This window comes from Pseudorca crassidens, chromosome 1 (assembly GCF_039906515.1).
Source record: "Pseudorca crassidens isolate mPseCra1 chromosome 1, mPseCra1.hap1, whole genome shotgun sequence".
Classification (NCBI taxonomy): Eukaryota; Metazoa; Chordata; class Mammalia; order Artiodactyla; family Delphinidae; genus Pseudorca; species Pseudorca crassidens.
Genome location: NC_090296.1, coordinates 132084735 through 132373092, shown reverse-complemented (window position 1 = coordinate 132373092; position 288358 = coordinate 132084735). Strand labels below are relative to the sequence as shown.

General features: G+C 39.4%; 1 protein-coding gene and 1 long non-coding RNA gene across 13 annotated transcripts; both read left to right on the top strand.

The window, feature by feature from the left end:
* The first annotated feature begins 39482 nt into the window (after positions 1 to 39482).
* LOC137201566 (uncharacterized) lies at positions 39483 to 44404 on the top strand. The gene is made up of 5 exons (XR_010932243.1): positions 39483 to 39697; positions 39792 to 39975; positions 41746 to 41834; positions 43027 to 43170; positions 44075 to 44404. It is a non-coding gene; the product is annotated as an uncharacterized lncRNA (long non-coding RNA).
* A 69025-nt stretch (positions 44405 to 113429) lies between these two features.
* MEF2A (myocyte enhancer factor 2A) lies at positions 113430 to 287593 on the top strand. Of its 12 annotated transcripts, none has more exons than XM_067755899.1 (13): positions 113432 to 114047; positions 139317 to 139402; positions 187887 to 187983; positions 195194 to 195376; positions 210411 to 210614; positions 242087 to 242224; positions 244368 to 244587; positions 245331 to 245390; positions 257775 to 257962; positions 274512 to 274535; positions 278277 to 278403; positions 282074 to 282200; positions 283500 to 287593. In XM_067755899.1, exons 4-13 carry the CDS (start codon positions 195323 to 195325, stop codon positions 283861 to 283863), a joined length of 1506 nt encoding a protein of 501 aa, XP_067612000.1. In that variant the 5' UTR covers positions 113432 to 114047; positions 139317 to 139402; positions 187887 to 187983; positions 195194 to 195322; the 3' UTR covers positions 283864 to 287593. The 12 variants fall into 12 exon arrangements, with proteins under 12 accessions (XP_067612006.1, XP_067612009.1, XP_067612017.1 ...); XM_067755900.1 differs by lacking the exon at positions 187887 to 187983 and adding an exon at positions 146420 to 146457; XM_067755901.1 differs by lacking the exon at positions 113432 to 114047 and adding an exon at positions 114451 to 114640.
* The last annotated feature ends 765 nt before the right edge of the window (positions 287594 to 288358 follow it).

The following is a 288358-nucleotide window of genomic DNA, read 5'->3' as shown; positions in this document are numbered from 1 at the left end:
CCCAAAGACATGCATAGGTTAGAGGGTGACCCGGGCTTGGCGCCCAGATCTACAGGGAGCATTAGGGCACACAAGCGCCTCAGGGCCACTTAAAGCCTGAGTGACGTCACCCCACCCCCTCCCAGGCTCCTCTGGCTCTCTTGATTCAGATTTGCTCTGTCCACTGTCCATCAGTTGTTGTGGTAGGCAGGCACTGCGCTGGGCACTGGACCAGATGCTGCCCTCCTGGGGCTGAGAGCCCCACAGGGTAACCATACAGGAACGATAGCAGATTTGATTTCACCTTTGATCAGTGCTTCCAAGGAAAAGGGAACCAGTTGGGGCCAGTAGGGACTTACAGTCTGTAGCTCAGGCTGCCCCCGCTCCCTGCCCCCACCTGGGACCCCTCTGCCATCTCAAGCTGATAAAATCTGATCCACCTTTCACGTTCCATGGCAAGGCCCACTGCTTCTGGGAGCCTTCCCTGTGCCCGCAACCTCAGGACGCTGCCCCTCCCATGAGGAAGACCCAATTCCGTCTGTCCCCTCACTTTGCAAACTCCCTCTTCCCTGTACATAGGAGGGCCCAACACGCCTTCTGCTACATTGAGCTGCAGCAGGATGAGCCTCTGAGACTAATTTGAGTGTGACCACAGGGACACGTGTAACTTCTCTGGGTCCCCCTTTCCTTGGGTGTAAAATAGGAAGATAGCACCGGAAGGTCTCTCAGTGACCCCAGCCTAACCTCTGCAGCCCTGCACTCTGCCTCCTGTCCAAGCCCCGTTAGCATTTTCTCAGTGCCAGGAGGACCATGCTGCGCTTGGCCCTGGGGAGTGGGGAGAGGGGCTGCGTGCCGGGGCCACCTTCATGGAGGTTGTCAAGTCATAGGCCATGTGGGGACACTGGCGCTTGGGCCAGCTCAGCACCACTGTCTTTGGGAATTGCCTTCTTCCCCACAGAGTGGTTCTGGGGTTCTGCCATCCTAGACAACCCCACCCCCTGCAGCATGAGTACATATGAACAGAGTCCTTCCCTGGTATCTTATCCCCAGCACTAGGCTAGGACTGTAGGAGCTAAAGGCCGAGGGCAGTATGCCTCCTGAGTCTCCCCCGTCCCCTGCTCCCGGGAGAGCTTGTCTGCAGCAGAAGACTGAGGCCCACACGAGGGCGGGAGTGTGAGTCCATGAGCCCTGTGTGGTGTGAGTCAGCTCTTAGTAAAGGGGTTTCGACCCTGCTCGCTGCCCATCAGCTTAGCGCTCCCTCCCCAGCCCCTCCCTATATCCACCTTCTCTGCATCTTCCCAGGATGGCGGCCTGCCAGGTTTGGAGAGCAACACCCACTGGCTTTTCCGTGTTGCCCACCTCACATGCCCCATGCCAGGGCTCTGCTTTGGATGGCCTGGGCATTGGGCAGCAAGGTGAGACCACCGCCCATGGGAGGGGGACATTTACAGGAAGCAGAGCTGGATGAAGAGATCAGCCCCGCTGCTGCCTGGGCAGCCCCTGGGTCCCAGCCCTGGATGACCAGGGAGGGAGGTGAGATCGGCCACTGCCAAGCAGGAGGATGTCCTCAGGGCCAGAGACCCCACAGAGTCATCAGGGTGGCCCCTCCCCCTCCCCCACCGGCTCAGTTTCCCAGGCCCCTCCCTATGCACCCACATGACCACTGGTTCTGCCTCTTGTTCCCTGTGCCTCGCTGGTCATGGGAGCACCTGGCATCTGCGCCTTGCCGGGTGGAGCAGGACAGCAGCCAGCCTGCAGCCTGGGCTCTCACCAGAAGCTGCGCTTTCCTGTCTCCTCCAGCTGGGACGACTTTCTACAGAGAAGGTTCCCCAAGGTCTGGAGTCAGGAAGTGAGAAGGTGTGGATGAAGAGTAGTTTCAGCACTGGGTCCCTGAGGCCAGGGGCCACAATGGGGCCTGTCCATCCGTCACTGCTTATAAAGGCATGTTCCTAAGAAAATAGCAACCTCGTACTGAGACTTGAAACTTGGGTTTGGCTTCCTCTCACCTCTTGAAGCACGTTTAGCCAAGTGTGAGTGCTTTCTCACTGGAGCCATCAGCAGCGTCTAACCCTGAACCCCTGAGACTTTTTCCTGAGTCATCCTGGGCCTCTGGGCTGCCTGGAAGGGTCAGGTGGCTAACGCAGGCTGCCCGGCCGCCCCCCGGCTCCACACACTGTGCAGGGGCCCAGGGGCACTGCATGACAGTATTTTATTTTAACATCCAGATTTCCACCCAGCTGCACCAGCTGTGTGATGACCCTCCCTGTGAACGTTCACTGTAACGCTGACAGCAGGGCAGCTCCCCGCTTTGGGGATGGAGAGGGTACTGGCGCTGTGATTTCCCTGACTTTATCTTATCCTGACTGACTGCGCAGATATAAAGGTAGACCCTTCATTATTCCCCAAACCTGAGCTGGCCCAACACCGATGTCCCCAGACCCAGGCCGTGGGTCCCCACCTGGGGCGGGTTGGAGGCTCTTGTCCACCTCCCCAGCCCCCCACCCCAGCCTCTAAGAAGTTCTGAAATAATGAAAGGAGTGAAGGTGGGGGAGGTACCCAAAATAAAGGCCTCTGAGGATGAAAGCCCGAATCCAGTCTTTCCACTGAAAAAAGACACCCATTTGTTCTTCGGTAGAGTTTAAAGAACAGAGTATTGTCCTTGTGAAATGGTTTCATTTTAAGCCTTTACTTTGGGGGGTTTGTTCTGGTTTTGTGCTTTCTCTCCTCCCTGTGGCCGCTGCACATGAAAGGCTGGGGTCAGGCCTTTCATGGGTTGGCGGGGGCCAGGAGCTGCCTGTTCCTCTTTGATTTACCCGAGAACAGCAGGATGCTCGTTCTAACTGGAGATGTCTGGCTGTCTCCTTCGGGCCAGTCCTAGACTTTGCTGAGAATAATTCTTCCTTGAAAAAACATAACAATTCCCATTAAATGATTCACTCTGTCCACGCCAAACTCAAAGCTCAGAGAGAGGGCTTTGAAGGCTTTTCACTGAACAAAAATAAAACCCTTCGCAGACGCTGGAGAAATGTTGCTGAAATAACTCTCAGTTATGTGAAAGAGCTGAGATATGTGAGCGGCGGAACAACAGCCCAAGATGGGGAAGGTTTAATGAACAAATGGAAGAAATGAAGAACGTCGCTGGGAGACAGGCTGCTTCCTGGGAGATTTCGGGAATTTTTGTGATTTTATTCAACATTGGGCCGATGTTGCCACTGCTGATTACCCCCACTAATGAAGGAAGCAGATAATCCCAAACAATGTGTAATCCCCACAACGGAGGCAACTTCCAACAAGACAGCCCAGGAAGGAGGGGCCCCAGCCCTGGCAGAAACCCCATGGTGATATGGGAGAAGGTCTTTGAGGTAATTCTGAGCCTAGAGCCTAAACCAGACATACCCAAATTCATTCGTTCATTTATTCATTCACTCAGCAAACATTTATTGAGTGTCTACTATATGCCAGGCCTTGTTCTAGGTGCTGTAAATATAGCACTAAGCAAAAAGATTCCTGCCCGGCCATGCTCCTGACGTCGGCTTCATGGTCCAATAAACCCAGATGGAACATAAGACTGATTTCTGGGGCGCACTTCTCAAACTGGAACGTGCAGATGAACTACTTGGGACCTTGTTAGAAGCAGAAGGTGATCGAGGAGTTGAGGAGGGATCCGAAGCTCTGCATTTCTAGCAAGCTCCCAGGTGATGGCATTGCTGCTGGTCCATGGGTAGAGCTTCAAGCCAGCTGGGTTCCACCCAAGCTCTTTTGTCTGCTGCGTGAGGTTGGGCAAGCGTTTCAAACACATTCTACCTCAATTTTCCCATCTATAAAAGAGAGGTTGAAATAGTCCCCAACATACATTTGCACAGAGTCTCAGTGATGCATCTTTGTAGCTTGCTCTTGTTCTGAATTTGCCTGTCTTTCCTGCCATACAGCTACATCTGCTTGGTTCAGAAGGCTCCTTCCAGACCTGAGAAAGTGGAAGGGTGCACAGCTTTGTGCTCAAATGCTGCCACTTGGGGTAGCTGTGCATGGGGAGTGGAGGGTTCCTCCACAATACTGCAGTGGGGAATCACATCCTGGGAATCACATCTCCCACCTAGCAGCTGGGAGACCAGAGCAGACAGCTGTGGACTGTGGCATCACACAGGCACTGTTGAGATCATCCAGAAAGACGAAGAACAGAAAGTTATTCAGCACCCAGGATCTGGGGTCAGACTGCATGGGTGCAACTTGTGGCTCTTCTGCTGAAGCTCTGGGTGACCATAGGCGGAGTACTTGGTCTCTCAATGCCTCGTTTCATTCATGGGTAAAATGGATTCATCCTAGTGCCCACTCCCAGACTTGGTTCTTCCTCCATTTCTCTGCTTTCTTGAGATCCAATTTGGAAGCAGGCCCACAAGGAATATGTCGGGAGGCATCTGTCCCAGGCAGGTGGCATTTTGACTTGGGGATGCAACACCCTGAGTGGGTGGGTTCGTGATGTAGATATTGCTGGTCGTGGTCACATGATTACATCACAGGGATTGGCATCTACCTCAGTTCCAGCAGAGATTCGAATGTCTCCATGAGTGATGCTTCCAAAGGTGAAAGAGTACAAAGAGCCTATCACTGTTACACACAGGGCAAGGCAGGTACATGTCCAGTGTCTTCATCTGAGCGGCAAGGAGCCTGAGGTCCCAAGTTGAAGTCAGGTGCAGGCAGTGCGGCTGCATCCCCCAGCCTTCAGCATCCTCCCGAGGCCACAGCAGGAGCTCTTGGTCTCCGTGGGCATCCAGACCTGCCACTGACCGGGTAGGCGGCTAAAGAGACTGGGCAATTCGTTCAAGCCCTCTGGTCTCAGGATTTTCTTGCCTAAAATGAGAACATTGGGAGGATGGTTTCTAATACCAGGGAGAAGCCAGTCTCTTGTGGACAAGCATCTGGAATATCATTGCAGCTGGGAGGTGAGGAATCACCTTGGTCCAGCCCCACCCAAAACCTTTGTGCAGGTTTCTTTGTCTGCAGCAACACCATGCAGTATCTGAGACATACTTACACCTAAAAACTATTCATTGTTTATCTGAAAATCAGTTTTAAACCAGCTTCCTATATTTTATCTGGCAACTCTACCTCAGACCCCTTCTCTTCTCTAGTCTCCATCACTAGCCCCCAGCCCACAGGCACTTCCTAGGTTAGGGGAAGGGGATGTTTTGTCTTCCCTCTATACTATTATTAAGATACAAACTCTGTGCTTATCTTGGGCTTCCTTTTTGATTGCAAAAAGCTATCTTGGATTATTTTTTTAGCACATTGGCTGTTTGTTGCTGTTTTCATTCCCACTATAACTTTCCTTCTTCTGAAAGCAATGAGGGTCCGGCAGCCTCTGACTGACCACTAGGGGAAAGGTAGGGTGTGAGGACGAGGAAAGGAAAAGGATGAATCTTTTGAGACACTGTCTCCCTATGCAATGAACCACAGCAGATGGAGCTCCCATTACCGTGGGGTGGGGGTGGGGAACGGTGAGGGAGGGAATCGAGCTGGGAACCCAAAGGAGTGGACAGGGTTTAAACGTTCAAAGGGCATCTTGTTTGGAGTCTGGCTGTGTGCACCGATGAGGCCCATTTAAATATTTAAAATAATAAGTTTGTTTTTGGAATAGGAAATGCTTGCATGCTATTTTTTAATCCAAACAGTACGAAGTGGAGTTGGGTGCAGCCTCACTCCCACCCCATCCCCAAGCCCTTTATTTACTCCCTGGAGGCCAACACAAGGGCCAGTGCCTTTTGTCCAGCCAGACACAGATCATGCCCCCTTGGGCACATTTGTCCCTTGCCCTTGGGTATGTTTCATGCACGGGCTGGAGCTTATGGGTTGCCCTGTTCTGCTTCCTTCTCTTACCCTCCTATCTTGGAGAGCATTCCCAACCCTCCCAGCTGAGGTCACTCACAACAGCAGGGGAGGTAGGCCTCGGTGTCTGTCCTGGGAGAGGGCCTGTCACCAGATGTCTGCAAAACACTTGGAGAGCCCTTGGGAATACCACCTTCCTCCTGGAACTATAGGTCCAGATCACTAATTAATATTTACAAGAGCAATTCAAAACTTAACTTTGCATTCAGAAGAAAGTCCAGCCAGTGGCATAGCTTTGAGATTCCATCTGATCTTTGTTGATGTATTTAGAGCTGTTTCTACCCATTTTAATTAGTGTATACATGCCAACTTTTGTTTTGCCCCCCTTAATATCACTTCTCATAAACATTTCCCTGTACTAACATAAGATCATATCTTTTTGATTTGCAATGGAAAAACTGTGTCACTATTTTTTCCATCACTCAAGCATCTATGGAGTTGATCTTTTTGCAGTTCTCTCACTGGCGTTTGCATACAGAAAGGAATGTGAAATATGTCATCTGAAAACTGCTGATTAACTATTAAAATGGCTCAGCTCTCATGTGCTACACGTGTAAAGATTAAAATCAATAGTAGTCATGTATCCCCCTCTTCTCTTTCAGGAAAGGGCAAGCGGAGGAACTCCCCACCCCCACCCCATCTTCGCCACACATGCCCTTCCTCGCAGACTATTGGCATGGAAAGGATTAGTAAACTATGTCAAAGGCCAGGAGCCAAAAATCACGCCCCATGCTAGCCAGGAAAACACTCTGCTCCCCAGGCCATGGCCTCATCCCACCGGCTCTGACACCCCGGGCACCTAAAATCATGAGCAGGACAGTGCGTACTTTGGTGGCCAACTCTCCCCTTTGAGATATTTGCTTAAATACTTACTGGACCAAGTTGGAAAAGGGTGCATGTGGTTCCTCTTTGGAGGATGATACGGCTGAATCTTCTCCAGCACAGATGTCATCAGTAATTTTACTTTAAAGATGAACCTTGAGCTTGGTGCAGACATAGGCAATAAGACATTTGACATCAGAACATTTAATCCGGTAACTGGAGGAGCAACACCCAAACAGAAGACATGGCAGAGAGTGGGCTGTGTTGGATCCTGGAGCCCACATCCTAGGGAAGGGCAAGTGTTAATTCTTTAGATGCTGAGTACCTGGGAGGGGCCCTGGAAAAGGGCTGGGGCACCAACAGTGGTAATTGGGCCATGGTCTGGAAGAATGACTGGGTTTTAACACCCAGTACAGCCATCACTGGAAGTATTGATTGAACACCAGGCGTAAGTATAACCGAAGGTGTGGGCTCCCACAAGTGGCCCTCATCTTCTTTCCATGTCCCCACCCTGGGACCATCCTCAGTAATCCTCATATTCCTCAGAGAGACCCAACTTCACAGCAGGCTAATAAAAAGGGGTAACCTACTGAAGACTTTGGGGGATCCAGAGGAGATGCCACCCAGCATTCAACAGAAGCGCAACACAATTCCTCAGGAACCATGTCCCTCTCTCCCCATCAGCAGCTCCTTCTATCCTGTCCTCTTCTCCAATGCAGCCTCTAAATACTTTCCTAGGTGTCCTGAGCAACTCAGCCCTGACACAGTGACTGTATAATTTATGGTTTAAACTGGGGTGCTCTGAAAGTGAAAGGGAGGCTATTAACACATCAGGTCCAAAGCCAGCAAACCACTAGCTCTGACTTATGTACCCCACTTGGTGCAGAGCAAGCCAGTGGTTTGCTAAATCGGTTTGCTATTTCCCCCATTCTCCTTGGAAACAGGGACAGATTTCTCTCTGTGGGTCAATTTGGCTGCTAAGAAAATATTTGCTCCCTAGTCTTCCATGTAGGTTGTCAGAGGGAAGAAAGGACATTTTAAAATGGATATTTTATGGGCAGTCTGTGTACCAGGAGCTCCACGTTCAGTCTTATTTAACCTAAGCCTCACAGGCCTGTGGGGAAGGTGGAATCTTCCCCCATTTTATAGACATGGAGATTGAGACTCAGGGAGGTCCCAGCTGGTTGGTGGCAGGGCCAGGATCCTAACCATCTAACCAGTATTTCTAAATGGGAAGAAGTGAGGTCTATTCAAAAGGCCATATACCCCTGAAATGAGTGTTCTTCATAAAGGACTCAACTTCACACTGGCAACACTTAACCTTTTCATTCACAGGCATTTTCCTTTTTCACGTTGGACCTTTTTGAGATTTTTCATCAGTGGGCTGTTTCTAGCTGGTTTTGATAACTACATTTTTATTTACATGCAAATTCATAGCAAGCAGCTCGCATATAAATATGATACTAATTATTAAACTTCTATGGCTCATCAGAATGCTGTAACCTAATTGGCTTCAAGATTGCTGATAACTTACAATAGCCTGATTTGGAGCCAGACCGGTTGTTGCATCTGCATGATAAAAGGAAGCAGGAGGCTGGGAGAGTGTACACCTATTTTATATGTGTTTCTTCAAGGTCAAATAATCTTTTATTCCCTTTTCAATTTACATATTCATAAAGACCTTTGCACAATTAATGAGACAGAAGATTAAATGGTTGCAGATTAGGAACAAACCCTACTGTTCTAATTAGAGTAAAAGTTAGTCAGAGTAGAATTCCAAATTCAAACTAGCTAATACAGAGGTATAACAATGCCAACACACACACAGTCCCCCAACCAGCAGCTTGCACCAGCCACTGGATCCTGGGTTGGAAAGTCAGGAGCCCTGGTCATGATTTCTACCTATGCAAGGACCCTTCTCCTGGAGATGGACCCCAGTGACTCAGTGCCCACAATGGTGGAAGAAGGGAGGAGAGGGGATGGAATCCCGCCATATTACAACAAGGCAATATTCCTTGACCCCCTGGTGGTAGAAGAAGTAATAAGTTCTCCCCATATTGACTGGGTTGTAGATCTTCTCCAGACTCCTCCTTGGGGAACCTTAAGGAGTTTTGACAATCAATGAGACCTAACCAGATGATGTCTTGGGTCATTGGGGTTGGATGCGGAGAGATTTAAAATGCCATTCCTTTTGCCAGGGAGCTTGCAGCTTCCTTTGGGATGTCAAGACCTGTGTATCTGGAACCGCAGCAAATGGAGATGGGTTTGGAGCAGGGTCCTCACCTGCGCGCCATGGACTCCTCCAGCCGTGTTTCTCAAAGTGTGGTTCTGGAACCTGCATCAGAACAACCTGGGACCTGGGCCAGAGCATAGATTGCTCAGTCCTGCCCCAGATCAGCTGGTAGAGCCTGTATATCTGTGTTTTGGACAAGCCCCAAATGATTCTGATGCACACTATGGAAACCACTGGCTTGGAAGATCCATGGATGGACTTCGGAGAATCCACGCACTCCTAGATACTGAAAACAACATTTTATTTTTACATATGTTTATCTAGGAAGAGGTTGATAGCTTCTACCAGGTTCTCAAAAGTGGCCATGCTTCAGAAAAAGGGTAGTACACCCCGGGATAGAGGAAAGAGATTAGGAGAGCAGAATTCAGCCAAGCAGCAGACATGGACCACCATATAACCTAGTTTAGAGGCTTCCCCTGTGCCATGAGGTATTGGCAGTTCTTCCCTTCCCATTCCCATGGTGCAGGTGACAGCTCCACAGGAGCTCAGGGGAAAGAGAGAGGATGACAAGATGGCCTGGATGAGCGCGCTTCCTGGCAGAGGAGGGCTCCTCTGATCCACGCAGGAGGGCCATTCGGGTGGGCACGCAGCCTGAGCACTGACACACAGGTGGGGGTCAGCACGGCTGCGGAGGAGCCAGGCGTGGCCTATCAGCCCAGGGAGCCAGTCTCCTCCTGTCCTGTGAAGCATGCCCAGTCTCCCCACCAATCCTCCCTTCATTTCCCCAAAATCTGGAGCTTGGTTCTGTTTGCATCTGGAGCAGACGGGGCATCTTCTCTGGCTTTGAGCATCTCCCCCAGCCCGAGGGAGCACAGAGTCCTCCCCCAAATTGATGTAGATCACGTCTGCCTCCCGGGAATGGGCGATTATCCTGCTGCGCTGGGTTATTACCCCTCACAAGTGGCGCTCGGCCTGCCCAGCTGTCTGCCAGCCCCGGGCCACCCACACCTGGCCAGGCCAGGGCGGCTGCCGGGAGCCACTCATTGGCAGCTGGAGACAGCCTCCACAGTGGGCAGAGCTGGGTGCGGGACAACACCTGGGCCTGCCCTGGCCTCGGGGCCAAATCACAGGAGGAGGGTGCACCCCCCCGCTGTGCACCCCACCCCCAGCTCAGCCTGCGGTGGTAGGTGGGGACTCCCCAGGCCCTCAAGGCCAGGGGAGGATCCCCACCCAAGCCGAGGTCCAGGTGTCTCAGAGGGGAAGGGCCCTCATTCCATGGAAGCCCTTGAGCCCCCTGCCCTGCCCTGTATGGAGAACCTCTGTCTCTGCCGGGGGTCACAGGAGCAGTAAAGTGAAGCACTGCCAGTCCACATAGGGCTGTCTCCTGTATTTGGTCGGCAGGTCTGTCCTCCACTGAGATCTGTCACTCCTCCAGCACGGGGACTCCAGTCACCACCCTTGAAGACACAACCCAGCCTTCCCAGATTCCCCTGCCTTTCCGTTGGTTTGGTTCGCTCCTACTCTGGGGTCAGGGTTGGGGACAGAGGAAGGGGCACCCAAGAGCATTCTCAGGGTGCGCAGGACATGCCCACCGTCCACAGGAGCCCTGCAGGCCAGGAAGACTGGAAGTGTCAGCGCCAGGACAAGGCTGTCTCTGCCCCATCACCCCTCCCCCACATTAACCTCCAGCCACGCTTCTGTGCTGCCCACCCAGCACGGGACCCGGGGGGCTACTGGCTTCCTGCACCCCTACATCTGATCTTGTGCAGCTGTCTGCAGGCCCCTGGGGGTCTGTGGGGCCTTTCGGGAGTCCCACGTGGGCGTCCCCGCCCTTGCTTGGTGAAGGACAGTCCCTCACGCTGTGCCTGAGCACCTGTCCTTTGGCTTTGATCTCAGTCCAGACCCAAAGCCTCACATACTATCTTTCAGATCATTCGGTGGGGGGAGGGGAGAGCAGCAAGAGCAGCTGTCTGAAGTTGGGTCATTTTCTTCAGCAGCAGGTAAGGGGTAGACAAGCCACCGAGGTAACCCCACCCTCATGTGGGGCCCAGAGAGTCAGAGGCCTGAACTGGACTGCCCAGAGCAGGCCCTTCAGAGCCCCTGCCTTAAACACCACCGGGGCCTCAAATGACAGACGTCTGTCTTCTCCCAGTTCTAGAGGCAGGAAGTCCATGACTGAGGCATCGGCAGGGTTGGTCCCCTCTCAGGGCTGGGAGGGAAGTGTCTGCTCCAGGCCTCTCTCCTTGGCTTGTAGATGGCTGTCTCCTCCCTGTGTCTTCATGGTGTTTTCCTTTGTCTGTGACTGTGTCCAAATTTCCTCTTCTGATAAGGACACCAGTCAAATTGGATTAGGACCCACTTAATGACCTCATTTTAATTTAATTACCTCTTTAAAGAGTCTATCTCCAAATATGGCTATATTCAGAGGTCCTGGGGGTTAGGACTTCAACACATGAATTTCCAGCTTAGCCCCGAACAGGGTTCCAGGGACTCACAATCCCTCTGGGGCTTGCCGATCTCAGGGGCACAGCCTGCAGCCCTCTCCTGGGGACCCCCCACCTCTAGGCTGAGAGTCAGTGGTGGATGTATCCAGGCCCAAGGAAAGCCCCTCATTCTTGGAGTTGGGAGACTGTGGATCTGTGAGGTTCAGCCTCCTCTCCAGCAGGCCACCAGTCAATCTTTCTAGTTTATCTGGAGCCTTTAAACCTTCTTTGGGTTGAGATGTGAGGAGACACCCCAGAGAGAAGCACACACCCTATCCCCACTTTACGGAGTATAAAAGTGAGGGTCACTCAGGAAGCAGGAGAGCTGGGATTGGAACCCAGGCTGTCCAGCCCTGGAGCTCAAGCTCTTATCCAAGGACTTTAGGAAAACATAGGGGATATTTTAAAATCTCAAAATGGGAAAGGTTTTTTAAAGAATGACACAAATCCAGAAACATTAAAAGACTGATATATTTAATATCCTACAAGGAAACTCCTTCATGGCCAATAATAATAAAAACAACAACAACCACAAAGCACAAAAATTCAGACAAAAGACAAAGGAAATACCAGGGAAAACCATGTGTAATATATGACAATTAACCACTTTCCTTAAAATGTAATGAGCTCTTCCGAATCAATAAGAAAAAGTCTAATAACCCAAAGGAAAAATGGGAGGGAAAAAGAAAGAAAAGCTATGAATAGACAGCTCACAGAAAAAAATAGAAGTGGCTACTGACACATGAAGAATCACCCAGGGATACTAACAGTTGAAGAAATGCAAGTCAAACTCTGAATCTCCATTTTTTTCACCTATCAGAGCGGCAAAATGGAAAAGTCTTACAAGTTCAGTACTGACGAAAGAGTGGGAAAGGGAAATTTTTCTATATTTTGGGAGGGAGTATAAACTAATGGAACAGGTTTTATAGGTGTCTAGCGTCTGGAAGGATCTAAAGAAAATTGGCATTGCAAATCTCATTCCTCTCAGCAATGCCACCACTAGCTATCTGCCCACAAACAGACTCCCCGATAGATGTCATTGCACTAGCCTTTGAAAATAGTAAAAACCTAGAGACAGCCTAAACGCCTCTGATAGGGCGATGGTTGGACAAATTACGCCCCCTCCCCCTGCAACAGAATTCCACGCAACCGTTAGAAGGAATGAGGTTGATTCATAAATTCTGGCATTGAGGTGGGAGTAGGGGTCATTTAGGATATATTGACATTTATTCTGGGAAAAGGTGAAGTGCTGGGCGGTGTGTAGAAGGATATGCTCTCATCTGTGTGAGAATATGAACTGAGAAAGGGAGGAGGAACACGGAGAGCAGGAAGACGTTTACCTTCCATTGTCTCGTCTCTGTGTTCCAGGATTCTTGGGATCCCCTTGAGGGTCTTGTTTAAACACAGCCTGCCAGGCCCACCCCCAGAGTGCTGATCCAGAAGGTCTGGGGTGGGCCCCTGAATGTACATTTTCAGCAAGTCTCCAGGAGCATCAGCTGGTCCAGGGGCCACATGGAGAACCCCTGCTGTAGTGTTTGAGTTATGGTACCATGCAGGGTACTGGTTTTAAAATTTTTAGAAATAATTTATCAAAATAATCCCTGGTCCAGGACCATGGCTAGCCTGCGCTCCTCTTCTCTGCAACATTTGCCCGTGATTAGTCGTCTTCACCTTGTAGTCAGAAACTACCCACTGTGTCTAAACCCAGTCTCTGCTGCTTTAGTCTGCACCCTCTCTCCCCCAGTGGGGTCAGCAGCTCACAGGAAGGACAAGCCACATTCAGAACAAATCCACCACCACCTGCTGGGAGACAAGGAGCAGACGATGCCCCTCCAGCCGTCTCCTTGCTAAGATCAAAGTCCCAAAGCCCCTCACTGTTAGAACAGCCTTTTTCTGGTTGTGTGATCACAGATCACAGGCTCGGCCTGCCCTCTCTTCCCACCAAGTCAGAGGAATGCAAAAAAGCAAGGTTGACACCTGTCCTAGTAGAAAGGTGCTGACTTCCCTGTGACAAGCAGGAAAACTCTCAAGACGAACTGCCATAAAACGAACAGCAAAGTCCCAGGCTGGGAAGAGAGGCGCTTGCTAGGGAGATGGGGTCATCCTTCAGGTCTGTTCTGTCTGATGAAGGTCATCTGGACCATCTCTGCTGCAATGAGGAGGTCAGGGTCCCCAGGATGACCCCCAGGTCACCCCCAGGAGTGGGCGGCAGCAGCGGTGACCCAGATTCCCAGCCCAGATGTTAGTTAGGGTGCCCTCCTCATACCTAATAAATGGGATCTTGTCATGCCCACAGCCCCTCCCTCCCTGTGCCCCTGTGAGGCTGGCAGCCACTGAGAGGCACGACCTGCAGAGTGCTCCGAACACCCACCTGACCGCATGCCTGCTGAGTGGAGTGGCCCGTCCTCAGCCACCCCTTCCCCTCGGATGCCCCTCGGAGGCCCCGCCCTGGTGCCTTCAGGGAGCACCCTCATTTCCCTCCCCTCTCTCCTCCTCCCTGGCCACCGAAGCTGTGACCTTGTTCCCTCTCTCGACCTGTCCATTCTTGCTCCATTCTTGTTTTCAAAAGGGGGAAAAAGCATTTTGATATGAAGCATTTCGAGGGCTGTTTAGGTTTGCTGGGTGCTGGGCCTTTTGCTTGCCTTGCCTCCATTATTATCTCCTCCTGACAGGTGAAGAAGTGCTGATGAGGAAGGCCCGCCGCGACCAAGGTCAGACCCCCTGTGAACCCACAGTGTTCGTGGTCAGACCCCACGACCCCATCTCCCCTGCATCGGCAGGCGGACGCTCAACCACTGCGCAACCAGGCCATGGCCACCGTGTGGAGCCTGAGGCAGGCAATCAGGGTGGAGCCCGCAGTGACAAGACCCCAGCCCAGAGGGGCCGGGCTGCCAGGCTGCAGAACCAGGACTGTGAGAGGGAGACACGGGTGCCTGCCAGGAGCCACAGAGGAGAGGAGGATGAGAATGCAAGTCCCACCTGAGCAGGGATGGAGAGATGGTGAGAAACTCTGGAGAGCGAGGCAGGGTTTATTGCCTGGCACTTTGACCAGACTTTTCACCCTTTCATTGTTCCCACAATGATCTCCTCGTTTGATTTGTAGAAGCACCAATGGGCAGGCAGGGAAAGTCATGGAAACCAAGGCTCCAGGGCACAGGGATGTGTTCCAGGACACGTGGCTCATCCATAATGGCCTAAGGGAGCTGTTCCCAGTCGGTGTCTTTATCCAATGGCACGGACCCTCGGGTTGCGTCCTGGGCTTTAGGGGGCCGGGGCATTGGGTGCGGAGGAGCAGGAAGCCCTGTTGTGCCTCTGGGGGTCTGAGTGACCCTGCTGTGGAATAAATGGCCAAGGAGAGGCACACCAGGCAAGTGTCAGAGCCACCAGCCCGGGAGCCCGTGATACCTCTTCCTCCAGCCTCACCCCTGTATTTTGTTCCAGGCAGCCCCTCTCCCCAGCTTCCCCAGCAGCTGGGCCTTGCATGTGATCAAGTTCACCAATGAGTTCCACATGGCAGGGGTCTGGCATGCTGGGGACGGGCTGGTTCCAGACACAGTCACCGCCCTGTCTCCTGGCTGCTTCCTACTCCTCCTGCCTGAATGCAGAAGCGAAGTCCGGCCGGGGGTGGCCATCCGGTGACTCTGAGGATGACAGAGCCCGGAATTCAAAGGATTCTGTATCCCTGGTGTCCCCTCACGCAGCTCCACCAGCCGGTCTGCTTCTGGCCTCGTGCTGGGAGAAAACGAACTCCTATCAGGCTAAGTGGCTGAGGCAGGGGTCAGGCAGGGGCAGCTGAACACAGGAACCCCAAGTCCCAACAGTTGTGGAGCCCATTGGAAAAGAAGTCTCCTTGATTACCCATGGATTTTGGTCTTGGTTGTGGCTCCCAGGACCTCAGGACCTGCCCCTTCCCCCACTGCACACCCCACCACCCGTTCCCGAGGAGCTGCGAGAGACACCCACCCACCCACCCTGATTCTGCTCTTTCAGCCAAGGTTCTATCCACCCAGCTAGGCACTCTGACTAACTGTCAGACTAACTAACTGAGCTCAACTGTCAGGCAGACAGAGGGACACTCCAGCAATTCCTTACCTCTGTCCCACCACCCACAATGGTCAGTCCTGACCGACCATCTCTATGTGGTCTCAGGACAGCCCTGAGGTGACCAGGACAGTCATAGATGAAGTGACAGTTGATGAAGTGACCTGCTGGGGACACGTGGCTGGTGAATGGTGGAGATGGAAATAGAACCTGGTGTTCGTGACCTGAGGTTCTCAGAGGGGCTTCCTCAACCCCACATCCAAATCTCCAGGGACAATGCTCACCAGGTCCTACTCTAGACCTGCTGAATTAGGATCTCTGGGGAAGGTGCCCATGGAATCTGCATCATCTGCACCCCAGAGCCCAGGGACCTCTCCCTCCGCTAAGCTGCCTCCCCAGGTGTAAGGGGCAGAGTTATGAGATGTCAGGTACAGCCTCCACCCAAGGACCGACACTCTGGTCCCAGACAGTGACACTGAGCCACTTTCTAGTGCTTCAGAAAGCAAGTTTTTGGCTGGCAGGCAGCTGAAAATCCTGTTGCCCAGGCTGGACTTCAGACCAATGAAATCTGAATCTCTGGGGGTGGGACACAGGGATGGGCATTTTTTAAAGTTCCCCAGGTGATTCTAAGGCAGAAAACCTCCTGTGTCCATGCTGTGTGGGTCTCCCTCAAACTAGAGGGCATCAGAATCCCCTGGAGAACTGTTAAACACAGCTGGCTGGGCCCCAACCCCAGAATTTCTGATTCATTAAGTCCTGGGAGGGCCCAAGAATTTGTATCTCCAAGTTCCCAGGTGGTGCTGCTGTTGCTGGGCTGGGGACCACACTGTGAGAACCACTGGAGCAAAAGAAAGAAGGGGCAGAGGAAAAGCTAAGAGTGGTTCCCATTTGGCCATTGTCAAGGTGTGACTTGCTCTAGTGAACAGGTCCTAGTAAGTGTTACTTGTGGCTCCCAGAGATATGTTCTCCCAAATGTACCTGTTGAGGATGGAAACCTATCTCTTGTAACATAATTACCACCATTTAGATGGAGAATTGGGACCTTGCACCCAAAGCCCCCAGGGATGGTTGGGCAGGTTGTGCACTACACAAACCCAGGGACCGCCGTTCACATTAATGTGAGCTGTGCTTCCCTGTACTGTCAAGAGTAACAGACTTCCCACTCAAAGCTCAGAGTGTCACCATGGAGATTTTCACACGGTGCCTCAGAAATTCTGCGCCTACATTTGCTTTAACTTGTCTCTCCTCTGCCCCTCAGCGTTTCCACAGGACTCTCCACCTCCCTAGTGGCCACCCACCCCAGGTGACCTGGGCTGGACCTGATATGACTTGTGCAGTATGGGGCCTCTCCCCTACCCGGGGCCACCAGAAGCCCCCATCCTGGGAGCAGGTGTTCCTGGACCACTGTCTGCTCTGCCTAGCGGACCTTGGCACCAGCCTTGGGCTGGGGCAGGAGCTCCTGGCCTTCCTCCTCTGCCACTTCCTGCTGCTGATTATCCCTCCTCCACAGGAGATAAACCTGCATGAGGAATTTGTTTTCTCTGGTAACACATGCTGCGTCCAATAGAACTGCAGGCTGAGTCACCAGTGCCGGTTTCCTCTGAGCCCATCCCACCCTCCCCTACCCCATCCCCACACCCCGTGGCCTATTGCCTATTCGGGCTTCTCCCTTTCATGAGGCACTTCCTGGCATGACATACGTGTCCTGTGTGTTTCTGTCTTGTGATTCGGACCCAGCTGCCCCCACATTCCTTCCATGACACTTGGCCAGTGTGAGTGGGCACCCATGAGTGGGCTGGGGCATCTTATCGGAGGGTGTTCTGTTTGGGACCCAAACACAGAGAGAGCTTGTGGGCCCAGGAGCCTGGCTGATAGGGGCAGAGGTCCACACCCTGCCTGCCAGCTTGCGACTCTGCAGGGAGAGAGGGCAGGTGGTAGGGGACCCAGGGGAGAGAGCATCCAACACATCACGGGGAGTGGGGCCTCTGCCAGGTATGAAGTAGTTGAGGAAAGAATGTCGGAGCCAGCTGATGCCTCCTATGTTTTTATCTCCAGCCTGGTCCTCTCCCCTGACCTCCAGGCTCGTAAATCCGACTGCCTCCTTCCCAAACTATCACTCCCAATTTCCACCCAAAAGGTACTCCTCCTAATACCTCAGCAACTCCATCCTTTCTTAGCTCAAGCCAAAAACTGTGATGATATCCTTGACACCTCACCTCTTGTAACCAAAGCTTCAGCAAATCCAAACTGCTTTTTTCTTTGCACACCTGAATTTGTCCATGTGACTATGAAATGTCACCAGTGACCCTGGTCAGGGCCATGTGGGCACCATGAGAGGCTCCCCTCCCTTTTTCCTTCTCCCCCATGAACCTACAGTCAGTAGGCTTCTCTCCTGGGAGGAAAACATTGCCCTCCAACCCCATCCACCAGGGCAGAGGCAGCTCGTGGGGGCTTTCATGGTCCTGCTGGGACAGAGGGCTGGCAACATTCTTCTCCAAGCCCTGCACTTCGGGCAAGGCCTGGAGGAGCCCCCTGGCTCGGCCAGCTCCAGAGGCTTCCTGAGAAGGGCACTCATGGAGCTGTGCTCTGGCTGAGAGGGTCATCTTCTGGCAGACCTAGGTCTGGAAAGACCAGACCCCATTGTGGCCTGGACTGGGCAAGGCAGGGCAGCTCACTCAGCCTTAGCTAACTGACCTAGCCAAGCGCTGACAGAGTGACGTCAGTCTCGTTTGTGAAAAAGCCAATCCTGTAGTTTGCTCAATCCCAGGATGGGAGGTGGGAGTGACGGGGGGGGGGGAGGTGGTGCACAGGTCAGGTCCCTTGGCAGCAGCTGAACTTTGGGAGGAGCCACCAGCTTCAATTACTTGCTGCTGCCTTTAATTTCATGTTGAGAAGCCACAGGTGATGGAAAAAGAAATTGGTCCCCATGGGCCGAATGCTTTTCCGATCTGCAGTTATTAGCAGAGCTTCTGAAGGTGTCATGAACTGAACATGAGACAGCTGCCTCTGGAAGTGAGACCCACATGCAGTGTGGGAATGGTGGATGGGGGCTCCGGAGGAGAGATGCTTAGGAAAAAATTTCTGCTAGCAAGGGATCTTTCTTTGAGAGTTCTGAACAGTTTTGTAACTCTCCTCCTCCCCTGGCAACCTCCTCACCTGTCCCTCCTTTCAAATCTCTCTAAAAGAGATGTACGTAATGTACGCAAAATTGAAAAAAATGATTTAGGAGGTCAAGGGAGCCCAGGATGGAGTGCAGACTGTGATGAAGCAATGTAACTGTATTACAAATGTGTAAACAACCTCCATGAAGGGAGGGAAGAAGGTAAATAAGTTTGGAAACAAATGGAAATTTTGTGAGTAAAGGCAAAAAGAACTGTGCATAAGCACTGTACTCTCATCGACGGTTGTTTCCCACAGAGGTATGGTATGGGTTAACAATTCTGAAACAAATATCTATGTATACTGGACTTGAACAATTAAGTAAATGGATGGTGAGTGTTGGAAGCCAAGTTTCTCACTGTTGGAACGGGAGGTTACAGACAAGCAAGGGAGAAGCCCAGAATGATCCACGGGTGATGGATTAGAGTTGGAGAAAAATCAGTGTAAACTCATGTTTAGCCTAATATTGATACAAGTGGATACATATAGAAATACAGTATTTATAGATATGTGTATGTACACAGGTTAGTACACACAAACAGGTTTTTCTGCTCTCTCAGCTGAGAGGGCCTAGAAGTAATGACATCCCAGGATCATACCTAGTACCCCAATCTTGGTTTCCAGTACCATTCTCCAATACAATTAATATCTTTGAGTCCGTGCTGCTATTTAAAAAAAAAAAGATTCAATACATAAATAAATGGAGAATACAGACAAATCTCCCATGCAGAAGAATTTCAAATAATTTGTGTAGATACTCTGCCCTCAGGGAGATGGAACATCGCTCCTCACTGGGAATGAGGCTGTGCATAATGACTTCCTTTCCAAGAAGGACAGTATGGAAGGGGAGAGGTGGGGGAGAGTAACTTTATAGTGGAGAAACCTGACAAACACCATCTCATCAAGGTGATAAAGGTTAACATCAACAATGAAAGATCATGTTGATAGCATGTACTACTGACATGATGTGATGAGAATGGCACTTTAACTCTGTGATCTTCCTCCCTAAAACCCATAACCCCAATTTAATTATGAGAAAAACATCAGACAAATTCCATTTGAGGGACATCCTACAAAATATCTTACCTGTACTCCTCAAAATTGTCAAGGTCATCAAAAACAAAGAAGGTATGAGAAGTCACAGAGAAGAGAATTCTAAGGAGACATTATGACTAAGTGTAATGTGGTAACCTGAATGGAATCTCAGACAGAAAAAACTAAGGAGATCTGAATAAAGTATAGGCTTTAGTTAACAATAATATATCAGTATTGGTTCATTACCTGTGACAAATATATTATACTAATGTAAGATGTTGGATAATAAGGGAAACTGAGAGTGGGGTATATGGAAACTCTCTTTACTCTCTTCACAACTTTTCGGTAACAGTAAATCTATCCTAAAATAAAAGGTTTATTTTTTAAAAGAAAGCAGGAGTGGTTATATTGTCAGATGAAATATACCTCAAAGCAAAGGAAATTACCAGACACAGAGAAGCACATTATGTAATGACAAAAAGTTCTCCACCAAAAAGATAACAATCCTAAATGCATATGCATCAAACAAAAGAGCTACAAAAATGTGAAGCAAAAACTGATAGAACTGAGTGGAGAAATAGACAAATCCATAATTACAGTTGGGGAATTTAGCATTCCTCTCTCAAAAATTGATAGAGTAACTAGACATAAATCCAGCAAGAATATGAAAGAACTCAACAACATCATCAACTAACAGGATCTCATTGACATTTAGAAAGCATTCAAATCCACAACAGCAGAATATACATTCTTTACAATAGTCCATGGGACATACACCAAGATAGACTATATTCTGGGCCATAAAATAAACCTCAACAAAATTAAAATAAGTGAACTTATGTAGAGTGTGCACTGTGACCACAGTGGAATCAAACTCTAAATACAAGAGAAAAAAAACGGAAAAATTGTCAAACGCTTTGAAGTTAAATACACTTTTAAGTAATCCCTGTGTCAAACAGGAAGTTTCAAGGAAAACTAAAACATATATTGAACTAAATAAAAATGAAAATGCAATATTTCAAAATCTGTGCTAAGGCATTGCTGAGAGTGAAATTTGTATAACATTAAATGTTATATTAGATAAAATGAAAAGTCTCAAATCAATAATCTGAACTTCTTTCTCAAGAATATATGAAAAGAATATCAAAATAAACCCAAACCAAGCAGAAGACAGGAAATAAGTTGAGTATAAGCAACGACATTGATAGCAGAAAAACAAAAGAGAAAATGCAGTGAAACCAAAAACCTGATTCTTTTAAAAGATAAGTAAAACTGACCAATTTCTAGCAAGACTGCAAAAGGACAAAAAAAAAAAAAAAAGATGAGACTCGAATTAACAATATCAAGAACAAAGCAGGGGAGACTTTCCTGGTGGTGCAGTGGTTAAGAATCTGCCTGCCAAAGCAGGGGACACAGGTTCGAGCCCTGGGCTGGGAAGATCCCACATGCCATAGAGCAACTAGGCCCGTGCACCACAACTACTGAGCCTGAGCTCTAGACCCCGTGAGCCACAACTACTGAGCCTGCATGCCACAACTACTGAAGCCTGCATGCCTAGAGTCCATGCTCCACAGCAAGAGAAACCACTGCAATGAGAAGCGTGTGCACCACCACAAAGAGTAGCCCCTGCTCGCCGCAACTAGAGAAAGCCCGCATGCAGCAACGAAGACCCAACACAGTCAAAAATAAATAAATAAATGAATTTATTAAAAAAACAAAAAGAACAAAGCAGGGAATGTCATTACAAACAATGCAGATATCAAAAGGGATACCACAAACAACACAACAGACATATATTTAACAACTTAGATTAAATGAATCAATTTCTTGAAAAGAACAAATTACTACACCTCATCCAAAGTGAAATAGATCATTTGAATAGTCCTGTAACTATTAAGAAATATGAATTCATAAGTTAAAAATTCTGAAAAAGAAATCTCCATGCCCAGACAGCTTCACAGGGAATTCTATCAGAACTTTAAAGAAGAATTAACACTAATTCTACATAATCTCTTCCAGAAGAGAAGTACACTTTCCAATTCGTTTTATGAACCTAGGACTACCCTGATACCACAATCAGAAAACGACAGCATAAAAATAAAACTACAAACTAACATCACTCATAAATATAGATGCAAAAATCCTTAACAAAATTTTAGCACATAGAATACAGCAATATAGGAAAAGAATTATATATCATGACCAAAGAGAATTTATTCCAGATATGTAAGCCTGGCTCAATATTTAAATCAATCAATGTTATTCATCATATCATCAGGCTAAAGGAGAAAAATTTTATGGTCACATCAATGGCCTCATAAAAAGCATTTGACAAAATACAATACTCATTCACGATTTTAAGGACTCTCAGAAAACTAGGAATAGAGGGAACTCCCTAAACTTGATAAAAAGCATCTACAGAAAACCTAGAGCTAACATTAATATTTAATTGTGAAAGACTGAATGCTTTCCCTCTAAGATCAGGAAAAAACAAAGGATGTCCACTCTCATCAAGGATATCTCACTTCTTATTCAGCATAGTACTGGAAGTTCTAATCACTGCAATAAGGCAAGAAAAGCAAATGAAAGGCATACAGTTTATAAAGGAAAAAATGAAAGTGTGCCTGACCTAAGAGTATTAAATAAAAGTGACACAACTTAATAATCACAAAAACAGAAATAAAAATGTTGCTATTTGTTAGAATTTTCTATGTAGAAAATCCCAAGGAATCTACAAAAAAAATCGTCCTAGAACTAATAAATGAGTTTGGCAAGGTTGCAGGATACAAGATAACCATTCAAAAATCAATTGTATTTCTATATACTAGCAATGATCACCAGCAATTAAAAATACAATGCAATTTATAACCGCTCAAAAAGTGAAATACAGGTAAATTAAATAAAACATAAGGACTTATTTACTGAAAACTACAAAATTCTAATGAAAGATGTAAAAAATGGAGAGAAAGACTACATTTGGACTGGAATGTAATGGATTGGAAGACTCAAAATAGTAAAGATGTCAATTCTGTTCAATTTGATACACAGGTTTAATGAAATTTCTATCAAAACCTTGTCAAGATATTTTGTAGATATTGACAAAATTATTCTAACATTTATATGGAGAAGCAAAGAACTAGTATAATTAAAACAATTATGAAAAAAAAGAGTAAAGTGAGAAGAACAGTCTGCCTGATTTCCAGACCTGTTATATAACTATAGTAATCAAGACTGTGCAGTATTGGCACAGAGATAGATACAGATCAACAGAACAGAACAGAGGACCAAGAAATAGACTCACACAAAAATGCCCAACTGATTTTTGACAAAGGTGCAAAGGCAATTCAATGGAGGAAGGATAGCCTTTTCAGCAAAGGGTGCTGGAGCAATTGGACATCTAGAGGTGAAAAGTGAACCTGGACCTAAACTTCACACCTAATTCAAAGTGGATCATGGACTTAAATGTGAAATGTAAAACTATAAATCTTTTAGAAAAAAATAAGAGGAAATCTTCAGGATTTAGGGTTAAGCCGAGAGTTTCTAAACTTGATACCAAAAGCACAATCTATGAAAGGGAAAACTGTTAAGTTGGACTTCATCAAAATTCGAAATTTTGCTCTGTAAAATACCCTGTTAAGAAGATGAAAAGACAAACTAGAGACTGGGAGAAAATACTGGCAAACCACATATCTGACAAAGAATCAGTATCCAGAATAATATATAGAGGGCAGAGTCAAGATGGCAGTGGGGGAGGACGCAGAGTTCACGTCTTCCCAAAACTAGGGTGCCTGCCAGATGCTCGTGGGGGAACCTTCATGCCCAAGGAGATGGGAGGAACACCCGAGTGACTGGGTAGGACATGGGGGGAGTAAGGGGGGAGGAGAAGTGGAGGCCGGACAGGACCAGCACCACTGAGGGGTGGCTGGGAGGCAGGGAGGGGTTCCCATGCCTGGAGGGGCCCTTGGGGACTCAGAGGATCAAGCATTTTTCCTGCCCAATTGGCCTGGGAAGCCTGTGGGGCTCCCATCCTCCCCTCAATGCTGCGTTGTTCCTGGGGGCATAGGAGGGAAGCGGGGGGAAGAAGGGGAGGGGAGGATGGGGGAGAGGCCTTCCAGGATTGAGGGGTCGGGGGGGAGCACACCTAGCTTTTTACCCATCCACTCGGGCTCAGTGAGCCTGCTGGGGTCCTCCTGGTCCCCCACCCTCCAGGGCCAGAGGCACTCCTGTGTCCTTCCTGCTGCATTGAGCCTAAGCCTTCCCACCCCGCCAGGGTCTTTTCTGGCACTGTGGGTCCTAAGCATTGGCTCCGCCTACTGCCTAAACCCACCCCTGCCTAAGCCCTGCCCCCCCACAGCCTAGGACTTTTTCAGCTTTTTTTCTTTTTTTTCTCTCCCTCCTCTTTTTTAATGTTGTGGTTCTGTTTTACCTTCCAGTTGTTATTTAATCTATATATTTTTTATTATTATTATTGTTCTGCTCCTTTTTTGTCTTTTCTTTTCTTTTTTTTTTTTTGCACAGCTTACAGAATCTTGGTACATGAGCCAGGGGTCAGGCCAGAGTTTCTGTTGTGGGAGCTCTGAATCTGAACCATTGGACGAACAGACAACCTCAGACCCCAGAGAATATTCATCAGAGTGAGGTCTCCCGGAGGTCCTCAACTCGGCACCAAGACCCAGCTCTACCCAACAGCCTACAAACTCCAGTGAAGGAGCAAGATAAAATCCTACAAGACCAAATAAATGAAGAAGAAATTGACAACCTACCTGGAAAAGAATTCAGAGTACTGATAGTAAAGATGATCCAGATCTCAGAAGTAGAATGGAGGCACAGATTGAGAAACTACAAAAAATGTTTAACAAACATCTAGAAGAACTAAAGAACAAACAAACAGAGATGAACAACACAATAATTGAAAAGAAAAATACACTAGAAGGAATCAATAAGAGAATAACTGAGGCAGAACGAATAAGTGAGCTGGAAGACAGAATGGTGGAAATAACTTCTGAGGAGCAGAATAAATAAAAATGAATGAAAAGAATTGAAGACAATCTCAGAGACCTATGGGACAACACTAAACACACCAACATTTGAATTATAGGGGTCCCAGAAAAAGAAGGGAAAAAGAAAGGGTCTGAGAAAATATTTGAAAAGATTAGAGTCAAAAACTTCCCTAACATGGGAAAGGAAATAGTCACTGAAGTCCAGGAAGTACAGAGTCCCATACACAATAAATCCTAGGAGAAACACACCAAGACACATATTAATCAAACTAACAAAAATTAAATTCAAAGAAAAAATATTAAAAGAAGCAAGGGAAAAGCAAAGAATAATATTCAAAGGAATCCCTGTAAGGTTATCAGCTGATTATTCAGCAGAAACTCTGCAAGCCAGAAGGGAGTGGCAGAATATACTTAAAGTGATGAAAAAGAAAAACCTACAACCAAGATTACTCAACCCAGCAAGGATCTCATTCAAATTTGACATAGAAATCAAAAGCTTTACAGACAAGGAAAACCTAAGAGAATTCAGCACCACCAAACCAGCTTTAAAACAAATGCTAAAGGAACTTCCCTAGGCAGTAAACACAAGAAAAGAAAAATACCCACAAAAACAAACCCAAAACAATTAACAAAACGATAATAGGAACATACATATCGATAATCACCTTGAATATAAATGGATTAAATGCTCCAACCAAAAGACACAGCCTGGCTGAATGGATACAAAAACAAGACATGTATATATGCTGTCTACAAGAGACTCAGTTCAGACTTTGGGACACATAAAAACTGAAAGTAAAGGGATGGAAAAAGATATTCCATGCAAATGGAAATCAAAAGAAATCTGGAGTAGCAATATGTGTATCAGATAAAATAGGCTTTAAAATAAAGACTGTTACAAGAGATAAGGAAGGACACTACATAATGATCAAGGGATCAATTCAAGAAAAAGATATAACAATTATAAATATTGACAGCAGAAGCTAGAAGAACTACAGTCCTGTAGCCTGTGGAACAAAAACCCCATTCACAGAAAGATAGACAAGATGAAAAGGCAGAGGGCTATGTACCAGATGAAGGAACAAGATAAAACCCCAGAAAAACAACTAAATGAAATGGAGATAGGCAACCTTCCAGAAAAAGAATTCAGAATACTGATAGTGAAGATGATCCAGGACCTCGGAAAAAGAATGGAGGCAAAGATCAAGAAGATGCAAGAAATGTTTAACAAAGACCTACAGGAATTAAAGAACAAACAAGCAGAGATGAACAATAAATAACTGAAATGAAAACTACACTAGAAGGACTCAATAGCAGAATAACTGAGGCAGAAGAATGGATAAGTGACCTGGAAGACAGAATGGTGGAATTCACTGCTGTGGAACAGAATAAAGAAAAAGAATGAAAAGAAATGAAGACAGCCTAAGAGACCTCTGGGACAACATTAAACACAACAACATTCACATCACAGGGGTCCCAGAAGGAGAAGAGAGAGAGAAAGGACCAGAGAAAATATTTGAAGAGATTATAGTGGAAAACTTCCCTAACATGGGAAAGGAAATAGCCACCCAAGTCCAGAAAGTGCAGAGAGTCCCATACAGGATAAACCCAAGGAGAAACATGCCGAGACACATAGTAATCAAATTGGCAAAAATTAAAGACAGAGAAAAATTATTGAAAGCAGCAAGGGAAAAATGACAAATAACATACAAGGGAACTCCCATAAGGTTAACAGCTGATTTCTCAGCAGAAACTCTACAAGCCAGAAGGGAGTGGCATGATATACTTAAAGTGATGAAAGGGAAGAACCTACAACCAAGATTACTCTATCTGGCAAGGATCTTATTCAGATTCGATGGAGAAATCAAAAGCTTTACAGACAAGCAAAAGCTAAGAGAATTCAGCACCACCAAACCAGCTCTACAACAAATGCTAAAGGAATGTCTCTAAGTGGGAAACACAAGAGAAGAAAAGGATCTACAAAAAATAACCCAAAACAATTAAGAAAATGGTAATAGGAACATACATATTGATAATTACCTTAAACGTGAATGGATTAAATGCTCCAAGCAAAAGACACAGGCTTGCTGAGTGGATACAAAAACAAGACCCATATATATGCTGTCTACCAGAGACCCACTTCAGACCTAGGGACACATTCAAACTGAAAGTGAGGGGATGGAAAAAGATATTCCATGCAAATGGAAATCCAAAGAAAGCTAATGATCAGGGGATCAATCCAAGAAGAAGTTATAACAATCATAAATATATATGCACCCAACATAGGAGCACCTCAGTACATAAGACAACTGCTAACAGCTATAAGAGAGGAAATCGACAGTAACACAAGAGTGGGGGACTTTAACACCTCACTTATGCCAATGGACAGATCAACAAAAATGAAAATAAATAAGGAAACAGAAGCTTTAAATGACACAATAAACCAGATAGATTTAATTTATATTTATAGGACATTCCATCCAAAAACAGCAGATTACACTTTCTTCTCAAGTGCGCACGGAACACCCTCCAGGATAGATCACATCTTGGGTCACAAATCAAGCCTCAGTAAATTTAAGAAATTGAAATCATATCAAGCATCTTTTCTAACCAAAATGCTATGAGATTAGAAATGAATTACTGGGAAAAAAACGTAAAAAACACAAACACATGGAGGCTAAATGATACGTTACTAAATAACCAAGAGATCAGTGAAGAAATCAAAGAGGAAATCAAAAAATACCTAGAGACAAATGACAATGAAAACACAACAATCCAAAACCTATGGGATGCAGCAAAAGCAGTTCTAAGAGGGAAGTTTATAGCTATACAAGCCTATCTCAAGAAACAAGAAAAATCTCAAATAAACCATCTAACCTTACACCTAAAGGAACTAGAAAGAAGAACAAACAAAACCCAGTTAGCAGAAGGAAAGAAATCATAAAGATAAGAGCAGAAATAAATGAAATAGAAACAAGGAAAACTATAACAAAGATGAATAAAACTAAAAGCTGGTTCTTTGAGAAGATAAACAAAATTGATAAATCATTAGCCAGACTCATCAAGAAAAAGAGGGAGAGGACTCAAATAAATAAAATTAGAAATAAAAAGGAGAGGTTGCAACAGACACCACAGAAATACAAAACATCTTAAGAGACTACTACAAGCAACTCTATGCCAATAAATGGACAACCTGGAAGAAATGGGCAAATTCTTAGAAAGGTATAACCTTCCAAGACTGAACCAGGAAGAAATAGAAAATATGAACAGACCAATCACAAGTACAAAATTGAAACTGTGATTAAAAATCTTCAAACAAACAAAAGTCCAGGACCAGATGGCTTCACAGGTGAATTCTACCAAACATTTAGAGAAGAGCTAACACCCATCCTTCTCAAACTCTTCCAAAAAATTACAGAGGAAGGAACACTCCCAAACTCATTCTATGAGGCCACCATCACCCTGATACCAAAACCAGACAAAGATACTACAAAAAATGAAAATTACAGACCAATATCACTGATGTATATAGATACAAAAATCCTCAACAAAATACTATCAAACAGAATCCAACAACACATTAAAAGGATCATACACCATGATCAAGTGGGATTTATCCCAGGGATGCAAGGATTCTTCAATATACACAAATCTATCATTGTGATACACCATATTAACAAATTGAAGAATAAAAACCATATGATCATCTCAATAGATGCAGAAAAAGAAAAAGAAATTATAAATATTTATGCACATGACATAGGAGCACATAAGGAATACATAAGGCAAGAGCTAACAGCCATGAAAGGGGAAATTGACAGGAATACAATAATAGTAGGGGACTTTAACACACCACTTACACCATGGAGAGAACATCCAAACAAAAAATAAATAAGGAAACACAAGTTTTAAATGACACAATCGACCAGATAGATTTAATTGATATCTAGATTTAATTGATATCTATAGGACATTCCACCCGAAAGTGGCAGAATACACTTTCTTCTCAAGTGCACACAGAACATTCTCCAGGATAGATCACACCTTGGGTCATAAGTCAAACCTCGGAAAATCTAAGAAAATTGAAATTGTATCAAGCATCTTTTCTGACCACAATGCTATGAGACTGGAAGTCAATTACAGGAAAAAAACTGTGAAAAACACAAATACATGGAGGCTAATCAGTGCACTACAGAATAACCAAGAGATAACTGAAGAAATCAAATAAGAAAAAAAAAAAAGAAAAAAAACGTAGAAACAAATGACAGTGAAAACAAGACAACCCAGAACCTATAGGATGCAGCAAAAGCAGTTCTAAGAGGGAAGTTTATAGCAATTCAATCTCACCTCAAGAAACAAGAAAAATCTCAAATAATCAATCTAAACTTACAACTAAAGCAACTAGAGAAAGAAGAACAAAGATAACCCAAAGTCAGTAGAAGGAAAGAAATCATAAAAATCAGAGCAGAAATAAATGAAATAGAAATGAAGAAAACAATAGCAAAGATCAACAAAACTGAAAGTTGGTTCTTTGAGAAGATAAACATGGTCACCTAATCTATGACAAAGGAGGCAAGAATATACAGTGGAGAAAAGACAGCCTCTTCAATAAGTGGTGCTGGGAAAACCGGACAGATAGATGTAAAAGAATGAAATTAGAACACTTCCTAACACCATACACAAAAATAAACTCCAAATGGATTAAAGACCTAAATGTAAGACCAGACACCATAAAACTCTTAGAGGAAAACGTAGGAAAAACAGTCTTTGACATACACCACAGCAAGATCTTTTTTGACCCACCTCCTAGAGTAATGAAAATAAAAACAAAAATAAACAAATGGGACCTAATTAAACTTAAAATCTTTTGCAGAACACAGGAAACCATAAACAAGACAAAAAGACAACCCTCAGAATGGGAGAAAATATTTGCAAATGAAGCAACCGATAAAGGATTAATCTCCAAAATATACAAACAGCACATGCAGCTCAATATCAGAAAAACAAACAACCTAATTAAAAAATGAGTAGAAGACCTAAATAGACATTTCATTGAAGAAGACATAAATGGCCAAGATGCACATGAAAAGATGCTCAACACCACTAATTATTAGAGAAATGCAAATCAAAACTAAAATGAGGTATCACCACACACCAGTCAGAATGGCCATCACCAAAAAATCTACAAATGATAAATGCTGGAGAGGGTGTGGAGGAAAGGGAACCCTCTTGCACTGTTGGTGGGAATGTAAATTGATGCAGCCACTATGGAGAACAGTATGGAGGTTCCTTAAAAAACTACAAATAGAACTACCATATGACCCAGCAATCCCACTACTGGGCATATACCCTGAGAAAACCATAATTCAAAAGGACACATGTATCCCCAATGTTCATTGCAGCACTATTTACAGTAGCCAGGACATGGAAGCAACCTAAGTGTCCATTGACAGATGAATGGATTAAGAAGATGTGGCACATATATACAATGGAATATTACTCAGCCATAAAAAGAAACAAAATTGAGTTATTTGTAGTGAGGTGGATGGACCTAGAGTCTGTTATAAAGAGTGAAGTAAGTCAGAAAGAGAAAAACAAATACCATATGCTAACACATATATATAGAATCTAAAAAAAAATGGTTCTGAAGAACCTAGGGGCAGGACAGGAATAAAGATACAGATGCAGAGAATGGACTTAAGGACACAGGGAGGGGGAAGGGTAAGCTGGGACGATGTGAGAGAGTGGCATGGACATATACACACTACCAAATGTAAAATAGATAGCTAGTGGGAAGCAGCCACATAGTCAGGAGGTCAGCTCGGTGCTTTGTGACCACCTAGAGGGGTGGGATAGGGAGGTTGGGAGGGAGATGCAAGTGGGAGGAGATATGGGGATATATGTATATGTATAGCTGATTCACTCTGTTATAAAGCAGAAACTAACACACCATTGTAAAGCAATTATACTCCAATAAAGATATTAGAAAAAAAAAGATGTGGTACATATATACAATGGAATATTATTCAGCCATAAAAAGGAGCAAAACTGGGTCATTTGTAGAGATATAGATGGACCTAGAGTCTGTCATACAGAGTGAAGTAAGCCAGAAAGAGAAAAATAAATATCGTATATTAGCACATATATGTGGAATCTAGAAAAATGGTACAGATGAACCTATTTGTGCAGCAGGAATAGAGAAGTAGATGTAGAGAACAGACATGTGGATACAGTGGGGAAAGGAGCTGGTGAGACAATTTGGGAGATTAGGTTTGACATAAATACACTACCATGTGTAAAATAGCTAGTGGGAACTTGCTGTATAGCACAGGGAGCTCAGCTCAGTGTTCTGTGATGACCTAGATGGGTGGGGTGGGAGGGAGGAGGGGATATAGTTATACATATAGCTGATTCAATTCATTGTACAGCAGAAAATAACACATCGTTGTATAGCAATTTTACTCCAATTAAAAAAAAATTGAATAATATATAAAAACGCTCAAAACTTAACAGTAAAACAAAGCAAAGCAAACTCCAATTAGAAGATGGCATGAAGAGACATTTCACCAAAGATGTTCAACATCATTAGGCATACGGGAAATGCAAATTAAAACCACAAATATCACTACATACCTGTTAGAATGACTGAAATAAAAAATAGGGACAACACTAAATGTTAATAGAGAAACTCTGTCACTCATACGTTGCTGGTGGGAATAGAAAATTGTACAGTCACTCTGGAAAACAGTTTGGCAGTTTCTTATAAAACTAAACATGCAACTGCCATACAACATTTGCACTCCTGGGCAATTATCCTAGAGAAATGAAATTTATATTCCCACAAAAATCCTGTACAGAAATGTCTATAGCAGCTTCATTGGTAAAATCCCCAAACTGTAGATGTCCTTCAAAAGTGAATGATTAAATAAACTGTGGCAGATACATCCCATGGAACAGTTCTCAGCAATAAAAAGGAACAAACTACTGATACATCCGAGAACCTGCATGAATCTTCAGGGAATTAGGCTAAATTGAAAAAAATAAATCAACAATCAAAAAAACAAAAGGTTACATTCTTCACGCTTCCATTTGTATAACATTCTTGAAATGACAAAATTATAGAAATAGGAAATAGATTCGTGGTTGCCAGGGGTAAAAGATGGGTTGGGGGAGGGAGTGGTGGTGAGGATGGGAGAGAAGTGGGTGTGGCTAAAAAAGGGCACCTAGAGGGACTCTTGTGGTGATGGAAATGTTCTGCATCTTGACTGTAGCAATGTCAATAACCTGGTGGTGATATTGCACTGACTGTAGTTTTGAAAGACGTCACCATCACCATCAGGAGAAACTGGGTAAAGTGTACATAATATTTCTCTGTATTATTTCTACAACTGCATGTGAATCTATAATTATCACAAAATGAAAACTTTAATAACAAATTTTTTTAAGGAAAACGGTTTAAATGTCTATTGTTAGGAGCCTCGCTAAATGAACTACAAATCATTCGTATACTGTAAGACAAGCAGCTGTTACAAAGAATAAGGGAATTCTAATGAAGGGGGTGTCAGATCAGTTGGGTAAAAACAGCAAGGCATAGATGAGTGTGTATATGTGATACTTTTTCCACGAAATGGTATATTAGAAGTATGTTTGTAAATGAACAGAAAAAGTTTGGGTAGATAAGCTGTAAAGTGTTAATAGTGATTCCTCATGGGGAAAGAGATTGGTTGGGAGACAAACTTTTACTTGTAACAACAAATGTGTGCTAAAAAATAAAAACAAAGAAAACACTTCATTTTATAAATTAAGAAATTGAGGCTTAGCAGAGGTGAAAGCAATGACCAGGGTCCCCAAGCTGGGAAGAGGTTCAGTGCTTGGCTCTAAACTCAGACCTTCTGACTTAAATCCACGGTGGCCGAGGCAGGAAATTGGCAGGACAGCTCCTCCGGGCCTGCTGCTGTGCACTGGACCCTCCTCAGATAAGGAGCTCTCTGGAGAGGAAGAACTTGGGACAAGGAAGATCTGCACGGATGTGGAGAACAGGAAATGGCCCCGGCTGGGATTTTCCCTCCTCTTGGTTCAGGCAGCACCAGGAACTCAGCAGAGGGGCAGGAGGGACCAGCGAGCCTGGATTTCAGGAGACATCCATCTACTGTGCCAGGCTCTGCAATGGGCTCTGGGCAGCCAAAGTGCCTGCTTTCCAGGATCTCACCATCCAGGCAGGAGACCAACAGCAGTCAAGTCACTAGGGTGCAGTGAGATCCTGCAATCACAGGTGCTGGGGGCCTGGGAGAGCCTCAGAGAAGAGACCATGTTTGACCGGGGCCTTGAAAAAGGATGAGTAAGAGTGAGCTTGGTAAAGCAAAACAGGTGGTTTTCTCGATGAAAAGATCAGCATGGACCAAGGCATGGAGGTAGGTGATAACCTGTGGCTGAAACTGGAAGTGAGGGCATGAAGCCAGTCAGCAAGTTTGGGGTCCATGGTGACATTCTTTAGTTGGGAGCCAGTGAAGGTTTCTGCACAGGAGAGTCACCAGGTCGGTGTATGTTTCCAGAGGTGAGTTCTGGCAGCTTGGTGGAGGAGAAGGGGAAGAGGCGGGGGACAGTTGGAGGACCACTGCTGCAGCAGCTAAGGCACCATGTGATAAGGTAGAGGCCAGGGAATCAGAAAGGCAGGTATGGTTTGGAGAAATATACCTGAAGAATATTTTGTAGGCAGAATGAACACGACTTGGTGTGGGGCACCTTTGTTGGTTTTTGGTCACCCAGCAGTCATGGCCCTCTCTCTGGTCACAGGACCATGATTTCCCTTGGTAACATCTTGGAGAAGTTCTCAGCCAAAAGGCCCTGCCCACAACAATTTTTGCAAGGTAAAAACTATCTTTACCTTGTGTCCTGAGACTTTGACTCTTGAGAGGGGCAGACAAACATGAATAGAAACGTTGGACTCTGCCATCCACCCCCCACCCCCCCTTGCAGGCCCTGAGTCTGTTTCTCCAGTCTTACTTCAAGCCCATGACCCTCCCTCTCTCTGCAGCCCCTTCCAAAGGGCTTTGGTAATGGGTGGGCTGTGGCCATGTTGGAGAGAGGATGGAAGCCCCTTGGCTCTTCAGAATCTCAGAGAAGATTCTTTAGAAATTCCACTGGTCCCTGTGGGCTTCTTTCTTCATTCTCTCTATGTGGTCTGAGTTCTGCTAGGTTTGAATCATCTATTAAAGCTGAAAAATTGAAGAGTTTCCATGGCCCAGCCTCCCAGAATCTGTCTCAGATGGTGGCTTCAGGGGAATGTTGTATCCATTCCACTCTTTGAGGCACTGGGTCAGGACGTCGTGCATGACTATAAATGGATGGGCCTGTGTAAATGTTTACTACACCCAATTCTCCCGAGTACCACACCTCAGTGGTAATGCCTTGGTCTCGTTGTGGATGGCACTAATTGCCATTAGGACTTTGGCTAAAAGTTGCCCTGGTGGGGAAGGGGCAGGGAGAACAATGTTGCCCTTGGATGACCTCAGGTGGCAGCAGGGGGGACCTAAGGGGACTGAGTTATACTGGGCACCTTCTACATGCCAGGAACTGAGCTAAGTGAACTAAGGCTCTGACATACATGATCTCAAGTTCTTACAACAACCTTGAGGGGAACATGCCACTTACTATCCCCATTTTACAGAAAAGAAGACCAAGATTTAGAAAGGTCAGGCTTTAGTAAGTGGCAGAGTGTGGGTAGGAATCCAGGAAAGTGCATCAAATTATGCACTTTCCACCACACCACATGGACCCCGATGGAAGGGAGGATTCAAGGGGAGAGGAAGTGATCTCAATGCTCCAAGTCCTGCAGCGTGGCCCGGGCGAGGATGTCTGAGGCACATGTGGGAGACCCAAGCTTTGCATTGCATGAGATAATGACAAGGCTGCAAAAGGCCACTCCAGATTCCTTACTAAAGTAAGTTGTAATAAAGAGAGAGAGAGAACCTGAGAGTGTAGGGGTAGGCAAGTCAGGCTTCCTGCCTCCCAGGATTCAAACAAGCTGGTCCTGGCATCAGGGAAGTGAGGGCCATTTTAGTCTCTGGAGCAGGACACATCTCCTTTCAGGGTGTCCTCCCTGCTCACAGTGATGCTGTTCTCTGAGTGCTGAACCCTTCCACCAACCCACCTACAGAAGAGGGCCCCTGGCAGCAGTATCTACACACACAACCCTGTCTCCCTGACCCCAGAAGGTTGGACTAATTCGTTCTTGGGTGAAGCTGGTTGGTCCTGTAAAGAGAGGGAATATAAACTTAGGAGCTGCGCCGCAACCACCTTCCACCCGCTATGTGCACACGGCATCGCAGAAGGTGGGTTGGTGGAAAGAAGCAGAGGCAAGTAAGACAGATAGGGAGTAGCTTCCTGCATTCTCGGCACCTTCTAGGCCTGGTTCCCACCTCTCTTGGGGCCCAGTTGTCCGATTTCATCTTGATTTGAAGATATCACCCAAATTCCTCCCAGTAAATTTCACAGGCTTGTTTGACCTGGGCTTCTGTCACTTTGGACCAAAAGTGTCCTGGCAATTCCAGGTGAGAAGGATGTATCCTTTTGAATACCAGACTTTTGCTGCTCAAGGAGCCTCCCCAAGGATCCCAGAGGGGCTGAGGAGAGAAGGGACTAGTCTTATATCCAGTTGATGTTGAGATCCTCATTCCAACTCTAGGTGAAATGAAAGAGTTAAACTCCAAGGACGTTTATCACAATAATTGAGCCCTATCAGAATGAAGCAGGCATCACTCTCTCTATGATAACTGAACCTTTCAATGTCAACTCCAAGGACTCATACACAGCTTCTGGGTGTAATTCATCTGCCAAGACTCTTCGGTATTAACTCACTAATCTACATCTGACCAATGACTCAGGACTGTGTGTTGACCTTGACCTCACATAAAGGTTTTCATCATGCTGCCCTCCCAAACAGAGCAAGGATGGCAGGTGGCTGCCTTGTCATCACACTTGTTTCCCTCCACAACTGGACTCGCGTATTTAAAGCCTTCTGTTTTACCTTTGGCCAGTTTCCACAATCCTTCCTGGGAACCCGTTGTCTCTGGAGCTGGCCCTTCCAAGCCCTGCACTGGGACAGTGTGAAACCCTGTGCCCACAGGCAAACCAGCCTTCACCTGGCTTCATGGGGTAGGGCTGTCCCAAGAGCCCTGACTCCCCAATACTGTCAGACCTCTGCTGTGTACAGAAGGAAGACCTGAGGAAGCCAATAGTGGCAAAAATCCAAGGGATGGGGAGTAGGTGGGAGGGGCAGGGCTGCTCTGCGTCCACCCCTCCTGCCCTCTTTTCTAGAGGAGTGATCGAGGGAGCACATATATTGCTGGCTGCAGCAAGGAGCCTTCCCCCTTTCCTGCTGGGTCCCAGAAATGGCCATGGTGCAAATGATCCCCAGCAGCTGCAAGCACCAGGGCTGCAGATCAATCCCCACCAGCACCGCTCATGCTGTGACCAGAAGCCCGAGGACCACCCTGAGTTCAGTGTGTGTAATCTCAAAGCAGAGACTTCGCCTTTTATTGGAAGCCCCACGCAAATCACAAGCTTCCAAAGGCATTTATGAAGTGCCTGTTTCTTCTTTGTCTGCTTCGGTGCTAGATCAAAGAGCTACATTTTAAAATTTCATTGACTGATTTATACCCTTCCCATTTCCAAAGCAGATGATAAAAAAACCACAGGTACCAGTGTGGCCAGGAACATTTACCCAATACAAAAGAGGGGGAAACAAGCAGAGAATTATGCCTAGCCTCAGCCTTTCAGGAAGGTAGAATCTAAGATTTCATTCTCTGGGTTGTGTTTAAACTTCCCCAAGATGTAAGGGCTACTGTCATTTCTTTCCGTAAAGCTCCTCCGCCCGCATCAGAAAGGCTTCCCCTGCTTTGTGGCTGTGCTCCAGTCCCACTTAGAGGAATTGATCTGTTGCAAGGTGGCCGGCTGCCGCTGAGGAGGCCAGGCGGGCTATCTGCTATCACTTTCCAGTCTTCTGCACTCTGCTGCCTCTGCCCTCTTGGCCACGGCTGCTTGTGTTTCTCAGCTGAGCCTCATGCTGCAGACAAGTCTTCCAAGCTGTGCCCTGGCCTGGTTTGCAGTGCATTCTCATTTCACTAATAGAAATAAAGGTGAAGAAACAAGAGGGGACCCCCACCCCCGGCAGTTCACTGTGCCTGGCTCTGTGGGACACCAAGATGAATGCCACAAGCTATGCCTTTGGGGGAGGCAGACGCAGACCTGAGAGTGTCCAGAAGTGAAAGGGGAAGAGGAAGGTGGTGGAAAGCACTGAGTGTGGGCTCCACAAGTTCCTGCGAGAGCCTGAGTGCAGGGACTACGGGTGGGCAGGGCTGCTGTGCCGGCCTCGCGATGCGGGCAGTGAGGCCAGAGGGGGGCTTTGTTTAAACTCCGTTCCCTGCTGTTGACTCTTCTTCAACTTTAAAAACAGGAGACACAAAAATTTCCTTTTGTGTCTCTCAGGGAGTATAATGAAATCTGTAATCGGACGAGGGGCCCAACTAATGCCCCTGCTGGGTCCTCCTGTTTTGTGGCCATTGCCTGAAGGCACGCAGAATGTGGGATTTGAACTTTTGTCCTGCCATTTGCTTATTGGACCTCCATGAGTCTCATTTTCCCTTACTTATAAAATGGGGACAGGCAACAGTCACTGCCCAGAATCTTGGAACATTAAATGAAATAAAATCTTAAAAACGTATAAGTTAAAGGAAGCACATGTATGTATGTATATGCGTTTATATAATTTGCATATACATGTATATGCACTCAGTGTCCCCTCCCTGCAGAGGTTGGAGTGCCCCAGACTGTGGCTCCCTGGCCCGAGTGTGGCTCGGGTTCTGATGGCGAGGACAGCTGCCTTGGGGCCTGCTTCTCTCCTCTCTTGCCCACCCCGCCCCTGCCTGGCAGCAGCTGCCTCAGCACCCCTGAGGCCAACTGGGATGCGCCAAAGCTCCGGCAGCTGGTCCTGGACGGGAACTTCGAGGCCTGACTGTGGGTACAGTGCTCCCTGTGCGGGCCCCAGGCCTGGAATGCCTGCTCATGAAACCCTAGCCAGCTGACCTTTGGGACACGGTGTGAAGTGAAGCCTGCTTATGCTTTGGAGGCTGGAATGCAGGGAGCAGGCAGTGGTGGGAAATGACAGGTCACCCATCGCAGTGCACCAATGTTACCCTGGCTTTGAAGCCATCTTCCTCCCAGCTTGCTGCATCCTCACCCCAAGCGCATTGCCCTGCGCATTGCCAGCTGTCAAATAATAATAATGTCAGCAGCGACGTTTACGGAGCTCCCACTGTGTGTGGCACAGGCGCTGTCCTGCTTCATGGTCGCTCTCTCTGGTCCCTCCTACCTTGTTGCCTGCATCAGTCCCCTGGGCTGGACCCCCTCATCTTCCTAGCCTCAGCCCAAAACAGCAGAGCACAAGGGCTCACCAACCCACATCTCATCTTCTGTTTAGTATTTCCCTCCGCCTGGCATGGTACATATGCAGGCAGCTGTAGAGTGTCAGAATGTAAGTGCCGGGGGCAGGCTAGGCCTGACATAAAGTGCTCTGAAGATAGTCATTGAATGAATGAATGGAAGAAGAAACAGAGGCTCAGAGAGGGCAAGTAACTCGCCCAAAGCCACAAAGCTAGAAAGTGGTGGAAAGAAAGTTTAAATTCCATTGTCTCTGGCTATTGGAGACCCCGGTATCTGAACTGCCATCTCCACTCCTCCCTGCTCTTTAGAGGCTCCCTTCCCTTGCCCCACACACCTCCGCTGTCAACTGCACCCATCCCCCATTCCCCACCCAGGGAGCATCAGGGGCCCCACCAGCCCAGCTTGTGGCCTTTCCTAACAGGACAAACCTGCAGAAGGAGAAAACGACCATGTCACCCATAAGAGGAGAAGGTTCAAGCAGGAACAGGAGAGAGCTTCATCCTGCTGGCTTCTTCCGAAACCCTGGGACCATGTGCACAGCAGCCTTCAGAAGACAGGAGAGCTGACTCTACCTGTCTTGCAGATTTGGAATCTAGGTCATTCTGCTGCCTCCCCTCCCCCTCTGGAAGACAAGCTGATTTCTCCTAGGGTCTCAGAGCGGGAGAGGGGACGACAAGAGAAAATGTTTTAGTGGGACCTACACCCTGTGTGCTGCTGTCAGGAACATTTCATTTTGAAGCCAATATAATTTATGAGATGCAAATGGATTTAGCATATAAAAAAAAACTTGGAAAAGGTACAAAGTGCACCTCACACCCTTGCGCTGAGGCGTGTTTGAGGCCCCATTAATCATCTCAGACAAAAGAGATTTAATCTGAGGCTAGGCAGTCTAGGGAGCCCCGGCAGCGCTCCCCAAACCCCAGGGCTGGCCGGGAGCAGCGGGTGTTGGCTGCGGCTCTGGCCCTGGGTGCTCGGCACTTGTGCTGAGCCCTTGTCTGAGTCACGCAGTAGATGAAATTACAGAGGTTCCTGCACATGATGAATCAGAAAGCAGGATCAAGCCAAATATTTGGACAAGCCTTGCCCTGAGTAGAGCAGGAGGGAGACTGTGCAGCCAGCAGCCTCCTGCCAGCTGCCTGCCCAGAGATGGTTTCTGACAAAGTGCCGCCGAGGGGCAGGCTGCTGCTTAGAGGGGAATTAGCTCCGATCCATGAAGGCACCCTGCAGTCAGATCTCTTGGCCAGGCCAGCGCTGGGAAAGAGGCCCAGAAGCATCCCAGAACCCTGAGCCGTGATTCAGTCTCACCCTCAGAGGAGGGGGCTTGTGTGGGTGCAGCGTGCTGAGTTGGGGGGGGGGAGGAGACACTTTGAGTCACGCCATCCGCCTTCTTTTCTGGGAGTCATCTGGGCGGCAGGCAGCGTTTCCTGCAGCAGTGAGCCGAGGAGACTACGCAGCCCTCCCATTGCTCCTGCCTAGGCCGTGGTGGGGATGCAGGCGGACGCGGTGGCCACAAAATGGGGAAGGAAGTGAAGCCCTGCGCCCTGTGCCAAGGCTTTACTGCTGCGAGGACTTTCAGGAGAGGCTGAAACAACAACAAACCAGTAAAAACAATGCTACCTTAGGTTTGTCTGGAATCTTTATTAATTTTTTAAAGTTAACTTCTGAAAGAGCTCAACATTCTTGGGGTTATTTTAAGCTACATTCTCCCCTTTGCAGGGAAGCTCCCAGGAACTAAACTAGTCCACATTGGAGAGAGCAGATAAATCCCTACAAGCAAAGAGTTGCTGTTGATGAATGGCAGGGATAGTGCCCATATGCTGTGGGCTGACGACGTGCTAGGCCCCAGCTCCATGCTTCCCATGAGAATGTCCTCGGCGAGCATCCAGAGAACCCCTACAAGGTGGGTGCTACTATTTTCCCATTTTGCAGATGAAGAAACAGGCTTGGGGAGGTTATATAACTGACCTAGACCATACAGGTAGAGACTGCACAGCCAGAATTTAAACCCAGGCAGTCAGACACCCAGATTATATTCTGCTTCCCAGCAGCTCTCCCGTTACAACCATCTGCAAAATGACCACGGGAACAGGGTCAAGTGATACCTACAGTTCTAACCCTCAACCAGGTGATCAGACCTTGGAAAGACCAGACATTATGCCTGCCTTTGGGATCCTGGCCTGCTCTTGGAACCTGAAGAAGGCTGAGGGGAGCTGGCTTTCTCAGAGGCCAGAGAGTCCTCATGGGTCAACCAGAGTCTAGCCCACGTGGGCCAGCCCTGCTTGCTCAGAGACAAGACTCAGCAAAAACCCTCCTACTCAGACACCCTCTGAGACAGCAAGGCTGCTGAGCTTGCTTCCGGAGAAGGTCTGCCTTCTGGAGTCGGGGAGCCCCAGCTCTGGCTCACTAGCTGTGAGGCTGCTCCTATTCCTGTTGCTCCACAGAGCCTCAAAACTTGCGGCCTAAAAACCCTATTTTAGGGCTTCTCTGGTGGTGCAGTGGTTGAGAGTCCGCCTGCCGATACAGGGGACGTGGGTTCGTGCCCCGGTCTGGGAAGATCCCACATGCCGCGGAGCGCCTGGGCCCGTGAGCCATGGCCGCTGAGCCTGCGCGTCCGGAGCCTGTGCCCCGCAACGGGAGAGGCCACATCAGTGAGAGGCTCGCGTACTGCAAAAACATAAAACAAAACAAAAACCCTATTTTATTATGCACATAGATTCCATGGGTCGAGAATTCAGACAGAATTTAGTTACAAGTAAGAAGGGTCCACTTGCTCCATGATATCTGGGGTCTTGTCTGGGAACACTCAAAAATGTGGGTAAACCCGGGGGTGGGGGGATCTATAGCTGGTGGCAGGAATCATCTGGAGGTGTCTTGGCTCATGTGTCCGATGGTTGATGTTGGCTGTCAGCTGGAACCTCAGCAGGGCTGTCACCAGAATACATACCTGTGGCCTCCTTCTGTGGCCTGGGCTTCCTAACAGCATGGAGGCCTCAGGGGAGTCTGCCTTCTTACACGACAACTGTATTTGTTTGCTATGCCTGCTGTAACAAAGTACCACAACCTCAGTAGCTTAGAACAACAAAAATGATTATCTCACAGTCTGGAGGATGGAAGTCCACATTCAAGGTGCTGCTAGGGTTGGTTCCCTCTGAGGAACATGATCGAAGGATCTGTTCCAGGCCTCTCTCTTTGGCTTATAGATGGCTGTCTTCTTGTGTCTTCACACTGTCTTCTGTGTGTGTGTGTGTGTGTGTGTGTGTCTAAATTTCCGTAAGGATACCAGTCTTATTGGATTAAGAGCCAACCTACTGAATTCATTTTAACTTGATTATCTCTATAAAGATCCTATTTCCAAAGGAGGTCACGTTCTGAGGTACTGAGAGTTAGCACTCCAACATATGAATTTGGGGGTACACAATTCAACCTATAACAACAACTTAGGGCTCCAAAGGCAAGGGTCCCAGGGGAACCAGGCAGAAACCACATGGCCTCTTCTGAGTAGCCTTGAAAGCTGAGCTTCATTCTGTTGGTCACAAGCTAGTCATTAAGGTCAACCCAGATTCAAGGGGAGGGGGCAGAGACCCCACCTCTTAGGTGGAGGAAGGTCAGGAAACTTGTGGATTTTTTTTTTCCCCCTGAGGTGGGTATTATCTCTATTCCTCTTTTACAGGCAGAGAAAGTAAATTTTAGCATGCTGAGGTGGCCTGCTGGGGGTTTGACAGCCAGTGCATGGTGGAGCCAGAGTTGGCTCTCAGTGTGGTAAGTTTTAGAACTCCCCCAGTGTCCTTGCACAGGTTAACTCAACCTCTGTAAGTGTCAAGTATCTATGAAATGGTGACAGTGATGCCCAATTCACAGAGTTGTTTTAAGGACTGAATGAGGTGAGTTGTATAAAATGCCTGGCACAGTGCAGAAGCTCAGTTAATGATAGTTTTTCTCATCCTCCTCCTTCTCCTCCTTTTTCTTCTTCTTCTAATAAAATATAATTGACGTATAACATTATATTAGTTTCAGGTGTATAACATGATTTACTATGTGTAGATATTGCAAAATGATCACCACAATAAGTCTAGTTAACGTCCATCACCTAGCATAGTTAAATTATTTCTCTCATGATGAGAACGTTGAAGATATTCTTATCAGTATCATTAATCTTAGCTGTGGAAACATGATGTCAAGAGCTTTTGGGGGTAGGAATAATGGAAAAACATCAGACTGAAAGTTAAAATCTCTGGATCTTAATTTCAGCTGTGGATGTTTACAACTGCTAACCTTTATTGCAGCCTTATGATGTATCCAGCCCGGAGCTGAGCATTTCCCCATTTGATCCCATTTAACCTTCACACCAGCTAGCGAGGTGTAGAGCTCAGATCTGAACCTAGCAGCCAATGCACTGAACCTCTATGCTAACCCCCCTCTGACCAACAATCTGTAAGACTTTTTCCAGCTATAAACATATGTAGCCTGTAGTAATGTCCTGACCCATGTAATAATGTAATCACTCACGTTCTCATGTGGCCAAAGAGGACTTTATTTTTCTATACCTGAACGTATTTCCTATCTTTAGGTTTCCTATTTCTCCCTGATGACAAAAATTATAACCTAGTCATTTTCATGAAAACCAGTAGAATTCAGTGATTTCTCAATTTAGATTAAAGCTTGTTGCAATTTAGGGTTTTCTCCCTGAGATGACATCTCAGTTCTGCAGGGAAATTATGGATCATCATGTCCAGGATATGCTTGGTTCATGATGGTGGTAGAGACAAAACTAGGTCTTCCTAAATCCTGTTTCATTTCCTCCACCTGAGCACACAGGAGGACTGCATTTCCCAACCTCCCTTGTAGTTAGGTTGGGGTCATGTGATTAGTTCTGGTCAAGGGTCTGTATGGGGAGATAAGGTATGCCATTTATTTGCTAAGGCAATGAAAAGCCCTCTGTGTGACTTTCCAGTCCTCTTTTCTCCTGCTTGAGGCCACCCTGGAGGTCGTAACTAAGCATTTGAATCTCTGAGTCATCACTTGGAAGGAAGCTATCCAGGAGGAGGAGTAATGCATCGGACCTAAATGAAGGAGAAACAAACTTTCAAGTACCAAGGTACGCTGTTTTGGGATCTGTTTGTTACTGCAGCATAGCTACACTATCCTGACCATAACAAGAGTCATCCTGTGCCAGCCCCCTCTGAGATACGCACTGTTCAGTGTTGACTATCAACATTGATTTCTGCTGGTATCTATTGAAGCAACCACCACTTCCTCATGTCAATGTCTATGGGATTGAATATACCTTTACCTGGCCTCTGGTTTGCATGGCTCAATCTGCCACTGATGACCGTTTTTGTCATGCCCCCAGCACCCCTTGGGCCACCAGCTTCTACTCTCTTCTTACTGTCATATCCATCACAGGGGCATACGAGATTTTGGCTACTCTCCCAATCTCTGTAGGACTTCAGGAGATCCAACCCAGGCTCTTTCACTCAAGTATCCCCACATCCACTTGTTCTCAACTGCTCTCCTCCCAGAAAGCTGGTGCAAGATTTCCCTACCTTAGATTTCCCCAAACTCATCTAGTGTTGTGTTTTTTTGTTTTTTTTTTAATCTTCCCTTGATCCCAAGCCACCTTGGAAGGACAGGGAGAATCACAGGCTTCTCCCTTCAGACTCCTTCTCCCGTGCCCTTAGCAACCTGAATCTGGTCTGCATGGCAGGTGACTCATTTAGATTCTTCTCTTGTCCTCTTCCTTCTATTATTTGGGGGAATAAATTTTATGCTACAATTTCTTTAAAGTACTTTAGTTTCTCTTTGAAATCCAGCAAACATTTCTTTTTCAAAAAGCCTCACTCTTTGTGATGGTTAATTTTATGTGTCAACTTGACTGGGTCCCAGAGTGCCCAGCCTCTTGGTCAAGCATTATTCTGGGTGTGTATATAAGAATGTCTTGCATGATTAACATTTGAATTGGAAGATTGAGTTAATTGTCCTCCCCCCACCCCCACCTTAAGGTGGGTGACCCTCATCCAATCAATTGAAGACCTGAATAGAACAAAAAGCCTGAGGAAGATGGATCTTCTCCAGCGGGACTGTTGTGCTGGGACACCAGTCTTGTTCTGCCCTCAGACTGGAAGTTACACCATTGTCTCTCCTGGTTCTCAGGCTTCAGACTGAGGCTAGAACTACACCATTGGCCCTCCTGGGTCTCCAGCTTGCTGACAGCAGATCTTGGGACTTCTCAGTCTCCATCATCACATGAGCCAATTCCCCATGTAATTAGGAATTAAGTAATTATAATGTACTACATTTTACTATATCATATTATATTATATCACAGCATATTTTATGTGCTATTAGTCTGTATCTTTCTTTGGAAAACCCTAGCAAACACTCTTACAGAGCAAAATACTAGATTTACATGATTATTTTCTCCTTTATAAGTTTTAAAAGTAGATTTTGAAACTTCAAAGCCAAGAATTTGATTCCTTGGTATTTGTATTCTGTTGCATTTTCTCTTTCTCAGGAAAAGGAGACCTCTGGAAGAACCAGGGCAATAAGAACATGCTGGGGGGTGGAAGGAGGATCCTTAATTTTTATCTCTGAACAAAATTGTGCTGAATAATGAGGAACATTTGCATCATGCTGATGTGCTTTACTCCACTCACAGCTCACAGCAGCCTGTCATGTGGAAATTACCCATCCTTGACAGGTAAGGAAGTTCAAGTGCCTCGCCCAGGATCAAGTGGCAATGCCTGGGCCTGGGGAGGGTGGTCTTTCTTCAGGGCATGTGTCAGCACAGCTAGAAAAAGAAGCCTCTACAAGGAAAAACCAAAGGCAAATACATGGAGCCAGTGCACGCCAGGGCAAGCTGCAAGTGTGTGGCTGTGCCCAGTGAAACCTCAAGGATCCTCAAGACCAGCATGTTTACGGGCATCCATGCTACGGGATTCAAAGAGAAAAGAAGGTAAGCTCCAAGAGCATGGACCCTCTGTTCTAGGCAGTGCTGTGTCCCCGGGGTCCTAGAGCAGCGTCTGGCCCACAGCAGGCACTCAAATGGTATTTGTCCAATGAGTGACTGAAGGAAGAGAAAGAAATGGGACCTGCTCTCAGGTCCCTCATCATTTGTCTGAGAAAACCAATTTCATGAAGAAGGAAAATAGGAGAGCAGATGAAGCACTAAACCAGGAGAAATAAACTCTAAGCAAATATGAATGCAGTGAAGAAAAACAATCAGTATGTGGGTAAGGCCACCTGCATATCATAAATGTCACATCTGTGTCACACAACTGACGTGGCTCCAGGGTTGTCTCTGTATGACTTACAGAAATCATGATGACTGGGAGTTCTGTTTTCTGTGTAGCTGGTATGAGAACTCTTAAGGAGAGGCTCAATTTGTTGGGGAAAGCTTGTTTTTAAGCAAATTGGGATAGAGTGAGTCTAAAGGGTATACACAGAGTATGGCTGCTTCAGAAAGGGATAAATGATTGGGCATTTCTAAAACCTCACGAGGGAAGAGAAAGCAGGGTCAGACCCCGAAAAGAGATGGGTAGAGTGTGTCATAGGGGAAGGTGTTCCCAAGAAGAGTCTTGTCTTTTGAGGCTTTTGTCAAGCAAAAAAAATGTGTGCTGTGTGATGTCCCTTCACCAAGGACCACTGACACCCCAGGGAGATGACAAAGGGCCTGGATAGGTTGGATTTCTGGGGGCAACAGTGAAGGATGCAGGACTTGTAGTTCCTGGTTGGAGTGGAGCTGAAACAGTCAAACACACGTGATCACACTTTTCCACAAGATTGGTGTGAGGGTTAGTGAAGTCAGTACGTAGTACCTAGGACATTTACCACCTGGACCAGGATGAGGTGAGATGGGGGGACTTAAAAAATTAGGCCCTGGAGGAACAGGAACTGAACATCAGTTCATTCTGTAGAGTGACTAACCAGTCAGGGAAAACTCACGGCATAGATGCTGTCATTTTTTCAGGCTGTGCACATGGCAGATATTGCTAATGGATTTCAACACTTTCTCATCCAGGCCAGACTCACACTCAGAACCTTCTCAACATTGCACCCCAGGTAGCCACTACCAATGGAATGTTGATTTAGGAGATTAAGTCAATCCACCTTCCTTGGTCTGACCCAGAGGCCACAGACAGGCAGGCAGCTGATGAGCTGCATGGGGACTGGAGATACAATGGGTTGGTTTTTTATTCCCTCACATAAGATTTGAATTAGCTGATGACATTTTTAATTGGGAAATTTCAAATCAATATCCAGATTTCTGGCTTCTCTTGAAAAATTAGAGTGTCTGGCAACGTTGCACTGCTGAGGAGTGGCTCTTCCCCCACACACCGTGAAGGGCTGTGTGCTGTGCAGTTTGCGGGTCCTCTGTGGCCCCTGTTGGCCTTTTGGATTGCCTGCATCCCTGCCTCTCAGCCTAACCAGCTGAGCATGGGCAAGAGAGTGGCTCTGAAGGCGGCCCAAGTTCGAGTCTCACCTCTGCCCCTTAGGCATCGAGTGACTTTGGACAAGTCCCTTATCTTTACTGGGCCTTGGCTTTCTCATTTGTGAAATGGGGGATAACAATAGTACTTACCTCATCAGGTGGTTGTGAAGATCAAATGAATTAGAACAGTGCCTAGCACACAGGAATCACTAAAACAAGCTTAGCTATCATCGTTAAGCCTTTGAAGTTTCTGTAAACACTGGAGAACCTGTCTACAAGTCCTGAGGAAATGAGGCGCAGAAGGGCCAGACAGTGTCCCCCCATGCAGGAGGACTTGGGGTCCTTGCTGGGGGCAGGTCTCTACCACCCACCCCAGGTCTTGGAAGCAGCTTTCTGTATCTACAGCACTCAGAACACTTGCAGTGTAGAGTATGTATTTGAGCTCAGGAAAAGGAAAGAAAACGCTTGTTATTTGACCTCACTGTTTTAAGGGTAGGCCTGGAGGGTGCTCTTATCTGAGAGGAGTTACAAGATGAAGCTAATTAGTGTAGAAATGTTGGCTGGAATGTACACGCAGAGCCAGGGAAAGGGGTCCCCGTTTTCTCTAATGACATACTTTAATAGGGTGGAGATTCAAAACTACAAACACACAAAAGCAAAAATAAACAGGCAAACAAAACCCAGCAGCACCAAGACAAGCCTGAGAGGCAAAAGTCAGCCACCTCTTACTTTTCAATCTGGGGGGTGCTCTTCATGCTGACGCTCAGTCTTCCCACCCCCCTGAAATACCCTTCTGTCCCACACCCCTCAGCCTGCGAACATCCCGCTGCAGCTCCGGGAAAACCAGAGCATCCACGTTGGCCTCTGAGACCACAGGGAACACTTGATGAGGACGTGCCTGGGGTGGGGGCCTGGGTGGCACGTGGTGGAGTGAGTAGTAGCTGGGGGCACACATGGATTATTCAGCGAAAGGAGCAAATCTCCCCTCCTTGGGGAGACTGAGCCCAGACTGCTTTTGAACTGCATACCTTGTTTCCTCTCTCCTTGAGAGAAAAAAAGGCCATTGGTTCTGCTCGAAATTCAGCCAGATGGGTTCCTGAATGCCTGTTGGGCCTCTCATTTCTCCAGTTTTGCCAGCCTCTGCTTTGGGTGTTTACAGGTGAGAGAGGGTAGATTTAGATACACCTGCGCTGGAGGGGAGGGGAGGGGAGGGGAGGGGGAGAGACACAGGGGATGGGGGACCCCAGAATAACCGAGGAGCCCACACCTAGTGGAGGTGAGAGAAATGGAGAGAGAACAGATGTGAACCCTACAGACTCTCCAAACCTCCAATCCCTGGAAGCGCCCAGCCACCTTCTCCCATGTGCTCTGTGGGCCAGTGTCCCCAGCCTGGCCCTGCACGCAGCCCACGTCCCCAAACCCTGGCCACAGGAATGAACTGCTCTGAGATTGCCTAGGCCTATGGACCCCACCTTCCTCCTCTTTGCTCCTTCTGTATGTAATTCATGGCAGGAGGGACATGCCATGTCAAAATATTTTTCCTGGAGCAGGTTAGAGAGCTGGGGGAGGGGGCAGGGGGGGCAGAGGGGGCGGGCGTTTGCAAGTGGGCTCAGCAGTCTGGGAGGCAAGCGGCTTGCCAGCGTGCCAGGAAGCACTGTCAGCAGTGCATGCAGCCTATGCTCCTGGCACACTGCCCAAGGGAAAAATCTGAACTTTCTATGCGGAGCTCCTGTGCCTGCCTGTGGCCCCACCCAGCCCTGAGGCCGATAGCAGGGAAACCAAGGGTCGGACTCTAGCTTTGAACCCCTCAGGGAGAGGAAGCAATCTCTTGGGCCAGGGTATTTGTAGTGGGTATAAAACTTACAGCTCAGATGTGCAGGAAAGTAACTTTCCTTATTTTCTACAGTAGAACTCAATTTATTGAAGAGTTTCATTTCTACTCAGCGGTGATGAGGGATGAACCTCATCCCTCAGGAGAGCATGGTCACAGGAGTTTACAGTTTAGTCCAGTGAACTCAGGCTCTTTGGAGAGATGCTCAGTCTTCCCCGGTGGCACATGGAGTGTGGGGACGCCCGTGTACAATCTTGTCTGGGCCCTCTGGTTTGCACGGTGTTATGGCTGGCGGGAAGCTGGGCAAGCGCCCTCCCTTCTGGGATTCCTGCTGGGGGTCCTTATCATTCCTCACTCCAGGAACAGGGAGGGGTGCAGAGGCCACACACATAAGCCTCAGCTCTCTTACTCTCCCTCTCTCTCCAGACTCTTTCTCCAGCCCAAGAAAGTGGGATGGGCTGCATTCCTGTGCGGCAGGAAAATTGCCCATATGTTACATCCTGCTCCTTTCCCATTTTACAGCTTAAAAACAAAACTCTCCATTACTATGAGGCTCCTAGAGTAGTCAAATTCACAGAGGCAGAAAGTAGAAGGGTGGGTGCCAGAGGCTGGGAGGAGAGGGGAGTGAGGAGTTGCTTAATTGCTTCAAAGTTTCAGTTTGGGAAGATGATAAAGTTCCGGAGAAAGATGGTGTTGATGGTTGCACAACATTGTGCATGTACTTAATGTTACTGAACTGAAAATGGTTAGGATGGTAAAAATGAGTAAGATGGTGTATATTTTACCACAATAAAAGCTCCATGTTTAGTCTTTCTGGATTTGGTTCTTAATATATAACAAGATGCTTTGGGAATTTAGAAGAGTTTTTTCTCTCAAGTACCTGGCTCTTATCATTGAAAGACTCAGTCTGGAATGGGCTTCAAGAACCCATCCAGGTTGTCAAAAAAGGGACATCGTCTCTTTCTCTTTTTAATCCAACTATGAATTATCTTAATCCTCCCCTTGCTGCACCAGGAGGCCACTGATAAGGAAGTGTGAAAAAAATTAAAACTCATTAATTAGTTCTAGATGATATCTCCTATTATCATTAACCATGTGATAGATGTACTGGGTTGGTCAAGAGATTTGAATTTAGTCTTGTCTCTAAGACTGGTTGAGGCATAAGAGGGTCTCCCTGTGGTTCACTGATGGGATCCCTGAGCTTTAAGAATGCAGAGAGAGGGGGCTTCCCTGGTGGCGCAGTGGTTGAGAGTCCGCCTGCCGATGCAGGGGACACGGGTTCGTGCCCTGGTCTGGGAAGATCCCACATGGCGCGGAGTGGCTGGGCCTGTGAGCCATGGCTGCTGAGCCTGTGCTCCGCAATGGGAGAGGCCACAACAGTGAGAGGTCCGCGTACCGCAAAAAAAAAAAAAAAAAAAAGAATGCAGAGAGAGGTACAGGGTCTGGTAGCCAAAGTGGCAGCTAATCTCCTTATTTAGGTATTTAGAGTACCTCGCCCTTCTTTGATTCAGAACTGGAAAGATGCCATCCCATAGTCTGCTGACTTCTACAGTGTATTAGCTTCCTTTTCCTGCTGTGACAAATTACTGAAATTTAGTGGCTTAAAAGAGCACAAATTTATTATCTTGCAGTTCCAAAGGTCAGAAGTCTGAAATGGGTCTCACGGGGCTAAAATTAAGGTGTTGGCAGGGATGCGTTCCTTCTGGAGGCTCCAGGGCAGAATCTGTTGTTTTGCCTTTTCCAGCCTCTAAAGGCTGCCCACATTCCTTAGCCCATGGCTCCTTTCCAGCAATCACGTCGCTGTGACCTCTGCTTCCATCATCACATCTCCTTCTCTGACTTCCTGCCTCTGTCTTATAAGGACACTGGTGATTACATTGTGCTCACCTGGGTAATCCAGGATACTCGTCTCAAAATGCTTAACTTAATCACATCTGCAATGTCCCTTTAGCCAAGTAAGGTAACTATTCCCAGATTCCAGGGATTAAGGCATGGATGTCTTTGGGGGGCCATTATTCTGCCTGCCATGCATAGTTTCTGTTGAAAAGCCAGCCGTACAACTTATAGTTACTCCCTTGCAGGTAATGACCCTTCTGCTAATAATTGCTTTTAAGATTTTATCTTTGATTTTGGCTTTCAACAGTTTGACTATGATGTGGCTAGGAGTGACTTCCTTTGTATTTATCCTGCTTGGGTTTTGCTGAGTTGTTTTTTTTTTTTTTAAAGAGTGGGTTGATTTTTTTTAATTGGTTTTAGAAAATTCTCAGACATTATCTCTTCAAGTATTGCTTCTGCCCATTCTCTCTTCTCTCCCTCCAGGCCTCTAACGACGGCACATTAGATGCCCTTGGTGCCCCGTGTGTCTATCCCACTGTCCTGCTCTTTCCATTTTCTCCTCTATTTCAGCTGGAATATTTCCTCTTGGCCCCTCTTCGAGTTCACACATTGAGTCCTCTGTGTCCGTCTGCTGTTAAATCCATCCAAGAGGTATTGATTTCAGATACTCTCTTTTACAATTCTAGAATGCCCATTTAATTATTTTATAGATTCCAATTTTCTGTTAAATTCTCTTTTTATCCATTTTGTCCATCTCTCCCTGTACCTTATTTAATGTATTTATCATAGTTATTTTAAAGTCTTTAACTGCTAACTCCAAAGTCCTTGGCCACTTCTATAGTCTGTTTTTTATTGTTGGTCATCGTTTCCTGTCTCTGAAGTTTTTAATGTGTGCTGGACATTGTGTATAAAAGAACTCTACAGGATGTAGAAGACTCGCCCTTTCCTCCACTCAGTTTCTGGGGCTGACTACCTCAGCCCACGAGGAACTGAGCTGGGTTGGGGCTGGGCTGCAGGTTTAGACTCCCTGCACCACTGGTTTAATCCTGTTCCTCAGGTGAGACTCTCCCAGACATTTTACTGAAAGCCTGTCAGGTCTGTGCCCTTAGCCTGGAAAGGGTCTTCCTTCTCTCATATTCTAGGTTATCTAGTCTTCATTGCATACAGATCTCCAAGGTCTTTTCAAGTATGATTGTTCCAATTTATTTGTTTCTTCTTTACTTGTTGCAACAGCAGTATTGCCTGCTACTACCTACTACATCTTTCTAGGAAGTGAAACTCCCTTCCTCTACACTTCCAAACAGCAACAGGTGAAAACACCTGTGGAAAAACAAGGTAATGAAGAAGACAAGGGAGGAAATGGGTGGTGGTTTCTCCAGAGAATTAGAAGAGGGCCCTCTTTTTTTTTAAAGTCTTTTATTGAATTTGTTACAATATTGCTTCTGTTTTGGTCTTTTGGCTGCAAGGCATGTGGGATCTTAGCTCCCCGACCAGGGATTGAACATGCACCCCCTGTATTGGAAGGCAAAGTCTTAACCACTGGACTGCCAGGGAAGTCCCTGGCCCTCTATTTTGAGGTCGTTGAGAGGGTCCAAGAAATACTACCCTTCTTTCTCACCCATGTTCTGAAATATGAAGCCAGGAAGATGGTTCCACTGTGATGAGTCTGGACAGAATTGGAAAGATGATGCAGGTGTGGCAGTAGGACAGACATGAAGGAAAGCAGAAGAGGACAGGAGGACTGGATGGGAAAGAGACGTGGAGCCTGGAGGAGCCCTTGGAGCTGAAGGCTGGGGTTGCAGGGACTGTCAGCCTTTGGATGTGGCAGGGGAACTGGGAAGGCAGCCTCAATGCTGGGTAAATAGGTCCAGAGTTTTCATTGCTACAATCCTGACCCTCCATGACTATGACCTCAGGGGATCCTTTTGAAACTCAGATCTGACCAAGTCCAGTCAACAACCTTGGACATTTCTTCATCATCTTCAAGGGGAAGAATAACCTCTTTGGCATGACTTTCCAGGCTCCTCTCTGTAATCCAACCTGCTTTTTCAGCCTCATCCTCCAACATTCTCACCTTGTCCCCATTCCATATTTGTCCTCAATACAGGGCTCTCCTCTGACACTGATCCCAGGGCAGAGCAAGGTGGGGCAGGCTAAGGCTGGTAGCTCTGGAAAGTCCAGGCCTGCCAAGGAAACCACTGAGGGGGTTGGTCCTGAGGCCACGCCAGGCCATATTCCAAGCAATATTTAGAAAGGAGGATGCAAGCTTTGAGCCTAGAGACAAAGATGGGGGAGGGGCCAAACAGAACAGAAAGAACAGCGTAAGGATGGGCTGGGAAGTGGCCCAATCCAGGAATGACTCCTGCAGAAGACGGCTTCCAGCCACAGCATCCCTTCCAGATTAGGCTTACCTACCCCTACCTGGACCACAGCTGTGACCACCCATGGGCCTCCATGCCCTCTGATGTCACCACCCCTTTCCTCTGCCTGTGTGGCCCGCTGGAGTACCTTCCCTCACTCAATGAGCTGGCTCATCCTTCGAGGCTCAGCTGGTCCCTGCTATCACCACAGCACTTGTCCCAGGCCTCCTAGGTGCCTGTAGGTGAGTCTGTGCTCTCCACTATCTCAGAGAGCACAAAGCAGACCCACTTGTCCCCCAGCCTGTACCCGAAATGCAAGGGAAGCTGAGAAATGGATTTTTTTAATTCAACAGTGGAAAATATAGAAATGCAGGGTGGCCTGTAATCTGTCGTTCACTACATCAGATTATTAGCTTCCCCTGAGCAATCACAATCACTGGGGCTTGTGGCCGGAACTGTGAAGACAGTGCCACCAGCCCAGGTGAGCCTTGCCCCGCAGGTGGCTCATGATCTCACATGTGAAGAGATGCCCCACCTCCCCCAGGAGCCTTTTGTCTTCAACCAAGAGCTGCTATCGGCCCTGCAGGGGCACCACTGTGTCCGGTGGGATTGCTTCTCTGCAGACTCCCACTCTACCACCTCAGGACTGTAGGCCATGCGGTCATGGGGACTGAGAGGGTCTCACCTTACAAGCTGACTTCTTGGGAGCCCGTCCACAGGTCAGTGGCCTGAGCCATTACTCCACGCAGGCGCTTTGCCCACTGGCCTCCTTCAGCCATGTCCAGGGAGGCTAGCTTCCTCTCAGGAGTGGGGCCTTGCTGCTGCTGTCAGCAGATGGGACCAGGCCGGGGGCACGGCCCCTCACCAAGGACCCAGGAACCTTAGGTGAACAACAGAAAAGTAAGAAGTTCTAAGGAGATGGGCTGGACTCCAGGGCAGCCTCCACCCCCAGCAGGGGAGAGCCTGGCACAGGGCTCAGCAGGTGGACAGAGGATGCTATTTGTTCCCCAGATGGGGCCCAGCAGGAAGGATGGCAAGCCCTGGCCTCCAGCCCCAGGCAAGCCCAGCCTCACAAAGACCCCCAACAGAGCTTGGCAGTGGGGACAGGGACTGCATGGGGACAAGGCCTGGTTTGGTGGACTTCTCTTTTTGCCAGCTGGGGTGGGGAGCAAGCCTTGGGTTTGACTGGTGCTGGGTCGGTAAATATTTGGAGAACTTGAGCATTGGAAATTTCTACAGTAAAGTAGGCAGGGGCTCTGAACGACTGAGATTTGGACACTGATATTGGAGACCTTTGTCCCTTGGGGCTGGTGACGGGTGTGCACTGATTCTGTGGAAAGGGCCACTGTCCTGGGACCTGGTACACAAAGGAACCTCCACGCAGACCCACAGGCTGACGAGAGGGAAGAGCTGCCATTGTGCTTTCGGCAGGAGGGGGCAGAGGGGACTCAGCCCACTTTTAACAAAGTGACAGAGCCCACGGCCACCTCCTGTGCAGAGAGGGCCAGGGCCACGTGAGGGTGGCTGCCGCCAGACTGGAGAAACAAGGAGACCAGTCTGATCCTTCAAAACAAGGAGACATCCACATTTGTAACTGAGATGAGAGGAGAACTGCATTATTTATGAAATAGCTCAGCCCAGTGTTAACAAGGAAGAAGGAGGCCTTTAGAGGGGAAAGTGGTTTCCAAAGCATCCGTATTTCACTGAAAAAAACACACACAAACTATGATTTAGGGTGTGCTGAGGTTTAGAACCGGAGATGACTCTAGTGCAGTTAGACCATGGGAGAGGGGATGAGGGTGTGGGCAGGGGGGGCAGAGGGACAGAGAGTGGGCGAGGGGACGGGGGTTGATCCTGCAGGCTCCCTGTGGGAGGCGGGCACATGCAGGGGACACTCCCTGGGCATAAAAGAGAGTGTGTGTGCATGGATGTGTGTGTGTGCCCGGTGTGTGTGAATACACTTCGAATGGATCAAGGGACAGAGGGAAGGTGCACCCCCAAAGATGCAGAGCCTTCTGGGACTTGTATGTTAATTCTGTTTGCCTGGCTAATCTGCTGTAAGAACTTGGGCCAAGACTCTGAGAAAATGGTATTTTTCATCAATTTTTTTTAAATTAAGGTATAATGTGTTCAGTTTGATGAGGTTTGGTCATTGTATATGCCCATGTGACAACCAATGGTTGTTGCAAACAACATATAGAACATACCCATCACCCAGAAAGTGCCCTCGTGCCCCTGATCACTTTTTGACTTCTATCCACGTAGATCAGTCTGCCTGTCCTAGAAATTCATATAAATGGAGTTGTACAGTATATGCTCTTTCGGGTCTGGCTTCTTTCACTCAGCATAATGTTTTTGAAATTCACCCACGTTGTGGATTTAACAGTAAGTGGTCCTTTTTTTTTTTTTTTTTAGTGGTCCTTTTTATTGCAAGTAATATTCCATTAAGTGGATATACCATATTTTTTTTATCTGGTTGATTCTTATGAATATGACTACTATAAATATTCATGTTCAAGTCTCTGTGCAGACATATGTTTTCATTTCTTTTGGGTTGGCACCTAGGAGTTTAATTGCTGGGTCATATGTGGATACATGTTTCCCACTGTGAGAGGCTGCAGAACAGGTGTCCATGCACTGCATGGAGTTCCAGTTGGCTCACGTACTTCCCAGCATCCACTGTATTTTATTTTATTCAGTCTAGTGGATGTGAAATGGTATCTCATTGTAGTTTTCATTTGCATTTTCTAATAATGACTGATGATGTTGAGCACTTTTTCATGTGCTTATTGGCCATTCATGTATCTTGTTCATGAGATGCCTGTTGAACTCCTTTGCGCATTTAGAAATTGGGCTGTTCTTTTTGTTGTTGTTGATTTACAGGCATTCTTGATATAGTCTAGACCCTCCAAGGTTTTTCAAAGTAAAACAGCAGCTACTAGTCATGTGACCTCTGTTCCTTAGGCTGAATAATGTCACCCCTCCCTCCCGCTTCATATCATATCCTTTGGGTGTATACTGGGTTTAAAATGCATCCACTGTGATCCCATGGTGGAAATGCTAAATTCTACTTAATCAAACTCAGCTGTCTTTCAAGGCTCTATTCTGCTGAAAGTAGAAAACAAAACAAATGAACAAACAAAAGCAATCTTACTGTTTCAAAGTAAACTCCCATTTAAAGACTTAATCTCTTTCTCATAATTACTCTGGCAATTCAGGATTTAACTAAGTTAAAGTCCCTTTCATATTTCTATCCTCTCAAAAGTCTTTCTGTCCCCACAAAGGATGGTCAAGAAGTTGTTTCCGTTCCTCATGGCAGCAGGGTAAGCCCTCCTGGTCCACTCCCTGTCCTCCAGGTTCAAGTCAGACTGTGTGAGAGGCATGTGGGGTCAGCCATGGTCCCTGCAGGTCAGCTCCATCCCTGGACCCACGCTACTACTGACCATGACCATGCCTTGGCCTCAGCTATAGGGTCTTGTCTCCTAACAGGCAACTGTATTCCTCTCCCTCCACCCTCTTAGCACTGCTGTTCCCACTCCCAACCTACACAGAACATGTAGGATCTCACACAAGACACTCACCGGCTCCAGGGAACATGGCCTATGGCATCTCAGACTCCCTCTCCACCTAAACGTGCCACACAAGCATATCCCTTCTACTGAAGCCACCCATGTGGGTGTAGGTCACCCTGCAGGGTGCTCTCAGCCTGGAATTCTAAACCAAAAGTGGAGCACAAGCTTGTGGATTCTTCCTCAGGCCATCTGCTATCTCCTGCCCTGACTACAGTGTCTTCATCTAATTTTGTTGACTAAAAATGTCTCTAGTGTCTGACCCCCACATCCCAGCCTAAGAAGAGCTGTTCCCTTTCCTGTGGGGCTGGGAACAGCTCTTAGGTTATGCTGCCCATTCTTCCCTATTCTAGTGAAAACTCCATGTTCATCCTCCAAGATTGTTATATTTAAAAGATATCTATTTGAATTTAGGAAAACCTTTCTTCTCTCAATGGCCTGATCTTGCCATTGAAAACTTAACTTTCGAGCCTATTGTTTTGGAGCTTGTTTGGACACGCGAAGCTGAATGTCCTCCCTTCATGCCAGTTTCTCCTCTCTCCTGTATCTCAGCTACTACTCATGAAAGTGTTGGAAACCATGGCTAAAGAAGGAAAAATCACAAAGAAGGAGTGGAAAAAGAAAGCACATTAGTATTATTCAAGGTATTAATCTTAACACACATTTAAGTGGCAACTAGGAAAGACTTATCTTTCCTTCAAAAAAGTAATGTATTCCCACACTCAGCTCCAGCTTTAGTTCCCACTCGGCCCTCCTACGTTGGACAGGCCACTAGACATTCCAAGGCTTTTGGCTGTCAAATCCCCTTCTTGGCTCCTGTTCATGGTAGCTCTGCACCCAACATTGCTCCACTTCATGCAAGGATTTTCTCTAGTATCCAGCTCCATGGGACCCGTCCATCCTGGGCAACAAAGGGGCGGGATATAGACCCCGAGGGAAGGCACTCCTGAGATCCTCATTTCTTGATAACGCAGGTGAGCGTAAATAAATTTAGACAGGGCACACTGTGACAGCCAGCCTACTACACTGCTCTTGTGTAGTATCCTCCCACAATGCACCAGTGTTGCTCGGTGTGACTGATAGAATAAGGCCCAGTGATAGTATGTCATTTCTGAATCTAGGTTTTAAAACATGGTGGTTTCTGCCCGTCTCACTTGGGTCACTCACTCTGGGGGAAGCCAGCTGCCATGTTGTGAGGACACAGAGGCAGTGCTATGGAAAATTTTACATGGCAAGACACATGAGTGAGCCATCTTGGAAGCAAGCCCAGAATCACAGCAGCAGTCTAGTGGGGTAGACAGGGCTTCTCCATCCAGATCCAGCAGCTCATAGGAGAGGAGGTAGAGGCTGCAATAGGTTGGATGATCTATCAACGTCACACATCTGGTCAGTGCCCAAGCCACGCCTTGACTCACAGCCCCATTTTAGAGAAATGGATTGGTCTGCAGCTCACAGTGTTTCTCAGACTTCACCATTAACACTCCCTGTGCCCTAGATTCTCCATGCCGTGGAGCCTGGTCATCAGGAGAGCCCAGGACATCCTGTGGTGGGAGGCAGGGACTAGGGTGGGGGTGCTGGGCACTCCAGTTTGAGAAGACAATGTGGCTAACTGCACGGTGGTGAGAAAACGTGCAGCATTTTTGAGACGAGCAAGTTGCCCGCTGCAGTGGAAGGCTAGTGCCTCATGAGAAGGTTCCTTGAATATGGTACAAAGTGAGGCTTCCTGGAGCAAGCTGAGCCTACCTAGGGCCTGCACCAAGACCCTGGCCTTGTTCACAACTGGAAGGGTGTCTGTCCTCGAAAGTGGAGGGTACCAAGCAGCAGACACCCTGGGAGGATGCATATCATCAGCCCAAGCATTGTGGGGTCCAAGGAAGATGCCATGAAAGCAAGAGGCAGAGTGAGGGCAAACTGTCCACTCATACTTGATCAGAGATGTTTCTAGAACAATGTGAGACTGGAGGGTACAGAGGATGGGCCCTGCAATGGCAACAGGGGCTCCGGGGCTAGCCCCGATGACCCAAGAATGCTGATCTTTTGGAAGAACTTCCTCAGCGGGCTCTCAACAACCTCTGGGTCTGAGCTTCCAAAAAACAGAGGCTGAAGCAGTGAAGGCGGGTGGAAATGCATTTGGTTTTGTTTCACCTCGTTTTCATTCACTGCAGCATTTTTTCTTCCCAGGAAAGCAGAGAATTTCCCAGAAAAAGGGTCCTGGACCTTCTAGATTACCTACCTGTAGGCAATAGTTTTCAAGGCCAATTTGCAGTCATGTGTTTCTTGCCAACAAGTTCAGAGATGTGACCTCATCAAGCTCAGAAAGCCTGGAATTCTTTAAGAGAAAGACAGAGCTGAGTTGGAGGAAGGATGGTTCTCTATCCTCGCTCTCCACCCTCTTCCAAAACCTACCACGTACAAAGCTAGGATAACCCCAGGAGGTGAGAAGGGTATATATTTTGCAGACTCATGCAAAATTTTTCTATTATCTAGCTTAACTTTGTTCCCAACTACCTGTTTACATTCAGTCACTACCAGATTTTTCTTAGTGCCTTTTGGTTAAAAACGGAATAAATTAGGGATTTTTGTTTCCCATTCCTCTTTCCCTCCCTTTTCTCCAGGTGTTAAGTGGGAGGAGGCTGCATTATGGGTGGGAGGCACTGTGTGGCTGTGACCAAGATGTCCAGTGCTAATTGGCCCCACGACATTGGCACCTATTCTTCTACACCTGTATCTATGCCCCCTCTACTCTCTGGCTGCCAGATCCAAGTAGATCCCTCTGTGTCCTCTTTATCCCACCACCAAGACTCCTCAGCTTGCTTTCAGGCACCTCACCCTTCCCTGGCACAGAAACATTGGTTGTCCCACCCTGAGGCTCTGGGAGACAACCTGTGGCCCATCTGCCCAGGTTCCCTCCATGCTCTGGGCGCTCCTGCTCTGGTGTCATGGTGCACATGGGCTTCTCCAAGAGGCTTGCTTCCCTTCTTCTCTTCCCCTCCCCTTCAATTTATTTGTTGAAGAAATCAAAGCCTTGGCTTTTTTGAAGACTTTTGTCACTGTTAAAAAAAATCCATCAGAAATTCAAATGATTTTTTTCGTCTCTTTCTTTGTGTAGAGGCTGCAGGCCAACAAGGAAAATAGGATAAAGAAAGGAAATCTCAGGGGGAGGGAAACAGATGCTCTTCACAACAAAGTTCTTAGTAGCAATCAACAGAAACCAATTCTGGCTAAATTACAAGAAAGGTCTTGTAATTTTAAGTCTCTTAAAACCATATAGGACAACTAACAGAATTGCGTGGAAGCCCAGAGGGCAGGTTCAAAGCTGATCTTTGAAGAACAACAAGTCAAAGCACACCGCAGAACTGGGCTGATGGGGAAGCCCCACCACTGGCCCTGAGCACTGCTGGGAGCCGTGCTGGGCTGCCACCTCCACTGCAGCCACCACCAACTCTTTCCTCCTGAGTCACTTCACTGGTGCATTTGCCTGGCAATGAGACAAGGCCCCACTTTGAGCCCCAGATGCAAGGCAGGCTAGGAGGAGAAGTATCTGACCATCCCAGTATCTAGGAGCGGAGGTGGTTTTTCAGCTCACAGACTCATACAGTTGACAATTCTCCAAATAAAAGATGCCAGGAAACCCAAATGACCAGGTTCTCTTTTCACATGGGAAACACACGAGAGGTGGGTCTCAGATACTCCGCCCAAGGATTGGAGCTGGCTGGCAGGTGGGAGGCTGAGGGGACCAAGACATTCGGTCTCAGGAGGGTCAAGGATTCAAGGGGCTGGAAGGGGTGGTACAGAGATGAGAACTACAATGAAAGACACTCTCCCGTTGAGGAACCCATCCTCTGAGGACCCAGTATGGGCTGGAAGATATGACTAAACTTAAGGGAAGAACCGTTATGCCCAGGAGTGTTTGGCTGGCCAAGAGCAAAGTTATTTCATAACAGGCTGCATAGCTCCTCCCTCCCATTACTAGGGAGGCATGCAACACTGAGATGAAACCAGATTCTGCTGGAATTAGGTCAGGGCAAGGGAGAGACGTGAAGACCTCAACTTTTGGTTGTGAATGTGAGAAACCACCTTCCCTCCACCCATAGTGAAATGGGGAGGGGCAAGGGCTCCAGGTGGGGTCACAAGGCAGCTCCCCATTGGTCCACACTATGACCTTTTTCCTGCGGCCTCTTGTCGACAAAGGATAGTGTTTCCACTTAAATGTCACCTCTCCCAGGGAAGCAGTCATGACTGTTTTGCAGCCTGTTGGGAAGGTCAGAGTATAAGCCATCAGATGACAAAGGAGAACAAATGTTTCAGGGTGCTGCTCTGGCCGTTCCTCCCCTGTGGAAGCACATGGTCCGCCACTGGAGGTGGCCCCTGCGATCCCCGTGTGCTGGGATTGCCTTTCTTGCTGATGCCACCGGCTGCATTTGGTTAGAAGCAAGACAGTCTCATCAATTCCGGTTGCTGTTAGGAGTTTTTAAAAGAGATGTCGGTGGAACTTAACACACACAGCTGGGGCCAAAGTAAAGTCTGGGTAAGTGCCCGGGCTATTCAGCTGGAAATTACATCCTGCTCAGGAGCATAAATGTCATGCTCCCCAGGCCCCAACACAGGCAAACTGCCTCACTGTGCTGATTTCCCAGGACTGCAAATGTTCTGACCAATGGCCCTGTGCTTGCCTTCAGACACAACCTGTCTCCATGAGGAAGGCCAAGGTGACAGGAAACACGGAGCACTATCATTGACCTAATCGTGCAAGACCTATCCAAGTCAAAATGCATCACTCCAGAAACCCTACAAAGGACATGATCTGATCTGTGAATCCTATCAAAGGTCATCTCAATAATTCAAACCGTACAACCAAGAAAAACTGCTAATCTAATGTGGTTGAAACCACCCACAGGCAGGTGCTTATTGCTGGTGAAAATTAAGACTTGCACATCTCTGGAGCCTTACTTCCAAAGATATTGGATGCACAGGGCTTGTCCTTTCGTGGGCAAATAACCCTGTGTCTTCTTCTACTGAATACAATCGCCTAATGGCAAATTGAGTTAGATCTTAAATGCAACCGAAAGAGATTTACAGACAAATGGAGATGCTTCATTTGATTGCATAAGTAAATCAAACCCAGAAATGCAGCAATCTGAGAAAAGACTCCCAGGCATGAGGAAGGAAGACTGAGTGTGGCCCTTGGCATCCTCAGCCTCCCCTTTCTAAGGCTTTCATATCTTGGGGTTCCCTTGGGTACCACCAATCCCACCACCCTAGAGCACAAGGGCCCAAAATTTGTTCTCAGAATCATTCACACGCAAGTGTGAGTGACTGATATCAACCAAACTGGGAACCAGAATCAAACGTGAAAGTCAAAGGAGGAAACCTCCAGAGAAACTTCAGAAATCCTCACTGGGAGATCTGGGGACCTGCATGGGGAAGGGGCTCTTCATACTCACCGTTTCCATGAAGGGACAGAATGACTGGACTCACTGGGTCCGAGTGGAAACTCCAGCTCTGCACCTTCCTTCGTATTTGGCCTTGGGGTAACCACTTGGAATGGTTGTGACCTTCCTTATTGCATCAACAGAAAGGGGAGACCCACAGACCTCTCAGGCTGGGGATGAAGTGAGGTCCTGTTTGTGGGGGGGGGTTGGCACATCAGGGTGTTCATAGGACTAAAGAACTGTGGCCTGAACACTGGCTCTTCCAGGCCATGGTCAGAGCAGACCAAGTTCTAGTGGAAAGATTTGCCTCCATCAAGGGCTGTCCAGAGGATGGTGCTTTGAGCAGAAAACCAATATCTGGTGAGCAACCCACACGCAGTCTCCGGGAGCTGCACGTGTCTCTTGCCCCTGTGAGTCCTGAGCACTAACTCTCTTAACGAAGTGTTTACTCATTGGCCTCCTGGAGCTTGTGCCCGGAGGCCTGGCCTTGGAATGAGTCAGATTGTATGACAGCAAGCTCTTTTGTTCAGAAGTGATATAGGACACGGAGTTCCCATGCAATTAGCTCAAAATTAATTTAGCCACAATGGCTTATTATTAGATTTAATTATAAATTAAATGATTCGCCAAGGACTTTTTACTTTGTAAACAAGTACCTTGGAGTCAAAAGGGAATTTTTTTTTCTATTCTCTAGTCTCTCCACAGGTTTTCACAAAATTGTGACCAAGGAGAAAAAGTGATTTGGATATAGCTTTGGATGAGAAGCCACTGCTTCCAGCCACCCTTCCAGGTACTCCTGCTTTTGGGAGGAGGGCGCTTTTCCCACACAGCCTGCTGGGCACAGACAGACAGGTGCTCTCTGCTGCAGTTAATACGTCATCCAAAAGTCACCTCGATTTTCTTCCAGAATCCCCAGTGCTTCTGCAGAAACATCGATTGCTGAAATTGAAGAGTCCAAAGAACAAGTTCTAGGCAGTCTGGGCTATAGTCTTCTCCAGAACTCCTATTACCAGTATTTCTTAGAACATGATGCTCTGCTATACCATTGTTGGAACATGAAATTATTGTAGGAATATACTTCTTATTTTAACAGTTATGTGTTCATTTTAAGGTGTATTAAAACAAAAATCACTCCTCAAAGCTGTGATTTCATGGTAATATCCAGATTTTGAAATTAAAAGGTAGGTCAGTTTGAAGAAAAGTATTAGCTAAATAATAAAATAGATGACATGTAACAAAAAAATGACTAAAGTTTGCTAAATAATGTGTGGGAGCCTAGCTCCTCAGAACGTGATCATCAGACAGCATCGTGGGCACCGCCTGGAAGCTTGTTAGACCTGCAGAATCTCAGGCCCCACCCCAGATTTACTGAATCAGAATTAGAGTTTTAACCAAGTCCCTAGGGGGTTAGCATGCACTTCAGACTTTGAGAAGCACAGCCTGAGAAAACCGTGGGGCAGTGTTCCCGGGGGCTGCTGAGATTGGATGAATCAAATACATCTAGTCGAGTGTCCATCACTCTGGCAAAATAGGGTGAAATTTTGCCCAGCAGAGACAATTCTTCTGAGAATTTGCAGCCCCTCTTTCACTCTCACAGCAATGTGTCTGTGTTTCCATCTTGTGCGGAGCCCAGGGCCTCCCCATTGAGCTCCTTTGCCTACATAGAATCAGGGGCTCTGTTGGCCCTACTGACTGACCAAGCCCAGGGTGGTCTCATCTGCAGGTGAGCAGAGGGGCTCCTGGCAGAAGACAGCCTGGGATAGGCCAGGACGTGGCCTAAAGCAAATACCTCAGAGACCTAAGGGGATGCTGCCAGCTGCAGAGGCCAGAAGATAAGAGTGTTAATTTAGCTTGGCCAGCATCCAGAAAGCTGAGCAAAACTGGGCCTCCAAGCTAAGGGCATAAATAAATAAATAACACAAAAATAAGTTGGCAGATGTTTATGCTTCCCTTTGTAACACTGGCTGCATGCATTCAGCACATCCTATGTGCCGGGTGATGTGCCAGAAACTCCGTCCCTCACTAAAACCTCCGCAGCTCAGCATTGTCACATCACTGGGACCACAGGCAGTGAAGATCACATGGCTGGAGAAGCGTCTTGCCTGTGGTCGCCCAGCTCTTCGCTCTACTGTTTTCTGTTGAGACTAGCCCCGGGCAAGAAGTGGGAACAGGCTGGTTGTTTTCAGGGCTGCAGCCTGGCCAGTTCTCTCTAGTGGATTCATGACTGAAGAAACTCTCAGAAACTTAATAAGATTTCAGAACAGAAAGGAGTGTCTTTATCACTCAGTTTTGCCAACACATCTCATCCATCCTCTCTGCACTTTGACTCAGACATGACGGACTGTTAGCCACGAGGCAAACTCGGAGGCATCTTTTTTTTTTAACATCTTTATTGGAGTATAATTGCTTCACAATGGTGTGTTACTTTCGCTTTATAATAAAGTGAATCAGTTATACATATACATATGTTCCCATATCTCTTCCCTCTTGCATCTCCCTCCCTCCCACCCTCCCTATCCCACCCCTCTAGGTGGTCACAAACCACCGAGCTGATTTCCCTGTGCTATGCGGCTGCTTCCCACTAGCTATCTATTTTACGTTTGGTAGTGTATAATGGGACCTAATGAAACTTAAAAGCTTTTGCACAGCAAAGGAAACCATAAACAAGACCAAAAGACTACCCTCAGAATGGGAGAAAATATTTGCAAATGAAGCAAATGACAAAGGATTAATCTCCAAAATTTACAAGCAGCTCATGCAGCTCAATAACAAAAAAATAAACAACCCAATCCAAAAATGGGCAGAAGACCTAAATAGACATTTACAGATTGCCAACAAACACATGAAAGAATGCTCAACATCATTAATCATTAGAGAAATGCAAATCAAAACTACAATGAGATATCATCTCACACCGGTCAGAATGGCCATCATCAAAAAATCTAGAAACAATAAATGCTGGAGAGAGTGTGGAGAAAAGGGAACACTCTTGCACTGCTGGTGGGAATGTAAATTGATACAGCCACTATGGAGAACAGTGTGGAGGTTCCTTAAAAAACTACAAATAGAACTACCATACGACCCAGCAATCCCACTACTGGGCATATACCCTGAGAAAACCATAATTCAAAAAGAGTCATGGGCTTCCCTGGTGGTGTAGTGGTTGAGAGTCCGCCTGCCAATGCAGGGGACACGGGTTCATGCCCCGGTCCGGGAGGATCCCGCATGCCACAGAGCGGCTGGGCCCGTGAGCCATAACCACTGGGCCTGCGCATCCAGAGCCTGTGCTCCGCAACCGGAGAGGCCACAGCAATGGGAGGCCCGCGTACCGCAAAAAAACAAAAACAAAAAGAGTCATGTACCAAAATGTTCATTGCAGCTCTATTTACAATAGCCAGGACATGGAAGCAACCTAAGTGTCCATCAACAGATGAATGGATAAAGAAGATGTGGCACATATATACAATGGAATATTACTCAGCCATAAAAAGAAACGAAATTGAGTTATTTGTAGTGAGGTGGATGGATCTAGAGTCTGTCATACAGAGTGAAGTAAGTCAGAAAGAGAAAAACAAATACCGTATGCTAACACATATATATGGAATCTAAGAAAAAAAAAAAGGTCATGAAGAACCTAGGGGTAAGATGGGAATAAAGACACAGACCTACTAGAGAATGGACTTGAGGATATGAGGAGCGGGAAGGGTAAGCTGTGACAAAGTGAGAGAGTTGCATGGACATGTATACACTACCAATCGGAGGCATCTTAAAAGAGAGTCTAAGCAAGTTGTCAAGATGCTAGTCTTGTGGCGGGTACCTCCATGACAAAGAGCCTGAGAGGCCGCCCCTCACTGGGAGGCCAGAGGAAGAGGTGGGGCCACTTTGGGAAAGTGCACATCGTGCGCCTGGTACCCAGTAGGCACTCAGTTCACGGGCGGTGCCTTCCCTCTCCCCTACTCCCTCTGAACATGGCTGACATTTTAGCTCATATCCCCCCGCAAAGAACTAAAGAGACCAAGTGGGACTCTGTTCAAAGAGGAATGGATTCTGCTACTGGTGAGACAGTGGGAGAAGCTCCCCCTTACAATGCTGTTTCTCAAATATTTTTAATCCATGCCCTGTTTTTGATAAATGTGTGCCCTTCTTCAATATTATTTGAAATTTCAAATAAAATTAAACACTGGGATTCAAAGCAAATCAAATGAGGGCTTCCCTGGTGGCGCAGTGGTTGAGAGTCCACCTGCCGATGCAGTGCACACAGGTTCGCGCCCTGGTCTGGGAGGATCCCACATGCCACAGAGCAGCTGGGCCCGTGAGCCATGGCCGCTGAGCCTGCGCGTCCAGAGCCTGTGCTCCGCAACGGGAGAGGCCACAACACTGAGAGGCCCGCGTACCGCAAAAAAACAAAAAACAAAAAACAAAGCAAATCAAATGAATTACGTAATTTAATATACTTTATGCAAACGGACTCCACCCGCTGAGATCCTGATGTGACCACAAGTAAGGACAGCCTGGCTGCTCTCTGCTGAGTTTTGATGGATCAAGCCATTGCCAGGACATGATGAAAAGATGTGGACAGTACAGCAGACCTATACAGTTATCACCTGCCCAGCACCGGGTAAAAGGCTTTGCCCCTCCTCCCCCGTAGAGGGGCACAAGGCCAAAGCTGAGCTAATTGTAGTGCCTCACCTGACGTGGCTGCAGGGGTTGGCCCAGGAGGTGGGCACATGACTTTACCCTCCCAGGACATTTCAAACTGGAGGGGTGGGGGAGGGGAGAGTGGGGGCGGGGGGAGGGAATGGAGAGGCCTCTCTCCTCTGGTCTGGAAGCTGGACAGGAAAGAGCCCAAAGCCCAGGCACCGCATCTTTTGCCTCACGGAGAGAGAGGTCTGAGACAGAGAAGTCCACTCCCAAGATGAGAGGGAGGCAGCGTTGGAGAGAGGTGGGCTCTCATCTGGGTCTTGGCTCCATTTGCCTCCTAAGCGGGTGCCCACCTACCCTCCCCACAGTGGCTGCTGGAGGCAGTATATTTCTCTTATTTAACTAAAAATGGTTCATTTAAAGATCTCTCTGCACCCTCAAGTAAGAATGGCCTGACTAAAACAAGAGGTGTAGGAGAGGGTTCCAGAATATCCCTGGACACTGAGGCAGTTGTCTCTCAATGCCAGTTAATTTGCACTGGCCTTTCCCTTCACAGACATGGTTTTCTTCCTCTGCTTTTCCACACATCTCTCTAGATTCCATAGTCCCTCTCAGTCTTTCTATCCACCTACCTCCCCTAATTCTCTTCCTTCTCACTACATACTTTTATCCACCCAGGCCTCTGACTTCTAAGTACTTTTGGCTGTTGGCTCACATTTCCCATAGTATTTTTTTCCTCTGGGAAATAAGGGCGCCCACATGCCCCTAATCTTGGGGCTTTGCGAGTGCTCCCCAGCTCTCACTGTTGGGCTGCCAGCCTCCCTGGACACTGCCTGTCTGCCAAAGCACACACTCTGGCCTGATGCGGGGGGGTGGAGGGTAAAGCCACAGCAGGCTTGACAAATGCACACAGGAAGCAGCCGCATTTCCTCAGAAGCTGCCCAACTTCTGCGATTCAATTTTAGCATCTGGCTAACCAAGCAAGTTGGGCCTGATACCTTTATAAAAATCATTTGTTGGAGCAATTGTATTCTAGAATCCCATCTGTGATCTTTTACTTTCTGTTTGGTGTTACACATGTTTGGGGGAAGAAGTCAATAAAAATCATCATAATTTAATTTTAATTCACACAAAGACAAGAGACTCCAGCAAGTGACATGATATAAACCCTAACAGTTTAGGTAGCAAATGCACACTTGTATGAATGGCTGTAATACCCACTCTGGAGGCAGTGATCCAGGGTTTCAAAGCCCGTCCAGTTATATGAGCTCAGGCAAGTTCCTTAACTTCTTTGAACATCACTTTCATTATCTGTGGAATAGGTGACACGAGAGTTTGCTGTGTGAATTCAAGGTGAAGTAAGTCTCTGATACCATTGCTATTACGGCCCTGGGAGAGCTTATACCTTGTGCATTAGGACTGAGGGGCAGAACAGTGATATAGAAACACAACCAGATCCCAATCTGCAAATTGAAGTGGAGCTTGTTGGGCTCAAATATGTCATAACTTGGGTTAAAATCTCAGTTAACCACATTGTGCTCTATTACAAAATACTTTTTAAAGTTTTGGGGAACAGTAACCATCCTGCTGTAATTCAGCCTGCAAAGAGTCACCACATTTGAATTAGAGAATTAGAGAACTTTCTAAACCACCTGCCATCCAAAAACTTCCCATTTGTGTGGGCACTTAAAAATTACAAATTCATTTGAGCTTTGCATTGCCTTTGGCACTTCTTTGCATCTTAATAAGAATGGGTTTTAAAATTTTCCAGTTGTCTAAGTAGCTAGAAATTTAAACCAATTCATTTTCCATTTTAAAAATTTTCTCCTAAGATAACTGTAAATAGTAAGACTAATTTTTTCACTATGGAGGAAAGGAAGGAAACCCTCCTTCTACCACCTCCCCTTTGTAAATTTTTTACAAATTTTGTAAAAGGCTATTTTCAAACCCCAAGGTTAGAGTTAGTGAATGTACCCTTTTTTTTTACAAAATATAATTTTGTGGTGAAATGACCAAATAGCATAGAAGGAGAAAAATAAGAACTTATGAAGAAAATATTAGACTTCTAATAACTTTCTCTAAGATCCGTTCATATTGCTGACTTTTGTAAGTTAGATGCTGAATTCTAACCCACCTAAGTAGACCCTGACTCTATAAATACACACACATCTAACATACTTCTAAAAGAAAGTAAATGTGCGCTGGGAAAATATTGGAACAATGAAGTTCCTGAGAGAAGCTTGTTTTTTCAAGTTATTAAAAGAAGGTGGCAAGCATTCATGAGGATATGAAAAATTTAACATCGTCTGAAGGAAACTCTTGAATATGGTTAATGTTACTGCCAAAAATCTGAGCTATGTTATGTCAGAATGTTCAATTGCAAGCTACACTTTAATGAATGGAAAGATAGGGTAAGAGCAGGAAGTTTCTGCAGCAACATACAGCAACCTTGAAAACCAAGTTCCCAGTGTTGAACTCAATCGTTCAAGGACTACACCGTCAGATTACGTGATCTACCAGTTTAATGATCAGGGGTGCCAGGTGCCTATGAGTGGGGAGTAGGGAACAGAGGGAACAGTCTGCCCCTCTCTACGTTCTCCTCCACAACACTTCGGTGGAAACAAAACTTGCTTTGCTCTTTCTGAAAAAGTGGGCACTCCAAGAGACGCAGCTCTGGAATCAGAAAAGGTCACGTGCTACCCTGCGTTGAATACTTCATTCCCATCTTTTCCACGCAGCTTGCTCACATAGTAAGGTTGCTATTTTTATCAGCTATCTTCAACCCAGCTGTTGCTTCATGTTAACATGGCGACTGGTGTGAAAATCCCAGCAGAGGCGCATGAATCCCACAGGGCCCTGTCTTCTCTCATTTCTAGAACAGATAAAATGTCATGAACTTCAGTGGGGAATGGATCACGTTCATTTCACCAACAGAGGCAATGAGAACATTTCTGACATTTAAGTGATGTGGAGCCAGGGACCAAAATTCCCCCTCATCTGCCCCAAACAAAAGCACGCAGCGTGCACACACATCTAGTGACCAATAAGGAACCATGAATCTGTGTAGAAAAACTGGAAGCTGGGGTCTTCCCATTTCAGGAGAAGGCCATGGCTGTCCCAGGTGCTGGATGTTGTGGCATCATGAGGTTTGGACAACTGCATAGAGTCCAGCCTGGAGGTTGCCCCAGAGAACCCACTTCCTTTTACTGACTTAAACTGTGACTTGTCATTTTAAACCCACTCTTTGTATTTCCTCTGTGAAAATAACAGCATTTTGGTGAGACTGTGTATGGGAGGAGAGAGTGCCACATAAAACTTAGACGATTTAAAAATACAACTCTAATTGCAGGTTTGTTTTCCCATGGTTTGGCAAATTAGGGGGGCACATTGGAGGGGCAGTTGGAACTTGCCCCAGGCGCAAAAAGACTGCTTGGTTATCCCTCCAATGGTGTAGTCCTGAGCTCCTGCAAAATCTATGAAAATATGATTTTAAGAGCTTCCTTCTTGAACAGCAACTACTTTCTACGTGGAGATATTCTGTGTCTGAGTGCTGCAATTTAGAATATGAGCATCAAGGGCTTGGATTCTCTGAGTTTTCTTTCTCTGACTTTAATACGAGGACAAAATGATGCTCCATTTTATTCCAAAATTCTCAGATTCTCTTAAGTATAGATGGAATTCAGTGAAGAGATCAATACCTCACATAGCCCCACAGGACACTGAGGACAAGAGTTAGAGCTTCCAAATTTCTATACAAACCTGGATCCACTGTCATTCTATAACACCTTTAACATTAAGGAATAGTCTAAAGGGAGGCTAAGGTGTGAAGACACTGTGGATTGACATACAGTCCATTTTGACCTCCGAGTAGGCCTTTCTCAAGACTAACAACTAACAACCTCAAGTTAACAACAGCTTTTCCAGGATCCCTTGCAGCTCGACTTTTGGGTACAATTCCACTTGGGCTCGTTAAGTACCCTTGCACAATTCTGGAAGGCAGGAGTAAGGTGGAGACCCTGTTTGGGTTGTTTCTACTGACAAGTCACTGAAGATGTGTTGGATTTTGTGACAGCATCAGCCCACCCAGTTTCACTCTTGACCTCCAGAGGCAGAGCATAAACAGAGCACTCATCTTTGCTTGTGTAGATGAATAATCACTACTTGCTTCAGAGCCCATGTTTCTGAGTAGCTTTCCGAGCACTGGGTTGCAGCTAAGGGAAAGTGGCCTACAGGCAAAGTGTCTAGGGCAGCTTCTAGACGCTCCTCTCCCCTGGCTGTGGCAGCTTCTCGGCACACCAGTCATGCCTCGATGTGTTGTTCATTGTTCCTCAAAACCCATCTTGAGGACTGGGCTTGAAGCTTTCCTGTGAATTTTTAAGCACATAGTTCCTTGTATTAAATCCTTTGCTGCTCAAAATAACTAACAGGGGTAAACCCTGACTTAGAAAGCAGGCAACACGGAGCTGTAGAAAATTGGATTCCAGTCAGCTGTATCCTCACTAACTGGTACTGGTCGCCTTCTGCCAAATCCTTCCATGGACTCATGTCATAGCTTCCACCTTCACAGAGAAAACTGAGGTTTTCTTGGTGTTTCCAGAGAGTGGGTCTCTGAGGTCTCTCCCAGCACATACCACAGAGAGCTTCCCTCAAATCCCATTCAGACAACCACGGGCTGGCCCTAATTTGTCCTGTGCTCCTTTCCCACCACGCAGCCCCTTCCCTCTCTCCTCCCCTCCAGTGACAGTGAGGAGGTCCCCCACAACCTGTGTCATCTGCCCACCAGGCCTGCAAGTGGCTGGGATCCCTTGACACCATAGCCCCTGCTCCTCCCTTGCCTCCCAGTAAGGGAAGCTCAGAAAGGTCCAAAGGTTGAGAAGTAGAGTTTCTCTATTATTCTGACTGATTTTCTCATGAGAAAATTCCTGGTGAGTAACATTCTCTACCTGGCCATATAACTTCACACTGGAAGAAAAGACATAAACAAGTCAGGTCTTTTCCAAAGCAGATGGAATATAAATATAAAAAGGCAAGAGTATTCATCCATTTAAAAAATTGTATTGAGGTGAAATTCACAAAACATAAAATTAGCCATTTTAAAGTAAACAATTCAGTGGCATTCAGTTCACTCACAGTGTTGTACAAGGGCCACCTGACCTAGTTCCAAGACATTTCCACCACTCCAAAGTAACCCCCTTGCCCACTAAGGAGTTACTTCCCCCTTTTCCTGCCTCAGTCCCTGGCAACCACCAATCTGCTTTCTGTCTCTATTCTGGATATTTCATTTCAGTGGAATCATACAATATGTATTCTTTTGTGTCTAGCTTCTCTCACTTAGCAGAATGTTTTCAAGATTCTTCCATGTTGTAGCATATTTTAAAACTTCATTCCTTTTGTGTGTGTGTGTGTTATAAATTAAAAGTTATTATTTTTATTTTATTTTATTTATTTATTTATTTATTTATTTTTGCGGTACGCGGGCCTCTCACTGTTGGGGCCTCTCCCGTTGCGGAGCACAGGCTCCGGACGCGCAGGCTCAGCGGCCATGGCTCACGGGCCTAGACGCTCCACGGCATGTGGAATCTTCCCAGACCGGGGCATGAACCCGTGTCCCCTAGCATCGGCAGGCGGACTCTCAACCACTTATGCCACCAGGGAAGCCCTTATTATTTTTTTTAGATTTTAACATCTTTATTGGAGTATAATTGCTTTATAATGTTGTGTGAGGTTCTGCTGTATAACAAAGTGAATCAGCTATATGTATACATATATCCCCATATCTCCTTCCTCTTGTGTCTCCCTCCCACCCTCCCTAACCCACCCCTCTAGGTGGTTACAAAGCACCGAGCTGATCTCCCTGAATATCCCACTATATGTATATACCACAATTTGTTCATCCATTCATCCACTGAGGGACACCTGGTGCTTTTAAACTACTTTTTGGCTATTGTGAACAGTGCTGCATGAACATTTGTGAAAGAGGAACTGTCTGAGTAACTGTTTTCCATTTGGGGGGTATATACCTAGGAGTGTAACTGCTGGGCCATATGGTAACCTTATGGTTAAGTTTTCAGGGAGTCACCATACTATTATCCACAATGGCTGGACTATTTTACAGTCTCACTAGCAATGTACAAGAGCTCCAATTTCTCCACACCCTTTCCAACACTTATTATTATTATGTTTTTTAGTATAGCTGTTCTCGTGTGAAGTGGTATCTTGTTATTTTGACTTGCATTTCCCTGATGACTAATGGTGTTGAGCATCTTCTTGTAGGCATGTTGGCCATTTGCATCTCTACGTTGGAGAAATTATCCATCCATTTTTGATCTGTAAAGTTGATGGCCTTTGGAACTAGAGAAAATTGGGTTCAAATAGGTTCAACTATTTAGAAGCAGTGTGACCTCGGGCTGATTACTTCTCCAGGCTTCATTTTCTTCCTCCATGAAAAGCACAGAATAACTTCACATGGTTGCCTCCTTGACATCCATCAGGTCTTGGCTTAAATTGCTGGCTCCTAGAGACTTTCCTGATACTCTTCTTTAAATTCAAGTGTTATTCTGTTTCATAGTATCCAATTCTTTCCTTCATACCATTTGACACAGTTTGTAACTATATATTCATTTGTTTGTAAGGTTTTGTCACCCATCCCCTCTGCTAGATCATTCACTCTTTGTGGTCAGGAACCACTGAATATCTTGTTCACAGCTGTATATCCACATCATGGCACAATGTCTAGCAGATAAAAGGGTATGTAATGTTTGTTGAATGGGGGAAAATAAGAAATTATTAATGATATTCATAGGGAATTAAGTAGAGTGCCTAACACATCAGTTGTTCCCAGTGAGAAATTTTGGAAATGTGGTCAGGGGAAAGGGAGAAAGTTTCTGGTCAACACAACAATTGAGAAGGCACTACTGTCATTTAGAGGGCAGGAGCCAAGAATGCCTACACAATGCCTGTGGGGCAGCCCTGTAATGCAAAGAATTGTCCCACATCCCTCATAACTTTAGAATATCCTACCAGACATTGATATAGGGGGGACATCTGTCTGTAATTATCTGCATTTATAGGACTCTGTTTTACATATAAACTGAAAGTAACATTTGCAAATTTTAATATGCACTGAATTTTCCAGGAATGCAACTATCATATAGATTTAGAAAAGACTGCATTGCATTTTGTTTGAGACTCCATTGAGAATTGTTCATCTTTTCAGAAAATCAGATCCCCATTAGCAACACAGCTTACGGTATTTGGATGCTCAAAATAACACTCTAGGATTAGGCTGTATCTGTAAGTGTGATTCTACATATTGGTGCAAAAAACTGATTAGTTCATTATGTCTTCTAGTCTAGACATGTCTGAGTATCTACATATTGAAATACACATTCTTTTAGTATAATTTAATTTCTTTTTTCTTTCTTCTTCATATTTAAAGTATATTAATTATTTTGAAATAATGTATTTAGGTAGGTAATCTATGAATTTTAATGCAGGATCTTAAAAAAACAAACTCTTTGTTTTAAAGGAAGGCATTGAGTCTAATGGGGATTAGAACTCTGTATTGGATGCTTTTTTTCTAATAATAATGATAATAGAAATGGAAATTTACAGCTTTGTCTAAGATGAATGGCAAAGAAATAAGATCTTTCTTGTTTTTATTCTAAGATCTTACTTTCCTATTCTTATTGCCAAAATACTCCTTTACACATACCCAGGGACACTTTTAATACTTTGTGCACTCCAAGTATTGGTGCCTAAAAGAATAAGGTATATTACAGACCTGTGAGTAAAATTTCTACACATCAACCCACAGTGAGGTTTGAAAGCTGTAATTACACAAAGTCTGGCTGGGGTTTGAGAGATATGTGATATAGCAGAGAATCCTGGGTCATATGTACTGTTCAGTCCTGGCTTTAAATCTTGGCTCCACTCCTTAGTAATTGTATTATTTCAGGCTAGTTGTTTAGTCCTCTGAGCCTCAGTTTCCTTGGCTGTAAAATGGAGTCAATGACAGCTGTCTCCAGGGCTGCTGTGTCATGAAATATGATCATGTGTATACAGGGCCCAGCACAATGCAGGCACTGATGTGGTAGGTACTTAGTATTAACTTCTTTCTCCACCTCTAATCTCCCAAATTATTCAAATAATTGCCACTCAGAGAACACAGGTTTACATAGCATCTCAGGACTATGAACTTATAAAATGATCACACACCACACCCATTATGGACTTGGATCAAAGAAGTATATTTTTACACTACATTCTACGCATTCTGCTCAATATAAACCATGGTCCAAGGTTACTAAACCTGCAGTTTACTAATGAGCATTTTTCCAGGAATTCTGTAGCTTTCATCATTCTAAAAGGTGATTGCAATCTCCAAAGGTTAGAAATAACCACCTTAGAGAAAATCGATTCATCAGTTTTGAAACAATTATCAAATGATCAAGTTACGTTTTACTTTACAGATACTTAAGTATGTTAGATAACTTAATGTCAACCAACCACCAAGACTCATCCACTGTCTATTTATTGTGTTACTTGAAAGAAACAAAAATATTCTCTGGTTCAAGGAACTGTTGACTGAGACTAAGAGACAAAAACTTCAGACAACTTCAGAACACTTGGAGCAAGTGTAGCTAGATATAGTCCAGAATGAACATGTCAAAACTGAGGCTATTCAACAAAGTGGAGAATTCATGTAGAAGAGATGAACTTGCAGGAGGTGGAACACTAGTGATATACTCATGGTGTTGTCAATGGATATGGATCTAGAACTAGCACATATGTGAAGAAACATTACAATGACCTCTTAATTGAGTCAAGCACATATGGCATTGTATTGTGTTCAATTCAATCTTACTAGTAGAAACCATGGTTGAAGTCAACCCATTGGTTTTGATGGAAAAATGCGTGCATTCACTCAACAAATATGTATTGAATATTTTAGTATGTATCAAGCACTGAATAAGAAAGTGGGGACTCCCAGGTGAGCAGTCAGACAAAGTCCCTGCCCCCATGGAACATACAATCCAGAGTGGTAGATAGATGTTATCTCATTACAAGTGTACAGCTGCCTCCTTGCAATACAGGAAGGAACCAGTATCTATAGGAACATAAAACTGCACCAAATCTAGTCTGAGACATCCAGAAAGAATTTCCTGAGGTAGTGATGGTTCAGCTGAATTTTGAGGAATGAAACGAAGTTAACCCCGGCGGGTGGGAGGAGCGGTGAACATTCCTGACAGAAGAAACAGCATATGTAGAGGTTATGTTTTTACCTTTTAATATTTTAAAATAAATCTAGAAAGGAGACTCAAGATGTCTGATCCAGATCATTCTGTGTGCTATATTATTCACATCATAATTCTGCAGTCTTTGATTTTTTAATGTTTTCAGTCAATTAAGAATATGTCCCCCCAATATTTAAAAATACCATCCTAGGACCCCCAAAAAGACAATGGCTTAGAGTCCATAAAAACTGTAGGAGCAGGGACACCTACTGAAATGACCAAGTAATTGACTGGATCTTTATCCAAGATAGAGCTTTGGGTAGGAGAGAGGCAGAGTGGTTAGTCTTGGGGCAAGGAGGGCAAGGTCATCAGGATTCAGTGATGGTGGCCTGCACAGTGACAGAAGCTTTACTCTGAGTTGTAGTTCACTAGAAGGGACTGAGAATGATGTAATTTTACATCCAGAAATGATTTTAGAAATAATTTTTTTCGATTCTCCTTTACTCTCAGATAGCCAGACTTTTGCTGTACCATGCCATCTGGCTAAGAAATTTTTGTTATAACTTTTTTAAATTGATGAAAGTAATGCATTTATTTATTTTGAAAAATTGGAAATTATGAGAAACAGTAAAAAATCAGAAAAGCACTCAATCCTATACTTATTTTATTCCATGATGGGGTTTACAGTTGTTTAAGTAACCATGTCTCTATTCTTTGTATTGTCAGATTTTTTCTTTTTCTTTTTCCTTTTCTTTCTTCCTTCCTTTCTTTCCATCCTTCCTTTCTTCTTTCCTTCCTTTTTTTTCTTTTCTCCTTCCTTCCTTCCTTCCTTCCTTCCTTCCTTCCTTCCTTCCTCCCTCACTCCCTCCCTCTCTCTCTCTCTCTTTCTTTCTTCTTAAATAATGCTGCAACAAACATCTTTGTTCCTAAAGTTTTGTTACATATATTATTCTCCTTTATTATTCATTTCTAGAAATAGTATTTGGACTCAGAGGAATTGAATATTCTTGAAGTTCTTGATACATCCTGAATTGATTGTCAATGGCTGCTGATGTCACTGGATGAAATATTGATTGGGGAACTTTATAAAAGATGAATCAGGCAGAAAACAGCTAAATATCCTGATTAACCTTAACATCACTAAAAATGTGACAGTCAAACACTATGTTCAGCCCTTGATTTGTTGCAATAGAAAGTACAGAGCCCCCTCTATTAAATATTCTTGCTGAAGTTAAAAAAAAAAAAAGAATGCAAACCCATTAAGCTTCCAGGATTTAATCCCAGTTTACAGGACATACAAGAGACAGAGAAGTAAGTTAACCAATGCCACAAGGAAATAATCAAATACAGAATCTGGAAAAGTATACTCCACAAACAATTCAGTTCTTTCAACAAGTGGCATAAACTGAGAGAGGTAACTTCACGGAGAGACGTAACAACCAAATTCAATCTGTGGACCTTTCTTGGATCTTGATTCAAAAAAACAACTATAAGAAACCATATTTAAAACAACTGGAGACATTTGATTATGGACTGGGTCTTAGAAAACATTAGAGTAATTTTCTTAGGAATGAAAATGGTATTATGGATATGTAAAAAGTAGTTCTTACCTGAGAAATATTCATACTTAAGAATGTACAGGTGAAATTAGATAATATCTGGGATTTCATCTGAAATACTCAGCAAACAAAATACAAGTGTGTGTATGTGTGTGTTGGGGGGGTGTTAAATTAAACATGTTTGTCAAAATGTGAATAACTGATGAAGTTGACACGCATACGTGAGCTTCACATTTGTCTATGTTTGAAATTTTCCATAATAAAAAGTAAAAATAAGTGTGTTAACCAGGTAGTACTAAGAGAGTGAATTTTATTTTGGAATTTACAGGTTGGAACCTATACTAGTTGTAAGCAGTAGCATCTTCTGCAAAATTATCTCATGTGTCTTTTGAAATTGGGATACTAGGGTGGCACAGTTTGCATAGCTCTAGAATTGTTGTGGAGGTTCAGCACTGGTCACCTCACACCATGGACATCCCCGAGCTGGAGCCACAGTGAAAACTTGAAGTAGTTTGCCTCTTTAAAAGTAAATTCCAGATTTTCATTACAATCTACTACAGGCTCAACATAATAGAAGGTCAAATTCTTAGAGGAAATCCAAACTATTTAGGGAGTACTCAGAACAGAAATTTTTTCCTGAACCCAAGCTGGGGTGTTATACTCAGCTAATCTTATGGATGCCCAAATCCCCTGAAAGCTGGTTCTTTATCCTTAAATGTTTAAAAAAGAAGGTCAGATGAGATAGCTTCAAAATGTGGGGTGGTACATTATCTTTGAAAATTTTATCTAGTCAATGTATTAGATAAGGAAAGTGATGACTGCCCTACCAGATTAAACTTGAGAGTTACAAGCTGAAGCTGACAGAGGGCATTTGATTTGGGCATTTACAAAACAAAAGATAAGACTTCAAAGAATTATGCTAAGTGAAATAAGCCAGACACAAAGGAACAAAATATTGTATGATTCCATTGACATGAGGTACCTAGAATAGACAAATTCATAGAGACAGAAAGTAGAATAAAGGCTACCAGGGGCTGGGGAGAGGAGGAAATGGGGAGTTAGGGTATACTGGGTACAGAATTTCAGTTTGGGATGTTGAAAAGTTCTGGAGATGGACGGTTGTGATGATTGTACGACATTGTGAATGTACTTAATGCCACAAAACTGTATACTTAAAATGGGTTAAAATAGTAAATTTTATGTTTTATAATATTTTACCACAATCAAAAATAAACAAACAAGCACACTCACAGAGAAGGGAAGAAGTGGAGTGGGCAATGGAATGGTTTCCTGCCTCAGCTCGTTTGCTCCTCAAATGATGTCCTTTGTGGTTGTGCCATGAATAAAAAAGTATTTCTAGCTTTTGCCTATCAAACCACAGTCTATTTTACAGTTCAGTGCTTCACAAACTCGACCAGGTCTTGGAATCACCTGCCTCGTTTGTGAAAATACAGGGGGTTTCACACCCAGAGTTTCTGATTAAATAGGTCTGAGCTGAGGCCTTAGAATTTGCATCTCTACTAAGTTCCCAGGAGATGCTGATGCTCTGGTCTGGGAACAGCTCTTTGAGAGCCATAATTATAGTCTAATATACTCTTTTCATTGTTTAAAAAAAAGTCCTAAAAAAAAAAGTCCTAAAATATTTCCCTTGTTGCCTGTCTAGAAAAATTAGGAGCTTTTCAGATGCAAACAAAGAAAATTCAACCCAGACAATCTAAAGTAAAAATGGTATTTAATAGCTCCAATCACTCAGAAGTCCAGTGGTAGGGCAGTCTTCAGGTTCTGTGTGATTAATTGACCCACCACATTCTCAGACTGATGGCTCCATTTTTGTTATGTGTTGAATTGTGTCCTACCCCCTCAGAAAGATATATTGGAGTCCCAACCCCCAAGGCCTCATAATGTGACCTTATTTGGAAATAGTCTCTCTACAGAGGTAACAAAGTTAAAAGGAGGTAGTTGGAGTGGGCCGTAATCCAATATGACTGGTGTCCTTGTAAAAAGGGGAGAATTGGACACAGAGATAGACACGCACACAGGAGAACACCATGTGAAGATGAAGGCAGAGCTCAGGAAGATAATGTACAAGACAAGGAACGCCAAAGATGGCCACAAACCACCAGAAGCTGCAGGAGAGGCCTGGACAGATTCTCCTCACAGCCCTCAGAAGGAACCAACCTGCTGACACTTTGATCTCAGACTTATAGCCTCCAGAACTGGGAGACAAATTTTGTTGTTTAAGTTACCCAGTTTGTGGTACCTTGCTATGACAGCTCTAGGAAACTAATACAATTTTTAAAAGATTTTCTGCCTGGCCCTCTTCTGTGGTTGACTTCGTCCCAGGCCAGCTCCCATCAAGTAGTAGCAGTGGCTTTAGCAAATTCCAGAACTCATACGCTCACACATACCCTCACACCCACCATCTAGAGGAAGAGTCTGTTCCCAGAGGAGAAAAATGAAACTTTTTCCCAGAATCCCCCAGGAAATATCTCCTGAGTTTCATTTGTCCAAATCAGACCACATGCCTATGCTGGAATCAATAACAGTGGTCAGGGGAATAGAAGATGCTAATTGACTCAAGCCCATAAGGGTCCATTCTTGAAGAAGACTGATTAGAGGAAAACTGTGCTTCCCCAGAGGAAAACCTGGGGCAGCTGGTTGGAGAAGGGAAGCTGTGCAGCCATAATTATATTCTCATCTAGGGACTGGAGAAGGGGATTAACAGTGTGGCAGGCACCATGAGCTGAAGAAAAAATTAATTACCACTTTTTCTTTTTTTATTGAAGTATAATTTACACACACAAAAATTCAACAGCTTTAAGTATACAGTTTGATGAGCTTTGACAAATGTAACAACCATCACAATCATGATGTAGAACTTTTCTATAAGCCCCAAGAAATTCGTTTGTACTCCTTTGCAGCCAATTCTCCTTCCCCCACCCGCAAGCCCAGGCAACCACTGATCTGCTTTCTATAGAACAGTATCACTATATTATAGTATTAGTGTACATTTTCCAGAATTGGCTATGAGTGAAATCCTACAGTATGTAGTCCTGGCTTCTTTTACTTAGTCGTAATGCTTTTGAAATTTATCCATTGTTCTAGGTACCAGTAGTTTTTTACTTTTTGTTCATGGTCTGTTGAACGGATATACCAGGATTTGTCTGTCTGTTCATCAGCTGATGGACATTTGGGCTCTTTCCAGTTTGGGAGCTGTTATGAATAAAACTTCTATGAACATTTCAGTACACATCTTTGCATAGCAATATGTTTTCATTTATGTTGGGTAAATACTTAGCATTGCTAGGTTTGTGTGGTTGTATGGTAAATGTGTGTTATCAATTTTAAAAACTACCCAACTATTTGTTTTCCAAAATATTTATTCACTTTTGCACTCCTGCAAGCAGTCTATGAGAAATCCTATTGCTCCAATTTGACATTGTCATGTCTTTTCATTTTAGACATCCTAGTGGGTATGCAGTAGAATCTCATTGTGGCTTTAGTTTGCATTCATGTAATGACTAATAATATTGAGCATCTTCTTATGTACTTATTTAAAATTTTTATATTTTTCAATGATGTTATCTGTTCAGATCTTTTGATCATCTTTTACTGGGTTATTCATCTTATCATTCAGTTGTAAGTGTTCTTTATATAGTCTGGATACAAGTCTGTCATTAGATAGATTTTTCATAAATATTTTCTTTTAGTCTGTAGCTTGTCTTTTTATTTTCTGAACAATACCTTTGAAAAGCAAAAGGTTTATACTTTGATGAAGTTCAGCTTATCAATTTTTTTCATTTATGTTTTATGTTTATGTCTTATTTAAGAAATCTGCCTAACCTATTGGCACAAAGATGCTTATGTTTCCTTCTAGAAGTTATGTAGCTTTAGCTCTTATATTTAGGTCTGTGATCCACTTATCGGTAATTTTTATATATGATATGATATATGGAGTCTAGGTTTGTTTTTTTGTGTATGAATGCCCAATTGTCCCCACAGCATTCATTGAAAAGTTAATCCTTTCCTTATTGAATTATGAGGTACCTTTGCTGAAATTTAATTGCCCGTACATGTATGGGTAAACTTGTGGACTCTCTGTTCTGTTCCATTGATATATAAATATATTTAAACCAATAGCATGTTATTTTGATCATCATAGAGTTTTACTAACACTTCAACTCAAATGGTATGAAGCCTCGAACTTTGTTCTTCCTCAAATTTGTTTTGGCTCTTGTAAATCCTTTGAATTTCCATATAAATTTTAAAATCACCTTATCAGCCTCTACACCATTCTCCCCCCAACAAAAAAAACCTGATGAGATTTTAATTGGTACCACATTGAATCTAAGATTAATTTGTAAATTGTTAACATTGTAACAATGTTCCTATCCATGAACATGGTATATCTCTTCATTTATTCACATCTCTTAAAATTTCTCTTAGCGGGGCTTCCTTGGTGGTGCAGTGGTTGAGAGTCCATCTGCCGCTGCAGGGGACATGGATTCGTGCCCCGGTCCGGGACGATCCCACATGCCACAGAGCGGCTGGGCCCGTGAGCCATGGCTGCTGAGCATGCACGTCCGGAGCCTGTGCTCTGCAACAGGAGAGGCCACACAGTGAGAGGCCCGCTTACCGCAAAAAAAAAAAATTTCTCTTAGCAATGATTTAAAGTTTTTAGTGTACTGCTCTTGCACATATTTTGTAAATATATTTCTATTTCCAAAGTTATTACATATAATATGTATTATATTTCTAATTTATTATTGGTACTATAATTTTAGCTGCCAATTTATATTTATAAATATAATTAATCATTTTACACTGATTTTATATGTTATAACCTTGCCAAATTCCCTTTCTCGTAAATCCCTTCAGATTTTCTGTGTACATGGTTGTGTCTTCTGTGAATAAAGAAAGTTTACTTTTTCTGTTTGTATGGCTGTTAGCATAAGTGATGCTATGTTGGGTTCTTACAATTTCTCCTGTCCTCTCACTGACCACTCCTACCCAGGACTGTACTGTGCAGTAAACCACTTCTCTGTTGTCAAGGGCTTTTTAGTTAATACATATTGTTTAGTAATCATTAGGACCAGGTGGCCTCTATGCTCTGTTAGTCTGCAAACAATGATGAAAACCTTAGCTGACGTATTCCCTGCACCCACAAGCTTAGTTACCCATTCATAAATCTTAACTTAGGAATGCACGTCCTGTTTCCAAGCACCTACCCCCATGCCCTATGTTAACTATAAAGTTGTCCCAATGGCCCCTTGGTGGTGCAGAGTGCACCTGCAAATGCTTCCAGATCACTGTCCAGCCAATCGCAATCCCACTCTGTGAGTAAGTCACCCTATAATAAACTGATCCATTGATTATATGGAGCTGCCTGCCTCATTCTTTGCTCTCAATATGCCTTCTCAATTCAGTGGACACTTCCCTCCATACTCCAACACTGTTCCAATTTATATAACTTTTATTTCTTCCTCTTGCTTTATTGCATTGACCAGCATCATCAATAGACATTGAAAGAAAGTTGTGAGAGTGGACATCTTTACCTTGTTCCTGACTGTGATGAGAAAACAGCTATTTTGAGTGGCTGCCTATGCATTTTACAGTATGACAATCCTGCTCACACCCAGAGTTGAGGTTAAGATTTCCACCACAAGTTCCCATTTTGCTTTTCCTGGGGCACATTCTAAAATAACTACTTATTGTTGAGCCCTTGAAAATTTAGTGACCTCTGCCCCAACCATCTTGTAGGTAACAAATGCTTGCTCTCTGTCTCCTGCTGGATCATGACCTGGGATGGAGGACTGCCCTTTACCAGGCTCATTGCACACCCCTGCCCCCATTTCTAGGATCTATAATACATCTTGTCACTTTACCTCCTTTATTAACATATTGAAACTGTACCTTCAATCAAAACTACCCCCGGGGCTTCCCTGGTGGTGCAGTGGTTAAGAATCCACCTGCCAATGCAGGGGACCTGGGTTCAAGTCCTGCTCCAGGAAGATCCCACATGCCATGGAGAAACTAAGCCTGTGTGCCACAACTACTGAGCCTGCACTCTAGAGCCTGTGAGCCACAACTACTGAGCCTGTGTGCCACAACTACTGAAGCCTGTGCACCTAGAGCCCATGCTCCGCAACAAGAGAAGCCAGTGCAATGAGAAGCCTGTGCACCACAACGAAGAGTAACTAACCCCTGCTCGCCACAACTAGAGAAAGCCCACGTGCAGCAACAAAGACCCAATGCAGCCAAAATTAAATAAATAAAATAAATAAAAAATAATTAAAAAAAAACTACCCCGGGATTTTTGCTTCCCTAAAGTGGAAGCTCGGATACTGAAGGAGCCACCTGCCAACACTGTGTGGATGGCTTGTGCCTCCTCATTCAGCAGGTCATGTTTTGCATGTTCTTAACTTAATATACCAGCTACACACAGGCCCCCCCAACACACTGATTTTAAGTGTAAGAACTCAGTCTTTCACTATAAATGTATTAGCTGTAGGGTTTTTGTAGGTGCCTTTATCTGGTTAGAAGACAAATTTGCCTCCTAATCATAGTTTACTGAGAGTTTTTTCATAAATAGATGTTGAATTTTTAACAAATCTATTGAAAAGATCATTTGAGTGGTTTTTTTTCAGTCTGTAAATGTGGAGAGTTACATTGGTTGATTTTCTTTATTGTTATTATTTTTTAATCCCTCCACCCCCCCTTTCCCCTTTGGTAACCATAAATTTGTTTACTGTATGTGAGTCTATTTCTGTTTTGTAAATAAGTTCCTTTGTATCATTTTTTAAGATTCCACATATAAGTGATATCATGATATTTGTCTTTATCTGACTTAACTCACTTAGTATGATAATCTCTAAATCCATCCATGTTGCTGCAAATGGCATTATTTCATTCTTTTTTTATGGCTGAGTAATATTCCATTGTGTATATATACCACATCTTCTTTATCCATTCAACTGTTGATGAACATTTAGGTTGTTTCAATATCCTAGCTATTGTAAATAGTGTTTCTTTGAATGTTGGGGTGTATGTATCTTTTTGATTAGAATCATCTTTTCTGGATATATGCCCAGGAGCAGGATTGCTAGATCATATGGTACCTTGGTTGATTTTAAAGTGTTAAATGGAACTTGCATTTCTGGGATAAACAGCACTTGGCTCTGATCTATTATTTATTTTATATATTGTTAGTTTCAATCAACTAAAATTTTTTGTTAAGGATTTTTATGTCTATGTTCATGAGGGATATTGGTCTGTAGTTAGGGTAACGTGGACCTCATAAAGTAAGTCAAGAAGTTCCCTCCACCTTTATTTTATGGAAGAATTTGTGTAGAATTTGTATTAGTTCTTTAGACTCCCAGAAGAGAAACAGTTGTTCACCATAAACCACATTGTTTGTACAAACAATTTAGGCACATTGAGCTACTATTATTAATTCTGGAAATAATAGTAACCCGTCAAAATCCAAGGTCACAGACACCAGCCAAAGGCCAACTTTTCAAGAAAATCTGTCCAAGGACAGCAGTCTTAGGCCTTTTATATGAACTCTTTTCTGCCCACATGGTGTATTGTTTCCCATCCTTTCATCTGCTAGCATATATTTGACTTTATATTTAAAAAGGCTTTCTGGTAGGCTGTATGTATTTGGATCTTGCTTTCTTATCTAATTTGAAGATCTCTGGCTTTTAATTGGAGGGTTTACATCATTCATGTTTAATGTAATTATCAATATAATTGATTTAAATCTATCCTGTTATATTTTTACTATTTGTTCCATTTGATGTTTGCACCATTTTTTCTCCTCTTTTCCTCCTTTCTTTTGGATTGAGTATTTTTATGATCCCGTAATATCTCCACTATCAGTTTATCAACTATATCACTTGGTTTTATTATTTTCAGTGGTTGCAGTTTACAGTATATACGTATATATAGTTGACCCTTGAACAACAGGGACATTAGAGCACCAACCTTCTGTGCAGTTGAAAATTTGCATATAGCTTTACAGTCAGCTCTTCCTACCAACTGTTCCACATCCATGGAGTCAACCAACTTCTGATTATGTACTACTGTAGTATACATTTATTGAAAAAAATTTTTGTGTAAGTGGACCTACTGAGTTCAAACCCATATTATAAAACGATCAACTATATATATGTATATATATAAAATATTATTTGACATAAGATTAAGATAATTTATATGCAAATTAATAACCATAATACATTAAATTGATAAATTATAATAAATATATACATCATGTATAAAAATTATCTTAATTTTATTTCAAATAATATTACACAACTTCCATAGTGTAGGAATCTTAAAATAGTATAGTTCCATTTCTACCCTCATTACTTTGTGCTATGGTTGTCATATATTTTACTTCTATATATGGTATAAGTCTCACAGTACATTATTTTTATTTCACTCTAAATAGTCAAATATTTTTAAATAGTTTAAAAATAAGAAACATTTATTTTTTCTATAATAATTAGCTTGATTCAAAATTCTAGAAATTAAGATATTCATATCTGACAATAGCAAATACCAAAACCAAAATTCAAACACTGGTAGTCATTTTGAGTTAACTCTAAGTAAACTCTGTATCATTTAACTGAGCACTGTCTATGGCGAAGACTGAGTACTTGACAGTCATTATTTAATACACAGCACAACCCTCATTGACTTCATTCACCAAATATTACAAAGATTGTAGCAAGTACCTGGCATATAAAAATTTTTTTCCCACATAAAGGTTTTCATTTTCTTTCCTCAATTGCTTTTAATACTTTTATCCACCAGTCTAGCACAATCATGCCCCTCAGATGTTTTTACAACAAATTTTGACCCACATACTACAAATACCCAGAAATGGAAATTTGGCCCTCATCTTTTACTGATTTCTCTGAGAATTCTTTACTTTCAATGCAAAAATTTAAACAGCTCAACTTCTTATGTGCTAACCACAGCAGCACCTCATTATTATAGCTTCCTCCAAACTGTGCCAATTAGCTCTTTAAACTAATTGAACTGTCCTTTCAATATATTCATTGGCACTACGTTATGATATTTACCCTATTTAGGGAATAGTTGTCAAAATGGCAGCTCATATTTCTTTTTATTGTTAAGTTCCAGCTCTTTTACTTACACAGGAAATTGAAAGTTGTAGAGGAAGCTCTTTGTCCCTGAAGGAACAGATAGAACAGAAATAGGACTTCTGTTCAGGAGCGTTTCCATTCTGCTCATTATTATGACACTGTTTTGTTGCTTTCCTTCTTTTTACAACACCAGTGTTACTGACATAAATTATAAACTCATCTCCAAGGATGCTGTCAGAGAGTTTAATTTACTTGAAATAATTATTTTCTATGTATAAATATGTTATCAATTTGATAGTGTTCATTAGTTTATGTTCAGTTTTAATGTTTGCTTTTTTCCATTTCTTTTCAATTAAATGTTATATTTTGAACATATGAAACGTTTATATAGCCCAAAATTCAAAGCTATTAAAGAAGAGAAAGAAATGTTGCCATCCACATTCTCTTTACCACACTCTTGTCTCCCCACCCTCCCACCATCCCAGTACCACTTTCATTAGCTTCTATGTTTCTATTTGCAAAAATAAGCACGTATGTATATGTGTGAATACACACCTATATATTTTCTTATTTCCCCTTCTTTGACATGAAAAGTAGTGTACTGTATAGACTGATTGGCATCTTGCTTTCTTCAGTAGTCATTTTATCTTTGAGTTTCTTCATCTGCAAAATGGGAAGAACACAGTGTGTGAAGAGTAAATAGAAGGAGGCATATGAGTCACCTACCACAGGGTCAGGTGCAGTGGAACCTATCTCACACTGTCCCTACAGCCCACTCCTATTGTTCCACATGACAGTGTGATGGTTACAAACACTCTCATTACTTCCCGTTGGCACTGTAGATCGAAGCATCCTTGGGGAAGTCAGGTGCACACAGCAGATCTTCCAGTGTGAATGGTTTGTAGCTTTCTACTTACATCTACAACTGAAGCACTGCACCTTCTCAGACTTTGAGGTAAACCCTCAGAACCCAAGGTTGGCTCCTGACAACCCTTCTGGTTGTGCTTAGCAATCTACCATAGGTAGCCATGAACCCATCAAACCTACTACAGGGGACAAACAGATGCATGGCTTGTCTGCAGTGCAAAGACTTTTTTATTTGCCCACATAGTTACCACTTCCACACTCTTCCTTAGTTTGCGTAGATGCACATGTCCATCTGGTGTCACTTTCCTTTTTCATGAAGAACTTTCTTTAAACTTTCTTGTGATACAGGCCTACTGAGAAGAAATTCTCTTACCTTTTGTGTGTCACTTTTGGGGGACATTTCAGGCTGAAGTTACAGATAGAATATTCCTTAAGGAAAAGGTTTTATATTCTTTAGTAGGCAGAGAAGTATCATAGAAGACTGGGATTCAAATCCACTTAAGAGTTATATGATCTTGAGGATGTAACTTCTCTGAGTTTCATTTTCCTCATCTATGCAAGATGTGGTTAACAATATCTACCTTCAAGAGTTTTCATGAGGTTTAGAGACTATATATATATATACATATGTAGTCCCTCACTGTAGGCTGGCATTAGAGAAGGTTCAATAAACAGGGACTAAAATGAAGATATTCATTTTTTATTAATAAAGAATATGGAGCTAACTATTTGAAGATGTTTAGACTATTCAGAGAAATTACTTTGATTTGCTAAAATTTTGTTAAGATTTTCATATCTATGTGCATGAGGCATTAGAGTCTGTAGTTTCTTCTCTTGTAATGTCTTTGTCTGATTTTGATGTCAGGGTATAATGCTGGCCTCGTAGAGTGAGCTGGAAATATTCCTCCTCTTCAATGTTCTGGGACTGTTTTAAAATTTGGCATTATTTCTTCCCCAAATGTTTTGTATAATAACCAGTAGAACCATCTGGGCCCTTAGATGTGTATGTGTGTGTGTGTGTGTGTGTGTGTGTGTGTGTGGTGTACTTTGAAGATATTTCTCCACCATTTTCTCATTTGCATTGTTTCAGATAAGAAATGTGCTACCATCTTCATCTTTATTCCTCCGTAGATAAAGTTTCTTTTTTCTCTGTTTTAAGATTTTCTCTTTATCACTGGTTTTAAGCAATTTAATTATAATGTACCTTTGTTTTCTTCATGTTTCTTGTACTTAGGGTTCATTGAGCTTTCGAATTTAGAGTGTGCATTTAAGGTTTTCAATAATTTGTTTGGGGGGGCATTATTTCTTCAAATATTTTTTCTGCCCTCTCCTCCTATGGAGGGTCCATTTACACGTATATTAGGCCACTTAAACCTGTTCCAGAGCTCACAGATTCTCTGTTACTGTTTATTAGTCTTTTTTTTTTTTTTTTTTTTCATTTTGGCTAGTTTCTATTGCTTTGTCTTCATGGTCACTGAACTTTTTTTCTGCAGCATCTAATCCATTCCATCTCCTTCAGTATTAATACCATCTAGTGTATTTTTCTTCTCAGACATGGTAGTTTTCATCTCTTCAATTCTGATATATATTTAAACATGTTAAGTAGATACATAGATTAATCTATATGTATACTTATATATGTTGATTTTACATGTATAATCTTTATATATCTTCTTGAATACATGAAAACCATTATAATAACTGTCTTTACTGGCTACTTATAACATCCATGTCATTTTTGGGTCAGTTTCTATTGACTTTTTCCTCATTATGGTTCATATTTTCCTGCTCTTTTGCATGCCAGGTACTTTTTATTTTTACTGGATACAAGTATTGTAAATTTTACCTTGTTGGGTGCTGGGCATTTTTGAATTTCTATTCCTATTAATATTCTTGAGTTTTGTTCTGAAATTCAGCTAAGTTACTTGGGACTAGTTTGACTCTTCCAGATCTTACTTTTAAGCTTTAATAGGAGGAACCAGAGTGGTGTTTAGTTTAGGACTAATTTTTCCCCACTGCTGAGTCAAAACCAACACCCACTACATTATGATGCCCCTGCTCAGTATGAGCTCCAGGAGTTGTTCCCTCAAATCATTTCAGGGGCTTCTTTCCTCAGCTGTGGGTTGTTTTCTTTCACACACATGCTGATCTGTCCTCAGATGAGTATTTGAAGGGATCCTCTGCACATCTCCAGAGTCTTCTCTCCCTGTAACTCTATCTTCTCTGATGCTCTGCTCTGCAAACTACAGCCACCTTGGCCTCTCAGGCTTCCAGCTCCTCAACAAGGGGAGACTGTAGGGTCCCACCTGGGTGCCCCCTATCTGCATTGATGCCTGGAAATTCACTTCTGGAAGTATGCTGGGGGATTGTAGGTTTCATCTCGTTCATTTCCTATCTCTCAAGGATCACTATCCTTTGTTGCCTATGTCCAATGTCTTGAATTGACATTCATATTGAATGTGGGTGTAAAAGAAAGTTCATATTGTTTATTGGAGGAATACTGAACTGTTTTTACACCATGGACCCTCTGGCCATCTTGCAAAACCTATGGCAGCTTCTCAGAATGTTTCCAAATACACAAAGTAAAACACAGGGCTACAAAGAAAATAGTTATAGTGTTTATAGTGATTAACATATTTTTCTAACTGATTTTGTTCTATAGTAATAGATGTACTTCTTTTTTTTTTTTTTTTTTTTTTTTTTTGCGGTACACAGGCCTCTCACTGCCGTGGCCTCTCCCGTCGTGGAGTACAAGCTCTGGACGCACAGGCCCAGCGGCCATGGCACGCAGGCCCAGCCGCTCCACGGCATGTGGGATCCCCCCGGACCGGGACACGAACCTGTGTCCCCTGCACCGGCAGGCAGACCCTCAACGACTGCACCACCAGGGAAGCCCGTACTTCTTAATTAATGCATTAAATAACAAGATCTAGAGGCGGGTCTGATAAGTTCTGCAATTTTCAAGCAGTAACGAGCATAAAAAATATTCTGAGACATGTGCAACAGTTGTAATGTGATTTGAATATTTCCATACTTTCTCTTAGGGACAACGTCAAGGCATTGTTAATATAGCTGTGGTTTGTTGCCAACATGCATTTGGAAGGAAATACTAAATTTCAGTCTGAGGTTAGTGAAAATGAACATTGTTCTCTCGTCTAAGTTGAAGGACCCCTGAATTCTATCCATAGACCCCTTAGGGTCTACAGTTCCAGAGTAAGAACCTTGTTTTAATAAATGGAAACCAGAGGGCCTGGAAGTTGTGGATTATACACAATGGGCTGACCTTATGAAATGGCAATGATTTTATTTGAATCTACCGTGATGATGGTGAGATGCCATGGGGATAGTTTTGGGGCAGAGCAGGAGAATATGTTGCTCACAAGACAACTGATAGTGTCCTTCATGCCAAAATGAGTCTTCTCTCAATGGTTCCCAGACCAGGGAATTTTGCCCCGAATGCTGAGGAGCCCACCTGTCAAATGACTTCTTGTCAACTCCCATCCTCAGTCTCAAGTCTTCATCCCTCATAACTGACAAATTGGGCAGGTCTGCTGTTTATTTTTGCTTCTGGTCCTTTGGGTAGGCCACAAACTCCCGGATTTGTGAATACACAGTTCTGTTCCTATCCAGTGTGTCCCAACCAGAGAGTCACTGTAATTTTTGGTTTTGTTCCCATACTGCCTCCAAACATCATTAGTCATATCCTCCTTCCCATTTCTGCCTTGAATAGGCAGTCATTATGATGAAGCCAGGCTTGTTTCAGAATTCCATGAGAACCACAGTGTCAGGCCGTCACAACTCTGGAGCTGGAAATGGAAAAGGCCGTGATCTGGGGCTGGCTGGCACAGTCCTTGTGAGTCATTATGGAAACACTGTCCCCGGATGCTGCTGAGAGGGACTGAGTTACTGGTGAGTCCATCTGTCAGATGAGTTCCTGACCCCCTGACACCTTAAAAAGTTTCATAATATGTGGGATGTTCGGCCTTCTGTCTGGTATCCTGGTTACATTAAAATTGGGGTTGTTTTATTCTATTTTTGGTTCTCTTGCAGTTTTCAATGTGCCAAAAACCAAAATATATTTATTTCAGATTACAAAAATAATTCATATTCATTGTACAGAAGTTGCAAAAGGCAGAAAAACATTCAGAAGAAAATTCTACCACCCAGATCTATAGATGTGATTTTTTTTAATGTGTTGCGTTTCCTTTAGATAGCTAGTGTATATAGTGTTTTTGTAAGCTGTGGGTTTTTTTTTAACTATAACAGTATAACTCACACAGTCCCCATTTTTTAAAGTATAAAATTAAATTATTTTTGCCCTAAAGGAGACCTTATATAAGATATCTAGTCCAACACACTCTTTTTAAAAATGAGAAAACTGAAATCCCAAGAGCATAAGTGATTTATTTGCCCAAGTCTCCCCAGCTCATGAGCCACAGACTCGAGAATGGAGCCCTGTATTTTTGTCTTGGTATCCTAATGCCTCATGACCTCCCCATGTCCATACTCATCTGTGTGTGCTCATCTTCAGACAAGAGCTGAAAGGGCCTTGGCCTCTCTGTCCCTTGAACGGGAGGAAATGTATATGAGTTCCTCAATTACTAAATAGGAAATTTGTCCCTGCCTTAGATCTTGAGTTAGGGAACTACCTACCTCCTTTCAATCTATTCCCTGTAGGAAAGTTTAAAATCTGAGGGGCAAAAAAGCTCTTTCCCATGCAAAATTATTTTGGATTATCATTTGGAAATTAAAAATAAGAATAGTCATTACCAGCAACTTAACAAATATACCTGTCTTTAAACTCAATAATAGTTATTTAATAACACTTATGAAACTTTATAGTATGTATATTTTCCAGAATTGCAAATTCACCCCCTAGAAAGTAAGGAGGCTGCATAGTATAGTATGCTATAGTATAGTGTGGTGTGGGGTATAATATAGTTAGTATTGTGCAGAGTAGAATAAAATGAGTGTGGACTTCAGAGTGAGTTGATCTTGGATTCAAATTCTGTTTCTGCACCTTCCTGGTTTGCAATCCTGGGCACTGAAACTCTTTGAGTTTTATTTCATCATCTGTAAAATAAATATAATAATAGCAGTTATCCTAAGATCTATATCTATATGCAATAAACAAAATAATGCATTACCATTTTCTTTATAGTAGAAAATGGAAAAAAAGAGGTGAGAGATGAATTTCAGAATTAGTGAAGATAATAACAAAAAGTGTAAGCCTGCCTAAATTGAAGAAAAGCCCTACCTAAAAATAAAGAAAACAAAAGATGAATAGGAATGACTTGAATATAAAAAGTAAGCATAACATAAAATAGTGACAGAACTGAGATCAAACATATTTGGCATGTCAATCGATGTACAGTAGCTTAGGTTGCCCATATAAGAGATTTTCAGATTGAATTACAAAACCAAACCCAACTCTATGCTATACACAGAAAGGTTGAAAAGTAAAAGTAAAAGCAGGACTTTTGCTTCTGGTCCATGATGGAGTAGCAAGAACAGATTTAATCTCCCACCACAAACAGCTAGAAAACAACAAAATATTTTAAACAACTGCTTTCAGACATTGGACAACAGGCAGCATGGGAGGACTGTGATCCCTCAGAGAAGGGAAATAAATGAAGTGAGCCACACAATTGCCCCATTCTCTGCCTGGAGACAATTTCTGGACCACTGGTGCAGTGGAAAGACACAGGCAGAGCCAGGCAACCTTGCTGAGTGGAGGAGATGGAGTTTACAGTTCAAGGACACTGTTGGGAAAACAGCCACTCATACATTTCCAGTCGGGGTGTAAATTGGTAAAAATCTTTAGTGAGGCCAATTTGGCAATATCTAACAAACCTACTTTTTGAGCTGACAATCTCATGTTTGGGAATTTATCTTATAGATATAGTTGCCCAGGTGCAAAATGACATAGGTACAGGGTTGCAGCAGCATCGTAGCATTGCTGGTAATTAGAACAATATTGGAAAATACAAATATCCATTAATAGGGAGCTGGCTAAACAAAGTATAATACATCCATACAATGGAATACTATGTATCAACAAGAAAAACACCAAACCTGTTTCTGAATACATACAAAAATTCTAAATAAAATATTAGCACATCAAATCCATTAATGAATTAATAATGATACATTACCCACAACTAAGGGTAGGATTTGTCCTAATTAGGGAGTAAAAAAAGATCCTCTTGAGAAGCACAGAGAAAGCAGTTGACAAAATTTAATGTTTATTTCTGCCAAAACTGCTTAGCAAACTAAAACAGAAGGAAATTTTCATTACCTCGATTAAAGGTATGTGGTAGTTATTAGTACTGTTCACCAATATTTCTGGATTTCCTCCTTTCAAGCACAACACACGGTACGAGAAAGATTGGCAATCTATTGTGAAAAATTGAATTGAGCTCCTATTTTGCACTATAAAATTAATTTTAGATAAATTAAAGAACACAAATAAATAATTAGAAGAAAATATGTAGAAAATGTTTATAACTTCCGAAGGTTTTCTTAAACAAGATCCATATAAAAATTATAAATAATTTGGCCACATAAAAATGTATTATTTCTGTACCACAAAAGAAAGTGTTCAAAAATAAAAAATATAAGGGTGGCCTGAGGGAAAATATTTCAACACAAATACAGAAAAAGGATTACTATCTAAACTAACACTGTCCAATAGAACTTTCTGCAATGAGGGAACTGTTCATGCTCTGTGTTACCCAAAAGGACAGCCACTGGCCACAGGTAGCTGTTGCACACTTGAGATGTGACCAGTTTGAGGAACTGAAGCCTTAGTTTTACTTAATTAAATTACTTTCAATTTAAATAGACAAATATGGCCAGTGGTGACTCATATTGGACAATGCAGATTTAAAAAATAGAAAAAACTCTTACAGAGAGAAATAAAAAGAGATAATAGACATATTATCTAGTAGCTAGTAGACATACTAGCTTAGAATATGAACACACAATGCATAGAAGAAGAAATACAAATGGCCAATAAACAGGTAAAAAGTACTCAATCTGTCTCAAAAATACACAAATGCAATAAGATACGTTTTGGGGGTAAAATTTTAGAATTTGTTAATATCCAGGGTTGGTGAAGGTGAGGGGAAATGGTTACTCTTTTCCACTGTTGGTAGGACTATATACTGACCCAGACTTTTTGTGAGCAATTTAGCAGTATCTATCAAAATTTTACAATGTGCATAACCTTAATCTAGCAATTACTAACATTTTTACAGAACTCAATAAAATAGTTCTAAAATTCACCTAGAATAGAAAGTCCATGTGAATAAACAAGAAACTTCTTGAAAAGGGAAAAGCAATGTAGGAGGAAGCCCTTGCCCCACCAGATAATTCTTTCTTAGAAAAATGCTAAGTATGAACACTTAGATTAGGTATTCATTCTTAAAAAACAGACAAATTTTAGCTTTGATGATATTATAGTGCAACTTGAACTCTCACACACTGCTGGAGAGAGTACAAATTGGTACAACCACTTTGGAAAACCATTTGAAGTGTCTTCAAAAGCTGAACATTTAGGTGTCTACTCAACAGAAATGCATATATATCTACACCAAAAGACATACACAAGAGTGTTCAGCACAGCAAGTCATAGAGCCTCAAATGGAAACTCCACACAGGTCCATCAGTAGTATCACGAGTTGATAAATTACAGCATATTCATACAATGAAAAATTCTGCAGCAATGAAAATGAATGAACTACTGGTACAGGCAATTGCAGAATAAATCTCACTAAATAAATGTTCAGTAAAACAAATGACATAAGAATGCACTCCAAGTGATTCCGTTTACTTAAGTGTCACAAACAAGCAAAATAATCAATGGGTATATACATATGTGTATATATATATATATATATACACACACACACTGGAATATTACTCAGCCATAAAAAGAATGAAATATTGCCGTTTGCAGCAACATGGATAGACCTAGACAATATCGTATTAAGTGAGGTCAGTCAACAGAGAAAGACAAATATATGATATCGCTTATATGTGGAATCTAAAAAATAATACAAATGAACCTATTTGCAAAACAGAAATAGACTTACAGGTATAGAAAACAAACTTATGGTTACCAAAGGAGGAAGGTGGGGTAGCTATTAATTAGGAGTTTGGGAAGATTATGGGATTAACAGATACACACTACTATATATAAAATAGTTAAGCAAGAAGGATTTACTGTATAACACAGGGAACAATATCTTGTAATAACCTATAATGCAAAATACTCTGAAATATATATATATATATATATAAAAGAATCCCTTTGCTGTATACCTGAAGTAACACAATATTGTAAATCAACTATACTTCAATTAAAAAAAAAGATATTGTTTACCTTTAAGGGAATGGAGCATGACTGGGAGGCAGCCATCCCAACAGGTCTGTTCCTTTACAGTGTCTGGTCCCTTGTCTCTTCCAGTAGTGGGACCAGTTTTCCACAGGTCCGTCTCCCACCAGGATGCTACATCAGAGGTAGAAGTTTATTTCTCCCTGGCTAACTTACTCCTGAGACCCATGCACTGAGAAACAGAAGTCTGACCTTTTCTGGCTTGATGCTTCCCTGCTTAATTTCACTTAGTGAGTCCAAGTTGGAAACCCCTGCAATAAAACCATTATTTCGTCAAGTGATCACAACCCCGGATGGAGGTTTGTGCTGGTGTCTGACTAAATGAGTTAATGAGTAACGTGTTTAGAACTGTGCCTGGCACATACTAAGCCCATATGTAGGTTTTGCTCTAATTATTATTATGCCTTCCATATCCAAACGTGACATTTATCTCCCTTTTCTCATCTGTAAGCAAAATAATCATATGCAGAACTTTAAGAAATCCCAATACACACCTAAGTTTTATAAAGTTTATTTCCTTTCTACATCCCATCTTTAAAAAATGTTCATTCTGATTATAAACATTTCAAAGGTACAAAAATGTACAGAAAATAATATTACATACGTCCACGGAGCCTCCACCACCTAGGTTTAACAGATGTTGGTATTTGGCTATATTTGCTTCAGATCTTTGTGGGTGTTTCTTTTAAAAATAAACAGAAAGAGCTAAGAGTCCCTCCCCTCAATTATTCTTTCCTTCCCTTTTCCTTCAAACCTCAGAGGGTTTTACTCTCCTGAAGTTAGCAGATGCCATCCCCACTTTGACTATAAATGCATTTATTAAAATATATAGAGTCCCAATTTAATATTTAAACTATTCATTGAAAGTTGAAATAATACACAGTCCTGATGATGAGCTTTCTCCAAATGTCTTTAATGAGCAAAGAAAAGGAACTCTTGAAACAAGAAAATGTCCATTGGTAGGAGATTTGGTGAGATCAAGGGGCACTGTTTACATTCAGGATAGTTTCTGCCTTGCACAGAAACTGCCTTCTGTATAAATAATTACTGGGACCACAGCCCATCTACGCTGGTCTCAGAATTTTAAGTACTAGCATCATCGACCACAGTGGCCCACAACACATGCTTCACAGAATGTCCAGCAGCTGAATCAAGGTATCAGCTTCTGGGTTATAGCAGTTATGGAGGCACCTGCTAGTGGCTACTGGCCTGCCTGCCTGAGGCCAGGGACAGCTGTGACCTGCAGGTGAGGCCCCTCTGGTTACCCAAACCCCTTCATACCCTTCAGATAGCTGACCCTGGGCTCTTTTTGTGACCTACCGAGGAATTTGTAGCAGCTATGCTGACAGGTGTCCCAGCACCTGTTGGGCTGAGGACTTGGCTGTCACACGTCACCTGACATCAGACATCATGGGCTGTCCTGGTCCTAAAGTTTCCACTATAATGTGGATTCCCACCTCCCTGGAGGGGCTTCTTGCATGCCAGCCCTACCCCCAACCCCTCTAGAGGCTCCCCTAGGGTTTGTGAATGCCCTGGCAGCAGCACAGCATCCATTCATTATGGAATTATATTATCCATTATATTATCATTATATTATATAAAGATTTTATTATCTATCCCTAGACAAGCATTTCTAGGGAGCTCTGTGTGCAAACCCTGCAGTAGTTGCTGTGGGGATGACATGGACCCTGCTGTCCAGGAGACGGGCAAAAACGCGAACAGGAACTTCGAGCACACAGGAATGCGGACATGCTGAAGGAATTCAGACAAGGGAAGACATACCATCAGAGCTCTCACAACTCCACTTTGGAGGAGTCCCTTGATGAACTTGTTCTACTATCCACCACCCCCTGTCAGTCACAGCTACCAAGAAGATGAAATATGGGTGCCCCAACATCTCTGGAGGGCCTTGCAGAACACTCACATTCATGACCTGGCAGGTGGGCTCTCTCTCCCTCCCTGCACCTTCTCAACTGTGCCATCTATCAGGCTGCCCAGGGCAGGGGCGTGGTCTTGGTTCTTAGCTACCCTAGGATTCTAGGCTTTTCCTGCTTCTTCTCACTATCCCATAAAAACTTACCTTTCCTGGATGTCTTCGTATTAAGGCTTTACTGTTTCCTTTGTTGGTAGTTTTATTGGTAACAGAATAGTTGATATAATAGATGTGCTACTATAAGAATTTTAGAGCTAAAAGTGCCATTTAGTTCTAGAATTATTAATCAAATTTCTGAGTGGGTAGGCTTCTGAAGGCCCAGGAATTAACCGAAACTTAACACAATGCTATGTATGCATTTCTTCAGGGGGAAAGGCCCAAAGCTTTCATCAGGTTCTTAAAGTTTCCTTGACCTAAAATAATAGTAATAATAAATCAATTATAAATCAATAAATGTTGAGAAGCATTGATCTATTGCATTGCATTCATTGATCTATATTGCATTCAACCAGTGTAGACAGAATGCATCAGGCATCTGCAATAGCCAGTAACAAAGCAGACATAGACCTACCCTCATGTAGCTAAGAATCTTATAGGTTGGAACAATAAACAAGTAAACACACACAATTAATTATAAATAGTAATGAGCGCTGTGAGGGAAACAGAGTGAAATGATAGAGGATAATGGGGACCTGCTTAGAAGTGTAGTGAGGTTAGTCCTGTCCACTGGGGTTTAAACTGAGACCTAAAGGGTGTTTAGGAGTCAGCCCTAAACAGATAGGAGAAAAACATTCTAGTCAAAGAGAACAGCAAGTGTGAAGATTTTGCAGAAGGAAAGAGACTTGAGGGCTGGAGAACAGGGGTAATAGTGATGTTGGATGGGGTTGGAGAAAGAGGAGATATGCAGTGGGTACCATGTAAGCAACGGTAACCAGGCTGAGTTTTTACAAGGTGCAATGAAAGCCACATCAGGGGATTAGGCAGGGGAGTGACACGATAGCGCTCAGGTTTGAGGAATGTCCCATTCCTGCCTAGGAAGAATAGGCTGTAAGAGAGGCAAGAGCTGGTAGACAACTTTCCAGATGCCTGGAGAGATGGAAGAGTGTAGAATTAGGATATGTTTTAGAGGCAAAGCTGATGAGATTTGATGATAGGTTGGAGGAGGGGGAGAAAAAGGGAGGAGTCAGAATGATGGTCACTTGTTTGGGTTGAGTCACTTGCTGGATGGTGATGTTTCCCAAGATGGGGAAGCCTGGGTCAGCTTGTGTTGAGGGGTCAATCAAGTCCAGTTTTCAACATATTAAGACTGAGATGAGGTTGAGGTATAAAGCAGTCACCTGGGCAGTAGGAGAGCAAGCTTACCAAGGAAATGTAGTCCGATTGCCACAAGTGTTGGGTGCCCATTTGAGGTTTAAAAATCATGAACTAAATATCAAGTTGTGTCTAGCCATATTCAACTGCTTAGGTGCAGTGAGCAAAAAGTCAGGTGATGGGAATTCCCTGGCAGTCCAGTAGTTAGGGCTCCACGCTTTCACTGTTGAGGGCACAGGTTCAACCCCTGGTCAGGAAACTAGGATCCTGCAAGCCATGTGGTGCGGCCAAAAAGATAAATAAATAAATAAAGCTGTTATAAACATTCATGTACAGGTTGTGTGAACATAAGTGTAAAAACAAAAAGGCAGGTGATGACTTAATCATAAGTTAGGGTGTTGTCAGCTACTTGTAAAGAATGCAGAGAAGGGCTGGAGAATTGAAGCTATTTGTTTGCAGGAAGCAGCTATAGTGATGCAGTAGAGACTACAGTGGTTCATCAAAATCCATTTTCCTCTTCTTCTTGGGAATATAGTCAGACTACATTTCCCAGATTCCTCTGCAGTTATATGTTACCATATGACTAATTCCTGCCAATGGAATGAGAAGAGAAGATCTGAGGGCCATTTCTTAGCCTACCCATTAAAACTTTCCTCCTGTGCGTTTCCATGTTCTTGTCCCCATTCAGCTGACTGTTTTGGTGACCCCTAGGCGAACCTTAGCTATTGTTGCAGATGGCAGAATCATAGTCAGCTCATGTGTCTGAGACCTGTAGAAAGCAGGACATCCCCCAGCCACACACATAGACACCTTACCCTGCTACCTGGATTGTTACCTGAGCAAGAAAATTTCTCTTATGTTGAGCCAGTACACATTTGGGTATATTTGTTACTAAAACTGTGCCTGCTCTAACGAGTACAATAACAGGTCATATTAGAGCAAGAAGAAAGGGTGGGGACTAATGGATCAGAGGACCACATGGGGGCCCATTTCCAACTGAAACCTCAATGACCTGAGTGGATTGCCTGGAAGAGCTAGGGCAGTGGTTCTCAACCAGGGCTGCACATTCAAATCACCTAAAGACTTCTAAAATCTTCAATATCCAGGCTGCACCTCAGGCCAATTAAGTCAGAAGATCCGTGAGGAAAAGTGGGGCCCAGACATTTTTTAAAGCTTCCCAGTTGATTCCATTGTGCAGCCAGAATTGAGAACCACAAAACAAGGATGAAAATCTAGATAACCTGATTCATAGATCTCTGTCCTATAAGGTTTTACATGCATTTTATGACCAATAGGTCACCTGGAGGAGCCTCACAGCTGGGAGAGGGTCACTGCATCCCCACCTCAGAAAACACCAACCAGAGTGTAATGCGAATCTTTGGGGGATGCCAACTGGTTACAGAGAATGGCCATGAACCAGTGCCCCCCTTCCCCACCCCAATATAGGTGAATCTCAGGGAGAAGGAGAGGGATTCCTGAAATGGATGCAATTCAAAATGAGAAATAACTCATTTTGCTGCCAGTTGGCTAAGATTTACATTATCTGCTATCAGAAGGAATTAAACAAATGATATATTTAGACACTGGATTACATAGCTTGGGAAATGTGGGCCTGCTTGAGTGCATTTTAATCATGAGCATTTTATTTTAAATCAGCCTCTGTTGTCAACTCTAGGACTCAGGGTAATGGTGGCGATTTCAGGTCCTGGTCTATCTGAGGGAGATGTGGCAACTGGTCCTCAAACCAGACTGGCCTAGTTCATGGGCCTGATCCTTACTAGGGAGCTGCCTGAGTCCCTAACCCTGGTTAGCTAGCTTGCAGACATAATGTAGTGTAAATTTGTCACTTTAGCTGGCAGGTGACTCAAGGGGTCTGTGTTCACATCTGACCCATCTTTATCTCTTTTGTAGACTTAACCACAATGCTTTTTGCTTAGAGTAGGCACTCAAAAATACTAATAGATCAAGGGATAATAGTAAACATAACAGCAACAACAACAACAAGATGTTGTATTCAAATTTGTTCAATGGCATCACTCATATCTGAAGGCTCATATATATGCCCTTTTACTGTACATTGATTTGGCTCTATGTAATTTTAAAGAACAGTTTTAAATTGTCTATTTAATTTGACCATCCCTGGCCCCTTTTACATTCTGATTTTTCTAAAATTTTCTTTCATAATATATGTCATGTGCATTTTTATAAACAAAAAGGAATACTGAAAAAAATTTTAGAAGGTCCATGCTTTTGCCATCCTGATAACCTCTGTTGAAAAAAATTTTTAAATAATGCATGCACATGTACATGGTTAGAACATTTAGAAAGCATGTGAGGGTATGAAATACCAAGAGAACTGCCTGTAACTCTCCCTACCCCCCTGCCCTCAGTCCCTTTCACCAAAGAAGCTACTGTTAAGAGTTTCATATTATTCTTTCCAGAAAGCAAAACATGCATATGCCAAGATGGAATTTTAAGTATATTCTTTTTTTGTAATTTATACAGAAAGAAGCCTATCGTATACATTGTTCTATAACTTGCTTTTTTCAAGTGATGTATCTTAGAGATCATACCATATCAACATGTGTGGCTCTATCTCATTTTTTTAACAGTAGCAGAATATTCTGTAGAATGACTTAGATATAGTTTATATAATATCTTTCTCCTGGATACTTTTCTTATTTTCAGATTCAGATTTATAAACAATGCTTCAATGAACATCCTACTTTGGTAAACTTTTGTGGGTAAATTTTTATTTGCTAAACTCAAAACTGTGTTTAAAATATTTTAAGGGGTAATTTATTATTTGAAATATAAAAACTGCACATTCAGGCTATTAGAGAGGTATATCCCTGAGTTTACTTATTTTATTGATACATATGGGGAAGGAAAAGAGCCTTTGCCTTTCTACACCAAGTTCTAGAATCAACATGAGCAGAGACAAGCAAAAAGAAAGTTACACCTTACTTTTAGAGTCAACACTTCAGTGATATTTCTATCCCTGGGTGAACAGAAATGGCCCAGGAACTTGTGAATACAAAGTACTTTTTCTCATCTTCAAGCTCACTCATGGTGTTTGTCATTTTCTCAGAGCAAAGACGAGATCTGAGGCAAGAGAAGGCAGAGAAATGGTTCCCACAGAGCCTGTTACTTTCTGATACCCTGCCTGAGAGAGCCTGGGAATGAACATTTTCAAACTGCTTCATATGGAGTACATTAAGTGTAGAATATACACATCTATACAATTTCCTTCAGGACAAAGTGTTACATTCAGTCTTCCAGTTTCCCTTCTCAGAGACAGCTACTATTGTTACTTATGGAAACTTCCAGATTGTCTAGGAGAAGGGTTTCTCATCTTCAGCACTATTGAGGTTTTATATGTTATATGTTTATATTTCTAGATAGTTATATGTTGTTGGTGAGGAGGAGCTGTTCTGTGTACTGTAGGATGTTTAGCAGCATCCCTGGCCTCTACCCACTAGATGCCCTGTCCAGTTGTCTCCAGATATTATCAGTTGTTCTTCCTATTGAAAACCACTGGTTTTGGGACACACACACACACACACACACACACACACATACTGCATGTACGTGTGTGTGTGTATATATATATATCTACACATATATATATATATGTACATATATATCTACATATATATATATATTCAGCTATGTATATATATGTATATATATGGTAGCAGAATAGTATTTGCTTGTATGACTGTACCATAAATTATTTACCCAATCTCACTTTGATAAATATTTATTCCTTTTTAAAATTATTTTGCTGCTCTAAACAATTCTGCCATGAATATATGTAAGCATCTCTATGGGGGTAAATTCTTAGATATGGAATTGCTGAGCCAAATGTACGTGTATTTAAAATTGTGATAGATATTAACTAAATGGCCTTCCAAAGAGATTGTACCAATTTTCACTCCCAGTAACATGGTACAAGAGGGCCTGTTTCTATATACCCTTGCCAACTCAATGTGTTAACAAACCTTTTCATCTTTTTTAATCCAAAAGGTGAAAAAAAGGAGTCTTTCTTTAACCTCAGCTCTGCCACTGTGTTCAGTTCTAGAAGAGGTATTCTGAAGAGAAGTTGCTCAAAAATGCAACTTTTATAGATCCAAAGACCAGGAAAGAGAATTCTGGTGAAGAATTTTGATAAAGCTCTTCAGTTTTGTTTTGTTTTGTTTTGGCATGCTGAATCTAATTTATCTAAACTCTTGGAAATTGCAAGTGATTCTCAAGGAGAGAACCCAGCCCCTTGAAACTGTGTGCTTAAATCACACAACGTGTTGAAGCATGATTTCTGGAAAGACTTTTTGCATTCCTGTAGATATATATATATATATGATAAATATTTTGTTATCATTCTTCTGTGGTGCTAAGAGGTGCTGTCTGCTTTAATGTATGTGTAGAATTACAGATATACCTGATCAAATAAAGTCAAGACAAGAATCAAGCCTCATAAAAATCTTGCCTACAGCATGTACCAAAAAATGTCAGTCGTGCCAAGACTATGCAGGCCAAGCAAACCCAGGGGTTGTGCAATTACCCGGCAAAGGTTGAAATTTCTGACAAAAACAGGGACCTCACTGAAAACATTAGCATAAAAATGAAACCTCATTTCAAAAAACAAAGGTCATTTCGATACTTCGCTAATGTGAACATTGAAAACCATGGCTTCTGACCTCCAGTATTTCCTTTCTCTGTAAAGCCCAGGATAAAATAGATTTTCCATTCTCAGATTTTCTGGGTTGGTCACTTTGACTCTAACTTAAACCAAGTTTTCAAGGGGTTGCGTCAGATCAGAATGTTCCACACTTTGCCATTGCCTGATTGAAGACAAAGATCCATTCTTTCACTCAGGGACCAGTTATTGGAAGCCTACTATGTATCAGGTCCTCAACTAGACTCTGGAAAAGGCACTAATGAGCAAGATGCCATGCCTGATGGCCAGATCTCATATTAAAGAAGATCATCTGGGAAGAGAGGCTGGGAACCAGGGGTGTGGAGAAGTCTCCCTGTATATGCAGAGGCCCCCAGGACCCACCAGCAGGAGCTCTCAGGGTTTATCAGAGTCCAGAGGGCCAAAATTTACTGACCAGTGCAAATGGCTCAGGCTACTCTTAGAAAAGCTATTGAGGTCTGTGATCTGATCACCCCCTATTCATCCCATTGGAGCAGGAGGGATTTCCTGCCCTAAAAAATACGAGATGGCCAAACTCATGACATCCAGCAGTGGACAGATGAGACTGGCAGCAGATTATGAGTCACATGTGCTCAGAGCCTGAGGGAGGAGGAGACTGAATGCTGTGCAGGGCCACACTGGGCTTGCACTCAGGAGCTGGGTGAGAAATGCTCTCTAGTAACAGGAGGGTGAGATACCTACTAGTTCCTGCAGGAGAATGTAATTTGCTTGTTTGAATAATTGTGTGGGCTGGCAGGGACATGAAACCTATGAGGTTTAGAACTGGGTGGGGTCTGGCTGGCCTGGCTGGTCTGGCTGATAGGGTCACCAGCTGGTTAGGGGCCATGCATGTCTGGTGAGAACAGGGAACTCATGGTTAGGACTCTGCAGCCCTGTGAGGCTCAAAATGTCAAGGCAGAACATGGAATTTCAGGTTTTACAATATAGTCTGTTAGGTTTCTTACTGATAATTTTCCTTCTGTGTCTCTTTTCCATTAGGAGTCCAGGGTTAGCCTTGAGGGTAGGAACAAAATTTCTCCACTCACTGTCTAAATACAAACATACAATCAACTCTTGCCACTCAATTGTTGTGATGTCTGTAACTGAGCAGGACCCTATGGGGCCTTTCCAGAACAGACCCCCTCCCAAGTCCTCTGCCTGCCTTTTGTCTGTAGAAAAACTTTATAATCAAAGAATAAATTTAATCAGAGAAGTGAGAAAATGCAGAAAGAAAGGAAAACAGTCAAGCAAAACAAAATAATGATCGTTTAGCCATTAAACAAAGTCAAGGAACTTTAGTTCATCTTCAAGGGCTATAGAGAATATTCTGAGTCATGTCCTTTGAGCTGTTTTGCAGATACTGAAACGCCCACCAGGTAGAAGAAGTTAACTGTATGCTGCCCACAAGCACGCAGACCCCAGACTGGTTGAAACCAGAAGGTTGATGATGTTGACTCCTGATTACCTCACTACCAACCAATCAGAAAAATGTCCACAAGCTGATCACACACCCCACAACGCCCCTCCCTTACCCTGTCTTTAGAAACTATTCCCTGAAAGCCTCAGGGAGTTTGGGCCTTTCGAGCACTAGCTGCCTGGACTCCTTGCTTGGCACCTGCAATAAACGCTGCACTTTCCTTCACCACAACCTGGGGGCAGTAGGTTATCTTTACTGTGTCCAGGCAAGTGGACCCAAGTTTGGTTTGGTAACAATGTCTATTTTTTTTTTTCTCTCTGGCACACGGGTCCCCTTCGGATAATAGCTCAATTTGTGGGGAACTACTCCACCCACTCTCAGCCCATGTGTTCCTGGGTTTTTGGTGAATTCGATTCCCCGTCCAGGATTCTAGTGGTGGGTAATGACCCAGATGTGACCCATCAGAGCATTCTATCACCCTGGCCACAGTGATTGGTTCAGAGAGAGATGTGTTAGCCAGGCCAGGCTTAAATCTGGGACTTTGATTAATAGAAATTTAAAGAAAGCTCTTTTTCAGTGGAAACTGTCTTAATCTGTTTAGCCTGCTATAACAGAATGCCATAGACTGGATGGTGTATAAATAACAGAAATTTATTTCTCATAGTTCTGGAGGCTGGAAAGTCCAGGGTCGAGGTGCTGGCAGATTAGGTGTCTGGTGAGAGCCTGCTTCCTGGTTCATAGATGGCCTTCTTGCTTTGTTCTCACATGGCAGAAGGGGAAAGGGAGCTCTCTGGGTCTATTTTATAAGGGCACTAATCCCATCCTGAGGCCTCCACTCTCATGACCTAATCACCTCCCAAAGGCCCCACCTCCTAATACCATCACATTGGGGATTAGGTTTCAACATATGAATTTGGGGCACAGAACAGGGTAAATGAGAGAGAGGGAGACAGGGAGGGAAAGAGAGGGAGAGAGAGAGAGAATTTTAGTTTCCAGTCCAGCAACGCAGGAATTAGAAATGGCAGTGAATTTTCAGTCGAACGAGCCAGTAAATTCTCCCTATTTTTGGTTTAAGCTGGTTTGACTTGGGTTCCTGTTACTTACAGCTAAAAAACTGCTGACTAATAGACTGACAGACAGTTGCCTCACTTGTCCCTTTTGAATGTGACGGGAGCAATGTACTAACATGCTGGTGATTTACTCTGTTGTTTTTTCATTGTATTTCCACTTAGATAACAATGCCACAGCAACAGCCCTCCAATGGCTTAAAAACCATCCCAGGCCCCCCAGCCTTGCTTCAGCCATACTTGCCTTCTTTCTATTCTTTGAAGAAAATAAGCTCAGTTGCACCTTGGGGACATTGTCCTTCCCTCTGCCTGAGATACTCTTCCCCAGGTCTTCACCTGTCCAGCTCCTTTGTCACGCAGTTTAAATGTCACTGCCTCAGAGAAGCCTTACCTGAACCCCTAGCTAAGATCTCCTCTCAATGGCTCTCTCATGATCTTGTGTTATTTCATTATAGCCCTTATTGCCATCTGACATCTTCTTGTTTACATATATTTTTTATTGTCTGTGTACCTGCATGACTACAAACTTCCTAAGAACATTGATCTTCTCTGTATTCCCCATGCTTAGGACAGTGCATGGTACACAGTAAGGGCTCAGTAGAAGTTTGTGAAATCAATCAGTGAACGGCCAAACATGTAGCTACTATTTATGCATGTAGATTATGTAAGCACTTTATGTGGGTTACTCAGTCCTCAAAACAACCTTGAGGAAGGATTCCTATCATTTTATAGGTAGGAAGATAGAGGTTTGGAGAAGTTGAGCACCTTGCCCAAATTTACACACCTGGGAAATGGTAGAGGTGTGATTTAAACAAAAGACCACTGGACTCCAAAATTTGCAGTCTTATTTTTTTCAGTGACTCCCAGATTTATTTCAAATTTCAACATTCTAAAATCCTAACAGATAAAAATCTTTGCTAGATCATAAGTAGCAATTTGGGAATGATGTGTATAATGTGGCCATCACCAAGAGAACTGACCCTTCTCTCTCTATGAGATCTTAGGGACACATAGGCCCAAGATAGGTCTAAATGGAGATCCTAATAGACAGGTAGAGCTTGGTAATGCCTGGGATGCATCTGGAAATAAATTATTGAGGGGGAACTAGGGCAATTCCAGGATTTAGAAGAAATACCTGTGACAACAATATATAGGCAAAGAGGACAGGGGAGAGATCATGATCTCATATACAAGGGGTAGATGTGGGTGGGATATTGGGAGGCATATTGCTGTGAAATGCAGTCTCTCTTTGGATGGAATACAAAAAGTGAAAAGAAAATAAACTGAAGGTTGGGACTTACTATAATTGACATGCGAATGTATTGTTGGTTGTGGAGAGGATCACAAAGTCAGAATAAACTCTGTGCAGAGGAAAAATATATATAACAAAATGATAACATATCATAGAAATTGAAAGACTTATTTGAAGTTCGATTGTAAAAAACATCCAGCTGTCAAAGATTCGATTTCTTATATTTTTGAAGTTTGTTTAATCTTCATGTAGACTTTGACATGTAAGATTATAAATTGAGCAAAGGAAACGTCTTTTATCCTCTTCTTCGAGAACCTGAATTCATCCTTTTCATCATAAGGCATTCAAGAATAAAAGCCCATGACATAAGAGAAGTGAAAACAACATTTTTATTGCTTGAAAAAGATGTAATAGGCAATGTTAGAATTTATATGTGTGTTTCACTTTCTGGTGTTTAGGAATAGCCATAGACATGGCAGTCATGGATCCTATTGCTGTAATAAATGGAAACATTGCTATATTCTGTGGGGTTTTTTCTCAATTCAGAACATTGGCCACCTCAAAACATTCATACTTATAAATATTTTCCCAATAGTTTTAATATTGCCTAATTTGAAGTTGAACTTACCATTGTAAAAATGCTTTATATGAGTTATTTAAACTCCACATGATGGTTGTTACTGGGGAGCTGAGTAAATTATAGAATACTAAAATATTTTGTCACTTAGAAGTTTTTTTTATCTTGAAATACTTTCAGACTTACCAAAAGTGAAGAACATAGTGCAGAGAATTCACCCAGCTTCCTTGAATGTTATCTTACATAAGGATATTACAATTATCAAAACCAGGAAATTAACAGTGACATAACACTATTAACTAAACTACAGACCTTGTTCTAATTTCACCAGTTTTCTCACTAACGTCTCTTTTCTGTACCAGGATCCAATCCAGGGTCCTATCTTGCATTTAGTTGTCATGTTTCCTTGGTCTCCTCCAATCTGTGACAGTTCCTCTGTCTTTCCTTGTCTTTCATGATCTGGACACTTTCAATGAATACTTGTCAGTTATTTTGTAGAATGAACCTCGATTTGTGTTTGTCTGAGGTTCTCTCATAATTAGTTTCAGGTCATACATTTTGGGCAGGAATACCAGAGAAGGGACGTGCCTTTCTCATTGCATCATACACATAGGGTGCATAACGTCGATAAACATTGTTGCTGGTGATACTAGCCTTGTTCACTTGGCTCAGGTGGTGTCTTCTGGGTTTCTCTATCATAAAGTTACTATTTTTCTCTTTGTAATTAATAAACATCTTGCAGGTAGCTACTTTGAGACTATGTAAATGTCCTGTTCTCATAATTTTTTTCCCACCAATTTTTGCATCCACTGAACCTCCTCGCCAGCAAGAAGTTATTAACTGTGGTGTTTGCCTAATGGTGGTTTTTATGTTGTTCTCATTCCTTCTACATTTTTTTAAATGGGAATTCTCCTGTAAGTAAAATCTGTACTTTCTCTCCTGTTAATTTATTCAGCCAATTATTTATTTGTATCAGTATGGGCTCATTTTATTCTATAGGTTATAATCCAACGCTAGCATTATTTACTTTGTTGCTTCAATTGTTCCAGCTTTGGCCATTGGCAGCTCTTTCAGATTGGCTCCAATGTCCCTTTGACCTGCCCATCATTTTTTTGAGAACTTCCTTGCTTTCTGGCACCATAGGTTTATCTAGGTTTTTTCGTTTTGTTTTATTTTTTGTTTGTTTGTTTTTCCTTCTCCAATCCTGAAATCAGCCATTTCTCCAAGGAGCCCTGGTTTCTTTTATGGGAAAATGCCATTTAGATCTGGGTGTTTGTCATGGAACTTGCAATAGAAAAGGAATGCACAAAAGGTCTCTTTCTTTCACATATATGTTCGTGATTTTAACTCTAAAGCACTTATTGTGTACAGTACAAAGTAGATTATGCCTTTAGCTTTAATTTAAAATGTGGAATTTTGATTTTCTGAAATATTTACAAGTCATTAGATCCTATGTCAGATTTACAAGTAAAATTTACAATCAGGTAACTTTACGAGCCAAATATTTCTCTTAAATATGGTATTTCTCAACAAGACACAAATCCTTACACAAAGTTAAATTTGGAGAATTTGCTAATTTGAAACACATTTAAAACCTTCAATTTTTAATTATTTATAGTTGTACAAGATTGAGACATCATGAAAAATATTACTTTGCCTGGTTCACACCATATTTAATAAATATCAATCTGTGTAAGTGTGGGGACACAAGACTGAACATGGCATGACACCTATCTTCAAGCAGCTCACAAACTGAAACCCCTATGAGGCTCTTTTCAGTTTCCCTCGTTCAAATAAACTTGCTTCCCCCCCGCCCCCCATATGAATCCTTTTTTCTTTCTTTCTTTCTTTTTTTTGTTTTTTACTGTCCATCCATCTCATTGTCATTCTGATACATAGTTATGTTTTTTCTCCAGCCCATATACCACAGCTTCAAAATTCTGCTTAAAATTCTCTTCCCCCAGGAAGCCTTCCCTATATTGTTCAGTCTCAACTAGTTGTTTCTTTTTCCAACCCCACGAGGCTAAGGATACTTTGTCCCACAGGCATGTCAAATTCAACATGAGCAGAATGGAATTCATCGTGCTCCCCTCATCCAGCTTCCTCAACCTCACATTCCTCCAATGTTCCCCACTTAAATGATGCTGCTATTATCTACTCAGGAGCCTAAGCCAGAAACCTGGAGGCAGCTGAGACTCCTCTACCTTCCCTGACCCCATATTCAATGGTCAGCAAGCAGGTCAGTTCTCCTTCTAGCTCCATGTTTTGCTTCTGCCCTCTCTTTACCATCAGGCAACTGTCTTCATTCAGGTCCTCCTTCTTTCTTATCTCAGTTGCAATTTGTCTTAAATGGGTCATCAGAAAAGCAGACCCCAAAACAAGGATTTTGGTGCAGGTGGTTTCTTTGCGAGGTGATTCTGGGAAGCACTCTGGGGGAGTGGGGAAGACTTGGGAAGTGAGGACAGACATCAAAACTGTGCTAATGAGTGGATCACCACTGAGGACAACTGGGGCCCAATCCACTGGGGCCCCTGAGAGACTTTGGGGTACATGCCTTAGAATTGTCTTCCTAAGGTGTGACGAAGCTGGAGTCTTTATCTCCTGACCCAAGGGAGCCCTCTCTTGGGGCCAGAGCCTCAACAGAGACACAGGAAGCCATCAGCATGTGTGGGGAAAGTCTGCGGAGATGTCCAGGGATGGGAAGGGTGGGGGCTGTGCCAGCAGCGGCTATGCCATCAGTGCATTCTAACTGGTTGTCCTGCCTCCAGTCTTGCTCCCTCCCACCCACCTCCAACTACTGCCCTCAGTGATCCTTCTAAAATGCCAAATAGATCTTGCTATTCACCTGCTTGAAATCTGTCAGTGCTTCCCTTTGCTTTCAGAAAGAGATCCAAATGGCCTGGCTTGATGGGCTAAGGCTCTGCACCCTTTCACACCTGACCACTCCCCAGCGCTTGATCAGACTCCAGGCTCCAGGCACACTACTCTAGCTGTGGTTTTTATCTTGAGCCACACTCATGGGGTCCTTGCACACAGCAGTCCCTCTGCCTAAAGGCTGCTCAGAAATATTTAACAAACATTTTATTGTCTACCACATGCTAGGCACTGTGCTAGATATAGCAAATCAAGTAAGGAATATATCACATTTCTTGTCTGCAAGGGGCTCATTCACCAGAAGGAAGGAGACAGACATATATATAGAAATACACTTCAACTAAGCACTGTATTAGAGAAGGGTTCTTAGAGAAGATGCCTAGTGGAGACTTGCTGGATAGAAAGGGGTTTACCCTGCAGACATAGGAAGTAGCCTGGTGTGTGATTAAGATTCCTGAATGCGGACAGTGAGGTATCTGGCAGGAAGGGGTGAGAGTAAGGCTGGCCAGTGGTCAGGGATCTCTGCCTCCCAGGGAGCTTGGGCTTTATTCTTCAGATCAAGACATAATGAGAGGACCCCTTTTCATCCTTCTTTGGAGGTTTTTTAGATTCACTGTGGGGTTGCCTCATCTAAGAAGCCTACCCTAATTCTCTTCCCTTCTTAAATATTCATCTTCTGTGCTCTTCTAGTACCCTTGGAAACCCATCTCTTGGTGCTTACCAGGCTGGCTTGTGTTTTAAGGTGTATGTCCCCCACCATGGCCTGCCAGCCCCTTTGAAGGAAGGGCTGCTCTTCCTTACCTCTATATCACAGTGCCTAGTACAATACAGAGCCCCTTCAGTTGAGACACACTTGGACACCTAAGTGCTTTAAGGAGGACAGAAAGAGTTGGAAGACTAACAGATGCTGCCCTTCAGAAGTTCCTTCCAAGCCAGTGGCGCATGGTCTAGACCCAGCTGAGTGCAGCAAGTTGCTGGACTTCAGGTACATGTTTTTGAGACCATAGGGGCTATGATGATTTCCTAAAATTGGTTACTTTAATTACAAACAACAGTGATTATACCTTGCTAATGGATTTTACAATAGCTGTGCTCTAAAATTCTTAAACTTACTTTTTTCCCCTCTCTTCTTTCCTCCCTTCCTCCCTCCCTTCCTTCCCTCCCTCCTTCCTTCCTTCTTTCCTTCCTTCCTTCCTTCCTTCCAACTCCCTGTAATTCTTAGACAAGGGCTTTGACTTGGAGGGGGTAGTGGGGAAAGAGGTGCTCTCTTAGGTGATGCAAACACTCTTCATTTCTGCTTTGGCTGGACTCAGAGCCAAGTTCTCTGCCTGGCTTTCTGGAGTGACCAACAGCATTTGAATGGGTAGGGGATGGGTAGTCTGAGCTGAGTCTTCTCTGCCCCAAGAGGGTCAGCTTCTGCCAAGGAAGGGAGATGGGGTGAAGCAATGAGCGTATGAAAACCTCTTTCAGAAAAGTCTATTCTCATTGTTCCTCTTCTCCTTCCAGGGCAGGTGGGAATAAGGGAGCCATTGCTCATGGTCCTCCCACCTCACCTTTTCCTTTCTGAAGGAAAACTGTTCAACTCTTCTATTTTCTTGGAGCAGAGAAGCCAAATCCAGCTGGCTTTGCAGCTTCTGGCAGATTAAAAAGTGTGCATTTCCACATGACTTGCTGAGTTACACCAAATTCTAACGTGTTTTTAAAAAAACCTCCCTGCTGCAGGCTCCTCTGAACGCTGACATTGTGGGGCTCTGAGCACAACTCCAGGTTAATTTTCCAGTGTCTGGTGTTTATGTGTCACTTTCGTGTTGGGTTCTCCCCAGTACATTGCCTTGTCCTTGAGGGAGGAAGCCTGTTAGTCTCCAGCTTCCTTTGTAACTTCCCAGTTCCTCTGCCCACAGCCTCTGCGCATCTGCTCACCCACCCCAATCACTTTGTTTCAAAGTGCTGTGCGACTGAATTTCTCATCTTCAAATGAAAATAATTATTTGGCTTTGTATCCACTGCATAGGGACCTCTGGGTGCATAGATAGGCAGCGTGGCCGTAGAAACTCCAGAGGCAAGCAGCCTTCATGATGCAAAGACTACAAATGTCTCACCTCCTAACGACCTCCCTCGGCAAAAACCAATAGCCCCCAAAAACATTTCCTTTGAACCGCTCTCAGAAAAGGCAGTATGCAGAGTGGTCAGGAGTTCAAGTGCTCAGTGCCCTCCTCTTAAGCTGTAACCTCAAAAGGTCACTTTAGCGCTCAAGCTTCCCTTTCCTCCTATGTACAATGGGAATAGAAACTGAAGCTACTTTATGGGGATGTTGTAAGGATGATGAGCTATCATATTGCAAACTATTCAGCACACAGTTTAGGGCTCAAAGCATACTAGCTGTGCCTATCAGTAACTAGCTATTACTAGTAGTTAAGATTAGTAGTTTGAGTCTCTCCCCGGACGTGGCGAGCTTGGCTTGTGTCGAAAGCCAGAAAGGGATCGCCCGCCTTCCAGCCTTCCAGGCCCCTTTAAGTCCTACTGTCTGGGGGCCGGGGTCCGAGCCGCCTCGCCGCGCCAGGGGCCTGAGTCCCAATTGTGCTTGCTCAGTGAGGGTGACCTGGTGGCCGCGCAGGCGAGGGCACCGGTGCGGTCCCAACCGCAATGTGGGTGTGGGCGCGGGCGTGGCGAGCGGAGATCTGGGGCGCCAAGCTTGCCCCGAGGGCGGGGGTCTGGCAGCGGCTCCAGGAGCCCGGCAGGGGGTGTCTGGGCCCTTCCGAAGGACGCCGCCTGGCACCGAACTCCGGACGACTGACGGACTCGCGCCCCGAGCCCCGGCCCCGCCCCTGGGACCCCGCCCCCCGGCGCCCCGGGTTGGCTGGAGCCGGCGGCCAAGCGAGGCGATTTGCCACGCGCCGCGTCTCTGGAGCCGCTCTGAGCCCGGCCCCCGCGGCTGGTCAGGGAGGCAGCAGTGGGGGAGGCAGGGCTACAGGGCGCGACGCCGCCGGGCTGCCCCGCCCTAGGAGGCGCCCGGGTTCTCATCAAGTGACCAGTATCCCTTCCAGGAGAACACGGTCCTTCAGAGGGAAGCGAGCTCCAGCCTGTAGCCCCGGCGCCAAACCGCCGTCATCTCCTTCCTGTGCCGGGTGATCCGTCTCCTCATCCACAAGAAAACATAGTCCGCCCCTCACGTCCTTGTGGGGTAGTGCTCGCTTCCAAACAGTGTGACTCTCTTTGCCCGCACCCTTGTCTTTCCCACTCCAAGTGCTCTAGGACCCACCAAGAAGATAAATCAGCTCTATGAAGAAACCTTAAGGGAGAAGCCAGAGAGGGTGCGAAGGGAGGTGAAGGAAAAGGCGAGCTTGGCGGAGGGACACAGAGTACCGTCGAAATAGTGCGCACGCGCGCCGACAGGAACGAGTTCCGGTCTGGCCCGGGCCTGTCTCCTAAAAATAGCCCCGGTGTGGGGATCCGTGCGCTGATGTCCCGACGAGTCCCGGGCTGAAGGAGGCGGCTCCGGGCGGCGCGGAGCGCTGGTGGCGGGCCCCCGTTGCGGCTTGTGTGCGCCCGCCAGCTGCGCCGGAGAGACGGTGAGGGCCGCGGGCGGCAGGGCTCAGTCCGCGGGGCCTGAGGGGCGGCGTCTCGGCGAGGGGGCTGGGGGCGCCGGGGAGGGGGGCGACGCGGCCCAGGAGGGGCGCCTGCGGGGCTCCGGGGACAGCGGGACGGTGTGGTGTCCGGCTGGCTGAGAGCAGGGGTCGAGGCGCGCGGCGGCGGGGCGGGTGGGGTGAGGGGAGGCGGCGAGCGGTGGTCGCGTCGGGGTCGGAGGCGAGGGGCAAGGCGCCTGCGGAGGTGGGGGCGGGGTGCCCTGAGGGCGGGCCCGAGGTCTGAAGGGGTGTCGCGGGACGGTGGAGGGAGGCTCGGCCGCGCAGGCTCGGCGCGAGGAGCCTCCCAGGGCGCGCGCCGTGTTTGGGGCTGGGGGGCGGTGGTGGACGTCGTCTCCTTGAAAGTTGAAGGAGTTCCCTGGGGGCCCGGAGCCTCTCTGTAGGGGAACGCCCGAGGGCCGTTTTCCTAATCTTTCAGTGTGAGGCCGGGGTCTCCCCGAAGCGGTTTACCGGGGGGTGCGGGGGGCGTTTTGCGCTGTTGTTGGACTCGAAGAAGTTCCCCCACTTCTGTTTGGGAGAAGGTTGGTCTAACGGAGTGGAACTCTGTGTGTGTATGTGTCTGTGTATGTCAGTGGCCGTGTGTGTGTGGATGTGGATGTGTGTGTGGATGTCAGTGGCCGGGTCGGTACTTGGGGCCAGGAGGTGGCCCGGGCTGGGGGCACCTGCGGGTGCGGACGCCCGACAGTGCGGGGAGACGTCGCGGGGAGGGAAGGGGCTACAGAGGGAACCGCTCACTGCCCTCACCCAGGACGTCCATCTAAGTAGATCCCGGCTCGCAGGGAAGGTTTTGTGTGATAAGAAACTTTGCCTTTTAGTTCGATTCCATCTGTCTTTGATCAGTGAGGATTTATTAGTAGGTGAGATAGTGCAAACAAGTTTGGAAAAGGTGAGCATTTCTGAATTAGAAAAGCAAGGGATTTTTCTGTTTGTATTTTGTTTTTTTTCCCATTTAAAGTGTAACTATAAAAATGTCCTCAGACCTGATGACTGATTACTGAGATAAGAAGCGAGCCTTCTGTCATGATCCAGTAGGGAACCATGTGTAGATTGAAGACTAGCAGCACCGTGTTAACCTGCATTTTATTTTACAATGAGATTGTGATTCCAGTAAGTGTGCTTTTAGAAAGGCCTGCTGTGGTGTGTTGACAGTGTGTGTATTTTAAAACAAATACTGTCTGAAAATTTTCAAGTTTTAGCACAGTATGTTTTCATTGTGTCTTGTATCTATTACTGTATGGAGAGAAGGTTCTCTAAAGCTGTAATTAGGTGTACATTACAGAAGAGCACTTTTCCTTTAAGAATCCAGCTGTGTTGTTTTGGCATCTGCCAAGTACTCCAGTTGTCAGTTTTAAAATCTGTTACCTTGGCAGTCCTTGTACAGTCTGTGGAAAAGTTAAACAAAATAGCTTAAAGATTTTTTCTGCAAACACAAAAACGGCATTTATTTTAATAGTGTGAATTTAGGAAACGAGGATAAAATAACTATATTGTGTTATTATGGCTTTTGTATATGTCTCTTGGTTTGGGGTGTTGTTTTTTTGGTTTAGTTTTGGAAGGCTCAGTCTTTACTCATTTCTTTTCCTGTGAATGGCAACTTTTAAGAAAAAAGTCAGAAGTGTTTTCACTAAAGTGGAAGACAATTTTAGTTAGACTTTATATAACATGTGTTCACTATGTTTGATATAAAACATTAAGATTAGTTCTATATGATGATGCACTAACTGATTGTGGAATCACTTCTAATTCTCAGTGAGCATCGTAGTAAAAAGTTGTGATAATGGTGTTAAAATGAAAATACTCTGAAGAACTAAAACTAGTGATTTAAATACTTTGCAGACACGGGCTTTAATAATTCTGTTGGAAGAGTGCTTCCAGTTGAAACTTATTTACTAAAGCCGTCAACAATTGTGAGATGGTAGTGACCTCTCTAAACACAGGTTTTTCATTTAATTCACACTGTTGTTATATATGAAACTGGTTTTATTCACACTGGAGCAAAATCATGTAACTCCTTAAATTGCTTCCTAGCAAAAGTCCAATAAAATTGTTTAGGGCAATGAGTGAATGAGTGGTGGGGAGTGCTCAGTAGAAGGAAAATAGCTCTTTGGGGCTCAGAAATAATAATTGTAAAGTCACCATATGGAATTAGGGATTGAGAATAATCTTCTTTATTATTAGAGTTTTTATGTTTCCTTAATGGGTATGTTTGACAAAGGTTATTTTGTAAATGCAACTGGAAATAATCTTTTAAAGATGAGTTGTTTTGAATGGTGATGTTTTATTTTTCAAGGCAGTTGCATTATTGCTTTGTATTTTACATTAAGAAAGCAGTGCAGGTTAATATTAATTTTATTAATATTCAAGCAGTAGCAGTGTCGTCACTCATTAATTTTTTGGTTACCAAGAGAAATATTTAAGTATATTCTGAGAGTGGTTAAGTAATTGTGGAAATGTTTATTAGAATGTGATTTTGAAGTTTGAAATATTTTAATAAAATCTTTTTAGTAGATTTGTTTTCCGATTTAGGAGGGGGAAGCCATAAGTAAATTTGTTACTGGGAAGTAGCATGCTTATCAGTGTGGTTTTGGGAAGCCACTTTTTTTCCCTCCCTTTGCTGCTTTTATAAAGTCTGGCAGGAGGAATTTAGAGTAACACACAATGATGATGGTCCTAGATTTTCTTTGGGCATTTCTAATTTTATATATTCTGTCTTGTAATCAGACTATGCACCTATTTTTTGTTTGTTTTGGAAGATATACTCTTGGTACATATGAATGTTACAAAGTCTAGCTGAAGTTTTCTTTTATCAGCGATGGGGCAATGAAAATACTGCTTTGTGGACTGAAAACGATCAGCATTGCCTTTTTCTAGATTAGAAAGAAAATTTCTGAATGTTCTTAGTAAATTGAGAAGCGAGTGCCCTCTCAATGTTTGAAGTAATAAGGGAAGTGTAAATATGGAAAATCAAATCTGTCTTCTAGTTAACTTCCTGCATAGAATACTCTAATACATTGTGCTGACTTGCAAGTCCTCATAAAGGAAGGCTGCTTGACTTTGTCATCAGATCTTGGTTCTGATCCCAGCTCTACCATTGACAAAGTTATGAGACGTCTTCTGTGAAATGGGAAGGAATTACACCACCTGCCCCATAGAATTGTTAGAATTAAGTGAAATAATGGTGTGAGTTCCTAGGACGTTCCCTGAGACCTGATGTACAAAAATGCATATTGCCTCATCTCCTTTCATCTCTTCCTGCATACATCCCTTCCTTCCTATGTAGATTGTATAGGTACTCTGCCCAATACCTGTACCTTTAGTGTTTGTTACCAAAAGGATTTCATGTAATGTATAAATACAGGAGAATGCTCATATATTTGTTTGGGATAAAATATCCCAGCATCTTAAATTCATTGTCAGATTAAACATAAAATGTTTAGTTGACTGATCTGCAATCATTGTTGGATTCTAACTTCCATGATCTCTCTACATAAAAAAAAAAAAAAAGTGAAATATAAGTATTTTTCCTACTTTTCACTGAAACATGTCGTTAAGGAATTATCTGTGGGAGTTATCTTTAAGATATGATATTTAAAATTTGAAATTACAAAAATATTTTTATAACATACCTGGAATAAGTATATCTAAAAAATAGGTTTTCTTTAGTTGGTAATTTTAATTTTTTATTCTTCATTTTACTTGCTTGGTGGAACTAAATTATTTTATTTAGGTGTGCTTTATCTGTGTATGGTTTATCTGTGTATACTATGTTAAATGGATCCTGTGTCCAGTCTATTATAATTGAAAGTATAAGCTCATTTGTTAATAAGTCTCATGCATGGCACGGGATATGTGTTGGCACATATTTAATAAGTACTATATTATTTATATATATATATGTTATTTACTGATTTTAATAGTTTTGTATTTACTAAATTGATATTTACTGAACTTAGTATTTTATTTAATATTGAATCATCTTAGTAATCACTGAAGATGAAATCATAAGCATATGAGTTAAGAAAATTAGCTGGTTTATGAAGTGGAATACCAGATTTTTGAATATTGGTGTATGACAGCAGATAATTTACTTCTTCATCAGTTTAATACCTGTTGATGCTGAAAGCCAGAGGAATTGTTAACATGGGTGAAAAACAGACACTAGCTGATCAGACTTCTAATAACTATCAGCCAAGGCACATCTTTTTATGGTTGTCTTGAATCAATACTAATTTTATTTTCTTCCTTATACAAAAATGTAAACTTTAATTTATGGACTTAAATTCAGCCATCAATAAAGTTACATTGTTATATGTTTTGAGAAACGTTTTGGTAGTGGGTGGTAAATTTATATTGCATGAGCTGGACCTTTTCACCAGGTTATTTTTGTTGCCAGCAGCATGCATGTGGAGCTTGACTTGGATTAGTTTGAGGTATGATTTGTGACCCTTGGAACAAAAGGATACTCTCCATTTAACCTGGTAAGATAACTTGTAGCTGTTGGCTTATTAAAACAAGGTGCTCTTGCATTGACTAATATTGTATTTGCTTGTCTCACTTTTTATCCCCAGCCCTAGCAATCCATCTTTTACATAGAGATTAGGATTACATTTCTAAAATTCAGATCTAAATTCAGATCTGAATTATAGAAATTCAGAAACTTTGAAGGCATGTAAAATCAGTAAAGAGGGAGTAATTTAAAAGATAAGAGGTTGACCTCTAAAATCTGACTGCCCAAGTTTTAGAATACCCACTCTAGCACTTTTTCTTTGGCAAGTTCTCAGTCTTCTTGAGGCTCAGTGTATAAAACAGTGATTATAATGTTATTTACTTTGTAGAGTTGTTGAGACGATTGAATGAGACATGTATTGTCAAGCTTTTAGCACAGTCCTTGGTACCTAAAATGCAGTAATTTTTTCTCCTGCTGTTACTATCATTACCACTACTGCTGTTGCCATTATTAGTCACGGTTCACTTCATAGTATGATTCTATCCTATCTTTCTAGGCTCATTGTCAGCCACAACTCTTCAGTTTCTATGACCCAGTTAAGGCCAGCTATTTGCTCCTCTCTGAAAAGGCTATTATTTTCATGCTGATGTCTCCCACTTTTATTTTTCTAGCCCAGAATTTTCCTGAGCTTGATATTCACTTGGAAATCTAGTTGGGATTTCAAACACAATGTTAGCCACGTGACTAAGATATAGCTATTTATTCCTCTCCCCCAACCTTCTTCCTCTCTCCTACCCTCAAACCCTGGTGTCTCTACTGGCCCTCCCCATCTCAGTAAATGGCAGGACTCAAGCCAGAAACCTAAGATATCATTTTGGATTCTTTTCTTTAATCTCAGATCCAACCCATCCACACGTTATGTTGTACCTTCAAAATCTGTCTTGAGCCAATCCACTGCTCTTAGCCTTCACTGCCTTCACCTCTTTATTTCAAGGCATCATTATCTCTTGCATGAATTACTGCAGTAGCCTCCTGACTGGGCTTCTTGTTTCTTTTCCTGTTCCTCACAAGTTCTTTATTCACACAGCAGCCCTAGGAACCATTTTAAGAGCCTCAGTCATGTCATTTTTCCTTAAAATCTTCCAGTGACTTCCCATTCCTCTCGAATGGCCTGTATTCTTTTCTGCGACCTGAATGGCCCTGAATGATCTTTCTCCTTCTCATTGTTCTTCCCTTCATTCACTGGATGCCAGCCACTTGTGCCTCTCAGTGTTCTTTAAACGTTTTACTTCCTTTTTAGGGTTTTTTGCACTTTTTGTACTACCTGCTTGAGATGCTTTTCATAAGGCTGGCCTGGCCAAACTCTTTGGAACTTGGCCCAGATCTCACTTTCTCACTCAGACCATCCTGTTTAATGTTGCAGTCCGTTAGTTACTCTGTCACACATCTTGTTTATTTTCTTTAAGACACTTAGTATAATTTGTACATATCTTGTTTAGTTATTGCTTAATTATGGTTTTTCTCCATTATCTGAATGTAATATATCTATATCTTCATTCATGTTTTTGCCAGGGATTGGAATGCTCACTTGCTCATATTTATCCTTTAAGTTGTAGCTCAGATGTTATCTTGATAACCGATTTTAATGTTTTTAGACAAAGTTTTCCTCCCTTGCTCTTGATGCACACACTATTTGTAAAATCCATTATAGCCTATTTAAAGTATTATAATTGATGTCATTCTCTTCTGCTAGGCGGAATTCCTGTGTCAAAGACTGTGTTGCTCTTTCTGTATGCTCAGTACCAACCAGTCTGTCATGCCACATATTAAATCTCCGTAAATGTTGAATTGAGTGGAAGTTGTCCTAATCAACTGAAATGACCAACACAAACCAGTTTTCCCAAATGAGACTTTAAAAATTATAAAAGTACTTTCCAGATTATAAAATACTAGTTTGTGCATTTCCTGTACATATTAATATATGTATTCTGGGTTAAGGCAGGAATCCCAGAGTTATCGAGCCTAAGTATAATAGCATTTCCTGAGATTCCATTTTGTGAGAGCTTTCGTGGCCAGCATTAGGAACCTAACAGCTATTTGTAATGGTGAAGAGCATTCCACATTCTAAATACCTAAATTACAGATGAGCTTTTGGAACATAACCTGTTTGTAAGTTGGGGACTATTTTAGCAAAATGTTTATTTTGATGCTGAAAACCTTTTTCTTAATGGTGTTAAGCTTATTTTCACATGAATTATGAAGGGAAAGGGAGAAAAGAATCTGCGAGTTGAGATTTTGTTTTTCAGAAATGGCTCGGTTTTCCCAAAGTAAAGTTTTGGTATTGGCAGAAGGTTGTTGTTGTTTTAATGTTTTGCTTTGGGAAAACCTTAGAGAGAAGTTACAAGACTAGTACAGTGAACTCATATACCTGTCACCTAGATTCACCGATTGTTAATATATTTAGCATATTTGCCTTATGATTCTCTGTATTTGCAGAGTGGCCCCAAACTCTGGAAACAGATATTATTATTTTATTTTATCTATAATTTGAAGCTCCTTGATTACATTTTCTGGAGTATGCCAAAGATTCAAGTTTATTCAGTTAAAGTCAGAAGCATATCATCTGAGGCAGAACATCACAGATGCATACAAGGGATAGATTGGAAATGCTGCATTAATGTACTTTGCTAACAAGGAAACCACATATTAAACATATTAATGTCATTCAGCATATCATGTGTTGTGCTGTAATAGCAGGAGTCCACTCTGTAGATCTTTTTCCTCTTCTTTTTTTTCTTTTCTCCTTTTTCTTCCTTTTCCTATTATAATTATTTTTATTGTTAACCATTTGAGAGTAGGTCTCACACATCATGATCCTTTACCCCAGGTGCTTCAGCAATATTGTCTAAGAACAAGAGATATTCTTACATAACCACAGTATGATGGATTCAAGAAATTTAATATTGATACAATAATTTACTATACAGTTCATGTTGAAATCTCTTCAGTTGTGCCAATAATATCCTTTAATAGTGTTTTTTTCTAATTCAGTGTTATTTATTGTATTTTAGTTGTCCTCTCTCCTTTAATCTGAGACAATCCTTCAACGTTTTTTTTTCCTCTGGCATGAATAGTTTTGAAGAGTACAGGTCCTTTGTTTTGTAAGATGCAGGAATACCATGTAAGTGGTGATATATCCTTCATAGAAAAAGGCAATATAATATAATGGTTGACCCATAGTATTGTTGTTTACTTGGATCACTTAGTTAAGGTTTGAAAACTCCATGTAAAAGTTTTCATTGTCCCCTTTGTTATTGTTGAATAATCTTTGGGGAGACCCTTTGAGACTGTGTAAATACTCTGTCTTCCCCCAGAATGTTCACATAATGGTTTTAGCATTTGTTGATGATTCTTGCCTGAATCAGTTATTACACAGCAGTTTCAAAGTGGTGTTTTTATATTATTCCTTCTATATTTGTTAGTCGGTCTTCTATTCAATTGTAAATTAGAACTTTTCCTTTTCATTGCTTATTTAATATCAATATAAGTTTATAGATTCTTTTTTTATGAAGTAGGTTATACTCTATCACCTGTAAGTATTCATTTTTAAAAAATATTTATTTATTTTTGGCTGTGTTGGGTCTTCGTTGCTGCACACGGGCTTCCTGTAGTTGCGGCGGAACAGGGGCTGCTCTTCATTGTGGTGCACGTGCTTCTCATTGCAGTGTTCTCTTGTTGCGGAGCACGGGCTCTAGGCGCACAGGCTTCCGTAGTTGTGGCTCGCGGGCTCTAGAACGCAGGCTCAGTAGTTGTGGCGCATGGGCTTAGTTGCTCCGTGGCATATGGGATCTTCCCAGACCAGGGGTCGAACCTGTGTTCCCTGCATTGGCAGGCAGATTCTTAACCACTGTGCCACCAGGGAAGTCCCCTGTCAGTATTCATTTTGATGTTCCAAATTAACTCAGGTTTGGTCAGTGGGAGCTCCTTCAACTTAACTCATTGATTGTTTTGACATGTTTCTATCATTTTTGGAGCACTTCCTTACTTTGGGGACAGAAGATATTCCAGACTCATATTCTTTTCCTGCAGCTGTCCTAGGATCAGCCATTTCTTCAGGGGGGTCCTGGTTTCTTTCATTGGGTTAAGAGTATTTAGAAGTCAAGAACTGGGAAGTAGGTATGCTTGTTGATACTGGAATATCATTGTTTTTAGAGCCTTAGCTGACCAAGCTGAGAAATTTTGAGTTTATGCTGATTGCTCAAGCAGTAGATTGTAATTTTTCTTTATGTTCCTGGAACTCCTTAGCACAGAATCTTTTCTTTTGAAACTGTTAACAGTTTAAGTGACTAATTTGTCATGGAATTTTTCTGTTTAATTCTGTAATGGTTGGGTCTTGATTTCCAAAACTTATTTTAAGGTTCTTGGGAATAGGAGTCCTGTTTTATATCTCTTTGTATGTTCAGTGAATATGTTTCATAGTGCCTTGAGCATGATTGGTACCCACAGGTGGTTTATAATGTATAAATATAATAATGACTCAATATTATGTTTATTACTTTTACACCATAGTTAACTATTCTTGTGTTTTGTTGTAGCGTTTCAGGTAATTTTGTGGAAGCTTTTAAGTGAATTGGTGATTCATTTGTTCTGTTTTTACTAACTTTGTTAACCTTGAAGTAATGAAACATCTAAAAGTTTTTCAACTTAAAAATTTTAAAAACCTAATTCTTGAGATTAAAGTATATAATTAAAGAACATCAAAACGACTAATTTTGACATTGCTGTTTTATAGTGTTTTGTCCTTTAGCCCTTTCTGGGATTCACTTTAATTATAGTGAGATGATATCTAGATCCTTTTTAAGTCTAGGTTACATGCTTTATATATAATTAACGTTGACTTGTTTATGAAAGTGAAATTAAGTGCTACAAAGTGTAGTGGAAAGAATATTGTGCTACTGAGCCAGGAGTCATTGGGTTCTAACTCTTTGTAAACATTGTGTTACTTTGGCAATTTCACAGTTGGATTTTCATTATCTTATTCAGTCTATGGGGCTAGGTGATGAGGAATAAGAGTGAAAAGGCATGGCTTTCACAGTCATGTGGGAGTATGGATACATAGAGGTTTATAATTCACTTTGCTATGTGCTTGATGTGTATAGTGCAGAGTGCTACAGGAGCACATAGAAGGGGCAATTAACCCAGTTTCAGGGAAGCCAGGAAAATTTATTCCACTGGAAGTGACATTTTCAACTTAGGATGAAGTCTAAAGAGTGAATAGGACTTAGCCTTGTGAAGAGAGTAGGTAGAGTTTACTAGACCTGTTAAGGGCAAGAGATACACTTAAGAACCTTGGGTTGCTTGGAGAAACTCAAAGAGTACACTATGGATGGATCAGGCAGTGCCAGAGAGATTAGACTGGAGAGGTAAATAGGGACCAGATTATGAGAGCCCTTAAGCTGTGTTAAGGAGTTTGTACTTTATTTTAGGGAAAATCTAAGCATCTTAAGCCTGGGAGGAAATTAATTGAAAAGGTGATACTGATTGCACTGTGTAGACTTCTTCAGAGAGAGTTAACAACTGGTAGGCAGGGCTTCCCTGGTGGCACAGTGGTTAAGAATCCGCCTGCCAATGCAGGGGACATGGGTTCAAGCCCTGGTCTGGGAAGATGCCATACGCTGTGGAGCAACTAAGCCCATGCGCCACCACTACTGAACCTGCTCTCTAGAGCCCAGGAGCCACAACTACTGAAGCCCGTACGCCTAGAGCCCATGCTCCGCAGCAAGGGGAGCCACCGCAATGAGAAGCTAGCGCACCACAACGAAGAGTAGCCCCCACTCACTGCAACTAGAGAAAGCCTGCGTGCAGCATCAGAGACCCAACTCAGCCATAACTAACTAACTAACTAAATAAATAAATTAAAAAAACCCAAAAAACTGGTAGGCAGGGAGAATAATTAGGAGGATGTTACAACAAATTAGTTAAAAGGGGTTAAGGTGGCCTGGACTGTGATAGTGGGATGAGGATTGAAGAAATAGTTGGATTTGAGGAGATATATAGGAGGTAGAATGAAAGGACTCAGTGATGGAGGGCTTGTGGAAGATGAAAGAGAAAGAGTTAAGGGTAATGATTAGGTTTATGGCTTGGGCAACTGAGGGAATGAATGGGTGGTTTACTGAAATAGGAAGCACAAGTGGAGATTTAGGCTTTGGAGAAAGATGATGAATTTACTTGTGATAGAGTGCCTAGATGGATAAAGAGGGTATAGTCAGAGAGTGGGATGTATAACTTACTCTCAGAAGTGAAACAGTTCCTGTTAATGACAAGGCCTAAGGAGTTGCCCATGGAATGGGTGTTTGAAGAGGACTGGAAGTGAAGGTATGTAGTGGTCCGGGAACAGAGAGGATTTATCTATTAAAAAAAGCCTAAGGGTGTGCCTGCCCTAAGGCAGAGCACCCTGTTTTAGATTATCTCAAGGTTTTCAGCATTTTATCTTGGAAACTAGAAGTGAGAAATTTCAGATACTGTGGTCTCAATAAGATTGTCTTAAGTTAAACAAAAAAGCAAACAAAAAAGCAAAAAAAAAAAGAAAGAAAACCCCACAACAATAAACATTTTTTTCTAAACAAAGCAGGAGACTGTTTAATTGCTCCAGACTCATCTTGTATTTTACCTTTCCCAATCCTGGAATCATCCTCTTTTCTGAAGAGCCCTGGCTCCTTTCGTTGGAGGATGGCATTTAGAAACCAAGATCTGGGTGCTAGGTGTGCTCATTGCTCCTGGGGTGTCATTGTTTCTAGGCCTTTTCAGCAGAGATAAGAAATATGTGTGTATATGATTATACATATACAGTCACTTCTACTATAACGTGGCATGTGTGTTCCTGAAAATCACTGTGTGATGCAAAGTTGTATAATAAAGACCACGGGGTTCGTGGCATCAATGGAGCTAGGAAAACAATACTCAGAAACTTTGTCAGTGACACATTAAAGAGAAAAGATAGGAACCTAATAAACCTATTTAAAACAGCAGTTATGCTGTTAAACATGTTAAATGGTTAGGTATTACATAAAGAGTAAATATGGCTCTTTGCTATGAAAAAGACATGAAGTTTGCTTATGTAGGTGAGTTTTGGAAAGGTTGTGGCTTGTGAGTTATTTTGAAGTGGTGGATTGAGAGTTATCTGAAATCAAATGAAACACCACCAGATGTGGATGGATGTGGCTCATAACACATGCTGTTATGTTATGGACTGTAGTACATCATTTTCATTTGAGTCAGTTCTCCCTTGGGTGCCTTGCAATTTATTCTTCATTTCTGGAATAATTTTTTTTTCTATTTCTTTTTTGAATTCAGTCAGCTTTTTAAGTTTCTCATTTTTGTTTTTAGTTTTTCAGTTTCTGTCTGATTCAAAGTGGTTTTCATATCCTCAAATGCTTGTTTGAATATGTTTAATCCAATTATTAATATATTAGGAATAATATATTAAACAGAATATATTTAATTCTATTTGGAATACTGACTGACAGAGTTTTTGCTGCTTTGAGGTTGTTTTTGGTAGGAGATTTTCCTCACATGATATGTCAAAATCTGTTTCCTGATTTTCTGGATTTCACTTTTCTTTTGTTCATTTTTGTGATATTGGGGGGTTTTAGAGTATTCCTAGTTTAATGGTGCCGTTTTCTGTCAGTATAAAATAGTCCTGTTACTTCAGTAGTTCTTATTTGTTTGTTTTAATGGTTGGAGAGAAGGGTTGTGAGACTTCCAATTTTATGATTCTTTTTGGTCTTGCAGGACCTTAAATTTTCCCCTTTTTCTTTTTCCCTTTACCATCCAATTGCCAAAGGACACTCTTTCCTTCCTTTTGCCTGTCTTCTCCCAGAGGCCATGTGTTTCAAGGTTGTGCCCCCTTACATGGCGGCTAGCGCTTTAAATGGCACCTGTTCTTTAAATCACCAGAAGTTTGAACTTCCTTCCCTGTACTCTGTATTCTGATCTGCCCATTTTCCCAGTATTTTCCCAGATTTAGGGTGGGTTTAATATTTTTGGTGGTCCTTGCAAATGACCCTTAGGCCTGTTTGCTGGCACCAAGTCTTGTGGTGAGTGGGGGTGGAGTGACAGCTTGGGAGATCAATCAAGTACTGGGATTTGGTGAGTTTTCTGTTTCCATTCATAGAGAGCATTTTTTTTTTTTTGTCTTTAGGCTATGCTGAAAGCTTGGTTTTGTGTAGGATTTCCTTTTCCACCTTGTTTTTTCATATGCTTTAGGGGAATATTTTTAGTTAGTTAGATAATGCTACCACCATTGTCCTCACTGACGTGTCTACTTTTGGGGGAGGGGGAGCAGGAATCTATTGACTTATGCTATCAGTGCTACAAAGGTTTTAGTAAGAAAAGACATAGGTAGTCAACTTACACTGGTGAGCTAGAGATGTTAGAAAGTACCCTGTAGGAGATATAAACCAATTTAAATACTCTTGCTTCATTCTGCTAGCATGTAAATGCAGGTTCTAGGTTATTGCAAGAGGCTTAAGTGATTTTTTCTGTAAAGTAAGGTTATTAATTCAAATATTTATTTCTGTAATGTATATTGGAAATGCTTTGGTTTTATTTATAACATGAATGAGTTACAGGTCTATATTCAACCTAGCACTTCTTGGTACTTCTTTATTCTAATGACAATCTAATATGTATAGTTTTCAGAAAAGGTAACTTCTTTTTTGGAATTTAAATCATTTTTAATAAAATTTTTTATACTTAGAGGTGGAGATGTAAATAATATATAAGAAATCTAATGGTATATAAGGAATAATAAAACATTCACTTGTGGATCTACTGCCTCACTGAAAAAGTAAAACTACCAGTATTCTTGAAGTCCCCTGTGTGAACATTCACAGTCTTATTTCTATCTCTAACCCCAGGATTAAGAGTTGTTAAGAATTTGTGGTTATTATTCTCTTGGCCTATATTCTTAAGCAGGATACTATTAGTACATGTAGCTAAAGTCCATTTATTTTCCATGCCCTCACATGCCATTGTATGACTACTTCACAGTTTATTTATCCATTCTATTTGTTTCCTTGCTGGTTCTGTTAGTAGGATAGTAGATTTTTTTCTTTTTTTTTTTTAGAAAGGTAACTTCTAAACTTGGAAATTGATCTGATAGATGTGAACTTCTTTGAAAGTTAAACTACTTGTATCTCTTCTCTTTCTTTTTCTACTCTTTCGGCTTTCTCAGTTTTATTTTATGATTGAACTGTTGTCCTTTGATTACAATAAATTGTAGGTGTCGTGTTATTTCTTGGCTGTACACTTTTATTGTGTTTAATAAGATGGCACTGTATCTGTTGATTGTAGTTGAAGCTAACTGGTTCTCTGTCTTATATGCTTTATATCTATGTCTTTTTAACATGAGAAATTTAACAAAGTTGGAGTTATGTGTGGAAGTTCTTTATGCTTGGTTTCTAGAATTTAGTTGCTTAAAATATTTATTACCTTTAAGCATTTCTTTCCCTAGAATTAACAAGTTTTTTGGTCAGTGTTTTACGTTGTTGGGGTAGAAATTGACTTGTTCCATTAGTCATACATTTCTTTTTAAAAATATAAACCGAAATTAAAAGGCCTATTGACTTTAAACATCAGAAATCTTTCATAATATAAATTAAAACCTTTGCTATTAATGATGTGTTTTTGGAATTCTCCACGTGGCTTTTTAATGGTGTTTAAAGGCAGTCAGTACCTATGCCCAGCTGTCTGTCTTTGGAACCTCATATATGAGCTTTCATTTCTTTTTTCGTAGCTTCCCCAAGTCTTAAGTAATGACTTGACAGGCTCTCTATACAATTTCTTTTTACTGCCCTACCCCTTTTCTTTCAGCTGGCAAATATGGTAGCCCCAAAGCAATGTCCATTGCTCTGCTCCCTTACTCCTTCCTTTAGACTCTATTCCTTTTCTATTTTCACTACTTTAACTATTGTTTCTGTATTGTTGTTGCAGAAATATAAACACATTTAAGATATAGCTGTTTGCTTCTAGTAGATAATGGTGTAGAAAGGGTAAAACCCCATTAATTACTATACTACATTAATTACCAAGTGATGTGTAAATGTTAGACACAAGGCATGGATTAGGGAGTTCAGGGAAGGTAGAGTTCAGAAGTGACCAGGGAATGCTTCATGGAAGAATTGATATTTGAGCTGGATGTCAGGTTTTATTGTCAGAGGTATAGAAAAGATATTTCACATAGAGAAATCATTTTGAGCAAAAGAACTAAAACAGAAAAGTGAGAGGTATGTATTGGACACAGTTTGGCTAGATTGGAGGGTGTTTCAGAAGTAGAAGATGGTAAAGTGGGAAAGAGAGCTTGAGACCAGATTGTAGAGCACGTTGGATGTTGAGCAGTTTGGACTTTGTTCTTCAGCTAAGGAAGAGCTGTTGAAAAGTCTTTTAAGCTTGGAAGTGACCAGGGCTGTCTTTAATATGCCCATATAACAAGATAACAAAGATGACATTATGTCCTTCCTTATTAATAAAGCTTGGTTCTGTAAAGAATAATGCTCAACAACACTTGTTTAAAAGGACAGTGCTAGCCTCATTCTTAATTTGATTGTTTGAAGGAAATTGGTGGGAATATATGCCTTTCAAGTAGAAGACATGAATAAAGATAGATGATTCTCTTCTCATTCTCCTCTGTATCTCACTTCTTGATCTCCTTTCCCAGGTCAGGCCAAATGCTGTGCTTTCCATAAAGAACTGATTCCTTCCATTTAGAAGAGTTTTCTTTTGAAATCCTCATAGTACTTCTTATCTGTCTTACTGTACTTACCATGTTTGACCTTATAATAAAGGGAGTAGGTGTATACATAGTGCATTGAAGGTTTTTATGCTTGTGTCTTAGTTGTTCTTGCATTCTTTTCATGTAGATTCTCAGTAAACATATAGTAATCTATTAAGTTTCTGTCTTTCACATGACCCTAGATTTTACATGAGGATTTGTGCTGAACTAAGGTTTTGGACTGAATTTAAAGTCTTTAACACTGCTGGTCTAGATCAGTAGTTCTCAACATGTTTTCTGCTGTGAGATACAGTAGATGAAATTTTGACACATGGACTCCCATGCATCTACTTAGCAGGGAAGTAAAATGTTACAGTGATTTATAATTGCCACAACTATCCTAGGATTTGTTGTCAGTGTAACAAGTAGTAGATGATGTATATAGTTCTTAGGGCAGTAGCTTTAACTCTTCCCAATTCTCTTCCACTTAAGAAGGCATACCAGAATGCAAGGAAAGGTAGTACTATGAGGATAATCTGAAGCCCCCTCTCTCTATTTTATGGTTCAAAGCAGCACTTTAGAAGTATCAAATTATTTGCAATAAAAATCCCAAGTTATAGTATCCATCTTTCAGTATAACTTTAGGGTTTGGATTTCTTCTTTTCCATTAGTGCATATATTTTTGTTGTTAGTATTTGTTTGTTTGAAATGGGTAGAATCCTATTTTGATGGGGATTAGACTGGTAGTCTGGGTATTACTCCTGGATTCCATTTCATTTCTGTTAAGTTTTAGAGTTTGTGTTTCTAAAAAGACCTCTGAGGCCTCTTCCAGTTCAAGACTTTAGGAAGTTGCAGAATATCGCAAATATGGTGTTCAAACTTTTTCTAGAATCTGGCCAACATCCTTATTAATACGAACATCTGTTTGACACACTTTGCCAGCTTACCAGACTTTAACCAAAGTGATGTATATTTGGCCATTTTTTATGTTAAGTGCCTAGTGTCACATTTTAAAGTGTGCTCGTTTTTGAACTTTGTTTTTTTGTGGACAAAATATACTTTTTGTTATTGGGGTGTAGGTGGTTGAGGACTGTAAAAATGATAGGTTCCAGTAACTATATGCCTGACAAGGAATACTAGGAGTGTTAGCCCTTAGTTTGGGTTGAGGCGCGTAGAACAAATGGAACTTCAGCATTTAAGAAGTTACATCCTCTACTTGATGAATGATAGCATTATCAGAACATGTAATAAATATTAAATATCAATGTGTATGCTTCCAGTATGGTTGCTGATTATAGATTGGGGGGTGATAAATTATTTGGGAAAATAAAATAGGAACTAGTAATTTACCTAAAATGCCTTATTATTTGTGGCATAACCACCGGTATACGTATCGTTATGGGGAAGATGTTAGATACCATAATGAAGTAGGATGATAGAAAAGAAAATGTGAAGGCACTCTAAGTTATTTTATTATAAGAGTAGAAGCTAAAAATAAACACATATACCCACATAGAAGCTTGTATACCAGTGCTTAGAGCACCATTACTAATAATAGGCAAAAAGTGGAAAGAAATGTCCATCAGCTGATGGATGAATGAATAAATAAAATGTGGGGGCTTCCCTGGTGGTGCAGTGGTTGGGAGTCCGCCTGCTGATGCAGGGGACATGGGTTCGTGACCCGGTCCGGGAAGATCCCACATGCCGCAGAGCGGCTGGGCCCGTGAGCCATGGCCGCTGAGCCTGCGCGTCCGGAGCCTGTGCTCCGCAACGGGAGAGGCCACAACAGTGAGAGGCCTGCGTACCGCAAAAATAAATAAGTAAATAAAATGTGGTATTTCCATAGAGTAGAATATTATTTGGCAATAAAAAGGGATGAAGTATGAATGCATGCTACAACATGGATGGGTCTTGAAAACATTGTTAAGTGAAATAAGGTAGTCATCGAAGATTATATGGTTCAATTTATATGAAATGTCCAGAATAGGCAATTCTATAGAGACAAAAAGATGCCTCACTGCTTAGGGCTGGGGTGTGCGGTGGGAATAGGGAATGGGGAGTGACTGCTAATGGGCACAGGTTTCTTTTAAGGGTGATGAAAATGTTCTGGGATTAGTGGTGATGGTTGCACATTCCTGTGAATATAAAAAAATTCAGGTGTATACTTTAAATGGGTGAATTGTATGGCATGTGAATTATATCTCAGTAAAGCTGTTTGCTTTTTTATTTTTTAAAAAAGAACTGAGGCTGTGTGAGGAGATGTTTTGGACCTAATGGGTACTTTGGGAGATATAGATGGAGGTGGAAGGGCATGGGGGAAAATAGGCATTTCTGGCATTAGTATACCATCACATTGTAACACCAATGCTACCCTCTCTGTTTGCTGGCTAAGGATGTAATAGGTTGTGTTTTAGTGGGCATTGTAAAAGAACGCAGCTTTTTAACCTTACCTAACGCTGAGACTGGAATTGTGCATTATTCCACTTGACAGGATTAGTCTTGCCTTTCTCTTATTTGTGTATTTTTTGTCATATTAAATTCAAATGTTTTCCTGTTTTCAAGGTAGTGCATAATTATGTTCTGCCCATCTATCCATACTACACCCTGCTTTGCTCTTTTTGTTCACACCTACTCACATTTGTGTCATCTTTTTACCTCCTGTAATTGGAACAGTCCCTAGTTTCATGTGTGCTTGAAATCACTTTCTTTCTTAAATGCTTGCTTCTGTGAAATTAACTGACTTGAAGATACTGTTTCTTGTGGCTTAGTCTTTTTATATGTTTATAAATCTATTCTTTTAAGGCCTTATTAGTATCGTTTTTAATTCTAGAGTCATATTAAATGATTCCAAATATATTCCCAAACTTCTCATTTGGCTTTTGCTGTATGTAGTATTTGCCTTTCTGATTTCTTCAACAATGATGACTCTTTAATAGGAACGTTGCTAACCAATTGACTTCCAGTGGCAGTCTCCATTTGTTCCATTTGCCCCCTTTTCTGGGTTATTTCTTTGTGAAGCTAGCACTTATTGAGCTCATACTGGCACTATGCGAAGTAATAGTGTAGCATATATGCTTATTTAATAACAACTATTTAATTAATCTAACAACTAAATTTATGAAGTATACAAACTATTACTACACTGTTTTACAGATGAGGAAACTAAAACTCAGAAGATAATGATTGTTCTTGATCTTAACTGTGTAAAGTCAGAAAAATCTTTTAACTATGTATGTATAGCTTCTCTGTGTTGAGTATCTGCTTTCGTAATGTATATGTATTTGTACGTATTTGGTGGTTGCTCAAAGTTTTGCAAATTTATTCCTAAATGGAATCATACAGTATGTGTGACTCTTTAATGTCTGGATTTTTTCCCTCACCAAAATGTTTTTGCAGTTCATCCATGTTTGTGTCTATCAGTATTTTGATCCAGTTTACTGTTGCCTAGTGTTCCTTTATATGTTTATACCACAGTTTCTCCATTCCCCTTTCATGGACATTTTGGTTGCTTCCAATTTGGAAATAAAATTTTCTCCCCCTCATTCTTTGTGCTATTTTTGTCATCCATTTTATGCTGCATGTTTTTACTTTTATACATTATTGCTACGTTTGCTTTAAAAACCATTATCTCTTTAAAAAGTAAAAGTAAGAAAATAAAAGGTAAACTCTCATACTTACCATTTGCTATTGGTCTTCCTTTGTGTAGAAATAGGTTTCTATCTTTTGTTTCTCAGAGCAGTTTTAGGTTTACAGAAAAACTGAACAGGAAGTACAGAGTTGCTATATACTCTCTCTCTCTCTCTCTCTCTCTCTCTCTCTCTCTCTCTCTCTCGCTCTCGCTCTCTCTCGCTCTCGCTCTCTCTCGCTCTCTCTCGCTCTCTCTCGCTCTCTCGCTCTCTCGCTCTCTCGCTCTTGTCTCTCCCCCTTCCTTATTATTAACATGTTGCATTGGTGTGGTACATTTGTTAGAGTTGATATTGATGCATTATTATTAACTAAGTCCATGGTTTACATTAGGGTTCATTCTGTTGACAGATTCTCAGCTTTTGTTTGTCTGAAAATGTTTTTATTTCTCCATCTATGGAGGATATTTTTGCTTTATGTAGATTTCAGTTTACAGGTTTTTTTTTTTCTTCTTAGCACTTTAAAGGCGTTATTCCTTTGCTTAAACTTGTTCACATTACTTTCTGCAAGGAGTCTGTGGTAATTCTTTGTTCCTCTATATGTAATGTGTCTTCCCCTCATTTTGGTTGCTTTTAAGATTTTCTTTATATTAATGGATTTCAGCAGTTTGATTGTTAATTATGTGCCTTGGTACAGTTTTTGTGTGCTTAACCTGTTTTTTGTTCATTGAGTTTCTTGAATATATGGGTTCAGTTTTCCTCAGATTTGGAAATTCTTTGGCCTTTGTTTCTTCAGATATTTTTTCTATCTCTCCGTCTGGGATTACAATTACACCATTTTTAGACTGCCCTTGATATTCTCACAGGTCCTTGATGCTCTGTTCTTTGTTTCTTTTTTTGCTTTCTATTTTCACATCTTCAATTTAGGGATCTTTTTTTCCTACACTGTAGAATCTGTTGCCAAGTCTATCTAGTTGTTTTTTATTTGAGATACTATATTTTTCATCTTTAGAAATTCGTTTGATTCTTCTCAAAATAATTGTCTTTTTTTCTGTTTTTCATTAAATCCTTTAATATATTTATAAAATTTTAAAGCTTATGTCTTTAAAGATATCATCATCTTGTTTCTGGATCTGTTTCTTTTGTCAAATTTTTTTCCCCTGGTATAGGTTACACATTTTTCCAGTTTCTTATGTTGAGTAAGTTTTGATTGACTCTTGGATTTTCATCATGCTGTTGTCTGGATTTTGTTGGTTTCTTCTCAACAGGCTTAAATTTTGTTTTGGCAGTGTATTCCATTTCTTATGAAAAAGTAGTAGTAGTTTAGCACTACTACTAAGGAGGTGATTCTGCATCAGCGTCTACTCGTTGCGCCAGGTTTCAATGAGATTTTTCTTTCCTCTAGTTGGAATTTGAACATCTCCAAATCTTATGTAACCTCTGGTAACTTTTGAGCCTACTGCTTCCTAGTCATTATTCTTTGCCTGGCCTTGTAGAGTTTCACTTTACTAATGCTGCAGCTTTATTTTCAGCAAAAAACTGTGTTGTCAAGTATGATAGCAATTAGCTATATGTGGCTTTTGAGAGCTTGAATTGTGGCTAGTTCAAATTTAAATATTCTCTAAGTATAAAACATACTGAATTTCAGGAACTTATGGAAAAACGATGTAAAATATCTGTTTTTTAAATCAATTGTATTCTGAAATGATAACATTTTGAGCATTCTAGTTAAAGGAATTATGTTAAAATTAGTTTCACCTGCTTCATTTTACTTTTTTTTAAAATTTACTTATTTTTTATTTTTGGCTGTGTTGGGTCTTCATTGCTGTGCATGGGCTTTCTCTCGTTGAGGCAGGTGGGGTCTACTCTTTGTTACAGTGCACGGGCTTCTCATTGTCGTGGCTTCTCTTGTTGCCGAGCGCGGGCTCTAGAGCGCAGGCTCAGTAGTTGTGGCGCACGAGCTTAGTTGCTCCGAGGCATGTGGGATTTTCCTGGACCAGGGATCGAACCCGTGTCCCCTGCATTGGCAGGTGGATTCTTAACCACTATGCCACCAAGGAAAACCCATTTTACTTTTAAAATGTGATTATTAGAAAATTTTAAATTACATTTTGGGCTCACGTTATGTATGTTTTGGACAGAGCTGCTGTAGAATCCTCTGTGCAGATTTCAGGTGCAGTTTGTCTTCTTGAACTGTATTCTATTACTTTCCCACACAGTTTCCGGCTTCCTTAGCCTCCCTAAATTTCAGTTTCTGCCTCTTTTACTCGCTTAGTCCACTATATTCTGCTTGGCTTCTCATTTCTGCACTGCTCTCCTGACTCTTCATTGTAGGGTTGCGGTCCCCAACCTTTCTGGCACCAGAGACCGGTTTTGTGGAAGACAATTTTTTGATGGGATGGGGGGGATGGTTCAGGTGGTAATGCAAGCGATGGGGAGTGGCAGATGAAGCTTCGCTCACTCCCTCGCCCGCCGCTCACCTGCTGTGCGGCCTGGTTCCTAACAGGCTGCAGGCCAGTTGGGGTCCGTGGCCCCCGGGGTTGGGGACCCCTGTTGTAGGGGACACTTTCCATTTTCTCAGGTGTTGCAGTGCTGAGCTCCTTGTTGTCCAGTGTTTTAAAATTATAGTTTTATATATATATATGATCAGTTTTCTCGTTGAGTTCACTGGGAGAGCATGACTGGTACTAGTTACCACATCATGGGTAGTAGCAAAAATCTTTTTAAGGCACGAGTAAGTTGATGACCACATATGAGAACATGAATTAAAAACACCATTTTTAAACCTCAGTTTTGATTACAAAATGAAATTCATCTTTGAGCAAATAAATACTTTGTATTGTGTTTATAGACTGTACTTTATGTTTTTGGGGTTTTTTTGCCTGCTTCATTTTTATCTTAATCTGGATTGATTTTTAAAGCTGTTTGTTTTCATATAGAAACCTATTTTCTTTGACATTACGTTATACTCAAGGCAGAAACTTTGATACTTTCCAAACATAAAGCAGTAATTTTCTTCATAATTGTATCGATAATTTTAATCAAGATTTGAGGAGATACTTTTTAGGCCCTCAAGGTTTGAAACTAGGAATGTCAGTATCATGTCAGCAGCACTTTGGTTTCACTTTGCTTTCTAGTTTATTGGCATTCACTGATTAGGCACTTAAATAACCAGCAAATATGGCAAGAGATAGGAGTTAGGGAGCAAATTACTTATTTTAGGCCATTCAGGTCTTCATTTTTCAGCAGTTGTGCTGGGTTTCATCTGTTTGCTTTGTAAAGTGTATTTGGGACATTTGAAGAAAGGAGTTTTGAACCTTGGTCATTTCATTTAACCCTTTTTTGTTAATATGGAAAACTGAAAGATGACAGTAACTTGTGCCACAGTATAAAATATGATATTCAACATTTGTCACTGAAATGGTAATGCCTTCAAAGGTCTCATTTGTTTCAGAGGACCTTTTTTAAAAGTTTTCTTTTCTTTTTTTTTTAAATGACCTCTCCATGTGCTTTTTGTGATAGTGTTTGTGTACTTTTTAGTTCTGGTAGTTGTCATATAGGAGCTTAAAATGTATTTTTAAAGTTATAGAGAATTATCACTGTTTATAATTTTTGTTCACAGCAGCCACCGACTTGTTATTCGTCAGGATGTCTTCATATATAGATATTGATGTGCATTGTATATCTGAAGCCGCTCAAGTGTATCAGTCCTCTGAGACTGATATGCTTTGCTCTCTTTTGAGTCTGTTGCTATAGTATGCATTCGTTTATTTCACTTATTAAATTTATTCAACAAAAGCATTAACTGAACTGTGGTTAAAAGCATGCCTGGGTTCTAATCCTGGCTTTACCACTTTACTGGTTTAGCTGTGTGACCTTGGCTAGCTGCTTCTTAGTGTTTCAGTTTCCTCTTGAGGATAATAGTGAGGTTATTGTTGGCTTTACATCACTTAATATGTGTAAAGCAATTAGGCTACTGATTAGCATATGATAAATAATTAAATGTTATTGCTCCTGTTGCAGTTATTATTACTATTATTGTTATGTTAGGCCTTTCTTGGACACCTTTTCTCAAATTTTAATCCCCTCCCTATGACAGTACTTCCTTCTCTGCTTTATTTTTTTTTCATTAAGGACTTTCCACTAGCCTGCTGTATACACTATATATCCCTTATTCACTGTGTGCTGTAGGTCTCCCCCACTAGAATGTAAACTCCATAAAGTCAGGAATAGATATAGGGATTTATTCCTAGCACCTAGAGAAGTGTCGGGAGTATATTGGATGCCCAGTAAATGTTGTCTGAATGGATAATGTTGAATTGTGTGCCAGGTATTGACTAGATATTGGGGATATAGAAATGAAAAAAGTGCAAAAAGGTTTCTTCTCTTAAAAAGCATGTAGTATAATAGAAGAGACTCATACCTACAAAACTAACTATAGTTATTTTGCCCCATGTAAGTGATGGTGATGGTGGTGGTAAAGGATATCTGAGGATGGCCTCATAGAAGGTGTCAGTTGAACTGGACATTTGATCCAGATAAGGAAGATTGTTTCCAGGCAGAGGTAAAATCTTGAACAAAATTACAGAGTTTGACAGTTTGGGCAATGGCTTGAAACTAGGAATGTCAGTATCATGTCAGGTTAACAACAGTTAGGTTAACAACAGTGTAGGTTAATTAGAAGTAGAGGGAGCTAGGAAATTGGTTGGGACCAGGTTTGGGAAAGATAGCGGTTAGAGGTACAGGTTGTCTAGCTCTTACCTGGACAGAGTAATGGGATTTTTGATGTTCAATATGTGAAATTTAATGATAACTGGCTGTAGCACTAACATTTTAGTTTTGGTTTTATTTTTTGAAGGTGAGAGTGTATTTCTTTATAGATTGTTATAAATGAACTATAAAAACTTGGTTTTTAGAATATTGCTTTTTAGAAACTATTTGAGAGCTGTGTACAAAACATTTGTCAATAACGGTTAATTTATAGAATTGAGGAATTAATATTTTTTGAATTAAGAATGTGTACCACGTGTGTAATTATCAAATTTTTATTTAATTTGTTATTTCCCATGGGTCAAATTGCCAAACTTTAATTCCTACTGTGGCACTGACACAAAGCTGGTGTCAAAATATATTTAAAAATAATTAGTTTTGTTTAGAATGAGAACACATGAAAAATAAGTTCATTTTGAATTATTGGATTTTAGAAATTGGTAATGTATTGGTATTTGAGGAGATTGTTCTGTATTTCGGTACAATTAGACTAAAAGCTGAAATTGGCTTTTTAAAGCAAGCTCCTTTTAACCTTGGCAAAAAAAAAAAGGCTTATTTATGTGTGTGTGTGTGTGTGTATGTGTTTTAAAGTTCAACTTTGAATGCTTAATTTGTTAATATAAAAAGAATATTTGGCAGACTATGGCTCCCCCCCTCCTGCTTATAGAGGGGTTGTACATTTCAAATAGAAACAAAATTGTAGTATCACAATAATTAGTATTGCTGAACAAGATTCAAAAGACTGGTGTTTGTGTGGAGAAATTACCGTTTTCATTTGATGAAGCAGATTTACTTGGGGATTGTCATAATTACCCAATCATGCAATTCTAAATTATTAGATTAGCATCATAAATTGATCCTGGCCAGTCAGGGTGAGGAGAGGCTTTTACCATCTTTCTCTTTCTACCTAAGTGTCTTGCTACTATTTCCAAGCAAAAGTGTAGCAGGACTGGATTATTCTTTATGCACTACTGCATTGGTTAGCATTTATTAGTGTTCCTTTATTAATGTGAATTATTGACATTAATCTGTTTTATATTTGTTTTTGGCATTTTTATGTTGATTTTCATTTCATTGTTCCCTTTAAAAGAGTGGAAGCTATAAGTATACACATAGCATTTGAATATATACACATTTTATGGCAACGCAAGTCACTGACCCATTGACAGTTTTTTTTTCTAAATGAGAACGTAATACAATGAACATTTTCAGAATTAACTATTTTATCAAAACGTAAATTCAGTAGGCTGTGTATACCAGTTAAATATAAAGTATATCATGTGATATAGAGGATAGGAAAGTGGGACCTAGGACACCAATTTGTGAATCTTGGCGTGGATAGAATATTACTGAACATTTAAGTAATACTTCCTGAAGAAAATGGATTAGTGACATTAGCAATGCCCAATTGGCTAACATTGTGTCTTTATTATACAAATTTTAAAAAATTTATTTTTCTATTATTCAGTAAGTATTAGTGGAACTATCTGTGGATTGTTGAAATTTGTAGTAATGAAATTATATTTAATTTTGTTTTAGAGTTAAGAATAATTACTAACCCATCTAATATTTTTTTCTTTATTAAGGAATTGGATTTTGTGAAAAAGTAATAAAGAAGAATTCTTTGCAAGGATCACATCTAAGTGCACTTTCTGCTGATACATCATTTCTAGTAAGACATCCTTTTTTCTATGTTATGAAGTAAATAAAATGGGAATTTTTTTTTAATAAGACTGTCTTGTGACCTTGAATAGCAGTCACTTTGGAGTTTATTTTGGGGATTAAGGTAGATTAATTAAGGAAATTCATAAAATCCTGTTGAATATACATATATATGTATGTGTATATACACACACACACACAAAATATACATAATGTGGTATAGTGACAGTTTCTCATATAGTGGCACCGCTGAGATAATCCCATACTTTTACATCTTTTCCACTTCCATTTTCCATGTCCATTACATGTATTTGAAAATAAGGGAAAAAAATCTAAAGTCCATATTTACTGTGACAGTAAGTTGGAGGAAGAGAGGGTTTGAGGACATGAGTTACGTATTATGAGGAGAGATTTTCAAATGAAAGACAAAGTGGACAAATCTAGCCATATTTCTTGAAAGGTGGAAGGGTTGAAGAAAAAAATTAAGCAAATTTAAGAAATGTTTTTAAAATGTAGACTTTTTTTGTGACTTTGAATTTTTTGCCTTAAGTCGTAGGTCCACATTTGCAAAGCTCTGGAGTAGGCAGTTTTGATTTAAAAACTTACATTGGCCTAGGTTAATGGTTCCAGTATGCTAGTAAGATGTGTAGTTCTCCTCAAAAAGCTTTCATAAGTGAAACTTCACTTGAATTCTACCTTCTATTCAAAATGGAAAAGAATTAATACTACGATATTTTAAAATGTAATTTCAGAAAATGTTAGGGGATAGTTTTTGGTGTGTTATATCTAATATGTGAACATTCTGAATGTTAGATACAGTTGATCAAGCCTGATGGTTATGTCAGTAAAAACCTGGGAAAGCTACTTGCAATATTTGCTCTTGTTATTCTTGTTTTAAGAGTACTTTGCTGTTTAATGTTTAAATTTTTTCTTGAATAGTTAAACAGTAGAAAGAATTTTTATGAGCTTACAAAATGAGTTTTTGTTAAAATACTTTATTCCAATGTCAGTTTCTTATGCCCATATATTTTTCTTCTTAAACCTTGACTGCAGAACAGCCCATTTTATGATATCCTTCAGTTTGGGGAACTAGGGGAAAAGGTATTGTTTTTCCAATTGAAAAGTATCCTTCAGTCGAAAAATTGTATATGTACAGGAAGGATGGGAATAATGAAGTTTAGTTCACATTTTAAAATATAAACCTTGGTTAGTCTTCTGTATATCTTTTAATGTTTTTTTTTCTTTTCTTATCTTTTTTACATTTCATATATATATATATATATATATATATAGTTCAGTAACTGCTCAACACTGAGTGATTTGAATTAAAGCACTATAGGAATTTAGACATTCTCATTCCAGAGAATTTCACCTATAATTTCCTTATAATTCTGTACCTTTTCTGAACCTCCGTGATGGCTCTGAGCATAACTTCAGTTGTTATATTTGGGTTATGTTTAAGCTTTAGGGTATCCTCTATGATACTTTTTTCACTAAGTTCTGAAGATATAAACAGTGTCTTATTCTTTATGGCAGGTTTTGCATGGTTCTGAGGGCTGTGATTGAGTTAAGAGCTACTTGTTTTGGAGTTACTCTGAGTTCTTAGATGGGAAACACTCTTTCCTTTTGAGTAGTTTCAAATACTGACTGAAGAACTTCAGATTTGTTTTCCCTATAATTCTGCCCTAATTCTGAGTAGAAATTGGAGGAGTTGGCACAGACATTGGGCAAAATTTTTTCTGCCTTTTTTCTTTTCCTTCATGTCTTAGAACTGCTTTGGGCTCTTATATTTTAAGCGTTTGGTCCCCTTTGAGTTAATTTTTATATATGGTATTAGGTAAGGGATGAGATTTATTTCTTTGCATATGAAAATCAAATTGTTCAAGAAGCATTTTTGAAAAGGTTATATTTTCCCCTACTGAATTACTACCTTGGCACCTTTGCTGCAGATCAGTTTACATTATATGGGGGTCTATTTCAGGATTCTGTTATGTTCTATTGATTTATGTATCTATCCTTATGACAATACTGTACTGTCTTGATTACCATAGCTTTATATTAAAATCAGGTAGTGGGGCTTCCCTGGTGGCGCAGTGGTTGAGAGTCCAACTGCCGATGCAGGGGACATGGGTTCGTGCCCCGGTCCAGGAAGATCCCACATGCCACAGAGCGACTGGGCCCGTGAGCCATGGCTGCTGAGCCTGTGCGTCCGGAGCCTGTGCTCCGCAACAGGAGAGGCCACAACAGTGAGAGGCCCGAGTACCGCAAAAAAAAAAAAAAAAAATCAGGTGGTGTAAATCCTCCAAGTTTGCTCTTCTGTTTCAAAGCTGTTTTTCTATTCTAAGTCCTTTCCATTTCTGTGTATTTTAGAATTAGCTTGTCATTTTCTACAGAAAAGCCTTAGTGGGATTTTGATTATGAATGCTTTTATCATAGAGGCTAATAAGGAGATAGTTAATCTCTTAAGGAAGTTGAGTCTTCTGTTGTGTGAATTTGGTATATTTCTCCATTTAAGCTGTCTTTAGTTTCTCGGCAGTATTTTATAGTTTTCAGTGTAAAGGTATTACACGTATTTTGTTGAATTGATCTCTGTTTTCTATTTTTATGTTGTTGTAAATGGCGTCTTAAAATCAGTTCCCGATTGTTTGTTGTTAGTGTATAGAAATATAGATTTTTACATAAACCTTTGTAATTTATGATTCTGCTAAACTCACTAGTTCTGGTGGCAGTTTTGTTTATTCCTTCAAATGTTCTGCGTAGACCATCATCTTGTCTGTGAGTGTAGACTATTTTACCTCTACCTTTTCAATTTTTGTACCTTTTATTTCTTTTGCTTGCTTTATTGCACTGCCTAGTAGTCCCGGTGCAATGTTGAATAGAAGTGGTGGGCTCACATTGTTGCCTTACTCTTATTTATTTATTTATCTATTTATTTATGGCTGTGTTGGGTCTTTGTTGCTGTGTTGGGTCTTCGTTGCTGCACATGGGCTTTGTTGTGGTGCACAGGCTTCTCATTGCGGTGGCTTCTCTTTGTTGCAGAGCATGGGCTCTAGGCATGCGGGCTTCAGTAGTTGTGGCTCATGGGCTCTAGAGTGCAGGCTCAGTAGTTGTGGTGCACAGGCTTAGTTGCTCCGTGGCATGTGGGATCTTCCCAGAGCAGGGCTTGAACCCGTGTCCCCTGCATTGGCAGGTGGATTCTTAACCACTGCGCCACCAGGGAAATCTCTGTTGCCTTACTGTTGATCTTAGGTCAAAACCATCCAGGCTTTTACCATTAAGTATGATTACCATCATACTTAATGTAGGCTGTAGGTTTTTTATAGATGTCCTTTATCAGATTGAAGAAATTCCCTTATATTCGTCGTTAGCTGAGAGTATTTTTTTTCTTATTATCAGTGAGTATTTTTATCAAATGAATTTTTATCAGATGCTTTTTCTGCATCTTGAGATGATCACATGGTTTTTTTCCTTTTGTCTGTTAATGTAGTTGATTGATTTTTGAATATTGAATGAATAAATCATACATTTCTGAGATAATCCCCACTTGGTCATGATGTGTTAATACTTTTTATATATTGCTGGGTTAAATTTTTTATATTAAGAAGCCATTTATTTTGGTGAGCTATCCCAAGAATTATCTCACTTTCAATCTTTTTAGGTCAGTGATACAAAAGCATAAAATTCCGATGTTGAAGCCTTGAAGAAAGTTGTTACAGATACAGATAATAGACAAAAATTGCAAATATGTAAATGTTTTCTGATATCTTGAAATAAAGGTAATTTTGAGTTAAATTGTTGTATAAGTTCAGATTTGTGTTAATGAGAGATTTTTTTCATCTGTGTTCATAGTAGACATTGGTATGTAGTTTTTTAATAATGTCTTTGGGTTTTGTATCAGGATAACAGGGTGAGTTGGAGAAATTTCCTCTTCTGGAAAAGTTTTCATACAGTTGGTGTTATTTCTTCTTTAAGTGTTTGGTAGAATTCACCAATGAAGACCACTGGCCTTGGAGTTTCTTTGTGGGAAGGTTTTAAGCTATGAACTCAATTTATTGGATTGATATTGGGCTATTCAGATCTGTAATAATTCTTTTTGAATAAGCTTTAGTTTTTTGTGTCTTCTAAGGAATTTGTCTATTTCATGTAAGTTGTCTAATGTATTGGCATGAAGTTTTATGTTATATTTCTTTATTGTTTTAATGTTTGAAGGATCTGTAGTGATACCTTCTCTTTCATTCTAGTATTTGAGACCTTCCTACTTTTTCTAAAGGAGCATTTAATATTTAAAACGTTTCTCTGTCTGCATTCTGCAAAGTTTCTTTACGTGTGTTTGTTTACATGGAGTTAATTTTTAAGCTCCTTTGTGATTTTTTTTGGACCTATATAATTTCCAAATATTTCCTAAACTTTCCAGATATTTTTCTCTAATAGGTTTTTAATTTAATTCTTTTGTGGTCCACAAACATATTTTGCTTTGTGGGTTTATTATAGAGTGCAGAATGTTGTCTGTATAAATGAATGTTTTGTGTGCACTTAAGAAGAATTGTATGCTGTTGAGTGGAGCTTTCTAAAAATATTAGGTCAAATTGATTGATAGTGTTCGTCAAGATTTATCCCTTCTGATTTTCTATTTGTTTACAGTAATTGCTGAGAGAAAAGTCAACTTTAATTGTGGATTTGTCTGTTTCTCCTTTCACTTACTGGTTCATGTATTTTGAAGCTCTTTTAATAGGTGCATACATATCTTTTTTTAAAAATGTATTCTTGATGAATTGGGTCTTCTATCTTGTCCCTCTCTATCTCTGGTAATATGTTGCGAAGTCATTTCTGAAATAGCTTGTATAGTTTCTGACAGAAAGTCTGCTGTTATTTTTACTTTGTTGCCTCATATGTAAATTTTCTATTTTGTTTGACTGCTCTTCAGTCTTACAACTCTTTTAGTGACTATGTCACTTGATTATAAATGTGCCTTCATATGGTTTTCTCTGTGAAAATCCTGTTTAGTTTTTTTGAGTTTTTTTTTTTTAAACCAAATTTAGAAACATATTGACCACTATTTTTTCAGATATCCCACTTATCCCAGGTGATATTTTGGAGGGGAGGGAATTTCAGTTATACTTTTGAGATTGTCTGTCTCAGCACTTAACTCCCCCTTTTTTTTCATTCTTTTTTTCCTCTGTTTTATTTGGATGGTTAATGTCATGTCTCAAGGTTCACTGATTGTTTTTTCAATATATAATCTGTTCTTAATATCATCCAGTATGTTTTTTGTTTCTAATAATTATTTTTTATCTCTGGAAGTTTTATTTTTCATTTTTCTCCTCATCATATTCTTATTTTTCTTTACCTTTTCTAACATATAAAACTTATAATCATTGTTTTAATGTCTTCATCTGTTAATTCCATTAACTTTATCATTCCTGGTTCTCTATATTGATTGCCTATTATTATTATGGGCCACATTTCCTGCTTTTCATTGTTTGAATGCTGGACATTGTTGGGTATAGCGATTTTTTTGCACTTTTTATACAGTGTTGAACTTTGTTTTTGTACACATTTAAGTTACTTGGTATCAGCTGAATCCTTTTGAGGCTTTTTTTTTTTTTAAAGCTTTGTCAGCATTGGTCCAGAGTAGCTTTTATTGTGGGGTTAATTTGGTCATCCATTAAGGTTATGTTTTTCTGAGGGTTATAATCCATTTTGAGCATTATTCTCAATTCATTGTAATCCCAATGGATATTATAAAAAAATTTTATTAGTTTGTTTCTGTTTTGTGTTCTAAAGGAAATTTTGTGGTCTTCCCAAGAATAGCTTAGTCACGAAAAAGAAGATCAAATCAGAAGACTTTGTCTACTCAAAGCCTATAAATCTACAATAATTACTTTCATGAAATAATGTCACAAGGATAAACAAAAGAAATAAAGAGTCTGAAAGAGGGTCAGTTTGTACATGTGCACTTACTTTATGACAAAACTGGCACTTTAGAGTGGTAGGAAAAGAATTATTCAATAAATGATATTGGAACAATTGGTGATAAAGCAAAAATATGACTCATACTCTATACCATATGCAAAAACCAATTAAAGATTGATTTGTACATCTCAGCGTGAAAGGCAGAACTATAAAACTTTAGAAGCTAAATGTAAGGAGAACATGTTCATGATCTCTGGACAGGAAAATATTCTTAAAAAGAAATAAAATGTGCTGATATAAATAACACAGTTTATAAGTTTGATTACCTTAAAATTAAGAAACTTTGTCCTTGCAAAGTCACCATTAGAATAGAGAGGGAAAGCAGGGTGGAAGATGATATTTGCAACACATGTAACAGACAAAATGTAAATATCAGAATATTCAAAGCACTTCTGCACATCAGTGTGACAAAGACAAAAAATCCAATAGAAAAAGGGGTAAGAGACATAAAAAGGCACCTTCTGGTTTTTTTTGGCTGCATGACACAGCATGTGAAACTTCCCCGATGAGGGATTGAACTCACATCCGCTGCAGTGGAAATGCGGAGTCTTAACCAGTGGACCACCAGGGAAGTCCCTTAAAGGCACTTTCTAAAAGAAATACAAGTATTCAAGAAATATGTGAAAAAGGTGCTTAACTTCATTAGTAATCTGGGAAATACAAATTAAAACTGCAAAGAGGCTCCATAAAACACTAGAGTGTCTGAATTTAAAAAGTAGATTGACAGTACAAGTTTTGGAGAGGATGTTAAGTTATAGCAACTCAGTAAACACTGCTGGTAGGAATATATGTTACTACAACCGCTTTAGGAAACAGTTTGTTACTTGCTTACCCTGTGACCCAATAATTTCCTTCCATGAGTGTACCCCTGAGAGTAGTGAATGAACATGTGTACCAAGAGATATGTTGATAATATTGGTGGCAGCAGTGTTTTAGTAGCTTCAGACTCAATTCAATATTCATCAACAGTTGATTGAATAAAATTGTGATATGTTTATATATATATATAACATATATATGTTTATATATATATTTATATCTGTTTATTTTATAGCAATAAAAATGGATGAACTACAGCTACATACTACACAGGTAACACAAATATGTTTCTCAATAGAAGCTAGAAACAAAAAAATTCATTATTTGTGATTCCACTTATGCAGAGTAAAATCAAAGCACATAAAAACACGTAAAATGTATACATTTCATGCTTGTGTATATTTTATGTTAACACCAAATATGCCAGTTCCTAATTGTATTGCATGCCTACCCATATTGCTATACTTCTTTTCACATTCATTTAGAAATCTTTTGATTCTGAATATAATGGTATATGCCAAATCATGTTTATCTTTATAAATAAAGATAAAGTTAGACCTAGAACAGCATTTATATACAGGTTTGATTCAGGTGATACAAGGTTAAAAGATTTAAATGCATTTAGTATTCGTAATAATATAGAGAATGGAGATGGTTTCTAGTAAGAATAATTTATCTTTTTACAAGATGCAATTATTGGCAAAGGTTTTTTTCCAGAAATCATTATGATCTGGGATAGGTATAAGAATCTACATTTTAAAAATGACAGAGTGCTAATATTGAAAGTCAGTTGGTGGTGGAGGACTAGAATCTCATTCTCATTTTCACACCTTGCCTTGATGTGTCCTTTATTTTTTCTGTGTGTCCCATGTGAAGACGACATTGCTCTTATGTATGTGTAATTAATCTGGGAATGAAAGGTCATGAATGGATGGGATTTAGTCTTAATAAGGGCAGTTTACAAAATATCCTTTTTAATAATAATTTTAATAATATGGTGCTTATCTCTAAGGAGCCCAAGGTGCCCTGTGGTTATATCCTCATAATTTCCTGCAAGAGTTTCAGCTATATTCTTGCTCCACTTTGTACAACTGATTTGAGGTAGTGAAGATGTGAGTCACTAAAAGTCACATGGCAATTCATTGGTATATCTAGAAATAAAATACACATTTTATAGGCTGGTCATTCTAATAAAAATTTCAGTTATAATGTCTTTTTAGTCAGTAGTTTGGATTATTTATCATGATTAATAATTTGTATCGTTTAAAAATGTGTGTCTTTAAGGAAACACAATTAAAAAAAATCTTCAAACTCCCTGTACAATTAAATGAAAGGAGCGATAGTGACCTTAAAAAAATTACTTCTAGTTTCCGTCAAATTTAGTTAATACATAATTTTTCACACTATATATGTTGTGTAAAATAAGTTGTATATTTCTCTATTAGGAATAGGTTCTTAACAATATACCCCTAAGCTCTCCTCTAATTTTTTAGCATTCAGCTTTAAAATGTCTCTAATCTGAATATATAACCAGTTATTAATCAGAGAAATCCAAATGAACTAGAAGGATACTATTTTAGAAGTTTAGATGATTTCTCCCCTCCCCTGAACCTATTTATGTTTTGCTATATTAACGATTTTACCTAAAACATTCAAAATAAACTCACAGTGAGAAGTGATATTTTGGAGTTAATGATTTTAGGAAGGGTACCAATATTTAGTATTTCAGTTGTCCTAATTTTTCTAAGAACTAGTTGTTTGGATGTGTTACAGCCAAGTCACAGCTAGCCCTTGCAAACTTAGAAAAAGGCTCTTCTCCCAATTTTAGGTGGATGCTGCCCTCTGCTAGGGTTCAGGGTTTAGAGAGTGGAGAACAAACTGGATTCAGTCCCCACTTGCCTTCTCTTGGCCCTATGCCCATGTGCAGGTGCAACCTCCACCATTGTTCAAAGTGCCTTGAGTTATAATGATTTCTTGCCTTTCTTTTGATAGACTTATATCATTTAAATTGTTTTTCAGGCCAGAATATCTATCATGATACCCATGAATTTGTTAGGCAGTCCCTTTTGTAGTTAGTATGGGATTATTTTCTCAGTGATATCTATGTTTCATACTTTTATTGATCATATGTTAATGTTTTTGAATTTTACCTAAAATTTATAACCAAATATAAGTCAGAGCTTTATAAAATTAAGTGTAATTGTTTGTAGGGTATGTTCTGCCTTTATGAAAGTTATATAATACAGAAAAACTGTTTTCAAGTAATAGCTATAAGTTCAAAGTAAAGTTTGTTTTCCTTATTGAATCATATCTTTAAATACTGAGTAGTAGCCATCATTAAGTTCATACAACATATTGTATTTTAAAAATGTGTAATTAGATATAGCATGTGTAATTCTGGCTGAAATGGAATGCTTTGGTCATTTTCCATAAAACAATAGTTAAATGATAGTCTTAAATTAATTTAGAATTTGAATTTCTGCCTGGATTTAATTGTTTGTAAACAGTAATAAAAATATCCTATTTTACAGTGAAGAAAAATGTTCTTGTATTAAAAGTAACTGAAAGATAAATCTGTAAGAGCAAAGAATCTCTAATCACATTGAAAATTACAGTAAGATAGTCTCCCTCAAGTTCATGCGACTAAGAGAATAGCGGTTATTTTGTTTATATAGTTAATAAGGGAATGCAAGACATCATTTGTGACTGTGTGTATGTGTGTGCACACATGTGTGTGCATAAGGTAGTTGCATTGCCCAGTACTGAAATTGGGATTAAAATTATTTGGCATTGCTTGATTCTGATTTTTTAAGATCTTTTAGCAAAGTGGATGGCTATTAGGGTTTCTTGCTTATTTAGATCAATTTTTTTCCCCTTGTAGTAGATAAAAATTAGAGGACCCAAGGCAATTCGTGTTTAACTGCAATTAAAAAAAATTAACAACATGCTACTAAAAAACCAATGGGTCAACAGTGAAATCAAAGAGGAAATCAGAAAATACCTTGAGACAAATGACAATGAAAACAGAACATTACAAAATCCATGGGATGCAGCAAAAGTAGTTCAAGGAGGGAAGTTCATAGTAATATAGACCTTCCCCAAGAAACAAGAAAAATCTCAAACAACCCAACCTACCACATAAAAGAATTAGAAAAAGAAGAAACAAAACCCAGAGTCAGTAGAAGGAAGGAAATATGAGAGAGGAAATAAATAAAATAGAGATCAAAAAGCAGTAGAAAAGATCAATAAAACCACGAGCTGGTGTTTTGAAAGGGTAAACAAAATTGACAAGCATCTAGCTAGAGTCACCAAGAAAAGAGAGAGAACCCAAAGAAACAAAATAAGAAATGAAAGAAGAGAAATAACAACCAATACTGCAGAAATACAAAAAACCGTAAGAGAATACTGTGAACAATTATATGCCAACAAATTGGACAACCTGGAAGAAATGAACAATTTTCTAGAAACATACAACCTACCAAAACTGAATCAAGAAGAAATAGATCATTTGAATGGACTGAATACTGGAAGTGAAATATAATATGTAATTTAAAAAAACTCCCTGCAAGCAGAAGTCCAGGACCAGATGGCTTCATTGGGAAATTCTACCAAACATACAAAGAAGGACTTATACCAATCTTTCTTCCAAAAGATTGAATATGAGGGAACACTCCCAGAGTCATCCTATGAAGCCACCATCACCCTGATATCAAAACCAAAGAAACTACCAAAAAAGAAAATTACAGGCTAGTGTCTTTGGTGAATGTAGACGCAAAAATTCTCAACAAGATATTAGCAACTTGAATCCAACAATACATAAAAAAGATCATATACCACAATGAAGTTGGATTCGTCCCAGGGTCACAAGGATGGTTCAGCATACACAAATCAATCAATGTGATACACCACATTAACAAAAGACAAAAACCACATGATTATCTCAATAGATGCAGAAAAATTATTTGATAAAACTCAACATCCATTCACGATAAAAACTCCCATCAAAGTGAGTATAGAGGGAACATATCTCAACATAATAAAAGCCGTTTATGACAAACCCACAGCCAACATAATACTCAATGGTGAAAAGCTGAAAGCCTTCTTCCTAAATTCTGGAGCAAGACAAGGATGCCCACCCTCACCACTTCTTTTCAGCGTAGTATGGGAAGTCCTAGCCACAGCAATCAGACAAGAAAAGGCAATAAAAGGTATGCAAATTGGAAGGGAAGAGGTAAAATTGTCATTATATGCAGATAACATGATACTCTACATAGCAAACCCTAAAGACTCCACATAAAAACTAATATATGAAATCAGCAAGGTAACAGGATACAAGATTAATATACAGAAATCTGTTGCATTTCTTTACACTAACAATGCAATATCAGAAAGTAAGTTAAAAAAAAAATCCCATTTAAAATCACGTCAAAAATACCTAGGCACATATCTAACCAAGGAGGTGAAAGACCTATGTGCTAAAAACTATAAAACATTGATAAAGAAAATTGAAGACAATTCACAGAGATGGAAAGATATCCCATGTTCTTGGATTGGAAGAATGAATATTATTAAAATGGCCATACTACCCAAAGTAATCTACAGATTTAATACAATCCCCATCAAAAATACCCATGACATTTTTTCACAGAACTAGAACAAATAATCCCCAAATTTGTATGGAACTATGAAAGGCAAAGAATTGCCAAAGCAATCCTGAGGCAAAAGAACAAAGCTGGAGACATAACCCTCACAGACTTCAGAAAGTACTACGTAGCTATGGTAATCAAAATAGCATGGTATTGGCACAAAAATAGACATATAGATCAATGGAACAGAATAGAGAGCCTAGAAATAAACCCACACACCTATAGTCAATCTTTGACAGAGAAGGCAAGAATATGCAATGGAGAAAAAACAGTCTCTTCAATCAGTGGTGTTGGGAAAGCTGGACAGCCGCATGTAAGTCAATGAAGTTAGACCACACCTTTACACCATGCACAAAAATAAACTCAAAATGGGTTAGAGACGTAAATATAAGACATGTCACCATAAGACTCCTAGAAGAGAACATAGGCAAAACATTCTCTGACATAAATCGTAGCAATATTTTCTTAGATCAGTCTCCCAAAATAAAAGAAATAATAACAGAAATAAACAAATGAGACCTAATCAAACTTAAAAGCTTTTGTGCAGCAAAGGAAATCATCATCAAAACAAAAAAACAACCTACAGAAGGGGAGAAAATATTTTTAAGTGATGTGACCGACGGGCTTAATTTCCAAAATATGCAAACAGCTTATAAAATACAGTATCCAAAAAGAAAACCAACTCAAATCAAAAATAGGCAGAAGACCTAAGTAGACATTTCACCAAAGGAGATATACAGATGTCCAACAGGCACATGAAAAGATGCTCAACTTTGCTAATTATTAGAGAAATGCAAATCAAAATCACAGTAAGGTATCACCTCACACTGGTTATAATGGCTATCATCAAAAAGTCTACAAATAATAAATGCTGGAGAGGGTATAGAGAAAAGGGAACTTTGCTACACTGTTGATGGGAATGTAAATTGGTACAGCCACTATGGAGAACAGTATGGGTGTTCCTTAAAAAACCAAAAATAGAGCTACCATAGGATCTAGCAATCCCATTCCTGGGTGTATATCTGGAAAAGATAAAAACTCGTAATTCGAAAAGATACATGCACCCCAGTGTTCATAGTAGCACTATTCACAATAGCCAAGACATGGAAGCAACCTAAGTGTCGAATGGATAAAGAAGATGGGTGTGTGTGTCTGTGTGTGTGTGTATACACACACACACACAAAATGGAATATTTCTCACCCATAAAAAAGAATGAAGTATTGCCATTTGCAGCAACATGGATGGACCTAGAGAATATCATACTAAGTGAGGTATGTCAGACAGAGAAAGACAAATATTTATATATGGAATCTAAAAAATAGTACAAATGAATTTATTTACAAAACAGAAACAGACTCACAGACATAGAAAACAAACTTATGGTTACCAAAGGGGAAAGGGGTGGGGAGGGATAAATTAGGAGTCTGGGATTAACAGATGCACGCTACTGTATATAAAATAGGTAAACAGTAAGGATTTACTTTATAGTACAGGGAACGATATTCAGTGTCTTAAAATAACCTATAAGGGAAAATAATATGAAAATCATGTGTGTATATATATATATGTATGTGTAGATATATAACTGAACCACTTTTCTGTACACCTGAAACTAATACAATATTGTAAATCAACTATACTTCGATAAAAAAACTTAAAAAATAAATATAATAAACTTCTGATTACTCTTTTTAAAATGTCATTCTACATTTTTGAAGTCAAGAATCATAGAGTGAAAGCAGTGATATCCATAAGTGAAATTAAGAAAGCAGTTCTATTTATAATAGCATCAAAAGAATAAAGTACTTAGGAATAAATTTAACAAAAGAAGTGCAATACCTGTACTCTGAAAACTAGAAAACATTGTTGAAAGAATCTAAAGGCAACCTAAGTAAATGGAAGACATACAGTGTTTATGAATTAGAAGACTTACTACTATTAAGATTTCAGTACTCCCCAAACAAATTCAGGGCAATCCATATCAAAATGTTAGCTGGATGTTTTTGCAGAAATTGACAAGCTGATCTTAAAGTTCACATGAAAATTCAAGATACCTTGAATAGCCAAAAACCAGTCTTTAAAAATAATAAAGTTGGAGGATTCCCATTTCCTGATCTCAGAACTTAACTACAAAGCTATGGTAATCAAGACATTTTGCTACTAGTGTAGGGATATACATACAGATTAATGGAGTAGAATTGAGAGTCTAGAAATAACCCATACAATTTATGGTGAATTGGTTTTTTTGGAGGGGGGTCTGGAGATTTTTATTTCATAAGTTTTTTTAGTTACAAAATCAATTTCTTTAATAGATACAGAGTTACTCAAATAATCTCTTTGATCTGTTTTGAGTTTTTGTTTTTGAAGAATGAATCAATTTGCTCCAAAGGTGTAGAATTTATGTGTGAAGCATTGTTTCTAGTAGTCCCTTATTTTCCCTTTAATGTCTTAGGGGTCTGTAGTGATATTTTCTCCTTCATTTCTGATATTGTATCTTCTCCCTTAGTTTGTCAGTCTTATAAGAGATTTATCAATTTATTGGTCTTTTCAGAGAAACCGTTTTTCATTTCATTGATTTTCTCTATTTTTTTCCCTTTTCAATTTCATTTACTTCTACTCTTATATCTTCTTTCTTTCTTTGCTTTGGGTTTATTTTGCTCTTATTTTTCTAGTTTCTTAGATTGGCAGCTATGATTGTTAATTTGAGACATTTTTACTTTCTAATGTAAGCCTGTGAAGTTGTACATTTCCTTCTAAGCACTGCTTTAGCTGCATCCCACATATTTTGCTATGTTCTACTTCATTTTTGACCAGTTAAAAACGTTTTCTAATTTCCCTTCATTCATGAATTATTCTGACTTGTATGGTTTATTTCCCAAGTATTTGGAGATTTTTTTGTTACAGATTTTAGTTTTAGTGGGACACCTAGATATACACATGTAAATGAACAAAGTTGTTTCCTAGCTTTACACCATATACAAAAATTGGCTCAAAGTGGATCAAAGACTTAAATGTAAGAGCTAAAACCATGTAAACTTAAGTTTTCAAGACCTTGAATGAGGCAGTGGTTTCTTAGATATGACACCAAAAACGCAAGCAACCAAAGAAGAAATAAGACATACTGAACTTCGTCAAAATTAAAAACTTTATCCTTCTGGGGACACTGTCAAGATAGTGAAAAAACAGCCTGCTGAATGGGAGAATATATTTGCAAATCATATTTCTGATAAGGGTCTAGTATCCAGAGTATATAAAGAACTCTTACAAGGTAACAATGACAAGCCAAATAACCCAATTTACGAAAGGATTTGAAATATACGTTTCTCCAAAGAAGATATACAAATGGCCAATAGGCTCATGAAAAGATGCTTTATATCATTAGTCATTAGAGAAATGCAAATGAAAACTACATTGAGATACCACTTCATATCTACTAGGGTAGTTGTAATAAAAAAGACAATAACAAGTGTTGATGAGGGTGTCTGAAATTGGAACCGTTGTACATTACTGGTAGGATGGCAAAATGGTTCAGACCCCTTGGAGCACAGCCTGGTGGTTCCTCAAAAAGTTAAACGTAAAGTTACCACGTGACCCAGCAATTCTCCTCGTAGGCATATACCCAAGAGAATTGAAAACATATCCACACAAAAATCTGCATACCACTGTTCATAGCAGTTAATAGTTAACTAATGGAAGCAACCAAATATCCATCAACTATTGAATGAATAAATAAAATGTGGTATATCCATAAAATACAACATTATTCAGCCAAAAAAGGAATGAGGTACTGATAATACTTAACATAGATGAGCCTTGAAAACATTATGCTAAGTGAAAGAAGCCAGACACAAAGGGCTGCATATTGTCTGATTTCATTTTATGAGATGCCTCAAATAGGCAAATCTGTAGAGTCAGAAAGTAGATAAGTAATTTTCAGGAGTTGGGGAGAGGAAGGAATGGGGATTGATAGCTAATGGGCATTGGGCTTCTTTTTAGGATGATAAAAATGTTCTGGAATTATATTAGGGATGGTTGCAAAAAAAAACCCAACAATGAACTCTGAATTGTACACTTCTAAAAAGGTGATCTTAATGGCACACATCAATTATAACAATTAAAAATCACCTAGAAATGAAAACAGTGGCCTACTTCTGATATAAGTTATCATCAAACCAGGATATCCTTGAGAGTGAGGAGTCTCGCTTAATAATTATACCCATACAATAAACATAAAGCTGGCTGTCCCACGTACACCAGAGTGTATGTTCTCCCTGCTTCTTGGTGTGTTTAAGCTATTTTCTTTCTCACATAGAAGACAGAGATATAAAATTTTTCTTGTCCTTCATTATCGAATGTGGAAAAAGAAAAAGACTAAGACAGCCATGTTATTCAAGGAAATAGAGAAGGTATTTCTCTATGGAAATGAATGTAAATGTGTGTATGAAGTGCAATGTGTAGCTATAATACAATTAGATCTTTATTCATTTATATGATTTTGTCACTTAACTGTCACACATAACCAACCAGTGTTTGAATGAATAAGAAGTTTAGTGCTGTAACATAATAAAACAGTTGCTCTGAGCTAGGGATGTGCATCATAATAATATGTGGAGCTTTTAAAAATTACTCTTGCTTGGACATCAGTCTCAATTATGATTTGATAGTTTTATTGTGGGGCCAGGGTAAGTTCATGCATGCAAAATATATGTTATAGCTGCTCAGTTGAATTTAGTATCCATTTAATTTGAGAGCCACTGCATTAAATCAGAGTTTTATTGATTCATTTATTGAAATATATAGTTATTACTGTTTGGTGGATAAATAGTAAACAGCTGTAGGACCTGAGAGAACCTTAGTCTAAACAATACCCACCTACCTTTTTCCCACCCAGGGCTAGCCCTGTTGGTAATCCAGAAATTGTGATTCCTCTACTCCTCCAAGAACAGAGATTGGGAGGAATCTTATTTATTTATTTATTTAGGTTACATTGAAGCAGGAGCAGTAGTGGGAAGTAGGTAGAGGCTCAAGTTCCTTTGCAAATGCTTGAAACTTATATCCTTGGCAGACAGGGAAGGGTATTTTCATCACTGTGTGGAATAGGAGGGATTGGAAGATGGAGACCTTGTAGGAGGTCAGAACTCTTTCATTTAGCTGATAACTGCCCACAGCCTTTGTTTTTTGACAGCCCATTTTAGCACCAGATAAATTGCCCTCTGATGGTGGAATTGGGGGAGGACATAGTGTAATGTTGTGGTTTCTCTTGTATAGCCACACATAGTTTAGAAGACATTATCTTAATGCTAGACTCATGAAATTGGAGTTGCGTTGCTCCTTGAAGATTTTGCAGTTTAGCTTATTTAGTGATGGATCATATATGTACAAAAATGTCCCCGTGACATTTTTAATTGATAGCCTTTCTTCAGCCACTGCTTAAATTGTCCTACTGGTGATGCTATACTGTTATACTACACATGGCATTAGAGCCAAAATTTTAACTCTGCCTCCTTGTGCTGACTTTGGATGAGAGCTAACCATTTTGGCCTCAGTTGCTTCACCCTAGAAATGGAGCAAATGCTAACTACCTCACAGGATGATTGTGACTACTAAATGAGGTACTGTACATTAATTTCTGACACAGCTGTTGGTACATGTAGACATTGGATAAATGTTAGTGACCTGTAAGTAGTTCAGTGAAGAACAGCTGACTGCCTTCAAAAGGTTGGCTTTTAGAGAGTTTTCACAGCCTGGGGCCTGAAATCTTTCTTACACTTTGATTTATTGCTTCCATTTGTTAACTTAGCAATTGTTTGTTAACCATCTGTTTTTGGGCTAGGCACTTCGGTAGCTTCCGAGGTTTTAAGGGCAAATGCAGCAGACTTAATCCTCTCCCTCCCTGAGCTTACAGTCTGGCAGGGGGAAAAAGAAATTAAACATTCATTTGTACAAGTAATTTATTTGTGGTAAATGCCATAAAACAGAAGTACAGAGAGCCACAGAGGAGAGCGCAGCAACAGGGATGCAGAGGGAAAAGCAGAGAGATTCCCGCACAGAGGATCGGTGCCGACCGGCACTCACCAGCCCAAGAGGCTTGTCTGCTCGCCCGCCGGGACAGGCGGGGGCTGGGAGCTGAGGCTCAGGCTTCGGTAGATGCAGGGAGAGGACTGGGGTTGGCAGTGTGAAAACAGCATGAAGTGCACCATGGCTAGCCAGGAGGGAGTCCGGGAAAAAGTATGGACCTGCCGAAGAGATAAGAGACTTTTCCTTGCCTCTTTGTTTCCTGGTGCTCGAAGAGCACTGCTTAAAGCAGCTCCAGAGACAGGCGGAAGCCGCAGCTATCATGGCGGACCCCAGAGAGGGGCACGAGTTTCTAAGGCTGCTGCTGCCGCCACCAACAAGACTGTGTACGAGCACAGGTCACTATCCACACTTCCCTTCCCTATCCACACCTCCCCTCCCAGGAGCCTGTGCAGCCCACCACTGCCAGGGTCCCGTGATCCAGGGACAACTTCCCCAGGAGAACGCATGGCGCGCCTCAGGCTGGTGCAATGTCCTGCTGGCCTCTGCCGCCGCTGGCTCGCCCTGCATCCATAACCCTACCTCCAGCCGGGCTGAGTGAGCCAGAGCCCCAGAATCAGCTGCTTCTTTAACCCTGTCCTGTCTGAGCGAAGAACAGACGCCCTCAGATGACCTACACGCAGAGGCGGGTCCACATCCAAAGCTGAGCCACAGGAGCTGTGGGAACAAAGAAGACAAAGGGAAATTTCTCCCAGCAGCCTCAGAGCAGTGGATTAAAGCTCCACAATCAACTTGAGGTACCCTGCATCTGTGGAATACCTGAATAGACAACGAATCATCCCAAATTGAGGAGGTGGATTTTGGGAGCAAGATATATTATTTCTTCCCCTTTTTCCTCTTTTTGTGAGTGTGTATGTGTATGCTTCTGTGTGAGATTTTGTCTGTATAGCTTTGCTTTCACGATTTGTCCTAGGGTTCAGTCCGTCTGTTTTTTTTTTTACCTTTAAAAATTCTTTTCTTAATAATTATTTTTTATTTTCATAACTTATTTTATCATACTTTATTTTATTTGATCCTCTTTCTTTCTTTCTTTTCTTTCTTTCTTTCTTCTTCCTTCCTTTCTTTTCTCTCCCTTTTATTCTGAGCCGTGTGGAGGACAGGCTCTTGGTGCTCCAGCCAGGCATCATGGGTGTGCCACTGAGGTGGGAGAGCCAACTTCAGGACATTGGTCCACAAGAGACCTCCCAGCTCCACGTAATATCAAACGGCAAAAATCTCCCAGAGATCTCCATCTCAATGCCAAGACCCAGCTTCACTCAACGTCCAGCAAGATACAGGGCTGGACACCCTGTGCCACGCAACTAGCAAGACAGGAACACAGCCCCATCCATTAGCAGAGAGGCTGCCTAAAATCATAAGGCCACGGACACCCCAAAACACACCACCAGACGTAGACTGGCCCACCAGAAAGACAAGATCAGCCTCATCCACCAGAACACAGGCACTAGTCCCATCCACCAGGAAGCCTACACAACCCACTGAAACAACCTTAGCCACTGGGGATAGACACCAAAAACAATTGGAACTATGAACATGCAGCCTGCAAAACGGAGACACCAAACACAGTAAGATACACAAAATGAGAAGACAGAAAAACACACAGCAGATGAAGGAGCAAGGTAAAAACCCACCAGACCTAACAAATGAAGAGGAAATAGGCAGTCTACCTGAAAAAGAATTCAGAATAATGATAGGAAAGATGATCCAAAATCTTGGAAATAGAATTCAGAAAATGCAAGAAACATTTAACAAGGACCTAGAAGAACTAAATATGAAACAAGCAACGATGAACAACACAATAAATAATATTAAAAATACTCTAGAAGGGATAAGTAGAATAACTGAGGCAGAAGAACAGGTAAGTGACGTGGAAGATAAAATAGTGGAAATAACTACTGCAGAGCAGAATAAAGAAAAAAGAATGAAAAGAACTGAGGACAATCTCAGAGACCTCTGGGACAACATTAAATGCACCAAGATTCGAATTATAGGGGTCCCAGAAGAAGAAGAGAAAAAGAAAGGGACTGAGAAAATATTTGAAGAGATTATAGTTGAAAACTTCCCTTATATGGGAAAGGAAATAGTTAATCAAGTCCAGGAAGCACAGAGAGTCCCATACAGGATAAATCCAAGGAGAAACACGCCTAGACACATATTAATCAAACTATCAAAAATTAAATACAAAGCAAACATACTAAAAGCAGCAAGGGAGGCTTCCCTGGTGGCGCAGTGGTTGAGAGTCCGCCTGCCGATGCAGGGGATACGGGTTTGTGCCCCGGTCCGGGAAGATCCCACATGCCGCGGAGTGGCTGGGCCCGTGAGCCATGGCCGCTGAGCCTGCGCATCTGGAGCCTGTGCTCCGCGACAGGAGGGGCCACAACAGTGAGAAGCCCGCGTACCGCAAAAAAAAAGAAAAAAAGCAGCAAGGGAAATACAACAAATAACACACAAGGGAATCCCCATAAGGTTAACAGCTGATCTTTCAGCAGAAACTCTGCAAGCCAGAAGGGAGTGGCAGGACATACTTAAAGTGATGAAGGAGAAAAACCTGCAACCAAGATTACTCTACCCAGCAAGGATCTCATTCAGATTTGATGGAGAAATTAAAACCTTTACAGACAAACAAAAGCTGAGAGAGTTCAGCACAACCAAGCCTGCTTTACAAGAAATGCTAAAGGAACTTCTCTAGGCAAGAAATACAAGAGAAGGAAAAGACCTACAATAACAAACCCAAAACAATTAAGAAAATGGTAATAGGAACATACATATCGATAATTACCTTAAATGTAAATGGATTAAATGTTCCCACCAAAAGACACAGACTGGCTGAATGGATAGAAAAACAAGACCCATATATATGCTGTCCACAAGAGACCCACTTCAGACCTAGGGACACATACAGACTGAAAGTGAGGGGATGGGAAAAGATAATCCATGCAAATGGAAACCAAACGAAAGCTAGAGTAGCAATTCTCATATCAGACATAATAGACTTTAAAATAAAGTCTGTTACAAGAGACAAGGAAGGACACTACATGATGATCAAGGGATTGATCCAAGAAGAAGATATAACAGTTTTAAATATTTACGCACCCAACATAGGAGCACCTCAATGCATAAGGCAAATACTAACAGCCATAAAAGGGGAAATCAACAGTAACACAAGCATAGTAGGGTACTTTAACACCCCACTTTCACCAATGGACAGATCATCCAAAATGAAAATAAATAAGGAAACACAAGCTTTAAATGATACATTAAACAAGATGGACTTAATTGATATTTATAGGACATTCTATCCAAAAACAGAATACACATTTTTCTCAAGTGCTCATAGAACGTTCTCCAGGAGAGATCATATCTTGGGTCACAAATCTAGCCTTGGTAAATTTAAGAAAATTGAAATCGTATCAAGTATCTTTTCCGACCACAACACTATGAGACTAGATATCAATTACAGGAAAAGATCTGTAAAAAATACAAACACATGGAGGCTAAACAATACACTACTTAATAACGAAGTGATCACTGAAGAAATCAAAGAGGAAATAAAAAAATACCTAGAAACAAATGACAATGGAGACACGACGACCCACAACCCATGGGATGCAGCAAGGGCAGTTCTAAGAGGGAAGTTTATAGCAATACAATCCTACCTTAAGAAACAGGAAATATCTCAAATAAACCACCAAACCTTACACCTAAAGCAATTAGAGAAAAGGGAACAAAAAAACCCCAAAGTTAGCAGAAGGAAAGAAATCATAAAGATCATATCAGAAATAAATGAAAAAGAAATGAAGGAAACGTTAGCAAAGATCAGTAAAACTAAAAGCTGGTTCTTTGAAAAGATAAACAAAATTGATAAGCCATTAGCCAGACTCATCAAGAAAAAAAGGGAGAAGACTGAAATCAATAGAATTAGAAATGGAAAAGTCGAAGTAACAACTGACACTGCAGAAATAAAAGGATCATGAGAGAATACTACAAGCAACTACATGCCAGTAAAATAGACAACCTGGAAGAAATGGACAAATTCTTAGAAACGCACAACGTGCCGAGACTGAACCAGGAAGAAATAGAAAATATGAACAGACCAATCACAAGCACTAAAATTGAAACAGTGATTAAAAATCTTCCAACAAAGGAAAGGCCAGGACCAGATGGCTTCACACGTGAATTCTATCAAACATTTAGAGAAGAGCTAACACCTATCCTTCTCAAACGCTTCAAAAATATAGCAGAGGGAGGAACACTCCCAAACTTATTCTACGAGGCCACCATCACTCTGATACCAAAACCAGACAAAGATGTCAAAAAGAAAGAAAACCCCAGGCCAGTATCACTGATGAACATAGGTGCAAAAATCCTCAACAAAATACTAGCAAACAGAATCCAATGGCACATTAAAAGAATCATACAGTATGATCAAGTGGGGTTTATTCCAGGAATGCAAGGATTCTTCAATATACGCAAATCAATCAACATGATACACCATATTAACAAACTGAAGGAGAAAAACCATATGATCATCTCAGTAGATGCAGAGAAAGCTTTCGACAAATTCAACATGCATTTATGATAAAAACCCTGCAGAAAGTAGGCATAGAGGGAACTTTCCTCAACGTAATAAAGGCCATATATGACAAACCCACAGCCAATATCGTCCTCAATGGTGAAAAACTGAAAGCATTTCCACTAAGATCAGGAACAAGACAAGGTTGCCCACTCTCACTACTGTTATTCAACATACTTTTGGAAGTTTTAGCCACAGCAGTCAGAGAAGAAAAAGAAATAAAAGGAATCCAAATCGGAAAGAAGTAAAGCTGTCACTGTTTGCAGATGCCATGGTACTATACATAGAGAATCCTAAAGATACTACCAGAAAACTACTAGAGCTAATCAATGAATTTGATAAAGTAGCAGATACAAAATTAATGCACAGAAATCTCTGCCATTCTTATATACTAATGTTGAAAAAGCTGAAAGTGAAACTAAGAAAACACTCCCATTTACCATTTCAATAAAAAGAATAAAATATCTAGGAATAAACCGACCTAAGGAGACAAAAGACCTGTATACAGAAAATTATAAGACACTGATGAAAGAAATTAAAGATGATACAAATAGACGGAGAGATATACCATGTTCTTGGATTGGAAGAATCAACATTGTGAAAATTACTACCCAAAGTAATTTACAGATTCAGTCCAATCCTATCAAACTACCACTGGCATTTTTCACAGAAGTAGAACAGAAAGTTTCACAATTTGTATGGAAACACAAAAGACCCCAAATAGCCAAAGCAGTCTTGAGAACGAAAAACGGAGCTGGAGGAATCAGGTTCCCTGACTTCAGACTATACTACAAAGCTACAGTAATCAAGACAGTATGGTACTGGTACAAAAACAGAAAGATAGATCAATGGAACAGGATAGAAAGCCCAGAGTTAAACCCACGCACATATGGTCACTTTAGCTTTGATAAAGGAGGCAAGAGTATACAGTGGAGAAAAGACAGCCTCTTCAATAAGTGGTGCTGGGAAAACTGGACAGGTACATGTAAAAGTATGAGATTAGAACACTCCCTAACAGCATACACAAAAGTAAGCTCAAAATGGATTAAAGACCTAAATGTAAGGCCAGACACTATCAAACTCTTAGAGGAAAGCATAGGCAGAACACTCTATGACATATATCACAGCAAGATCCTTTTTGACCCACCTCCTAGAGAAATGGAAATAAAAACAAAAATAAACAAATGGGACCTAGTGAAACTACAAAGCTTTTGCATAGCAAAGGAAACCATAAACAAGACCAAAAGACAGCCCTCAGAATGGGAGAAAATATTTGCAAATGAAGCAACTGACAAAGGATTAATCTCCAGAATTTACAAGCATCTCATGCAGCTCAATAACAAAAAAAAAACCCAATCCAAAAATGGGCAGAAGAGCTAAATAGACATTTCTCCGAAGAACATATACAGATTGCCAACAAGCACATGAAGGAATGCTCAACAATCATTAGAGAAATGCAAATCAAAACTACAATGAGATATCATCTCACACCAGTCAGAATGGCCATCATCAAAAAATCTAGAAACAATAAATGCTGGAGAAGGTGTGGAGAAAAGGGACCAGTCTTGCACTGTTGGTGGGAATGTAAATTGATACAGCCAGTATAGAGAACAGTATGGAGGTTCCTTAAAAATCTACAAATACAAGTGCCATACAACCCAGCAGTCCCACTATTGGGCATATACCTTGAGAAACCCGTAATTCAAAAAGAGTCATGTACCAAAATGTTCATTGCAGCTGTATTTACAACAGCCGGGACATGGAAGCAACCTAAGTGTCCATCAACAGATGAATGGATAAAGAAGATGTGTCACATATATACAATGGAATATTACTCAGCCATAAAAAGAAACGAAATTGCGTTATTTGTAGTGAGGTGGATGGACCTAGAGTCTGTCATACAGAGTGAAGTAAGTCAGAAAGAGAAAAACAAATACCATATGCTAACACATATATATGGAATCTAAGACAAAAAAAAAAGTCATGAAGAACCTAGGTGTAAGACGGCGATAAAGACACAGACCTACTAGAGAATGGGCTTGAGGATATGGGGAGTGGGAAGGGTAAGCTGTGACAAAGTGAGAGAGTGGCATGGACATATATACACTACCAAGTGTAAAATAGATAGCTAGTGGGAAGTAGCTGCATAGCACAGGGAGATCAGCTAGGTGGTTTGTGACCACCTAGAGGGGTGGGATGGGGAGGGTGGGAGGGAAGGAGACGCAAGAGGGAAGAGATATGGGATCATATGTATATGTATAAGTGATTGACTTTGTTATAAAGCAGAAAGTAACACACCATTGTAAAGCAATTATACTCCAATAAAGATGTTAAAAAAATTTTGTTTTTAAAACCAAAAATACAAGTGAATGTTGTTTAAATAAATGATTCAAGCTCTATGTTCCCAGAATTCTGTGGGAATGGGACTTTGAATAGGATAACTGAGCAGTCCCTGTTACTATTTAATTTTCAAAAATTCCTTAGCGTTGGAAGTCATTTACATGTTCGTTTCATCTTTTTGCGCTTAGTAAAGAGCTGTTTCGTTTTCATGTTGTACTTTTAGAACTAATAAAAAAAAAAAGAGAAGTACAGTGTGCTTTGAAAGTGTGTTCCAACATCGTTTGGAACATTTCTTGGAGGAAATAATGGTAATACTGAGACATAAAGGATGTGTAGGACTCTTAGTAAGAGGAGTTGTTTGGGATGAGACCTAGCAAGAGATAGCAAGCTGGTAGTATGTATAAAGGCCCTGTAGCGGAAAGGAGTTAGCTTTCTAAGCATGGAAAGGCCTGTGCTCAGAAGTTTACTGGGCAAGAGAAAGAGTGGGAGGGGAAGAGGGTGGTGGGTAGAGACAGGGCGAAGATTAGGTAGGGCTTTCTAGGCCATGTTACAGGCTTAGACTTTAAGAACAGTGGCAAGTGACATTACTGCATTTTAAAATCAATCTAATGAAAATGGGGAAGTTGGATTGGAGAGAAATAAGAATGCCTGCTGAGACCAGGTAGTGGGCTATTGCACGGTCTAGGCTAGAGTGGTTAGTCACTGTTCCTGGAAATGGAGTACTGTGCTGTGACTGGAGACATGAGTTGGAACCAGATGGCTTTAATCTTGTAGGCAGTGTGGAGTCAGTGGAGAGTTTATAAATGGGAATGATTTGGCTAGATAAGATGTTTAAAAAACATAACAGGTAGCAGTGTAACCATTGGATTGGAGCACAGCAGGAATGATGTGTATACAGAAAAGAAATAGACTTGATGTGTTTGGTTTTAAAAAACGTTGGATTTCAAGATACCTGTAGGACATCCAGGTTGAGTAGTTGAGAATGTGGTTGGGAATAGAGGGCCCTTAGGACAGCCATGTGGTTCTGGTGTTCAGGTGGTGGCTGAGGCCTTTGTAGTAGGTTGATAACCTTAGTTCCTGGTATTTGTCTTTTATGCATATTTCACAACAGTTTGAATGCATTTGTTATGATTTTCTTAACATTTGTAAACTTGTTTGTGCTGCATACTAAGGTAGGTACTTTATATATGTTATCTCTTAATTCTTACACGTGTATGAGCATTATTATTATTATAATATTTTAAAGATGTGGCTGTTGAAGCTTAGAGAAGTTGAATAACTTCCTCGAGGTTACACATGTAGTAAGTGGTGGAGCTGAGGTTTGAATCCAGGCGGGCTCACTGCAGAACCTGTCCTCTTAACCACTACCATAAGCTACTCTGTGATTTTTGAACCAAACGAATAAACAAAACTGAGAATGACTGAATGAGAAAGCATTTATTGAACTTTTATGGAAGACCTGTGTATACTATACATTGATTGTGCTATAGATGCTTTAATATACTTCCTCATTTACGTTAACATTCACATGCTCTGTGAAGTATTTGGTATCTGTTCCATTTTAAAAATGAACAAACTGTGGCCCAGAGAGATTAAGTGACTTGCTCAAGATCATTAGTTAATGGCAGGGCCAGGGTTTAAAATTGGCTCTTTTGACTCCAAGGCTAGTATATTTGCTATTTTACTATTTAAAAATAAGGACTGTGTTGACTTAAAAATGAGAATTTTTCCCTTGGGGAACATGATTGAATTTAATGGTTATGTATCAAACTACAGTCTTGTTCTTACAAATAAATTATAGATCTTCAATGTTTAAAATTATGTGTTGAACTTAGAGGATAAACAGCTGAGAAAATTAAAATACTTAAAAATAATAACTTTTACTTGAAAGTGAAGTAAAGCCTTTTACTTCATTAAAATTATTTTAGAAGAGATAGAATGGGAAAATACTATCTAGCAAATTCATGTCCATTTTATAATATCTCTGAAGAAATCAGACAAAATTACAATACTGATATCTTGACTAGCTTTTCATTGTCAGTAGATAATTGTTAGCACTTGTAAAGGCCTACATCTTGATCTTAATTCAGTCATTTAATTTCATTCTTTTTGTTTTTCCCTTAGTTTTGAGAGGACAAATGAACATTGAGGTAATGAGGTGACACAGTATAAATGCATCTTAAATAGTGGCTTCTCTTAACACCAGAGTTCAAGACTTTTATTTTACCAGTACTTGTTACTGCCTACTAAAAATCAGTGAAAGGCAATTAAAATAAGTATTAACTGTTTCACTGCTTCTTCAGGATCTCGGTTTGGAATAAATATTCTTTTTCAGTAAGCCCTTTTCAGAAAAGCTTAGTCTGAGGCACATTCTAAAAAAAAAAAAAAAAAAAAATCACCTGTCAGCTGCCTCCCTTTTATGCTGTCAGTTGATGATGTAGAATGTCTTTTGGGTACTGAATGCCAGTAAAATAATGCTATATTCATGTTTCTTTTGGTTCATGGATACTCTAATGAGAGCTGTAGCCATGGGGTTTCTTATTACAGTGAAGAACAAACCTATCTCACTATGCTGGCAGAACCGTTCTGAAACAGATACTGGATTTTGATTCGTTGGCTGGATGTGAGAGAATTTTGAAGCAGTCTTTTAAGGTACTTTGGAATTTTAGAAAGCAATGAGTAGCTAAATCAACAAGCTTACTGTTCCACTATCTCTATCTTTGTTACAGTCATTTATTAATCTGCCTTTAAATTTGCATATGATTATGATCTATGTATATCATAAGAGTTGGTTGCTCAGCTTGTTTTTTAATAAATTTATTTTTTTAATTTATTTTTGGTTGCATTGGGTCTTCATTGCTGCACACAGGCTTTCTCTAGTTGCGGCCAGTGGAAGCTACTCTTCCTTGCAGTGTGCGGCCTTCTCATTGTGGTGGCTTCTCTTGTTGCAGAGCACGGCTCTAGGTGCCTGGACCTCAGTAGTTGTGGCTCGTGGGCTCTAGAGCGCAGGCTCAGTAGTTGTGGTGCACGGGCTTAGTTGCTCCGTGGCATGTGGGATCCTCCCGGACCAGGGCTCGAACCTGTGTCCCCTGCATTGTCAGGCGGATTCTTAACCACTGCGCCACCAGGGAAGTCCCTGATTGCTCATCTTTGAATGCTGCCTTCTGTCACCCAATACTATTGTTGTTTAGCAGTCTTTAATTGTGTGCTCAACTCACATCATTTCTTGTAAAGACTGCTATACTGGGTGCTTGTAGATACTAGAAACAGTGAGCTTTCTTTGGACTGCATAGGAAAATCTTTCATTTTTTTAAGCTATATATGTGTTTTATTGTATGGTCTATATTTACTTACAAGGTATTTTTGTTTTCTATTTTTAGCTTTCTGTATTATCTGGTATTTTGACTTAGAAGGTTTTGGCCTTATGAGCATTTGCACATCTTTTTTATGTCTAGAATAAAAATTACAAAATGAAGCGATGGATTGAAAGAATATTTATGATTTGATGTGAAAATAACCTAACTGAAATATTTTTAAGTGATCTATAATTTACTTGTCTTTTTGGGAGAGATTATAATCAGCTCTTAAACTGTCAGCATTTATGCATCAGGTAGGATGCTTTCTGTTCCAAGTAACAGAGAGGCTAATCAAAACAGTAAGGATTTTATCATCTCATATAACAAGAAGTTCAGAGTTAGGGTGGTTCCAGGATTGGTTAACCTAGATCCCTCTTCTGTCTTTTCTGTGCAGTTTTCATGTTCTACTGTTTCGTTCTGAATTTCTTGATTTAGTTGTCCTTCCCTACTAGTATAGTCCCTAGGCAGTGTGTGGTTGACCTAGACTGTGTTTATGCCCATGAGGAGAAAAAAATGCTCTGGATTGCTTCTAAATATCCTAGTTTATTTTTGCTTTCATCTTTAATTTTCATCATTGAAACTAAAAGAATATGAATTTTCTTCTAAATACCTAATGATGTTTATTTTTCAATTACATATATAATTAAGGAAAATGAACATTAAAAAAAACATAGAGAATAACAAGTGTTTCTCTGTAGTCAGAAGCCCCTCAGACAATAAAGAATCCTGTCAGTAAATCCAGTTCACTCATTGTGATGTCTGTGGTATAAAATTAAAATGTGTTAAAGAGAGTAAATGCTCATGATGAAAATACAGTGTATGTAAATCATGAACTTTCAATCCGGGTAAATTAAAAGATAATTCTTCCTTTCATAAAAGAGAATCACCATTTTCTTCCAGATAACTACCTTTTCCTCTCATTGTAAGTTTTTTATAGGTTTACAATATCTGACGTATTTCTCTAAATAGTAAGTTAGCAGAATTTAAAATTGATCTTCTGTTTGTTTATGTACTTCTGTTTTGGGGCTTCGCTGTTTAGATGTTCCCTAGGTGGCAGCCAAGCCTAAGCTGCCCTCATTAATTTTATGATCAACAAATGGGTACTTGGAGTTGGAATATTGAATAATGACTATAAATTTTTAAGCACCTGATATTTGCCAAGTGCTAAACAGGTACTTTAACTCGATGAATCCTCACAAAACCCTATGTGAAATATATTATTCCCATTTTACAAATTTGAAAACGAAGGGTAAGAGAAATTTACTTGACTTTAGTCCAGAGTCATGTATCTAGTAGACAACTATGATATCTGGTAAGTAGATAGGAATTTGTATTTGGGTGTCACCAGGGGGGCCTCTCTCACATGTTTTGTACTGTCCCCCAATCTTTCTTGTGGGCACATAGAAAAGAATACTAACACCCCTTTGTTTGGGGTTTCCAGAGATTTTAAACTGTCATACTAGCCCACTTAGCCTTTAAGGAAACATTAAAATGTCAGCTGAATTCTTTTTTATTGGCATATAGTTGCTTGTAGTAATCTCTCATGATCCTTTGTATTTCTGCAGTGTCAGCTGATTTCTTCTTTTTTTTTCAGCTCAACACCTGATTCATCAAGTAGTTTATTTAATTAATATTTAATAAATAGGTGCCAGGTCCCTAGGGTGTGTCAGACTCTGTTCTGGGAATACAGTGATGACTAAAATCAGACATGGCCTCTGCCCTCCTGAAGATCACATTATAGTGGGTCAGGCGGGGGTAGGGGGGAGAGGGGATCTATATATATATATATTTTTTTTTTTGATCATTTAAAAAAATTTTATTGGCATATATTTGATATACAATATTGTGTTAGTTTCAGATGTACAGCAAAGTGAATCAGTTACACATATACACACATCCACTCCGTTTTTTTTTTTTAGATTCTTTTCTCATATAGGTCATCACAGAGTATTGGGTAGTGTTCCCTGTGCTATACAACAGGTTCTTATTAATTATTTATTTTATATATAAAGTAGATATATATTTTATATATGTAATGGCCTATATGGGAAAAGAATATACAAAAAGAGTGGATGTATGTGTATGCACAACCGACCCATGAACCCCTATAGCTCTTTTTTGTTTTTTTTTAACATCTTTATTGGAGTATAATTGCTTTACAATGGTGTGTTACTTTCTGCTTTATAACAAAGTGAATCAGTTATACATATGTTCCCATATCGCTTCCCTCTTGCGTCTCCCTCCCTGCCACCCTCTCTATCCCACCCCTATAGGTTGTCACACAGCACCGAGCTGAGTGCTCTGTGGCTGCTTCCCACTAGCTCTCTACTTTATGTTTGGTAGTGTATGCCACTACCAAAGAGAGTCCATGCCACTCTCTCACTTTGTCACAGCTTACCCTTCCCACTCCCCATATCCTCAAGCCCATTCTCTAGTAGGTCTGTGTCTTTGTTTCCATCTTACCCCTAGGTTCTTCATGACATTTTTTTTTCTTAGATTCCATATATATGTGTTAGCATACGGTATTTGTTTTCTCTTTCTGCCTTACTTCACTGTGTATGACAGACTCTGGGTCCATCTACCTCACTACAAATAACGCAATTTCGTTTCTTTTTATGGCTGGGTAATATTCCATTGTATATATGTGTCACATCTTTATCCATTCATTCGATGATCGACACTTAGGTTGCTTCCATGTCCTGGCTATTGTAAATAGAGCTGAAATGAACATTTTGGTACATGACTCTTTTTGAATTATGGTTTTCTCAGGGTATATGCCCAGTAGTGGGATTGCTGGGTCATATGGTAGTTCTATTTTTAGTTTTTTAAGGAATCTCCATACTGTTCTCCATAGTGGCTAAACCAATTCACATTTCCACCAGCAGTGCAAGAGTGTTCCCTTTTCTCCACACCCTCTCCAGCATTTATTGTTTCTAGATTTTTTGATGATGGCCATTCTGACTGGTGTGAGATGATATCTCATTGTAGTTTTGATTTGCATTTCTCTAATGATAAATGATGTTGAGCATTCTTTCATGTGTTTGTTGGCAGTCTGTATATCTTCTTTGGAGAAATGTCTATTTAGCTCTTCTGCCCATTTTTGGATTGGGTTGTTTGTTGTTTTGTTATTGAGCTGCATGAGCTGCTTGTAAATTTTGGAGATTAATCCTTTGTCAGTTGCTTCATTTGCAAATATTTTCTCCCATTCTGAGGGTTGTCTTTTGGTCTTGTTTATGGTTTCTTTTGCTGTTTGTTTGAAGTTTCATTAGGTCCCATTTGTTAATTTTTGTTTTATTTGCATTTCTCTGGGAGGTGGGTCAAAAAGGATCTTGCTGTGATTTATGTCATAGAGTGTTCTGCCTATGTTTTCCTCTAAGAGTATGATAGTTTCTGGTCTTACATTTAGGTCTTTAATCCATTTTGAGTTTATTGTTCTGTATGGCATTAGGGAGTGATCTAATCTCATACTTTTACATGTAGCTGTACAGTTTTCTCAGCACCACTTATTGAAGAGGCTGTCCTGTCTCCACTGTATATTCCTGCCTCTTTTATCAAAGATAAGGTGACAATATGTGCGTGGGTTTATCTCTGGGCCTTCTATCCTGTTCCATTGATCTATCTTTCTGTTTTTGTGCCAGTACCATACTGTCTTGATACTGTAGCTTTGTAGTATAGTCTGAAGTCAGGGAACCTGATTCCTCCAGCTCCGTTTTTCGTTCTCAAGATTACTTTGGCTATTTGGGGTCTTTTGTGTTTCCATACAAATTGTGAAATTTTTTGTTTTAGTTCTGTGAAAAATGCCAGTGGTAGTTTCATACGGATTGCATTGAATCTGTAGATTGCTTTGGGTAGTAGAGTCATTTTCATGTTGATTCTTCCAATCCAAGAACATGGTATATCTCTCCACCTATTTGTATCATCTTTAATTTCTTTCATCAGTGTCTTATAATTTTCTGCATACAGGTCTTTTGTCTCCTTAGGTAGGTTTATTCCTAATTATTTTATTCTCTTTGTTGCAGTGGTAAATGGGAGTGTTTTCTTAATTTCACTTTAAGATTTTTCATCATTAGTGTATAGGAATGCCAGAGATTTCTGTGCATTAATTTTGTATCCTGCTACTTTACCAAATTCATTGATTAGCTCTAGTAGTTTTCTGGTAGTATCTTTGGAATTCTCTGTGTATAGTATCATGTCATCTGCAAACAGTGACAGCTTTACTTCTTTTCCAATATGGATTCCTTTAATTTCTTTTTCTTCTCTGATTGCTGTGGCTAAAAATTCCAAAAGTATGTTGAATAATAGTGGTGAGCGTGGGCAACCTTGTATTGTTCCTGATTGTAGTGGAAATGCTTCCAGTTTTTCACCATTGAGGACGATGTTAGCTGTGGGTTTGTTACATATATGGCCTTTATTATGTTGAGGAAAGTTCCCTCTGTGCCTACTTTCTGCACGGTTTTTTTTTTTATCATAAATGGGTGTTGAATTTTGTCGAAAGCTTTCCCTGCATCTATTGAGATGATCATATGGTTTTTCTTCTTCAATTTGTTAATATGGTGTATCACGTTGATTGATTTGCGTATATTGAAGAATCCTTGCATTCCTGGAATAAACCGCACTTGATCATGGTGTATGATCCTTTTAATGTGCTGTTGGATTCTGTTTGCTAGTATTTTGTTGAGGATTTTTGCATCCATGTTCATCAGTGATACTGGCCTGGGGTTTTCTTTCTTTGTGACATCCTTGTCTGGTTTTGGTATCAAGGTGATGGTGGCCTTGTAGAATGAGTTTGGGAGTGTTCCTCCCTCTGCTATATTTTGGAAGAGTTTGAGAAGGACAGGTGTTAGCTCTTCTCTAAATGTTTGATAGAATTCGCCTGTGAAGCCATCTGGTCCTGGGCTTTTGTGTGTTGGAAGATTTTTAATCACAGTTTCAATTTCAGTGCTTGTGATGTGTCTGTTCATATTTTCTATTTCTTCCTGATTCAGTCTTGGCAGGTTGTGCTTTTGTAAGAATTTGTCCATTTCTTCCAGGTTGTCCATTTTATTGGCATGTAGTTGCTTGTAGTAATCTCTCATGATCTTTTGTATTTCTGCAGTGTCAGTTGTTACTTCTCCTTTTTCATTTGTAATACTATTGAGTCTTCTCCCTTATTTTTCTTGATGAGTCTGGCTAATGGTTTATCAATTTTGTTTATCTTTTCAAAGAACCAGCTTTTAGTTTTATTGATCTTTGCTATCGTTTCCTTCATTTCTTTATTTCTGATTTGATTTTTATGATTTCTTTCCTTCTGCTAACTTTGGGGTTCTTTTGTTCTTCTTTCTCTAATTGCTTAAGGTGCAAGGTTAGGTTGTTTATTCAAGATGTTTCCTGTTTCTTAAGGTAGGATTGTATTGCTATAAACTTCCCTCTTAGAACTGCTTTTGCTGCATCCCATAGATTTTGGGTCGTTGTGTCTCCATTGTCATTTGTTTCTAGGTATTTTTTTATTTCCTCTTTGATTTCTTCAGTGATCACTTCGTTATTAAGTAGTGTATTGTTTAGCCTCCATGTGTTTGTATTTTTTACAGATCTTTTCCTGTAATTGATATCTAGTCTCATAGTGTTGTGGTCGGAAAAGGTACTTGATACAATTTCAGTTTTCTTAAATTTATGGAGGCTTCGTTTGTGACCCAAGATATGATCTATCCTGGAGAATGTTCCATGAGCACTTGAGAAAAATGTGTATTCTGTTGTTTTTGGATGGAATATCCTATAGATATCAATTAAGTCCATGTTGTTTAATGTATCATTTAAAGCTTGTGTTTCCTTATTTATTTTCATTTTGGATGATCTGTCCATTGGTGAAAGTGGGGTGTTAAAGTCCCCTACTATGAATGTGTTACTGTCAATTTCCCCATTTATGGCTGTTAGTATTTGCCTTATGCATTGAGGTGCTCCTATGTTGGGTGCATAAGTATTTGCAATTGTTATATCTTCTTCTTGGATTGATCCCTTGATCATTATGTAGTGTCCTTCCTTGTCTCTTCTAATAGTCTTTATTTTAAAGTCTGTTTTGTCTGATATGAGAATTGCTACTCCAGCTTTCGTTTGGTTTCCATTTGCATGTAATATCTTTTTCCATCCCCTTACTTTCAGTCTGTATGTGTCCCTAGGTCTGAAGTGGGTCTCTTGTAGACAGCATATATATGGGTCTTGTTTTTGTATCCATTCAGCCAATCTGTGTCTTTTGGTGGGAGCATTTAATCCATTTACATTTAAGGTAATTTAAGGTAATTATCGATATGTGTGTTCCTATTCCCATTTTCTTAATTGTTTTGGGTTTGTTATTGTAGGTCTTTTCCTTCTCTTGTGTTTCTTGCCTAGAGAAGTTCCTTTAGCATTTGTTGTAAAGCTGGTTTGATGGTGCTGAACTCTCTCAGCCTTTTCTTGTCTGTAAAAGTTTTAATTTCTCCATCAAATCTGAATGAGATCCTTGCTGGGTAGAGTAATCTTGGTTGCAGGTTTTTCTCCTTCATCACTTTAAATATGTCCTGCCACTCCCTTCTGGCTTGCAGAGTTTCTGCTGAAAGATCAGCTGTTAACCTATGGGGATTCCCTTGTTTGTTATTTGTTGTTTTTTCCCTTGCTGCTTTCAATATGTTTTCCGTGTATTTAATTTTTGACAGTTTGATTAGTATGTGTCTTGGCGTGTTTCTCCTTGGATTCATCCTGTATGGGACTCTCTGTGCTTCCTGGACTTAAGTCTTATTTCCTTTCCCATATTAGGGAAGTTTTCAACTATAATCTCTTCAAATATTTTCTCAGTCCCTTTCTTTTTCTCTTTTTCTTCTGGAACCCCTATAATTCAAATGTTGGTGCATTTATTGTTGTCCTAGAGGTCTCTGAGACTGTCCTCAGTTCTTTTCGTTCTTTTTTCTTTATTCTGCTCTGCAGTAGTTATTTCCATTATTTTATCTTCCATGTCACCTACCCGTTCGTCTGCCTCAGTTATTCTGCTATTCATCCCATCTAGAGTATTTTTAAGTTCATTTATTGTGTTGTTCATCGTTGCTTGTTTCATATTTAGTTCTTCTAGGTCCTTGTTAAATGTTTCTTGCATTTTCTGAATTCTATTTCCAAGATTTTGGATCATCTTTCCTATCATTATTCTGAATTCTTTTTCAGGTAGACTGCCTATTTCCTCTTCATTTGTTAGGTCCTGTGGGCTTTTACCTTGCTCCTTCATCTGCTGTGTGTTTTTCTGTCTTCTCATTTTGTGTATCTTACTGTGTTTGGAGTCTCCTTTTTCATGCTGCAGGTTCGTAGTTCCCCTTGTTTCTGGTGTCTGTCCCCAGTGGCTAAGGTTGTTTCAGTGGGTTGTGTAGGCTTTCTGGTGGAGGGGACTAGTGCCTGTGTTCTGGTGGATGAGGCTATATCTTGTCTTTCTGGTGGGCAGGTTCACATCTGGTGGTGTGTTTTGGGGTGTCTGTGGCCTTATTATGATTATAGGCAGCCTCTCTGCTAACCGATGGGGATGTGTACCTGTTTTGCTAGTCATTTGGCACAGGGTGTCCAGCACTGTATCTTGCTGGTCATTGAGTGAAGCTGGGTCTTGGCGTTGAGATGGAGATCCCTGGTAGATTTTCACCGTTTGATATTACGTGGAGCTGGGAGGTCTCTTGTGGACTAGTGTCCTGAATTTGGCTCTCTCACCTCAGAGGCACAGCACTGACTACTGGCTGGAGCACCAAGAGCCTTTCATCCACATGGCTGAGAACAAAAGGGAGAAAAAGTAGAAAGAAAAAAAGGAAGGGAATAAAATAATGTAAAAAATATAGTTATTAAAATGAAAAATAATTAATAAGAAAAAAAATTAAAATAAAAAAGGATGGACAGGGCTTCCCTGATGGCGCAGTGGTTGAGAGTCCGCCTGCCGATGCAGGGGACACGGGTTCGTGCCCCGGTCTGGGAGGATCCCACGTGCCGCGGAGCGGCTGGGCCCGTGAGCCATGGCCGTTGAGCCTGTGCGTCCGGAGCCTGTGCTCTGCAACGGGAGATGCCATAACAGTGAGAGGCCCGCATACTGCAAAAAAAAAAAAAAAAAAAATTAAAAAAGGATGGACAGAACCCTAGGACAAATGGTGAAAGCAAAGCTATGCAGACAAAATCTCACACAGAAGCATACACATACACACTCACAAAAAGAGGAAAAGGGGAAAAAATCATAGATCTTGCTCTTGAAGTCCACCTCCTCAATTTGGGATGATTTGTTGTCTATTCAGGTATTACGCAGATGCAGGGTCCATCGAGTTGATTGTGGAGATTTAATCCGCTGCCTCTGAGGCTGCTGGGAGAAATTTCCCTTTCTCTTCTTTGTTCCCACAGCTCCCTGGGTTCAGCTTTGGATTTGGCCCCGCCCCTCCATGTAGGTTGCCTTTGGGCATCTGTTCTTCACTCAGACAGGACGGGGTTAAATGAGCAGCTGCTTCTGGGACTCTGGGTCACTCAGGCCGGGGTGAGGGAGGGGTGCGGAAGTGGGGCGAGCCTGCGGCGTCAGAGGCCGGCGTGACGCTTCACCAGCCTGAGGCGCACCGTGCGTTCTGTTGGGGAAGTTGTCCATGGGTCACGGGACTCTGGCAGCGGCGGGCTGCACAGGCTCTCGGGAGGGGAGGTGTGGATAGTGACCTGTGCTCGCACACAGGCTTGTTGTTGGCGGCAGCCACTGCCTTAGCGTCTTATGCCCGTCTCTGGGGTCCGCGCTGTTAGCCATGGCTCGTGCTCGTCTCTGGACGCGCCAGTCACTGGAGCTCCTTTAAGCATTGCTTTTAATCCCCTCTCCTTACGCACCAGGAAACAGAGAAGAAAAAGTCTCTTGCCTCTTCGGCAGGTCCATACTTTTTCCCGGACTCCCTCCTGGCTAGCCGTGGTGCACTAACCACTTCAGGCTGTGTGTTCACGCTGCCAGTCCTCTCCCTGCGCTCCGACTGAAGCCTGAGCCTCAGCCCTCAGCCCTCACCCACCCCGGCGGGTGAGCAGACAAGCCTCTCGGTCTGGTGAGTGCCCGTCGGCACCGATCCTCTGTGCGGGAATCTCTCCGCTTTGCCCTCCGCACCCCTGTTGCTGCGCTCTCCTCCGTGGCTCTGAAGCTTCCCCCGCTCTGCCACCTGCAGTCTCTGCCTGCCAAAGGGCTTCCTGTTGTGTGGAAATCTTTCCTCCTTCTCAGCTCCCTCCCATAGGTGCAGGTCCCATCCCTATATTTTCGTCTCAGTTTTTTCTTTTGCCCTACCCGGGTACGTGGGGAGTTTTTTGCCTTTTGGGAGGTCTGAGGTCTTCTGCCAGCGTTCCCACATCTTCTTTATCCATTCGTGTGTCGATGGGCATTTAGGTTGCTTCCATGACCTGGCTATTGTAAATAGTGCTGCAATGAACATTGGGGTGCATGTGTCTTTTTTTTTTTTTTAACATCTTTATTGGAGTATATTTGCTTTGCAATGGTTTGTTAGTTTCTGCTTTATAACAGAATGAATCAGTCATACATATACATATATCCCCATATCTCTTCCCTCTTGCATCTCCCTCCCTCCAACTGTCCCTATCCCACCCCTCTAGGTGGTCACAAAGCACTGAGCTGATGCATGTGTCCTTTTGAATTATCATTTTCTCTGGGTATATGCCCAGTAGTGGGATTGCTGGGTCATATAGTAATTCTATTTTTAGTTCTTTAAGTAACCTCCATACTGTTCTCCATAGTGGCTGCATCAATTTACATTCCCACCAGCAGTGCAAGAGGGTTCCGTTTTCTCCACACCCTCTCCAGCATTTGTTGTTTGTAGATTTTCTGATGATGCCCATTCTAACCGGTGTGAGGTGATACCTCATTGTAGTTTTGATTTGGCATTTCTCTAATAGTTAGTGATGCTGTGCAGCTTTTCATGTGCCTCTTGGCCATCTGTATGTCTTCTTTGGAGAAATATCTATTTAGGTCTTTCCCCCATTTTTGGATTGGGTTGTTTGTTTTTTTTAATATTGAGCTGCATGAGCTGTTTATATATTTTGGAGATTAATCCTTTGTCCGATGATTCATCTGCAGATATTTTCTCCCATTCTGATGGTTGTCTTTTCGTCTTGTTTATGGTTTCCTTTGCTGTGCAAAAGCTTTGAGGTTTCATTAGGTCCCATTTGTTTATTTTTATTACCATTACTCTAGGAGGTGGATCAAAAAAGATTGTGCTGTGATTTATGTCCTCTAAGAGTTTTATAGTGTCTGGTTTTACATAGGTCTCTAATCCATTTTTAGTTTATTTTAGTGTATGGTGTTAGGGAGTGTTCTAATTTCATTTTTACATGTAGCTGTCCAGTTTTCCCTTATTGAAGAGACTGTCATTTCTCCATTGTATATCCTTGCCTCGTTTGTCATAGATCAGTTGACCATACGTGCATGGGTTTATTTCTGGGCTTTCTGTTCCATAGATCTGTATTTCTGTTTTTGTGCCAGTACCATATTTTCTTGATTACTGTAGCTTTTTTGTATAGTCTGAAGTCAGGGAGTCTGATTCCTCCAGCTCCATTTTTTTCCATCAAGACTGCTTCGGCTATTTGGGATCTTTTGTGTCTCCATACAAATTTTAAGAGGTTTTCTTCTAGTTCTGTAAACAATGCTATTGGTAATTTGATAGGGGTTACATTGAATCTATAGATTGCTTTGGGTAGTATAGTCATTTTCACAATACTGATTGTTCCAGTCTAAGAACATTGTATATCTCTCCATCTGTTAGTATCATCTTTAATTTCTTTCATCAATGTCTTATAGTTTTCTGCATACAGGTCTTTTGTCTCCCTAGGTAGGTTAATTCCTAGGTATTTTATTCTTTTTGTTGCAGTGGTAAGTGGGAGTTTTTCCTTAATTTCTCTTTCAGGTTTTCATCATTAGTGTATAGGAATGCCAGAGATTTCTGTGCATTAATTTGGTATCTTGCAACTTTACCAAATTCATTGATTAGCTCTAGTAGCTTTTTGGTGACATCTTTAGGATTCTCTCTGTATAGTATCAGGTTATCTGGAAACAGTGACAGTTTTACTTCTTCTTTTACAATTTGTATTCCTTTTATTTCTTTTTCTTCTCTGTTTGCCATGCCTAGGACTTCCAAAAGTATGTTGAATAAAAGTGGTGAGAGTGGACATCCTTGTCTTGTTCCTGATCTTAGAGGAAATGCTTTCAGTTTTTCACCATTTAGAATGATGTTTGCTGTGGGTTTGTCATATATGGCCTTTATTATGTTGAAGTAGGTTCCCTCTGTGCCCATTTCTGGAGAGTTTTTATCATAAATGGGTGTTGAATTTTGTCCGTAGCTTGTTTTGCATCTATTGAGATGATCATATGGTTTTTATTGTTCAATTTGTTCATATTGTGTATCACATTGATTCATTTGCGTATATTGAAGAATCTTTGCATCCCTGGGATAAATCCCACTTGATCAGGGTGTATGATCCTTTTATGTTGTTGGATTCTGTTTGCTAGTATTTTGTTGAGGATTTTTGCATCTATGTTCATCAGTGATATTGGTTTGTAATTTTCCTTTTTTGTAGTATCTTTGTCTGGTTTTGGTATCAGGGTGATGGTGACCTCATAGAATGAGTTTGGGAGTGTTCCTTCCTCTGCAATTTTTGGAATACTGAGAAGGATGGGTTTCAGCTTTTCTCTAAATGTTTGATAGAATTCACCTGTGAAGCCATCTGGTCCTGGACTTTTGTTTGTTGGAAGATTTTAAATCACAGGTTCAATTTCATTACTTGTGATTGGTGTGTTCATATTTTCTGTTGCTTCCTGGTTCAGTCTTGGAAGGTTATACATACCTTTCTAAGAATTTGTCCATTTCTTCCAGGTTTTCCATTGTATTGGCGTAGAGTTGCTTGTCGTAGTGTCTTAGGATGCTTTGTATTTCTGTGGTGTGTGTTGTAACTTCTTCTTTTTCATTTCTAATGTTATTGATTTGGGTCCTCTCCCTCTTTTTCTTGATGAGTCTGGCTAATGTTTATCAGTTTTGTTTATCTTCTCAAAGAACCAGCTTTTAGTTTTATTCATCTTTGCTGTTGCTTTCTTTGTTTCTATTTCATTTGTTTGTGCTCTGATCTTTATGATTTCTTTCCTTCTCCTAACTTCGGGTTTTATTGGTTCTTCTTTCTCTAGTCCCTTTAGGTGTAAGGTTAGATTGTTTATTTGAGATTTTTCTTATTTTTTGAGATACGCTTCTATTGCTATAAACTTCCCTCTTAGAACTGCTTTTGCTGCATCCCATACGTTTTGGATCATCATATTTTCATTGTCATTTGTCTCTGTGTATTTTTTTATTTCCTCTTTGATTTCTTCAGTGATCTCTTGGTTATTTAGTAACGTATCGTTTAGCCTCCATGTGTTTGTGTTTTTTATGTTTTTTTTTCCTGTAATTGATTTCTAATCTCATAGCATTGTGGTGAGAAAAGATGCTTGATATGATTTCAGTTACCTTAAGTTTACAGAGGCTTCATTTGTGACCCAAGATGTGATCTATCCTGGAGAATGTTCCGTGTGCATTTGCGAGGAAAGTTTAATCTGCTGTTTTTGGATGGAATGTCCTATAAATATCAATTAAGTTTGTCTGGTCTATTTTGTCATTTAAAGCTTCTTTTTCCTTATTTATTTTTATTTTTGATGATCTGTCCATTTGTGTAAGTGAGGTGTTAAAGTCCCACACTATTATTGTGTTACTGTCGATTGCCTCTTTTATAGCTGTTAGCAGTTGTCCTATGTATTGAGGTGCTCTTGTGTTGGGTGCATATATGTTTATAATTGTTGTATCTTATTCTTGGATTGATCCCTTGATCATTATGTAGTGTTCTTCCTCGTCTCTTGTAATTTTCTTTATTTTAAAGTCTATTTTATCTGATATTAGTATTGCTACTCCAGCTTTCTTTTGATTTCCATTTGCATAGAATATCTTTTTCCATCTCCTTGCTTTCAGTCTGTATGTGTCCCTAGGTCTGAAGTGGGTCTGTTGTAGACAGCATATATATGGGTCTTGTTTTTGTATCCATTCAGCAAGCCTGTGTCTTTTGGTTGGAGCATTTAATCCATTCACGTTTAAGGTAATTATTGATATGTATGTTCTATGACCTTTTTCTTAATTGTTTTGGGTTTGTTTTTGTAGGTTCCTTTCTTCTTTTGTGTTTCCCACTTAGAGAAGTTCCTAATTTAGCATGTGTTGTAGAGGTGGTTTGGTGGTGCTGAATTCTCTTAGCTTTTGCTTGTCTGTAAAGCTTTTGATTTCTCCATCGAATGTAAATGAGATCCTTGCTGGGTAATCTTGGTTGTAGTTTCTTCCCTTTCATCACTTTAAATATGTCATGCCACTCCCTTCTGGCTTGTAGAGTTTCTGCTGAGAAATCAGCTGTTAACCTTGTGGGAGTTCCCTTGTATGTTATTTGTCTTTTTTCTCTTGCTGCTTTCAGTAAGTTTTCTTTGTACTTAATATCTGCCAATTTGATTACTGTGTGTCTCAGCTTGTTTCTTCTTTGGTTTATCCTGTATGGGATTCTCTGCGCTTCCTGGACTTGGGTGGCTATTTCCTTTCCCATTTTAGGGAAGTTTTCCACTATTATCTCTTCAAATATTATCTCTGGTCCTTTCTCTCTCTCTTGTCCTTCTGGGACTCCTATAATGAGAATGTTGTTGTATTTAATGTTGTCCCAGAGTTCTCTTAGGCTGTCTTCATTTCTTTTCATTCGTTTTTCTTTATTCTGTTCCACAGCAGTGAACTCCACCATTGTGTCTTCCAGGTCACTTATCCATTCTTTTGCCTCAGTTATTCAGCTGTTGAGTCCTTCTGGTATAGTTTTCATTTCTGTTACTGTATTGTTCATCTCTGTTTGTTCTTTAATTCTTCTACGTCTTTGTTAAACATTTCTTGCGTCGTTTCGATCTTTGCCTCCGTTCTTTTTCCGAGGCCCTGGATCATCTTCACTGTCATTATTCTACATTCTTTTTCTGGAAGGTTGCCAGTCTCCACTTAATTTAGTTGTTTTTCTGTGGCTTTTTCTTGTTCCTTCATCTGGTACCTAGCTCTCTGCCTTTTCATCTTGTCTATCTTTCTGTGAATGTGGTTTTTGTTCCACAGGCTGCAGGATTGTAGTTCTTCTTGTTTTTGCTGTCTGCCCTCTCTGGTGGATGAGGCTTGTGCAAGTTTCCTGATGGACTTGTGGTGGGTAGAGCTGGCTGTTGTTCTTGTGGGCAGAGCTCAGTAAAACTTTAATCCACTTGTCTGCTGATGGGTGTGGCTGGGTTCCCTTCCTGTTGGTTGTTTGGCCTGAGGCGACCCAACACTGGAGCCTACCTGGGCTCTTTGGTGGGGCTAATGGCGGACTCTGGGAGGGCTCACGCCAAGGAGTATTTCCCAGAACTTCTGCTGCCAGTGCCCTTGTCCTCACGGTGAGAAACAGCCACACCCTGCCTCTGCAGGAGACCCTCCAACACTAGCAGGTAGGTCTGGTTCCGTCTCCTGTGGGGTCACTGCTTCTTTCTCTGGGTCCCAGTGCACACGCTACTTTGTGTGTGCCCTCCGATAGTGGAGTCTCTGTTTCCCCCAGTCCTTTCGAAGTCCTGCAATCAAATCCTGCTAGCCTTCAAAGTCTGATTCTCTAGGAATTCCTCCTCCTATTGCCAGGCCCCCAGATTGGGAAGCCTGACGTGGGGCTTAGAACCCTCACTCCAGTGGGTAGACTCCTGTGGTATAAGTGTTCTCCAGTTTGTGAGTCACCCACCCAGCAGTTACGGGATTTGATTGTATTGTGATTGCTCCCCTCCTACCGTCTCACTATGGCTTCTCCTTTGTCTTTGAATGCGGGGTCTTTTTTGGTGAGTTCCAGTGTCTTCCTGTTGATGATTGTTCAGCAGTTAGTTGTGATTCCAGTGCTCTCGCAAGAGGGAGTGAAAGTATGTCCTTCTACTCCGCCATCTTGAACCAATCTCGGGAGCACGGAGTGTTAATCTGGTTAATCTGGTCCAGCAGAGCACCAGAGAAGTCCCTTAATTTGCTTTTTTATAAGGTATAATCTTAGATACCAATTTGATATTCAGTTATTGAAAATTAGCTACAAGATAATGTTTTTCATTTAATTTTCTTCTCTTGATTTCTATTGTATATGCAAAAAAGGTATAAATACATTTTAAGGGAATAAATATGTGAAATAGTGGACACAGTAAATAAAGTACTCATTTTCTAATCATAAATATTAATGTAATACATTATATCATGCTTAAAAATACATTTGTTAGTAGTAATAATCACTTTTCCTCAAATATTTGTATATATACAGTATTTTATTCTAGCCTTGTGTAGTACTTACAGCATGTATAATTTCAATTTTCCTGTTATAAAAAGTCACTTTTCCTTAGAAACTGTCGTGTACCAAAGGTTGTGCTGCTACTTTAGTGACATTGTCTGGAGTTAGGACCCATATTTTCTCACTTCACTTGTTATAGACCTTCTCAGTCATATAGTGCTTTGAAATTAGAAGCAAGTTATGAAGAAAAAGTAATTGGAAATTGCACAAAATGCTAAAGTAGAAGGAACGTTTCAGTAAGGTTTAAAGTTCATGCTTTCTATCTTTCAGGATTTTAATTTTCTGACTAATTTTAGAAGTGGCCATTAGTTTTTTGTTGTGTGTAATAACTTTTTTCCTTATCACAATGATGTTTATTTTGGAAAAAATAAACTAATTTTTAAAAACTGGCCACAGTTTATTAATTTCGGTAACGTGAATATACAGTGCCATCTTGTATCTGTGCACACCATACCTACAAAATTTTAAAAATAATACTAGAATTATATATTTTCTGCCCACAACATTATATTGTGAACATTGTTATAAAATGTTCGTTTTTAATGGCTATGGTATTTCATTATATAGACAGGTCATGCCTATATGCTTATAGTCTTTTCCCTGTTCGTTTTCACTGTTTTGGGTGCATTGGGATGAACATCCATAAATGTATATATATCTTTGTCATTGTCTTATTACTTCCTTAGAATAAATTCTTGAAAGTAGAATGGTTTTTTCAAGGGAGGCTGAAAGATTTCTGTTTGAAAAAATTTTTTGATGTTGGCCAAGTTGTTTAAAGCCTTATGTCTTAAGGATAATTTGGGGCTATTCATTTGCAGCAATAATAATAAATGTTCCTTGGGGCTTTGACTCTGCCTCTTCATTTTACATTTTATCCATAGGTGAGCACATTGTTTTTCACAAGATTCCCCAAAGTGTATTTTTTTGCTCTAAGGTCTGAGTGTTATATCTAGCTTCCTTTTTGACATTTCCAGCATATGATCCCTGACTATCTCAAGTTTATTATATCCAAAATTGAATTCTTAAGTTCTCCTCTTTTATTTATTTATTTTTAAGTATTTTATTATTTACTTATTTAATTTTTGGCCGTGTTGGGTCTTAGTTGCGGCACGTGGGTCTCTCTCTAGTTGTGGTACATGGACTTCTCTTTACTTGTGGTGTCCGGGTTTTCTCTGTCTAGTTGTGGTACGCGGGTTTTCTCTCTCTAGTTGTGGCATGTGGGCTCCAGAGCATATGGGCTCTGTAGTTGCGGCACACGGGCTCAGTAGTTGTGGTGTGTGGGCTCAGTAGTTGTGGTGCGTGGGCTTAGTTGCCCTGTGGTGTGTGGGATCTTAGTTCCCCAACCGGGGATTGAACCTGAGTCCCCTGCAATGGAAGGTGGATTCTTTACCACTGGACCACCGGGGAAGTCGTGTCCCCCCCCCCACCCCCTCCCGTCTTTTAAAGAGGTAATGAATCATTAAAGATTTTCTCTTGATAGAAACCTGTTTATCTATTAAAAAGGTTCAGTTGTTGATTATACATAGTTACTTTTATTACAAAGTTTATTTTAGTAACTTTTGAAAAAAATTAATAAATAATTGATTTACCAGCATCACCAAAATGGGGTGTTCTGATAAACTCAAAGATTGGTGTTAATAAAGGCCAAGTTTAAATAGTAAAGATTCACCTTCTGTTTAAAGTCCATGCTCTTAAAATATTTATTTACTTAAGCAACAGTGTTCTTTAAAACAGTAAATATAATTGATTTTAAAAGACTGAACATCTGCAATCAGTGTTAGTGTGGTCTGAGTGCCAGATTCTGTGATATCTTTTAAACTAAGACAGTAGATCCCAAACTGGGAATTTTTCAGAATTTCTTTAAAAAATTTGTTATTGAGGTATAGTTGTTTTACAATATTATATAATTTTTAGGTGTGCAACATAGTGATTCACAGTTTTTAAAGGTTATATTCCATTTATAGTTATTATAGGAAATCTTTTTGAAATTCTAGTTCCTGCTTTTAATAAAATGACATACTAAAAATTTTTTTTCAGTTAACTGAAAGTTCAGTTTAAATTAATTTTTTTTACTGTAATAACATTACTTGAATACATTTAATTAGAGATTCCTTTTTCCCCCTCTAGGATATATATTACTTTCTCTGTGGAAAAAATACCCATCTGTGTTTGCTAAAGATAGGTTTTAGTTCTAAAGGTAGGTTTTAAATGTTGCCATTTCTGGCAAAACTCACTGTACAGAAAAATCAGTACTCATTTGACCTAAAGAGTTAGTGGTTATGTTGAATTAATAAAATCTGAATACTGTAATCATTTTAAAGGTGTGTACATACTTTTCGGGGGAGTATTTGTATTCTTTTAAATTGTGGTAAAATATACATAGCATAGTACTTACCATTTTAACCATTTTTAAGTATTCAGTCCAGTGGCATTAAAATAAATTCACATTGCTGAGCAGTGATCACCACAGGCCATCTCCAGAACTTTTTCATCATTCCATACTGAAACTCTGTACCCGTTAAACACTAACTCCCCATTCGTTCTTCTACTCCCTATCCCTCCCCATCTCTGGCAATTCGCATTTTACTTTCTGTCTCTGAATTTGACTACTCTAGGAATCTCATATAAGTGGAATTACATAATATTTGTGTTTCTGCAACTGGCTTATTTCACTTAGCATGATATTTTCAAAGTTCATTCTTGTTGTGGTTTGTGATAGGATTTCCTTTTTTAAGGCTGAAAAATATTCCATTGTATATATATATATATATATACCACATTTTGCTTCTTTGTTCATTTGCCAGTGGACGTTTGGGTTGTTTCTATCTTTTGACTATTGTGAATAATGCTTCTATGAACATTGGTGTACAAATATGTTGTTTGAGTCCTTGCTTTCAGTTCTTTTGTGTGTATACTTAGAAGTAGAATTGCTGGTTCACGTAGTAATTCTATATTTAATTTTTAAGTAACCACCATACTTTTTTCCACAGCAGGTGTACCATTTTATATTCCCCAAAACCAATGCATAGGGGTTCCAGTTTTTCCACATGTACCTTAACACTAATTTTCTGTTTTCTTATTTTTCTTTTTTATTTGTTTCATAAAATAGCTATCCAAATGGGTGTGAAGTGGTATCTCGTGGTTTTGATATGCATTTGCCAAATGATCAGTCATGTTGAGCATCTTTTCATGTGCTTACTGGCCATTTGTATATCTTTAGAGAAGTGTCTATTCAAGTCCTTTGCCTGTTTTTAAAATTGGCTTGTTTATTTTTTGTTGTGGAGTTTTAAGGGCGCTTTATATATTCTGGCTATTAATCTCTTATCAGAGATGTAATTTATAATTATTTTCACCCTCTGTGGGTTGCTGTTTTACTCTGTTGATAGTGTCCATTGACACTTTTTGACATTTGACCATGTATATACATGGATTTATTTCTGGGCTCTCTGTTCTGTTCCATTGGTCTGTTATGTCTGTCTTTATGCCAGTACTGTACTGTTTTGATTACTGTAGCTTTGTAGAAAAATTTGAGGTTAGGGAGTGTGAGTTTTCCAATTTCTTCCTTTTCAGTATTGTTTTGGCTGTTGTTTCTTGATATAATCCATATGAATTTTTGGATGGCTTTTCCTATTTCTGCAAAAAAAAAATAATTGGAATTTTGATAGGGATTGCATTGAATTTGTATTGTCAGGTTAACAAAATTGTCTTTCAGTCTATAAAGTGAGATGTCTATTTATTGTGTCTGCTTTAATTTCTTATCCATCTTTTTTAGTTTTCAATGTGCAAGTCTTTCACTTCCTTGACTAAAGTTTACTCCTGAGTATTTTATTCTTTTTGATGCTATTGTAAATGGAATTATTTTACCATTTCAGAGTATTAGTGAATAGAAATTCAGCTGATTTTTGTGTGTTGATTTGTATCCTAGTATTTTGATGAATTTATTTATTCTAACAATGTTTTTTTGTGGAATCTTTAGGGGATTCTACATATATGATCATGTCATCTTCAGACAGATAATTATACTTCTTCCTTTCCAGTTTGGATGTTTTGTTTGTTTTAGAAGTGAGTATGGTGTAAGCTTTGGGGTTTTTCTATTATATATTTTTATTAAGTTGAGGTAGTTTCTTTTCCTAGTTGGATGTTTTTATCATAAAAGGGTAGTATGTTTTGTCAAATCCTTTTTCTGCATCAATTGAGATGGTTATGTGGTTTTTCTCCTTCATTCTCTTAAGGTGGCATATCACATTGATTAATTTTAGTATGTTGAACTGTTCTTGCACTCCAGCAATAAATCCCACTTGGTCATGGTGTACAGTCCTTTTGCTATGCCGCTGAATTTAGTTTGCTGGTATTTTGTTCAGGATTTTTGCATCATTGTTCATAGGGATATTGATCTGTACTTTTCTTGTACTGTCTTTGGTTTGTTATCTGGACAAAGCTGACCTTAGGAAGCGTTTCTTCCTCTTCAGGTTTTGGGAAGAGTTTGAGAAGGATTGGTGTTAGTTCTTCTTTAAATCTTTGGTAGAACCCACCAATGAAGCCATCAGGTTGAGTATTTTTCTTTTTCAGGAGATTTTTGATTACTTATTCAATCTTCTTACTAATTGTAGATCTATTCAGCTTCTCCTCCCTCCCTCCCTCCCAGTATTGGTAGGTTTTGTGTTTCTAGGAATTTGTCCATTTTATCTAGGTTATTACATTTGTTGGCATACTATTGTTACAGTACTCTGCTACTATCATGTTTATTTCTGGTAAGTAATGTCCCCACTTTCAATTCTGATGTAAGTTATTTCAGTCTTCTCTCTTTCTTAATCCATCTAGCTAAAGGTTTGTCAATTTTTTTAACCTTTTTCAAAACCAACTCTGGTTTTATTGATTTTTTTACTCTTTTTCTATTTTCTCTCTCTGTTCTGCTGTTTATTATTTCTTTCCTTCTGTTAGCTTTGAGTTTTCTCTTGGGGCACACCATCTTAATTACTATGGCTTTATAATAAGTCTGGTAAATGATGGTATGTGAGTCTTTAAGCTTTACCCTTCAAGGTAGCCTTCAATATTCTTATACCTTTGTATTTCCAAATGGATTTTAGAGTAATACTGTCAGTTTCTGCATATAGTAAAAGAAAACCTGCTGGTATTTTGATTAGGATTGTATTGAATCTCTAGATTAATTTGGGGAGAATTGACATCTTTACAAAATTGAAACTCTGAGAATCTGCAAATGTGAATTTGTTATTTAGTATATTTTAAATTTCTCTCAGGATCAAGATTTTTTGTTTGTTTTCTGTGTTTTGTTTTAGGTAAGTGAAATAATAGCATCTTTTTTTTTTTTTTTTTTGGTGCCACTGGGAACTCTTCAGTATGGAAGAAAAAATTGACATTGAAGGAAGGAAAAGAAGAATTGTTGGAGTCAAGATCTTAAAAGGAAGGAAGGCAGAGTATATGAGACAGATGCTGGTGGGTTGATAGTTGTGATGGCAGGAATTTGAGGAGCTTCTCTTCTGATTGCTTTTTTTTTCCTGTCAGTAGAATAGGTAGCAAAGTTATCAGCTGAAAGTGAGGATTAAGGATGGGTATTGCAGATGTGAGGAGATAGAATATGGCATTAAATAATCAACTAGGAAATTGGGAAATGGAAGATTACTGGGCAGTATGAAGGGAATATTTAAGATTTGAGGTTCATGACCTTCATGAATTTTGTCAGATTAATTAGCCTAGTTAGCATGGTTGTTTATTTTTCAGCCATATTCAGCTACATAGGAGCAGGCCCTCCTCAGGGGTGAGTTTTCTCCCAGGAAATGTGGCAGAAGGAGGGAGAGTGGGAGCCAAGGGACTAAGGATATATGAAAATTAAGCTGGATAAGGAGGCATGTAAGAAACATAGAGTGGGTGAGGGACAGTGAAAACATGGTAGGCTTAATAAATTGTGGAACGTAGTGGGATCAAAAGATTGTTGGAATTAGGTTATTAGAGACTGTAAGCTGGAAATACAGGAGGTGGTGGTTAGAGTCCTACATGCCATTTTAATTTCATGCCAGTAATAATTTACGGTACTGTCAGGTTTTTGTTGGTTATTGTATTGATATTAATCTTTGTTTGATAAATATATGTATAGGACAGTCCAGATTCCTTTATCTAAGACCTTTGGGGCCAGATATGTTTTGGATTGCTTCCTTTTTTCCTCCATTACTCTTTTCAGGAGTTATCAATTTTTATTTTTCAAAAAACTAACTTTTGGCTTTGTTAATCTCTGTTGTATGTTTGTTTTCTATTTCATTACTTTTTGCTCTTACCTTTATTTCATCATTTGTACTGTTTTGGGGTTTAGTTTGTTCTTTTTGTTACTCTTTCAGATGGTTGCTTAGAATATTGGTTTATGGCCTTTCAAGTGTATATGTATTTTAAAGCTAAAATTTTTCCTCTTAAGAATAGTTTCAGCTGCATCCTATGTATTTTAATACGAAGTGTTTTAATAGCATTCCATTAAAATTTTTTTTCTAATTTTCACTGTGATTTCTTCTTTGACCCATGGGCTATTTAGAAGTTTATTGCTTAATTTTCACATATATAAGGATTTTCTAGTTATATTGTTGTTATTAATTCATAGCTCAATTTGAGCTCAGAGAAGCATGTCTGTTCTTTGAAATTTGTTAACCCTTAGTTTTGGTCCAGTGTATGGTCGTTTTTGGTAAATGTTTTTTACGTACTTACAGAGAATGTATTTTCTGCATTTGTTAGGTATAATGTTCTGTATGTCAGTTAGGTTGTTAATTGTAAAGTTCAAATCTGTTCCTGTTTCTTCTAGTCTGCTTGTTCCTTGTTTTGGTGTGCTTGTTCCTTTCTCCTTTACTGAGAAAGCTGTGTTAAAATCAACTTGCTAGGGGCTTCCCTGGTGGCGCAGTGGTTGAGAGTCCGCCTGCCGATGCAGGGGACACGGGTTCGTGCCCCGGTCCGGGAGGATCCCACATGCTGCGGAGCGGCTGGGCCCGTTAGCCATGGCCGCTGAGCCTGCGCGTCCGGAGCCTGTGCTCCACAACAGGAGAGGCCACAACAGTGAGAGGCCCACGTACCGCAAAAAAAAAAAAAAAAAAAAAATCAACTTGCTAGAATTGTGGACTTCACATAGTTCTTTTCATGTTGGCTTTATATACCATACTGTAGTTTCTTAGTTTATTTAGAAAAAGTATTTTTTAATCTGTAAAATTCAGTACAATATTTTAGCAAACTGGTCTATGGGGGAAAGTCACAAATTACCTTCCAAATGTAATTTGTTGAATATTAGAAGCACGTGTAGACATTTTGAAACATCTGCTTAGTGTCAACAAAGGGAATATGCATCTCTGATGTGTCTGGCAATAAGAAAGATATTACAATATTGTTAGCTTTTGAGCTATTATCTGCCATGAGTGTTTGTTTTGAATAAATGTCTAATTGCCTTTCATATTTGGTCCTTGATTTTGCTTAAATTTGTAGAATGCCCCAAACATGATGAGAAAATGTTAAATTGTGGAGAAGGAAAACAAAGCCAGGGAGAAAGTTATTGCATATGAAGTCATATAGTGTGCATTTTACATCCTAACCATGATAATTTACTATGATAAATGGACATTTTCTGTGTTTAGTTAAATTTTAAAAGAGAAGTGATTGGGGGTTATCAGTTGATATGTAACGTAATTTTTCCTATTTAAAATATTGGAAAACAAGTTCCTGGTTAGGGTTTTGCACAGAATATCTGCTTTTCAGGAAAAGATACCTGACTTAGGTGTTACCAGGTGCATTCAAATTTAGAATTGCTGTGCCTTCCTGGTGAATTGAACTTTATTGTAATGAAATATCCCACTATATTCTTATCCATATCTATATATCTATCTATCTCATGCATCAAAGTTTTCTATGGTAAAGTATAGCCACACAAGCTTTCTTTTGGTTTGTGTTTTATAAAAGATATCTTTCTCCATGCTTTTATGCTTATTCTTTCTGTATCCCCATGTCAGATATATCCTCTATAATCATCTTATAATTAGGTTTTATTTTTTTAAAATCTTATTTGGATTATTTATTAGTCCATTTTCCCCCTCTGTTAGCTTGTTAGCTGTACAGGTGGCTCTTCATGTCTGCGGGTTTTGTACCCATGGATTCATCCAACTGTAGATTGAAAATATCCAGGAAAGAAAATTACAGAAAATTCCCAAAAGCAAAGCTTGAATTTACTGCATGCCAACAACTATTTACATAGCATTTATATTTTATTATGTATTATAAGTAATCTAAGGATGATTACAAGTATATGAGAGGATTTGTGTGGGTTATATGCAAATGCTATGCCATTTTATATAAGGAACTTGCGCATCCTCAGATTTTGGTATCCTCTCAGAGTCCTGGAACCAATCCTCTACAGATACCAAGGAACGACTATATATACTCTAACTGTCTTTCTAGTGGTTATCTCAGAGATTACCACATGCATCTTTCATGTTTTGAAGTCTAAAGTAAATGAGAACTTTTTCCATTTCCTAATCAATGAAAGTGTTTTAGAACACTTTAACTTCATTTACTACCCTTCCCAATTATGTATTGTTGTGCATTGTAACATTTTAAATTCCACAAAATACTGTCATTATTTTATTTAGTCAGTATTCATTTAGAGTTACATATTTAGCCCGTTCATTATATTTCAATTTTTTGGTGCATATCCAAGCTGTATCTGCAATCCCTCTTTTCCTTCTACTTGAGGAAGTCTCTTCAATGTTCCCTGGTGACAAATTTTCTGATTCTGTTTGGCTAAAAATGTCTCTATTTTGCCTTCATTTCTGAAGGTTGTTATTTTTTTTTTTTGCCAGATACAGAGTTCTATCTTGGCATTTACCCTGTTCCGAGCGCTCTGAGGATATCATTTTGTTGTCTTTTGGTTTCCATTATTTATTCAAAGAAGCCAGCTATATCTTACTGTTACTCTTAAAGTTAATATATTTTTTAATTTTTCTGGCTACTTTTAAGGTCTGTTTGTGGCTGTTTCTGTCTCTTTCTTTCTGTCCCTCCAACCTCCCCCTTTATTTTGATTTGCCTAAGTGTGGTTTTCTTTGTATTTGTTTTGCTTGGGAGTTTGTAGATATTCTTGGATCTGTGGCTTGATGTCATTGATCAGTTTTTTAAAGTTTTAAACTATTAGGTCTTTAAATATCTTTTCTTTCTCATATGTTCTCGCCTTCCTTTCTGGGACTCCAGTTACATGAATTTTGGATCTTTTCTTCATGTTTCATAATATTTTCACACTCTTTTCTGTATTTCCCATTCTTGTGTCTTTTTGGGCTTCAGTGTATTTTCTTCTTTCCTATCTTCTGGGTCATTGGTTCTTTCGTCAGCTGTATCTAACCTATTGTTAAACTCATCCATCAATTTCTTAATTTCTGTTTTTAAAATTGTATTTTTCAATTCTCTGTTTTCCATGTTTTTAGTGTTGTTTGCTAAAATTCTTCATTTTAAAAAATCCTTTTAACACAGTAAATTATTTTAAAACTGTTTTCTGGGATTTCCTGGTTTTGCGGTGGTTAAGAATCTGCCTGCCAATGCAGGGGACACAGGTTCGAGCCCTGGTCTGGAAAGATCCCACGTGCTGCGGAGCAACTAAGGCCCGTGCACCACAACTACGGAGCCTGAGCTCTAGAGCCTGTGAGCCACAACTACTGAGCCCGCGTGCCTAGAGCCTGTGCTCTACAACAAGAGAAGCCACCACAATGAGAAGGTTGCGCACCACAAAGAGTAGGCCCCGCTTGCCACAACTAGAGAAAGCCCACGTGCAGCAACAAAGACCCAGCACAGCCAATAAATAAATAAAGTTATTAAATCTGGTCAAAAGTATGGATCATTAAAAAAAATAAAAAACTTTTCTGCTAACACCATTATCTGAATCTATTATGGGTCTATTTCTGGTGCCATTTTAAAGTCTTAGTTTCAGTCAGATCTTGATGGGTTGTTTTATTTTAGACATTTCATATGAAAAATGATAGGATAATTTGAATTTTGGAGTCTTCTTGCTGATAAGATTTACTTTTGCTAAAACCTTTTGGGAAGATTTTACTGGCATGCAGCTAGGCTAATGATACTAGGTAGCCCAGATTCCCTCAGTATAGTCAGATTGAGAAGATTTGAAGCTGTACTTCTTTCCTTTTGTGGCCTGGTCTATTTCTGGTTTACCTTTTACCTAGGGTATAGTCCTTTAGATTCCCTCCAGCTTCCCAGTGTGTTTGCTGGAGCTATTCCTCCTAGCCAGGCTCTGAATTGAATTTTCGTGTCCCCACCCAAAGAAGTGTGGAAAGCTCTGCTTAGCTTCTCAGCCTCTCAACTAGTGTTTTAAGAATCTATGAATGATTCTAGGGGAAAACGAGTCTAAAGTCTGGCCCCACCTGTTACTTCTAGGTCCCAGCCCTGCAAATTCTCACTGTCTTGAAAGTTCTTCAGTTGTTTTAAACAGATTACTTTTTTTTTTTTTTTGGCGGTACGTGGGCCTCTCACTGCTGTGGCCTCTCCCGTTGTGGAGCACAGGCTCCAGACGCGCAGGCTCAGCGGTCATGGCTCACGGGCCCAGCTGCTCCGCGGCACGTGGGATCTTCCTGGACCGGGGCACGAACCTGCGTCCCTTGCATCGGCAGGTGGACTCTTAACCACTGCGCCACCAGGGAAGCCCAAACAGATTACTTTTTGCTTTGCTTTTCTAGTGGTTCTCAGGGAAAGGCAGGTTTGAAGCAACCTACTCCACCATTGTCTAAAGCAAAATGCTCAGATATGTTCAGAATTTTTCAGATTATACAAGTGCATATACCTTATAGGAGTTAACATATTATTTCTGTGGTGAAATGTGTGAATATTTACGTTGCCTGCTACTGTGCAAGTTTTCATAATGGGAATTGGATGTGCTGTGATCTATTATAGAACATGATTTGGAGTAAGCCAACTTCTATTGTTTATATTGCAGTCTGTTGAGAAAACAGAAACACTCCACAGCACAGCTGCTTGTTTAATTGATTCCTACCAGTGACTAGCCATCTTTCAGTTCCTCTCATGCTTCCTGCTCATTCTTGTCATAGGGTTTTTGCACATGCTATTCTGTCTGCCTAGTAAGTATATGTGCATACTCAGGTTTGAGTATGAAGCAGTTCTCAGTGAAGCCTGCCCTGACCATGAATTTAGGTCAGATAAAAGAACTTTTGTACAAACTCATTTATATGATGGTTTGACTAATGTCTGTTTTCCCCTACTAGACTCTGGACTGTGAGATCAGAAATTATGCCTTTTTTCCTTGACCATTTTATCATATGTACCTAGTTCAGTGTTTGGAAGTACCTGTTTTGCAAGTAGGTGATCACTGAATAGGTTATCAGTTGTTAATAGTTGAGCAATTAATATTTGTATAAATAAAGAAATAACAGAATGATAAGGGAAGATATGTAAGAAATGCTGTGCTGATGATAATGATGGTTGTGATAAGAATTGGAAACTCACTGCTTTTGAGCAAAAGCCAGATTTATTTAAACACTGGATTTGCATAATACAGTTGAAGTTTTATAGAGTTACATGTACAATGTTAAAAATACTTCAAAAAATTCCCTTGAGAAATTGTTATTGTGTTATAACATTTGTCTCCCATCCCCCATCCCTCTGTAAATATTTTATTATGTAAATTTTGAAAGCACTGGGTTTTTGACACAACTGTCATTCAGAGCATGACAAGTTATATCATTGCAGTCATTCTACTGTAGAGATAAATGGAATAAAAAATCATTGTTTTTGAAAGATTCACAGTCTCAAAGGGAAATAATCTTGGAATTTATACAGATGTACCCACAAAATAAGGTGCTATGATTTATTCTACCAAGGGGAATTGGTCTTGGCTTCATCAGGGTGGTGACATTCAAAGTGAATCTTGGCTGATAAGGAGGAGATAATTAAATGGCCAAAGGAATAGTGTTTCATTTAGGTGCATATTATTATGAAAGTATATAATGTCTTTGTGGATTGACAAATAGTAATTTTGCTAGTGGCTAGGGCAGTTTGCAAGAAGAATTTGTAAAGGCAGATTGGGGCTACCCAGATTATTAGTTCATCCTTTGACATGGAGGCTATCAAAAGCTTTTAAGGATATTCCATAATGTTTTAGAGTAGAAATTCTAGAGACTCCCTGAGTTCATATTACAAGCTCTGCCTCTTACTAGCTGTGTGACCTTGGACACATTACTTAACAGCTCTCTGCCTTAATATCCTTATTTATGAAATGGAGATGATAATTATAACTCAGAAGATTGAAGTTACGATTGAATGAGTTAAGGCATATTAGGTACTTAGAAAAGTGCCTGGCACATAGAAAGATCTCAGTAAGTTTTGCTCTTGTTTTGCTGTTATTATATTCATTGAGGAAAAACTCAAAGGTTATATATAATTGCACTCTTTTAGCCAGAACTAGAGGCATGAAAAGTTTCAGGAGATATTTTAAGGGTAAAATTAACAAGACTTCAACTTGTTTACTAATTTTATGTAATGAAAAATTTCAGTTAATAATGCAGTCTGTGTGCACTATAAAGGCAGGTTTGAAATTTGTATAATAACATTTTCATGAGTTGCAAACTTATAGAACTTAAATTTTCTAATTTGTGTTTTCTTTTATATCTTATAGAAAATTTCAGCTGTAGCCCTTGAACTAGAAGCTGAAATAATAGAAGCTGTGTACCATGCATTAGGGTATTGAAGAAAATTAATTTTTGAATTAAATATTTGGAATATAAGGAAGGAAAGGTGACTGAAAATGGGGCGGAAGAAAATACAAATCACACGCATAATGGATGAAAGGAACCGACAGGTAAATGAAAATTTTAATTATCTATTTAATTGGTGTAAATTTTTTTAAAAAGGAGTGTAGGATAGAATGGTTGATTTTTTTAAAAAAATTGATTTGAAGTCTAAATATTTTTATTTTCAGACTACATTAAAACATTTAGCAATCAAAAGCTTTTGACTTTTCATCATGTGCTTTAAAGAAACTTTTTTTCTTATTATAGAAATCAGTTTTGTTAACTATAGAAAACATAAATAAGCAGAATAGGAAAAGTAAAATCACTGCAATTCCACTACTACCATCCATTGTGTAGGTTTATCATAATATATTTAGTCTTCTGTACACTTGATTATGTTTGTTAGTTTTCCATATATTGATGATTATTTTAAATTACCACCTCTGTTGTCATAATTAGGTAATACCTAAGTTAACTGTGGTTATCAGTGAATGTGTTCTGGTCAGTTAGATTTTCTGATTCACCAACAAATAATGAGAATTTTTTTACAACTCTTATTATTATAAATATTTCTAAGTCATTTATGTATATATCTCAGCTTTAATTGATAAAATATTATTGAACTTAATTTTCACTACAATGTCAGTAAACCCTTATAAATTCAGGATAGTTATAATGATACTGGTATATGAAGTCCAGAAGTTGTAAGAGTTTAAAGCAGGGGGTGGCAAACTATGTTCCATGGGCTGGCTGCCTATTTTTTATTTTTATATATAAATAAAGCATTATTAGGACATTGCCATGCACATTTGTTTACATATTGTATTTGGCTGCTTTCACACTAAAACCACAGAGTTGAGTAGTTGCCCCAGAGACTGTATGGCCCATAGACCTAAAATCTTTACTCCCTGGCCCTTTAAGAAAAAGTTTGCCAATCCCTTCATTTAAAGGAAGGAAGGAAAAATAATATCATAGACTATTGTAAAGGAACTACTACTGAAAGCATATGCAGAAGGGAGGGATACTATCTCCAGAAAGGTTGCATATCAGAAGTTTCAAGAACAGCTGGTTTTTGGAAGCTTACCAGGAATAGAACAGTACTGAAGATGTGTACTGTAAAGTCTGAGTAGTAGTAGTTCATCCAGTAATACAGATATAATTGGAGACAAAACTCAACTGAGCAGCTGGTAAAGAAGTTAGTGGAAGTGATTAGGGTTGCTGATAGACCAAACTGAAGAGGTCCCCTTGTTTCAGCTCATGAAGATTCCTTAGCTAAAGTGTTAAGGCTCACACAGTATGATTCGTTACGAAGGTTGATAAAATAGTGAAGACTGATAAAATAATCATACCATCATTCCAAAGGAATGATTCTAGCAAGATTGCAAGTAAATTTCCCTTCACAAGTCTGAGGATTGTGACATGTAGAGGGGGCATGGGGACCTGTTTCATGACCATGTGCAGCATAAATGTAAAATAGGATTTATTGGGGAATAACGTACAAGCAGAGGAGCACCTAAGATCCCTTCAGCTCTCGGTATCCCATACAGAGTCATGTTTAAATTGAGCATAGATAGACTAGAACTACTAGTGGAAAGGACTCCACATGTTTAGAGGGAAAGGACAACTAGGAATATGTAAGTGACTGTGTAATGGGAACTTTTTAAGTTAAGGAAATGACCTGGTTAAAAAAATGGGCCTGCCACTATATCTCAGCAACTAGAAATAGCCTATTCCTGTGTTGAATTTACCTGCTAAGTCAGCTTGCCAAGCTGCCAAATGGGACAAGGGTATCTGAATTTCTCCTCAGATGATTTTGGCAAAAAAAAGTGCAGAAAAGATAAAAAAGAGGTAGTTGGGTAGTTTATTTTTAAGGTTAGATTAGGAACAATTTGTCATAAACTAAAAGGGTATCTTAATTTTACTGATTTTGGAATTTGTGGATTCTGAGTTAAAAGTTTCATTATTCTTTCATTAAAGAGAAAAAATCGTTCCCATGCAGAAGAGATGTCATTTATTTCATCCACATTTGAATACCTACTTTATCTGAGATACTGCTAGGCACTGGGAACTCATTAAATACATTTAAGTATATTGCAAATAGAAGTAAGCTTAGGTAATAGGAGTGTTTATGGAAGAAACCACCAACCTCTGATGGTGGGGTAGTTCAGGGAGCAGTTACTGAAGGAGGTAATACCAAATAGAGTTTTGAATTACTAGAGTTTTTGAGCTAGTAAGTTAAATAACACACTTAAAGTCATTGGAACATCACGTGTTCTTTTGTAGAACATTATGTTTGTGAAATTCATCATTGTTGTTGCATGGAGATGTATTTTATACATATTCATTGATGTATAATATTCCATTGTGTGACTAGAACACAGTGTATATATTTATTCTCTTGTAAATAGGCTTTTGGATTTTAGATCTACTATTCATTTGGAATTTGTTTTTGTGTGTGGTTTGACGTGTAGGGGTCAAAATTTGATATTTTTCAGATGGATTTTCAGTTGACCCAGTGCAATTTATTGCAAAAACCATACCAAGAAAGCAGAAAAGAACACATGCTCTTCATAAAAAACTCAACAACAGGCATAATTAATCTATGATGCTAGATGTTAGGTTAATGATCTTCCTTGGGACAAGGTGATAATGACTTGGAGACAGGACAAAAGAGTGTTTCTGGGTGGTGCACCTGTGTATACTAGATTTAAGGCCATATTCTTTTCTTTGAAAATTCACTGAGCCACACACTCAGGATTTGTGAGCTTTCCTTTATGTTATGCTTTAGTACAAAGTTTACATTTTAAAAAGAACTAGACCAAGAAGGAAAAACACACAGTTTCATCAGAAGCTTCTAAGTGGAAGTGAAGTCTTTCATCCCTCTAAAGTTTTGGCATCTTCAGTCCTTTTTGCTTCAGCAGCTTTCTCATGTCTTAGAACAGGTATTTGGTGTATTTCACTCTCTTTGTAGTTGATCTCAGTGGGTTCTTTGGTCTTCCATCAGTCACTCCATTTTACTTGGAGACAGACATCCTCTTATACTTTAAATAAAAAATGAAATAGACTTAAATTATTTTAAGGCAGAATACAGAGAACAAACAGTACCTCAAACACTGTTACTTTCATTATCCAGAAGTAGTGTATGTCAATTCCGACATATTTGCTGCAGATATCTTTCCTTGTAAAAGAAAAAAATTTAAAATTTACTGTCCTCTATAATTTTTCCTAGTCTCATTCCTCTTTGCTTCCCCAAAGTAACCCCCATCATGGATTTAATTTGTATTTTCTTTATTACTTAAGCACATATTACTGAATATTGTTTCAACATGGTTTAAAAATTTTACATAATAGCATTATTATCTGCACATGCTTTTTCACTAAATGTAGTGTTTTGGAGAGTTGTCTGTGTAATTCATTTAGTACAACTAGTTCGTAGGAAAGAATATGCCTCAATTCATTTATCAGTACTTCTATCAAAGAACATTTAGGTTGTTTCCAGTTTTTTAGAAATTTTGCTGCGTATGTTATGTTAGAAATGATGCTAAAGCTACATCTGTGGACATGTCTCTGTGATAAATATCTAGAGGAGTTGCTGGGTTGAGTATGTCTGTCATAGCTTTACTGTGTGGTTTTCAAGTTGCTCTCCAAAGTGGTTGTACCAGATACACTACAGTAATTTATGAAAAATTCTTTTTCCTATACACTTTGCCTTTCTCCTTCCTTTCTCTCTCACTTTATTTTTTCATTTTTTTAAATATATTTTTTGGTCCAATGAAGGTGAAATGTTACCTGTTTTTGTGATTTGCCCATTTTTTGCTGGATTGTTGATTTTTTTCTTAAAAGTTATTTATATATTTTAGATATTAATTATGTATGTACTTAATCTGTTTCAGATACTATCTTTCAGTCTTTACCAAAACACTTTATAAACACTTTAATGATAGAACTTATTACAGTGTTTTATAGTAGTTTATATTGCCTTTACCAATAGATTGTGAACACTTTAAAATGTGTTAAGACTTGCTTAATTTCCTAAATCATGATCAAGTTTTGGTAAATGTTCCAAGTGGACTTGAGATAAATGTGTATTCTTTTAATTGTTGGATGCAGGATTCTACATATGTCTATTCAGTCTTATTTTGTGTTCACATTATCTGTATTCTTTGTGGTTTTTTTTATGTATTTGGTTTTGGCTCATTGAGACCTGTCAGTAATTGCACTTACCACAATGATGGATTTGTCAATTTCTCTCTGTATTTTATTAGCTTAATACATATTGTTTTATATATTTGGGGAATATTTCATTAGGCTCATACATATTTAGAATTGTTATATCTTCTTGGTGAATTTTTTAATACATATTGACTTTTTCTGTCCTCAGGAAGGCATGTCTGTCTTAAATCTACTTAAATCTACTGTCTCACATTAATATAGCTACATCTTTCTTTTGGCTAGTATTTTCTTGATAGGTCTAGTTCTCTACATTTACATTCAACCTATGTCTTTATGCTTTAGGTATATCTTTTGTAAATAGTATATGGCTGGATTTTGTTTTTTATCTAGTCTGATAATATATCTTGACTCTCCATTTTACGTGGATCTTATTCTTTGTCATCCTTTGTATATATATTTGGACTGGTTTATATCATCTTAGTTGATTATTTCAATTTACTGTGAGAACCTGATAAATAGAGGTCCTGGAGGTAAAACTCACAAAAGTGTAGGTATGCCCTCCCAAGACTGGGTCCCCCTAGAGTTCTTAAGTTTTATACTTGTCCACAGTGATCCTCCAGCAACTCATCAATTACAGTTAAGATTTTCCTACCCCTGTACTGGTTCCTCTGGAGGTTTCTGCTCATGGCTCTGGTAATTTATGATTTGTAGTATCTGCCTGTCTGTCTCCAGTTTGGGAGGTAGAAGTTGCCCTGGGACCTCAACTCTCTGAGGGATCTAAGAAGAGTTGTTGATTTTTCAGTTTGTTCAGCTTTTTACTTGTTATTAGGACAGAGTGGTGACTTCCATGAGTGTTAAGTGCTGGAGCAGAAACTCAAAGTCTCTCCTGGACTTTTAAATTCAACAATGAAATAAAGTATGTCTAAATATATATGATGTGAAAATCTTTACAGGTACTTGGGATTTAAAACATAGAAGGTCTTTTAGAGATGGTACAGTTCAACCTTCTTGAATTCAGAGAATTATATTAGTCCCAGATTTTACCCCAAATCAGGAAAGCTGGTTAGGTTAAAACCAAATGTGTCTCAGTTTATAGAGGCACTGAATTTTGTAGTCTAGCCCTTTAGTCCTATTCTTTTTCTTTATAGTTATTACAGTACTGGAGTAAAACAACAATTTAAAAATAAAATTTATGGGACTACCCTGGTGGTCCAGGGGTTAAGAATCCGCCTTCTAATGCAGGGCACGCGGGTTTGATCCCTGGTCGGGGAACTAAGATCCCACCTGCTGCAGGGCAACTAAGCCTGCACGCTCTAGAGTGTGCATGCTACAACTAGAGAGCCGGCGTGCCACAACTAAGACCCGATGCAGCCAAATAAATAAACATTAAAAAAATTTTTTTAATAAAGATAAAATTTATGTTTATTTTGCCTGATACTGAAATAACTTTATTAATACTGATATTTTTAAAATTTCATAATATTTAAAATAAAATGAAATTAAATGTTTAATATGTTTCAAGTAAAAAAATTTTTAAGCCTGTTGCAAAACAAAGATTCAAATTTATAGGAGGAATTCTTAGTAATTAAAGGAATGGTGGCTGCATTAATCCTGACTCTTCCAACATAATTTCTTCAAAAATAGATACAGAAAAACAAGAACAAATAAAACCTACAATCTTGGCACAACTAGAAGGCAAAGCATATCTAAATTTTACATTACCTCCAAGTAGAAAATTATTACCAAGTCACAGTGTGCTGTTTCTTGAACTTCTACTGTAAGTCTTTGAGGTGAGCAAGCATACATCAGGAAAAAGTATGTGGGAAAGGAGAAGAGGAAACCTTGTAGCTATCTTAAGATTGATTTGAAATCACTACCAAAAAGAGGAATTCTACCCTAAGTCCAAAAATTCTGAAAAATACTATTTGTAGGTCAGAAGAGACCACAGGTAAAGAAAGAACTTAAATGTATGTAGTGTGCAAGGAAGTATTGTATATAGTCTTGAAAAGGTAACTATTTGAGGGAGAAGAGGGTAAAAAGGAAGGCAGAGGTACTCTTTGGAGAATGCTAGTTGAATGGAAATGAATATGTGGATATATACAAATGGATATATGTATATATCCTTCAAGACAAAAGAATATGCAAATATATATAAATATATATATATATTTATTTATCAAAGGGCACAAAGGTCTTCTCCCCACTGCCAGTAACCCCCCCTCAAAGCCTTCCATTAAAGGGACCATACTTAACTCCTTTAGAAGGAGAGGTGATCTTGAACTAAGAATATTTTAAACCACTCCCCACTGTTTGTTCTTTCCATAGAAATACAGTGATGCAAGCAGTATTCTCCTATATATACTATTATAAAGAAGAAAACAAAATGATATTTACTACTATTTGGGTGATAAGATTGTTCCCCCAACAATGAAAAAATGGGAAAAAATTGCTATATGACTTTCCAACCTGCAATAAATTTCCTTAAACAAGTATTTAGGAATGTTACAGACAAAAAAATCATGATTCAGAATTTTGAAATACTAAGAATGGAAGTGGATTTTTTTTTTTAAAGCATGGATGAAACAGAAAGTGATTGAACTCCAGAAAAAAAAGATAAAGTCATATCAAAACAAAGACTAAATTACAAAGTGACCAAGGAATAATAGATTCAAATGAAACCTTAATAGTGATTGAAGGAAGGCAGGGAAACAACTAAATGAATGAAAATGAGATAAGTAATTTCAAAGGGTTTGAGAGAAGTGGTTGAAAAGGTAGATAGATAAAGAAGATCAAACTTATGTATAATTGCAGTCCCTGAAGAAGAAAAACAAAACCATAGAACTAATATTTAAACTATAATTAAAGTTTTCATAAATAAGAGAGAAAGTAAGATGCCAAGGATTAGGTGGACCTGCAGAGATCAACTCTGATACATATCCTACTGAAACTATTGGATTTTAAGATAAAAAAAAATCAGGGCTTCTAGGTATAAAACAACAACAAATTTATAAGTGCAGAGAATTAGACTGGCATCGAATTTTGCAAAATCGAGATAATAAAGCACAAGGCAACAGGAGAGCAGCATTTTCAAAAAATGCAGGGAAAAAAGTCTGAAGCAAAGATTTCATTTGCAGTCAAGCTGTATTCAAATACAAAGATTATAAAAGCAAGTTTTAAACATACTAGAGCTCAGGGAATTCTGTACTTATGAGCTGTTAGTGTACAATCTAGTAGAGGATAAACTTCATACAACTGAGAGATGTCTGAGGAAATAAACAAAAAAATACATGATCAACATTTAATATACTTAACTATAGATTTTAGCCTAAAGCAACAGTGGGGGCAGGGGTGGAAGAATAATGTGTTATATATTATTTATTATGTGTTACTTTATTGTGATAAAATAGAAATAAGGCAACTGAGACATGGTAAGAAAGGAGAGGGAAAGAGGAAAGTAGAATAAGCACACTGGTTATTGTTTAGGCAATAGGTGGGAGTTAAAGAATATCATTAAGATTTGACACATCAAATAGTGAAAGACTAAACATGAAAACAGGAGACCAAGGGCATTTTTAAAAGCTGTAACTACAAAGGTAACCACTAGAACAAAAATGCTAATCTTTGTTAAATTTTTTTAAAATAAAGGAGCAAAGAAAACACCTCATTTAGAGAGAGGGGGAAAAAAAGGGAATATACATAATATGTATAAGCATTAAATATTTATTAAAGTATTAAAATGACAGTGAAATCTCTAAGCATTATCAGTCATATCAATAAATGTGAATGGGACTGTTTATTAAAAGAAAAAACATTTCCAGTTTAGTTCACAAGCTCCAAATATAGGCAAAAAGAGACACACCTAAAATGGAATAATCAGAAAGACTAAAAGTAAAGGTATGGGAAAAGGTATACCAGACAAATGAAAACAATGAGAAAACAGGTTATAATCCTGATACTAGATGATGTAGGATTGTAGACAGAAAAGCATTAAATGGGGCAAAGAAAGATACTTTTTAGTGCTGAAAGCTGTAATTCACCTTGAAGATGTAAGAATTAGGAATAATGGTATACTAAATACTACCTTTATCAAGCAGAAACTGAAAGAGATACAAAGAAACATAAATGGAAGCAAACTAGTAATAAGATACTTAAACATAGTAGTCTTAGTATGAAATAGATCAAATGGACAAAAAATAACTGATGATCTAAACCAGATCTAAACAGCATAATCAATAAAATTGACTTTAAGTGATATGTTGAACACTACACTTAGAAAATAGAGTATATAAGGGTACAAAGAGCATTCACCAAAATTGATCATATGTTACCTAACCAAAGAAACACCAGTAAATTCAATAAAGGAGAATATTACAAACATACGCCGATTACCATGTAGTAAAACCAGAAATTAATTTTGTTTAATGGTTTTTTTGAAAGCTAATTCTACATAAGAATTTCTTTTTTGAAAAGTTTGATGCCAGTCTAACAACTTCTGGGTAAAAAGGGAAATATATAACTAAAATAACATAATTTCTAAAAATAAGAAAATAGTACACATCCATATTTATGGAATATATTTAATGTAGGAATCAGAAGAAAATTCATAGCCCTAAATACTGTTATTAATGAAAGTATAGTAAGGCTGTGAAGAAGTAGGCAGTCCTGTGCATTGCAGATGGGAATACAGATTGGTATAGCAATTTGAGGGGACGGTATTTGACGATATCTTACCAAAATTATGTATGCATTTATCTCTTGACCCAGTCCTTCAGAGTATCGATAAGAGAACTGTCTTTTGTTTCTAGATGGTAGGTTTGTTTTTCATAGTGTGGCTTAGCAATTTGAAAACTACTTAAAGTGTAATCTAAGAATGAGCAAATAAGTAAGTGTATTGTGGATAATGGGAGCTGGGTTTCTTACTGTCAGAGAAGGGAGTTAGAGCTATGGAAAGGGAGAAGCCTGTGGTAAACCCTATGACGTAGAATTGGAATTGGAAGTACCATGGATTTTAATATATTTTGATAAAAATAGAAACAGATATTGAAGTGTGTTTGTGTATGTGTGTACGTATACATATCTACTAGTTCTGTCTGTTGAGAGGGCCCAGAAACAGTGACACCCGAGTAACTTAGCCTCCATATCTTAGTTTCTAAATACAGTTCTCTACCAAAGGAATCAGAGCTTCCTGGTGAAATGGCTGATTCTAGGACTGGGGCAGGGAAAGAACAGGAAGAGCCTGGAACATTTGACTGTGCCAGGAAGTTCAAAGAATACTGGGAGCATGTCAAATGGACACAGGAACCCAACATAGAGGATCTCTCACTGCTGAAATAAAAGACAGTTTGAACATCAGAATGAGTAAAGATATGAATGAATTATAACCCATAGAATAAAATAAGAATCCATGAGTTGTTGCTGACATAAATGAATGAATGAATGAAGGGAAAGGAAAACTCTCACAGTAAAATGCCAGTTAGTAAATGTAGATAGGAAGTGTAATGGAATTAGAAAATTCCCATTTGACAACCATTATGGTAATAATTTTTCAGGCAGTATTCATCAGTGGATGCAAAAATCAGTTTGTTAAAGTTTGATGAGAAAACAGAATATTTTCATAGAGATCTTCACAATATACTTACTAATTATAGGGGGAAAATAGTAGCTTTGCTGGGGGGGAAAAACCGGCAGACACTACCTTAATCAAGCTAACAATACTATTTAGGGGGTAAATAGATATGTGGATTTTCATGGGATGTATTGAGGACACATTGCTTCTAAACTATTCCTGTCCAAAATGTACAATCTGAATATAATCAGAAAGAAACAAGACAAAGCCAAATTGAGATACATACCACAATGTAAATGACCTGTATTCTGCAAAAGTGCCTAGATCCTGAAAAACAAAGACTGAGAAAGTGTTTCAAATTAAACAGGATGCAGTTAAATGCACCATATGATCCTGGATTGGATTCTGTGCTAGAAGGAGAAAAAAAAGCAAACCATTTTTTTTCCCCTATGAAGGAAATTAGTGGGAAAATTGAGAAATTTGAATAAGGTTTATATATTAGATAATAGTGCTGTATCTCCATGTTGGTTTTTTATTTTGATAATTATATTTGTCCTTGTTTTTAAGACAGTATTTAGGGGCAAAGGGACCTTATAACCTGCAGCTTAGTCCAGAGGGTTCAGAGAAAAACTTACGTGTGTTTAGAGAATGAGAATGTGGTAAAATGTTAACAGGTAATTTGGTAGAAGGATATTTGAAAGTTTTGTACTACTTTTTTTTTTAAACACCTTTATTAGAGTTTGCTTTACAATGGTGTGTTAGTTACTGCTTTATAACAAAGTGAATCAGCTCTACATATACATGTATCCCCATATCTCCTCCCTTGTACTACTTTTTGAAACTTCTCTGTATGTTTGAAATTATTTCAAAATATAAAAGGATGACAAATTTATAAGAATACAAAGTTAATTTTATATTACTATTGTTATAAATTGTTAGCAATAAACCAGAGTAAAAATAGACTTAAGCACTTATAGATAAAATAAAAAGATTTAATTTATGAAGCTTGAAAGTAAAATACTAAGATTGTAGTTTTCACTGTTATGTCTTTGGCTTCACTGTTGAAACGTAAGTGTATTTTGTGCAAATCTTTCTAGTTACTGAAAAAACTCTTTTTGATCTTACTCTAGTTGGAGTAAGCTGGAGGAATGGAGGAGAGGAGGTTGTTATAAGCTAGGTCTCCTCCACTAACTCCATCCTTCAACTCCTTCTAATAGATAACTTCAGAGAAATATTTTGTATAAGTATTTTTGGAAAGGACAACAGGGTTTGTCCTAATTTTACTGTTAGTGAACTTAAGTTTTTGTTTTAGAGAATTTTCTTCAGGCATGCTTATTAGCTATTCTGAAGCAGTATTACCTGTCTCATGTCTTGTTCATATCTCACTTATTTTGAAAGTCTTTGACTAGAGTAGGAATTATTCTTGCATAAATGCTTTCCTTTGCTGATTGTCATTTTCTCCAGTTACTAGGAGTAAGGTAAAACGTTTTCTAACTGCACCTTTGCTGAATTCAAATTTTTAATGCAGCAAGTACATCTGGGTGCATCTCAAAATATAAATGATTTTGATTTCATTGTTTTAAAATAGTGTGTTTTAATAGTGGTATTCTCATATTCACTATATTCTTACAGTGGTATAATAACTGCCAAGATTTTGAAGAACAGTAATACAATCAGTTTATAAAAATTTAAAACTTTTAAATGACAGATATGTAAACAAAGGTAATATATAATTGAGAAATTTGGAAAAGTATAAAACATGGTTAATATACCTGTACAAGGAGCTCTCAGACAAGTAATAAACAATTTATAAAATAAGAAAATGATCAAAATATGGGCAGCTTAGAAGAAGCAAATCTCAAATGGCAACAAATATAAAAAAGAGATGTTTAATCACTGCTAGTTAGGAAAATTCATATTACAGAAACGAGATTTTTATTTTGCACCTAGCAAAAGAGTAGTAACATTTATATGAAAAAATTATGAAATTATTCAAAAGAGTACCTTAGAACTATACCATTTGACTTAGAGACATATCCACAAGGTGTAGTTAAATGAGTAAAACAAAATAAAAGTGACAAGAGTTGCAGTTTTGTAAAATGCTGACAAGATCTCTCGTATGTGTATACATCTAAATGTGTATATGATTATATGGTCTTATACAAAAGTGTGGAATGAAAAATACTAAGTTGAAAATGTGTGTTAAGAGGTTTATGTTGGTGCAAGGGAAAATAGGGAGGCAAGCAAAACACATTATATTCCATAGATGCATTCATATAAAGTCATATATTTGTGTATTTATATTGTAAGGACTTGTTTAAAAGATTAAATAAAGATGAGAGATTTAGTTTTAAAAGGAGAGGGAAGGAACCATTAGAAAGATATGGTGTGAAAGTGTTCCACAGAGAGGGAAGATAGCAAAGTTCCTAAGGTGGAAAGTAGTTTCTGGTTAAGGAAAACACATGCACATGTATACACACGCACACGCCAGTGCAGCATGATGGGTGTAAGAGAGAGTGATGAGAAATAAGGTCACATAGTTTGAGGCCAGATCATTTATTCTGTTTCCTTAATGAGTTTGGTTATTACTTTCAGTGCAGTGAAAAACTCTAAACTCCTACTTACACATTTTGATTTATGTTTCAAATATATCACTCTGTCAGGTGTGTGGCAAATATACTGTGGGGTACAATAGGTAAAGCAGGAAATCTAATAAGAAGCAGCAGCATAGCACAGGGAGATCAGCTCGGTGCTTTGTGACCACCTGGGTGGGTGGGATAGGGAGGGTGGGAGGGAGGGAGACGCAAGAGGGAGGAGATATGGGAACATATGTATATGTATAACTGGTTCATTTTGTTATAAAGCAGAAACTAACACATCATTGTAAAGCAATTATAATCCAATAAAGATGTAAAAAAATAATAAGGTGATTATATAAATAATACACATGAGAGATTATGTAACTTAACCTAGGGCGATATAGTGGTGTAGATAGAAGTGGATAGATTTGGGATATGTTTTAGAGGTGGAGCTAAAACAATTTGCTGAAGGATTGGTAGGGTAGATTATTGTGATAAGAGGGATCAAGGATAACTCTTAGATATTATTTGGTTTTGTTTGAATGGATGACGATTCCATTTGCTGAAATGAAGAAGACTGTGGAAAGAGCATATTTGTTGCTTTTAAAATCATGAGGCTGGCTGCAATTACCTAGCAAGGACTGTGGGGGTAAAGAGGAGAAGGGAGCCCAAGTCTAAAGCTCACAGGCACTTCAGTGGGTAGAGGCTGAGCAGAGGAAGAGGATATAACTCTAAAAGCTGAGAGGAAGCAGTCACTGAAGTAGGAGGAACACCAGGGCAGTGTTGTGCCGTAAACAACTGGAAAAGAAAATGTTTGAAGAGTGAGAATATGGTCAGCTTTGTCAAACGAGATGTATAGTAAGGTAAGAAAAAAAATGACTATTGACTTTAATCACATAAATTGAAGGTCACTGTAATGATATTGACAAGTCTTAGTGGAATCTGGGGACTGGATGTCTGATTGCAGTAAGGTTGAGGAGAGAATAGGTGATGAGAAGTTAGAGCCACCAACTATAGACGTTTCTTTCAAACATTTTTACTCTGAAGTAGAGCAGAAAGAGGGGTGAAGAGAAGGGGTGGTAACTGAAGGGGCAGCGTGGAGTCAAAGGAGATGCTAGAGCATGTTTCTAAGCTTGTGGTCTTTGATAGGAGGGAAACCATGATGAGGGAAGAGAGTGTAGCATATGGAAAGGAATAGGAACAAAGATGTCAATAATGACAGCAGAGAAGGGAGAGTGTGGAAAAGTACAGATGAAACAATTGAATTGATAGATTTGGTGATGGGAAGTGAGATAGTTGCTGCTGATTTCTGTTTTCTCAATGGTTTGAGGCAAGGTTATCAGTGGAGAGTTGATTTGAGGGAGAGAAGGTAGGAAGTATCTGACCTGGAGGATGGGATAATGGGACAAATAAGCCAAGTTACAATGTCAAGCAATGTTAAGTGTTAGTTGAGATTTATGGTCATCAGTTCAGAAACACAAGGGGGATGTGGGTGTGAGTGTGCACGCACACTTAATATTCCCAGTAATTGTCAGCTACTTGCATAAAGATAAAAGGATAATTGGGTAAATGTATGGGGGGTCAATACTTGGTTGGGGCTGTGCTAAGCAAGTATGTTAATGAGAGAAGAGTAGAAGTGAAAAATAGTGATGGCCCATGGAATCTAAAGAGAGAAGAAAGGGCATGAGAATATGTAGATAGTAACAAAGTGGTGAGGTAAATGGATTGGAGGACTTGATGAAGGTTAAAGAATTTCTGGAGAGATAATACAAAATAGGAGAGTTGCATAGAAGGCAAAGTGGAATGCGTGAAATTGAGATTTTGGAGGTGATGTGATTATTGTTTATGGCAGAGTTAAGGTATGGCAGTAGGAGTGCTTGACATGTGGTGGTGGTTGATCATTTTGGAGGTTGGGAGATAAAGGAACTGAGAGGCTAAGGTATTTGCACTAATTTTTTACACAGATGCTGAAGTCACCAGAGATAAGAGCAGGATTAGAATGAGAAGTAGTTATGTGATACTTATCAGTGCATGAGGGAGAGGGAGAGTGACCAGGGGTCACCACAAAGAGTTTTGGGGTGGTATAAATTTCATGGCTTGAGCTTCAGGATATCTGGGGTTTTTAGAGAAGAAGGAAAATTGAGGAGAGAATGGGGAGCAAAAAGGACATATCTTCCAGACCCTTGAGTACAGGAGATGTAGTATTTAAAAACAAACTAATTAGTCTCTATTTGAGAGGGCTTCAGGTGACATGTTTCAGTTAGAGAAAGAAATATTCAAAGAAGAATTTGAGGACATTGGGGAATTTGCTGATCTAGACTGAATTTCAGTGGGTGCAGTAGAAGAGCTTGGGAAGGAGGAGAAGTATAAATTAGATTAGTGGATGTACTTTGTTGTTTAGGGATTAAAGTCTGAGTAATGAATGGATTACTTGAGGTGGGACTTGGTTTTCTAATGCCATTTTAACCTGGATGATAAGGGGCCACTGATCAACTGTTTCCTTCTCTGGTTCTTTGCCCACTGCAGCAGAGTGGCAACCAAGGATAAAGGAAGCCTCCTCAGGAGACTGCTCTATTAGAGCCCTTGGAGGTACAGGATATATGTAGGATTGTAGGCCTTTGGCAAATTGGGGAAGAAGACTCACGTGGAGTATGAAGCTAGGAACCTTTTTCAGCTTTGAAATCAGACTCAGTGTTAAAAGAGACCTCATCTTCAGGTAGCCTGTATTCAAGTACTACTAATAACTTGTAATAAAAATATACTTTTTTTTTTTGGATTGTCTAGGTCACTTTTACAAAGAGAAAGTTTGGATTAATGAAGAAAGCCTATGAACTTAGTGTGCTCTGTGACTGTGAAATAGCACTCATCATTTTCAACAGCTCTAACAAACTGTTTCAGTATGCCAGCACTGATATGGACAAAGTTCTTCTCAAGTATACAGAATATAATGAACCTCATGAAAGCAGAACCAACTCGGATATTGTTGAGGTAACATATATCTAGTAATGCCTGAATTGTAGATAATAATTAAATCTTGATTTAATAACTTTAACTGTCAGGTTGCTTTTTATATTCAAAATATAAATCGGTTATAGATATAGCTTTTCTCTGAATTGTTTCTTAGAAGGGTCTAATTATTGCTATATGATGACCCATTTATATTATAAGCATATCCTAATCATTGAGAAAAAATAAACTAGGCTGTTGTACTATATACATCAGTATAATCTAACATTTCATCTATGATTATTTATTTTGTATGACTTTTTAAATTAATATTATAAGAAACTATCACTTTAGACAGTATGAAGTTATAGTTTTAACATGTCTTAATTATTTCGTTACCTCAGTGACTACCCACAACTTTAAACACTAATGAAATGGAAGGGAATGATGTAAATATTATTTCTATTTTGTTAATAGTACTTTGGTTGTGGGGGGAGGATTGCCTCATTATTTTTTTTAATCTGTTGCCCTTTGGTATCTCTCATAGTTCTACCAACCTAATTAAGTGAAAATAAGAAAAGGAGTTTTATAGAATGATTTCAGTCTATTCAGAAAGTGTTTTAAGACAAAACCTTCAAAAAGGAGAACCAATATACTTTCCCCTTCAACTATTTTCTGTTGCAAAAATCTTATAAAAGATAACTTTCTATGTATATTTCTAATATTTTAAATTAGCATTCTTATTTACTTTTGTCTTTTTTGTTTATATTTCGAGGTTTTATTTTTGTTCGAAATGGATTTTTTTTTTCGCTGCTTGAAAAGACATAATGTTTACTTAGTTTTGTAATATTAGAAAACTGTGTCAATAAATTAGAGATTTCCTTGCTTAAAGTACTGAAATCATGGGAAATGATTCAGAACTAGCCATAAAAGAAGAAGTCCAAATTTAGATTTTATTTGAGAAATTGAAATTAAGATAGAGAAATATACTTTATTGTATAGGAATCTGATTTATTTGCCTCCACAGATTATGTTATAGTTCTGAAAATGCATTTTAAATTTCCCCTATATTTTTCTACCTTAACCATTCCTTTTTGGACAGTAATTGATTGATTGTTACTGCAAAAAAAAATTCTGCTACTTTTATTAGAAAAATACTTAATTTTTAGCAATTAATTGTTTGAAATGAAAAGTAAAAGTGTGGTATAATTAGAGCTACAATTCCTCTGTTGCTTGATTTTCCCACCATTTTATTTGAGTGGCTCACTCCAGTGTTTATGAAGCTTTTGACCTTGCTTTTGTTGATCACTTCAGTTAAATTACATGGTTACATCTTTAGCCAAACTCCTTAGCACAGTTGTGTTTTAATCAATTGTAAGTTATTTTATATCATTTAGCTTTTATGGTATATCTTATCACTTATGTGCCATATAAACGGCTTAGTAGACTCCCGGTTATGTATCATAATGCATTTTGAATCGTAATTTTGTAAATTAGGGGATCTTGGTTTGGGTGAGCTTCATAAAGAGACTTTGTAACGGGCTTTCCTTGAAATAGAAGGTATCCCTGGTGTTTAGTTTAAAATGACATTTTAAAAACCTCTGTGTCTTATCAAAAGCTCCACTGCCTTAAGTCAAACAAAAAAATAGAGTTGACTTTAATATTGTCAACAAATAGATATTGAAGCTAGTTTCATTATAGAAGGCAATCACCTCCTTAACCCTAACTACTCTGCTCTTTCATTGCAGCAGTTGTTGTTCTTGGCCCCCGGAAGTTGAGGGTACTTCGCACAGCCTAAAGTTTACTTCCTTAGAGAATATGAAGAATATAGTGTGATTTAATCCTCACAGAATTTTCAGACTACCTCAGTCTTCATCTCTGTTGTGGTCAGCAGTCAAAGTGTAAGAGAGTAAATCCCAAACATTTTTTAGCACTCTCCTATATTATAGTTTGCTTTAGTATGAAGCAAATTGCCATCAATTGCCATTTTGATGTTTTATTTTTTTAATTGAATTTCTTAGATATAAATGAACATGAACCTTACCAGTAGCTCTTTTTGAAGTTCTGAATTATATAAATATAAGACACATTATGTAAATACAAGACAGAAAATATTGGATTATAAGGGATTTAATTTGTTGTGGTAGGATAAAATTATAAGACTTAATTCACCTTTCTTGTATGTTAATGTCTTACTGAGTTAATCTTCATTATAAGACAGTAGTGGTTACCCTTGTAAGATGGTCTTTATTCCACATGTAAAGGTGATGCAACTACATCCTCACTAGTAGTGCATACATACCTGAGTTCTTTTTATCAGTTGTGGTGATGACTTTATGCTAATGCAGCTACCAAGATTGTTGTGAACCAAACTAAATTAACAGGATAAGAGTAATGACAAATGCTTGTATAAAGCTTCCTATGGGCCACTTTCTAAGTGCTTTACAAATATCTTATTTAAGGATATTTTTAGAATATCATTTTAAGTATTTTTTCCTTTTACATATAGTTTCCTTTCAAACCGTTGTAGTAATTGGAAGCAAACTTGTTGACGTGCATTTGTTCATTTGACAAAAATATTTGAGGAACTTCTGCATGCCAGGGACTCTGCAAAGTGATATTATTTAGAGATTTCTAATTCAAGCCACGAGACTTCTTTTTTTCTCCTACCTACAGTTTTGTAAAACATTGAGATACACTTTTACCAATGGAAGATTTTATATTAAACCTCTAACAAATTGGTTCCGGACTCTTGAGCCATCTCATGATGTACTCATTCGCTGAGTACATCAACAATAAATGGAGGCATGAACAACTATAAGTGATCTACTTTAGAGTGTTTCCTTATGCAATATGACCAACAGTGAAACTAACTGAAAATTTTGTGAACAACTTTCATAAGGCCTCTAACCTGAATTCACCCATTTCCTGTTGCATATATGTTAGTCTTTAAAATTGGCAGGATTTTGCTTTCCCCCAGAACTAAAATATTCTTTGACATAATCTTACATATATTAAAATGGAGTCTTCTGTAGATGTACCAATATTTCTATTCTGCTGGATCCTACACACAGGCCCTTTTGGGATGTACTGTGGAGAGAAGAGGGATGGGTGCCCTGTATTGTTAACCACATCTGCATAGTCCATGGCATAAGGATGCACATGTTTTTGCCTGTGGAATTAGATCTAATATGTTTTCTGGGAGCACTATAGAATAAATATAATATAGTAAAAGTAAAAGTAGTTGGTATTTGAATATTGTGACGATAAACAGAGGAATACATGATGCTCACATTGATCTACAGGTATTTTTAACCACAGGTATTAGAAACACGTCTACAGAGTGGTGTTTTCTATCTTTGCTTTTCCTTGTTTCATATTATTTATATTTTAAAACTAGTCTCTTAAAATTTTAATCAGTTTTAACATTTTAATTGTAGTTGATAAGAATTTTTTCTGTATAGCTTTGTTTTTTTTTAATCAACAGCATTTACATATTTTAAATTGCATTTAGGTATTTTAAATCAAGGTCTGCAATGTCTTGGATGTATATATCTCCTGTGTTGAGAAAGCTAAATACATGAAAATGGAAATTTACACATTGGTAAATTAGGAGATTGTCATTGGGGTAAACTTTGTAAGAGACTTCATAACTGGATTTCTTTGAAAGGGGAGTATCACTGCTGCAGTTAAAATGACATTTTATTTGAAAATGTTTGTGTACTGCTTTTCAGGAATATATTCCTTTCAAAAAATGAGGTTTACTACTTTATTCCCTATAGTTCATTAGGAAACATCAAAGATATACATTGTATCTTTTTATGTTGGTAAGCATTGACACAAAGAAAGGTGGCTGATTTTTGTTTGCTTCTACAAAAGGTAGTAATTTAATTGAAATGTACAAAGAAAATGTTATAACCCCCAAATCTTCTTTTCAGTAAATTGATTTAAAAACTTGTGAACTGTATTATGCAATTTTATAAGAACATTAGATATGTCCTAGAGTATTAGAAACTAGAAATGAAAATCACCAATCTAATTAGTTGCCATTATTCATTCACTTTGAATTTATACTGAATAGAAGCCTAGAACCAATACAAGGGTTCTGCATCAAAATAAAAATTATGCTAAAGGCATGAAGTGAGGACGTTAGCAGCCGCTACACAATAAATGCCTGAGATTACTTTTGTATCTACTTTTCTTTCACTTTGCAATAATATTTGAAATATTAAATATATCTGCTCATAATATATTTAAAATAGCATTATATATTTAAAATAGTGACTTGGTGGCATTGGACATTCAGTAAATAGCTTGTGTGGTGATTCAGATCATTGTGCTGTCATTTAAGGATGTAAATACAGGGGCCATGGCCAGTTATATCTCTTATTAATATCTTCTGAACTGTTCCCAAATAGAGGTATTTTCTTCACCACAGGAGTACTACAGTACTTAAATTATTATTATTTTTTCACTTGCATTATCTCATTTGATCTTCATATCCAAGGTAAGCTTTTTCAGAAGCAGAAATTGAGACTAGGGTTTGACTTGCCCAGAGTCATGTAGCAATTTAGTGGGAAAACTGGGATTAGAACCTTGGTCTTTAACATTACCCCCTCCCTTTGTTCCCCAGTTTACCGAATCCATTGGAGCTCTGGGACATTTCACCATAAATAGATAAGATTTTATACATATACCAGTAATGTATAACATATAGTAAACATGAATAAGTTTTCCTCAATAATGAACAGAAAATTAGTGAAGTAATTGCAACAAGAATAATATACAACATTTATCAAGTACTTATTATGACCTGGTACTCTTCCCAGGGCTTTTATTTATATTATCTTATTATCTTATTATATTATTGAATCCCTCTAATTATCCCCATTTTGTAGTTGAGGAAATTGAGGCACAGTGATAAATGAAGTAAGATGATGATAATTTGTGTTCTAAAGGAAGAGAAAATCTGCTTTTTTGAGTCTTAATAGTTCTTCCCTGCTTTCAGATTACAAAGGAATTTGGAAATAATATCTCAAAGGAAGATAGGGAATCAATATAAGATGCATCTATCAATTACTAAATAAAAACAGCTGGTAGTAAAAGTGATCATGCCAGGAGTACATTATTTAAAATCAATAGTTCTCAAAGTGTGGTGCCTTGAGCAGCAGCATCAGGATCACCAGAGCACTTGTTAGAAATCTAAGTTCTTGGGCCCCACCTCAGACCTACTGAATCAGAAACTTTTGAGATGAGGCCTAAGCAATCTTGTATTAACTTGAAGTAACTTGTCCCAAGTGCAGTGAGACTAAAAGCTTCAAGTTAGCATGCAATGTCTTGGCAGTGGTTATCCAGCTTTTAAAATATTTTTATCCCTAAGACTATCCTCTGAAATAATTTCAAGCAGTGAGCAAGCACAAATTGCAACTTTTAAGACCTTCTAAAGAGCAATTCAAAGTAGTATGCTGATTTGGTGTGAATTGCAAACTAGGGAACACATTTTTAATGGGTGACCTTTCGATTCAATTCTTCATGGGTTATACGTGCTTCTTTGAGTGTATTTAGGGGGTCTGGTGGGGATGGGTGGGAAGATGGACTCCAGTTCCTCAGCTGAGCAAAAAAGAAAGAAATGACTTTTGTCTCCTGAGATCATCTAGTTACAGAATTTGGAGGCATGATTATGTTTAGGTTTTCTGACAGGATTATTATGTCCTCACAGAGCCTTCTTGAGCCAATCAGTTTTTTTCTCCCCATGTTACAGATGAGGAATGGAACAGACAGGGAGTGTTTAAGAGGCTTGCCTAATGTTTTACAGGGCTGCAGTGGAGCGGCAGGGAAAGGGAAAAAATAATGAAACATCTGAAGACAAGACAAAGCTTTCCTCCACCTCCAGCCCCCTGCCCTGCTCTTTTATTCCTAACAGAGCCTGAAGCAGCAGGATGGTGATTCACAGGGTGAGGCACGAAATCCTCATGGCCCTCCTCCTCTTCCCACATGTCCTGCACCATCACCTCACACAGCAATCACCGTAGCTCTTACAATTTCAGTTTTACTCTTTTCATTTTGCTATGTATTTGAATATTATTATTTATCATACAATTATTGGTTTTCATTTATGTGCTTTTTATAAGGAACTATGCATCTCTACGTGTGATTTTTATTTTCTTGAGGTCAGGTTTTTCTCCATCAGAGATTGATGTTGCTGATATATAAACAGGAGTTCATGGGTGAAAAGGGTGATATATATATATATATATATATATCACTTCATAATATGGCTCACATTTCTGTAATGCATTTCTTGTGATTATTGATGAATACTTTTGTATCCTTTTTATGTCCCTATGTGTCATGGATTGAATGTTTTAGTACTTAGGATGAGATAAATTGTTCTTTTTTTCTCAGGAAGTTCTTTGATACATTGACCAAATTTTTGACCAGTGAGAAAAGGAGGGTACAGAGGATTGGGAGAATGGTCAGAGAAAACTTCCTCTAGAGGTGACACCATCACCTGAGTCCTTTAAAGGATAGGGTTGGAGAGAGAAAAGGGGTTAGAAGAAAGGTGTTATAGGTCAGGGGGGACAGCTTATGTGGAAAGTAGGAAATGAGGTATAGCATACTTATTTTATGGAATTAAAATCAGCTATGAATAGCTGTAGTGTAGTGTGAAGAGTGGAAATAGCTAAAACCTGAGAAGTAAACCAGATTCCGAAGAGACGTATAATACCTTTGACTTTCTCCTGAAGGTTTAGGTGCCTACTGAAAGAGCCTAATAGAATACCTGCCTGTGGTTTTACTGACTCTCTTGCACTTCCCAAGCTGTAAATTCTGTTAGAATTGCATTGTAATTTTTTTGACAGGGGCTGAAGAGAAGTGAAGAGAAAAGGGTAAAAGTATTGAATGTAATGCATTATTTCTTCATTTTTTAATTTATTGAACTGATATTTATCATATATATGAGGCATTGTACTGGACACTGGGAATATGGTGGTAACTGGCCATATTTCTTCTGTTTTTCTAACAGGATTATGTGTGGCTATTTTATTATCTTACTTCAGAAGTCCCTTTGTTGGATACACTTCAGTATGGATTCAAGGCACTTAGAATCCAAAGATTTTGATGTTTACCACCAAATATTAACCATTCAGCATATAAATATTATATTAGTATTAGAGCTGGAAGCTCATTTAGAGCAAAAGCTGTAGAGTACTCACTGTATTTAACAATGTTATGGGTATGCCTGAAAAGTGAGATATATCTGTAGTCTAAGTTGTATTTCAGTTCTCTTATATAAAGGTAGCTAAGGCAGACATGCAGTATACATGCAGTATGCATATATGTGCAGTATGCATATAGAAAAATATAAACCAATATTCATATCATACACAAAATTTCTGTGGAATAGAGAGTTTGCATAGGGGAATAATAAAGGTAAGGAAGAAACAGATTGGGTATAGTTGATGGAATGCCTTGAATACCAGGCTGTAACATTTGATATTTGTCCTATGGGCATTGGGCAGCTGTTAGAAGTGTTTAAAAGTTTAGGCAGTCAAATAGTTGTTGTAAGAATACTCATCTGGCAGCAGATAATTAACATTTTAAAAGAAGTTTATAGTTTTAAAAATAGACTGTTACCTCACCTCTTAATTATGGTAGCTTTTTAGTAATGTTGCGATTTGTATGATGATGAATGCTATTCCAGTTGGTTTGAATGGGGAAGAGGGATTAAAGTGGGGATTTAGGCTGTGTTCTAAAGTGTGTAATGTATTCACACATGACACTTTTTCTTAATTGAGCTATAAAAATTTTGAGTACACCGTTTGTAGAAAAGGAAATGTTTAGAATTTGACCATAATGTGAATATGGTCAAATATTATTTTATAAATAATCTGTACAATGTGATCTCCTTTAATACAACAATTTAAAGTATTTGTACTTAAAATCACTTCATTATTATTATGCAAAAATGACAGAATGACCAAAATTATTGTGAAAAGGAGTTTGTGTTATGAAGAGGTTTGGAAACCTTGATCTAGTTCTGTACTTTATTTATTTTTTTGCGGTACGCGGGCCTCTCACTGTTGTGGCCTCTCCCGTTGCGGGGCACAGGCTCTGGATGCGCAGGCTCAGTGGCCATGGCTCACGGGCCTAGCCGCTCCGTGGCATGTGGGATCTCCCCAGACCGGGGCACCGAACCCGTGTCCCCTGCATTGGCAGGCGGACTCTCAACCACTGCGCCACCAGGGAAGCCCAGTTCTGTACTTTATTTAATTGATAAGGAAGCTGGGGTCCAAACAAAGTAAAGAACTTGTCCAAGATCATACCAGTACATAATGACAAAACCAAGACTTAAATAATGTTCTCTTGAAAGTCTTGGGTCTATCTCAGTGGTCCCCAACCTTTTTGGCACCAGGGACCAGTTCTGTGGAAGACAGTTTTTCCACGGGGGCGGGCGTGGGGGATGGTTCAGGCGGTAATGCAAGCAATAGGGAGCAGCAGATGAAGCTTCACTCCCTAGTCTGCTGCTTACCTCCTGCTGTGCAGCCTGGTTCCTAACAGGCTGTGGACTGGGTTGGGGAACGCTGGATCTCTTTGAAAGACTGTAGATCCTTTAACGCAAAGACTTTGAGAAACAGCATTAGTATTCTTCCTGGTGGATTCCCACAGATCCAACACATGGCTTAATAGTGACGTATAAAACTGAACTAAAAGCAGTGTTGCTCACTTCAGTGTTAATTCATTTATGATACTCTTAAAAATCCATCAAACGTTACCCAAAGCTAATAAGGACAAAAACATAAAGTATCTTTAAGTGGAAATAAAGCTCAAGAATGAACAGGATGTGATTTCCTTTGCTCTGTAACACTGGAAACGATGCCTTTGTTTCAGTATCTCTCCATCTTCCACATCTCCTCCCAGTATATATAACTTCCAGCTTTCAGACAGGTAAACAGACTTTAAAAGAAAAAAGTACAAGTGCTTCCGGTGTAGTGCAGTTTATGCATTCCTGAAAATTTTTACAGACTGCAAAACCTATGCAACTTTGTGTTCTGAGCACCAACATAAACTAAAACTAATTAGTAATTGAGAAGATAGTTTGAACTGCTCAGTGAGGCACCTTAGTGAAGCTAGTGATGACAAGAGTTGGTATGATAAATTCACCAAATTAATTACTTGAATGGAAATGCTGGCAGCACTTTAATTAGGATGGAGATAGTGAGTTTTAGGACAGTACAGATGGCAATGTAGCAATGAGCCATGGGGGGAAGGGGGGGTTAACATTAAAGTGGGCATGGGAACCTGCAACAAGGCTGGGAGTACTCCTCTGAAGCCCTCGTTTAAAATTTTCTTATAATACAGATAAATGTTCCTGCTGTCAGGAGGACATTCTCCTTTCCTCCTGAAGGTTGTGATGCTGTTCCCTCTTTCCTGGCTCCCCTTTCCTAGGAAAAATCACCAATGAACCAAAGTGACTTCTTTATTATACTGACATCATTCTCTGTTTATCAGTTTCATATGAGCTAATTTGCATTCCAAAACATGTTTTATAGTAGAGCAGATTACTGTTTAATCATAGAAGGGTTTTTTCTTCCCTCCCTCCCTCCCTCCCTTCCTTCCTTCCTTCCTTCCTTCCTCCCTCCCTCCCTCCCTCCCTCCCTCCTTCGTTCCTTCCCTCCCTCCCTTCCTTCTCCCTCCCTCCCTCCCTCCCTTCCGAGATAGTGTTCATCAGCTTATGTTCATCTGAATAAACAGCTGCTATGTAAAAGAAAATTATTCAGAGATGGGAAGTTGTATTATCTTTCTAGTTTCCTTTGCAATATAAAGAAGGTTTTCATAGATTTTATCGGCTTTTGTTTCATATAGTTCGCTTCATTTTTTCTTAACATCTTTATTGGAGTATAATTACTTTACAATGTTATGTTAGTTTCTGCTGTATAACAAGGTGAATCAGCTGTATGCATACGTATATCCCGTCCCTCTTGCGTCTCCCTTCCACCCTCCTTATCCCACCCCTCTAAGTGGTCCCACAGCACCGAGCTGATCTCCCTGTGCTATACAGCTGCTTCCCGCTAGCTATCTATTTTACATTTGGTAGTGTATATATATCAATGTTACTCTCTCACTTTGTCCCAGCTTACCCTTCCCCCTCTCCGTGTCCTCAAGTCCATTCTCTATGTCTGTGTCTTTATTCCTCTCCTGCCCCTAGATTCATCAGAACCATTTTTTTTACATTCCATATATCTGTGTTAGCATACAGTATCTGTTTTTCTCTTTCTGACTTAACTCTGTATGACAGACTCTAGGTCCATCCACCTCACTACAAATAACTCAATTTCGTTTCTTTTTATGGCTTATATTCCATTGTATAGATGTGCCACATCTTCTTTATCCATTCATCTGTCGATGGACAGTTAGGTTGCTTCCATGTCCTGGCTGTTGTAAATAGTGCTGCAGTGAACATTGTGGTACATGACCCTTTTTGAATTACAGTTTTCTCAGGGTATATGCCCAGTTGATAATCTTAATATACCTGGATGTAGGACTCAATAAGTACAAATTCCAATGTGATGATTATTCATAATGATAGTAATAAACATTTCCAAAGTTTTTAGTAAGCTGCATGAAGTACTTTCACACTACTTGGTATTTTTATAAATCATTGCCTCAGGTATCTTTCATTATGTGAAATTGAATGCTCAATGAGGCAACTTTGTGTTGCTACCACAGTGGGTATTATAGACATACTTGAGATTAACATTAACATTTTTTGTTCTTTTTATTGAGATATTCACAGACCATAAAATTCACCATTTTAAATTATACAGTTAGTGATTTTTAGAACATTCACAAGTTTGTACAACCATGAATGCTAATTCCAGAATATTTTCATCAATCCAAAAAGAAACTTGGTATCCATTCATTTCCCAGTTCCCCTTCCCCCTCCTCCCCCATGGTGGCAGCCAGTAATCTACTTCTTGTATCTATGGATTTGCCTGTTCTGGATATTTCATATAAATGGAATTATTTAATATGTGGTCTTTTGTAACTGGTTTCTTTGATTTAGCATAATGTTTTCAAGGTTCATTCATATTGTGGCATGCATTAGTACTTCATTCCATGGTTAAATAATATTTCATTGTATAGATATACCACATTTTGCTTATCCATTCATCAGTTAGGAACATTGGGTTGTTTCACTTCTTGAGTGTTGTGAAAATGTTACTGTGAAACTTGTGTACAAGTTTTTGTATGGACATATTTTCATTTCTCTTGGGTATCTCACCATGAGTGGAATTTGCTGGTAGCTCTTTGTTTCTTTTGGGGGAAGTTGACGGTGGAACTCTGGAAAATGTAGAATTCTTTTCAACATTTAACTTTAAAAAAACAAAAAAAAATCAAAAAACAACTTTACGGGTGTCATTAAAAAATACTTGGCTCATCTTTTCCTAAAAATGTTGACTTTTTAAATTTCAGTAACGTTGGACCAGGTTATCTGGACCAATTCTTCAACTGAAGACAACTAAAAACGCTTGATGAGTTGTACAAAAACTTTGTTTTAGCATCAAAGAACTGTTAAGGAATATGCCAGGCCAAAATCTAAGAAAATGTTAGAACCTAAAAGGTAAAGAAGGGTTTAAAGCTCTGGCTACCCTGAATCATTTGCCCATTTGGATAAAACAGTTAAAAAACTAAGCTTCAGGTTTCGGTGGATTCAGAGGCAAGAGGACACTTATTACTTCTAGGTTTCTGAGTCTAATTGATTGCTTCTAATTGATTGCTTGGACATCAAGCTGGGACCTCAGGAAGAGGGAAGCTCACTGCCTTTTCCCTACTTGCAAAGGACTGCCAGGAGAATTCTTTTGTGCTGACCAGATAGGGCAAAGAGGAGAAAAAGAAAAGAAAGAAGGAGAACCTATCTCTGAGAGGTTGTAAAATAAGTTACCAGCATTGTGCAGAATCACAAACCAAAGGAATATAACACAAGAAGTCTGAGAAAAGTAGTACCCCAGTTACCTCGATGAAGCAAATATATATCCTTTTTGAATAAACGCACCTTATTGTAGGTATCAAAAATCTTCAAGTAACCTTTCAAGGCCATTGAGCATCTGTCATACAGAGATGACCAAACATAAAAGAAAACAAGGCACAATAAGCAAGATGCAGCAAGAAATAGCAGAAACTGATACCTAAGTATTTCAGATACTGCTATTATTATACATAGATTATAAGCAATTTCACTTACTATGTTTTAATTTTTTAAAAGCTTGCAAATGTCTGTATGAAACAAGAAATTATAAAACAAGTGATATAGCAGACTTGAAAAGAATGAAATACTTCTGGAAATGAAAAAAATATAATGGCCAAAATTAGAATCTTAGTAGACATTGCAAGTATATTTGACATAGCTGAACAGGAAATTTGTGAACTGAAAGAAGAAATTATCTATAATGCAACACAAAGAGATGAAAAGGTGGAAAATACCAAGAGGTTGAGAGAAAAGGAGGATTGTTTAGAAATTCTAGCCTAAATTTAACTGGCATTCCTGGAGGAAAGAGAATGGGGCAGAGGCAATATTTGAAAAGATAATGACAGAATTTTCCAGGATTAATGAGAGTCTATAGTTCTCAGATTTAAGAAGCCCAACAAATCCCAGGCAGAGTTAAAAACCTTTTAATCTCTACATAGACATATTACAATGAAACTGCAGAAAACAAATGATAGAGAAAAATTTAAACACATTATCTTCAAAGGACTGCTGACTGATTCTAAACAACAGCAAATGAAACCTGTAGTCAGTGAAATGATATCCTAAATGTGCTGGGGAAAAAGGAGTTGGAATCCAAGTTAGAATTCTATATCCATAAAAAATATCTTCAAAAATGAGGGCAAAACACCAGTGTATCAGCTTTGCAACTAAACCACCTCAGAGTTTTGAAGAAAGGGTCAAAACCAAGTCAAGCCAGACTGCGGTGGTAAGAAAGCAGTCTTCATGCGAAGATCATATGACCTCTACAAGCTTCACGTGGACAGTGACCCATGTTTGTTTTTCTTCTTTTTTAACCTCTTTATTGGAATATAATTGTTTTACAATGCTGTGTTAGTTTTTGCTCTATAACAAAATGAATCAGCTATATGTATGCATATATCCCCATATCCCCTCCCTCTTGTGCCTCCCGCCTAATCTCCCTATCCCACCCCTCTAGGTGGTCACAAAGCACGGAGCTGACATCCCTGTGCCATGCAGCTGCTTCCCATAGCTATCTGTTTTACATTTGGTAGTGTATATATGTCAGTGCTACTCTCTCACTTCATCCCAGCTTACCCTTACCCCTCCACGTGTCCTCAGGTCCATTCACTACGTCTGCATCTTTATTCCTCCCCTGCCCCTAGATTCATCAGAACCATTTTTTTTTAGATTCCATATTTATGTGTTAGCATATGGTATTTGTTTTTCTCTTTCTGACTTCACTCTGTATAAGAGACGCTGGGTCCATTCATTTCACTACAGATAACTCAATTTCGTTTCATTTTATGGCTGAGTAATATTCCATTGTATAGATGTGCCACATCTTCTTTATGCATTCATTTGTCATTGGACACTTAGCTTGGTTCCATGTCCTGGCTGTTGTAAATAGTGCTACAGTGAACATTGTGGTACATGTCTCTTTTTGAATTATGGTTTTCTCAGGGTATATGCTCAGTAGTGGTATTGCTGGTTCATATAGTAGTTCTATTTTTAGTTTTCTAAGGAACCTCCATATTGTTGTCCATAGTGGCTGTATCAACTTACATTCACACCATCAGTGGGAGAGGGTTCCCTTTTATCCACACCCTCTCCAGGCTTTATTGTTCATAGATTTTTTGATGATGGCCATTCTGACTGGTGTGAGGTGACACCTCACTGTGGTTTTTGATTTTCATTTCTCTAATGATTAGTGATGTTGACCATCCTTTTCATGTGTTTGGCAATCTGTATATCTTCTTTGGAGAAATGTCTATTTAGGTCTTCTGCCCATTTTTGGATTGGGTTGGGGTTTTTTTGATATTGAGCTGCATGAGCTGCTTGTATATTTTGGAGATTAATCCTTTGTCAGTTGCTTCATTTGCAATATTTGCTCCCATTCTGAGGTTGTCATTTCTTCTTTATGGTTTCCTTTGCTGTACAAAAGCTTTTAAGTTTCATTAGGTCCCATTTGTTTGTTTTTATTTCCATTGCTCTAGGAGGTGGGTCAAAAAGGATCTTGCTGTGATTTATGTCATAGAGTGTTCTGCCTATGTTTTCCTCTAAGAGTTTTATAGTGTCTGGCCTTACATTAGGTCTTTAATCCATTTTGAGTTTGTTTTTGTTTATGGTATTAGGAAGTGTTCTAATTTCATTCTTCTACATGTAGCTATCCAGTTTTCCCAGCACCACTTATTGAAGAGGCTGTCTTTTCTCCATTGCATATTCTTGCCTCCTTTATCAAAGATAAGATGACCATATGTGCATGGGTTTATCTCTGGGCTTTCTATCCTGTTCCATTGATCTACATTTCTGTTTTTGTGCCAGTACCATATTGTCTTGATTACTGTAGCTTTGTAGTATAGTCTGAAGTCCGGGAGCCTGATTCCTCCAGCTCCATTTTTCTTTCTGAAGATTGCTTTGGCTATTCAGGGTCTTTTGTGTTTCCATACATATTGTGAAATTTTTTGTTCTAGTTCTGTGAAAAATGCCATTGGTGGTTTGATAGGGATTGCACTGATCTCTAGATTGCTTTGAGTAGTATAGTCATTTTCACACTGTTGATTCTTCCAATCCAAGTCATGGTATCTCTCTCCATCTGTTTGTATCATCATTAATTTCTTTCATCGGTGACTTATAGTTTTCTGCATACAGGACTTTCGTCTCCTTAGGTAGGTTTATTCCGAGGTATTTTATTCTTTTTGTTGCAGTGGTAAATGGGAGTGTTTCCTTAGTTTCTCTTTCAGATTTTTCATCATTCATGTATAGGAATGCAAGAGATTTCTGTGCATTAATTTTGTATCCTGCTACTTTACCAAATTCACTGATTAGCTCTAGTAGTTTTCTGGTAGCGTCTTTAGGATTCTCTATGTATAGTATCGTGTCATCTGCAAACAGTGACAGTTCTACTTCTTTTCTGAGTTGGATTCCTTTTATTTCTTTTTCTTCTCTGATTGCTGTGGCAAAAACTTCCAAAACTATGTTGAATAATAGCGGTGAGAGTGGGCAACCTTGTCTTCTTCCTGATCTTATAAGAAATGGTTTCAGTTTTTCACCATTGAGAACAATGTTTTCTGTGGGTTTGTCATATATGGCCTTTATTATGTTGAGGTAAGTTCCTTCTTTGCCTACTTTCTGGAGAGTTTTTTTCATAAATGGGTGTTGAATTTTGTGGAAAGCTTTTCCTGCATCTGTTGAGATTATCATGTGGTTTTTTCCTTCAGTTTGTTAATGTGGTGTATCACACTGATTTGCGTATATCGAAGAATTCTTGCATTCCTGGGATAAACCCAACTTGATCCTGGTGTATGGTCCTTTTAATGTGCTGTTGGATTCTGTTTGCTAGTATTTTGTTGCAGATTATTGCATCTATGTTCATCAGTGATATTGGCCTGTAGTTTTCTTATTTTGTGACATCTTTGTTTTTGGTATCAGGGTGATGGTGCCTCGTAGAATGAGTTCGGGAGCATTCCTCCCTCTGTCCTATATTGGAAGAGTTTGAGAAGGATAGGTGTTAGCTCTTCTCTAAATGTTTGATAGAATTCACGTGTGAAGCCATCTGGTCCTGGCCTTTTCTTTGTTGGAAGATTTTTAATCACTGTTTCAATTTTAGTGCTTGTGATTGGTCTGTTCATATTTTCTATTTCTTCCTGTTTCAGTCTTGGAAGGTTGTGCTTTTCTAAGAATTTGTCCATTTCTTCCAGGTTCTCCATTTTATTGGTGTATAGTTGCTTGTAGTAATCTCTCATGATCCTTTGTATTTCTACAGTGTCAGTTGTTAGTTCTCCATTTTCATTTCTATTTCTATTTATTTGAGTCTTCTCCCTTTTTTTCTTGATGAGTCTGGCTAATGGTTTATCAATTTTGTTTATCTTCCCAAATAACCAGCTTTTAGTTTTATTGATCTTTGCTATCGTTTCCTTCATTTCTTTTTCATTTATTTCTGAACTGATCTTTAGGATTTCTTTCCTTCTCTAACTTTGGGGGGTTTTTTGTTCTTCTTTCTCTAATTGCTTTAGGTGTAAGGTTAGGTTGTTTATTTGAGATTTTTCTTGTTTCTTGAGGTAGCATTGTATTGCTGTAAGCTTCCCTCTTAGAACCGCTTTCACTGCATCCCATAGGTTCATCTTGTTTTCATCGTCATTTGTTTGTAGGTATTTTTTGATTTCCTCTTTGATTTCTTAAGTGATCTCTTCGTTATTTAGTAGCATATTGTTTAGCCTCCATGTGTTTTTATTTTTTACATTTTTTTCCTGTAATTGATATCTAGTCTCATAGCGTTGTGGTCGGAAAAGATGATACGATTTCTATTTTCTTAAATTTACCGAGGCTTGATTTGTGACCCACGATATGATCTATGCTGGAGAATGTTCCATGAGCACTTGTGAAGAAATTGTATTCTGTTGTTTTTGGATGGAATGTCCTGTAAATATCAGTTAAGTCCATCCTGTCTAATGTGTTATTTAAAGCTTGTGTTTCCTTATTTATTCTCTGTTTGGTTGATCTGTCCATTGGTGAAAGTCGGGTGTTAAAGTCCCCTAGTATTATTGTTTTAGTGTCGATTTTCCCTTTTATGGCTGTTAGCACTTGCCTTCTGTATTGAGGTGCTCCTATGTTGGGTGCATAAATATTTACAATTGTTATATCTTCTTCTTGGATTGATCCCTTGATCATTATGTAGTGTCCTTTGTCTCTTGTAATAGTCTTTATTTTAAAGTCTGTTTTGTCTGATATGAGAATTACTACTCCAGCTTTCTTTTGATTTCCATTTGCATGGAATTTCTTTTTCCATCCCCTCACTTTCAGTCTCTGTGTGTCCCTAGGTCTGAAGTGGGTCTCTTGTAGACAGCATTTATATGGTCTTGTTTTTGTATCCATTCAGCCAGTCTGTGTCTTTTGGTTGGAGCATTTAGTCCATTTACATTTAAGGTAATTATCGATATATATGTTCCTATTACCATTTTCTTAATTGTTTTGGGTTTGTTATTGTAGGGCTTTTCCTTCTATTGTGTTTCCTGCCTGGAGAAATTCCTTTAACATTTGTTGTAAAGGTGGTTTAGTGGTGCTGAATTCTCTTAACTTTTTGCTTGTCTGTAAAGGTTTTAATTTCTCCATCGAATCTGAAAGAGATGCTTGCTAGGTAGAGTAATCTTGGTTTTAGGTTTTTCCCTTTCATCACTTTAAGTATATCATGCCACTGCCTTCTGGCTGCAGAGTTTCTGCTAAAGATCAGCTGTTTACCTTATGGGAATTCCCTTGTATGTTATTTGTTGCTTTTCCCTTGCTGGTTTTAATATATTTTCTTTGTATTTAATTTTTGATAGTTTGATTAATATACGTCTTGGCGTGTTTGTCCTTAGATTTATTCTGATGGGATTCTCTGCCCTTCCTGGATTTGATTTACTATTTCCTTTCCCATGTTAGGGAAGTGTTCAACTATAATCTCTTCAAGTATTTTCTCAGACCCTTTCTTTTTCTCTTGTTCTTCTGGGATTCCTATAATTCGAATGTTGGTGCATTTAATGTGGTCCCAGAGGTCTCAGACTGTCCTCAATTCTTTTCATTCTTTTTTCTTTATTCTGCTGTGCAGCAGTTACTTCCATTATTTTATCTTCCAGGTCACTTATCCGTTCTTCTGCCTCAGATATTCTGCTGTTGATTCCTTCTAGAGAATTTTTTAATTTCATTTTTTGTGGTGTTCATCATTGTTTGTGTGCTCTTTAGTTCTTCTAGGTCCTTGTTAAATGTTTCTTGTATTTCCTTCATTCTTTTGCCAAGATATTGGATCATCTTTACTGTCATCATTCTGAATTCTTTTTCACGTAGACTCCCTGTTTGCTCTTCATTTGTTTGGTCTGGTGGGTTTTTCCTTGCTCCTTCATGTGCAGCATATTTCTCTGTCTTCTCTCTTTGTTTAACTTACTGTGTTTGGGGTCTCCTTTTCACAGGCTGCAGGTTCGTAGTTCCCATTGTTTTTGGTGTCTGCCTCTAGTGGTGAGGTTGGTTCAGTGGCTTGTGAAGGCTTCCTGGTGGAGGGGACTGGTGTCTGTGTTCTGGTGGGTGGGGCTGGATCTTGTCTTTCTGGTGGGCAGGGCTGCATCCGGTGGTGTGTTTCAGGGTGTCTGTGAACTCAGTATGATTTTAGGCAGCTTCTCTGCTAATGGGTAGGGTTGTGTTCTTGTTTTGCTAGTTGTTTGGCATGGGGCGCCCAGTACTGGATCTTGCTTGCCATTGGGTGGAGTTGGGTCTTAGTGTTGAGACGGAGATCTCTGGGAGAGCTCTCAGCGATTGATATTATGTGGGGCTGGGAGGTGTCTGGTGGTCCAGTGTCCTGGATTTGGCTCTCCCACCTTAGAGGTTCAGGGCTGACACTCAGCCAGAGCACTAGGACCCTGTTAGCTACATGGCTCAGAAGAAAAGGAAGAAGAAAAAGGAAGAAGAAAGTAAAATTTTTTAAAAATATAGAAAAAATAATAAAATTTTGAAAAATAAATTTTAAAACATTAAAAAAAGAGAGCAACTAAACCAATAAACAAATCCACCAATGATAACAAGCACTAAAAACTAAACTATGATAAACATAAAAATCAGAAACAAATCAGCCGCAGACTGCAAACCTCAAGTCTACAGTTGCTCCCAAGTCCACCGCCTCAAATTTGGGAACATTCGTTGTTTATTCAGGTATTCCACAGATGTAGGCTTAATCAAGTTGATTGTGGGGATTTAATTCGCTGCTCCTGAGGCTGCTCGGAGAAATTTCCCTTTCTCTTCTTTGTTTGCACAGCTACTGGGGTTCAGCTTTGGTTTTGGCCCTGTGTCTGCATGTAGGTTGCCCTCAGGCATCTGTTCCCCGCCCAGACAGGAGGGGTTCAAACAGCGGCTGATTAGGCTTCTCTTGCTCTTTCAGGCAGGGGAGAGGGAGGGGTACAGTAGTTGTAATTGGAATGCGGGGCAATCCTACAGCAGTAGAAGCCGATGTGCCATTGCAACAGCCTGAGGCGTGCCATGTATTCTCCGAGGGAAGTTGTCCCTGGATCTCGGGACCCTGGCAGTGGCGGGCTGTGCAGGCTCTCAGGGGGTGGGGGTGGCAGTGGCAGCAGCGTTAGCGTTCCATGCCCGTCTCTGTGGTCCAAGCTGATCGCCGCAGCTCGCGTCAGTCTCTGGAGCTCACTTAACGTGGTGCTCTGCCTTTTCTGGGCACACGGGGAAGGAATCTTCTCTCCTCGCACATCCTGAAACAATGGTCTCTTGCCTCTTCGGCAGGTCCAGACATTTTCCCTGACTCCCTCCTGGCTAGTTGTGGCTCAGTAGCCCCCTTCAGGCAGTCTTCACACAGCCAACCCCAGTCCACTCTCTGGGGTCTGACCTCTGAAGCCCGAGCCTCAGCTCCCAGCCCCCACCCGCCCCAGCAGGTGAGCAGACACGCATCTCAGGCTGGTGAGTGCTGGTCGGCACAGATCCTGTGTGCGGGAATCTCTCCACTTTGCCCTCTGTACCCCTGTTGCTGTGCTCTCCTCCGTGGCTCCTAAGCTTCCCCCCTGCCCACCCCCTGTCTTCACCAGTGAAGGGGCTTCCTAGTGTGTGGAAACATTTCCTCCTTCACAGCTCCCTCCCAGAGGTGCAGGTCTTGTCCCTATTCTTTTGTCTCTGCTTTTTCTTTTTTCTTTTGCCCTTCCCAGGTACGTGGGGAATTTTTTGCCCTTTGGGAAGTCTGAGGTCTTCTGCCAGCATTCTGGCAGTAGGTGTTCTGTAGGAGTTGTTCCACATGTAGATGTATTTTTAATATATTTGTGGGGAGGAAGGTATCTCCACATCTTACTGCTCTCCCATCCTGAAGGTCCCGTGTCTGTTGATTCTCATGACTGTTTTATCAGTGAATATCAGAACCTAGTAGAGTGCTGTCAGTAATATTTGTTGGATTAAAGGGGAAAAAAAGGATAAAGGTAAATGAAGTCATTTTTACAGTTTAAGTACACACACACACACACACACACACACACACACACACAGAGATAGTGAAGAACCAAGAGCCAGGGCTTTGAAGATATACTTTCCTGATTTCACAGTACTCCAAGAGCCAACTTTGTCAAAGTGTTCATTTATATGTGGAGTTCTGCAACAGAGTTACATTATCCCTGTGGGTAAAATGAGACTGTTGGGCTGCCTAGTATCTAGCTCCCGGAAGACAAGGGCCCCAAAACTGTTTGTTTTGGGTGGTGTTGGGGAGAAGTATCATTACCATTTGCTGACACCTTTGCCATCAAACTTGGGTATATACTGGGTAAGACCTTAAAATTCAAAGAAACCATAGCTTGAACATCACACATTTCTAACTGAGATAGATATGGATAAGGTCATAGAAGAACTGGGGAAGGAGTCTGAAAGCAGTGCCTACAACCACATGCACAAGAAGTGTGCTCTCTTTCCAGTAGTTTAAGTGGTTCCTGATCGCAGTCCTCTATCCAGTCTCCCTTTTGTTTGTTGACTGATTAATGCAGTCTGAACTAACACAGTGTAGTGGAAAGACCACTAGACTGGACATCAGAAGACTTTTATTCTAGTCCCAGTACTGCCACTTAATAGCTGTGTGATGTGGTGGGGTTGGGGGGTGAGAACTTGGATCTCTCCTAAATTTAATCTTCTCCTCTATAAAGGTAGGAGGTGAACTAGATGATCACAAAGGTAACATTTAGTTTTCTATTCAACAGCTATTTTAATATAATTTTTTGAGCATATATAATCTCAAGATTCCATTGTGCCTCAAAATTTAGACTCAGTGGACAAATTTCGAGAAAAATATAGTTTAACAAAATGGAATCAGGAAAGATATAGAAAATCTGAGTAGTCTTATTGTCAAGTTTACCACAGAGAAACTCCAAATCCAGATGGCTTTGTTAAGAAGTACTAGCAGAATTTTAAAGAAGAAATAACGCCAATATTTCACAAACTCTTCCGGAGAATAGAAAAAGAGGGAGCTCTCTTTATATGAAGCTAGTCTAATCTTGATAGCAAAACAACAAGGAGAGTTCTAAAAAGAAGAATCAGAAGTCAGTCTCACTGAATGTAAGTGCAAAACTCCTAAACATAATATTAGTTGACTTTTTTTTGAGTTCACAAATTTTTTTTATCAGAGACATTTTTATTTTCACATTAAGTCATTTTCTCCGTTGCTTGGGCGCACATCTAGACTATCAGCCTGCCTTGCATTGGAGTGGTCTTGTGACTGAGTTGGCCAATGGAATGTTAATAGAAGTGTTTCATGCTACTTCCAGGCCTGATCTGTAAAATACCTTCCACGTGATCATCATACTCTCTCTTCTCTGTTTGTCAGCCAGCTGCAGAGAATCCAGATGGGAACTCTTGAGATCTCATGTGGAACCAAAAGAAAAATGACTGGGCTCTGAATACTTTCACCTAAGGCTCTCTGAGATAAGAAACATCCTCATTAGCCTTTGTGTGAATAAGAAACTTTCATTGTGTTAGGCCACAGAGACATGTGTTTGTTAAAGCATCTAACATCACTTATGCTAACTAATACAGAAATTAAATCCAGCAATATATAAAAGTCATACACATTATGACTAAGTTGGATTTATCCCAGAAATGCAGGGTTGACTTAACAGAGTATCCTAATATCATGGACTGGAAGTCTCAATATTGTATATGTCAGTGCTACATGAATAATCCATATAGAGTCAAGTAATGCCTGTGAAAATTCCAAGGAATTAATTTTTTTAATAATTCAAAAACTAATTCTGAAATATATAGGGAAATTCAAGGGGAAAAGACACTCTGAAGAACAGTAAGATGAGAAGCTTTGCATTACAATATATTGCGACTAATTTTATAGCTACAGTAATGAAGATACTGTGGCATTGGCATGAATGCCAAACATATCAATGAAGTAATAGCTCAGAAACCATGCACATATATAGATAATTGTGGTATCACAAATCAAACGGGGAAAGAACAAACTCTTGAAGCAGTGTTGCTGGGACAGTTGGTTACAGATACATGGGAAAACTGTGAAAGTGAACCTACATCATATCTTACACAAAATCTACCGCCAGGAAGATTATACACCTAAATGTGAAAGGCAGAATTATAACACTTTTAGAATATAATATAGGAGAATATCTTCATGATTTTGAGGTAGGGAAGGATTTCTTATACGAGACATAAACATTACTACCGTAAAGGATAACTGTAAAGGGACAAAAGTATAAATTTGGTTTTATTAAGGTTAAGAACCTGTTTTCATCCAAAGACAAGTGTTAAACATGCCACACAATAACAAAGAATTTATGTTGATTACAAATAAAAGAATGACTCTAAAGTAATAAGAAAAAGACAACTCAATAGAAAAATTGGCAAAGTACTAGAACACTTGGCACTTCACAAAAGAGAAAATCTGAATGGCCAGTAGTTACGAAATGTGCTTCATTTGCTTGGTAATCAAGGGAATGCAAGTTAAATCCTCATTGCAGGTAGAAATATACATTGATACAACTACTTTAAAAAAGAGTTTTGCATTTTCTAGTTACAAACTTACGATTCTGCTCCTAAGAATGTACCCTAGAGAAATGTGTGCAGATACGCAGTAGACTATGCAGAAATGTGCATTTTGACATTTTCATGATAGCCAAAATATTGAAGCAACTCCAATGTCTATCTGTAATAGAATGGATAAAGTTTTTTTCCCATATAATACAATATTTAATAAAAATGTATAAACTGTAACTATATGCCACCCTATGGATGTAATAAACATAAAGTATAATGAAGGAGGCCAGACAAAATAATACATTGCATATATTACATTCACATGATATTTAAAAAGCAAAGCTAAATTATAGTTTTAGGGATATGTATATGGTAAACCTATAGAGAAAGTACAGATAGTTGACATCACAGATTTAAGATGGTATTACCTATAGAGGAGGGAGGGGAGGGTTATGTGATTGAGGGAGATATATAGGGTCTGGTTTATTTTTTGACCTGATTAGAATTACTATTGTTCACTTTATAATTGTTGAATTTTATATAAATTTTGATGCACCTTTCTTTATGTATGTCCAGTTTTAAAAATTAAATGTTTTTGTGTGTTTTTAAAGTGTCTAGGAAGAATAAGAAGTATCTTTCAAAATTGAAAATTTATTAAAAATGGGGAAAAGGAGAACTTTTCATTAAAAAAAGTGCTAAAGTCCAGTTTAAGTTCCTTGGAACTCAAGACATATTATTCCTTTATTTTACAAGCACTCATTTATTCCTTATAAGCTAGAGCTGACAGATTATCCATTCAGCCGGTGTTTATGGAGCTGCTTAGCTGCTTCACAGAAATGAGATAGGTGGGTGGTGATATTGTAGATTGGTTCAGTTGATGAGGTCATCGCGCATTTTAAAACTGTGCGTATATACCTTTTGAGTACTTTTAATTCCCTAGTTTCACTTCTAAGTGCTATGATTATTATTGGTATGGAATGGAATTTGACAATTGTCATTATAAAATTGAGCATATGTTAAAGTATATTTCAGTTCTTGATTGATGTTAAAAATGCAGTCTGACAGGGGCCCTGGTAAACACTCAGGCAGTATAGACTCCTGAATCCAAAATTCAGTATCATATCTCAAGATTCCAGAAAATGCCAGTCCTCTGGGATTTTTATCAGTTCTTATTTCAGATTCCATGTGATGTAAATATTTATTTAAACATATTTACAATGAAAAATATCCTGAATACTAGATTTCTTCACTCTGTAAACAAACACCAGAGTATAGTGTATGTATATGTATTAGTGCATATATATTTATTGATATATATATATATATATATATACACACACACGTGTGTGTGTATATATAATTTCCATGGAGAATAAATGTGTCTGAAATTTTAAATGTTATTTTTTGCTGATGACAGAATATAAGCTGAAAGAAATCTATTTAAAATTAGCTGCCTCTGCCTAATTTATAATCCATATTGAAATATGTTTGTTTTTTAAGTTTATTGTGTAAAAAAAAAAACCTGGCTATACTTAGAAAAAAAGTCTAAACAGCATTGTTCTTGCCTTCTCAAGTTTCTTTTCCCTATCTCCTTTCTACTTTTCCCTTACTCTTTCTATCTCCAGTTTCACCAACAGATTTAGTAATGTAGACTAGAAAATGAGAGGCAAGTGTTCAGGGCCTGCCAAGCAGTGTTTTTATATATACCCAGAATTCCAGAATTCTAAAAGTGTTTCCTTGAACTTGAAAGATAAGGTTGCTAAAACTTTATAAGTAGAACAGTAGAACACATGACTTTAAAGATCGTTGTTTGAGTCAGTTTTCTCCAGGTTAGGGATCTTTTCTGGATGCTAGGTTGTGGAGGCATTAGCCAGACTTGTTTGGGGACTTAGATGATTTAGACAGATAAGGAGACTTAACTCATGACTCAAAGAATTGTGACAGTTTTTTTTTTTTAATCAAGGTTCTTTGATTATAAGGAATAGAAATTCAGTTAAAGTAGCTCAAACCAAAGGGGGACTTATTGAAAGAATATAGGCAGATTGCACCCAAGGCAGGAAGCAATACCTGCCTCCTTAAGGCTGGAAATCAGGAACTCCATCTCAAGATCTACATGGTCCCTCATCTCTGCCACCATGGCTAGTTTGCAAGAGACTCTCCTGAAGGCACAACTGATGGTCTTCATGTAAAAATTGATGTTTTGGGTTCTTACCTAATTACCCATTTTTGTAACCAGAACATAATTCCCAAATTTAAAAAAGCTTCAATTATGATACTGTCTTACTGATACTTTCAGTAGGAGAGGAGATTTGGTGAGCTGTGGACACTTATCTCAGTGCTAACATAATTTTTTTTTTTTTAAACTGGGTTGATCCTCTATAGATGTCATGGAGTTTCCCTTAATTAAGGAAAGTCAAGCTTTTGGTTTTTAGATTTCCAGCTTTATACTTCAGCCTTCTGTGTTCAAAATAAGATCCAGAATCAGAATCTTTGGCTCTTAGTTGATTATAGCTAACTGTACATTCAAAATAAGAAGTCTTCTTGCACTACCAATTCTAATCTTTCCTATTCAAAAACCCACTGGAGAATATCCCAGCAGCTTTCAGAGTATAGGCTATTGTAAGTTAAACTTATATATGAAATTATACATATGAAATGGTATTTTTGTAGTTCAGAAGCAGTCAACTATCAAGGATTTCTGTGGATCAACCTAGTTCAAACTAATGTTTCTGGATTGCCTTATTATTTAAGTATATTATAACAAATCCATAATTTTATGTTTTAGAAGACACCATCCTGATCTCTCCTTTGCTATGTTTTTTTTTTATTGTGCAAGTATTAATAAATACTTATTTCATGTGTGTGTAGCACCTTGTTTGTCTAGACTCTGAAAATGTAAAGCAATCTAGACTTTGGTCTTTGATTTGAAAGTTCATAAATTAGTTCAAGAATACAGAAAATATACGGAAGATAAGTAAATACAATGTTGCCTGTGTTACACGAATGCTCTATAGAGTAAGTGCTCTTAAAATTTCAGCCTAGGAAGCAGCAGGGGAAGAAAATTTCATGGAAAGATGGAGTGCAAACTAGGCCATAGTGAGCTATAAAATAGTCATACAAATAAGAGAGAAGACAGGGTTTCAAACAAGTGGGGTGACATCAGTGAAGGGATTTTTGTGCCTGTTAGGACAATAATTTTGACCACTTTGTCTGGGTCAGGTTTCAGGAAGCATAAAAATGGGGAAGGAAAAAAAAAAGAGACTGTTAGGTGACTTGCAGTTAGGCTAAGGAACTTTGATTTTGTACTCTACATCTGTTATTTCAGGAGGGATGTAAGATGTATAAAACTACTAGGGTTCAGGGAGAAAATAATGGAAATTATATTTCATCCTAAGATATGGCATGTTAATATTTGAAAAGATTGACATTCATGCATATAATTTTTTCATTGTATGCATATATTGGGGGCTGTGCGTGAAATATTTTTACAGATGGGGTGGATAATCTAGAAAGTTTAGAGGCTACTGCTTTTAGATCACAGAGAGCCATCAAAGATCTAAAACAAAGGTGACAAGTACAAAGTATTGAGGAGAACTGAATCTGTAACAATTTAAGGGACAAATGAGAAGAGAGAGAAAAGAGAAGGAGGATATATAGTCAGTGGAAATGGAAATAATAATCTACAAAATTTGGAATTCCATGTTAATGTGGGGAGAGAACAAAGAGTGAACAGCAAGATTGCTTGCTGTGTTGACTAGAATAGCTAAGTCCAAAAAGGGGATCTATTTAATAAAAGATAATGAGTTCCATCTTGGTTAAACTGAAATAGAGATATTAGCCAAATTTCCAAATGAAAATGTACAGTAGTCAGTTGGGACTGTAGGTCTTCAAAGTTTCAGATTAGATTTGGAAGAAGGTATAAAATCATTACTCTAATTCAACTATAAAGTGAACATGTGTCAAATATTTTAATTAATTAATGAGTGAACCAGTAAGATGTCACAGCCAGTTCAAAGAAGAACTCAGAATACCACACATCAGTAAAGAATGCTGAAATGAATTTTTTTGGGTTGGCCAAAAAGTTCTTTCCGGTTTTTCTGTAAGATGTTATGGAAAAAGCCGAACAAACTTTTTGGCCAACCCAATACATGGGGAAGCAAAAATTGGTCAGTATCCACAATGTGATAATCAGTGACATTCCACAGAAAACAATTTCTGTGAACAGGAATTATTTGCAGTTACTGTGAGTTTTCTGATACTTTTAAACTGATATCCATCTCTACAGAATTGTAAAATAACCTAGTCAAAGAATAAAGATGGATGTAACCTAAATGGAAGTTCTAGCCAGGATACCCACTAAATTTCAGTTTTTTAATGTTTTTCCTTAAGTTGGTATAGAAATCTTAAATTTAAGAGCCTTTCTACCTATGAGGTCTTTAATCAGTAGGTAGAAGTCTTTAAGTTACTCTTCATTTGGGTAAAACTGATTTAATTAATACCAAAACCAAAAAGAAAACATCCTCTTACTTGTAAGTTTAATTTGGGCGTATCCAGCTCAGAAAGTTTAGATGTCATGTAGGGATCCCTTCTCCCTGGAAATGCTTACAGGCAAAACATTACCTACTCTTCCCCAACAGCTTGAATTTTACTTTGGAACTCGTTAGCTTCAGATGGAGAGGAACCCTGTTTCAAGAGATTGTGGGGTTTGCAGTTTTAGATGGTTACACTCTTAATACTGTGATATGAATAATATTTCATTTATGAATTGTCACAAAAATTAAGGATTATTGTCCTTCTTGAAGAGAATTGAAAGGTCATAATCCTTCTCTGATCATATTTCCTTAATTTTTGATACCATAATAAATTAGTACAGATTATTAATCAGACAATTAAATATTTTCAAAAATTTTAAATAACAAACAGCACATTGCTTTTTTCTTTAAAAACCGATATACAATCCAATACTAAGTTCTAACAAGAGCAGACTTTTCCCCTGAGTTTGGATCTGCTATGAATCACGAGTCAAGGGTGGTTTCACTCTTACAACTGTTAATTTTTTTTCAGAAAAGGTAAAATCATGATTCTTAGGCAGCTATAAAATGAACATGAGTCAATACTTTTAACTCATTAATTACTCAGGGAACAAGAATAAAATGTTGCAACTGGTTAAAGGTAAATCCAAAGATTAGAGAAATGCATAAGCCCATCAAGAAGACAAAATGAATTTTCTTCATAGGTGCAAAATTGACATCTTCCACAGTGAGGAAAGAGGTCAGTTGAAACCTCCTTCAGACAATCTATTTGCGTGTCTATAGACACTAATTATTTGCATTACTATCAGCTTTCTACAAATAAACTTCTATCTACAGAGTTGTAAAATAGCTTGAAGACAGGCATAAACCACAAAGAATCAGATAACCTGGGAGGATGTGTCCTAACAGATGCATTGTTTTAGATTAAAGACACTTAGCAATTATTTTTTGATCCATTTAAAATTTTTTCACAATTTGTCTCTATGTAACTAATGTTGAAGGTAAATGTTAGCTAAGGGCATTCATTATTTAAAACCTATGTAAAATTTCCCAAAATCACAAAAAGAAAGGCTATTAAAATCCTAACAGAGTTTAACTTTGTTGTGACAAGTAGAAATGATTGTCTTTTTAAACATGTTTAACTGACCCTCCAAAAATAAAATTTCTGTTTTCTATAGAAATGGACTAATGAAAATTGTAGGTATACTAATTTTATGATTTCATGTAAGCTTGCTAGTTAGAATCTTTAAACATGTTTGGAACACTGATTTGAAGGACACAGAACAGGTTGTATCAAGTCAGCTTAAACTGATTAATAATTTAATTGTTCATCACCACTGGTCCCTTTAGCAATTCATAATCTGTGTTTCAGAATACAGTTATTTAAGAAAAGCAACTGGGATACATCAACTTAAATGGTATACGCCCCTGAAATATGAAATTATTTTGGCACTATGGAGTTTCCCCCTTAAGTTTGCCATAATGGCACTGAAAAACTGTCAATCACATGTACAAGAATAAAGTACTTTTAAAGTCCTGTTTACTTAAGAGTGGAACATTATAATCATCCGTAATAGCTATAGGGAGTGCACAGTGCTAATACTCTTGAATATTTTCCCACTTAAAAGCAGATTCCTCCTTAGTGGTGACCTTTCAGACTGTTTTCTTCATTGAGCAAGTGTTTTTATTGTGGCTAACTTGAAGCACGTAAGAAAACTGAAGCTAGCCTGTTTCTTATATGCCTCGCCTGGCCTTGTTAATAGATACAGCATTCCACTTGTTAGTACCAGTGACACAGGAGAAACTTTTACTATTATGCTATGTGGTAAGATAAAGAAGACAGAAAAAGTCTTTTTATGGTAGTTGGGTCCTCAAAACAACTCTTCATATTCTTGTGATAAGAAGACACAAGTTGGATATCCAACAGAGGTACATTAGCTTGTTATCTGCAGAGCTGATACAGCCTCTTAAATTCTCTCACAATGACAGGAACCCCCTCTAAAGTGAAGACTTGCAGAGCTGGAGATACCAGAGCACTATTCTTCCTCTTGGGTACAAGTAGAGTTAACCCTACTGTTGTAGGATAAAACTTTTGTGTAATTACTAAACAAAGGCCATATTCTTTTTCTTCTGTAATTTAAAAATGTTCAGAGACCATACTTGGTGATTGCTATTAGTGGAAGAGCAAGGCTGTGAATTACTTAGTCTTAAGATATATGAATATGAGGGGAAAATATCCAGAGATTTCAGGCTAGAATAAATCAGCTTCATGATAAAATCTGTGTGTAGGCGACTACTATATTTGTTCTGTTTCTAGAGCTGTGTTGGTTATAAGAGTTCACTGTGTTCCAGTATTCTGAGTGTTAACATCTTCATTGCTGATAGCAAGTTGCAGAGCTTTGGCAAGCAGAACTTGCTACTACGAATGGGGGAGGATACGTGTCCACCTTTTAGTTCTAAACAACAGGACCTTTTATGGCTAAGTACACATAAAAGTTCATGTGATTACTTAGACCCATAGAACTTAGAGCCATGGGGCTGATATTGGGGAAATAGGTGTAGTGTTTGCTGTATGCTCATGTTTAGTGATTGTGTTGTGGTGGGAGTTTCAGGCATTGTGTATGGGATTCCTAGTGCATGCCAAGCAATTTGAGAAGCTAACACAGCTATACCACTGATTTCTTATGATCCTTTAAGCATGCAAAAAAAAAAAAATCAAGTGAAGTGAAATTTTAAAATAGACTTCAGAGAAATTAAAAAATTCTCAAATCTTAATGTATTGTGTGTTTATGTTCTTTCAAGAAAAAAAAAAGAGTAAAATAGCGTTCATAATTATTGTAAATCATGTTTTAAAGGATACCAAGATCTATTATTATGAATTAATTTAAAATATACCTTAAATCTAATATAAATAATCATTTACAAATGCACTCATCTAGTACTAATCTATTGTTCAAATATTTCTTAACCTAAATAGGTAGGCTTACTTGGAGAATTTTAACTTCCTAAAACTCCTCTGTGGTTGGCTGGAAAATCAGCAAGTCTCAAAGCTATCTAAGTTGTTGAACCCCAAAATTCTACTTTAAAATAAGACCCATCAGGATTTTTAAAAACTTAGTCTGTAAGTGAATTAATATTCTATAGATTATCAAGCCCTTGGTTTTAAGTGTATTCTTTTAAATACTAAACAAGTCATTTTGTGATGATTTTAATTAAAAAAATTAAAACTCAGAAAACCAACCAATTTGTACCCCAAAGTAAGAAGAAAGGAAAAGAGTCAATATGGTCCAGGGGATACTTTGATAACACTAAAGAAAATTCTCCAGAAAGTCAATTCAGTGGACTAAATCAATCCACGAAGGCACTCTGTAGAAAGAGCTAGCAAAGTGTGGAAAAGATCATGCTGAATTAGTTTTTTTTACAAAATTTAAAGATATGTGAAGTCACTAACGATACGTACATTCTAGGTAGGAAAGGGTCATTACTGTCATATGTAAATAAGTATTCGAGTTTTTATACTTCAGAGTTATGTAGTAAAATCACAGTATTTAAGAACAAATTAGGAATGAAATTATTGGGATATTGAGCCTATTCTTTCTGTTGAATGGGATAAACTCTCAGGCAGAAAGGAATGTCAGTAGATGAAGTTGCTGAAATGTTCATTTTATAAAGGTAACTTTATATATATATATCATCTTGATATATTTGTATTTCGGGGTCTCACACTCATTGATCCTATCAGATATGTTGATCAGGCTGTAATCAGATTTGGATTGTAACTGTCAGAGCAGTGAGTAATTTAGTATTCTCTAGGAAGTTAGGAAGAATCCAAATATATAAATATTCCTTTTCTCTTAATGTATAATGGGAACATAATTTTGCTTATATCTAAGGTTTACTTTATTTGAAGACTTAGAGTGCATTGTGATCATTTAAAACCATTTCAGTGGCTCTTGTATTACCCAGTTCATTCAGTCTGTGCTCTCATAATAGATTTTACAGAAAAAACTCATGGCAAGTTAGTATCATTTGTGTGTGAATTTTCCAATTGTATTTCAGACTTTAAGAAAGAAAGGCCTTAATGGTTGTGAGAGCCCTGATGCTGACGATTACTTTGAGCACAGTCCACTCTCGGAGGACAGATTCAGCAAACTAAATGAAGATAGTGATTTTATTTTCAAACGAGGCCCTGTAAGTACTTTTATTTTACCTCTACTTTTTATTTGTTGATCCTTTTTGTTAACTTCATTATTTAGGCTCTGAACAAGAAGGAACACAGAGGGTGCGACAGCCCAGACCCTGATACTTCCTATGTGCTAACTCCACATACAGAAGAAAAATATAAAAAAATTAATGAGGAATTTGATAATATGATGCGGAATCATAAAATCGCAGTGAGTACTAAAGTATGGTTTGTGATCTTATCTTGTGCATGAAGAGATAGACAACACATCTTGTTTATTTTCGTAGTGGGTGATGACAGCAGTAAGTAGAAGGGGGAAAAGTATTTTATTAATTTCTTTTGGTTTTATAGAACTTCAAAATAAAATTGCATAAATCTTACAATGGTACATCTTCGATCTTGAGTGTCTTAAACATAGAAGTGAAGAGAAAACATCCTAATACAAGCTCTGCTACTTACTGTCCCCATGTCTTTGGATAGGGCATCCTATCCTAAACATCCTGGATTCCAATTTCATCATCTGTAAAGTGAGTGAGTTGGCTCACATAGTTTTTTAAGGTCCCTTCCAGGTTTAAATTTCCATGATTTTAAATATAGGGTGCATATGAGACTTCCCTCTCCCTCCGATAACTTTTAAAATATTACATGTACTTAAGTAGATCTTGAGACTATAAAATGTAAAATGGCTGGATTTATTATAAAATGTGGCGTTTCAAAATTATCTTTAATTATTTTATACAGTTGCTGTAATAGTAGCTTACTATTTGGCTCTTTGTTAATGTCCCCAAACAATTTGGTGACAGTACCTCCAAATCCCTATTCTTTTCTTAACACTGTAGGTATTGAGGAAGACAGCCTTGGCTCGATTTTAATTTAAGGAAGCAGTGTTCTTAAACTGGTTACAAAACAAATAGTTGGTTTAAAGTTTTTCCATGCTCACACATTTAACCGTAGTGAAACAGTACTTCTTTGAGTTCATACTCCTTTGATAGTTCTTCAGAGAGTTCTCATTGAAGCACCACTGGCAAGAGCTGCTTAAGACAGTTATTCTGGATACATATCCAGAATACTACATATGTGTTGTAGGCTTTGTGGAACAAATTGGTTCCAATGCTGATATTTCTTTCATTACCAGAGTTAATTCTTTTAAAACTGTGCCCTAAAGTATGCATCATGGATTATTTCTTCAAAGTAGTCCTATGCTATAAGAAGAAGCCCATGGAAAACAGATTTAAGGAGGTATTTTTTGTGCTAATACCATTCTTAAGAAACAAAACAACTGAAAAAAAAATCCCTTTTGAACTCATATGGATGTTGGTGACCTTGCAGTTAATGTTAAGCTGCAAAAGCATTGTTTAAGTAAAATTGCTTTACCTTTGAAAACATTTTATCATGTATCCATTGTTTTATACTTTTTAATGAGTTATTTTCTACCTGAAATAAACTATTGAATAAAGTACATAATTATTAACATTCTTTCAACTTTGAATTAGCAGTGTTACCTTACTTTGCAAATCACTGTTTTAAAATGTAGGGAGAGGAAAGTTTTCTATTTCCTCTCACTTTAAATTATAAAGAGGATTGTTATTTATCATGGTTGACAAGTATAAGTGGTCTATGGAGGAAATGCAAGAGGAAAATAGAAGATATTATTTTTAAGGAACTATGGAATATTTTGGAGGGAAATAAGATAACAATATTTGTAATTTAATCTTTATACAGTTTAAAGATAACTTGCCAGTAGTTAATTTTGTTTAGTTTTTTTTTACATTTTTATTATACTCATTGCATTGTGTTATATATATAAAACGTGATTTTTTTTTTTTTAGTTTTGTCCATTAAGAATGTTAGTGAATTAAATCAGACCAGGGCAAACTTGATATATGAAGTTTATAATATATGTACATACTTTTCCCCTTTTGTTATATTTGGAATCTCCCAATAGAAATGTAATGTTACTAAACTGATTTGCATTTAAGTGCTAATTTATGCTTTCTTGGTAACAATGATGTATTTTATAATGTGTAAACGACAACACAACTCTAATATCAGGTTCTGACCTTTCATTTTCATCTCTGAATATTTGAAATACATAATATATACATTATACTAGTATATATGTATTAATATATAAAAAATGGAAATTGAAAATGTTCATGTTAAACATTCTCATGTCCAAATATAATTGTAAAGAAAATAGCTTAAACCTGCAAATTGATTTAGTAAGAACCTATCCCCATCCTCTGCTTTTAGTAACTAGTGTTACCTTATCAAATTAAAGTTCGTAAGTTATCAAATTTAATATAGATGAAAATGAAACTAACAGTTTTCTCTTCCTTTTTCTTTATTTACAGCCCGGTTTGCCACCTCAAAACTTCTCCATGTCTGTCACAGTCCCTGTGACCAGCCCTAGTGCTTTGTCCTACACTAACCCAGGGAGTTCACTTGTGTCCCCATCTTTGGCAGCCAGCTCAACATTAGCAGATTCAAACATGCTCTCTCCACCTCAAGCCACATTACATAGAAATGTATCCCCTGGAGCCCCTCAGAGACCACCAAGTACTGGCAGTGCAGGTATGTCCTGATATTTATTCTTCCGATTCTTTAAAAGAAAGAAAAATCTAATTGCTAACATAAACAGTTTCTTATTCTGCTACTCTTAATTTTATTGCTTTGATGAGCAAAGAGTCACTACTACATAATTGCCTCCGTTTTAAAGTATTATTTTGAAAATCTGTGGCTCTAGCCTTGTACTAGGCTTTGTGGAACAAATAAAGCTTTCCTTATCCTGGGAAAGCTTTCCTTATCATGGGAAAGCCATACTAGACAGGCAGAAAATTTATTTAGGATATCATGGGCAAAGATTTAAAATTGAGGGTGAGCCATTCGTGTTAAAAATGTGGAGAGATGACTCACCTGATTGGAGTTAGAGCGTTTTCTCCATCTCCCCCTGTCTGATTTGTTCATTAATTCAGCAGAAATTTTCGGTGCATTTACTGCATCACTGTGTGTAATGCAGTGTCTCCTCTCCCATTATTCCTAGATTTTATAGCATTCCATTAGCACTCCCCCCATTCTTATCAATATGCACCATTTGGTATTGATACACAAGAAGGCAGACATGTCCAGAGCTTGATAGGCGAGTGACTGTATATTTGACTACGTCATATTACACGTTAACGCCAAATTCAAACTGGGCTAGTTTTTATTTTTGTGTTTTTTAGGAATGGAGTGAGAGTTACCTCTGTTCAATTCCTTTTTACTCAGATAAGGAGAGCCAATTCACATTCCCTCTCTCCTCTCTCTAATGTTGTTAGGTGGGATGTTGAGCACTTCAGACCTCACAGTGCCAAATGGAGCTGGAAGCAGCCCAGTGGGTGAGTGAATTCCTACTGTTTTACTTTGTAAGCATCTGTCCTATCTGAGATAAAAGGAATATTTTACCTCAAACAAGGCCTTCTGCCAAATGAAGAGGAAAATATGGGGATATATGACTAGAGTAGACATGTCCCTTTGCGCTTTGTTTAATTAGTGCTTTCACTAATACTTAACATTTTTTCATATCCCTGTGTTATTCCTCATACCTTGGCCTTACGTTCAGTTACTCATTCATTCAAATATTTATTGAGTGCCTCCTTCATAGCAGACATTGTTCTTTTCTAAAGACTAAATTGCCTTAATACAATTTTTACATCAAGACAGTTTCTTATGGAGAAGCTTTCTGTGTCATCTATCCTTACCAGAGTTAGACTGTTAGCAGACTGCTGTATCTTACAATTGTGTGAAATGTTTTCAGAGAAATTGCAATAGGAAGAAATGGTGGGCCTACTTCTAGAGACACAAAGAGAATTGAGAAGTTTGTCTCTGAAGGATCTGTTTTGGTAGTCACATGTAGAACATTCACATTTTGTTGTGGTTGCTGCCAGATTGGCTCTTTTGCTTTGGGACCCCTGCCAAGATGACTAGCAGTTTAAACATGTCATAAATGTGTCTGTCTGCCTAGCCCTGAAGTGCTGGTAAAGATAGATTGTGATCTTAACATTACAAAAACATGGCATGTATGTCAAAGAGTCACAAGAATAACTGTGGCCCTTTGGATTATCATCACATTTAGTCGTCTTGGTCTCTTTATCTGTGATAATCACAGTTATCATCATTTTTATCTGAAAACAAGGGCAGTAATTCCCTCCCTGCTTCTAGATATTGTGTGTTCAAAGACACATCTGAAAACAGATCACTTATAGGAAAAATTCCCTATTACATATATTCAACCCATTTATTCCAAAAATGTGAGGAGCTTCTGCCTTAAGAAAATTTTGGAGATGATTGAATAATTTAAAATGATGAGAAAGAAATAAATGGACATTATTGAGTGAGACAAGTTACAAAACATGTAGTGACCTAAAGTAGGAATAAATACCTAATTGTATCTGGCATTGTATTAATTGCTGTTTTAATGGAATTAAACAGATAAGACCTGTTGTGGGATATTTTATTAACAGATAATTAAATGTGGAAAAATTCATTAAGGTCTTACCAGTTATACATTAGGACTGCTATCCTTGTATGTGTATTTCCTAATATTTATAGTTTATTTCTTTTCAGCTCTATTTTAGTTGTTTACGTGCCCGTATACTCTTTTTATATTGCATTTTCCCATATGCTTTTTTTTAAATATTTTTTTTTTGGCTGCATTGGGTCTTTGTTGCTGCATGTGGGCTTTCTCTAGTTGCAGCGAGTGGGGGCCACTCTTCGTTGTGGTGCGCAGGCTTCTTATTGCGGTGGCTTCTCTTGTTGTGGAGCATGGGCTCTAGGGGTGCGGGCTTCAGTAGTTGCAGCACACGGGCTCAGTAGTTGCAGCACGCGGGCCCTAGAGTGCATGGGCTTCAGTAGTTGTGGCGTGTTGGCTCAGTTGTTTTGGCGTGTGGCTCTAGGGCACGTGGGCTTCAGTAGCTGTGGCTCGTGGGCTCTAGAGCGCAGGCTCAGTAGTTGTGGTGCACGGGCTTAGTTGCTCTGCAGCCTGTGGGATCTTCCCGGACCAAGGATCGAACCTGTGTCCCCTGCATTGGCAGGCAGATTCTTAACCACTGCGCCACCAGGAAAGTCCCTTCCCATATGCTTTTATTCTTCCAGCACTATGCATCTTGCTCTCCCTTCTACTTTGCAACCTGGTTATGGCTGGAATCAATAATTTCTGTTTTATTTAATGTTAATTTTGACTAGCTCTTGGTGTTATTTCCAAAGTTATTTTTATTTAATGGGGTTTAACTATTTGAAGATTTCTAATGTGTTTTCCCTTTGCCTTTATTTTTTTTCTCATACCTCTGGCTTGATAAACATGGCTCTTCCTCCTATCAAACAAGTGTTTCAGTTCTCTTTTTGTTCTTTTTTGGGTTTTGTACTCTCCACACTTCCCTAAAGCTTTTATACTATTCTTTCTTATCTGCCGTGCAACTATAAATCTAGACTTTGTTCAATTTTCTGTGTTCCCTTTGGTAATTTCAGACTCAGACTTTGTCATCCTAATTTGACCTTCTACATATAATCTAATCCTGTTGCTTTTATTTCTTTTTTTTAAATTTATCTTTCTTCTTTTGTAAGCTTCCTTCCCCCCTTTCTAGGCCATCAGGTTTGGAGGGTCACATTAGTCACACTCCTCAGATCATGGCACATATTCAATGGTTTGCACAAAGCATTTCTCAGAATGTTATTCACTTTTCCCTTTATACCTCTATTCCACTCCCATTCTCTTCCTCTCCCCACACCCTCCATTCCCCAGTCATAGGCAACTATTTTAATATGTTTAGTGCTAATAGTGTTAATAATCACATTAATGATGATGATTAGTGAACATGAATTTTTATAAAAATTTAAGATTCAAGTAAGTATTAAAATATTTAAGTGCTTAGTGAGTTACTTAAAAGTCTATTTCTATTACTACATCCACACAGAGATAAATCTATTTCTTTTTTTTTTAACATCTTTATTGGAGTATAATTGCTTTACAATGGTGTGTTAGTTTCTGCTTTATAACAAAGTGAATCAGTTACACATATACATATGTTCCTATATCTCTTCCCTCTTGCGTCTCCCTCCCTATCCCACCCCTCTAGGTGGTCACAAACCATCTAGCTGATCTCCCTGTGCTATGCGGCTGCTTTCCACTAGCTATCTATTTTACGTTTGGTAGTGTATATATGTCCATGCCACTCTCTCACTTTGTCACAGCTTACCCTTCCCCCTCCCCATATCCTCAAGTCCATTCTCTGGTAGGTCTGTGCCTTTATTCCCGTCTTACCACTAGGTTCTTCATGACCTTTTTTTTTTCCCTTAGATTCCATATATATGTGTTAGCATACGGTATTTGTTTTTCTCTTTCTGACTTACTTCACTCTGTATGACAGACTCTAGATCCATCCACCTCACTACAAATAACTCAATTTCGTTTCTTTTTATGGCTGAGTAATATTCCATTGTATATATGTGCCACATCTTCTTTATCCATTCATCTGTTGATGGACACTTAGATTGCTTCCATGTCCTGGCTATTGTAAATAGAGCTGCAATGAACATTTTGGTACATGACTCTTTGAATTATGGTTTTCTCAGGGTATATGCCCAGTAGTGGGATTGCTGGGTCGTATGGTAGTTCTATGATAAATCTATTTCTTATAACAATCTTATAACACAGTATAACCTCAGACTTATATCAAGATCGAATGTCTTGATTCTTCACTGATTCATACTCTTATATACCTATTTAACCTGTGCTAGATGTAATTCTGCTTGGTTGGATTATATCCTAGGTGACATTTTTGTTATAACTGCTTTTTAACATGTGCCACCTCAGAATTCAGATTCAACTAACTAGACATCGTGTATCACTTAATTCAGGTACCAAATGGAAGTAATTATTTTTGTGCAGTACTTATAGCATACATGGGTTTAAAGTGTTTCTTGCTGTAAATTTCCCTCCCCGCCCCAAAATAAATGGCCTGTCATAGGTATTTTAGAAGTGTTTTTTTGTTTTTTTTTTAAATTAATTAATTTATTTTTATTTTTGGCTGCGTTGGGGCTTCATTGCGGCGCGTGGGCTTTCTCCAGTTGCGGCGAGTGGGGGCCACTCTTCGATGCGGTGCGCAGGCCTCTCATGGCAGTGGCCTCTCCTGTTGCAGAGCACGGGCTCCAGGCGTGCCGGCCTCAGTAGTTGTGGCACACGCCCTAGTTGCTCCGTGGCATATGGGATCCTCCCGGACCAGCGTTATTTTTTTGTGAAGAAGAGTCAAATAATGTATTTTAGCCCATTTTCAACAATGGTGCCATTTTGGTTTAGTAGTTTGGAAAAATAGTTTAAACTCAATTTTATGCCTAAAGTCTTTATGAATGAAAAGATTAAACATTTTTAAATTCCCAGAGAAATTTAGAAGAAAATATATTAAGAACTGTGGATATGATTTCTTATCTACATTTTTCAAAGTATGTTTCCTGGAACCATATGAAAAGAAGGACTTACCTATGTGTTTGGCAAACCTTGTGCTAAATAAAACTAAACCAGTTTCTTTACTGTAGGACTTACCAGAGCCTTTAAAATGCTAACCTGTTTTGTGAATCTTTAAACATGGTTACTCAAAGCGATTTCACAGTAGAACCCTTCCTTTTTATTTTCCTCATGAAAAAGCATCTTTCAGAATTAGTGTTATATAAAACATATTTTGGGAAAGACAGGTCATTTGAGCAGACTTGGTCATTTGGACCAACTCTTTTTCTGAGGACAACTAGAAATGCTAGGCAGAGTATTTTTTTAAATCTGCTTGAAAGCATTTCAGAGCTAATAAGGTAATGAAGAATTATTGGCTCAAGATCCAGGGAATGACAAAGACAGAGACTCAAAGAGGTGAGCCCAGGGCCCACAAAGAATTGGGAGGGCCTAGTATATTCTTCTCACTTTGGATTGAGTCCCTAAAAGGCTGGACCCTAGAAGTAGCATGAATCAGAGGTTATCAGTCCCTCATAGTAGTTACATCTCCTATTTGCATCATCCCACTTCTTGAAGTTAGATTATGGTGATATATTGTTAGGGTCCCCAGGATGCCTGGGAAGGCAAATACTCTTTAGAAAAATAATATAAGGGTAAAACACCATCCCAGGCCTTATTATTTGTACTTGACATACAAGCAGATTACTAACTAGGCACAGTCAGGAGCAGTACAACATAAATGAAAGCCTGTGGAAAAAAATGGACAGTAGAACCTGCCTCCTGGGAACTCCAGAACTTGGAGTTATTAGGCACAGACTTTGACTTTAACATAACAATATTTACTGTATCAGGAAGATAAAAAATAGATTAAGAATTTTGGCGGAGAACTGGAAACTTTAAAAATGGACATTTTAGAACTAAAAAAAGTAAGAGTATTAAGAACTGACAGGATGGGTTTAATAACAAATTAGACAAAGCAAAAGTGAGAATTGGTGAACTAAAAGACAGGAACAATATTCAGAATTTTTGAGACATAAAAGGATGGATAATTCAAAAGAAGAGTAAGACCTAGAGGATACAGTGAGAAGGTCTAACATACTTAAAATTGGAGTCCCAGAGGCAAAAAGAGAGAAAATTGGCCAGAAGTGGTATTTGAAGAGATAATCACAGAATTTTCCAAACCTAACAAAACACATCAAGCCATAGATTCAAGAAGCCCTTTAGAACCCATGTGGGATACAGTTAAAGCTGTGCTTTAAGAGAAATTTAAGTCTTTATGTGTATGAGAACACAGACATTTCACAAAAGAAGCTATCCAGGTGTCTAATAAATGTGTGAAAAGATGCTTGATTCAGTAATCAAGGAAATGCAAAATTAAAACCACAGACAGCATTAGGTACCCACCAGAACGGCTAAAGCAAAATAGATAATACCAGGTGTTAACAAGGGTATGGAAAAGCCCAAACTGTCATACACTGATGATGGCAGTACAAATTGGTGCAATCATTTTGACATTATCTACTAAAGTTGTAAATATGTGTATTCCATGACCCAGCATTTTCTCTCACAGTTATATACTAGAGAAATGCATATATGCACCATGAGCACCAAGAGATATGTAAAAGAATGTGCATGGCATTATTTGTTACAGCCAGCATCTAGAAATAATTCAGATTTCTGTCAGTAGTAGAGTGGATGAATATGTGATAGTACCTTTACATGAAGTAATACTGTACTGCAATGAAAATGAAGGAACTATGGCAGTAATCAACAACGTGGATGAATTTCACCAAACTAATACAAATGAAAGAAGATAGATGCAAATACTAAATGATTCTATCTACATAAAGTTTGAAAAGCAGATGAGCAAAGCTATAGTTTTAAGGATGTCTGTGTAGGTAGATGGTAAAACTATAAAAAACACGAAGTTACTGTAAAAGTCATGATATATGCCACTTTGTAGGTGGAACAATAGGAGTATTTTTGGGGCCCAATTATAGAAACTAGCAATATTCTTTGGGGTTCTATGGTTACATGGTTCATATGATAAATCCTTAATCTTTTAAGTTTTTGTTTTGTACATCTTTCTGTATATGTATTATATTAAAAGTTTTTAAAATAAATATAATACTTTGATATAAAATAATTATAATCACAAATGTGGAGGCACTTTTAAAACTGCGAATGTAATGTACATTGTAGTTATACTCTTAATTCTGAAATCTAGAGAGAAGAAAGTTCACACACCCATACATTCACACTCACAAAGATTTGGCAGCGTTTTGAATCTTTGAACATTATTGTCTACATTGGCAGCTAGATATGCAGCTTCATCTTGAGATCATGAAGCGAGTCAGTATAAAAGGACAGGCCAACAAGCTGAGGATGGCAAAGTGGAAAGCTGGAAAGACTGGGTCCTCTGTGTTGAGCTGTTGAAGACACTGAGCCTGCAACCACTTTTCCCCAAGTCTTATGTGAGATAATAGATTTTTCTCATTCTTAAGAGAAAAAGTGAAATAAAATACAGGCCACATCTAGGGGAATATTTGATAAATGAATAGGCATTTAATGTACTTAAATGTACAATTCAAAAAAGAAACCCAACTAGTATTTTAAAAATTGAAAAGCATGTTCATCGTTGATAGTAATCATGAGATTCAAATAAAAATGCAAAAAAAACACAACAACCCCACCTAGTAATTGCCAACTATTACCACTTTTATTGTGACATGGAAAGCTGATGAAGGTGGGTGAAACTGATGATCTGGTTATGTGTTTGTGGCATTGGAAATTAGTAACAGTCGTTCTGGAAAGTTTTTGACAAGATGTTTCAGTAGTCATAAAAACCTGTTTTCCTCTAAGCCTAGTAATCCCATTTCTAGGAATCTCTCCTAAAGAAATCAATCAGACTATGCAAAGGTTCATTGCAACTTTATTTATAGTAGGGAATAATAGGAAAATATCAACATATTCAACAGTAAAAAAATTAAGTAAATTAAAAATTTCAACTGAATTCCAATTTTTAGTTGTGATTTAAAACTATGCAAAAAATATACACATGGAAGATAAAAGAAGAAATCCAAAATCATTGTAATAGTTTTGTTAGAATAGTGGAAGTATGTGTTTTCCCTCCTGTTTTCTAGTTTCTGAACTTTCTGTGATGCTATATTGATATGGTACATCTATAGTCATAAAATTATTATAGTAAATTGAGCATTCTTTTGTTTTTTTCCTTGTAAAGTGATTTTTTATATTTTATCTATGTTATCGTCCAAATAAAACCTGCTAGTTTTGTATGTATTGTAGATTGTATATATCTTTCATGGAGGCAATCTGCTTATTGCTTATGGTTTACTAGGTAAATTTCTCTACTGAGAATTTACATTTAATACTCAGATAATACTGTAATTCAGATGACTTCGGGAACTCTTTTTAACTTTGGGCCTCTTTTCAAAGAACAAGCATAAAGTAAAATTGCCCAAATCCAGCAGTTTCACTTTTTTAAAAACATGTTGAGAAAGAGAAAAAAATACACTGGACTAGAAAGAGCTCAGCAAGCTCTTGGAGTTGATATGGGTTGAGTGAAGGTAATAAGGATTTGCATTATAGCAGAGGCAGTGGCAGTTAAAAAGAAGAGATGGGTAAGGAGAAAGGCATTATAAAGAAAGAATAGCAAAGCTTCATAGCTCTGTGAAAGTGGGGATGGAAGTGATGGAGGATGACAGTAGTACAGGTGTTTAAAACAGGTTGAGTTTGAAATGACAGCAGCATATTTGGGGAACAGTGCCCACCAGGTAGTTGCATGTGGATTGGAAATTAGGAGACACAAAACAGAACTACAGATTTAAGAGTCATATTGAGGCAGTGGTTGAAGCCATGGGGATACATGAAGTCTCTGAAAGAGAAGGAGACATGTAGCCTCTTTGGGGCTGTGTACATAGGAAAGATTGAGAGGGAATACAGAAGAACCAGAATCTCATGATTGTTTTAGATCATAAGTTTCTAATGGACAGAATCCATGTTGTTCATCATATAGGAATTTCCACTGAGTCAAGTAAATATGTCATCAGTGATTTTAAAACCCATGGTCTTTTTAAATTTTAGAAAACTCATTCACTTCTTTGTACAAATGACATAATTTTATAGACTTTTAAAGTATATTGTTATTTATTTACCTATTTATTGAATAATCAGCTGAAAGTTCGTCAGATTTTATGAAAAATTTGTCAAATATGATAAAATTAATTCTTGAACCTTGCTTTGGATGAATTTTTCAGAATCTTTTGAGATTTTCAAAATCCTTTGCATGTCAGTTCAACTTCTCAAATAGATTCATAGTAATAGCCCTAAAAGAGTAGTATTAAGAACATGGGAGTGCTTTCCAGCCACTTCAGTGCAGTATTTCAGATGACACAATATTCTGAAATAGAAGCCAGATTGATATAATTGAATGACTTGCCTTAGAGCTGTAGGACCATAATTAAGATCAGCTATGTCAAGTTTCTGGAAACATTAGTATGCAGTTTGCTCAAAAGCATTTTTGTCACATTTGTGTCAGGGCATAAGTTATCATAAAGCTTGAAAAGTCACATTAAATTGGGTTTATTCATTTAGAATCAGTACTTTATTCCTAAATTTGTAGGCTATGACAAGATGAGTTATATCCTTAAAGTATATACCTCAAAAGTCTATCCCAACAATATCTTCATTTTTGTCATAAAAAATGAACAGGAGGTAAGAAGGCACACATTAGGAAGTATATCACTACACTCCACAAAATAACAAATGGTGCATATAAGATTATCTTGTTTCAATCTGGCAAGTTACCAAACTCTTACATCATCCTGTAATCGTCTGCTGCAGACTCTGACTTTATACTCAGAAATATCGTGCTTTTAGGTCCCGTTTCACTCTTGTAATTTGATTCTCATGGGTTACTATGGTACCACGTCTAGCTGAAAAGCATCATAGATTCCACATGGGAAAAGCACATTAGTGCTTCTTAATAATGCGTTTTTCTAAATTACACCTTTGCATCATCTTATAATGTATTTGAGAGGAAATACTGCTTTATCCTTCAGATTTGAGTGCAAATCAAGTAAATAAGAATCTTCTATATATTATCAGAGAAATTAAGAACACACATTCATGCCATTATTTAAGAGAAGCATTTTTAATTTGTACTTACTTTCTACTGGTTTCTGTTAAACCTTCAGGTTTTTGTATAAAATTATTTGATGAGTATTTTATATCCAGATGACTTGCTTAGCAGTTAACCTCTGCCCAATTCATGGATGAGCTCTGCTCCACAGGGGATGGCCTAGTGCAGAGCTTGTTTTTTTAACAGCACTGCTTTCTGAAGCTTAACAGAGTGCAGGAAATTGCTTTCTGGGGTGTGGAAAGGAGATTCAGCCCAGATTTAATACATACCCCTTCAAGATAATGGAAGCAGAATGCAGGAAATAACCTCATAAGGTTAACTGAAGTATCAGTCCCCACAACAAAATTAAATCACATAATGAATTAAAAATGGTAGGTCACTTGGTAAAAGTTTTGGAGAAAGCAAGAGGAATTGGGTGAGAGTAAGTTGGAGGGGGAAAGAAGCACTGATCATCTGGAATCCCAACATTTTAAATGACAAGTGCTGAAGAGATACAGGCCAGTTCCTAAATGCTGCACCTCACTTCTCCGTTTTCTTTGTCCCTTGAAAATGTTCTGGTTAGGATCCAACAAAGTTGATTATATCACATTAGCAAAACATTAATTTTTAGTTTCTCCTATAAATAATTCACCTAAATAACATATCTTTTCAAACTCTTATATAAGCAAATATACTGAAGCATTCATTTCCTTCAGCAGAACTTCAAGAACTTAATCTCTCTCTAGTTAATATTTTTTAATTTTAGAATTTACATATCTATTCATCAATTGACCCTATTCGTTATATATTCTGTTCCTGAGAATGTTTTATAAACTGCCAAACACTATGTGGATTTTAGTGGGTTTAAATATTTCTCTTCCATTCAAGAAACTTTCATAGAATTAAAATGATCTGATAACCCAATACAAAAGCTCTTAAACTGAAAAATATGTGCAGTACACAATTGGTTTTTGTCATTAACTCATTGCAGTACTCATTGTACTACATTTCACTTCTTAGAATAGTCTCCTCAGGGTGAGATTTTAGGGAGGTTTTAGGCCGGTGTTAAGCACACAGCAGATAACTTAGTTTTGGTTAGTCCCTGCATGTATTTAACACAGACATGTATATATATATTTGTAATATCTGGTGTCTGTTTATTTTTGGAGGATTCCTTTTTTTAAAAATTTATTTATTTTTGGCTGCATTGGGTCTTCGTTGCTGCACGTGGGCTCTCTCTAGTTGCGGTGAGCGGGGTCTACTCTTCGTTGCAGTGCATGGGCTTCTTGCAGTGGCTTCTCTTGTTGCAGAGCACGGGCTCTAGGCACACGGGCTTCAGTAGTTGTGGTGCATGGGCTTAGTTGCTCCGCAGCATGTAGGATCTTCCTGGACCAGGGCTCGAACCCATGTCCCCTGCATTGGCAGGCAGATTCCTAACTGCTTCGCCACCAGGGAAGTCCTTTTTGGAGGATTCTAAAGTTGTCTTTTTTGCTTTATACTGGAAGGAAAAGAACAGAATAAATACAACTGCCCTTTCCTTGTAACAGTCGCTGAAGCCATGGACTCTGTGCTTATCTGCCCCACCATTCCTTAGTCACACTTTGTTCATTCATGCTTTAGTGTATCTTTCTCACATTTATTCATAATGCCTGCCTTCTGTCATCTTTTGCCCTTTCAGACTGCTTAAATAGTTGATCCCACAAAGCCTTCCCTAATTAAAAGCCCACATGCCTGTATCAGTGCTTTGCTTTCTATTTCCTTGTAAATTTTGTGTGGTTACATTTCATTGTGTTGCCCATATCTCAAGTATAATTTTGACATCTTCGTGTCTCTGTGGTGTATGCCTGTTATTGCTAACTAGGTGAAAAGCTGCTTGAAGACCATGTAGGGTTTTTTTTTTAATCCCTTCCTATAACTTCGTCACTGCATAGTGCTCTACACCTAATAGACATTTAAAAGTTTATTTCTAAATTGTAAGGGTAGTTCTGTGTTGTCTGATTTTAGATGGTTACTACTATTGATGTGTGAATGCTGAGTCCCACCCAGAGAATTCAAGAGGCCTCTTCAGCCCTCCAGGAACTTCTAGTTCACTATTCTGAATATTTTGTTTTTGGTCAGCTTGTAATAAACACTAGGAGTGGAATTCTTTTTTTTTTTTTTTTTTAACATCTTTATTGGGGTATAATTGCTTTACAATGGTGTGTTAGTTTCTGCTTTATAACAAAGTGAATCAGTCATACATAAACATATGTTCCCATATGTCTTCCCAGGAGTGGAATTCTTAAGCCAACAAAGTTTTCTTTTATTCGGTGCCCTTAAATTAACATCTATATACTGTAATATCTGTGGCAAGGGGGATTGAAGTGGAGTCAGCCCTACCCAAACCACATGGCTACACATGAGGAGGACTAGAATGACTGCAATATCCATGAAAATAGGGATGATCCCTTACATTAATTTTCTATCTCAACTGGTGCCCAAAAGTACTGTGTATATACAATAGAACCTATACCACACTGTATCTTTTCCTTATTTCCTATCTAAGAAAGATAGACAATTCTTTAGGGAAAGTTAAAAAGTAGGAATTAGTTGATTGAAGTCAGATAAATAACAAATACTTAAAGAAGACCTTAATGGTAGTTAAAGAACAGAACAGGTACAGGTAGAGCTATAAGGAAGAAGTACTTGGTGAAAATAAGGCATTAGAGCTGAGTGCTAAATAAGCTTCAGTTAAGGAGATACCCTGATACCTAGTTCTGTGCCCAGAACTTAGTAGGAGTGCCTTTGTTGTCGTGAGAATGAATGAATAGGCTGGTCTCAGGCATCTTCTTATATATCCCCATTATCTTGGTCCCCAATAGGAGATGCCCCATTAGAAACATATTTTGTGTTTTAAGTTTCTGTCAGCAGGTCCAAGCAGTAAGACTGGAAACAAGTGGCATTAGTCTTAAACTTCATATGTATTTCAGACTTGCTTCACTCTCTGCTTATTTTTAAAATATTCAAAGATGACATGGTTAGATATTCATGAGTTTTATTATAAAATTCACTTGAAACTGGGACTGGGGAAAACTTGCATCATATTTGTACCACAGTATTTTAATGACTCGTTTCATGGTAATGAACGGTATTTCTTTTTTCCAGGGAATGGATTTGTAAACTCAAGAGCTTCTCCAAATTTGATTGGAACTACTGGTGCAAATAGTTTAGGCAAAGTTATGCCTACAAAGTCTCCCCCTCCTCCAGGTGGTGGCAGTCTTGGAATGAACAGTCGAAAACCAGATCTTCGAGTTGTCATCCCCCCTTCAAGCAAGGGCATGATGCCTCCACTGGTATGTTAAACCTTTCTTCAGTTTCATTCTTTAAAACATGTATTTTATACATAGTGTATATTCTCCTTTGCAATTTACTGTACTTCCATAGACTCTAGACCTTTTCCTAATAAGTATTTCTATTTGAAATTAGCATTTGAAGAGACAAGTTTATTTTAAATACACAGGAATCAGATTATGAAAAAACAGGAAATAAATCTACCTAATGGTTATTTAAAATTAAAGCTAAATATGGAGAAGTTATTATGTTAATTTTAATTTACCAAACTGGAATCTTTGCATAGAGATCTCATCCTCAATTTGATAAATTAAACCTGACTTAAGTACTTCTTCTCTGTGCCCTGCATACTTTGAGTAATTTTTTCACATACTTTTCTATAAGAGAAATACTAAATTATTTGTTAGAAAATTCTACATACCAAAGAGAACTATTGTAGAATAGGAAAGAATGCATAAAAACTTGGATGAGTTGTTCTCATAATTTTTGTTTATTCCTTCTCAAATAACCTTCCCATTTAACTCTTATAAGAATACAGGTCTGCCCACCCCAGCCCTTAACAATGTTCCAGCCTCATTTGCTTTTGAATCCTGTGTTTATAAGAAGAGGAAAATATGTCTACCCCCCTTAGCTTTCTATAGAAAAAAGTTAGAATATATATGCAAGTTTTAAAACCATTCTGATTTTAGCAACTGTTTGACTACTAACAATCAATGTGATGTGTCAGGTGGTCTTCCTACTATGCAGCTGCTAAACTGGCCATTTGATTGTTTGCTAAGTGAAAGTAATGCTATCAGGCTTTAGATAATAATTCTACATTGTATAATGATTTATAGATTCCCAAACATCTTTATATGCATTGTATCATTTGATTCTCAAACAGTGATCTTGGCAGGTAAGATAAGGAAACCAAGGGAAGGTTAGTACTGGTCCAGGGTAGCACAAAAGAGAACCAGAACCAAAACCCTTTAAGTCAAAAAACAAAGTGCTTTTTCATTCGGAGATACAGAAAATTGGAAACTGCTCCCAGTCTTACACTGAAAAAATGTTGGACGAACAATTTCATAGTTTTCCTTGAACACATTGTAGTGCTGAGATTTCAGAGCAAACAACTGGCCTAGACTCTAGGGAGAGACAGATACTGCAGGGAGAGGACATTGGAGCACTGACTTTATCTGGGCAAGACACAGATAATAAGAGTTAAGCTAGGGTGATTGGTGAATTGCTGGAGGCCAAGTATTCACTGGCAGGACTCTGTAAAACCCCTGGGACTGCTATGTAGGGAGTCTTAAGCCCTCTTGCAGGCTTTTTCTCCATGAACCCCACTGGGTGCTCACAGAAAAAATTGGGAATATCCTGAAAAAGTCTCCTCTGTGGTGTACAACGGGAAGAGAGGGGAAGAGCAGCCACTGCACTAGGGGCAAAAAGTTTTGCCTGGATCCTTCTCCCCTTTCACTCCTATGGAACAGAAGTCTTAATCTGTGAGGAGATGAATGACATAAATGGTCATCCTTAGGCATTGGTGAATTCCCATTGTATCTGGGGAAATGGAAAAGGAAAACTCTCTCAGCCCATGGTGGAGGAGCAGGAACAATGTCATGAACATGGCAGAATTTCTGAGAAGGCTGCAGCCTGATGCACAGCACAAAGGGGAAAGCTTAAAACTGAGAATGAGCGGTCTTTGGGGAAAAAACAAATAAACAAAAAACCTCTAGCCAACCAATCTTCCATTCCCACCAGAGGGATTTGAGGCCTGTGGTGGATATACTGAGGGTAACCATAGCAACAGTGAAGCTCAAACCCAGCCCAGTTCTTAATTAAATTAACTCAAACTCTGTACTAAAGGCCTAGCAGGAGGAAAAACCTGTTACAGGTCTTCAGGTCAGTAGGAATTACCCAAACTGAAATATAAAGAGAAGAATCAAAACAAACAAAAAAAAAACAGAACAAAGCCTCTAATATTTGTGGGGCTTTTTCAGATGATTTAACATGTTTATAATTAGAATTCCAAAAAGAGAAGAGAGAGAGAACAGAGCAGAAGAAATGTGTTTGAAGAAATAATAACCAACACCAAACACACACACACTCAGACTGCTAAAACAGAAGACAAAGAGGAAAATCTTAAAGGCAACCAGGGAAAAGAGACGCATAAATATACAGAGGAATGAAGATAAGAATTTATACCGTACTTCTTTTCAGAAACTATGCAAGCTACAAAACAGTGGAGTAATCTAAAGTGCTGAAATTAAAACAAAAACCAAAAAACTTTCAACCTAGAATTCTGTACCCAGCAAAAATACCTTTCAAGAAATGAAAGAGAAATAAAAACATTCTCAAAAAAAAATTGTGGGAATTTATTGCCAGCAGACATACTCTATAAGAAATGTTAAAGGATTTCCTTTGGAAGAAGGAATATGCTACCAGCAAACTCTTGGGTCTATACAGAGAAATAAAGAACAATGGAAATGGAATAAATGAAGATAAAATAAAATTCATTTTGTCCTTCATTTGATAAACTTTAATTTTAGAACAGTTTTAAATTTATACAAAGATTGCAAAGGTGGTACAGAAAGTTCCCATATGCTGCACACCCAATTTTTCCTGTGACTTAACATCTTACATTAGTATGGTACATTTGTTACAACTAATGAATCCATATTGATACATTATTATTAACTAAAGTCTACACTTTATTAGGATACCCTTAGTTGTTAACCCCATGTCTTTTTCTGTTCTGGAATCCAATCCAGGAATACAACATTGCATTTAGTAGTCATGTCTCTTTAGGCTCTTCTTGGCTGTGATAGTTTTTCTAAGATTTTAATGACCTTGACAGTTCTGAGTATTGGTCAGATATGTTGTAGAATGTTCCTGAATTGTGGTTTTTCTGATGTATTTCTCATGATTAGACTGGTGTTATATGTGTTTGGGGGAGGAAGGCTGTGGAACTAAAGTGCCATTTTCATCACATTATATTAAGGGTACATACTATCAACATGACTGTTGATCACTTTGGTCATCTTGCTGGTGTAGTATTTCACTGGCTACTCTTTTCCCCCTTCCCATACTGTCCTCTGTAGAAGGAAGTTACTGTACAAGCCCACACCTAAGGAGCAGTGGGGGTTATTCTCCTACCTCCTTGAGGGCAGACTATCTACATACATTATTTGTAGTTCTTCTGCACAGGTGACTTATCTGTTCTCTCTCATTTATTTAATCATTTATTTATAGTGAATATTAATATGGACTCATGGACATTTATTTTATACTTTGGGTTATAATACTAAATTCTGTTAATATATGATTCTATCAATACCAATATTAGTTTATTCTGTTGCTCAAACTGTTCCAGCTTTAGCTGTTGAGGACTGTTCAAATGGTTCCTGTGCCTCTTTTAGGTACCTCATCTTTGTGGGGTTTTTTTGGCAGGGAGGAAAGTGGGGGTTACTATTTTATTTTCTGGTTACTACAGAATGCTCCAGGCTCATCTTGTGTATTTCCTGCCCCAGTCCTGGAATCGGGCATTTCTCTGAGAAACCTTGGTTCCTTTTATTGGAGAATGATATTAGAAACCAAGATCTGGGTGTTTTTCCTCTTCTTACTTGCCCCAAAAGATAATTGGCTTTCTAAAGCAAAAATAGTGGCAATGACTTTTGTGTTTATAGCATATGTAAAAATAAAATGACGGCAGAGGGATTAGAAATATACTGTTGTAGGTCTTTACACATGATGAGGTGTATATTTGAAGGTGAACTCCAATTAACTGCAGATGTATATTGTAAACCCTAGTACAACTATAGGAAATAAAAAGAGGTATAAATAAGTCAATAGAGGAGATAAAATAGAAACATAAAATATGCTCCAGTAGCCCAAGAAATGGGAGAAAAAGAGAATAATAAAGAACAGATGGAACAAATGAAATATAGCTAGCAAGATTGTAGATTTTAATCCGACTATACAAGTAAACATGGTCATAAACATCAGTTAAAAGACAAAATGTCAGATTGGTTAAAAAAGGAAGATCATACAGTACACTGTCCATAAGAATCCACTTTAAATATAAAGACATAGGTAAAAGGATGGAAAAAAATATACCATGCAAACATTAACCAAAAGAAAGCTAGTGTAGTCATATTAATTTCAGGCAATGTAGACTTCACAATAAGGAATATTATCAAGGACAAAGAAGGATATTACATAGTCCATATTCCAAGAAATAAGTATCTTTAATGTGTATGCACCTAACAGCACACCTTCAAAATACATAAAGCAAAAACTGATACAACTAAAAGGTGGAAGAGAAAAATCCACAATTGTAGTTGGAACCTTCAACACTCTTCTCTCAGTAATTGATAGAACAAGTAGGCAGAAATATCAGTTAGGGGTTTAGGTGACCTGAGCAATATTAACCAACCTGATGTAAGAGACAGTTATAGAACACTTCACTTCACATAGCAGAACACATATTCTTCTTAAGGGCACTTGGTACATTCAGCAATTTAGACCATATCCTGTGCCATAAAACAAACCGTAGCAAATTTCAATCATACAAATTACAGGTTCTGAGCATAATAAAATCAATAACAGGAAGACAACCGGAAAGTCTCCACATATAGAAATTAAATAACATACTTTTAAATAACTCATGGGTGTAAGAGGAAATCTCAAGGGAAAATTTGAAATACCTATAGCATATCAGAATTTTAGGGACCACCTAGGGTAGCATTGAGAGGGGAAATTCATAGCACTAAACGTTTATATAAGAAAAGACGAAGTTCCCAAATCAGTAAGCTTTTACTTTAAGAAACTAGGGAAGGAAGAGCAAACTTAACCCAAAAGGAACCAGAAGAAAAGAAAAAAATGAGGAGCAGAAATTAACGAAACTTAAAACAGAAAGACAGTAGAGAAAAGGAATCAAACCAAAGGCTGTTTTTTTTTAAAAGATGAATAAAACTGCTAAATTTCTAGTCAAGGTTACTGAAGAAAAAGAGAAGAACACAAGTTATCAATATTAAGAATGAAAGAGGTTACATAACCCAAAGATACTGAAAGATACTGCAAACAATTATTGTACAGAAGATAAGCTACAGAATAATACTACAAACAATTATTATATAACAGTTAATCTAAAAACAAAACAACACTACAACTTAAAAAGGGGGCAAGGGGAATACTACAAACAACTCTATTCTAATAGATTTGATAGTTTAGATGATATGGGTAAATTATTTTAAAAATACAAATTACCAAAGAATTATTAGACTCACTGAAGAAGAAATAGTTAACCTAAATAGTAAATATCTATTAAAGAAATTGAATTCCTAGTTTTAAAACCTTCCCAAAAAAAACTCCAGATGCAGAGTTTTACTGCCAAAGTTTACCAAATATTTAAGAAGAAATGATATCAATTCTACATAATTTATTTCAGAATAGAGGAAAAGAGGGAACACCTTTTCTTTTTTTTAAGATTTAATTTTATTTATTTTTTTGGCTGCGTTGGGTTGCTGCACATAGGCTTTCTCTAGTTTTGGCAAGGGGGGGCTACTCTTAGTTGCGGTGCACGGGCTTCTCCTTGCAGTGGCTTCTCTTGTTGCGGAGCATGGTCTCTAGGCCCGCAGGCTCAGTAGTTGTGGCTCGCGGGCTCTAGAGCGCAGGCTCAGTAGTTGTGGCGCACAGGCTTAGTTGCTTCATGGCATGTGGGATCTTCCCAGACCAGGGATCGAACCCGTGTCCCCTGAATTGGCAGGCAGATTCTTATCCACTGTGCCATGAGGGAAGTCCCAGGAGGGAACACCTTTCAATTCATTTTATTAGACCAGCATTACTCTAATACAAATCAGAATAAGACATTACAAAAAAAGTATAAGCCAGTATCCCTCATGAACTCTAGACATAAAATCCTCAACAAATATTAGTTTATTAGTAAATAAATCCATCAGTATCCTAAAAAGGATAATATATTAAGACCAAGTGGGTTTCATTTCAGGAATACAAGGCTGATTATAAATTTGAAAATTCATCAATATAATTTACCATGTTAACAGAATTCAACTTTTATTCATAATAAAAATAACTTTCATCAAACTAGGAGAAGAAAGGAAGTTTTTTAACCTAATAAAGAGTATTTTCAGAAATTCTACAACTAATACACCTAATAAGGGGGAAACAGTCTTTTGGTAAAATAATATTAGGAACTAGACAGTGTTGTTTATTCTCCCACTCATATCCAACACTGTACTGGAAGTCCTAGATGAAACAGTAAGGCAATAAAAATAAATAAAATGTATACACACTGGGAAGAAAGAAGTTAAACTCTGTTCACAGAAGATAATAGTTATGTAGAAAAGCATAAAAGAACCTACAAAAAAACTTCCAGTGAACAATTGGAATATGAAATTTTAAAATACCATTTAAATATTACTCAAAAAAATGCCTACAAATTTCACCAAATGTTTGCATGATTTTCATGCTAAAACTACAAAACATTGTTGAAAGAAATCAAAGAGCCAGATGAGACAGATATCATATTAATGGATTTGAAGACTCAATATTGTCAAGATGTCACTTCTTCCTAAATTGGTCAACAGATTAAAACACAACCCCAGTTTAAATCACAGCAAGGTTTTTTGTAGATATCAACAAGCCAATTCTAAAATATGTATGGAAAGGCAAAGGAACTACATTGGCCAAAACAATTTTGAAAGAGAACAAAATAGGAAGACTAAGACTAACTGGTTTCAAGACCTACAATAAAGCTACAATAATAATGTGTGATACTGGCAAAAAGATGAGCACATTAGGTCAAAGAACAAAACAGAGAGCCCAGAAAATAGAGCCACAGAAATATATTCAGTTGGTTTTTTACAAAGGTAGTAGTGCAATTCAGTGGAGTAAGGATAGTCAGTACAACTAATGGGGCTGCAGCAATTTAGCATCCATATGCAAAAACAGAACCTCGATGTATAATTCATAGCTTATACAAAAATTAACTTAAAATGTATTATAGATCCAAATGTAAAACACAAAACGCTGAAACTTCTAGAAGAAAACATTGGAGAATTACAACATCAAAAGCATGATCCATAAAGAAAAAATTGATATATTGGTATTTAACAAAATTTAAGTTTCACTCCATGAAAAGGCCCTGTTCAGAGAATAAAAAGACAATCTACAGATAAGGAGAGAATATTTGCAAAATCACCTATCTAGTAAAAGATTTTTATCCAGAATGATACAACTACACACCTGTTAGAATGACTAAAATTACAAAAACAAAACCAAAAAACTAAAAATGCCAAGTTCTGGTGAGGATGCAGAGCAACAAGAATTCTCATGTATTCCTGCTTGGAATTCAAAATGGTACAGCTACTTTGGAAAACAGTTTGACAACTTCTTATAAAGTTAAATATATACTTGTCATACAACCCAACGATCCTGCTCCTAGAGTATTTACTCAAGTGAATTGAAAACCATGCTTATATAAAAAACTTATATTTTTCATAATCTCCCAAAAGTGAGAAAAACCCAGATGTCCTTCCAGCAGATAAATGGGTATACACACTCTGGTACATCCATACAAAAGAATATTGCTCAGTAATACAAAAGGGATGAAGTATTTATTCACAACAATATAAATGAATTGTAAATGAATTTTGCTAATTGAAAGACGCCAGATCCCAAAGACTACATAGTATATATATGATTACATTTATATTTCATAATGGAAAATGCAAAACAGATAAGTGGTTGCCAGGGGTGGGGAGAGGAGTCAAATACAAAAGGGGTAGTATAAGGGAATTTTTGAGGGGATGGAACTATCTGTGATACTGTATTGTTCAATACATGAATCTATGCTTTTGTTAAAACCTACAAAACTGTACAATACAAAGAGTGATTTTTTTTACTATATGCCATTAAAAAAAGTCAACCAGGATTCCAGGGGAACCCAAGATGAAATACAGACCATGATACATGAATATAACGTTATTACAAATGAGTGATATGATGATACTGAAGGGGATACTGAAGAGCTGCTCTAAATAACTTTGGAAACTGTTCTGACTGGATACCATAAGTATGGAGACCAAAAAAAATTGCATGAAATCACAGTGCTCAAGATGGTAAATTTGTTACACACATACACACCCTTAAGCAAGCAACTACTATACATTGTAGATAAAGAAAGCCAGGTTTCTCGAGAAAAAACTTACAATAAAGCAATGTGGGTGGGGAAGGCTGTAAAGAACCCTGTTTTTCAGGGTTGTATTTGGAGGTTTCAGTATGAACTTTTTTTTTTTTTTAACGTATATACAGATAGATAGATACAGAAATAGATGTTGTGTACACATGAATTCGTATACATCATATATTTCCTAGCTGTAAATGCTGAGAGGGTCTTAAAACAATGACACCTGGTAACTGAGCACACCTCGCACTCAGATCTTAGTTTCTAAACACTATTCTCCAATAAAAAGAATCAAGACTCCTTGGAGAAGTGATTGATTGTAGAGCTAGGGTCAGGAAAATACACAATGAACCAGAGGTGCCAGAGTATAAGGAAATGTATGTCAAAAGTCAGAGGAGCCCAACCTTTCAGAGGAGCTCCCAGTGCCCAGATCTAGAACAATTTAAGCAACAAAATAAATAACAATATTATTGGGTTATAACACAAGAGGAATAAAAGAATTAAAAATACTGAGACTGTTACTAAGTAATTGATTGAATAAATAAAGGGAGAAGGGACAACTCTTCCTTAGAGAAGAATTCTAATTAAATACAGGTAGAAAGAATGAGAGAAATGGCAAATCACCATTGTAACACCACAGTGCAGACCTTGAAGGCAAAGTCAATGGATGAATGCTAAAATTAGCAAAAATTAAAGGAGAAATGGGGTATTTAATAAATCTCAGAATGTCTCTCCCCGAATAATCATTGATTACAAAAAGAAAAATAGTGATTTTATAGTGGAGAATCCTGGAAGACACTACCTTAACCAGAAGATCAAGGTTAACATCACTGGTAATGGGATGACATGTGCTAAGAGGATCACCTCATCCCTGTGGTCTTCTTCCAAAAGTCCATGCTATCTGTCTAACTATGAGAAAATATCAGACAGACCCAAACTGAAGGATAATCTCCAAGATACCTGACCTTTACTCTTCCAAAGTTGTCAAGGTCAGTCATGAAAAACAAGGAAAGACTGAGGGAACTGTGGAGACCAGTGGAGACTAAGGATACATGACAGCTAAAGACATGTGAGATGCAGGATCTGATCCAGGACCAGAAAAAAGACATTCATGAAAAGACTGAAAGCCAAGGAAAGTCTATAGCTTTGGTTACTACTACATGCAATTTTGACAACTGCATCCTGTTTCTTCAGGGTGTTAACTTTGGGGGAAACTGGATGAGGTGTGTGGTGGTGTGCTCTCTTTGCAGCTGCTCTCTAAGCCTAAAACTGTTTCAGAATACAAACTTAAAAATACATACATAGAGGCGCAGTTGATTATGGAAGATTCTCACAAGAATAACACTTCAGGGACAGCACCTAAATCTGGTTCAACAGTTGAGGGAGCTCATATTTCTCATATTCGTCAACAGCCGTGTGGCTGATGGGGTCTTGGTGCAATGGCCTGGTGTCAGGCCTGAGCTTCTGAGGTGGGAGAGCCGAGTTCAGGACATTGGACCATCAGAGACCTCCTGGCCCCACGTAATATCAATCAGTGAGAGCTCTCCCAGAGATTTCCGTCTCAACACTAAGACCCAGCTCCACCCAACAGCCAACAAGCTCCAGTGCTGGATGCCTCATGCCAAACAACAAGCAAGACAGAAACACAACCCCACCCATTAGCAGAGAGGCTGCCTAAAATCATACTAAGTTCACAGACACCCCAAAACACACCACTGGATGCAGCCCTGCCCACCAGAAAGACAAGATCCAGCCCTACCCACCAGAACACAGGCACTAGTCCCCTCCACCAGGAAGCCTACACAAGCCACTGAAGCAACCTCACCCACTGGGGACAGACACCAAAAACAACGGGAAGTACAAACCTGCAGCCTGCAAAAAGGAGACCCCAAACACAGTAAGTTAAACAAAAAGAGAAGACAGAGAAATATGCAGCATATGAAGGAACAAGATAAAAACCCACCAGACCAAACAAATGAAGAGGAAATAGGCAGTATACTGGAAAAAGAATTCAGAATGATGATAGTAAAGATGAGCCAGTCTCCAATAGAATGAAGAAAATACAAGAAACGTTTAACAAGGACCTAGAGGAACTAAAGAGCCCACAAACAATGATGAACAACACAATAAATGAAATTAAAAATTCTCTAGAAGGAATCAATAGCAGAATAACTGAGGCAGAAGAACGTATAAGTGACCTGAAAGATAAAATAGTGGAAATAACTACCGCAGAGCAGAATAAAGAATGAAAAGAATTGAGGACAGTCTCAGAGACCTCTGGGACCATATTAAATGCACCAACATTCGAATTATAGGGGTCTCAGAAGTAGAAGAGAAAAAGAAAGGGTCTAAGAAAATATTTGAAGAGATTATAGTTGAAAACTTCCCTAACAAGGGAAAGGCAATAGTCAATCAAGTCCAGGAAGCACAGAGAGTCCCATACAGGATAAATCCAAGGAGAAGATGCCAAGACACATATTAATCAAAGTATCAAAATTTAAATACAAAGAAGAATATTAAAAGCAGCAAGGGAAAAGCAACAAATAACATACAAAGGAATCCCCATAAGGTAAACAGCTGATCTTTCAACAGAAACTCTGCAAGCCAGAAAGGAGCGGCAGCATATAATTAAAGTGATGAAAGGAAAAAATCTACAACCAAGATTACTCTACCCAGCAAAGATCTCATTCAGATTTGACAGAGAAATTAAAACCTTTACAGACAAGTAAAAGTTAAGAGAAATCAGCACCACCAAACCAGCTTTACAACAAATGCCAAAGGAATTTCTCAAGGCAGGAAACACGAATGAAGGAAAAAACCTCCAAAAACAAACCCAAAGCCATTAAGAAAATGGTAATAGGAACATATATATCGATAATTACCTTAAATGTAAATGGATTAAATGCTCCCACCAAAAGACACAGACTGGCTGAATGGATACAAAAACAAGACCCATATATATGCTGTCCACAAGAGACCCACTTCAGACCAAGGGACACATACAGACTGAAAGTGAGGGGATGGAAAATGAAATTCCATGCAAATGGAAATCAAAAGAAAGCTGGAGTAGCAATTCTCATATCAGACAAAATAGACTTTAAAATAAAGACTATTACAAGAGACAGAGAAGGACACTACATAATGATCAAGGGATCAATCCAAGAAGAAGATATAACAATTGTAAATATTTATGCATCCAACATAGGAGCACCTCAATACAGAAGGCAAATGCTAACAGCCATAAAAGGGGAAATCAGCAGTAACACAATCATAGTAGGGGACTTTACACCCACTTTCACCAATGAACAGATGATCCAAACAGAAAATAAATAAGGAAACACAAGCTTTAAATGACACATTAGACAAGATAGCCTTAAGTGATATTTATAGGACATTCCATCCAAAAACAACAGAATACACTGTCTTCTCAAGTGCTCATGGAACATTCTCCAGGCTAGATCATATCTTGGGACACAAATCAAGCCTTGGTAAATTTAAGAAAATTGAAATCATAACAAGTATCTTTACTGACCACAATGCTATGAGACTAGATATCAATTACGGGAAAGAAACTAAAAAATACAAACACATGGAGGCTAAACAGTACTCTACTAAATAACCAAGAGATCACTGAAGAAAACAAAGAGAAATCAAAAAGTACCTAGAAACAAATGATGATGAAAACACAACCCAAAACCTATGGGATGCAGCAAAAGCAAAAGCAGTTCTAAGAGGGAAGTTTATACCAATACAATCCTACCTCAAGAAAAAAGAAAAATCTCAAACAACCTAACCTTACACCTAAAGCAATTAGAGAAAGAAGAACAAAAAACCCTAAAGTTAGCGGAAGGAAAGAAATCATAAAGATCAGATCAGAAATAAATGAAAAAGAAATGAAGGAAACAATACCGAAGATCAGCAAAACTAAAAGCTGGTTATTTGAGAAGATAAACAATATTGATAAACCATTAGCCAGACCTATCAAGAAAAAAAGGGAGAAGACTTAAATCAACAGAATTAGAAATGAAAAAGAAGTAACAACTGACACTGTAGAAATACAAAGGATCATGAGAGATTACTACAAGCAACTATATGCCAATAAAATGGACAACCTGAAGAAATGCACAAATTCTTACAAAAGCACAACCTTCCGAGGCTGCACCAGGAAGAAATAGAAAATATAAACAGACCAATCACAAGCACTGAAATTGAAACTGTGATTAAAAGTCTGCCAACAAACCAAAGCACAGGACCAGATGGGTTCACAGGTGGATCTATCAAACATTCAGAGAAGAGCAAACACCTATCCTTCTCAAACTCTTGGAAAATATAGCAGAGGGAGGAACACTCCCAAACTCATTCTATGAGGCCACTATCACCCTGATACTAAAAGCAGACAAAGATATCACAAAAAAAGAAAACTACAGGCCAATATCACTGATGAACATAGATGCAAAAATCCTCAACAAAACACTAGCAAACAGAATCCAACAGCACATTAAAAGGATCATACACCATAATCAAGTTGGGTCTATCTCAGGAATGCAGGGATTCTTCAATATATGTAAATCAATCAATGTGATACACCCTGTTAACAAATTGAAGGCTAAAAACCATATGATCATTTCAGTAGATGCAGAAAAAGCTTTCGACAAAATTCAACACCCATTTATGATAAAAACTCTCTAGAAAGTAGGCATAGAGGGAACCTACCTCAACATAATAAAGGCCGTATATGACAAACCCACAGCCAACATCATTCTCAATGGTGAAAAACTGAAACCATTTCCTCTAAGACCAGGAACAAGGCAAGGTTGAGCCCTCTCACCACTGTTATTCAACATAGTTTTGGAAGTTTTAGCCACAGCAGTCTGAGGAGAAAAAGAAATAAAAGGAATCCAAATCAGAAAAGAAGAAGTAAAACTGTCAGTGTTTGCAGATGACGTGATACTATACATAGAGAATCCTAAAGATGCTACCAGAAAACTACTAGAGCTAATCAATGAATTTGGTAAAGTAGCAGGATACAAAATTAATGCACAGAAATCTCTTGCATTCCTATACACTCATGATGAAAAATCTGAAAGAGAAATTAAGGAAACACTCCCATTTACCACTTCAACAAAAAGAATAAATCACCTAGGAATAAACCTACCTAAGGAGACAAAAGACTTGTATGCGGAAAACTATAAGACACTGATGAAAAATTAAAGACGGTACAAACAGATGGAGAGATATACCATGTTCTTGGATTGGAAGAATCAACGTTGTGAAAATGACTATACTACCCAAAGCAATCTACACATTCAGTGCAATCCCTATTAAACTACCAATGGCATTTTTCACAGAACTAGAACAAAAAATTTCACAATTTGTATGGAAACACAAAAGACCCTGAATAGCCAAAGCAATCTTGAGAAAGAAAAACGGAGCTGGAGGAATCAGGCTCCCGGACTACAGACTATACTACAAAGCTACAGTAATCAAGACAGATGGTACTGGCACAAAAATAGAAATACAGATCAATGGAACAGCATAGAAAGCCCAGAGATTAAACCCACACACATATGGTCACCTTATTTTAATAAAGGAGGCAAGAATATACAATGGAGAAAAGACAGCCTCTTCAGTAAGTGGTGCTGGGAAAACTGGACAGCTACATGTAAAAGAGTAAAATTAGAACACTCCCTAACACTGTATACAAAAATAAATTCAAAATAGATTAAAGACCTAAATGTAAGGCCAGACACTATAAAACTCTTAGAGGAAAACATAGGCAGAAAACTCTGTGACATAAATCACAGCAAGATCCTTTTTGACCCACCTCCTAGAGAAATGGAAATAAAAACAAACAAATGGGACCTAATGAAACTTAAAAGCTTTTGCACAGCAAAGGAAACCATAAACAAGATGAAAAGACCACCCTCAGAATGGGAGCAATATTTGCATATGAAGCAACAAAGGATTAATCTCCAAAATGTACAAGCAACTCATGCAGCTCAATATCAAAAAAACAACCCAATCCAAAAATGGGCAGAAGACCTAAAATAGACATTTATCCAAAGAAGATATACAGATTGTCAACAAACACATGAAAGGATGCTCAGCATCACTCATCATCAGAGAAATGCAATTCAAAACCACAATGAGGTATCACCTCACACCAGTCAGAATGGCCATCATCGAAAAATCTACAAACAACAAATGCTGGAGAGGGTGTGGAGAAAAGGGAACCCTCTTGCGCTGTTGGTGGGAATGTAATTGATACAGCCACTGTGGAGAACAGTATGGAGGTTCCTTAAAAAAAGAAAAATAGAACTACCATATGACCCAGCAATCCCACTACTGGGCATATACCCTGAGAAGAGCATAATTCAAAAAGACACATGCACCCCAATGTTCATTGCAGCACTATTTACAATAGCCAGGACATGGAAGCAACCTAAGTGTCCATTGACAGATGAATGGATATAGAAGATGTGGCACATATATACAATCGAATATTACTCAGCCATAAAAAGAAACGAAATTGAGTTATTTGTCTTGAGGTGGATGGACCTAGAGTCTGTCATACAGATTGAAGTAAGTCAGAAAGAGAAAAACAAATACCGTATGCTAACACACATGGAATCTAAAAAAAAAAAAACTTGGTTCTGACGAACCTAGGGGCAGGACAGGAATAAATACACAGATGTAGAGAATGGACTTGAGGACACCGGGAGGGGTAAGGGTAAGCTGGGACGAAGTTAGAAATTAGCACTGACATATATACACTACCAGCTGTAAAATAGTTAGTGGGAAGCAGCTTCATCGCACGCACAGAGAGATCAGCTCAGTGCTTTGTGACCACCTAGAGGGGTGGGATGGGGAAGGTGGGAGGGAAATGCAAGAGGGAGGGGATATGGGGGTGATATATATATACATATAGCTGACTTACTTTGTTATACAGCAGAAACTAACACAACATTGTAAAGCGATTATACTCCAATAAAGATGTTTAAAAAATACATACCTATATATAACAGAGAAGTATGTCCCCAAGAAAAGGAGTTGAGAAAAAATGACATTTAGGATAGTCATTTGGCTCACCTTTCATGAACTGGATGTGGAATACCTGCCACTATCCTTCAGAAATAAAAACTATAGGAAGTTTCATTTAAGGTGTAGAAATACATTTATAAGAATTACTAATAAACTGCAGGATTTAAGGACAAACTACAAGTTTGACATTTAGTACCTTGTCAGTTATCTTAATCTTTTTTTTAAGAGATCATGAAGCATCTCCGTGGAATTCTTAAAATTTGCCACAGAAACTATTTACACCCTTATCCCTGTAAGTTATAGTGAAAACTGTACACACACCCATATTATTTTGATGTGTCTTACAGTTGGAGATGTGTGAAGACATCTGTAACAAAACAGTTGAAGAGCATTTTGCGCACATTTGAAATAGAAGTTTATAGGCCAGGTAGTTGTTTTTCACAGTAAATAATGAGGCTTCTTCCTATTTTACACCATTGTCTGCTTTCAGATTGGGGCTTCATGTATCAGTGATGCTTATAAAGACACCTTTCGCAGATTGACAAAGAAGCTTGACTTACTCAAGTAAAATAATAAAAACCCTAGATAGTAGATTATTTCTAGCATATTAAGACTTTCTAGATGTGTAGGGGAAAAAGGAGCAGTATGTTTCATTCATCTTTTCTGTATGTGATTTATCAGTTCATTTCTCCTCCAGTCTCATTTTCTTCATATATGTGGTTTTTCTCCATTGAAATTTGAAAACTGTATTTGCAAATGATAAACATATAAATTTGTATTATTTAAAACTATACTTACTAAATGTTTGATTTCTTGTTGTTTCATAACAGTGTGCTTAGTTACTGTGGGAAATAAGAAAACAAGATAATTTCTGCCCACCAAGGAGCACAGAATCTAGTATAAGATAAATGGACATGTGTGACCAGGTAGGGTAGGGATGGGAGGATTTAGATGTAAGTATAGAGTTAATATTCTCCAGATTCCAAATAGAAACTAGTTTCATGATTAGGAAATACTTTTATATATTGTCACAGTAGCATGGCCATGTGTAGGCGAGGCCAGCATAAGAGCAGACCAAGTTGGGGTAGGAATGTCTAAATCCTGGCCCTAGAGGATTTAAAAGAATCTTTCCAGTCTTTTGAAGTCAACTACAGGTGCAGAAACAATAAATAATTTATGTTTGTACTTACTGCATATATAATCATCTCTTTAGACTTCCAAACAACTGCTAGTGTTCAGATACCATGTTTTTCTAAAGAAATATTTAATATTCTAGTACCAACAGTCTTAGTAACTCTCTTATCCCTCTTATGTGCTGAGTGCAGTCGGAGGAAGAGGAATTGGAGTTGGTGAGTGTGGGTTTCCGATTGAAGGGAGTTGAAAAAGATGTAGAAAGTACTAATTCTCTTCAGTGTTTTTATCTAATATTCCCTTTGTTACACAGATTTTTTTTCTTGCTATTAAATACTGTCCAAACATTTTGAATAACTAAACCAACCTACGGGTACTGCAGAGTCTGGTTTTCCTACTTATAATTGTATATCTTGACCCATTTTATTTGTTACCACTTTTTAGGGAACTTTGGGATAGAGCCTTTATAAACAATAGCTGTCCATGATGAGAAGACACATTAAAGATTTTTTTTAAGGAAAGATACAGAATACCTTTTATAGTTCCCCAAATTATTAATATATTTTTAGAAAATGACTTCACCCTCACAGTTCCTCAGATTGTAACACACTGTCTTGTGTTTCTCTTTCTTTCAAAAAGATTACATCATTTTTGGTGAGGTCACCTTTTTTCAGAGTTAGAATTATTTCATCCTGCATGAGACGATCTGAACCACAAGGGGGTTCCCTGTTTATTAAAATGAATGTCTTTAATTTAACATACACAAACTTATTTTTTTTTCTATCAGAAGATATTCTGTTCTTAAAAGTAGCTATTACCTTTTTTCCAAAACAAATGATTTCTATTGGCTTTTTTTCTAGAAATTAAATTTGACTAAAAGTAACTTTCAGTTAATATATTTCTTTGGGAACTAAAACTCAAACCTCACAGAACTGATCTTCTGATTTCACAGTCAGCTGCTAATTAGGTGACCTTAAGGGGAATAAAAACTTGAAAATGTTTAGTTTTTAGCATGGACAGAGGTTTAGATTGCATGAAAGCATGGGGGAAAGGCATCTGTTCATTTTGTTTACATTATTATATATATATATATATATGCATGTTGGTATGTTTTGCACAGTTGCTTTCTTTTCAAATAAGGTTGTCTGTGCTCTGTCCTTAAAACGAGAGATTGTTCTTTAACTTTGTGTTCACTCTCACAGTTTTGGATGTGGTTTCATATTGGTTAACTAAAATATACTAGCCAGCTTTCGTTGTGGCGTTGGATTATATCATGTGCAGATTTTAACTATCTTTTGGGGAAATACTGTACTTAATGATACAGTAATGATTAGCAAATGGATGTTTATAGTTCAAGATAAAATAATTCATCTTAGATTAAACCTCACTATTTATACCCTTAAGAAGTTATCATAAGTGCTTCCTTGTGAACTTATGAATTATCTAGCAATATGTTGCCCTCTAGTGGTTGTGGAAATCAGTGCCATTGAGCTTTAATGGGTAGAACCGATATATTGGAGTGTTACGGTTTTACAAACACACACACACCCCATCCCACCCACCCCCCCATCTTGAGGTCACATCAGTAGATTTCCGTGGAGGTGAAGCTATGGCATGAATAAAGCTAGACCAAACCATGTTGTACTTTATTTTTCACCTAGTATTTGACTCTTGAAGTTTCAGTGACCAAATCTGTGAGAACAAATTAAATCCAAAGTAGATCTGTCTCAAAAATTCATTAAAATTTTTAACTTGATGCTGAGACAAAAATGTATTCCTTTCCACATTCCTTAAAGTATACCCTCAATTACAGAATCTCAAAGGTAAATTTCTAAGTATTTGAAGACTATAAAATCTAGCAATCATAAAAATAAATACTTGTAATTAAGAAACAAATATATAACCAAAAATTGTATAGTCATTCGCATTTCTAAAACTTAAGCTAATTCAGACTCTAAAACTTAATCAATTTAAAATGCAGAGCTTTATGTGTCAGACTAAAATATAATCAGAAACACAATCTATTAGAATTCGGAAAGTTGTATAAATTGGCTTGAGCTCTAAAATATAATCATGAATGGCTCTGACCCCAAGTGAAATAAAGACAAGTGCCCGGAGCCTACACTAAAGACTCCTTTAGAACCAGGCTACAGAGATTCCTTTAGAAGCCTTGCAATTCTAGAACAACTCTACTTCATGACAGCTCCAGGGGAATAGCTATGGATCAGAAGGAATAAATATATTTACCTTTTTTTTTATACGAGTTATGTAGAAATCTTGGGCCAGAGGGTTTCTTAGAGCAATAATTTAAGGGTACTATCTTACCTTCCTGTAGTACTTCAGTTGTCTCAAAGCATTTCCCATCTATTACCTTACTATATTCTCACAGTAGTACTACAAGGCAGGCAGCACAATGATCGCTATCTTCCCCACTTTACAACTGAAGAGGTTTGGAGAGGTTAAATGATTTTCCCAGTGCTTAGGAATTAGTGAATCTGGGACAAGATCCAGGGCAGTATACCTGAATGGTCTTTCCGACATCCTCTAATTTAAGATTGGATAGAAAATACAAACTAAAAAGAAATAAAATGAGATCTGGATCCTTATCAAATGATCAAAAGTTCAAAAATCTAGATCTAACCAAAGGCCTTTATCTGATTACCCTTTGAAACGGTGATAGAGAAAACTGAATCACATCCTGACTCTCTATAACCTCAAGGGCACTGAATTATACTTTTATTCATATGGCTTAGTACCCCAAATGTCAGTTATCAGGCTATAATTTCTTCAGTTAGAAAAAAATAACCCTGGAGTTATGCTTTAGCCTTCTTGTGTTCTAACCACATGGAACTTGGAGTCTGTCCTGTTCCTCTGATCCTCAGTTTTAGAAAGTGTTCACTTAAGGCAGTGTCATGAGAAACTGCCCTGTCATACCTCTACACATAGAGAATGGTGACTATCTTAAACTGACTTGATTATTCAATAGTTGTTTTCTTTTTTCATTCCCATTGTAGATAGGATACTATGTAGATGCTGTCAGTTGGCAAGCATTTACCATTTTTCATGCAGCCCTGTCAAAAGTACTTTATTCAAAAAAATAAAAATAAAAATAAAAAAGTGCTTTATTCAAGAGCTCTCTACCCAAAGCTTCTCCTCTCATAAGAGTCAGGAGACTGTGTGTGAATCTGCCGTTAAAAAACAGTCAGTGTTGGATGATGTGGATGATGGGAGAGGCTCTGCATGTATGGGGGCAGGGAGTATATGGTAAATCTCTGTACCTTTCCTTCAATTTTGCCGTGAACCTAAAACTGCTCTTTTAAAAGTCTTAAAAAATCTATATCTAAATATATACATACATATACATGTACATATATATATATGTGTGTGTGTGTGTGTGTGTGTGTGTCAACTGCAGGATCAGAGGGAAGGAAATATGAATACAAGCTGCACTTTAGTAAGCCATGACTTAAAACCTTGTTAAATTAGTAAATGCTGCAAAAAGTAGTTTTGATCCCTATATGCTCATGGACTTATAATCTCTATATATACAAATGACCTTGCTATCCTCTGGTATTTAAAATCTACACATATTTTATTTAGGGTAGTTTGGCTATCTTTATAGTGGCATCAAGTCGTCATTTATGCTAACACATAAGTGTTATCAGTCCTAATGCAGTTTTCTATTTTAAGGGTATATCTCTGACATCAATAAACTCTATGAAAAAGACTCTAGGGGAAACTGAATAATTAATGTAAAATACGTCCTTTAAAATTAAATATTTAGTTATTCTTATTAGTATTTTTAAGGTTTTCATATGATCACTGCTTCAGGGAATAATGACATTCACATCATAAAACTGTGAAAAGTCACTTTTAAATTGAATGTTATTTTTAAAATATTAAGTTTGAATATAAATACTCACAGAATAACACTTTTACTTTTTTCTTCTCTCTCACAGAATACCCAGAGGATAAGCAGTTCTCAAGCCACTCAGCCCCTAGCTACCCCCGTGGTGTCTGTGACAACCCCTAGCCTGCCTCCACAGGGCCTGGTGTACTCAGCAATGCCGACCGCCTACAACACTGGTAAGCCTACTCTGTTGCCTTTTGTGGGTTTTATTTCTTTGTTTTGTGCTCAACATGTGCTTTTATGATTTTTAAATAGTATATTTATTGAAATAAGTTATTTCCAGTTTCTTAGATTCACATTTGGATATGTTAAAGAAACACATGCTAGTCTTGAAAAAAAATTAGAAAATACACATTGATCGTAGAAAGACTTCCCAGCATGAACTTTTACTTACCCCTGACGAAGAAACAACTAGCTGTTATCAAAATTATGGTATGCAGCAAGCGGAGCAAAAGGCTCGGCATTTTCTATATAGTTCTTGTTAAACAGCATCTCACTATTCCAGGCTTTTGAAATGAGGTGTTCTTCTGTATGCTGTGTCAACCTAGCTTGGGAAAGACTGAGTCCCTTTGGACCTCAGGGCTCGGGGAGGTGGAGTTGGGTGGCTGTGCCAGCAGGTCATGTTTTCCTCCGTGTGACACCCCTTTTGGTTTCTGCTGTTTGTGCCTGAGGGGCAAGACCAGGAGCTTTCTTGTTTCTCCTCAGAGTCTGTCACTCGTCACCTCTGAGGGGAGCTTTTCACTCATTCATGCTTATTTAGACATTTCACTCCCAAATACCCTATTTGGAGGGTATATCAGGTAAATTTAAGCATGCTGCAGTGACTGAAGGGGTGCTTTCAGCCACGCAGGCTGTGTGGAGAACCCGACGTGCACAGGTTTCTCTAGATGTGCCATCATAGGGAGCGGCAGAGGACACATGGGGCTTCACTTTCTCGCCAGCTGAGCCAAACACCTGATGCTTCAAAAGAAGGAAAGAGGGAAATAGTTAAAAATACCTTGCCAGTTTTTCAGAGACTACAGTGCAGAGAATTTATTCTTTTGTGATTCTAATAAGGAGACTAATAAAAATCATCTAATTTTAGACTTCAGGATAAATGCTGTAGCACAGTGCTTTCACCCTGCTCTCTGGAGCTCCCAGAGGGGTGCAGAGCCATCAATACATTTGATTGCTGCTTTAATTCCAAGTAGTTCTTTTAAAACAGAAATAACTTTAAAAGGTTTTGTTGAAAAAGAAAGCCTCTTAGAAAATGTCTACTACCTTTTCCAACAATCAATATGAAAAAAAAGTCCAAATCCATCAGCTAAATCTAGAGTAAAGCCAGGGATTATGCATTCATATAAATTCTGTTTCATTGTCCTGATCACCAGCTATATGAGCAACACTATTCTAGGGACATACATTTTCTCCCAAGTTTATTCTGGAAAAGGAGACAGGACATACCTAAGTTGGTAACTATGGCGGGGAAGTCCTGAGTTGTTGAGGTTACCAGTTCATGCTCTGATCTCGAGAAGGTGAGGAAAGAAGGAAATCTGTGAGCTAGAATGTTCAGAGGAGTGTTGGCTGAGGAGATGGGGCTTGAGCAGGGTGTCAACATTAGATTACAGTTTACTGAGCATTTCATGACAGGTTTTTCCAATATTCAACTTAGATACCCCCCCTGTATTTGTTTTTAGAAATGCCATGGGATTTAAAGAATCTTTTTTTTTTAAGTCCAGAAGGAATTACCAAAACATAAAAATGGAGTCAGGTTCTGTCGAAACTGTCCATCACTTAGCATCAATCTCACTCCTCCTTTAACTACATAGTCTTTGCTCTCTCTCAGAGCACCTATTCTGTTTAATGTTACCACATTATCTTTAACGTATTTATCTATTTGCCTTTTTAAAACATGCGTCCATGTTTTGTCTTTTGTTAGTATATCAGCTACGTTGTATGTGTGGCATGTGTCAAACACATGCCAGTCAGTACAGGGATGAATGAGCAACATTTCAAAGAGTACAATAGTTCTGTGTGAAGGAATCATATAGACGCTTCCTCATGCCCATCCATAACACTCCCAGCTTCTCCACTTATTCATGAATCCATTCAGCACATATTTATTGAACACATACTGTGTAACAAGCACCATGGCAGGCACTGGAAATACAAGAGTGTGTGGTTAACAGTGGAATGTAGGGTCTATCAGAGGAAAAGTCACAGGACAAACAGCTCTAGGAATAATTTATTACTGTCATTTAAGGGCTTCACTGAAGCTTCAACCTGAAGGAGCACGTGTGACTCAGCCAGGCAGAGTAGGGAGAGTGTTCCGGGAAGAGGGAGTACTGTGTACAAAGGCTAGGAGGCAGCAGGAATGTGGCTGGAGGGATGGGACGGCTGTAGAGTTGAAACTACAGAGGTAAGTAGGGATGCATAGGCCTTGTTGAGGACTTTGGACATGAGAAGCATTGAGAGCATTGGGAAGCCATAGAAAGGTTTTAAGCAGAGAGGTATCATGACCATATTTTTTTTTGGAGATCACCTGGCTACAGTGTGCATGGGGCAAAAGTGAATTCAAGGACACCACACAAGAGGCTACTGTGATCCAAGTAATGGATACTGATGGCGTGAACTAGGGTGGTGGCAGTAGAGACGGTGAAACTTGGGCAGGCTTGAGAGACAGTAGCTAGAGTCAACCAGACATGATGGTTGGTGGTGGAAGTAAGTACCAAGGATAACACCCACAGGTTTCTGGCACGAACAGTCATGTGAAAGTTGGTTCCATTTACTAAAGAGAAGCAGGTTTGGAGGAAATGATGAGTCCAGTTGGGGTCATGTCAGATTTGAGGTGTGTCTGGAGAGACATCCAAGTAGACATGTCAAGTAAGTAGTTGGAAGGACTTGGAGGCACTGTGGAAGGCACAGTGTGATGGACCCCCACCCCAGCTTCTGTGGGGAGGGACGAGGCAATCTTAGAGAACACTAAATGAGAAAATATCCTAAGCAGAGCTATGCTGTTTCAACTCAGTTTCTTTTTTTAAAATACTAATTCACCAGGAAGACCAATTTCTTTAAACACCTCTCTTGAGACATGAAAAAGAAGTTAGAAGAGTTTGTGCCTCCTCTCTTTAGAACTAACTGGAAAAGACAAGTGTTAATGATGAACTGAAATAACTCTACATGTGAATGATAACTAACATCCCACGTCTTGGTCACAATAATTATGACTGAAGCATTCATGTATATTATGTCTTGTAACAGTTTTTTGATGAACTTCCATTTTGCATGCAGTCAGGGATCTTTGACAGTTCCTGTACTTCGAACAAACGCAGTCATTTAATTGTGTGATAATGTAAATACTGTCTATGTCACTAAGCTTGGCACCCCATGAGAAGGGGTCCTGAGTCTTTCCTGCTCCCCCTTTACTTCAAGAATATGAGATGTGCTGATTTAGATGGAGTCAGGGTGAGCTGGAGTGTTTCTCTTTGTTCAGGAGGGTAGCAGTGGGCATATTTATTTAAAATAACAATTGTATAGGAACATCCTTTAGTGATGGTATTTTTATTATTTCTATTTACAAGTCCGGAAGAAGTATCTCAACTTCTTGTAAAATAATAAACTATAAATTATTCAGTACAAAATTGAAACATTTTTTATTGAAATAATCCCAGACAACTGAATACAGCTAGGTCCTATAAACCTCCCCAAAGAAAAAGTTTTTGTGGGTTTTAGACCCGTAAGTGCGTTGTTTGATGTTATGAAGTACCTGGCTTCTCTCAACATAAAACTTTTGAAGCAACTAATTGAAAAACAGATTTTGCATGGTCCTTTTATTACACACACAAGCAACATTTCCTTCTTTTTTAGATTACTCACTGACTAGTGCAGACCTGTCGGCCCTGCAGGGCTTCAACTCCCCAGGAATGCTGTCTCTGGGACAGGTGTCAGCCTGGCAGCAGCACCATTTAGGACAAGCAGCCCTCAGCTCTCTCGTGTGAGTAACTAGAAATTTTCCCCAAATCTGTACCCCTATTTCCCAACCCCTGTCTCATTCCACTGCCTTTGAAGAAAGGCAGCCTGAAGGTATTCCGGCCTACCTACCACCCTTCTCTTTTTTGCCTTGGTTAACATCAACAGACAACATCAACAGACAAAGAGAATAAGAAAATGGGCTGTGCCCTTTGCTTTCTCCCCGGATCGTAGGGGTGGAGTGGTAGGGCTTGGGTATCTTATGTATGAATCAAGCTACATGGGATTCTTGTGGTTGATCCCAGCCCACTGCATACACTGTATACCTCACCAAGAAGGGTTCACAAAAGAGAATGTTCCTTATGGACAGTGTGTGGGGATATAAGTGAAAAGGGTTTACAGTGGTGCCCAGGTAGGACCAGGCATCACCAGCAGAAGGAATGGTGCTTCAGTAGAACCAGAATAGTCAGCCCACAGAGCAGCTAGAGGAGATGAGGGGACAGCATAGCAGGCCCACGAGGCCTCCACGAGGGTTGGCTGCCTTGCCCCTGCTCAGGACACTCAGGACACCCAGCCTCTTAGCCTCCTGCCCTGAAAATCCCCAGAGAGCTTCCCTGCATCCTGAAATAGCTCCACAATGCATACTGTTATCAGTCGTCTTGGGAATTATGTCATGGAGAAAGGCACAGAGTATCTGAGGGAAATTTCTTTGCCTACACAGGTGTTTGGCCCTCGGGCCTTTGCAGAGCATCCTAAATGAACACACTAAAAATAGCCATGCAAAGGCAAGTGGAAAAGGCTTGGTGCTCAGACTGGGGGGAAAGGCTGTATACACTCTACTGTGTCCTACTCTGAGCAAGTCACTTAGCCTTTCTGAGACACTTTCCTCATCTGGAAAATAGGGTGACATGACTGACTTCTGAGAGCTGCTGTGAGAATAGGTGACATGTTGTGCCTGTCACAGAAGCAGCAGAAAGGAAGAGAGGAAGCAGAATTCAAGTTGCCATATTGTTCCTCTGCCATTTTGGTCCATGTACAGCATTAGTCACTGACACTGTTTTGGATCCTTCAGCTACAGAAGTACTAAGACTGTGGGTAACAGGACCAGTCACTAAAAATCTCAACTGTACTTGTTTTTTGTCTACCAGGGATATATAATTTTTTTCTGTGCCAAGCACTGCAGGAAACACCAAAACTGGTCTTGGGGAATTCTGACAGTATTTCAGACCCTGGACTTTTTTCAGTCGGGTGGTGTCTGTAATATTCCATTTATGCAGATGTACTCACAAACCATCTACCATATCTTTTTTTTTTTTTCCTTCAGTGCTGGAGGGCAGTTATCTCAGGGTTCGAATTTATCCATTAATACCAACCAAAACATCAACATTAAGTCAGAACCAATTTCACCTCCCCGGGATCGAATGACCCCATCAGGCTTCCAGCAGCAGCCGCAGCCACCGCCGCAGTCACAACCCCCTCAGCCGCAGCCGCAGCCACAGCCGCGGCAGGAAATGGGCCGCTCCCCTGTAGACAGTCTGAGCAGCTCAAGCAGCTCCTATGATGGCAGTGACCGGGAGGACCCGCGGAGCGACTTCCATTCTCCGATTGTGCTTGGCCGACCCCCAAACACTGAGGACAGAGAGAGCCCTTCCGTAAAGCGAATGAGGATGGACGCGTGGGTGACCTAAGGCTTCCAGGCTGGTGTTTGTACTTTCTGTTACTGCAGTGAACTGCTCTACATATCTAAGTTGGTAAATAAGGACATGAGTTAAATATATTTATATGTACATACATACATATATATTCCTTTACATATATATGTATGTGGGTGTGAGTGTGTTTATGTGTGGGTGTGTGTTGCATACACGGAATCAGGCACTTACCTGCAAACTCTTGTAGATCTGCAGGTGTGCGTCCCATGGCAAACAGAGCACCCTGTAGGCAGAGTCTAGTCTGGCACTTCCTTGGACTACTTGTTTCATAAGATAACCAGTTTTTGCAGAGAAACGTGTACCCATATATATAATTCTCCCACACTAGCTTGCAGAAACCTAGAGGGCCCCTACTTGTTTTATTTAACTGTGCGGTGACTGTAGTTACTTAAGAAACATGCTTTGTAGAACAGAGCAGTAGAAAAGCAGGAACCAAGAAAGCAATACTGTACATAAAATGACATTTATATTAATTACCCACCTGGCATGGGTCTCTGTTGCAAAGAGGTGCATGGGAAAGGGCTGTTGATATTAAAAACAAAAAACAAAACAAAAAAGCCCCACACATAACTGTTTTGCACGTGCAAAAATGTATTGGGTCAAAGAAGTGATCTTTAGCTAATAAAAAAGAGAGAGAATAGAAAACACGCATGAAATATTCAGAAAATATTAGCCTAGAAATATAGAGCATTAACAGTAAATTAATATATTAAGTTATAATTGGAATATGTCAGAAGTTTCTTTTTACATTCATATCATAAAAATTAAAGAAACTGATTTTAGCTCATGTATATTTTATATGAAAGAAAACACCCTTATGAATTGATGACTATATATAAAATTATATTCACTACTTTTGAACACATTCTGCTATGAATTATTTATATAAGCCAAAGCTGTATGTTGTAACTTTTTTTTTAGAGAATAGCTTTATCTTGTTTTAACTTTCTAGTTTTATTTTAAGAGGGGGAAAAAAAAACAAACAAAAATATCTTGCAAGCAGAACCTTGGAAAAAAAAAGCCATGAACACTTATTACTCTATATGTAAATTAAAAGTTGAGCCAAACTCTTTGTGTATATAGAATCTTAAATATATTATCACCTTTGATGTAAGTACCTATGTATTGTATGGTCACCAGATTAAAAAGTATATTTTTGTGGATTGCCGCCAATTTAGGGGGAAAAGGCGAGATCCTTATTAAGTAGAGTATTCACTGTTTAATATTTACTATTTTGTTAAATATACTGTACTTTGGATTTTAATTATTGGCCCAGTCTTTACAGAGGATTGTATAAAGGGGTTTCTCCCCTCACTGGTGGTGAATGTGTGATGTTACATTGTAATCTTTGTGCTGTATGGGTTGAGCATCATTATATATTTTATATGTGTATATAAATAGCAAAGTGGCAAAAAAAATTGGTGTTAAGTTCATCCTGCATAAATGTAAAATGTGTTGTGACAGATTTTATAAGGCATTATTTAAAACTTGCCTTTTGTGAGGAAAAAAATATAGTAGAAAAGCTGACCTAATTTAATTAATATTAGAGAAAATGGCAAAATAGTTGATGAGCACAAAGGTTTTATAAGTGGTAAATGATTAGGAAAAAATATTCGTGGGGAAAGGGGTCTTTTTTCCTTGACCCTCTAAAATAGCATGATGCAGCTGGTTACAGAATACTACCACGCCAGACACTCTGTGCATCGAATGACACTGCAGTGTGGGGAGCAGTCCTCTCATGGTGCCGATTCTTGGCACAATTCTTGCCATCCTGATGCCCTCAACTGAGATGCTGACCAAGGCCTTACTCTCACAGGAAGACAGCTAAGTGGTCACAGCAAGCTTGGCAGGTCCCTGGGCTTGTGCCATGAACAAAATTCAAAGTCCTGTATGTCTTTCATCATCGATTTTTAAATACTCCCTTTCCTGAGAAACTCAAAATAAGGGTTTAAAATTACTGCTATTTTCTATTTTAAACTTAATATTAAGCAGCTGCCTACAATTTTTACTTATGTTTTGGTTTTTCCCCCTAAATTGTGTTCCTTGTGATGTTTTTTTCCTCCTGTGCTCTTTGTGACAAATCATCAGCCAGACTTCCTGGCTGACACATAGGTAGTAGGTACAGGATAAACTTGTGGCATTCCCAGCTGCAAAATGGAATTCTGCTTTTAATGACATTTTCGGTAGTAAATTTTGATAGAGGCCAAAAAAGGGAGGGCAATATGCTTTGTCCTCTCGTCAGTTTAGACATTTGGCTCTTATTCAGAAAGGACTGGTTTTTCTTTAAAATATACTTATTTTACTGAACTACTTACAGGCACATTTCTTCATGAGGTCACACCTAATTGAAAGAAGACAGTTTCCCAACACTGAATTTCCAGGATAATCCTTACCACTTTGTAAACCATTTATAGCTTTGGAAGTGTTCAGTGCTTCTTTGGTTGTTATTTATGCATGTTCATGAACTTCTGCTGTACATGGGATAGGAGTTAACACATTCACATTTACTGTCTATTTTCTTGTGTGCCTTATGAGATGGCTTTTCTGACTGTATCTCAATAGTCTTTCTTTCTATGCAGGTTTATAATCAGTACAACTACTGTTTTCTAAAATAATATTACGCAAGGCTCGGAGTTTGTATTTCAATTACACTGACCAAGTAACAATGTATTCTGTTTTCAGGAACTGAGTATTTGACTGTTAACCCTTTTCCCATATACCCAGTGTGACTTAGAGCATATGGACTTGACAGAGACGCCCTCACCCAGACCCCATGTACGAACACATAAACATACATGTCTCCTGTTGGAAACCAGCTCAGAGTGGGGAAGACACTAACTGTGTCACTTTAGAACCTACTTTTCTACCCTTTTAGACTCATGTGTTTTGTATGACACCATCATAAGAAATTTTATCCCTGCAGATGAAGTATTTTATTACTAAAAGACAAAAACAAAAAAAGCTTAAATTGCACTGGTTAAAGTACGGTTTCCAGCAGCTGTACTTCCTTCAGCAGTCTACCTGGTACTACATTGAGAGTGAAAGTCACCACTGTACATCTACAGATGGTCCCAATCAAAAATCAACCTTTTGAGCCCTAATTATGTCCATTGTGTTAGAGACTAAATCAGGGGTTTGTTCTAAAAGAACAATATATGTTTTACCATTTCCTTTTACTGTAAGGACAACTAATAAAGCATTAACATATTTTCTGTATTAACCATCATGCGCACAAGAAATACATAGTAAATAAGGAACCAGAAAACTCCTGGCATTGGATCATAAGAAGCTAGATGATTAGAATGTGAAAAAGATTTTACAAATGTAAACTTTTATTTCTCTGTAGAAACTTCACTTTGCTGTGCAAGAAGACACTGCTTTGCTATATTTAAAATGGCTTTTTTAAAAGAGATTTATGTATTTGGTAAATGTTTGTAGTCAACAGTTCACACAAGAAGCTGTACACGGTTTGATCATGTAAAACCGTTTGGCGGCACAAGCTGGACTTTGTTGCCATCCTTGAGATGAACCTTTTAAGAAAAATAAGTTAATCTCAATTTTTCCCTGAATGTGTTTTTTTTCTTCATTATACAATAAATATTATAGTGAACTTTTTATCAAATGGTTAAGAAAATGTTAGAGGTTGTTGTAAACTCTTTGTATCCTGCACTCACTACAGTAAAGATGGACTGGCTTTTCCTGTGTACTCCAGACTCTGTCATGTTTGCCACCAGTCGTCCTCTTTTTCCCTTCCCCTTCCTCTCTCCCTCCCCTCCCTTTCCCTCCTCCTTCCCCTCCCCTCCCCTTTTCTGCTTGCAGGTCCCTTTCACTTGCTTTGAGATGTGGTCAGGGAAACTGTTGGCGGCACCCCGCCAGCCTCCCCTGTATTGGCTCCCGAGGCCTCTCCTCCTGGGGCGGCCCTGGACGCTTTAGGAAGCAGCCAGGGATCCAGTCCCAGCATCAGCCAGCCTGGCCGTTCTGTGCATGCTGGTGTGGATACATTAAACCCATTCAGTCTCTGATCGCGGCTTCCTGCAGGATATGCTACCAAAGTGTGGGGGTGGGGCATTGCCGGCACTTACTATTGTCCAAGTCTATTTCTCCCTCAAGTTTAGGTGGTGAAATAATTTGTTTTACTCAACATGCATACATAATACTGAGCTGGGGTGGCAGAAGGCAGATTTACTAAAAAAATTTTTATTTTCAAAAGTGATAGATGTGAAAAATTAAACTTGCAGCAGAAAGAGTTCTTTTCCTCTGATTCGCTTTCTAAGCCATCTCCCAGCTAAACAGATTCTTGCTGTCAAAAAAGCTAAATTTCTGTGCTGGCTTTACTTGCTGGCTACTGTGAGACTCTTACTAGCAGGTTTTGAAAGCTGGTTGAGGCCTGTGGCTAAAAATAATCACACCGGCAGCTACTTAAAATCAATTCATTGCGATTTCCTAGTTGGCTCCCATGGGTGCTGCCTCC

Excerpts from the sequence above, each read along its gene's own strand:
- MEF2A (XM_067755927.1), top strand. The coding sequence starts at position 195,323 with ATGGGGCGGAAGAAAATACAAATCACACGCATAATGGATGAAAGGAAC. Across the intron at positions 210,615-241,889 it reads CCAACTCGGATATTGTTGAG|ACTTTAAGAAAGAAAGGCCT; the intron begins GTAACATATATC and ends ATTGTATTTCAG. Across the intron at positions 242,225-244,367 it reads TGCGGAATCATAAAATCGCA|CCCGGTTTGCCACCTCAAAA; the intron begins GTGAGTACTAAA and ends CTTTATTTACAG.